Genomic DNA, 288,358 nt, shown 5'->3' on the forward strand with positions numbered 1-288,358 from the left:
AGCAGATGGTACAGCACCCAGGACAAGACCTTCATCAGGTCCGAAGTCCAGCGGCTGTTTATGGAGGGTATTATCGAGGCCAGTAATAGCCCAAGTGGTAGTGGTTAAAACTGGGGAGAAACACAGGATGGTCGTGGACTACAGCCAGACCATCAATCGGTACACGCAGCTCGACGCGTACCCTCTCCCTCGCATATCTGATATGGTCAATCAGATTGCACAGTACCGGGTCTTCTCGACGATTGACCTTAAATCCGCCTACCACCAGCTCCCCATCCGCAAATCGGACCGTCCATACACTGCCTTTGAGGCGGACGGTCGCCTCTATCAATTCCTTAGGGTTCCCTTCGGCGTCACTAACGGGGTCTCGGTATTCCAAAGAGAAATGGACCGAATGGTTGACCGGTACGGACTGCGGACCATGTTTCCGTACTTAGATAATGTCACCATCTGCGGCCATGACCAGCAGGACCACGACGCCAACCTTGCCAAATTTCTCCACATCGCATCTCTCCTCAACCTCACTTACAACAAGGAGAAGTGCGTGTTCAGCACTAACCGCTTGGCCATCCTCGGCTACGTAGTCCAAAGCGGACTCCTGGGGCCTGATCCCGACCGCATGCGCCCATTCATGGAGCTCCCCCTTCCCCACTGCCCCAAGGCCCTCAAAGTTGCCTGGGGTTCTTCTCCTACTACGCCCACTGGGTCCCACAATACGCGGACAAGGCCTGCCCACTGATACAGTCGACTCAATTTCCCCTCACGGCCGAGGCACAACAGGCCTTCGCCCGTATTAAAGCAGACATAGCCAAGGCCGGGATGCATGCAGTAGACGAGACACTGCGCTTTCAAGTAGAGAGCGACACTTCAGATGTCGCCCTTGCCGCCACTCTAAACCAGGCAGGCAGACCCGTGGCATTCTTTTCCCACACCCTCCATGCCTCCGAAATTCGACATTCGTCCGTTGAAAAGGAGGCCCAGGCGATCGTTGAAGCGATGCGACACTGGAGGCATTACCTGGCCGGCAGGAGATTCACTCTCCTCACTGACCAGCGGTCGGTAGCCTTCATGTTCAACAACACACAGCGGGGCAAGATCAAAAATGATAAAATCTTGAAGTGGAGAATCGAGCTCTCCACCTATAATTACGGGATCTTGTATCGCCCCGGCAAGCTCAATGAGCCCCCAGACGCCCTCTCCCGAGGTACATGTGCCAGCGCACAAGTAGACCAGCTTCGTGCCCTGCACAACAGCCTTTGCCACCCGGGGGTCACTCGGTTGCACCACCTCGTCAAAGCCCGCAATCTGCCCTACTCCATCGAGGAAGTACGGACAGTCACCAGAGACTGCCAGGTCTGTGCGGAGTGCAAGCCGCACCTCTACCGGCCAGACCGCGCGCGCCTGGTGAATGCGTCCCGCCCCTTTGAATGCCTCAATGTGGATTTCAAAGGGCCCCTCCCCTCCACCGACCGCAACACATATATCCTTAGTGTGGTCGATGAATTCTCTAGGTTCCCATTCGCCATCCCATACCCGGATATGACGCCTGCCACCGTCATCCTCGATTCCATATTCGCTGTGTTCAGTTTCCCCGACTACATCCACAGCGACAGGGGATCCTCATTCATGAGCGATGAGCTGCGTCAGTTCCTGCTCAGCAGGGGTATCGCCTCCAGCAGGACGACCAGCTACAACCCCCGGGGAAACGGGCAGGTAGAGAGGGAGAACGGGACAGTTTGGAGGGCCGTCCAGCTGGCCCTAAGGTCCAGAAACCTCCCAGCCGCTCGCTGGCAGCAGGTCCTCCCGGATGCATTGCACTCCATCCGTTCTCTACTGTGCACTGCCACGAATAACAAACCCCATTAACTTGTTTTTATCTTCTCTAGGAAGTCCACATCCGGGGTGTCGCTCCCGACTTGGCTCGCAGCTCCAGGGCCGGTTCTACTGCATTGGCATGTCCGACTCCACAAGGCAGACCCCTTGGTGGACAGGGTACGCCTGCTCCATGCAAACCCCCAGTATGCCTACGTGGAGTTCCCCGACGGCCGCCAGGATACGGTCTTGCTCAGGGACCTGGCTCCCTCAGGTGCCAATCCCACTCACCTCCCCACCCGCGCACCCAACACCAGCCCCACCAGGTCCATCCCTCCTTCCCTTGCACACGCTAGAGGACGAGGAAGATTTCGGCACGCTCCCGGAGTCATCCAGCTACTGGCCAGCACCAACACCGCCAGCACCGACGCCGTCGATGCCGCCACCGCCTGTACAGACATCGCCACCACTGTTACATCGCTCCCAGCGAACCGTCAGACCACCGGACAGACTTAACCTCTGACGGGCACCGGGTTACAAGATGGACACATAATTTTTTTTCCTCAACCTCTGGACATTTTTGGAAGTTGAAGGGGCTATATAAATGCAAGTTGCTGCTCCAACTTCTAATAATCAATCCATTGCCTGTGTTTTTAGTTAATCTCAACTGGAGATGGGGCTGTATCTGTCGCTAGCGCGGGCGTGGTAAAAGCAGAACAAGTAGTGAAGAGTTGATGAGTTATGAGGATGGAGTGTTTGCCAATGGAGAGGATCACGGGCAGCAGGTCCCGCCCGAATACACTGACCTTCTCAAGATGGCGATCAACTCCGTTAGGCTTTTTCGAACGAAACACGCATTCTAAGAAATAAAACAACAGCGGGTTGCGAGTTAAGCAAGAGATCCGCGATATCGGGTGCAAGCAAGAAACTGAAGCCGGGGAAGAGAGGTCACCGCGCAAGAGTTTGCGGGTAAAAATGGAATTTGTTTGGAGCCCTTCCTTTAATGGCCGAATGTTGGATTCGGAACAGCTCGCGCGAACAGCCAGCGTGACGATGTCACCGTTACCGAGGCAACGGGGGAAATAAACAAAGCTCCCACTGAGCCTGCAGAGCACAGGCAACATGACTTTACCACTCTTACCAGGGAACACATTCAACAGGAATGTGAGTAACAAACCAACACATTTTTTTCTCCAACTAATAAGTCTACACGTTGTAGAAACGGATTTCTCCTTCAAAACCTCTTTTCAAACTGGGTTCCCCCAACCCTAACTCTGGGGGAAATCACTGGCTTCTAAATTTCTGTCTGTCTGCTAATTCGTTTTATGTGTGGATGATATTCTACAGTGTTACTTTTGTTTTCTGTGCACTAATAGGACATGTTTTCTGCAAATGTTTGGGTAGCTGACACCACACTGTCTGAAGCTGTGTTCAAGCTGTGACAGTCTGGTCACCGGGGTGTGGGAAGCACTGCACAGGAAACATTGAAATGTACCACTGTAAAAAGACCTCGTCTTTCCTCAGGACCGATCAGTGGGGCTCATGCTGGTTTCTTTGTTAAGTGTTGATCATGTCCAGGTTCCATCTCTTAGGAGAAATGCGTTGGAGTTTCTTGTGGGGGTTGGGGGTGGGTAAATGTTCCATTTGCCACCTAAAAACTGCTGCTGGAAAGGTGTATCATCCACTGGGGTTCACACTGTACCTATCTGCCCTGAGGATACTGCTTTCCGACAAGATACCAATGTCCAGTGGAAAGCAACATCATGGATAGCCTTAATGATGTTTCAACACTGAGGTTATCGCTGATACACAAAGGGGCAGATTTCCACCAGTGCTATACATGTTAAAAGAAAGCCAGCCACATGTGCTCAAAATATATTGTTACTTGCATGGGTCTGATGTATGAATGATTTCAATCTATCCAGGAAGCTGAGTCAGACCTTCTCCTTATTTTTAGCGTGCAATTCCAGTTGGACCATCATAGAGCAGGATGTTTAATCTTACCTAGACTAAAGCCGCAGTGAAGGAAGAAAATGTCTGGGCCACATAGAGCAAGAAGTTCACTGATTCAATCCATGGTCTGTGTTGACTTAGCTGATCTCACTTAGCTAGGGAGCTGTAGGGACACTACATTATCTGTCTCAAATGATGTAAAAGCAGAATCCAAGTAGTGGATTGAAGAGTAGATTTGGAAGAGGAGTGTTGTAATTGACAATGTCAAAGGCACTAGACATTGGTTGAGAAAGATGAATGAAAAATAGAGAGCTAGTCATTACTTAAAGATCTCTATAAGGTGAATTGGCGGATGTCAGATTGGAGGGATGAGTTGGTTTAGGCCCTGGAGCATGTGAATAGAGTGCTTGAGGGGTTTTACAAAATGTGTAAAGCTTAGAACCTCTGGAGGATGATTCAGACAGACATAGTTGGGGTGGCACGGTGGCACAATGGTTAGCACTGCTGCCTCTCAACTCCCCTGCCGGTGCTGAGGATCCTGGATCGATCTGGGCCCCGGTTCGCTGTCTGTGTGGAGTTTGTACATTCTCCCCATGGCTGTGTGGATTTCACCCCCACAACCCAAAGATGTGCAGGTTAGGTGGATTTGCCATGCTAAATTGCCCATTAATTGGAAAGAAATAATTGGGTACTCTAAATTTATTTTTAAAAAGACAGACATGGTTGATCTTTTTGGAGGGGTTGAAGTGTCCAAGGGTGGAGGATGAGGATTGGGAGGGATTGGATGGGCCACTGAGGGCAGAGGCAGTTTGGAAGATAATTGGGAATATGCAGAAGGGGAAAGGCAACGGGGCCGGGTGGATTCCTTGTGGAGTTTCATAAAAAGTTCGTGGACAGGTTGGTCTCGCTGCTGATAGAAGCATTTGAGGATGCGGTGGCTTGGGGCGTGCTCCCAGAAACAATAGTCAGGCCTCCATTTCACTCCTTTCGAAGGAATATAGGGACCCCGTGGAATGTCGGTCATATCGACCAAACGTGGACGCAAAGATTTTAGTTAATGTGTTGCCGCTGAGGTTGGAGGTTTGTCTCCCGCAGGTCACTGGGAAGGATCAGATGGGATTTGGAATGCCCTGCCCATTTGAGGTGGGGTGCAGGGGGGCTCGAGGACTCCCTAATTGATAAGTTGGGGCATTGGAGAGGTCCAGAGGCAGCGGTGGGGGAGTTGAGAGATTGCGGCGCCAGTTTAGTTAGCAGGGGCTGTTTAGCACAGGGCTAAACTTGAAAGCAGACCAAGGCAGGTCAGCAGCACGGTTCAATTCCCGTACCAGCCTCCCTGAACAGGCGCCGGAATGCGGTGATTCGGGGCTTTTCACAGTAACTTCATTTGAAGCCTACTCGTGACAATAAGCGGTTTTCATTTTTTCTTCCATTTCATTTTTTTTCAGGAAAAGAGTATAAGTGTGGCTTCGGCAGGGCTTGCCTCACAGCGACCCAGAAAAGATGCCGAAACCAGGGGTTGTTCTCGGCGCTGCAGGCTTCGAGAAACACCCCACCAAACGGGCTCAAAACGGGATTCTTTTTTCCCCATGAAATCGCGCCCACAGACCTTTGACAAGCTTACAAAGAAAAAATGTAAACTTCCCCTCTTTAGAGTTCTAAGCCACAATCCATGACCATCATCACCTGGTGTGTCAATTTCTCATTTTAAAGAGAAATTAGAACTGAGGAAGGGCCCCTCTCCCTATAACATTGCCATGGACGAGTGCAACATTTAGAGAGCGTAGTCTCTGTTTAGGTGCTATTTTTCCTGGACCAAGTAACTTCAGAAGTTTATAGATATGTTAATTTAGTAGATGTCATGAATTTTAATATAGAGAAGTGTGATGGGTGAATTCTGCGAGGAAGAAAAAAAGGAGGATATATAGACCAAGCCCTAAATCTTGAGAAGAGGCAGAGGAGCAGAGAAATTTGGGAATTCAAATAAACAAAACATCACATTGATATAACATTCCAGGTTTCTTTCTTGGATTATAAAACATAAAGTCAAAAGAAATGCTGAGCCTATTCAAATCATTCGCCACAGCACAGTTGGAATGCTTTGCCCCATTTTGTAATACCATCTTTTAAGAAGCATTTCCAGACCATGGAGCGGGCAGCATGGATCATTGCTACACGCAGTTCGCCAAGCCTCCTTCAACAGCGCCTTCCAAACCCACGACTGCTACGACCTGGAAGGACAAGGACAGCATATGCATGCGAACACTGTTATGATCCCCGTAACAGTCTGTCCAGACTTAAAGGAACCTCACAAGATTTCAAGTTTTAAACCTAACTGTGACAAACAAACTAAAAGCAATATGACTAACATGTTACATAGCAGGTAACTAATACTTTAAACCACTGAAAAGATAACCTTTGTTAATCTTTTTTTTTTAGCATACCCAATTCATTTTTTCCAATTAAGGGGCAATTTAGCGTGGCCAATCCACCTGTCATGCACATCTTTGGGTTGTGGGGGCGAAACCCACGCAAACACGGGGAGAATGTGCAAACTCCACAGGTACAGTGACCCAGGGCCGGGATTCAAACCAGAGTCCTCAGCGCCATGAGGCAGCTGTGATAACCACTGCGCCGCCGTGCTGCCTCCTTGTTAATCTTTTAATGTGACCGATAACCCCTGCTCTATACAAGAGATGTGTTGAGACCTAGACACGGAGATAGATCCTTTCCTGTAGCTTTCACTGTACATATGTAGTTAGTAAAAACTTGCTTTGAACATACAGAAGACTTTGAAGACTCCCTTAACAGCCAAGTTCTATAACCAACACCATTACTACGTCATGTCAGCTTGGGATCAAAAACCCTCAATCATACAAGAATGCTGAAAAACTGAGAAAAAGAAAATCTTCCACAGATTTTGAACTGATAGAAACTTAAGTTACCAATGCTGAGAAAATGTGTCAGAAAATCTCCAGACAGAAGAGCCTAGAAGCTGAAGGGAACTGTTTTACTGAAGCAGAAGACCCCATTAAATGTCCTTTGGAAGTCTAACTTCAGCACACAGAGTCTTAAGCCTGGAAGGGTGAAAAAAATATTTTTATCTTCCAGGCTACAGGCAGTCCAAGAAGCCCCTTTCAAAAATTTGAATGAAACCCAACACTAATCTATATTCCCAACTCTGGGTTGAAAAGTAAATGTGCAGTTAATTTACGTGACTCACTACTCACAACTCTACATTGCTGAGTAAATCAAATCAGCAGATCCGTGCCCCTCCAGAAGTGCGCTGCTGCCATTTTGCAAAGCCCAACAAAAGCAGCAAGCGTGGGAAATCCATTTTTTTTTGCAGTGACTGGGGGTACCAACTTTGAAGCCTGTAAGGTCTTAAAGCTGTACCCGCACTTAAAATATTTTTCAACATGAATCACAATTCTACACTTCCAACTTCATTGGGATTCACCCAAGGCCCAGACCAGTCACAAATGTGGGCAATTAATGCCCACTTAAAGATTTTATTTTGCTGCTACTGGTATGAACCCAACAGCGTGTGGAGGGTTCACCATTCAGGAAACACAACAAACAAACCCTGGCATGTTTGCTTGTGGACTCCTTGGGGGGTGAGGGGGGCAGTGTTCCTCCTCATTTAAGGGTAGTTAGGTCCTGATTCTGACATGGGGAAGCAGAGAGCCTGATAAGACCTACCTCTATCCCCTTGCTGCCGAGCCCCCTCTCCCGCAACCTACGCTGTCCAATCCCCTTCCTGCCATTACTCACCTAAGCCTGTCCCCCTCCTCAATCTGAAGCCTCAAGTGGGTGTGGTACCAGCAGCATCCACCAACTCCCCAGTGGCACTGCTGAGTACAGAACAGCTACCAGCCTCTGATTGGCTGGCAGCTCTCAGCGGTCAGGATTTCGGCCCATGGAGTCTTGATCTCAGGGAAGGCCTGCTGCTGACCTGTCAAGCGCCAGAGTGACACAAGATGTAGTGGGACTTTCCTGAAAGAGGTGATCAGTGGTCTCACTGGCTCTCTAACCAGCTGCGGAGACCATGTCACCTCCACATTCTGCCATTGTTTACAAACATTATAACGGGTTACAAAGGTTCAGAAGAATGCTATCAGAAGTGATATGTGGAAAAATGGGGGGAAATGAGTTTTCCCACCAGAACAGAGAAAGTTGATGGAGATCTGACGAAAGTTTTGAAAATTATGGAAGTTTTTGTGAGATGGCAAAATGTGAAATATTGTGTTTTGGCCAGTTGATGAATAACAAGCTGCATAGATCAAAATTATCACCAACACAAAGAAGGGGGAAATTGTTCAGGAAATAACATCTTGGCAATCCAAATGCTGGACAAGTGAGGTGCATACTTCTTAAAATTCATTCCCACGATATGGGAGTCAAGGTAAGCATTTATTGACTATCCCTCATTGCCCTTAGGAGATGGTAGTTTTGAACATGGCAGATGACAGGCAGTTTTATAGAATGGGGTGGCTTGATCGGACTCTTCAGAAGCCAGCTAAATGTCAAGTAAATTATCGTGGGACTGCAGCCATGTACAGACATACTGAATAAGATACTGCGCATGTTTCTTTCATAAAGGACCTCAAAGAACCAGCTGAATTTTTACGATTTGAATTCTATGTAAGTTAAATGGGGTTTGACAGAGTTAAAGTCTCACCCAATAGTGTTTATTTTAGAATTAAAGTGAAAGTGAAACCTGTGTTGAATTGTTTCCAATGCTAACATTTGTTTGTTTCCTTATTATAGTTAGGAAAGGAAAAATTTCATAAATCTCATCACTTTGACTTCCCAAATGATGTCCCTACCATGGTGGGAGAGCAAAAACCGGGCATTGGGGGCGAACTACTGCTTGGTCAGAAGCTGAAACCTAAGTTCAGTGTATTCCCAAAGGGACAGGGCAGTGATGCACCAGCGTGGGTTGTCTTTGACAAACAGGTATGCTTTAGTATGTTAGTTCCAGGTGAAACATCTAAAATAAAGTGCTTCTTGCTGAAAGTATGCATGTGTGGATGTCCTGTAAGGATCAAATTCCATTACACAGCTCAATCTGTGAAACGTTTTCTCGTCTTTGTAATTTTCTCCCTTCTTAACAGCATTCGCCCTCTATTCTTTTTGTTATAGTTGCCTTCTGTTCTCAATTCACTTTGTTGTAACATTTATTTTTTATAAATTTAGTGTACCCAATTATTTTTTTCCAATTAAGGGGCAATTTAGCATGGCCAATCCACCTACCTTGCACATCTTTGGGCTGTGAAACCCAGGCAAACACGGGGAGAATGTGCAAACTCCACACAGACGGTGACCCAGGGCCGGGATTCAAACCCGGGTCCTCAGCGCCATAGGCAGCAATGCTAACCACTGTGCCACCATGCTGCCCCACTTTGTTGTAACATTAGCAGCAAAGCCATCAATTATTACTACACTGTACCATTAAACTTTACTGCCTAAACCTTAGCACCGTGGTATTTTGCTCCTCATTTTCAAAAGCTTCTTCAAATCATTTTGTACATTCCATGAATTACTTTCTGTTATAACCTGCCTGCTTACCACTGGCTGGAGACTAATGGCAATCTCACAATCCTTAGGGAGTCTCCCCAATGAGGGGGACGGATAAATCATTAGCATATCCTGCATAAATAAAACTGGCCAGTATGGAACCAGCTAGAGAGGAGTGAGCAGCAAGGGAGTTACTGCTGCTGCTGTGTGTGTATATATGTATATATATATATATATGTTGTAAACAAAGATTTCTTTTTGTTCTACAAACTCGTGCTGGATTCTTCGTGGCCCTCACAAAACTGGTGATGAGGGTTAAAGTGGATAGCTGTCTATGCTGCTGAAGCCACCTCCCTGGATTTTTGTTGGATACAGGTTGGAAGTTTTTTTTCTGTTACACCATGCCTCTTTATGAACATTTGGATGTCTTTGATCCTGCCCTGGAGAGTTGGAACCAGTACACATAACGGATGCGTTACTATTTCCGGGCAAACAACATCACCGAAAACGAGCATCAGGTGGTCATTTTGCTCACTGCCTGCGGCCTGCATACGTTTGGAGTGATAACGAGCCTTACATACCCAGCTGCGCCGGACACCAAGACGTTTGGTGAACTTGTGACCTTAGTGGGGCAACATTTTAACCCAACCCCATCCACGATAGTCCAGCATTACCGGTTTAATACCGCTGAGAGGATCCCAGGAGAATCCCTTGCAGAATTTCTATCCAGGACTTCCGGTTGCGACGATGCAGTGCTAAGCCGCACGTTTGGTGGCTCCCGCTATTTTTGGACTTTCGGGCTCTTTTAAGGGCCCGCAACGGAGCTGTTTTGACTTTTCCCCGGGTGGGAACGCAGCCTCTGTGCTTGGCGGCCGGTGGATGGGCTGGACTAGAAGTGGAGCAACCAGAAAATCAACTCTGCAGCAGAAGAAGGTGCGAGGCAGAAAGGACAAGATGGCGGCGGACGGGGAACCGGCAGTGTGGCAGCAGTGGGCGAGGGAGCAGCAGGAGCTGCTGCTGCACTCCTTCCAGGAACTAAAGGCTGAGATCCTGGAGGCGTTGAGGGCATCGCTGGACAGGCTCGGAGCGACTCAGACGGCTCAGGCCGCGGAGATTCGGGAGCTGCAGCAGAAGGCTTCGGCGAACGAGGACGAACTCCTGGGCCTAGCGGTGAAAGTGGAGTCGCACGAGGCGCTTCACAAGAAATGGTTGGCAAGGATGGAGGAGATGGAGAATCGCTCCCGCCGGAAGAATCTGCGGATTTTTGGCCTCCCGGAGGGGCTGGAAGGTTCGGATTTGGGGGCCTACGTGGTCCTGATGCTGAATTCGCTGATGGGCGCGGGGTTATTCCGGGCACCCCTGGAGCTGGAGGGTGCCCATCGGGTGCTGCTGCGGAAGCCCAGGCCGAACGAGCCGCCCAGGGCGGTGCTGGTCCGCTTTCAGCGCTTGGTCGACCGTGAGTGTGTGCTTCGTTGGGCGTAGAGGGAGAGGAGTAGCAAGAGGGAGAATACGGAGATCAGGATCTACCAGGACGAGTGCGAAGGTGGTGTAGAGAAGGGCTGGGTTTAATCGAGCGAAGGCAGTGCTCCACAAGAAGGGGGTCATGTTTGGCCTATTGCAGCCGGCACGACTGTGGGTCAATTATAAAGACCGTCAACTTTATTTTGACTCCTCGGAGCAGGCTTGGACTTTTGTCCAGGCAGAGAAGCTGGACTTGAACTGAAGACTGGGGGCTGTGGAACGTTGTATGCAGCCCGGAGGCTTTGTCCTCCTTGATATCCTTTCGCTTTTTTTGTTTCTATTTGACGATGCTTTATTGCTGTTCTGTTTTTTCTTTTCTGCTTTTCGGGACTGTTATCTATTTACTTGGGTGTTTTATCATATCATGTTGGGAATTTTATTATTTCACTGGTTGCGGGTTTGGGTGGGGTACGCGGCCCTGTTGGGTCAGGTGCCTGTCTTCCCGCGTTTTGGGTCTGGGGGGCGGGGCTTGGAATGGGGGCGCGGGCTTTTCTCCCGTGCTGGAGAAGCAGGGGACGGGGTCGGCATTGGTGGAATGGGTGTGTGACACTGGGGAGGGTAATTGGGGTAGCGGGAGCAGTCAGCAGGAGTCGGCTTACTTACGGAAGTACAATGACTGGAGTTACGCAGCTAGGGGGGGCCCTAGCTTGGGGGGGGGGAGGTTTTTTGGGGGGGAAGAGGGGGAATACCGGGTTGCTGCTGGAATGGCCAAGAAGGAGCTGGAGCGTGTAGAGGGGGTCAGGATGGGGGTCTGTCACTGTGGGGAACGGGCTGAGCGGGGGGCGTGGGCACGTGGCGGATTACGGAAGGGTGATGGCTAGTCGACGGGGGAGGGGGGTAGGGGGACTGAATGGGCCGGTCAAACGGTCCCGCGTGTTCGCGCACCTGAAGGGGCTGAAGGCGGACGTGGCTATGCTTCAGGAGACGCACCTGAAGGTGGCGGATCAGGTTAGGTTGAGGAAGGGGTGGGTGGGCCAAGTGTTTCATTCGGGGCTGGATGCAAAAAACCGGGGGGGGGGGGGGGGGGGTGGCGATCCTGGTGGGGAAGAGGGTGTCGTTTGAGGCGTCGAGTGTGATGGCAGACAGCGGCGGGAGGTACGTGATGGTGAGCGGCAAGCTACAAGGGGAGCGGGTGGTGCTGGTCAATGTATACGCCCAAAATTGGGATGATGCGGGTTTCATGCGGCGCATGTTGGGCCGGATTCCAGATTTGGAGGCGGGGGGCCTGATAATGGGGGGGGGGGATTTCAACACAATGCTGGATCCGCCACTGGATCAATCCAGTTCCAGGACGGGTAGGAGGCTAAGGTGCTGAGGGGGTTTATGGACCAGATGGCAGGGGTGGATCCATGGAGGTTCGCAAGGCCGAGGGCCAGGGAATTTTCATACTTCTCCCATGTGCAAAAGGCCTACTCCGCATTGGGTGGACCTCGAGCTGGGGGAGGAGAGGGACCGGCGCCCGTTGTGGCGCTTGGAGGTGGGGCTGCTGGTGGACGAGGTGGTGAGGGGGCGGGTTCGAGGATGTATCGAGAAGTATCTAGAGGCCAACGATAATGGGGAGGTCCGAGTGGGGACGGTCTGGGAGGCGCTGAAGGCGGTGGTTCGGGGGGAGATGATCTCCATTCGGGGCCCACAGGGAGAGGGGGAGCAGAGAGAAAGGGAGAGATTGGTGGGGGAGATGGTGAGGGTGGACAGGAGGTACGCGGAGGCCCCGGAGGAGGGATTGCTGAGGGAGCGGCTTACCCTTCGGGCTGAGTTCGACTTGTTGACCACCAGAAAGGCGGAGGCTCAATGGAGAAAGGCTCAGGGTGCGGTGTACGAGTATGGGGAGAAGGCGAGCAGGATGCTGGCACACCAGCTCCGTAAGCGGGATGCGGCCAGGGAGATTGGTGGTGTTAAGGATCAGGGAGGAAATGTGGTGCGGAGGGGGGTAGACATTAATGGGGTCTTCAGGGATTTTTATGAGAGACTATATCGGTCCGAACCTCCGGCGGAGGAGGGGGGATGGGGGCGCTTTTTGGACGGGCTGAGATTTCCGAGGGTGGAGGAGTGACGGGTGGAGGGTCTGGGGGCGCCAGTTGAGCTTGAGGAGCTGGTCAAAGGGATAGGGAGCATGCAGTCGGGGAAGACGCTGGGGCCGGATGGGTTCCCGGTTGAATTTTACAAAACGTTTGCAGAACTGCTGGGCCCCCTGTTGGTTAGGACCTTCAGTGAGGCAAGGGAGGGGGGGGGGGGCTTTGCCCCCGACGATATCACGGGCGCTGATCTCCTTGATGCTTAAGCAAGACAAGGATCCCCTGCAGTGTGGGTCACACAGGCCGATCTTACTCTTGAATGTGGACGCCAAGTTGTTGGCAAAGATCTTAGCCATGAGGATAGAGGACTGGGTGCTGCAGGTTATCCACGAGGATCAAACGGGGTTTGTGAAGGGGAGGCAGCTGAACACTAATATACGAAGGCTCTTGAATGTTATAATGATGCCGGCGGTAGAAGGGGAGGCGGAGATAGTGGTGGCGCTAGATGCGTAGAAGGTCTTTGATAGGGTCGAGTGGGGATACTTGTGGGAGGTGCTGGAAAGGTTCGGGTTTGGGGAGGGGTTTGTCAGTTAGGTGAGGCTGTTGTATGAGGCCCCAATGGCGAGTGTGGCCACGAATAAGAGGAGGTCGGAGTATTTTCGATTATATCGACGGACGAGGCAGGGGTGTCCCCTGTCCCCCCTACTTTTTGCACTGGCAATTGAACCCCTGGCTATGGCGCTGAGAGAGTCGGGGGATTGGAGGGGGCTGGTCCGGGGTGGGGAGGAGCACCGAGTGTCGCTCTACGCGGACGACCTTTTGTTGTATGTGGCGGACCCGGTGGGGGGAATGCCGGTGGTAATGGGGATTCTCCGGGAATTTGGGGATTTCTCAGGGTATAAGCTTAACTTTGGGAAAAGCGAGCTGTTTGTGGTACATCTGGGGGACCAGGAGGGTGGGATTGGGAGGCTCCCACTGAAGCTTCAGGTACTTGGGGGTTCAGGTGGCCAGGAGCTGGGGGGCCTTGCATAAGCTTAACCTCACAAGGCTGGTGGAGCAAATGGAGGAGGAGTTTAAGAGGTGGGACATGCTGCCGCTGTCTCTGGCGGGTAGGGTGCAGTCAGTCATGATCTCATAGTTAGGGATCCTCTCGGAAGGAGCGATCACAATATGGTGGAATTTAAAATACAGATGGAGGGTGAGAAAGTAAAATCAAATACTAGTGTTTTGTGTTTAAACAAAGGAGATTACAAGGGGATGAGAGAAGAACTAGCTAAGGTAGACTGGGAGCTAAGACTTTATGGTGGAACAGTTGAGGAACAGTGGAGAACCTTCCAAGCGATTTTTCACAGTGCTCAGCAAAGGTTTATACCAACAAAAAGGAAGGACGGAAGAAAGAGGGAAAATCGACCGTGGATATCTAAGGAAATAAGGGAGAGTATCAAATTGAAGGAAAAAGCATATAAAGTGGCAAAGATTGCTGGGAGATTAGAGGACTGGGACATCTTTAGGGGGCAACAGAAAGCTACTAAAAAAGCTATAAAGAAGAGTAAGATAGAGTATGAGAGTAAACTTGCTCAGAATATAAAAACAGACAGTAAAAGTTTTTACAAATATATAAGACAAAAAAGAGTGGCTAAGGTAAATATTGGTCCTTTAGAGGATGAGAAGGGAGTTTTAATAATGGGAAATGAGGAAATGGCTGAGGAACTGAACAGGTTTTTTGGGTCGGTCTTCACAGTGGAAGACACAAATAACATGCCAGCGACTGATATAAATGAGGCTATGACAGGTGAGGACCTTGAGATGATTGTTATCACTAAGGAAGGAGTGATGGGCAAGCTAATGGGGCTAAAGGTAGACAAGTCTCCTGGCCTGATGGAATGCATCCCAGAGTGCTAAAAGAGATGGCTAGGGAAATTGCAGATGCACTAGTGATAATTTACCGAAATTCACTAGACTCTGGGGTGGTCCCGGTGGATTGGAAATTAGCAAACGTGACGTCACTGTTTAAAAAAGGAGGTAGGCAGAAAGCAGGAAATTATAGGCCAGTGAGTTTAACTTCGGTAATAGGGAAGATGCTGGAATCTATCATCAAGGAAGAAATTGCGAGGCATCTGGATAGAAATTGTCCCATTGGGCAGACGCAGCATGGGTTCGTTAAAGGCAGGTCATGCCTAACTAATTTAGTGGAATTTTTTGAGGACATTACCAGTGCAGTAGATAACGGGGAGCCGATGGATGTGGTATATCTGGATTTCCAGAAAGCCTTTGACAAGGTGCCACACAAAAGGTTGCTGCATAAGATAAAGATGCATGGCATTAAGGGTAAAGTAGTAGCATGGATAGAGGATTGGTTAATTAATAGAAAGCAAAGAGTTGGGATAAATGGGTGTTTCTCTGGTTGGCAATCAGTAGCTAGTGGTGTCCCTCAGGGATCCGTGTTGGGCCCACAATTGTTCACAATTTACATTGATGATTTGGAGTTTGGGACCAAGGGCAATGTGTCCAAGTTTGCAGATGACACTAAGATGAGTGGTAAAGCGAAAAGTGCAGAGGATACTGGAAGTCTGCAGAGGGATTTGGATAGGTTAAGTGAATGGGCTCGGGTCTGGCAGATGGAATACAATGTTGACAAATGTGAGGTTATCCATTTTGGTAGGAATAACAGCAAACGGGATTATTATTTAAACGATAAAATATTAAAGCATGCCGCTGTTCAGAGAGACTTGGGTGTGCTAGTGCATGAGTCACAGAAGGTTGGTTTACAAGTGCAACAGGTGATTAAGAAGGCAAATGGAATTTTGTCCTTCATTGCTAGAGGGATGGAGTTTAAGACTAGGGAGGTTATGTTGCAACTGTATAAGGTGTTAGTGCGGCCACACCTGGAGTATTGTGTTCAGTTTTGGTCTCCTTACTTGAGAAAGGACGTACTGGCACTGGAGGGTGTGCAGAGGAGATTCACTAGGTTAATCCCAGAGCTGAAGGGGTTGGATTATGAGGAGAGGTTGAGTAGACTGGGACTGTACTCATTGGAATTTAGAAGGATGAGGGGGGATCTTATAGAAACATTTAAAATTATGAAGGGAATAGATAGGATAGATGCGGGCAGGTTGTTTCCACTGGCGGGTGACAGCAGAACTAGGGGGCATAGCCTCAAAATAAGGGGAAGTAGATTTTGGACTGAGTTTAGGAGGAACTTCTTCACCCAAAGGGTTGTGAATCTATGGAATTCCTTGCCCAGTGAAGCAGTTGAGGCTCCTTCATTACATGTTTTTAAGGTAAAGATAGATCGTTTTTTGAAGAATAAAGGGATTAAGGGTTATGGTGTTCGGGCCGGAAAGTGGAGCTGAGTCCACAAAAGATCAGCCATGATCTAATTGAATGGCGGAGCAGGCTCGAGGGGCCAGATGGCCTACTCCTGCTCCTAGTTCTTATGTTCTTATGTTCTTATGTTCTTATGACGGTGCTCCCGAGGTTTCTGTTCCTGTTCCAGTGCCTCCCCATCCTTATCCCGAAGGCCTTTTTTAGGCGGGTTAACAGGAGCATTACGGGGTTTGTGTGGGCACACGGGACTCCAAGAGTGAGACTGGTGTTCTTGGAGCGGGGCAGGGATGGGGGGGGGGGGCTGCCGTTTCCCAACCTCTGTGGGTATTATTGGGCTGCCAACGCAGTGATGGTGCGTAAGTGGGTAATGGACGGGGAGGGGGCACCATGGAAGAGGATGGAGATGGCATCCTGTGTGGGCTCGAGCCTGGAACCGCTGGTAACGGCGCCGCTGCCGCTCCCTCCAACGAGGTATACCACGAGCCCGGTGGTGGCAGCTACCCTCAAGATTTGGGGGCAATGGAGGCGGCACAGGGGGGAGGTGGGGGCCTCAATGGGGTCCACAATACGGGGGAACCACCGGTTTGTTCCGGGGACAATTGATGGCGGGTTCCTGATTTGGCACAGGGCAGGTGTCAGGAGGCTGGGGGACCTGTTCATAGACGGGAAGTTCGCGAGCCTGGGTGAGCTAGAAGGGAAGTTTGGGCTCCCCCCGGGGAACACCTTTAGGTATATGCAAGTAAGGGCGTTTGTCAGGCGGCAGGTGGCAGGGTTCCCTCTGCTGCCGCCGCGTGGGGTTCAGGACAGGGTGCTCTCCGAGGTGTGGGTTGGAGAGAGGAGGATCTTGGAAGCGTATCAGGTGATGCAGGAGGTAGACGAGGCCTCGGTGGAGGAGCTGAAAGATAAATGGGAGGAGGAGCTGGGTGAGGAGATTGAGGAGGGGACGTGGGCGGATGCCCTGGAAAGGGTGAACTCCTCCTCTTCGAGTACGAGGCTTAGCCTCATACAGTTTAAGGTGCTGCATAGGGCTCACGTGACCGGGACAAGGATGAGCCGGTTTTTTGGGAGCGAAGACAGGTGTATTAGGTGTTCTGGGGGCCCAGCAAACCATGTCCACATGTTCTGGGCATGCCCAGCGCTGGGGGAATTTTGGAAGTGTGTAGCAAGGACGGTATCGAGGGTGATAGGATCCAGGGTCAATCCAGGCTGGGGTCTCGCAATATTTGGGGTTGCAGTGGAGCCGGGAGTGCAGGAGGCGAAAGAGGCCGGTGTTCTGGCCTTTGCGTCCCTAGTAGCCCGGCGGAGGATTCTTCTTCAGTGGAAGGATGCGAGGCCCCCAAGCATGGAGGCCTGGGTCAATGATATGGCGGGGTTCATCAAATTGGAGAGGGTGAAATTTGCCCTAAAGGGGTCAGTGTAGGGGTTTTTCAGGAGATGGCAATCTTTCCTAGATCTCCTGACAGAACGGTAAAATCAAAAGGTCAGCAGCAGCAGCAACCCGGTGGGGTGGTGGGGGTGTCTCTTTGTTTTTGTTTTGGGTTGAATCTTTGCCAACGACGGCCGTTTATTTATTGTTCCTCTTTTGTATATACGGGGGGGGGGGGGGGGGGGGGGGGGGGGTTGTTCTTTTTGTTCTTAGAATTTTCTGTTACTGTTTTCTTTTTTGTGAAAATGTGACAATTTGAATAAAAATTATTTAAAAAAAATAGAATTTCTATCCAGGCGACGTAGGATTGCGGAGTACTGTGACTATGGAGAGACATTGTCAGAAATGTTACGCGACCGTTTGGTTTGCGGTATTAACAATGCGGCCACCCAGAGAAAGTTGTTAGCTGAGCCAACATTGACTTTTCAACCGGCCATTCAGATAGTATTGTCTCGAGAGTGCAGGAGCTACAGGGAATGGAGGTGCAGGCCTTGGGGCGCAACCACTTCCATCCAAAAGTGTCTCCCCGCGCCCCTGCCGTACCTTGGGCGGGACGGCATCCAGATCGACGCCAGTGGCCGCCGGATGTTCCTCCCGAAGGGAGCCTTCTCCTGAACCGATGGATGTGGAGCCACGTCAGTGTTGGATTTGTGGACACCGACCCCGTTGCGGACGCCGGTCCTGGGGACACCAGAGGCGCCGTGGTTCCGACAGAAACTGGGGCCAGCCCAGGGGCCGTACCTTCCATTTGGATGAACCTGTGGGGACTATTCCCAAGGACGTGGGGACAGAGGACAACTGCCTGCAGCTGCATTATATGGCAGCTCCCCGTGTGGCCCCCATTAAGGTGACAGTACGGGTCAATGGTCACGCGCTTGAGATGGCATTGGACACTGGCGCAGCAGTCTCCATGATCGCCCAGAGGACATTCAACTACATCAAGCAGGGTATACAGACCCTTATATTAACCAATACACAGACCAGGTTGGCCACCTACACGGGGGAACCATTGGACATTGTTGGAACTACGATGACCCCTGTTGTTTATGGATGCCAAGAGGAGCATTTCCCACTTATGGTGCGCGGCCACAGGCCCAGCCAGTTGGGTCAGGACTGGTTGCACCATTTGCAGCTGCAGTGGCAGCACATCTTTCAAACAGGTTCTGGAGGGTTGACGGAGGTACTAGGACGGTACCCAGATGTATTCCAGCCCGGTTTGGGGAAGATAAAAGGTGCTGTAGCCCGTATCCAGGTCGAACCAGGAGCCACGTCGTGCTATTTCCGGGCACGCCCGGTGCCTTATGCCTTGCTCGAGAAGGTAGAAGGGGAGCTCATTCGTTTGGAGTCCTTGGGTATTATCAGGCCTGTCCGTTTCGCTGACTGGGCAGCGCCAATTGTACCTGTAATGAAGCCAGATGCCACAGTTTGCTTGTGCGGCGACTATAAACTTACAGTGAATACGGCTTCCCATCTCAACCGATATCCAATGCCCCGCATAGAAGATCTCTACGTGAAGCTTGCAGGCGGACTCTCATTCATGAAATTAGATATGAGTCACGCCTACCTACAGTTGGAGCTGGACCCTGCCTCCCGGCCATATGTAACTATTAATACACACAGGGACCTGTATGAATATACACGATTGCCCTTTGGGGCATCCTCTGCCTGCGCTATCTTTCAGCGCGTCATGGAGGGCATCTTGAGAGGTTTTCCGCGTGTCGCTGTCTACTAAAACAACGTTTTGATTACAGGGACATCGGAGCAGGAACATTTGGAAAATTTGGAGGCTGTCCTTAGATGCTTCTCAGAGGCTGGAGTCCATTTACGTCGTATAAAGTGCGTCTTTCAGGAAAAGGAAGTAGTCTACCTGGGTTATCGGATGGACTGCAAAGGTTTGCACCCTGTCGCAGAGAAGGTGCGCGCAATTCAACAGGCCCCCTCCCCGACTGACACTTCACATCTTTGTTCTTTTCTCGGCCTCGTAAACTATTACGAGAAGTTCCTCCTCAATCTGGCAACTACACTGGCCCCGTTGCACCTTCTGCTAAAGAAGAATCACACCTGGGTTTGGGGTCAGCCGCAAGAAATTGCTTTCCGGCGGGTAAAACAGCAATTGTTTTACTATGATCCTGGAAAGCCTTTGCTCATCACATGTGATGCATCCCCATATGGTATTGGGGCCGTCCTGTCCCACAAGATGGAGAATGGGCCCGAGCGGCCGATATCTTTCTCCTCCGCACATTGACTGCAGCGGAAAAGAAGTACGCGCAGATCGAGAAGGAGGGCTGGCAGTGGTCTTTGCGGTGAAATGCTTCCACCAGTATGTGTATGGCCGCCATTTCACTATCTTGACTGATCATGAGCCTCTGCTGGGACTTTTCCGAGAGGATAAGCCAATACCGCCCATTGCTTCTGCACGGATCCAGCAATGGGCTTTGTTGCTCGCTGTGGTAGTCACCATTGTTTGTATATATCACAAACGAGATGTAATACGGTAAGGCTCCTGTACGACAGGTACGGGGTAGATCCCTGCCTGCTGGCTCCGCCCAGGAGGCGGAGTTTAAATGTGTGTTCACCGAGCTGCAGCCATTTCGGCAGCAGGTGCAGGAGGCTACACATCTCTGCTTAATAAAGCCTCGATTACACTCTACTCTCGTCTCATCGTAATTGATAGTGCATCAATTTATTAAGCAGAGATTTTACAACTATGGACCTCCGCTTCAAGCCAGATCTCCTGCATGCACCCTCAAGCAGACAACTCCAAGTTGGCCTTCACACATTGGCTAGCTTGCTTTGAAGCCTACATCGGATCTGCGACAGAACCACCCTCAGAGGCACAGAAACTCCAGATACTGTATATGCGGCTGAGCTCCGATATCTTTCCCCTCATCCGGGATGCATCTACCTACGCTGAGGCCATGGCGCTACTGAAAGAGAACTACACCCAGCAGACCAACAAACTCTCGGCCAGGCACCTCCTGTCCACGCGGCATCAACTCCCTGGTGAGTCTGTGGAAGATTTCTGGCGTGCCCTGCACGCCCTGGCGAGGGACTGCGATTGCCAGGCCGTTTCAGCCGTTGAACATTCCGAACTCCTAATTAGGGATGCTTTCGTTACGGGCATAGGGTCAGCTTACATCCGCCAGCGCCTCTGAGAAGGGGCTACCCTCGACCTCGCGGCGACCAAGAAACTCATGATCCCACTAACGGTCGCCTCCCGTGATGTACAAGCGTACGCCCCCGACCGCAGGGCGCGCCCCTCCTGGACATCGTGGACCCCACCAGCGAACACCCCATCGTGGACCCCACCAGCCATCGCCCCCAAGCCTGCGCCACACGGCAGCCAGCCAACCCCGGGGGGCTCAACTGCGGACAGACAAAGCACCCCCGGCAGCGCTGCCCGGCGCAGAGCGCACTCTGCAAGGCCTGCGGGAAGAAAGGACATTTCGCTGCTGTGTGCCAGGCACGCTCGATCGCCGCTGTAACCAGGCTCATTGTTCCTTCACCCCCCACGTGCGGCCCGTGGGCGCCGCCATCCTCCTCGCCTCAGACCAGGTGCAACGCATGGGCACCGCCATCTTGCTTGCCTCAGGACACATGCGGCCCGTGGGCCCCGCCATCTTCCCCCCCCATCAGGCCTCGTGCGGCCGATGGGCACCGCCATCTTTAACGCCGCCGCCACATGTGTCACGTGGGCGCCGCCATCTTCCCCGCCTCAGGACCCCTGCTCGTCGGGCACCTCATCGGGCTGCTCATCGCCTGCAACCGCTACCGACCAGCCAGGGGCCTTCCAACACCAGCTACAGCTCGCCTCCATCATGATCGACCAGACCCGGCCCGACAAGCTCGCAACCGCGTCGATGATGGTGAAGGTCGATGGGCACGAGATATCCTGTCTTCTTGACTCCGGGAGCACAGAGAGCTTCATCCACCCCGATACGGTACGGTGCTGCTCCCCTGTGGTACATCCCATCACACAACGAATCTCCCTGGCCTCCGGATCCCACTCTGTGGAGATCCAGGGGTACTGCACCCGCCACCCTCATCATCCAGGGCGCAGAGTTCAGCGACTTCCGGTTCTCCGTCCTCCCCAACCTCTGCGCTGCCTTGCTACTCGGCCTGGACTTCCAGTGCAACCTCCAAAGTATCACTCTGAAATTCGGCGGGCCCCTACCACCCCTTACTGTATGCAGTCTCACGACCCTTAAAGTCGACCCACCTTCTCTGTTTGCAAACCTCACCCCAGATTGCAAACCCGCCACCACCAGGAGCAAACGGTACAGTGCCCAGGACAGGACCATCAGGTCTGAGGTCCAGCGGCTGCTGTAGGAAGGCATTACGAGGCCAGCAACAGCCCCTGGAGAGCCCAAGTGGTAGTTGTGAAAACTGAGGAGAAAAACAGGATGGTCGTTGACTACATCAGACCATCAATCGGTACACGCAGCTCGACGCGTACCCCCTCCCACGCATATCTGTTATGGTCAGTCAGATTGCACAGTACTGTGTCTTCTCGACAGTGGACCTGAAATTTGGTTCCACCAGCTTCCCATTCGCAAGGCGGACCGCCCGTACACTGCGTTTGAAGCGGACGGCCATCTTTACAACGTCCTTAGGGTTCCCTTCGGCGTCACTAATGGGGTCTCGGTCTACCAACGGGAGATAGACCGAATAGTTGACCGGTACGGACTGCGGGCCACCTTCCCGTACCTGGATAACGTCACCATCTGCGACCACGACCAGCAGGACTATAACGCTAACCTTTCCAAATTCCTCCACACCGCCAAACTCCTCAGCCTAACATACAACAAGGAGAAGTGCGTGTTCAGCACCAACCGCTTAGCCATCCTCGGCTATGTGGTGAAAAATGGAGATCTAGGGCCCGACCCCAATCGCATGCGCACCCTCATGGAACTCCCACTGCCCCAAGGCCCTCAAACGATGCCTGGGGTTCTTCTCATACTATGCCCAGTGGGTACCTAACTATGTGGACAAGGCCCACCCACTCATTCACTTCACCGCTTTCCTGCTGACGGCCGAGGTTCACCAGGCCTTCAACCGTATTAAGGCCGACATCGCCAAGGCTGTAATGCACGCGGTCGACGAGACGCTCCCCTTCCAAGTCGAGAGCGATGCATCAGACGTTGCTCTGACTGCCACCCCAACCAGGCAGGCAGGCCCGTGGCATTCTTTTCACGCACCCTCCATGACTCCGAAATTCGGCACTCCTCCGTCGAGAAGGAGGCCCAAGCCATCGTAGAAACTGTGCGGCATTGGGGGCATTACCTGGCCGGCAGGAGATTCACTCTCCTCACTGACCAACGGTCGGTTGCCTTCATGTTCAATAACACACAGCGGGGCAAGATCAAAAATGATAAAATCTTGAGGTGGAGGATCGAGCTCTCCACCTACAATTACGAGATTTTGTATTGCCCCGGAAAGCTCAACGAGCCCCCCGATGCCCTATCCCGAGGTACATGTGCCAGCACGCAAGTGGACCGACTCCGTACCCTACACGACGCTCTCTGTCACCCAGGGGTCACCTGGTTCTTTCACTTCATAAAGGCTCGCAATCTGCCCTACTCCATTGAGGAGGTCAGGGCTATCACTAGAGACTGCCAGGTCTGCACGGAGTGCAAACTGCACTTGTACCGGCCAGACCGAGTGCACCTAGTGAAGGCCTCCCGCTCCTTTGAACGCCTCAGCGTGGATTTTAAAGGGCCCCTCCCCTCAACCGACCGAAATACGTACTTCCTTCACGTGGTCGACGAATACTCCCCTTCACCGTCCCATGCCCCGATATGACGTCTGCCACCGTCATCAAAGCACTCAACACTATCTTCGCCCTGTTCGGTTTCCCCGCCTACATCCACAGTGACCGGGGATCCTCCTTTATGAGTGATGAACTGCGTAAGTACCTGCTCAGCAAGGGCATCGCCTCGAGCAGGACGACCAGCTACAACCCCCGGGGAAACGGGCAGGTGGAGCGGGAGAATGGGACGGTCTGGAAAGCCGTCCAGCTGGCCCTACGGTACAAAAATCTCCCGGTCTCCCGCTGGCAGGAGGTCCTCCCCAACACCCTTCACTCCATCCGATCGCTACTTTGCACTGCGACTAATGCAACCCCCCATGAATGTCTCCTTGCCTGCCCCAGGAAGTCCACGTCCGGGCTTTCGCTCCCAACGTGGCTGGCAGCTCCAGGAACCGTTCTCCTCCGCAAGCACGTGCGGCTCCACAAGGAGGACCCGTTGGTCGAGAGGGTACACCTACTCCATGCAAACCCGCAGTATGCCTGTACCCCGACGGCCGCCAAGACACAGTCTCCCAGGGACCTGGCACCAGCTGGGTCCACACCCCCCCATCCTTTCTGCCCCGGCGCCACCCTTCCTCCCCCCAGCGTACCTCACCACAGCCCCCACTCCAGGACAATCCGTCCTCCCCTTGGTCCCACCTGGGGATGAAGATGAGGTCTACACACTCCTGGAGTCACCGGCGACCGAGCCAACGCCTGCATCGCCACCGGAACTGCGGCGCTCACAACGGAGGATCAAGGCACCAGATCGGCTGAATTTGTGAACTTTCCACAAAATTATAACCTTAAAATGCACGTACATAGTTTTCCACCACCCCCGCTGGACTCTTTTTTTTAACAGGGGGTGAATGTGGTAGTCACCACTGTTGTATAAATCACATACGAGATGTAATACAGTAAGGCTCCTGTACTACAGGTACGGGGGTAGGTCCCTGCCTGCTGGCTCCACCCAGTAGGTGGAGTATAAATGTGTGTGCTCACCGAGCTGCAGCCATTTCAGCAGGAGGCTACACATCTCTGCTTAATAAAGCCTCGATTACACTCTACTCTCGTCTCATCGTAATTGATAGAGCATCACTCGCTACCTACGAGTATTCTCTGGAGCATAAACCAGGGACCCAGATAGCGAATGCCGATGATGAGCCGCACGCCTTTGTCGACTGGCCCCATGTCGACCCTCACAACCGGCGAGATGGTTGCAACCCTAAATTTTATGGACTCCTTGCCTGTCTCGGCATCACAGATCCGTGAGTGGACCCAGAGGGAGCCAGTCCTGTCAAAGGTTCGGCACATAGTCCTGAATGGGTGGGCAACATAGACAGCTCCCAGGTGAGTTGAGGGCATTTTCCTCCAAGCTGTCAGAATTTAGCATGGAAGACTGTATCCTCTCGTGGGGGATGCGTGTGGTCGTCCCGGAAAAAGGTCAGGACCTGATACTACAGGACTAACACAATGGGCATCCGGGTGTGACCAAAATGAAAATGTTGGCCTGGAGATATGTCTGGTGGCCAGGCCTCGACACCGACATTGAGAAGGTGGCTCAAAACTGCTCCATTTGCCAGGAGCATCAGAAGCTTCCACCGGCTGCACCCCTACATCATTGGGAATGGCCAGGGCGGCCTTGGGCGCGCTTGCATGCGGATTTCGCCGGCCCTTTCCAAGGATCCATGTTCCTTCTATTAATCGATGCCCAGTCAAAATGGCTAGAGGTGCTTAAGATGGTAGGCACAACGTCCTGCATAACGATCGAGAAGATACGTTTGTCTTTCAATACACATGGCCTCCCCGACGTGCTTGGCATGGACAACGGCACTACATTCACAAGTGAGTTTGCGAGGTTCATGAAGATAAACGGCAAACGCCATATACGCACCACTCCATACCAGCTGGCTTCCAGTGGGTTGGTGGAGCGTGCAGTGCAGGGACCTAAAGAAGCAGTCTTCCAGGTCTATGGACACGCGACTGGCTCATTTTTTGTTTTCATATAGGACCACCCCCCATGCGGTGACTGGGGTAGCTCCTATGGAACTCTTAATGGGCCGGAGACTTTGCACCCGCCTTGGCATGGTTTTCCCGGATATTGGCGCAAAAGTACGCCGCACTTAAGAATGGCAGGGGCATGGCCTTTCGCGGCACCGGCCAATTCGGCTGTTTGCGCCTGGTGACCCGGTGTTCATTCAAAATTTTGCTGGTGGTGCCCAGTGGGTCCCTGGCGTTATCGTTCGACGAATGGGCCCGCTTTCTTACCAGGTGCAAGCCCAGGGTCGTCTCCGGCGCAAGCTTGTAGACCACGTTCGGTCCAGAAGGCCGCCTCTTCCAAAGATTCCCTGCCCCCGGAGCTCACTTCTACAGCCGCTGAGACCAGACACAGTGAAGGGTGTTCCTAACGACCTTCCTCTGGCGCCCCACTCAAAGCCTGCACAAGTCGTTTCAGAACCACGTGGAGATAGGGACGCCAAGATGACAGAGGATTTCGACTCCGACTCCGAGATGGAGACACAGGACGCCTCAGAAGGGGAGTCCTCGGTCCCACAGGCCGTGGATGTCCAACCGTTATGTCGTTCATCACGGAAGCGCTGTTCTCCAGCGTCTCGTGCAAATGGTGACCTGCCCGCGGAAAAAACGAGTCCGATGCCCTCCTTCGCCAGGGTCTTCGGTGGATTCCTTGGACTTTGGGGGGGGAGGGATGTTATTACCTGCCTGCTTACCACTGGCTGGGGCTAATGGCAATCCCATAATCCTTAGGGAGTATGAGCTTCCCCAATGAGGGGGGGGCGGAGAAATCATTAGCAGGTGGCCCTCACGAAACTTTCCCTGAGATTTCTTGCTCCATATCTACAATGCCTTTGATGGTACATTACACAATTGAACACTTTATAGTGAACAATGGCTATTGAGCGAAATACTGAAGGGTTCTCAACAGCAACTGAACCACTGCCTCCACATGAATCATTTTTATTACCACCAATTATGTTTGCACCTACCCATCGTGAAACAGTCATGAAGTCCATTTTCTTCCTTGTATTCCTCTCAGCATAAGTGCAGCCTTCAGTGCAGTCACTTGCCCCTCTCCATTGGCCAGCCCCATGGAACATGGTTATTCTTCTAGATCACATTCTTTTACTTGCCTCTGAAGTACCTTAAGATTTATTTTTGCATTAAAGCACATTTATAAATGTAAGTTGTTATTGTTCAGACGAGATCGAAAGGGAGAAAATTGGCGAGGAAATAAATATATATTCAGAATATATTATTGTTCTATTAACAGAACCCAAGTAAATATGTTTTAACAGTTACAGCCCATTTCTCATTAGGTTCACACCACAAAGCTGCCCATATTTTGAGACCGAAATGTATAGGGTCTAGTGCAGGCCAATAGAAAGGTTGTAATGGGAAGGCATGAAATGCTCATCTGAGAGTGAGACTGAGAGCTTGTTACTGGATTGGTGTGGGAAGATGTTTTACACCTCACCACAACCTATCTATGAGGTGTATTTGATTCTGAAAATGGCTGCAAAAGAACAAAAATATTTAATTGTGTACCACTGATTGTCAACACGCCCCTGCCTCAGTATGGAGGAAAACACAATCTGGCAGCTTTAGATTCAGAAAACGTCAGTAACCATATGCATTGTCCAACAGGTGCTTTGTTTTAAAGCCTATTTTCAAGAAAGTGTTCATGAAAGAAGAGAAGAGCAGTACCGAATAAGAAAATGCAAGATTTACTTTTATCTGGAAGATGACACAATACAAGTTGTTGAACCAGAAGTAAAAAACAGTGGTATTACTCAAGGTACAATAGCATTCTTTAAGAAAGAACTGAGGCTTAAATAATTCCTTTTGTTATATTACTTACTATTCTAATTATTTGAATATTCTAAGTATTCTGACAGTCTCTTATTCTACTCTGGTCCAACATATTAATTTAGTGCAGAGATTATCAGACTGATTATATGTTTGCATTCTTTGAATGTGGAGCAATGGAGTTGAGAGTACAAACAGAAAAGCAACCTTATGTATATAATATATTCCACTTGCCATAAATTTACAATACAGTTGTGCAACAGACCTATTTCTTGGACTCATAAGTGATACTTCTGGTGATCAATCTACAAATGGTTAATGTGCACTATCTTGCAGTTTATATTTTGCGACCAGAAATCTTAGACAGATTGAACCAACTACTATTGACCTGTACTTTAATCTACCTGTGCCCTTTATTCAAGGGCTCAATTGAAACAGAAAAAGTAAAGAAATCAAAGCTCCAATCAGATTTGCCAAGTTTTTTCACAAATAGTTCAAAATGTTGGTGGTAAATGAGTAACCAGTTGCAGGGGTAGGGGGAGTCATGGGCAGTTTTAACATAGGTGTATGGGGTTGGCTGCTGGTGGTTGAACAAAAATCCAAATGCATAATGAAGCTAGTTGTAACCCAATGGCCTCCGCATTAGGTTGCTGATGTACCATCAATTGGACACGAGCCGAGATGAAGATCCAAACATTAGGCTTTAAGCGACTAGTTGTGTGCCCGGCAGTCGACTTACAGAGAAAGGCCGACTGCCGGGTCCTAAAGGTTCTTATACCCCACCTCATAGGCGGGACTACTTGCCTCCCGACCAATCGGTGAGCGGTCACATGACTAGTCTCTACCAACCAGCCGAGAGGCACATGACCGGCCTGAGCCAATGGGCAGCGAGTGTTCTGCACCAATGGCAGATAGGTACCGTAAACCTCCTAGTCATATCACCACATTTGCATTCCAGTAATTGCTTGATTAGAATGATGTTAGTTTTGGTTGATTTGCACATTAAATTTGTATCCAAGGGTTCCCAGGCTTCCTGGAACTCTCCAGTGAAAGCAAGGCAAACACACAGCAGCAATCAAGGGAGTTGAAACTATGACAGGCATCTTTTTTTAGAATACACAGCCAATTATTTTACGTGTATGGGTGCCATGTCCATTTTGTGTTGCTACCAATGCTTCAGGGGGCTTAGAAATGACATTGCTTTGTGATCACAGCTGCTTTCTTACCTGCTTCTGTAAGAGTTTGTTCACATTATGGTAATACCACTGTATATATATGTGTGTGCCTCTATTAGGGGATGTATAATAGTACCTGCTATTACAGGTTTGTCGGTAAGCCCCTGCATAGTTTGTCGGTAAGCCCCTGCCGGCTAGCTCCGCCCACAGGGAGCAGTATAAATAGCCATGAGGTCTCCTGAGCTGCCATTTTACAGCTTCACTTGAGGGAATAACATCTCACGGTAATAAAGCCTCTTTTGTACCGTTTCGTGTTTCTGTGTGCAATTGTTAGCGCATCAATTTATTACCGTGAGATGTCCCTAATCATGGACATCAGAATGAAACCCGACCGCCTGCAGCTGGATCCGCAATCGCCGAACACCAGGAAAGACTTTAACCACTGGCTGGCTGTCTTCGAGGCCTACATCACCTCAGCGGACCCTGCACCATTGGAGGCTCAGAAGGTGCAACTCCTTTACACCAGACTGAGCTCCAGCGTGTTCCCGCTGATACAGGATGCGCCAATCTATGCCCGTGCTATGGAACTGCTCAAAGAAATTTATGTCCAGTTGACGAACACTCTGTTTGCAAGGCAAGTACTCTCCACTCGCGTCCAGCAACCGGGTGAGTCGACTGAGGACTTCTGGCGGGCCCTTATCCCTCTAGTACGGGACTGCGAGTGCCAGGCCATCACGGCTACGGAACATTCGAATCTACTCATGCGGGATGCTTTTGTGACGGGGATTGCATCGGACCCCATCCGGCAACGCCTGCTGGAAGGGGCCGCGCTCGATCTAGCAGCGACAAAGACTGTAGCGCTCTCTATGACGGCCGCTTCCCGTAACGTGCAGTCCTACCCCGCCCGCCGCGCGGCCCACCCATCCTACCCCTTGTGGACCCCGCTACCGATCCCCCCGACTGGGGCTGCTACCGCGCAGTATGCCTGCGCTACTTGTCATACCGTGCACCCTGGGGGTCCCCGCTGCTACTTCTGCGGCCAGCAGAAGCACCCTCGCCAGCGCTGCCCGGCCCGCGCCGCAACCTGCAAATCTTGTGGCAAGAAAGGCCACTTTGCAGAGGTGTGTCAGGCCCGCGCTGTTGCCGCTATCGCTCCCGACCTCTTCCCCCCTCTCCCCAGCCGATCGCGCAATGGGCCCGCCGTCCGCAGCTCTCGGGGCCACGTGCGATCAGTGGGTGCCTCCATCTTTCGCCACCCCGCAATGTGCGCACCATGGGCGCCGCCATCTTGTCCCATCCCCTCAACGTGCGCTCCATGGTTGCCGTCATCTGGCCCCGCTCCCACAACGTGCGCTGCATGGGCGGTACCATTTTCTTCCCCGCAGGTACTCCGGACGCCGCCATTTTGTCCTCCCCTCGGGACTGGATCACGACCCGGGTCGCTGCCGCTACGCATCGGAATCTTCAGACTCTTCGGACGATCGCCCGCTACTTGCCTCCATGATGCTCGACCAATCCCGTCCTCGCAACCTGGCCACCGCTTCAACGACGGTGCTCATCAACGGCCACGCGACCTGCTGCCTACTTGACTCCGGGAGCACTGATAGCATCATTCATCTGGTCATGGTAAGGCGCTGCTCCCTCGTGGTCCATCCCGCCAACCAGCGGATCTCCCTGGCCTCTGGATCCCTCTCTGTCCCCATCCGGGGCTTCTGTCTGGTCAGACTCACAGTACAAGGTGTAGAATGCAGCCGTTTCCGCCTGTACGTTCTCCCCAACCTCTGTGCGACACTTTTACTGGGCCTGGATTTCCAATGTAACCTCCAGAGCCTCACCCTCAAATTCGGCGGACCCCTACCCCCACTCACCATTTGCGGCCTCATGACCCTCAACGTTGACCCTCCCTCTCTCTTTGCCAATCTGGCTGCAGATTGCAAACCCGTCGCCACCCGGAGCAGACGGTACAGCACCCAGGACAAGACCTTCATCAGGTCCGAAGTCCACTGGCTGCTTAGGGAGGGTGTTATCGAGGCCAGCAATGGCCCCTGGAGAGCTCAAGTGGTGGTGGTTAAAACTGGGGAGAAACACAGGATGGTCGTGGACTACAGCCAGACCATCAACTGGTACACGCAGCTCGACGCGTACCCCCTCCCTCGCATATCTGATATGGTCAATCAGATTGCACAGTTCCGGGTCTTCTCGACGATTGACCTTAAATCCGCCTACCACCAGCTCCCCATCCGCAAATCGGACCGTCCATACACTCCCTTTGAGGCGGACGGTCGCCTCTATCAATTCCTTAGGGTTCCCTTCAGCGTCACTAACGGGGTCTCGGTCTTTCAACGAGAAATGGACCGAATGGTTGACCGGTATGGACTGCGGGCCACGTTTCCGTACTTAGATAATCTCACCATCTGCGGCCACGACCAGCAGAACCGTGACGCCAACCTTGCCATATTGCTCCACACCGCATCTCTCCTCAATCTAACTTATAACAAGGAGAAGTGCGTATTCAGCACAGACCGCTTAGTCATCCTCGGCTACGTAGTCCAAAACGGACTACTGGGGCCCGATCCCAAATGCATGCGCCTCCTCATGGAGCGTCCCCTCCCCCACTGCCCCAAGGCTCTCAAACCATGCCTAGGGTTCTTTTCTTACTACGCCCAGTGGGTCCCACAATACGCAGACAAGGCCCGCCCACTGATCCAGTCCATGCAATTTCCCCTCGCGGCCGAGGCACAACAGGCCTTTGCCCGTATCCGCTCAGACATAGCCAAGGCCGGTATGCACGCAGTAGATGAGACACTGCCCTTCCAAGTAGAGAGCGACGCTTCAGATGTCGCCCTTGTCACCAATCTAAACCAGCCAGGCAGACCCGCGGCATTCTTTTCCCGCACCCTCCATGCCTCCGAAATTCGACATTCCTCTGTTGAAAAGGAGGCCCAGGCTATCGTTGAGGCGGTGCGGCACTGGAGGCACTACCTGGCCGGCAGGAGGTTCACCCTCCTCACTGACCAACGGTCGGTTGCCTTCATGTTCAACAACACGCAACGGGGCAAGATCAAAAACGATAAAATCTTGTGGTGGAGAATCGAGCTCTCCACCTATAATTGCAAGATCTTGTATCGCCCCGGCAAGCTCAACGAGCCCTCAGACGCACTCTCCCGAGGTACATGTGCCAGCGCACAAGTGAACCAGCTCCGTGCCTTGCACAAGAGCCTTTGCCATCCGGGGGTCACTTGTTTGTACCACCTAATCAAAGCCCGCAATCTGCCCTACTCCGTCGAGGAAGTACGGACAGTCACCAGAGACTGCCAGGTCTGTGCAGAGTACAAGCCGCACTTCTACCGGCCAGACCGCGCGCGCCTGGAGAAAGCGTCCCGCCCCTTTGAACGCCTCAGCGTGGATTTCAAAGGGCCACTCCCCTCCACCGACTGCAACATCTACATCCTTAGTGTGGTCGATGAATTCTCACCATCCCATGCCCGGATCTGACGTCTGCCACCGTCATCAAGGAGCTCGATTCCATATTCGCTCTGTTCGGTTTCCCCGACTACATCCACAATGACAGGGGATCCTCATTCATGAGCGATGAGCTGCGTGAGTTCCTGCTCAGCAGGGGTATCGCCTCCAGCAGGACGACCAGCTACAACCCCCGGGGAAACGGGCAGATAGAAAGGGAGAACGGGACGGTATGGAGGGCCGTCCAACTGGCCCTACGATCCAGGAACCTCCCAGCCGCTCCCTGATGCGCTCCACTCCATTCGGTCACTGCTGTGCACCGCTACTAACAACACACCCCATGAACGTGTTTTTACCTTCCCTAGGAAGTCTACATCCGGGGTGTCGCTACTGACGTGGCTCGCAGCTCCAGGGCCCGTCCTACTTCGTAGGCATGTCAGACTCTACAAGGCAGACCCTCTGGTGGACAGGGTACGCCTGCTCCACGCGAACCCCCAGTATGCCTACGTGGAGTTCCCCGACGGCCGCCAGGATACAGTGTCGCTCAGGGACCTGGCTCCCTCGGGTGCCGATCCCACGCCCACACACCTCCCCACCCACCCTCCCCTTCCCCGGCGCCCCCAATATCAGCCTCACCAGGTCCATCCCTCGTTCCCCTGCCCACACTAGAGGACATGGAAGATTTTGGCACGCTCCCGGAGTCGTCCAGTCACTGGCCAGCACCAACACTGCCACCACCGATGCCGTCGACGCCGACACCACCTGTACAGACGTCGACACCGCTGCTGCGTCGCTCTCAACGAACTGTCAGACCACCGGACAGACTCAACCTATGACGGGCACCGGGTTGCAAGATGGACACCTGATTTTTTTCTCCCCCCCCTCTGTAAATACATCACTGCTTATGTAATATAGTTTCACGTCACCCCGCCGGACTCATTCTTAACAGGGGTGAATGTGGTACTACCACTGTATATATATGTGTGTGCCTCTATTAGGGGATGTACAATAGTACCTGCTATTACAGGTTTGTTGGTAAGCCCCTGCATAGTTTGTCGGTAAGCCCCTGCCGGCTAGCTCCGCCCACAGGGAGCAGTATAAATATCCATGAGGTCTCCTGAGCTGCCATTTTACAGCTCCACTTGAGGGAATAACATCTCACGGTAATAGAGCCTCTTTTGTACCGTTTCGTGTTTCTGTGTGCAATTGTGAGCGCATCACACATCACATTTCTTTGCGGCTGGTTTAGCACAGTGGGCTAAACAGCTAGCTTGTAATGCAGACCAATGCCAGCAGCGTGGGTTCAATTCCTGTACCGGCCTCCCCGAACAGGCGCCGGAATGTGGGGACTAGGGGCTTTTCACAGTAACTTCATTGAAGCAATTATTATTATTAAGCTGAGAGGTTATTTTACACACTTTGGAGATTTGAAGTACTGCTTTGCACCATGGTCTATCAGATCTCCGAAGGTGCCACTTACATTACATTAGACCTCAGGTGAGGATCAAGATGTCCGGCAGCAGCACCCACAAGAGCTAGAGCTGTAGTATGAGCAACAGCCCACTCACAGAACTGAAGTTCCACGCGAGTGGGGATCTCCATAGTGGTGTATTTCCCAGGAGCCATACATGACTCAGCAGCTACATGTAGAGGGTAAGCTTTCTCAATATGTTGGAGCTCCAGTGTTCAAGGAGGTTCAGGGTGTTGCATTTGGTCATGATAGATACCTGCAGCCGACTGGAGAAAGACCTGCTGTCAACTGGACCTGGTGGCCCGAGATCTGAGTATTTTAGACTACACCGCGGGACAAGACAGGGATGCCCCCTCTCTCCACTGCAGTTTGCGTTGGCCGTAAAACCGCTGGCAATTGCTCTGAGAGCGGCAAGGGGATGGAAGGGAATGGTCGGGGGGGGGGGGGGGGGATAAAACTCTACGCGGACGACCTGCTTTTGTATGTGTCAGATCCAATGGCAGGGATGGACGGGATTATGGAAATCCTCGGGGAGTTTGGCCGGTTTTCGGGCTACAAGTTGAACATGGCAAAAAGCGAAATGTTTGTGGTGCAGGCTGTGTTGTTACTCGTGTCTTAATAAAGCTCGTAGTCTCAAATGTGGAGAAGATGCTTTATTGTGAGTTTGTTCTCTCTTCAGAGCTGTTACCTACGGCTACCTTCAGTACTCCTAGCTGGCGTGTGTGTGTGTGTGTCCTGCTCCAAGTTCTGCCCTCTGTGAAGTGTGTCCTCACTTCCTGTCCCCGTCTATTTATATGGCTCTCCCGTGCCCCCTCTAGTGTTTGCTCAGTTGTATTGCATCTAGTTAACTTGTGATCACCACATCCCCCTTTTTCTCTTTACATATTTTCTGTACATCGTTAAAGAAAATTGTACATCCTGTCCCGGTGTATTTATAGCTCTCCCTCTGGTGTTTGCTCAGTTGTTTTGTATCTAGTCAATCTACGATCACCACATCCCCCTTTTTCTCTTTACATATTTGCTGTACATCGTTAAAGAAAATTATAGAAAACAGTTACTTATGATATGCGTATCAATACAGGTGATGGTGCTATTGCATATTGTACAAAGCCAATGTAGTTATATGTCCAATCTTAATAAAAACATTTATAAGTCCAAACTTGATGAATTTGTTCAGAGCTTTTTTTTCTTTTTGTTGTTGATGACGTGGTGATATTGATATTGCAAGTCCGCTGTGAATGTTGTTGGTGTTCCTTGTTATTTTAAGTACCCAATGCATCATCCCGAGGTGTTTGCATGGTCACCTCACTGATGTTGACTGGCATGGACTTTTTTCTGTGCTTGTGGTATTGATTTATTGTCTCATCCGCCTTGGATGCTGGTGTGCTTGCTCGTTCTGGAGCAGACGTGCGTTTGTGCGATTCGTCGTCATCCCATGACATGTTTGTAGTCTTGTCATTGTTTTGCAGTGTGCTGTGGCATTGTCCTTCATGTGCCAAGTAGTACCATTGTGTACAAGTCGTTGTTTCATTGCTGTTGTTTCTGTCGTTCCTGTTTTTGTTGTTTTCGTTGCCATACTTGTTGCTGTTTTTGTCGTTTCTGTCTTTGGTGTTGGCACTGTCGTTGTTCCTGACTTTGTTGTTTTCGTTGCCGTTCGTGTTGCTGTTTTTGTCGTTTCTGTCTTTGGTGTTGTCGCTATCTTTGTTCCTGACTTTGTTGTTTTCGTTGCCGTTCTTGTTGTTTCTGTCTCTGTCGTTGTCGCTATCTTTGTGCCTGACTTTGTTGTTTGTCTTGTCGCGCTTCATGTTGCTTTTGTTCTTTCTGTTGTCATTCTCGTTTCTGCTGTGCTTCTTGCTATTGTTGTTGGTCTTGTCGCGCTTCATGTTGCTTTTGTTCTTGCTGTTGTTTGTCCCGTTTCTGCTGTGCTTCTTTTGACTTTTGTTTTTCTTGTTATACTCTATTCGTGTCCCGAGTGGATAATTTGAGTCATGGAGCATTTCGTCTCGAGAGTGGTGCGAATGATCTGATGTTGCATCGGTGCAGGTGACATCAATCATTTGTGGAGAATTGGATTCCTCATCTTTGCTTTCTTGGTGCTCCTCTTCCCGAGTCACATTCTTCTCGATTTCATTTGACGCGGTGTCTCTGGATTCTTGGCGCTCCTCTTCTGGAGTCAAAACCTCCATGATTACAATTGACGTGGTGTCTGTGGACTGCTGGCGTTCCTCTTCTGGAGTCCAAATCTGCATGATTTCAGTTGACGTGGTGTCTCCGGACTCTTGGTGCTCCGCTTCTGGAGTTGAAATCTTCATGATTTCCGTTGATGTTGTCTCACTGGACTCCAGGTGCTCCTCTTCTGGAGTCAAAATCTGCATGGTTTCTTTTGGCTTGGTCTCTCTGGACTCCAGGTGCTCCTCTTCTGGAGTCAGAATCTGCATGGTTTCTTTCGGCGTTGTCTCTCTGGACTCCAGGTGCTCCTCTTCTGGAGTCAAAATCTGCATGTTTTCTTTCGGCATCGTCTCTCTGGACAGTTGGGTGGCCCGACTCTGTGCTTCTGTACAGACAAGCTGAGAACTGTCAGTCTCGCTGTGATCCTGTACGTCGAGTGCGATCACCTTGTTACTGTTTTCGCTCTGTGCGTCGGTACAGACAAGCTGAGAACTATCAGTCTCGCTGTGATCCTGTACGTCGAGTGTGATCACCTTGTCACTGTCTTCGCATGCAGTGGGTAGAGGTGCATTGTCTTCTTTTTGTTCCTGTGAGCTTGGTAGACTTTCATAGTCTGCTTGCGGTTGCTCAGATACAGCGGGTTTACCTGCATGGTCTTGTTCATGCATGGTGTTCACCAGGGCTTGTTTGCTTGCATCCCTTTTGGAGTCTTTCATCACTCGCACTGTGGAGCCTGTCATCGCTCGCTCTGTGGAGTCTTCCTGTGCTCTCTGTGTGGCGTCGTCTTCGTCTAGGGTATTGCTGTCATCCAATGTATCGACGAGCTGCCATGGCATCATGGTGTTGGATTCATCTACCATGAGTAGAGTCGTGTTGAGCTTTGCAACGGTGTCGCTGATGCTGTGATCAGCATGTCCAAATAACTCCTCCATGTCTGAGTAGTATTCTTTGATCCCATTTCATCTTCGTTGGCTTCTTCTACCACGAGTTGATTCGTGTTGAACTTTGCGACCGTGTCGCTGATGCTGTGATAAGCATATCCGACTGACTCAGCTGTGTCTGAGTAGTATTCTTCGAAAACCAAATCATCCTGGTTGGATTCTTCTACCACGAGTTGATTCATGTTGAACTTTGCGACCGTGTCGCTGATGCTGTGATAAGCATATCCGACTGTCTCAGCCATGTCTGAGAAGTAATCTTCGAAAAACAAATCATCTTTTGTTGTTTCGGAATTCTTTTTGTTCTCTTCACTTTGGGTGGTGCAGACTGCTTTTTTTAGGGTGTTGTGCAAGTTGTTTTTAACTGTTGGTTTAAGTTCAGGCGTTTTTCTGTGTTCTGAGGCAAGAAAATTTGTGTTTACCACTTTAAGTGTCTTATTTTCAATTTTCGGGCATTTCCCTTTTTTTTTTTTATAAATGTTTTTATTCAGTTTTCATGTTTTATATTGAACAAATTACAAATTGTTAGGAGAGAAAAAGAACAAAAAAAAAACAACAAACAAACACGCAAAAATTAACATACATATTTACAGGTAAGCATCTTCGTAGTAGTAACTGCGCCCGCCCCCCCCCCCCCCCCAACATGTTTATTTAGTTTGGTTTTGGGCCTTAGCTAGCCATCGAACCCCCGTACCGAACCTGTAGCCCCTCCCGCTACCTTCCCCGACTATTCTTCCTCTTGTACATTGGCCACAAATAGGTCCCGGAACAGTTGCATGAATGGCTCCCACGTTCTGTGGAAGCCGTCGTCCGACCCTCGGATGGCAAATTTGATTTTCTCCATTTGGAGAGATTCCGAGAGGTCGGACTGCCAGTCCGCAGCTCTGGGCGGTGCTGCTGACCGCCAGCCAAACAGGATTCTACGGCGGGCGATCAGGGAGGCAAAGGCAAGGGCGTCCGCCCTCCTCCCCAGGAATAGATCTGGCTGTTCTGAAACCCCGAAGACCGCCACTATCGGGCATGGCTCCACCCTCACTCCCACCACTTTGGACATAACCTCGAAGAAGGCTGTCCAGTACTCCACGAGTCTGGGGCAAGACCAGAACATGTGGGCGTGGTTGGCCGGGCCTCTTTGGCACCGTTCACATCTGTCTTCCACCTCCGGGAAGAACCTACTCATACGGGTTCTTGTTAAGTGGGCTCTATGTACCACTTTTAGTTGCGTCAGGCTGAGCCTTGCGCACGTGGAGGTGGAGTTGACCCTATGCAGTGCTTCGCTCCAGAGTCCCCACCCTATCTCCATCCCCAGGTCGTCCTCCCATTTCCTTCTTGTTGCGTCCAGTACGGTGTCGTCCCTATCTACCAGTCGGTCATACATGTCACTACAGTTCCCTTTCTCTAGGATACTTGCGTCCAGTAGGTCTTCCAGTAGTGTCTGTCGTGGCGGTTGTGGGTACGTCCTTGTCTCCTTTCGTAGGAAGTTTTTGAGCTGCAGGTACCGTAGCTCGTTCCCCCCAGCTAGCTGAAACTTCTCTGTCAGTTCGTCCAGTGTTGCGATCCTGTCGTCCGTGTATAGGTCCCTGACTGTCAGTGTCCCCCCGTCCTGCCTCCACCTTTTGAAGGTGGCGTCAGTCAGTGCTGGTGTGAACCTATGGTTGTTGCAGATGGGAGCCCTGTTCGACATTTTGGTCAGGCCAAGTTGCTGCCGCAGTTGGTTCCAGGATTGGAGGGTGGCTGTCACCACTGGGCTGCTGGAGTGTTTTTTGGGTGGGGATGGGAGTGCTGCCGTGGCGAGGGCCCGGAGGGAGGTTCCCATGCAGGAGGCCTCCTCCGCACGCACCCACTCAGCCTCTGGCTCCTGGATCCATCCCCTTACTCGCTCGGCTGTTGCTGCCCAGTGGTAGAATTGTAGATTCGGGAGGGCTAGCCCTCCCCTGGTTTTTGTTTTTTGTAAGACCTTCTTTGGGATCCTAGCATTTTTACCCCCCCATACGAACGCCATGATGAGTTTGTCCAGCGCTTTGAAAAAGGCCTTGGGGATGTAGATCGGAATGGATCTAAACAGGAAGAGGAACCTGGGCAGTACGTTCATTTTGATCGTCTGAACTCTCCCCGCGAGGGAGAGCGGGAGTGTGTTCCATCTTTGCAGGTCCTTTTTAACTTCCTCCGTCAGGCTGGTGAGGTTCCATTTGTGGATCCCTTTCCAGTCATGGGCTATTTGGATCCCCAGGTAGCGGAATTTATGTCGGGCTTGATTGAACGGCAGCCCCTTTAGTGCTGCCCCCCCCCCCCCCCCTTGCGGGTGTACTGGGAAGATCTCACTTTTGCTCATGTTGAGTTTGTAGCCCGAGAAGGCTCCAAACTCTTTCAGGAGCGCGATGATTCCGTCCATGCTGCTTTGTGGGTCCGAGATATAGAGGAGCAGATCATCCGCATAGAGTGAGACTCTGTGCTCTCTACCTCCCCTTCGGATCCCCCTCCAATTTTTTGCTGCCCTGAGCGCGATTGCTAGCGGTTCAATTGCTAGTGCGAACAGCAGCGGGGACAGTGGGCATCCTTGTCTGGTGCCCCTGTGCAGCTGGAAGTATTGGGAGTTGGTATTGTTGGTCTGTACACTCGCCATGGGTGCGTTGTACAGGAGCTTTACCCAAGCGGTGAACCCTGTTCCAAGCCCGAACCGCTCCAGTACCTCTATGAGGTATTTCCACTCGACTCTGTCGAAGGCCTTTTCTGCGTCCAGGGAGACGATCACCTCTTGTGTTCTCTCCCCGGAGGGGGTCATTATCACGTTCAGCAGGCGCCTGATGTTCGCGGTAAGCTGTCTACCTTTGACAAAGCCCGTCTGGTCCTCTGTGACCACCTCAGGTACACAGTCTTCTAGCCTCTTGGCTAGGATTTTGGCCAGTATTTTGGCGTCTGCATTCAGCAGAGATATGGGTCTGTATGACCCACATTCCGTTGGGTCTTTGTCTTTCTTAGGTATCAGCGAGATTGAGGCCTGTGCTAACGTGGGTGGCAATGTGCCCCTAGCTAGCGAGTCTGTGAACATCTCCCGCAGGTGCGGGGCCAGCGCTGTCGCAAATTTTTTGTAGAAGTCCGCCGGGAATCCGTCCGGTCCCGGCGCCTTCCCCGCCTGCATGGAGCTAATGCTGTCCATGATCTCTCCCAGTGCTAGTGGTGCTTCCAGATCCCGTTTTCTGCCCTCTCCCACAACTGGTATGTCCAGTCCGTCAAGAAACCGGTTCATCCCAGCCTTCCCCGTTGGGGGCTCTGAGGTGTACAGCTCTTGGTAGAAGGCCTTGAAGGTTTTGTTAATCCTCTCTGGTTCTGTTTCCAACGTGCCTCTGGTATCTCTGATTTGCGCAATTTCTCTGCTGGCTGCCTGCTTTCTCAGCTGGTGGGCCAACAGGCGGCTGGCTTTGTCCCCGTGTTCGTATAGGGCCCCGCGTGCCTGGCGGAGTTGGTGTACTGCTTTCCTGGTGGAGAGCAGGTCAAAGTTCCTTTGTAATTCTTTCCTCTCCGCCAGGAGTTCTACGGTCGGGGCCTCGGAGTATTTATGGTCTACCTCCAGTATGGAGTCGACCAGCTTCTGCCTAGCCACCCTTTCCTCCCTATCTCTTTGCGCTTTGTAGGCTATGATTTCCCCTCTTAGTACGGCCTTAAGCGCTTCCCAGAACGTGGAGGGTGAGACCTCCCCGTTTTGGTTGATCTCAGTGTACTCCGCTATGGCCCGCGCTATCCTTTCGCTGAAGGCCTTGTCAGCTAGTAAGGCACCGTCCAACCTCCATTTGGGGCGCTGGGCCCTTCCCGTCTCTAGCCGCACATCCATGTAGTGTGGGGCGTGGTCTGATATCACAATTGCGGAGTATTCCACCTTGTCTATCTCTGGAAGCACCGTTTTCCCCACCACAAAGAAGTCAATTCTGGTGTACACGTTGTGTACTGGGGAGAAGAAAGAGAATTCTTTCTCCCCCGGGTGGGCGAATCTCCAGGGGTCTACTGCTCCCATCTGCTCCATATAGTGACTGAGTTCCCTTGCCATGTTTGAGGTTTTCCCCGTTCTGGGGTTTGATCTGTCCGTCGTTGGGTCCTGTACACAGTTGAAGTCCCCCCCCATGATTAGTCGGTGCGTCGCTATGTCCGGGATTTCTGCCATGGTCTTTTGGATGAAGCTCGTGTCGTCCCAGTTGGGCGCATACACGTTAACTAGGACTACCGGCGCCCCATCCAGGGCCCCGCTGACCATGACATATCGTCCCCCTGGGTCCGTAACCGTCTTTGTCGCCCTAAACATTGTCCTCTTGCCAATCAGGATCGCCACCCCCCCTGGCCCTTGCCCCATAACAGGAATGATAGGTTTGTCCCACCCAGCCCTTTCTTACCCGCAGTTGGTCCTGCTCCCTCAAGTGCGTCTCTTGGAGGAAGACTATGTCGGCCCTCATGTTTCTAAGGTGGGTGAGGACTCTAGATCTCTTCACTGGGCCATTAAGTCCCCTTACGTTCCAGGTGACTATTCTGGTGGGGGGCTTCTGCCCCCTTGCTCCTGTGGGGTTAACCATATTTGTCCGGTGGACGCGCCCCTGCCCTCTGGGGTTTCCCTTTGTTAGGGGGCCGTCCAGGATGTCCACTATCACTGCTCTCCCCATGCGGCCGGGTCCCTGCGCTCCGGGGTTCCCCCTTGTCCCGGGGACACCCGCCATGGCCGTCCACTGTGTGTCCGCCACGCGGGTAGCCCCCTGCACTCCGGGGGGCCCCTTCACCCACAGACCGTACTGGGTGGGTGTTTGCAGCAGTTCCCTGTTTCGAGCCCTTGTCTGTGGCACTTTGTGGCCCTATTCCCTTTCTGGCCTCTTTTGTCCCTTCGTCCCTGCATTTCCCCTCCCTGGTCTCTCGCCCCCCGAGTGCCCCCCCCCCCGCTCTATCCCTTTCGGGGATACCCCTGTGTACCCCTCCATTGCCCCTCTCTCCCCCATTCCTGTCCCCATTTGCTCTCCCACCTTTGATGGGTGATCCCCCCCCTCCCCTGCCTGGCGCCTTCCCCCCTGTTGGGGGTGCGCTGCGGCCCTGCTCTGTTGCGCGCCCCCTTCGCTAGCTTTCCTGCTAGCACGGTGGCTCCCCGCTCGGAGGTTGCTGTCCCCCTTCCCCTCTCCCCTCTCCAGTACTCCCGTTCCCTCGTGCCGGGGCCTGGCCTCCCACCTGGAGCGGGCCCTTGGGCATTGGGTTGTTTTTCCTGGGTGCTCCTGCCAGGGGGGAGGGGGCTGGCTTTGCCTCGCCCCTCCCCACCCCCCCGTCGGCATGACGTATCTCCTTGCCATGGGCCCCTCGTCCCTACTTCCCATGGCGTTTTTCCAGCCCGTGCTCCTCAACGAATCTATTCGCCTCGGCAGGGGCTGTAAAGAAATATTCCTTGTGTTGGTATGTGACCCAGAGTTTTGCTGGGTACAGCATACCAAAACGTACTTTGTTCTTATAGAGAGCTGCTTTCGCTCTGTTGAACTCCGCCCGTCTCTTAGCTATGTCCGCTCCAAAATCCTCGTAGATTCTGATGGCGTGCCCGTCCCAATTGCAGGCTCTATTCTCCTTGGCCCAGCGCAGGATTGTCTCCCTATCCCGGTACCGGTGCAGTCTGGCTATAACTGCTCTCGGTTTTTCCCCTTCCTTGGGCTTCGGGCGCAGTGACCGATGAGCTCTGTCCATTTCCGGTGGGGTGGGAAAAGCTTCCCGCCCCACTAAGGAGCCCAGCATCGCAGCCACGAATGTTGTGGGATTTCTACCCTCTATCCCCTCTGGCAGGCCCACTATCTTAATGTTTTGCCTTCTCGAGTTGATCTCCTGGCCGTCTACCCTGCCCTTCAGGCTCCCCTGTGTTGCACTCAGTTTCGCCATTTCCCTCTCCAGGGACATGACCCGGTCGCTCACGTCAGTCGCTGCCTTCTCCAGCTCTTTAATGGTTGCCCCTTGGGCTTCCAGTATCTTCCCTTGGGCTTCCAGTATCTTCCCTTGGGCATCCACTTTCTCCTCCACTCTGGTCAGAGCCTGCTGCACCCCTGACATGGCCCTGGTCATTGCTGCCTGTGCTGCGGCCTCTGTGTCTGCTTTTAACTCTGCCTTGATTGCCTGCAGCTGCTCCCTCACCACCTCGGCAATGGCTTCCTTCCAATTCACGCCCCCCTCTAACCCCAGGGGAGAGGTTGCCCGCCCGTCCAGCCCTTTTGGATGCGGCGATACATTCTTCCCGCTGCTTCGCGTGTTGACTCGTTCGCCCAAGCTGGTTTGCCCTTTGCCCCGTCCACCTCCGGTGCCCCCTTTCTCTTGGGTCCCTTCTGGCATTTTTTTCTCCCCCTTCCCCTTCATCGTTTCTTCTCTCCTTGTTCTTCTTTTCCCCCTTTTCCGCACCCTATTTTAATTTTATTTATATATATATATATATATAAAAATATATGTATATATTTTTTTTTTTAAAATGAAAAATTTATTTCCCCCCTTCTTTCCTTTACCCCTTTATTTCACCCCTTTTCTCTTTACCAGTTTTCTTTTGGGTTTTTATTTTAAAAAAAGAACAGAAATATAAGTCTCTTTTTTCTTTTGTTTTCTCTCTCCACTCGCCCAGGAGAGAGAGAGAGAGTCCCCCTTTGTCCTTGCCACGTGGTGGTCACTGCAGTTGGGGGGAGGGGGAGGGGCGAGTGGGGCTGCTGGTTGGGGGGGGGGGGGTTGGGGTCCCCGCTGCTGGTTGGGGGTTGGGGGGGGGGGGTTGGTGTCCCCCCTGCTGGTTTGGGGGGGGGGGGGGGTTGGTGTCCCCGCTGCTGGTTGGGGGTTGGGGGGGGGGGGTTGGTGTCCCCGCTGCTGGTTGGGGGTTGGGGGGGGGGGGGTTGGTGTCCCCGCTGCTGGTTGGGGGGGGGGGGGGGGTTGGTGTCCCCGCTGCTGATTGGGGGGGGGAAGGTGGTGTCCCGCTGCTGGTTTGGGGGGGGGGGGGGGGAAGAGGGCCCGCCGCTGCCGCACCGTTCCCGGCCCGCGTGGGGGGGGGGGGGGGGGGAAGAGAGGGGTTGGACCTGCCGCTGCTGGGCCTCCCTGTCGCCGTCGCTCCTCGCCTCCGCCTTCCGCCGCCGCCCGCTCCACCTCGGCTGCCGCCCGCTCCTCCTCCGCTTCTCCTCCGCTGCCGCCCGCCGCTGCCGCCCGCTGCTCCTCCGTTGTCGCCCGCTCCTCCGCCGTTGCCGCCCGCTCCTCCTCCGCCGTTGCCGCCCGCTCCTCCTCCGCCGTTGCCGCCCGCTCCTCCTCCGCCGTTGCCGCCCGCTCCTCCTCCGCCGTTGCCGCCCGCTCCTCCTCCGCCGTCCGGCCTGTTGGGGGGGTCGGCATTTCCCTTTTAAGTGGGCGTGGTCGGGATGCTCAGACGTCATGACGTCACGCGTAGGAATGAATTGCGCATGCGCAAATCGGCTTTCCTTCCCTGTGCGGTTCTGTGTCCATTGCACATGCGCGGCTTGCGCATGCGCATGCCGATCCGCGACCAAGACTTTTTTTGACTGCGCATGCGCGGCTTGCGCATGCGCATAACGATCGGCACCGCGATCTTTTTTAAACTGCGCATGCGCGGCCTCCGGTTCAGGCGCATGCGCAGACGCGATTTGTAGTTCTTTGCTTTCCGGAGACTGCAAAATGTGCTCCGACGCCATTTTTTCGCGTTTTTCGCGGATTTTAGGGATTTTTCTTTCCCACCAGGACTGGATTTCTAAAAGTTGTAAGTAATCTTCTCTTCCCGATGTGGACAGGGTTTCAGTGTTTTGGCTTTGTGAGAAATTCTTGTTATTTCTTCTTTTTGATCTGTACTTTTCATTCGCGATTTCTTGTTCTTTTCGTGATTTTTTAAGTTTTGCATCACTCAGCCTCTCTGCAGTTTGGCCTCTGAGCATGCCTTGCTGTTCAAATTTCTCACAGTACTCTTCAAATTTGTTTAGTAACGTTTGTAAGCTGTTTCTGTCTTCACCTTTTGAGTATTTAAATCCATTATACACTTTCCTATTTACAGGCCCTGCGGTGAGAATTGCTATTTTAATGTTGTCTGAGGCTTCTTGTACATCATTAGCTGTGAGATAAATATCAAACATTTGTTTAAACCTTTTCCAGACATTTCTTACAACGCCAGTCTGGTCCAGCTGATCTGGGTATCCATACCACATCCTCGAATTAGCGATGTCTTCCCAAGTCAAATGTCCAGTAGGAGATTTCCATGCCATTTTGAGCTTTCTGTATCTGCCACTGAGTTGTCCTGTAGTAAGCATCTGAAGCCACTCCTGGGTACCATGTGTTGTTACTCGTGTCTTAATAAAGCTCGTAGTCTCAAATGTGGAGAAGATGCTTTATTGTGAGTTCGTTCTCTCTTCAGAGCTGTTACCTACGGCTACATTCAGTACTCCTAGCTGGCGTGTGTGTGTGTGTGTCCTGCTCCAAGTTCTGCCCTCTGTGAAGTGTGTCCTCACTTCCTGTCCCCGTCTATTTATATGGCTCTCCCGTGCCCCCTCTAGTGTTTGCTCAGTTGTATTGCATCTAGTTAACTTGTGATCACCACACAGGCGAGGGGTCAGGAGAATAGGCTGAGGGAGCTACCATTTAGGCTGGTTGGGGAAAGTTTTAGGTATCTAGGGATACAAGTGGCGCGCGACTGGGGTAAGATGCATAGGTTGAACTTGTCCAGGCTGGTGGAGCAAATGAGGAGCGAGTTTCGGAGGTGGGATGCTCTCCCGCTGTCACTAGCGGGGAGAGTACAGACAGTGAAGATGACGATCCTCCCGAGATTCCTGTTTATTTTACAGTGTCTCCCTATTTTCATTCCGCGGTCCTTCTTTAAAAGAATCAATAAAATCATCCTGGGATTTGTTTGGGCGGGGAAGTCCCCGCGGGTAAAGAGGGGGATGCTGGAACGGAACCGTAGCGAGGGGGGGGGGCTGGCATTGCCGAACCTCAACAACTACTACTGGGCGGCTAACATAGCCATGATAAGGAAATGGATGGTGGGTACGGGGTCGGTTTGGGATCGATGGAGGCTGCTTCGTGCAGGGGCACCAGCTTGGCAGCCCTGGCCATGGCTCCCCTGCCGTTTCCCCCGGCCAGGTACTCCACAAGCCCTGTAGTGGTGACGGCTTTTCAGATTTGGGGCCAATGGAGGAAGCATGCGGGGGAAGTGGGAGCGTCGGTCTGGTCCCCAATATGTGACAACCACCGATTTGTCCCGGGGAAGGTCGATGGCGGGTTTCCAGCTTGGTGGAGGTGGGAAGGATGGGCGACTTGTTGCTGGAAGGGAGCTTCGCGAACATGAGGGCGCTGGAGGAGAAGTTCGGGCTGGCGAGGGGGAATGGTTTTCGGTACTTGCAGGTGCGGGATTTCGTACGTAGACAGGTCCCGTCCTTTCCACGCCTCCCACCAAGGGGGATCCAGGACAGGGTAAATTCCAGGGGTGAGGTAGGAGAGGGGAGAGTCTCAGATATTTATAAGGAGCTTATGGGAGCGGAGGACACAGGGACCGAGGAACTGAAACTTAAGTGGGAGGAGGAGCTTGGTGAGGAGTTGGAGGGAGGCGAATGGGCAGACGCTCTGAGGAGGGTAAATGCAACCGCAACATGTGCCAGGCTCGGTCTGATTCAGTTCAAGGTGGTTCACCGGGCCCACATGACGGTGGCCCGGATGAGCAAATTTTTTGGGCTGGAGGACAAGTGTGCTAGATGTGGGGGAGGACCAGCGAACCATGTCCACATGTTCTGGGCATGTCCAAAACTCAGGGGATACTGGCAGGGATTTGTGGACGTCATATCCCGGGTACTGAAAACAAGGGTGGCGATGAGTCCAGAAGTGGCGATTTTTGGGGTGTCGGAAGACCCGGGAGTACAGGAGGGGATAGAGGCCGCGTTGTGGCCTTTGCTTCCCTGATAGCCCGGCGACGGATACTGTTGGCCTGGAGGGACTCAAAGCTCCCAAAGACCGAAGTATGGCTGTCGGACATGGCAAGCTTTCTCGGCTTGGAAAAAATCAAGTTCGCCTTACAAGGATCACTATCGGGGTTTGCCCGGAGGTGGCAACCGTTCATCGACTTCTTCACGGGGAACTAATCGTCAGTGGTGGGGGGGGGGGGGGGGGGGGGGGGGTAGAATAGTGTAGAGTGGGGGGGAAGAATAGGTGGGTCTATCTGCGAGAGTGGTACTGTTATTTGCACTATGTTTTTTGTAATTGATATCTGCACACTAATGCATATTGGTACTGTTTACAATGCCAAAAATACCTCAATAAAATTGTCTGTTTAAAAAACAAACTAGACCCTGGTGGCCATGCTTTGCAGCAGATGCCAAAGCCACCATCACCCTCAATGAGTTTGCCTCTGGATCCTTCCAGGGCTTTTGCCAACTTTCACACTTGGAGGCACACAAAAGACAGCCAAACAATCCTTTCTCTGCCAGGTCCAGCCTAAGAGGTGTGAATGGTGGACGGATGGGGGTGGTGGAGTTAGGAGCAGTTTCGAGAGGGGTAATTGGGGGGCTTTTGGGATAGGGGTGGGGGAGGCGAGGCATAGGTTGCTGACAGTGACTGAGGTGTGTTCTTTGTCCCACCTGATGGGTGGGGCTAGGTGCCAGCTTGGGTGGGGGCGTCTGGTCAGTGTGTGGTGGGGGGATGGGTGCATCCCCCATAGGGGTGATGGTTGATCCAAGGGGAGGGGGATGTTGGTGACATGGAATGTGTGGCGACTAGGTGGCCCAGTAAAATAGCAAGAGTGGTGCTGTTGCAGGAGACTCACTTGCAGGTGAAGGACCGGGTAAGTCTCTGTAAGGGCTGGGTAAGTTAGGTATTTCACTCGGGCTTTGATAGTAGGGCCCGGACGGTGGCAATCCTAATCAATAAAAGCAGATGCAGAAGGTGGTGGCGGCTCAGGGGGGCAGATATGTGATGGCTTTGGGGGGTGTTGGAGGACAGATCGGTAGTTTTAGTTAATGTATATGTTTCAATTTGGGATGAGGTAGTGAAGAGGGTGGTGGCGACTATCCCCAATATGAATACGCACCAATTGATCCCGGGGAATGGTTGGATTATAATTTGGGATCCAAAGGTGGATGGGTCCAAGCCAAAGTCTTTGTCCCATCCGGGGGAGAGGGGGGCAAAGGCTTGGGCAGCGTTTATGAGAGAGTTTGGGGGGAGGGGGGGGGATCCATGGCAGGTTATGCTGGAGCATAAGTTTTATTAGTTCACTGTGTTATGCTTCTTGAAAGAATGCTCGAAGTCGTCTTTAGGTTAAGGATGATTTATTGTGTCCCACAATAAATTACAGATTACACTTGATAAAAAGGCTGCTCTTCAATGTTCTGCAACTAGGCCCCAAACAGACTAGCACCCTCCAGCTTCTTGCACCTCTTGCCACTCCAACCCCTCCGGTTCCAAGTGGCGGAGGCGGGCCTTCGGCGTTCCTTTTATGGGTGTCCCCGCGCTGCCCCCTGGTGACTCAGGCGAGGATCACCACATCCCCCTTCTTCACTTTTTTTTTTTTTTTTTTTTTTTCGTAGTTGCAGAGCTGTAGTAAAACACAAAGGTAAAGAGTTAGGTTTATATATGTATATACACAGAACAGGGCAGGGCGATGCATTTGTCAGTCCATGTTCACAGGTTCAGACGGTCAGGTGCACGTCTGATCCGTGTAGACCTCCTGAGTGGGCTTGGAGATCCAGGGTCGTTTGTGTCCGTGCGGACATCTGCTGCTGGGGTGTCAGGAAGATGTATGACCGTGTCCTGTGGATCCAGTGTGTCCTGCAGATCGAGTGTCGGAAGGACCCGTGGACGAGGTGTGACCTTCAGAAGGTCTCGCCGATTTCGTCGAACCATTGTTCCATCATCCGACTGCACGACGTAGGACCGTGGCGATGTTAGGCGGAGGACCACCGCCATTTTGGACCAACCCCCAGCTGGGTTTCGCAGCCTCACTGTGTCGCCGATGGCCAACGGTGGCAGTACCTTGGCCTGCTTGTCATAGTGCTGCTTTTGCGCTTGGCGCTGTTGACGCATTTGATCCAGGACAGGCGAGTGATCAGGATTGGTGAAGTGTAGCGCTGGTAAAGTTGTCCGCACATCCCTGTTGAAAAGCATCTGAGCTGGTGATAATCCCGAGCTCAAAGGTGACGAACGGTACGATAGGAGGGCCAAGTGTACGTCAGATTTGGAGTCCGCAGCCTTGCTGATGAGTTGCTTGACTATGTGGACACCTTTCTCCACCCTGCCATTCGATTGCGGAAAGTGGGGACTCGACGTTGTGTGCTGGAAATTGTAAATCTTGGCGAAGTCCGTCCACTCCCAGCTGGCAAAACAAGGACCATTGTCGGACATGACCGTCCGTGGGATGCCATGCCTGGAGAAAGTTTCTTTGCAGGCCTTGATGACGGCTGCTGCTGTGAGATCCGGGAGTTGCAGGACTTCCGGGAAGTTGGAGAAGTAGTCAATGATCAGGACATAGTTGCGGCCCATGGAGTGGAACAAATCAATGCCCACTTTGTCCCATGGTGACGTGGCCATCTCATGCTGCTGCAGTGGCTCCTTGCATTGTGCCGGTCGATGTCTTTGGCACGTGTCACAGGAGAGCACCATGTTGGTGATGTCCTCGTTAATCCCTGGCCAGTAAACAGATTGGCGCGCTCTCCTTTTGCATTTTTCGGCACCAAGGTGCCCTTCGTGAATCCTGTGGAGGATGTCCGCCCGGAGAGCCATTGGAATGACGATCCTGTCGTTCCGCAGTATAATGCCATCGACCACGGATAGTTCAGTCTTGACATTCTGGAACTGTGGGCACCGCCCCTTTGGCCAGCCATGCTGCAGGTTGTGTAGGACTTGAAGGAGGGTGGCGTCCTCCTGTGTCGCCTGACGAATTTGCTGCAGCTTCTCATCCGTTGCCGGGAGCGTCTCCTTGCACCACTGTGCATGAGCTTCCACATCATTGATGGACGCCAGTGGCGGGTTGTCAGCGTCCATGGCTCGTGATAACGTGTCAGCTATCACAAGGTCCTTGCCAGGGGTGTAGACCAGCGTGAAGTCGTACCTGCGCAACTTCATCATCATGCGCTGTAGGCGCGGCGTCATATCATTGAGGTCCTTGTCAATGATATTGACCAGCGGCCTATGATCCGTTTCCACGATGAAAGTGGGGAGACCGTACACATAGTGGTGGAATTTGGTCACTCCTGTTATTAGCCCTAGGCACTCCTTTTCTATCTGTGCATACCTGCACTCTGTGGCGGTCATCGCCCGTGAAGCGTAAGCCACTGGAACCCAGTCCAACTGGTCATCCTGTTGCAGTAGCACAGCACCAATCCCATGTTGACTGGCGTCAGTGGAGATCTTGGTAGGTTTCACCGGGTCAAAAAATGCAAGCGTTGGAGCTGCCATCAGCTGGTATCTTAGATCATCCCATTCAGCCTGGTGAGCCTGGGTCCAGGCAAACTCTGTGTCCTTCCGTGTCACGTTCCTCAACGCCTTTGTCCGTGCTGCCAGGTTGGGTATGAATTTACCAAGGAAGTTGACGAATCCCAGGAACCTTAGAACCGCTTTCTTGTCCTGTGGTCGCTGCATGCTCTGAATTGCAGCGATCTTCTCAGCGTCCGGCTTCACCCCGTGCTCTGAGATTGTGTCGCCCAGGAATGTCAGAGAGGACTGTGCGAAAGTGCACTTGGCCCGGTTGAGCTTGAGTCCAAAGTGGTGTATCCTCTGGAAGACTTGCTTCACCCTCACAATATGGTCTTTCTCCGTCGCCGACCATATGATGATGTCATCCACATAGACACGTACGCCTTCGATGCCTTCTACCATCTGCTCCATGATTCTGTGGAAGATTTCGGATGCAGATATAATGCCGAAGGGCATCCGATTATAGCAGTACCTTCCAAACGGCGTGTTGAAGGTGCATAGCAGGCGGCTGGACTCATCGAGCTGCATTTGCCAGAAACCCTGTGAGGCATCAAGCTTGGTGAAGATGCGAGCGTTTGCCATTTCGCTCGTGATTTCCTCGCGCTTGGGGATCGGGTAGTGTTCCCTGCGAATGTTCTTATTCAGGTCTTTGGGATCTAGACAGATCCGAAGTTCACCAGACGGCTTCTTGACGCACACCAGCGAGCTGACCCAGTCGGTCGGCTGTGTGACTCTTGAGATGACGCCTTGAGTCTGGAGACGCTGAAGTTCGGCTTTTAGCTTGTCCCGCAATGGAGCCGGGACCCTCCGTGGGGCATGAACAACCGGTATGGCTGTCTCTTTGAGCAAGATTCTGTACGTGTAGGGCAGTGTACCCATGCCCGAGAAAACGTCGGGGTAGTCGGTGAGTAGCAGCTGTATGTCCTCGTAAATGCGTGATGATGCAGCCGTGTGCATGAAAATCCGCTGAATGAGCTGCAAATCCTTGCAGGCTTGAGCGCCGAGCAGCGAGGACCTGTTGTCTTCCACAATCTCAAAGCGTAGGCCTGTTACGACAGTTTTGTTGGCAACTTGTAGGTGGCAGGATCCCTTGGAGATGATCGGGTTGCCGTTGTAGTCAGTGAGCTTGCATGCTGCAGGTAACACCTCGTGCGTCCCTGGGACCGATGCGAGATCTTTGCTCGTTAGCAAGTTTGCTGAGGCTCCCGTGTCCAGTTTGAACGTGATGGGGAAGTCCTGTACGTGCACCGTGGCAGTCCATTCACTTGCAGAGTTGATGGCATGCACGTGTCGAGGTTGTGTCGTCAGCTCCTGTGGTCCCGCTGTGGCATTAATAATGCCAATGCTGTACGTGTGCTCCCAGGAGTTGAATTCTTCATGGTCGGAAAAATTGTCGCCGGGAGCCTGAGTGTTCGTGACATCAACCGTGCGGACTTTCAGGTTGCCATGCCGTTGAGTGGACGAGTGAAATTTAGCTGTGGATTGACATTGGGAGGCAAAGTGATTCATTTTTGAACACTTTCTGCACCTTTTTCCTTGGGCAGGACATTGCCCTTTTAAGTGGGAGGAGCCGCAGTAATGACACGTCATGACGTCATGCGTATGCTGCGTTCGCGCATGCGCATTGCGGTTTTCAGACCAGGGCCGGTATTGCGAGTAGTGCGCATGCGCGGACCGATCACTTCCGGGATCGCGTCTTTCAGGACGGTGCGCATGCGCAGACGGGCCAGAGAACGGAAGAGACGGCCTGGAAAACGGAAGAGACGACCTGTGAGGGGAATTCACCATCTTTATATCGTCCTCGTGGTGGATGTTTTGTAAGGTATGTTTTTCAAATAGCTCCTGTACCTGCTGCATTTTCTGCTCCTGTAACAAGCATTTTTCTATGGTAGTTTTTAGTGTTAAATCGTTTTGCAGTAATAGTGAGTCTCTTAGTTTTTTGTCAGCAAGACCATAGATTAGCTGATCTCTGATGAGTGAGTTTGTTAAATCACCAAAGTTGCAGCCTTGTGCCAGCAAGCGTAACTCTGTGACCAAGTGGGTGATAGTCTCCCCTTGTTTTTGGAGTCTGTGACGGAGGGTGAATCTTTCAATGATTTCATTGGATTGAGACTTATAGTGTTCATCCAATTTTGCCATTATCACTTGAAACTTAGTTTTGTCTTCAGTATCCGCATATGTGAACGAGTTATATGTGTCTACCAGTTGCTGGCCACACGATGTGATTAAAAGTGCAATTTTCTTTCCATCGGTGGCTGTATGTAAGTCCTGAGCTAACAAGTACATTTCAAATTGTTGTTTGAACATTTTCCAATTATAATTTAAATTACCTGTAGCTCTCATTGGCGCTGGAAGTACCGTGTGTTCCATTGTTGCAGAAAGTCGTCTGAAATTGAGAGGCTGCAAAGTCTGGTGGCCTGCCTGTTGCTGGTGCTTCTTCTTTGTCTGCTGTCTTTGTCTTTCTTTGTCTTGCTGGTAGCGCTGGTTCCCTCTGTTCAGAGAATCCACTCCTGTACCATGTTATGCTTCTTGAAAGAATGCTCGAAGTCGTCTTTAGGTTAAGGATGATTTATTGTGTCCCACAATAAATTACAGATTACACTTGATAAAAAGGCTGCTCTTCAATGTTCTGCAACTAGGCCCCAAACAGACTAGCACCCTCCAGCTTCTTGCACCTCTTGCCACTCCAACCCCTCCGGTTCCAAGTGGCGGAGGCGGGCCTTCGGCGTTCCTTTTATGGGTGTCCCCGCGCTGCCCCCTGGTGACTCAGGCGAGGATCACCACACACTGATTTCTTTATTATGGGGAGATCTCTGTTGCCGGGGTTCAGGAAGCGTAATATTCTGCTATTGTTATTTCATGTCATGTCCCGCATCTGGTAGATGTGGTGCTGGAGAGGGTGCCGACCCAACGGCCGGCCTGGAGTTTAGATATAGGGCTGTTAGGTCTGGTATTTTGTGTGAGGGTAGCGAGGACAATTGATTAGTATGTAGATTTCTTGAAAAAAAATTAATTTAGATTTCCAATTTTCTTTTCCAATTAAGGGGCAATTTTAGCGTGGCCAATCCACCTCACCTGCACATTTTTGGGTTGTGGGGATGAAACCCACATAGACATGGGGAGAATGTGCAAATTCCCCAAGGACAGTGACCCAGGACTGGGATTCGAACCTGGGTCCTCAGCGCCATAGGCTAACCACTGTGCCAAGTGCCACCCTATCTGGGCCTGTTTCTAATGTGCCTCTGTTGTCTCTAATTTGCGCCATCTCTCTAGTGGCTGCCTGCATTCTCAGCTAGTGTGCCCGCAGGCGGCTGGCTTTGTCTCCGTATTCGTATAGGGTCCCCCTTGTCTGGTGGAGTTGGTGTACCGCTTTCCTTATGGAGAGCAGGTCAAAGTCCATTTGTAGCTTTTTCCTCTCCGCCTGGAGCTCTACAGTCGGGGCCTCTGCTCTACCAATATTGATCTTCAGTTCCTCCCTCTCACTAAACCCTGTGTTCCCCAACATTTTTGGTATCTTATTTTATCCTCATTTGTAAATACAGAACCAAAGTATGTATTTAGTTACTCAGCCATTTCTTTATCCCCCCATTATAAATTCTCCAAGGCTTTGCAGAATAACCTTGAGCAGCTCAGGGCTTTCCCGGCCTGGTTCAAACTGCATCACCTTGGCATGAGCGGCAGCAGACCAGGTTAGTTGACTGAAACAACAGCAAGTGCACTCATAGAGAGGCAGTGATGGGAACACAGATGTTGTCACCCTGTGAGAAGACAGCAAAATTGTGCACAACGGAGCCACTGCTTATTTCCTTAGTATTTTTAAAGGAGGATTTCTCAGCAATGTTAGTAATCTGATGGGGGACCAGTTCTATCCTGAGCACTGAGTTCCAAAGCCATTATGGTAGTAACCTGAGCCTACATGACACCAAACATGGGTCTCATGGAGAGTATGGCGACACAGTGGTTAGCACTGCTGCCTCACTTCGCCAGGGATCTGAGTTTGATTCCCAATCTTGGGTGATTGTCTGTGTGGAGTCTGTAGATTCTCCCCATGTCTGCGTGGGTTTCCTCTGGGTGCTCCAGATTCCTCCCACATTCCAAAGATATGCAGGTTAGGTAGATTGACCATGCTAAATTGCCCATAGTGTCCATAGGTTAGGTGGGGTTACGGGGATCGGGACGGGGGAATGGGCCTACATAGAGTGCTCTTTCAGAGGGCTGGTGCAGACTCAATGGCCCGAAAGGCTTCCTTCTGCGCTGTAGGGATTCTATGGATTCTCTGATTCTCATGACTTCAAGCTTCCACTGCAGCACTGAGATATTTGGGTGCTTTCTGTCTGTGCTAAGATAGAAGTCAAGACAGTGACCACCAGGTACTGCATCACAGGCGGAAGCTGCAAGTGTTGTTGGCCAGCGCTATCATGTTGGAATGGATGGACTCCAAGCTGCACATGATGCCTTGAAGCATCAAGTTGTAGCTGGGCTCCTCCATGCTCTTTATCAGTCACAAAGTGTGATCTGAGAGGTCTGCCAATATGCCAGACATCTTAGTGTGCATGATCATCGACGTTCTCTTGAATGCTACCCCACTGAAGTCCTCATCTGAATCCCATGCAGAAGAACTTGTCTATGGCCTCACCCTTCAGTAAGCTGGCACACAAACTATCCTCTCCAGATCTGGCTTCAGCCCACTCATGCTCAGTGATTCCCCACATGCAGACCTTGGTACGGTATTACTCTCTAAGGTACGTGCAGTGCCAGTATTTGAGCTAGTGATTGTGAGTGTCGATCAAGTAATGGTTCTTCTTCATCACAGGTCTGGTGCTGCTCTTTCCCTTATATGACTGTAATGGCTGGCCAGATACTTAAGACCATAAAACATTGGAGCATAATTAGGCCATTTGGCCCATCGAGTCTACTCCGCCATTCAATCATGGCTGATACATCACTCAGCCCCACTCTCCTGCCTTCACCCCATAACCCTGACCCCCTTATTAATCAAGAATCTATTTATCTCTATCTTAAAGGCACTCAGTGCCTTGCGTAGCCTTCTAAGGCAATGAGTTTCACAGATTCACGATCCTCTAGCTGAATAAATTCCTGCTCCTCTCTGTTTTAAAGGACCATGCCTTCAGTCTGACACTGTGCCCTCAGTTCTAGTTTCTCCTACTAGTGGAAACATCCTTTCCATGTTCACTCTATCCAGGACTCTCAGTATTCTGTAAGTTTCAATGAGATCCCCCTTCCATCAAGAATAGAGTCCTCAACCACTCCTCATAAGACAAGTTCTCCATTGCGGGGATCATTTCTGTGAACCTCCTCTGGACCGTCTCCAACGCCAGCACATCCTTCCTTAGGCTCAGGGCCCTAAACCGCTCATAATATTCCAAATGGGGTCAGACCAGAGCCTTTTACAGCCTCAACAGTACATCACTGCTCTTATATTCTAACACTCTTGAAATGAATGATAACTGTATTTACCTTCCTAATTGCCAACTGAACCGGCATTTTAACTGTGGTAGTCACCACTGATGTATATATTGTATATATTGGGCAGCACGGTAGCATTGTGGATAGCACAATCGCTTCACAGCTCCAGGGTCCCAGGTTCGATTCCGGCTTGGGTCACTGTCTGTGCGGAGTCTGCGCATCCTCCCCGTGTGTGCGTGGGTTTCCTCCGGGTGCTCCGGTTTCCTCCCACAGTCCAAAGATGTGCAGGTTAGGTGGATTGGCCATGATAAATTGCCCTTAGTATCCAAAAATTGCCCTTAGTGTTGGGTGAGGTACTGGGTTATGGGGATAGGGTGGAGGTGTGGGCTTGGGTAGGGTGCTCTTTCCAAGAGCTGGTGCAGACTCGATGGGCTGAATGGCCTCCTGCACTGTAAATTCTATGATTCTATGATTCTATGATATAGAGGATGACGGTGTAGGTGTTGTGTGGTAAGGCCCTGTACTACAGGTACGGGGATAGTTCCCTGCCTCCTAGCTCCGCCCAGTACGCAGAGTATAAATATGTGTGCTCCCAGTGCAGCAGCCACTTCGTCAGCTGCTGTAGGAGGTCACACATCTTAGTGTAATAAAGCCTCGATTGCATCCAACTCTCGACTTTGTGTAATTGATTGTACATCAATTTATTACACTAAGTTTTCAGAAGATGGACCTCTGCATCAAGCCGGATTCGCCTGCAGCTGGATCCGCAATCAGACAACGCCAAAAAGGACTTTCAACATTGGCTAGCCTGTTTCGAAGCGTACATCGGGTCTGTGCCAGACCAAATTCCAGAAGCTCAGAAGATTCAGATCAGGAGATTCACTCTCCTCACTGACCAACGGTCAGTTGCCTTCATGTTCAACAACACGCAGCGGGGCAAGATCAAAAACGATAAGAGCTTGAAGTGGAGGATCGAGTTCTCCACCTACAACTACGAGATTTTGTATCATGTTTTGTAAACGGGCACCCGTTTGGTCCTCTCCTTCTCAATGGTCGTCCTTGCGAGTGGTTTTGGACTTTGGCGGGGTGGTGGGGGGTAGGGGTGTAGTAACCTGCACAGGACTGATCCAGCTGGGGATGATTGTTCCCCGTGCTCAATTGGACTGAGTAAACCCAGCACTAGCATAAAATGCTGGCGGCTGTAGAGCCTGCTAAAAAAGGAATGAGGATCCGGTGAAAGGTAACCGGGCCCTGTGCATGTATGATGCTGTTGCTGAAATAAAGGACTTTTAAGAATCTCGTTGGACTCCCCTGGCTTTATCACTCATCCTGAAAAAGACTCCTTTATTCCCACTCTTTGCCTTCTGCCAGTCAGCCAATCCTTTATTCATGCCAGTACCTTGCCCCGAACACCATGGGCTCTTATTGCATTTAGCAGTCTCCTGTACGGCACCTTGTAAAAGGCCTTCTGGAAATCCAAATAGATCACAACCACTGGCTCTTCTTTGTCTAACTTCCTCATTACCTCCTCAAAGAATTCTAACAGATTTATCAAGTATGACCTCCCCTTGATGAAGCCGTGCTGACTCAGTCCTATTTTACCATGTACTTCCAAGTACTCCGCAATCTCATCCTTAATAATGCACTCCAAAATCTTAACAACGGCCAATGTCAGGCTGACCCCCATAATTTTCCCTCTCTGCCTCCTTCTGTTCTTAAACAGGGGTGTGCAATAGCCATTTTACAGTCCTCTGGGACCCTTCCTGACTCCACTGATTCCTGAAAGATCATCATCAATGCATCCATAGTGCATCAACCTCGTGTGCGAGGCTGGCTTTAATGCAGTTAAAGATGGTGCACCTGATGAGGCCGAGGGTGAGCCAGTTGTTTGAGAGGGTGGAGGACATTTGCGAGTGGTGTCGGAGAGGTCCGGCCAACCATGTGCATATGTTCTAGTTCTGTCCTAAGTTGGAGAAATTTTGCGGGTCGTTTCTCAGTACCATGTCAGCGATCCTGCATACAGACTTGGAGCCTGGTCCCCTGGGGGCCATATTTAGGGTGTCGGACCTGCAGATGGGAGTGGCGGCAGATGTTTTAGCCTTCATCTTGCAGATTGTTCGCAGGCGGGTCTTGTTGGGGTGGAGGTCAGCTTCTTCGCCCCAAGCCTTGGTATAGCTTGGGGACCTGATGGACTTTCTGTATTTGGAAAAGCTTAAGTTTGCTTTGAGGGGGGAGATTTAGGGGTTCCACAAGATATGGCCTGTTTATTCTACACTTTAAAGAGATGGTTATAAGCAGCTGTTAACGGGAGGTGGTGGTTGGCTCGGGGGGTGTTTTGTTTTAGGTATAATATGTTAAAAAACAAATAAAAAAATATATTTTAAAAAATCTTTTTATTGGCATTTTCAAAATTATATACATTGCCATTCATTTTCATTTATTGTACAGTCACAAAGGTTTCTTCTTAAGTTTCTCTATTTACAGTCTGCTGACGTCTGTCTCAGCATACAATCCCCCCCCCCCCGCCCACATCTCCAGCTCCCCTCCTTCTTCTATTGCTTCCTCAAGAACTGCTGGTGTTGCTCTGTCTTCTCCAAATGTAGGTCTCCATGTGGCTGCAGCAGAGTATTACAATGCAAATGACCTTTTGCAGACCCATCCAGATACCTAAACATCTGCTTTAACAGCTTTGTGGGTTTCTTACTAATCTTCCTGATGGTCTCCATGCATTGATTGATACTAATGTTGCTCAGGTGTAATGGGGTTGCAGAACAGAGTCATGAGCCAGATGTGTAGAATGTTGCCGCGTCTCCTAGCAGCCAGCTTGTCATATTGATGGAAGGAATATCAAAATATTTGTAGGTTAGGTGGATTGGCTATGCTAAATTGCCCCTTAGTGTCCAAAATGTTAAGTGGGGCTATGGGTAGGGAAGGGGATTGGGTCTGAGTGGATGCACTTTCGGCGGGTCACTGAAGTCTTGATGGGCCAAATGGCCTTCGTCTGCACTGTAGGTATTCTATGGTTCTATGAGATAGTTGAGGGTCAAAGAGTAAGTACATTCTTACAGCTTCCTGAATAACTTGCATGACCCTGTTCCTCTGATTGGAGATTAGTTAAACATTTATAGAATGGGAGCCTACCAGTCCACGAATATTGCTTGCTGGGATCCTGCTGCATTGATCACACTGTGTTTATGGTCATTGATACATTGGACATAAGGGAAACTAGCTACTGCTGCAAATAATCTAATGTTGGCTGTTGAGGTCAATGGAATGGTGATGCATTGTTTAGTTCCAGCAAGCAGAGCATTGGTAACCTGCTTAGTAAACTTGTACACTGCATTTAGGGATCTGTCTGGTGTATTGCACTTTGATCTGATATGTTGTTATTCTTTGTTTTGAGATCCAGAATGATTTGATGAGTGGATGATAAAGAAACCAACAATCTTAAGATTGAAGCAAAACTAATTTATTGAATAATGATTAAATTAAATTGAGTTTGCACACTCTGCTGAGCTACAACTATTAATTCAGTAATCTATCATCTAATATTAACCAATGAGGTACTCGTGCTACTTATTTCGCTAAACTAACTATTGCTAGAGCTGTGATCAATTCCTCTGCTAACATTGAACTATCCAAGATTCCCTGAGCTCTGATATTTATACTGGGAACTGGTGCCCTCTTGTGTTTGAATTACACTGAGATGTAATAATTAACCCTTCAATGGGACACCTGTATACATATTATTACACTGTCGTCTGCAGCAGACTGGAAAAAGTCAGTGGTAAAGTGTTAAGAGCTCTGGTGACTTTTTCAGTATCACTGGTAAAGAAAGTATTGTCCCCTGGTTTGATAGGCCACTGGTGATGTTGCAGGAAACTATTGGAGTCTGTGACAGCCTGTGTAGGTGAATAGTCTCTGATACACTGTTGCCCAGGCAAATACAAGAAAATAATTCTTGGTATATACACTGTGATGGGTATATCTTCCTAGAAGCATCCCTGCCTCTGCTGTTGTCCTCTAATAGGCCCAGCTAATTGTTGAGAGTACTGCAGCTCCACTTCCTCTCACCCCACGTCCAGATAAATAACACTGGCAAAGCAGCACCCACATATAGCAAAAGAAAAGTGCTTAGGAAGCTAGAAACTTTTCTGGCATTCCGAAAAACATAATGGCACATAGTTCCTGTGATTTAATTATCTGCAGGTATATCTCCCTTGTTATGTCAGTGTCTCTGAGAGTTGATCTTGCTAGATATTAGAGACAGATAGGGCGCTATGCAGGACTTCTATAATTTTGTATGAAAATTACACAGGAATCCTAATTATATGATAGCACCCTGATTTGTATGTATTCGTGAAGCCCCCCCATCACCCCTCACTAAAAAAGAACTGTGTGGTAAAGATAAGGTAAGCGGGAATGCAGTAATAAATATTAAGCAGTGATTTTAATTGCATGCTTGCCCTGTACCCACAATGTGGACAGTTAAAATAACTCCTAAGTTTTTCTTTTGCTGTTATCCCACGTGCATTACTGATAGCTTAGCTAAACTCTCAAAACAATCATAGAATTCCTATAGTGCAGAAGGAGGCCATTGATCCCATCTGCACCGACCATCTGAAAGAGCACCCGACCAGGCCCAATCCCCCACCCTATCCCTTTAACCCCACCTAAACTTTGAACTCTTAGGGACAATTTAGCATGGCCAATCCACCTAACCTGCACATCTTTGGATTGCTGGAGGAAACCAACGCAGACACGGGGAGAACATACAAACTCCACAGAGACAGTCACCCAAGGTTGGAATCAAACCTGGGTCCCTAGCACTGTGAGGCAGCAGTAACATCCACTGTAACATTGGAGTTAAATTTTTGCCTAAAAGTGATCTAAGATATGAGAGCAAAAATGATGTACACTGAGCAGGACAGGAAGCAGCCAAAACATAACAGCTAATAAAGGAAGATGATGGAACAGGAAAAAGCACACTTAAATCTACATTTTCTGTTGTTTCAGGAACTATAATCCATCGTCATCGTATTCCACTTCCAATTCCAAATGATGATCAGTTTTACACAGTGGATCACTTCAATATTTGTCAAGAAATTGTTTTCTACTCCAAGACATTTATGATTGTAGACTGTGACCAGTTCACAAAAAATTTTCTGCAGAAAATGGGTGTCAAACTGAATCCACCTGGCTGCATTCCTGAAGATCCTTACACTTCAAAGCGCGAAGAAGTAAGAACAACCTTTTGTAACAGAGGAAACGTATATTTGGAAAATTAACTTATCAAATATGTCCATGAAATAATATTCTAATCTGAACAATATTAAGCAGAATGGAAATTGCCAGTACTCCTATAATAAGCTATGAAATATTTCATGGCTTAATTTATGTGTTTTGATGTGATGGCGTTAACATGAAAGTCAGCATAATAGCTATGGTTTATAAATTGATTTTTGTTTTACTAACTCACAACTTGATGCCACCAGAGTGATGCAACTTAAAGTCTTTTCTTCTTGCCCTTTTCCTTCTAAGTGGATTTCTCATCTTCTGCATGCCGAAAGCGCAACCCTGTTGTTCAGAGACCTCGGCCAGGATTCTCCGAGCCCACGCCAGTTCGGAGAATCTCTGTTGACGGCGAAAATTCCCGCCACACCGTTCCGACACCAGGACACGATTCTCCAGCGACCAGAGAATCAGCGGCAGTCGCGCGCGTGTGGTCGATACGGCGCCAGTCATGGGCCGTTGAAAGAGGCCCCCGCGGCAATTCTCCACGGTCGACCGGCCAAGTCTCCGCCGGGTTTCGCCGGTTTGGTTCACATATGGTACCAACTGCCGGGAGCTCGGACCCGCGGCAGTGGTGGCCGTCCTGGTGGGGGGCAGGGGGATCAGACTCTTGGGGGGCCCTCCACAATAGCCAGGCCCGCTATTGGGGTCTACCAATCGGCGGGCGCGTGTGATCTGGGGGAGCCTACCTTCTTCCGCGCTGGCCCTCTGTGTCGCTATGTGATGTTGCGCGACGCCAGGACGGAAATGGCCATCACACGCATGCGTTGGCCGGACACGGCCACCGCGGGCATCTGTTGACCTGTGCCGTAGTGCAGGGCTGCTTATCGGCGCCGGAGCTGCATGGAGCATTCTGGCGCCGTGCAGGCCTCCTGTGGGCCACTGAATCACTGGGCCAAGAGGCCTATTGACACCGGCGTGAAACACTCTGGTGATTACGCCGGCGTCAACACTTAGCCGGGATTTTGGAGAATCCCAGCCCTCGTATTCTTTAGAACACAACTGTGCTGCTCTGGCATATACATGGAACATAGAACATACAGTGCAGAAGGAGGCCATTCAGCCCATCGAGTCTGCACTGACCCACTTAAGCCCTCACTTCCACCCCATCCCCGTACCCCAATAAACCCTCCTAACCTTTTTGGTCACTAAGGGCAATTTATCATGGCCAATCCACCAAACCGGCACGTTTTTGGACTGTGGGAGGAAACCAGAGCACCCGGAGGAAACCCACGCAGACACGGGGAGAACGTGCAGACTCACAGAGACAGTGACTCAAGCCAGGAATCAAACCTGGGACACTGGTGCCGTGAAGCCACAGTGCTATCCACTTGTGCTACGGTGCTGCCCATAAAGTTGGACTTTTATTGAATTCAGCTCTCTCCAATAATTTGTTAGGTCACAAGTTGAAATAAATGACAAAAGATTTTAGAACCTCATCAAATCTGGACTGGCAGCACTGTGGCGCAGTGGTTGGCACTACTGCCTCACATCGCCAAGGAAATGAATTCGATCCCGGCCCCGGGTCACTCCATGTGGAGTTTGCACATTCTCGCCATGTCTGTGTGGGTCTCACGCCCACAACCTAAAGATGTGCAGGATAGGTGGATTGGCCACGCTAAATTGCCCTTTAATTCGAAACAAAAATGGATTGGGTACTTTAAATAATTTTTTTAAAATTTGGCGGATGACTCATTAATTTCCAGTCATGCAATGGTGTTATCTTTAGTTGTCCCAGTTCAGTAAATAAGTGTGTTTACTTGCTCTTCTTCTGACTTATTAAGCCAGAAATAATAAATAAATGTTAAAGGCAGCATGGTGGCGCAATGATTAGCAGTGCTGAAGACCCGGGTTCGATCCCAGCCCCGGGTCATTGTCTGTGTGCAGTTTGCACATTCTCCCTATGACTGTGTGGGTTTCACCCCCACAACCTAAAGGTGTGCATGTTAGGTGGATGACCACACTAAATTGCTGCTTAATTGGAAAAAATAATTGGGTACTCTAAATTTTTTTTAAAATCTTTTCCTCCAAAGACTCCAATTTTGCGATTGATCTAGGCCTTGGGTGAGTCCAATGGAATTGGAATTGTGGTGATCTATGTTAAAGAAGTTTAAAGTGTGGGTACAGCTTGGGACTTCTGGTGGCGTGGGCACGCAGGGCGGCCGCAGCGCAAACAGCTCCTGCCAGTGGCCGCGAGTCGGGGCGATTTCGGGGAAATTCCCGAGTTTCAACGCACCCCCCCGACTACCGTCGGCCTTTGGGGCTGTCGCGAGCAGCTACCGGGGCCGGTTTAAAAACCGGTGAAGAACCCCGCGCGGGTGTTGGGGCGGCGGGGGCTGAGGTCCTGGGCCCAGCGCGGCGTCGGGGCCAGAGCAGCGGGGGCGGAGCTACGAGGAGGCCGAGGAGGCAGGCCCGAGTCCAGGACACCATGTAAGTGCGGTGTCCCACAACGGATGGCTCCCACCTAGGAGGAAGAAAGAAGGCTGGAACCTAGTCCCAGTGGAGTTCTGGATGAGTACAGAGGGGAAAGGAAGAGAGCTGGAAGATTTAAAGAAATTTAAAGAAGTTTGGTGAAGTTTTTTTCCCCTCCCCTTTGTCTTTAAAAAAAGAATAATTCAGATTGATGAAGGACAGAAGGGTGGAGGGAGAGAGAGGAGAAGAGAAAGAACATGATAAACAATAAGCTGCTAAAGGATGCGAAAAGCAGCGTCGAAGAAAGGAGGAAACGCGGCGTCTCCGCTGAAGGAGAAGACGAATAAAGGTGGTGATAGGATGGCGAAAGCCGAACTGCAAACCACTGTTTACGGTGGAGAAGATGACCGAGGTGATGGCGGTGGAGCTGGAAAAACAGTTTGCGAGGCACAGGGAGGCCTGGAAAAAGGAGACAGCGGTTGCATTGAAGTTACTGGTGGAGGAGGCAATCGCCCCGATAATTGCCCCAATGAAGGTGGCGGTGGCAAAGGCATTGGCCGAGGTGAGAGAGCAGGGCGAGAAGATGAAAGAAGTGGAGGAAGCCATGTCACGACACAGCAACCAGGTTACCTTGATGGGAGATGAGTTGCGGAGGGCTGTGGAGATTAATAGAGGTCTCCGAGCAAAGCTGGAAGACTTGGAAAACCGCTCAAGGCGGCATAATTTGAGAATTGTGGGCTTGCCCGAAGGTACAGAGGGCCCAAGGCCAACACAATACTTCTCTAAGAAGTTGGCGGAGCTGATGGGGGGGGGGGGGAGAGCCCCTCCCAGTACAAGCTAGACCGAGCCGATTGGTCATTAAGGCCGAAGCCCAAAGTGGATGAGCCGCCAAGGGCAGTAATTATCTGCTTCCATAAGTTTTGCATGAAGGTGAAGGTGTTAAGTGTTAAACTGGGCAAAGCAGAAGCGGGAGGTACTATGGGATGGTACTGCGGTCCGGATCTACCAGGACTTGACGGTGGAGTTGGCAAAAGGACGAGCGGCGTTTGGGCGAGTGAAGGCGACGTTGTACAAGAAGGGGGTGCGATTTGGTATGGTGTACCCAGCGAGGTTGAGGGTAACGGATAACGGCAAAGACTTTTATATTGAGACAGCGGATGTGGCTGAGGCGTTCGTGAAGGCAGAAGGCTTGGGACAGACATGAAGAGCGGAGCTGGAAGAGAGACTGTGGACTGTGTTCGAACAGCTGGAAAATGTATAAATGTTATAACTTTCTTTTTACGGATTTGTATTGTAATCTACTTCTCTTTGTATTGTTATTGAGTTTAAGTTTATGGTGGGTTGATGGGCTCTCAGTGTTGCGATGGTTAAATGTTATGTTAGTGAATTGTATGGGTTGGATTGTTGGGTTTGGTTTTTGTTCTCTGGGACTGGGTGGAAGGGGATGATATGTCTGGGCGGGATGGACCCACCCGCACTAGCTAAAGTCAGCTAGTGAACGGAGGTGAGAGGAGAGGAGGGCTGCGGACATTGGAGCCTGGATAGCAGGCGTCAATGGGCCTACGAGGCGAGCGAGAGGGGGGGGAAGGGTTGGATGCTGGGGGTGTTGTTTCTGGGGGAAAGGTAGGGGGTGTTTTCGGGAGGGGGGAAGGGGTTTGATGTTAACAATGGACAGAGGCGGGTCAGGCTTATGGGGCAGGGCCCAGCGGTATGTTGATGGTGGATAAGAAAGGTGGGGGGGGGGGGGGGGGGTGAGAGACCCCCAGCAAGGATAGTTACGTGGAACGTGTGATGGCTAGGAGGTCCGGTCAAGAGGTCAAGGGTGCTTGCACATCTTAAAAGTCTGAAAGCCGATGTGGCAATGCTGCAGGAGACTCACTTGAGAGTGAAGGACCAGGTTAGACTTAAAAAGGGTTGGGTTAGCCAAGTGTTTCACTCTGGATTTGATGGAACGGCTCGAGGGGTGGCGGTGTTGGTCAGCAAAAGGGTACGCTTCCAGATGGAGAAGGTAGTGGCAGATGAGGGGGGTAGATATGTGATTGTGGCCGTGGCGCTGGACGGGAGATTAGTGGCGCTGGTAAGTGTAAAGGGTTAGATGTATAGTGTATAGGTGAGGGATATGGCCGGGAAGTTGGTGGTGGCTCCGGAGCTGATTAACAAGGTTTTTGAGGAATTCTACGAGAGGTTGTACAGGTCAGATCCACCCGGGGGAGACCGTGAGATGCAGGAATTTCTAGATGTGTTGGAGTACCCGAGGCTAGGGGAGGGAGACAAGGCTACATTAGAAGGAGCAATACTGGAGCAGGAAATAAAAGACGCGATTGGGAGGATGCAGTGGGGGAAGGTGGCAGGGCCGGATGGGTTTCCGGTGGAATATTATAAAAAATTTAAGGATAAGTTGTGGTATCCTGATGGTAGGGATGTTTGACGAGGCGATAGGGAAGGGAGTGCTGCCGCAAACCTTGGGGCAGGCATCGATTTCACTGTTGCTTAAAAAGGATAAGGATCCGACGGAGTGTGGGTCGTATAGGCCCATTTCACTTCTTAATGTGGACGCAAATGTATTGGCAAAGGTACTGGCGGGTAGGCTGGAGGGGTGCCTCCCGAAGATGATAGGTGAGGATCAGACAGGGTTCGTGAAAGGGAGGTAGCTGTTTTCGAATATTAGGAGAGTTTTGAACGTCGTTATGGCACCAGCGGAAGGGAAGGAAACAGAGGTGGTGGTGGCACTGGACGCCGAGAAGGCGTTTGATCCGGTGGAATGGGGGTACCTGATGGCAGTGCTGGAACGGTTTGGGATTGGACCAAGATTTATGAATTGGGTAAAGTTATTATATAAGGAGCCGAAGGCGAGTGTCCGCACGAACAATATCAGTTCAAGGTACTTCTCTCTCCACCGTGGGACGAGGCAGGGACGTCCTCTGTCCCCCCTGCTGTTTGCGCTTGCGATTGAGCCTTTGGCCATCGCATTAAGAAGTTTGGGAGCTAGGGAAGGAATAGTGTGGTGGGGGGATAGAGCATAGGGTGTCCTTGTATGCCGACGACTTGTTGCTGTTGTGTCGGAGCCGAGTGCATCGATAGGAGGAATATTGGAGTTGCAGCAGGTATTTGGGTCTTTCTCTGGGTACAAGCTGAACCTGGTCAAGAGTGAGTATTTTGTGGTGTCTCAGCCGGAGGTGGGGGCAGGGGTGGTGGGGCTGCCATTCCGCAGGGCAGGGACTCACTTTAGGTATTTGGGGGTGCAGGTTGCCCGGGAGTGGGGAAGGCTTCGCAGATACAACATCACTAGTTTGGTGGGGAGAATGAAAGCCGACCTGGCGAGGTGGGATGGTCTCCCTCTGTCACTGGCGGGTCGGGTGCAGGCGGTTAAAGTGAATGTGTTGCCGCAATTTCTGTTTATTTATCAATGCCTACCGATTTTCCTGCCAAAGTCTTTTTTCAGCGAGATTGTGGGGAGGATTACCTCGTTTATATGGGGAGGGAAGGTGGCCAGAGTGAGGAAGGTGCTGCTACAGAGGGGAAGGCAGGCAGGGGGTTTGGGTCTCCCGAACCTGATGTATTACTACTGGGCGGCGAATGTGGAGAAGGTGCGGACCTGGGTCAGAGGGTTTGATTCCAAGTGGGTCAGAATGGAAGAGAGTTCGTGCAGGGGGTCGAGGCTGAAGGCACTAGCAACAGCGCCGCTCCCGATAGCCCCGGGGAAATACTCAGGGGGTCTGTTAATAATAGCTTCATTGAAAATCTGGAGGCAGTTTCGCCAACACTTCGGGTTGGGGGCAGGGTCAAGGGAAATGCCGATTCGGGGGAACCACAGATTTGAGCCAGGGAGGTGGGATGGAAGCTTTTGGAAATGGGAAGAGAAAGGGATTAAGACTCTAAAAGATTTGTTTCCTCGGGGTCGATTTGCAGGATTGAGGGAGCTGGAAGCGAAGTATGGGCTGGAGCAGGGAGAAGTGTTTAGGTATATATGCAGGTTCGGGATTTTGCCAGGAAGGAGATACAGAGCTTCCCGGAGGAACCGGCCTCCACGTTGTTGGAGGGGGTGCTGGCGGCAAGTGGACTGGTGAAGGGGACAGTGTCAGCGGTATACGGAGCTATGTTAGAAAAGGATAAGGCACCACTGGAGGGGATCAAAGCGAAGTGCGAGGAAGAATTGGGAGAGGTTATAGAGGAGGGGGTCTGGTGTGAGGTGCTCCAGAGAGTGAATGCTTCCACCTCATGTGCGAGGTTGGGGCTGATACAGAAAGGTGGTGTACAGGGCACACCTCACGAGGGCAAGGATGAGCTGATTCTTTGAAGGGGTAGAAGATGTGTGTGAATGTTGCCGGGGGGGGGCTAATCATGTTCATATATTTTGCTCCTGTCCAAAGCTAGAGGATTACTGGAAGGAGGTGTTTAGGGTAATTTCCAAGGTGGTGCATGTGAAGCTGGACCCGGGTCCCCAGGAGGCCATATTCGGGGTGTCGGATCAGCCAGGGCTGGAAATGGGTGCGGAGGCAGATATCATAGCCTTCGCCTCGTTGATCGCCCGAAGGCGGATCCTGCTGGGGTGGAGAGCAGCCTCTCCACCCTGTGCCCTGGCGTGGCGAGGGGGGACCTGTTGGAATTCTTGACCCTTGAGAAGGTTAAGTTCAAACTGAGGGGAAGCTCGGAGGGGTTCTACAAGTCATGGGCTCTATTTATTATGTACTTTCAAGAACTGGATAACATCGAACATTAGTTGGGGGGGTGGGGGGTGGTGGCTGTGTATGTTGACGATGGCTATGGGTAATCCCTGATTCCTTTTTTTTCTCTTTGTCATTTGTTTATGTTAACATGCGGGTTGATGTCTGGGCAGGGTGGGAGGATGGGATCGTTGTTACTGTTATGGGGTTTGAGATATTTGTTGTTGGTTATTGATTGTTGTTGGGTGTAAATTCGGGAGAAAAATTGTGAAAAAGGAGAATAAAAATATTTTTAAAAAAGTGTGGGTACAGCTTTTAAGAGCTTACAAGTTTTCAAGATGGTGTTGCTGTTCACTGCGGTCACATGGGCATGTGAAAAGGTTTCCAACTATATCATTGTCCTCAAGGCCACAATCAAGATGGACTATAAACCACTGGTCTCCTTAATGAATGAGAAGGAGCTTGCAAAAATGCCTACTAGGATCCAGAGGTTCCAGCTACGCCTCATGAGATTCACCCACCAGACTATCTATGTCTAAGAAAAGTATTGGACAATGACTAACACACTTCCAAAGGCCACCATGCATTTCTTGACAAAACAGGACATTGACTTTGTTACAGAACTTGAGGCCTACTCCCAGATCACTATCAGGCATTTGCCGGCAACTACAACCAGGCTTCAACAGATCTACGAGGAGCAACTCCATGATAAAAAGTGTGTTAATTCCAGTAATTGTACGTTAAGGAAGAATGAGTCTGAACCTTAAAGCATATTTTTTTCCAAGTCTGCAAAGTAAAGTCAGAGACTCTCCCAGTTCTTCCCAGACACCCAGAGTGAACTCGTTTATATTCAGTGATTTCATAATCATAGAATCTCTACAGTACAGAAGGAGGCCATTCGGCCCATTGAATCTGCACCTATCCTCGCAAAGAGTACCCTGCCTCGGCCCACGCCCCGACCCTATCCCCGTAACCACACCCACCCTTTTGGACACTAAGGAGAAATTTAATATGGACAATCCATCTAACTTGCACATCTTTGGACCTTTCCCAAGTGGGGGCAGCTGTGCTTAATTAGCAACTTAAAGCATTTACTCTATTGCAGCACAATTTCAACATTAACAGAGTGTGCCCAAATCTGCACCTGCTGCTAACAAGGGTGGCCTTGACAGAGATCAAACAGTTGTAGCTAAAATGTGGTTCAAGCAGCAGACCACTTTACAGTCACAGATGGTCTACTGGTCTCTGATGAATAGCTGGTCATCCGAGCCTCCTTGCAGCAGATGTCCTTCAAATGATACATCGGGGTCTTCTGGACATCATTAAGTGCTAAGAATTGGGCCAATCCACCATTTGGTGCCTTGGCATCTCCAAAGTAATAGATGAGACCATTGCAAGTTGCCAGGTTTGTGTGTTGCATGGCCAGGACAAAAGGGAGCCATCCATTCCCACACAATTCCCCAGTAGGCCTTGAGATAGACTGAGCGCAGATCTGTTTGTATTCAATGGTAATCCTTCTTGATAGTGGTGGACTGCTTCACCAGAGGAGCGGAGGGAGGACAAATTTATATGACCACCACAGAGACAGTTATTAAAGCATTAAAAGAGATGTTTGTGAGCTATGGCATCCCTGGTGAGCTCATATTGGATAATGACCCACAGTTCTCTAACACATGCTTCACACATTTGGCAGCCATAGCCATCTTCCACCATCACAGTTGCTTCCCAAAATACCTGCAGTCAAACGATGAAGTGAAACGAGAGGTCCATATGGTGAAAACCCTCCTGAAGAAAAATAGGGACTTCCTTACCACACTGCTCATTTTCAGGTCCATCACATTATATTGTGGACTATCCCCATCAGCTCCTGATGGGCAGGACGCTTTGTGCACAATGTTCCACCCTGCCAAAAAACTCATATCTTCGTTGCTAGCCAAAGTACCAGGACATCCAAGCAAATGAGCAGTAATATGGATAAAGCAAGCTTCTGCCTCTAACAGAAGGCACCATACCAGATACTTGCTGCAGCAAGGTGACAAGGTCTGGATCCCAGACCTGGAGAGACAAAGAATTGTCTTCCAACGGGACACTGCCCAATCCAAATGTCAGTCCAACCTCCAAGCCAAGAGCAAGAGCCAGAACCAACTGAGCCAATCACAGAATGGCAAGAGAGATGTGGAAGGGTTATAAGCAGAGGCAAACGTACAATGAAACACACAGCGATGCAGCACAGGGCCCAAGCCAATGTGACTGTAGGCGGGGGGGGGGGGGGGGGGGGGGGGGGGTGGCTCCATACAGAAAGGTGACTGTTGTGTGGGAGAACCAATTAAAACCTGATAGCTCTGAATTTGCTGATAAGCTCATATCAACACGCAATACAGAGAAACATCGGGCTCTGATTGGTGGACTCCCCTTTCGAGCAAGAAAGCCGTTTGTCAGACGTTGAGAGGTGGTGGAGCATCAGAGCAGTTCAGATGGATCTCCTGAATTGATGTGCGGTTTCTGAACTTTCACTGAGTGAAGCAGCAGCCGGTTTCTGACATTCGTTCCAATGGGCAGCCTGAGGCAAAAGTGAAATCACCGACCAGAACCAGAGGCCAGGGCTGAGAGTCAGAGGGCTGGACAGCAAATGGACTGGGCGGCGAGGGCGAGAGAACAGAGGCCAGGCCAGGTGGCCAACAGCAGCAGCCAGCCAGGAGCACACACACTTGTTAAGGCTTGAGGCTCGGCCACTCAAGGTGTTAGCAGTCAGGAGTTGCGAGAGCCTGGGAGGCACTAGCGTTGTGTTCTTTGGGGAGCAGCAGGATGACTCGATCAGAGGCCAAGGCTGAGTATGAGAAGGCTGGGCGGCAACCCATTATGCTTTGGATTATTGACATGGAATTCAGTTATTCTTAATTCAACACACGATCCAGTTGCTACTGCCAACAAACCAACAGTGCCATCCATGCTGTGATCCAATTCCATGAACTCTCCCATTTGGGATTCTGCAGGGAAAGATTTAATGGGGCATTCTACCTTAACACTTTGATAAAGACCTTCCAGTTTTGTGTTAACGTGTAATATTTCTCTGATGAGTCAATCTGCAATTCCATCTGCTGGGGGGTAACTACTTTAGAGGTGGTTTAGTTGTCCTGAGAGGAGCGGGAGGACCCAACTTTTGAAATCGGTCAGGAAATACCATTCCTGATCCAGCATGTTTACTGTTGGTCGTTCGATCTTTGACCGGTGATTGTGTTTGCTTTGAATTCACACAGGGATTGTTGAGGCTGCCGATTATCAGTTCAATGGGGAATTTCATCTGCTGGCTTTCGCCCAGCAAGTCCACTGTTTGAGGCTTGGAGCTTGTCCAAGAACTCTGCCATTTGAGAACCAAAGCCAGATTCTACTACCAGGCAGGCGAGAGGAATTTCCAGTATATTTCCGTCCTTCTTTCTTCCCCAACAAACAATCCATCCTCTTGGGGGTCAACATGCAATTCCATTTGACATTCCTTAAGTTTGCAGTTAGATAGGCATTCCCATGATTTTGGAGCTGGGTGCTCCATTATTTCAGCACCCACCAAATGACATTCAACTGCTGCGGACCCGGCTTGAGAGTCAATAATAAGCAGTTCAATCCAGTGGGACATTATCAGTGGAAGGTTTGTTTTGCAAGATTTGAATTCTTGGGAATAATTTGGGTTTGAATGTGCACAGTCTTTTTGCATGATGACACAGTGGAGGTGCATTTTTGTCATGGCGTTTTGAAACCTTACAGAATTTGTCGATGCTTCTGCTGTGCTTATTATGGAGGCCAAAGGACGGCATGTGGCACAGTGGTTAGCATTTCTGCCTGCGGCGCTGAGGACCTGGGTTCAAATCCAAGCCCTGGGTCACTGTGCGTGTGGAGTTTGCACATTCTCCCAGTGTCTGCATTGGTTTCACCCCCATAACCCAAAGATTTTCTTTTTTTTAATATAAATTTAAAGTACCCAATCATTTTTTTCAAATTAAGGGACAATTTAGCGTGGCCAATCCACCTACCCTGCACATTTTTGGGTTGTGGGGGCGAAACCCATGCAAACACAGGGAGAATGTGCAACCTCCACACAGACAGTGACCCAGAGCCGGGATCGAACCTGGTACCTCAGCGCCATGAGGCAGCAGGGCTAACCCACTGCGCCACCGTGCTGCCCCCACAACCCAAAGATGTGCAGTTTAGGTGGATTGTCCATGCTAAATTGCCCCTTAATTGGAAAATAAATAATTGGGAACTCTAAATTTATTATATTAAAAAATTATGGAGGCCAGTTCTTATTCTGCAGCTCAGTTGGATATCTGGACACGTGTAGTTTGCTCATTTTTGCTGGGCTGTCTCTTGAAACCTGTACTTGGCACAACTTTACAGAGTCGTTCGCAATATTTTTGCAGAACTATCAATATCTTCACTTGTTTTTGCATGTTGAATTACTAACTTTTGAATGGATGGATCTCCCATCATTCTCAACACTGGCCTCAGAAAGTCTCCTCTTTTGGACAATGTATGGAATCCTGCCGGACAGCTGCCAGCAAAGCCACCGAAATTAGACGAGGATGGAACACTGGCTCCTACACTAGACTTTTGCCACATTTGCTCCTATACTCAACTTTTACTTGCTCATTGTGTCCTGCACAGGCCTGTGCTGTGCTGGAGTCATATCATCGGCTGCTTTCTCCGTCCAGTTGCTCATCAGCCAGTTCACGTTGCTCGCCTCAAGACAAGCAGATCGTAAAATTTTGCATCTTTACCATCATATCGATTATGTTACAGGCTTCTTGTTGTCCTAAGCTAAAGAGCAGCACAGTGTTCAGCAGTGATTTGGGATTTCTGTGTCTGTATAAACTGAGGGCGGGTGGGGTCAGGAGGGCATTGATAATATTGGGGATGGGGCGATGTCATTGGGGATGAGGATTAACATCTTTGGGGGCGGTGCTTGATCTAATTGAGGCGGGACGTCATGTCACAGGGGTGGGGTGTGATGTGGGAGAGCGTGGGCCCCCCTAAAAGTGTAAGTTTGCCTCTGGTTATAAGACCTCCAGACTGCCTGAACATCTAAAAAGGGAAAAGATGGGAATGTTGCAATAATACTAATTCAGTAATAGCACTAACGTTAGAAGAGCATTAAGACTGTCACAACAAGGTCAATGCATAAAACTAATAATAATGTAAGACATGAAGTACACGAGTGTAACTCCATATCCATGGAATAAATAAAGATTTTCGGGGGGGTGTAGTATGAGTTTGGCACTGTAGTAGCTAGCCCTTTTAAGGGACACTCGCTGCAGGAAGGGTCATGTGACCCGCTAGACCAATCAGGGACAGGAATTGGGAATTCACTGGGATATGATGGGTCTTATCCCAGCAGTTAGACTCTAGAGCTGAGTATGTAAAGACCATTTTAAAGTACTCTGTGAATAGTTATTTATAGTTGGAATGAATCATTATTTCTTATAAGTTAACTGGTGGAGCTAATTATTGAAGTTATTACACTGATGATGAGGTAAAGACCAGCGACTCAGATCGCGAGAATTTGTGGAAAATGTCTGATTGCAAGAGTGACAGAACAAGTCCAGCCTACTGGAAAGAGAACAGCAAAATGCCTCTTTTCGGCAAACTAGAGCCGTTTGATTCTAATAATAATAATAATCGCTTATTGTCACAAGTAGGTTTCAATGAAGTTACTGTGAAAAGCCCCTAGGCGCCACATTCCAGCACCTGTTCAGGGAGGCTGGACTAAACTAGCACAGGGAGGCTGTGCTAAAGCAGCCCGATCCAGACATCCTGCTACGGAAGATTGGGTACAGTATGTGGAACACTTTTTTAAAAATCCATGCGAATTAAATTGAGGGGGAGGAGAAGCAGAGTGTAATTTTGTTAACTGCATGTGGGGCACAGACTTGCAGTCTGATTGAAGCTTATCGTCTCTGGATGACTCCGATATAAAAATTTCACAAAAATCATAGAGTTACTCAAAGAGCACTACCACCCCAAGCCCCCATTGATATTACAACATTAGAAGTTTATTTCAATCATAGGACCCCAAAGGAGACCATTGCAGCCTTCATAGCGAGGCTCAAGAAGATTGCAGAGCATTACAATTTTGGGATTACATTAAATGAGATGCTAAGAGATCATTTAGTGTGTGGCATGACGATGAAGCCTTATAAAATAAGCTTTTTGAAGAATCGGGAGTATATTGAACAAAGGCGCTGGAGATTGCTGAGGTCTCAGGGCTTTACAGATGTGGGAAGCCAGCCCCCCAGATACTTGCAGCTTTAGGGAAGCTGAATGCTTCAGGTGTGTGAAAAAAAGCACATCTGAGACACAAGTGCAAGTATTTGCAGAGTCTGCCTTGCACTCGTAGATCGAAAAGTACAGAACCAGTATACCATATGGAAGATGGTCCTGTGGTGGAACGGAAAGTTATAGCTGTCAGTTATGTAAAAGCGGACAAAGTGGTCCCAATCACAGTGGAGTTAGCGGTAAAAGGAAGGGCATTATGGATGGAAGTGGACACTGGGGCCTCAGCCAGCGTGCTCAGGGAGTAGACCCACCAGTACCTTCATGAAGGGATCCACCCCTGAGGTTGAAGAACACTGGGACATTCAGCCCACCTAGTCTGCACTGACCCCTGAAAAGAGCACCCTACTTAAGCCCCACGCCACCTTATCCCCGTAACCCCACCCAACCTTTTTGGACACTGAGGGCAATTTAGAATGGCCAATCCACCTAACCTCCAGATCTTTGGACTGTGGGACGAAACCGGAGCACCCGGAGGAAACCCGCGCTGACACGGGGAGAATGTGAGACTCCACACAAACAGTGACCCAAGCCAGGAATCGAACTTGGGACTCTGGAGCTGTGAAGCAACTGTGTTAACCATTATGCTACCGTGCTGCCCCAAGTACCAAGATGTTTTCAGGAAGAGCTGAGAAAAATAAAAGGAGACAAGGCGAGAATTCATGTGAACCCGGAAGCCACCCAAGATTTTTCAGGGCTAGATGTGTGCCCTATGGGTTATTAGAGAAGGTAGAAACAGAGTTCTAAATGCTGAAAGACTAAGGCATCATTCAACCAGTGCGATTTGCCAAATAGGCTGCACCCATTGTGCCACTAGTGAAACCGGATAAAACCATTTGCATCTGTAGTGATTACAAGCTGGACAAGGACATCTGCGGTGATTACAAGGTCACGAAGCTGGACAAGTACTCCATAGCCAAAATTGAAGATCTATATGTGAAACTGGTTGGAGGTCAAACATTCATCAAATTAGATCTGAGTCATGCCCATTCACAACTGGAGCTGGACAATGCCATGAAGGAATATGTGGCCATAAATACCCATAAGGGGTTGTACCAGTCCACATGCTTGCCCTTTGAAGTTTCGTCAGTGTGTGCTATATTCTGAAGGACCATGGAGAATTTACTGAAAAGCTTGCCGGATGTCATTGTGTACTTGAATGACCTACAGAAAGAGAACACTTATCGAATTTGGAGGACAAGGTTCCAGGGAGCAAAAGTGCGCTTCAAGATAGAGTAGCGCACCTTCCAGGCTAATGGGGTGGCTTACCTAGCTTAAAGGGTGGACACACAGTGGCTGCACCCATGGAGGACAAGGTGAAAACAATCGAGGAGGCACATCAGGAATACCTCAGAACTCAAATCCTTTATGGAGATGGTTAACTATAATGGGCAGTTCCTCCCAAATCTGTCAACAATGTTAGCTCCAGTACATGCATTATTAAAGAGACACCAGGCATGGTTCTCGAAGGCACCACAAAAAGAGGCCATGAATTTTCTGGATACTTTGCCAGTGTTGGCTCAACAGATTTGAGTACTGAACAAACAAAGACCCAGTGTTGTCGAAGGTGAAACAGATTATATTGTATGGATGGTTGATGGGAGCTTCAGAGGACTACTGTGGAACCATTTATGAGCACAATGTTTTCCTTATTAGTGGATGCCCATTCTAAGTGAATGGAGGCATTTGAAATGAGATCCACAACAGCTTACAGTTGAGAAGCTGCACCAGTGTCTCGCAATTCACGGAATACAGAGGTGCTAATTTTGACCAGTGGAACAGTTTTTACCTGTGCCAAGTTTCAGACGTTCATGACTTTTAACGGAATAAAATATATCAGAACAGCACCATACTATCCTTCGTCCAAGAACACAGTCAGACTTTCAAGGCTGGCTTGACGAAGCAACCATCCGCATCTAGTCAACATATTTTTCCAAAGTAGAGGAATCTCGAATTAGAGGGCATAGGTTTAAAATGAGAGGAGAGACATACAAGAGAGACCAGAAAGGAAATTTCTTCACACAGAGGGCGGTGAGCATCTGGAACGGGCTGCCAGAGGCAGTGGTAGAGGGGGGTACAATTTTGTCCTTTAAAAAGCAGTTAGACAGTTACATGGGCAGGGTAGGTATAGAAGGAGATGGGCCAACTGCAGGCAAGTGGGACTAGCTTAGTGATAGAAACTGGTCAGCATGGACCAGTTGGGCCGAAGGGCCTGATTCCATGCTATGAACATCTATGACGCTATCTTTATACACAAAATTGACTATGTTCCTACTATTGTATAGGATCACCCCGCATACGACTATTGGTGTCTCCAGCTGAGCTGCTGATGGTGGTTGGTTGAGAACCGGGTTAAGCCTGGTGTTCTCAAATTTAGCAGGAAGGGCGGAGACAAGCCTGAAGAACCAGAAGAGGAACCACGATTTATTTAAAAGTGCAAGAGCATTCAAGATAGAGGATCCAGTGTTTTTGAAGAATTTTGGTAATGGACCAAATTGGGTTCCAGAAGCTGTTACGGCCAGAACGGGGTTATCCTATGAGACTAAAGTACAGGACAAGATTTAAAAGAAACTTGTAGACCAGTTGAATGGGAAAGAGCTGTCCCAAGAGTCAGCGCTACAACCTGATCCAATTGTGCCAGCAGGAAGATTTGTGGTTTGCCCGAGGAGCAAATGTTGGATTAGCGAGTAACAGGCCAGAGTGTTATCCTCCAGGAAACAGTGGAAATAGAAAAAGGTGAAATGTCGATACAAGGAGTGAGTCCTTGTGTAATAAGGCTAACAGTAACTACCTCAATAAAAGAACCCCAGCCACTAGAGCTATGTCACTCTCTGAGAAAGGACTTGTCACGGGGCAGACTGAATTATTGATGGACCAGTGTAAAAGTATTCATGTTTGTTATTGTTGTATTAATTGTGTAATTTAATTATTCCCATATGCAAAAAGGTACTTAAAGGAGGAGGGATGTAGTAGCTTTGCCTTCTAGCCTCTTTAAGGGATGGTCGCTGATGGAGGAGTCATGTGACCTGCTAGTCCGATCAGGGTTGGGAGTTCGGAATTCACTGGGACGTGTTGGGACTTGTCCCGGCAGTTGGACCCTCGAGCTGAATATGGAAGTATCATTTTAAAGCATTTTAAATAATTATTTATAGTTATAATAAATCATTGTTCCTTATAAGTGGAGCCAATTCTTGAAGTTATTACAGGCACATACAGGGTTAATGTGGGACTAAGTACAGTGCTATCCACACAGTGATGTGAGAAAGTATATGATCCACTCCTATAGTCGATGTGATGTTGGCAAGATATGTGTTAAGATTTAGAGATGGAGATAGCTCCGTGTCTGCACCCTTTACTCTAGATATCCATCTAGTTAATAAAGACATGCGGTTAACATGCAAAAAAAACTATAACGACTTCTTTAACAGACACGTTCTGTAACCAACACCACCCCAACAACCTGATATTTTAGAATTGCCCTCTTCTTCTGATAGTAGTGAATGTAGTCATAAGCTCTTAACCAAACAATCTGAACCACACTGTAGTACTTGCACGCAATTTTCTTTCACCCCGGTTTCCATACATTTAAGATTCAGTCTTTACCATACTTGCTCTTACTTCTTGAACTTCGACACACTTCCAGGATAAATGGTCCACAGTGGGTGATGTTCACATCATCCAAATTGGTCTTCCTGACTTGATAAACATACTGTAATGAACTCCAATTGGCTTTATTGGTTGGCCAATTGGAGTATGAGCTCCCTCAATGATAGCTCATTGAGGGGGCCCATATAATCACCTGTGTAGGCTTTGTGAGCCAGTCTTAAGTTGACTGGACTGCTAGCAGCACTGTTTGTAGCTGCTCCTGTAATATCATTATTGTAAATAAATATTGGTGTGGTGACGGAACTCCTGCCTCCCGTGGATTACTACAGTGGCGACGAGGTAACCGCATGCAATTTTGCGGAGACCAGCTGCCGCACTCGGAGGGTAAGTCTTGCCATTTTAAAAATGCCGTTTTTGGGAGGTTAGAGGCATTCGACCCAGCTATTGAGGACTGGTCCCAGTATGTGGAGAGAATGTGTTACTTCTTCCGGGCAAATGATATACTGACGGACAAAAGGAGATGGCTTATCCTGCTGTCGGCGTGCAGACCCTCAGCTTTCGCCATTATACGTAGTCTGACTTATCCCGATGCGCCGGACACGAAAACTTTCCAAGAGGTAACGGAATTGGTGAAAGAGCACTACGACCCAAAACCACCCCTCATTTTGCGTAGGTACAGATTCTACACAGCGAAACGGGAAGACAGGGAATCAGTCACGAATTTCTTGACCCGCCTGAGAAGGCTGGCGGAAAAATGTGAGTTCAGCCCGACGCTAAATGAAATGCTTCGGGACCGGTTAATGTGTGGTATAAACAACCTCACAATACAGAAACGCCTGTTGGTGGAAACGGAGCTAGACTGCGGGCAGGCGTTACAGCTCGTACTGTCCCTAGAAAGGGCAGCAAGTGGGGCGCAGGAACTACAGGGCACGCCAATGGAGGTAGATACCTGTGAGAGGGACTACCACAACGAGTCCTGCTACCAGATAGCCGCACTCAGGAAAAACCTGAGGAATAGAGGGAAAAAGGAAAACCCCAGAACTGCCCCCAAGTCTGCCAGGACGAACTGGAGACAGAGGGAAGTACCGGCTGAGGCTCCCCCAACAGAGAAGGACCGTTTCTGGCACCAGACAGAGTGGGGTAACAACGACAGAAACCCTAGAAGGAGGTGGCAAAAGAGGAATAGCAGGTGGGGACGCAGGGAAGTACACAACCTAGACGCCCCATCCTCCTCCGAAGGGGAACAATTATATAATATTACAACGAAGAAAGCAGAACCCATTAGGATTACCCCACGGGTGAACGGGCGGCCGACAATAATGGAAATAGACACGGGTGCAGTCGTATCAGTAATGGGAGTGGCAGCATTTAGAAAAATCAAAGATGGACTCCAGCCACTAACCCTAACAAAAACATCGACGAAACTTAAAACCTACACAGGGGAACCCCTGGAAGTTCTAGGCACGACTCATGTACCTGTGGAATATGAGAAACAATTGCTCAGATTACCGTTGACGATAGTAGAGGGCTCCGGACCGAGCTTAATTGAACGGAACTGGCTGAAAGACCTAAAATTAGATTGGATGAAAATTTTCCAGAGTGGAAGCGGGCAGTTGAGTGGAGTACTCCAAAAATACCCGGAGGTCTTCCAGGAAGGTTTGGGGGAAATCATAGGTGCCAAAGCAACTTTGCACGTGGACCCAGAAGCCCTTCCGAAATTTTGTAAGGCCAGGCCAGTACCTTTTGCATTAAGAAAGAAAGTAGATGACGAAATAGAAAGGTTACGGCGCGACGGCATTATCAGACCAGTACAATTCTCGGAATGGGCAGCGCCGGTGGTACCAATTTTGAAGCCAGACGGCTCGATACGTCTCTGTGGAGATTTAAAACAGACAGTAAACAAATACGCACTGCTGGACAAATACCCAATCCCGAAAATAGACGACCTATATGCCAAATTGGCAGGTGGGCTTTTGTTCACGAAACTAGACATGAGCCACGCCTACCTGCAGTTGAAACTGGACAAGGGCTCCCAGAATTTCGCTACGATCAACACCCTGAAGGGCCTTTTTCGTTATACTAGGTTACCTTTTGGAGTGTCGTCAGCCTGCGCTATATTCCAGCGTACGATGGAAAATATTCTGCAGGGACTACCGCAGGTGGCGATTTATTTGGACGATGTCTTAATCACGGGTAGGACAAACAGGGAACACTTAAGGAACCTGGAGGAAGTGCTCAGGCGTTTCGCAAAGGCAGGCGTACGGCTAAAAAGGGAAAAATGCGTTTTTCTGGCCCCACAAGTGACGTACCTGGGATATAAAGTAGACGAGTCAGGCTTACATCCATTAGAAGAAAGAGTAAAGGCAATAAAAGAAGCCCCAGCTCCCACCACGGTCCAGGAGTTATGATCATTTCTAGGGTTGGTAACCTATTATGGAAAATTTATTGAAAATAGGGCGTCCATCCTAGAACCCCTCCACCAGCTACTAAAAAAGGGGCAAGAATGGAAATGGTCCACCCGCCAAAACCAAGCATTTAGGGACATTTAAGGAACAGCTGTCATCCGAAAATGTCCTAGAGCATTATGACCCAAGGAAGGAGTTGGTGGTCACTTGTGATGCATCCCCCTACGGGATAGGAGCCGTCTTAGCCCATAGAGGAAGGAATGGGGAAGAACGGCCAATAGCCTATGCTTCGAGGACCTTGGCGATGGCTGAGAGGAAGTACGCCCAAATCGAGAAGGAAGGACTGGCAGTGATATTCGCAGTAAAAAAATTTCACTAGTATGTGTACGGGCGGAAATTCACCATAGTGACGGACCATAAGCCGTTATTAGGGTTATTAAAAGAAGACAAGTCAATACCCCTAATTGCATCAGCTAGAATCCAACGCTGGGCGTTGCTACTGGCGGCATATAGATACGTTCTGGAGCACAGACCGGGAACGCGAGTAGCACATGCAGATGCTTTGAGCAGACTTCCGCTCCCGGACACTCCGCCGCAAATACCAAAAGTAGAGGAGACAGTAATGACTCTAAATTTATTGGACACCCTACCAGTAGACGCACAACATATTCGGTTATGGACGCAAAAAGACCCAGTTTTAGCCAAGGTGAAGCATTTACTGCTAACAGGGGAACTGGAAAGACCAGAGGAGCCCCAGATGCACCCATACTGGAGCAGATGGGACCAAATAACCGTAGAAGACGGTATCCTATTATGAGGAGCCCAGGTAATCGTCCCAGCTCAGGGCCGTCAGGCAATCTTAACTGAGTTACATCACGGACACCCAGGGGTGTCTAAAATGAAGATGCTAGCTCGAAGCTACGTTTGGTGGCCAGGTTTGGACACAGACATAGCAGCCTTGGTACGTCGGTGCCAGGAGTGCCAACAGGGGCAAAGAGTGCCACCAGTGGCGCCATTGCACCCATGGGAATGGCCAGGCAGACCGTGGACCCGCCTGCATATTGACCATGCCGGCCCTTTCATTGGCTCAATGTTTTTGGTGATAGTGGACGCCCACTCCAAATGGTTGGACGTCCACCGGGTAAACACGGCAAGCACAGCATCGACAATTGAAAAGCTCAGGGCCTCGTTTGCAAGGGTATTGGTGTAGGACAACGGAACGGCATTCACAAGTGGGGAATTTGGAAAATTCCTGAAGGAAAACGGAGTCCGTCACATCAAAACGGCCCCTTACCATCCAGTGACCAAAGGCCTGGCAGAGAGAGCGGTCCAGACACTTAAAGCGGGACTCAAGAAGCAGCCGACAGCGTCAATAGACACAAAGCTCTCCCGCTAGCTGTTTGATTACAGGACCACACCGCATTCCACAACGGGCATACCGCCAGCTGAACTCTTAATGGGAAGGCGGCTGCGAACGAGGCTGAGTCTCCTTTTCCCAAATTTAACGGGGAAAGTGGAGAAACATCAGGAGGCCCAAAGCAGGGGGCATGATAATAGTCGGCAGCGGAGACATTTCCAGGGGGGGGCACCGGTTTGGGTCAAGAATTATGGGAATGGACCAACGTGGGTCAAAGGCACGGTAGAGTCCCAAACAGGGCCCACATCCTATGAGGTTTCAATAGGAGGTAAGGTGCTGAAGAAACACCTAGACCAAATAAGGGCAGCGGAACCACACCTGGAGGCAGGCGAAGCAGGACCGCCTCAAGCTGGGATAGCCCAGACGGAAAGGATACCCACACCCCAGCCCCGAGCAATTTCTCCAGACCCCGTCATCCAGTCATCAGAGTCGGAGATGGACACACTCGACGAGGCCGCCGCGACACCTCTCCCCGAGGAGGAGGAAGAACAACTTCCAAGGAGGTCGTCAAGGAAAAGACGGGCACCTATAAGGTACACCCTGCCCACTTCGGAGAACGACCCGGCGGACGACACAGAGGTGACAGACCCAGACATGAGGAGCAGGAAGAAGCTCAGAGGAATGCCAGCTGGCAGGAATTCCTCGGACCTTGGGGAGGAGGGGTGTAATGAACTCCAATTGGCTTTATTGGTTGGCCAATTGGAGTATGAGCTCCCTCAATGATAGCTCATTGAAGAGGCCCATATAATCACCTGTGTAGGCTTTGTGAGCCAGTCTTAAGTTGACTGGACTGCTAGCAGCACTGTTTGTAGCTGCTCCTGTAATATCATTATTGTAAATAAATATTGGTGTGGTGACGGAACTCCTGCCTCCCGTGGATTACTACACATACTAATGGCACATGGATATCAAATGCAAACGCTACCTTCTGTTGGTCAACACATTTGACTTGAGAACTTCTGTGTCTTTTACAAAACACAATCTATTAAATTATATTCAACTTCAGAGCTTGGTTTCCTCCAACAGCCTATATTCAATGGCAATATATAGAATTTGAGACCCTGTATATATATTAAAGAAGTTTTCCATTCTGTATAGAATGGCCTCAGAGAATCACCCTTCACTTCTTTCTGATCACCAAAAGGTTAAATTAATCAAAAATGAACAGAACTAATTATGCCAGAGGAGTTATGAAATTTGTTGATGCCTATGTAAACAAATTGGTGCTGCAATACTATGCATTGTTACAGACATTCTTCAATAGTTTGACATATATTTGTTGGGCAGCATGATAGCACAAGTGGCTAGCACTGTGGCTTCATGGCGCCAGGGTCCCAGGTTCGATTCCCCGCTGAGTCACTGTCTGTGCGGAGTCTGCACGTTCTCTCCGTGTCTGCGTGGGTTTCCTCTGGGTGCTCTGGTTTCCTCCCACAGTCCAAAGATGTGCAGGTTAGGTGGATTGGCCATGATAAATTGTCCTTAGTGACCAAAAAGGTTAGGAGGGATTATTGGGTTACAGGGATAGGTTGGAAGTGAGGGCTTAAGTGGGTCAGTGAAGACTCGATGGACCGAATGGCCTCCTTCTGAACTGTATGTTCTATGTCATATAGTTTTTCCAATTCCCTTTATATAGCATAAAAACATTAATAAAAATGTATTTTGTTTAGATACATCCTAAACTGAAATATATTTGCAATCTTAATACATCTTTAAAAATATTTGCAATATTTTCTAGAATATGGCCAATTTTAAAATGTCAGGGCAGTTCTCTTTAATGCATCAAAATGATTTCTGTTTCCAAATAATTTTAGAAACCAGTGTGATAATTAGCACTAATCAGCAAGATTTTTTTATTGTTAATGGTATTTTTGAATAATCTAGTGAAAATGATTTTTAATTATTAAAACAGATTAAACTGTGTTTACAAGTACGTTTGCAGATTATACTGAAAGGAATTTGGCTATTTCTTTATTTGAAAAATTTGCTTTTAAGGCTTTAATTGTTTATTAAGACAACATTATGAATATGAATCAGATCAATAGTTGAGGGGCTGGTTTAGCACAGTGGGCTAAGACAGCTGGCTTGTAGTGCAGAACAATGCCAGCAGCGTGGGTTCAATTCCTGTTCCAACCTCCTCGAATAGGCGCCTTTTTCACAGTAACTTCATTGAAGCCTACTTGTGACAATAAGTGATTATTATTACTGCTGACTTTAACTGAAGGCAAGAAACTGGATTAAAATCTCACATTGGCAAACCCCCAATACCTATTTTCCTTTGATGGCCATTGCCAAAAATATAGAATAGTTGTTATTAATCCATTTTAATATTCATATTTGAGAGTTTAAAATATTCATTTATACAGAATGTAAAAGAGCAGGACAAATTGATGGATTTGCTATTAATGCAAAATTCTATCTTACCTCACTGTCGCACAGAGTCAGGGAAATGTTCCTGTTATTGTGCCTGGGTTTACTGGATTGTCTCTGCATTTCAGGCTGAAAATGGTTGCAAATGTTTCAGCTGAGCATCCCATCATTGAGGATGGAGCTATTTCTACTCCAATTAGTTGCAAATATTTGTGGACAGTTAAATGGATGTGGTAGGACTGCAGTGCTTTCATCTGATCTGGTAGCCATGATGTGGAGTGCCGGCGTTGGACTGGGGTGAGCACAGTAAGAAGTCTTGCAACACCAGGTTAAAGTTCAACGGGTTTGTTTTGAATCACTAGCTTTTGGAGCACTGGAAAGCTAGTGATTCGAAACAAACTAGTGATTCGAAACATACCTGTTGGTCTTTAAACTGGTGTTGTAAGACTTCTTACTGTGTTCATCTGATCTGTTGGTTGTAGCATTGCTTAGGTCTGTCTGTAGCATGCTGCTTCCACTATTTCGGAGTTATGTAATTATGTATTGTAACTTTACCAGGTTGCCCACACTGACTACATTAACATGGATTTTTCATTTATATTCTGTTTTGTGATAGACGTGTTAATGGTTGATTGACTATGTTGCTAAAGATACAAAGGTGATTGACATTGTTTGATTAAGACTGAAAGCACATATAAAAAGCATCTCCTGGGATGTTGGGTTGGAAGGAAGCAAAGATCTGTAATACTGCACCCTGTGGGTAATCGTACTATCAAGAAAACGATCTGCATCATGTTTTGTATCTCATCATCTGGCTTGGATCCATTTAACAACTGGGCTCAGCTAGATGCTGACTTGGGAGCAACAGTTGCCTTCAGCATCATGGTTAAAAAGGGGAAAGTAGGCCAAGTGTCCTGTTTGCAATTCCTGTAGTAAACCCTGCTGTTAAATAGCTTGGTGACACTTATTGTTACTGCTCATACGTGAAAGTATTATTATATCAAAATACCAGAGGATGTCCAGTATCTTGCAACTGTATCCTAGTAATAGGTCAATACTGTCAGGAGAGAAAAATACTTTTCCAAGTTAAAAGAGATGTGTTCAGTCAATGAAGACTAACATATTTTATTGTCAGCACATAGTTACAAAGTATAGGTATATAATAGCGGATTAGAATTGACACATGAGGGCAGCACCACGACGCACTGGTTAGCACTGCTGCCTCACGGCGCTGAGGACCCGGGTTCGATTCCGGCCCCGCGTCACTGTCCATGTGGAGTTTGCACATTCTCCCCGTGTCTGCGTGGGCCTCACCCCCACAACCGAAAAAGATGTGCAGGGTTGGTGGATTTGCCACGCTAAATTGCCCCTTCATTGGAAAATAAAAGAATTAGATACTCTAAATTTATTTTTAATAAAGGAATTGACACATCTTGAACAGTGAAGAATGTTTATTTGAAAGAATTGTCTTTATAGTGCTCAGGAAGGCTTTCTAGGTGGCTGTTATTCCTTTTATATTTCTTAAGTGAATGGGCTAGGGCCTGGCAGATGGAATACAATGTTGACAAATGTGAGGTTATCCATTTTGGTAGGAATAACAGCAAACGGGATTATTATTTAAACGATAAAATATTAAAGCATGCCGCTGTTCAGAGAGACTTGGGTGTGCTAGTGTATGAGTCACAGAAGGTTGGTTTACAAGTGCAACAGGTGATTAAGAAGGCAAATGGAATTTTGTCCTTCATTGCTAGAGGGATGGAGTTTAAGACTAGGGAGGTTATGTTGCAATTGTATAAGGTGTTAGTGCGGCCACACCTGGAGTATTGTGTTCAGTTTTGGTCTCCTTACTTGAGAAAGGACATACTGGCATTGGAGGGTGTACAGAGGAGATTCACTAGGTTAATCCCAGAGCTGAAGGGGTTGGATTATGAGGAGAGGTTGAGTAGACTGGGACTGTACTCGTTGGAATTTAGAAGGATGAGGGGGAGGTTCTTGTTCCTTTTTCAGTGTTTGCCCATCTTTATCCCTAGGGCCTTTTTTAGAAGGGTTACGAGCAGCATCATGAGCTTTGTTTGGGCGCATGGGACCCCGAGGGTGAAGAGGGTCTTCTTGGAGCGGGGTAGAGATGGGGGGGGGCTGGCGTTACCCAATCTCTCGGGGTATTATTGGGCGGCCGGTGTGTCGATGATGCGCAAGTGGGTGGTGGGGGGGGGGGGGGGGGGGGGGCAGCATGGAAACGGATGGAGAGGGCGTCCTGTGGAGATACAAGCCTGGGGGCCCTGGTAACGGCGCCATGGCCGCTCCCTCCTACGAGGTATACCACGAGTCCGGTGGTGGCGGCTACCCTGAAGATTTGGGGGCGGTGGAGGCGACGTGGGGGAGAGGTGGGGGGCTCGATGGAGGCTCCGTTGAGGGGGAACCATAGGTTCATCCCCGGGAACATTGATGGGGGATTTCAGGGTTGGTACTGAGCGGGCATCAGACAGCTGAGGGACCTGTTTATTGATGGGAGGTTTGCGAGCCTGGGGGAGTTGGAGGAGAAATTTGGGCTCCCCCCGGGGAACATGTTCAGGTATCTGCAGGTAAAGGCATTTGCTAGGCGGCAGGTGGAGGGATTCCCTTCGCTTCCCGCGAGGGGGGTGAGCGACAGGGTGCTTTCGGGGGTCTGGGTCGGAGAGGGGAAGATATCTGATATCTACAAGGTTATGCAGGAGGCGGAGGTGGCGTCAGTAGAGGAGCTGAAAGCTAAGTGGGAGGGGGAACTGGGGGAACAGATCGAAGACGGGACATGGGCTGATGCCCTGGAGAGGGTTAATTCTTCCTCCTCGTGTGCGCGGCTTAGCCTCATCCAATTCAAGGTGCTGCACCGGGCCCACATGACTGGGACAAGGATGAGTAGGTTCTTTGGGGGTGAAGACAGGTGTGTCAGGTGCTCGGGGAGTCCAGCGAACCATGCCCATATGTTCTGGGCATGCCCGGCGCTGGAGGAGTTCTGGAAGGGGGTGGCGAGGACAGTGTCGAGGGTGGTGGGATCCAGGGTTAAGCCAGGATGGGGACTCGCGATTTTTGGGGTTGGGGTGGAGCCGGGAGTGCAGGAGGCGAAAGAGGCCGGTGTGCTGGCCTTTGCGTCCCTAGTAGCCCGGCGAAGGATCTTGCTACAATGGAAGGATGCGAGGCCCCCAAGCATGGAGACCTGGATCAATGACATGGCGGGTTTTATTAATCTAGAGAAGGTCAAATTCACCCTGAGAGGGTCGGTACAAGGGTTCTTTAGGCGGTGGCAACCTTTTCTCGACTTTCTGGCTCAACGATAGGGTACGGGGACAGTAGCAGCAGCAACCCGGGGGGGGGAAGGGGGAGGGAAAAGGTGGGATGGGGGGGAAGGGGGAGGGAAAAGGTGGGATGGGGGGCGGACGATGACTATGTTTGTTTATTTAATTTAAATTTATTTTGAAGTCCTTTTGTTGTTCATTGGGCTTGGGGGGGTGGGGGATGGGATACATGCTTCGATACGGTCTGGGGGTGGTACGGTTATTATGGGTTATTTTGTTGCATTTCATTGTTTGTCGTTATGTTTTATATTTTCTGTAAAAAATTCCAATAAAAATTATATTTAAAAAAAAAAGAAGGACGAGGGGGGTCTTATAGAAACATTTAAAATTATGAAGGGAATAGATAGGATAGATGCGGGCAGGTTGTTTCCACTGGCGGGTGACAGCAGAACTAAGGGACATAGCCTCAAAATAAGGGGGAAGTAGATTTAGGACTGAGTTTAGGAGGAACTTCTTCACCCAAAGGGTTGTGAATCTATGGAATTCCTTGCCCAGTGAAGCAGTTGAGGCACCTTCATTACATGTTTTTAAGGTAAAGATAGATAGTTTTTTTGAAGAATAAAGGGATTAAGGGTTATGGTGTTCGGGCCGGAAAGTGGAGCTGAGTCCACAAAAGATCAGCCATGATCTCATTGAATGGCGGAGCAGGCTCAAGGGGCCAGATGGCCTACTCCTGCTCCTAGTTCTTATGTTCTTATGTTCTTATGTTCTTATAGATGGCAAAAAGTATGCAGTCTCTTCGTCCATATGAGAAGGTTGACAAACTGAAGCAGTTTTTGGACCATGACACACACGTGCTGCGATTTTACTGTTACTGGGATGACACCGAGAATCTGTTTGGCGAATTCAGAGAACTCATCCTGCACTATTTTCTGGCAGATGACACAATCGAAATCAGGGAGGTCCGTCGTCCAAATTCAGGTCGAGATGCTGTTGGTGCTTTACTCCACCGAGGCAAACTACCAAAGGTATGAATACAAAAAAGTAGTTATTCAACTTTTACTTTAAAAAAAAATGTTTTTATTGAAGTTTTCACATTTTATACAATTTACATTGGTACGGATAAATGGGTCGGTTACACTGTACAAATCATTTTCCTCTGTGCCAATCTCCCTTCCCCCCCGGCACCCCCCTCATTCGTTGTTTCAGGGTCCTTTACTAGGTCCCTGTACAATGGGCAGTTAACTGCTATTTACATGTGAGCGATGCCCTCCCCTTCTCTCCCCCCCCCCCCCTCGACCTTTTTCGACCTCCCCCATCTTTTTCTTTAGCTTGCCCCCCCTCCGTTCCCCCCACCCCTTCAACCCCTTCACTGTCTGTTCCCTGTGGTCCCGAGGGCTCCCGTGCGCCCACCCCTTCCCCCGCTCTATTGGCTGGAGACTTCGAACAGTTGGTGAGTGGCCTCCACGCATTGTGGAAGCCATCCTCTTACCCTTGGATGGTGAACTAGATCTTCTCCAGGTGGAAATTGCCAACCAGTCTGCAGCTGTGGATGGTGCTGTTGATCGCGAGTCTAGCAGGATTCTCCTGTGCAATTATGGAAGCAAAGGCAAGGGCATCAGCTCTTTTCACCATGAATAGTTTTGGCTGGTCCAGTATCCCGAAGACTGCCATTCTTGGGCACCATTTCCACCCTCACCCCCACCACCTTTGACATTGCCTTGAAAAAGGCTGCCCAGAACCTGAAACTCTGGAGCATGCTCAGAACATGTGGCGTGATTGGTCGGGCCTCCCTGGCACCGTTGGTATTTTCCTCTACCTCCAGGAAGAACATGCTCATTCGGGTTATTGTCAGGTGTGCTCTGTGCACCACTTTTAGCTGCACGAGGCTTAGCCTTGCGCATGAGAAGGTGGAGTTAGCCCTGCTCAGTGCTTTGCACCAGAGGCCCCATCCTTTATCCTACCCCAGATCTTCCACCCATTTTTCCAGTGTCCTGTCCAGTGGGGGGGGGGGGGCGTCCTTTCTAAGAGTCGTCTGTGCAGGTTTCCACAGTTTTCCTTTCCCAGCCTGTCTGCATCCAGTAACTCCTCTAGCATTCTGCTTCTTAGAGTTCGTGGGTATGCTGCTGTCTATTTGCGGAGAACATTTTTGACTTGCACATGTCGAAGTTCATTCCCGTTTGGTAGTTCCAGTCTCTCCGTCTGTTCTTTGAAGGTCGCTCGTCTGTCTTCCGTGTAAAAGTCCCTAACCGTCAGTGTACCCCCGTCCTGTCTCCACCTCTTAAAGGTGGCGTTAAGCATGGCTGGTGTGAACCTATGGTTGCCGCAGATGGACATTTCAGTCAGACCGAAGTGCTGCCTCATCTCACGGTAGCTACCACCACCGGGCTGGGGGCGATGGGAGTGCTGCTGTGGCGACACCCTGGAGGGTTGTGCCTGTACAGGAGAACTCTTCCATCCTCACCTATCCCGTCACTCTTTTCCCGCCGTGGCTGCTCAGTGGTAGTATTGCAAGTTCAGGAGGCCCAGGCTCTCCATGTTTCTTCTTCTTTTGTAGTACCTTTTGGGGGATTCTTGGAAACTCTGTCCCCCCCCCCCCCTTCCCCCTCCCTCCCCACATAAACAACATAATTATCTTGTCTATTGAATGGAAAGACGCCTTGGGGATGTAGGTCGGTATGGTTCTGAACAGGAAGAGGAACTTGGGCAGTATGTTCATCTTGATCATCTGCCTCCTCCCCGCCAGAGTAAGTGGGAGTGCATCCCATCTCAGTAGGTCCTTTTTTATTCCTGCGCCAGACTGGTCAGCTTCAACTTGTGGATCTGTGTCCAGTTGTGGGTATTCTGGAACTCCAGGTAGCGGAATTTGTTTTGGTCTAGTTTAAATGTAGTCCATGAAGTGTTGGGCACTGTGGACTTTTTTAAAAAATAATTTTTATTCAAATTTTTCAACAACAAATTTTCTCCCAACAGTTAAAGTAAACAAGGTGTAAAACTAAACTGAAACAGAAATCCTCCCCAATACAAAGTAATAAATTAATAACTAATAACAATACAAGACATTTTAAAAATAGCAAACACACCGTCGCAAAAACAAACCCCCTTAACAAATCCCGAACCCCCCTCCCCCGAACCCCCCTCCCCCTCCCCCTCCCCCTCCCCCTCCCCCGGGTTGCTGCTGAGACTGACCATCCTCTACCTCGCCAGGAAATCGAGAGGGCACTGTGGACTTGTGAAGCAGACATATGCCACCAACACTGAAGAAGGTTCAACACTATTTTATTAACTACTTATAAAATAATAGACATATGATAACTGTGGGTTTACACAATGCTAGTTTAACTAGAGACCTGTGCCTGTCCGAACCAGTTGAATCTGTGAGTCTGTACTATACTTGATGAGCTCTTGTGCTTCTGAGAGGCAGCACCCAGAATGAGTGGGAAAAGTGATGCCCTCTGCCTTTATAGTACCTGTGTTCTAACTGGTGATTGGCTGCGGTGTTTGTGCATGTTGATTGGTCCTAGTGTATGTCCATCAGTATGTGTCTGCACCATGATATACTGGTGTATATTATGACAGTCCATCCATCTCTGTCCCTCCCCCTCTCGGGTTTACTGGGAGTTGGGTGAATTGGACATTCTGAATTCTCCCTCAGTGTACCCGAACAGGCATTGGAGTGTGGTGACTAGGGGCTTTTCATAGTAACTTCATGACAGTGTTAATTTAAGCCTAGTTGTGACACTAATAAAGATGATTACTATTAACACTTCGCTTTTGCTCAAGTTAAGTTTGTAGCCCGAAAAGGCTCCGAATTCTCCTCGGAGTTTTAGGATTCCTTTCATACCGCTTTTTGGGTCCGAGATATAGAGGAGAAGGTCATCTGCATAGAGTGAGGCTCTGTGCTGTCAGCCTCCTCTTCAGATTCCCTTCCAGTATCTCGCCACTCACCAGGCGATCTCCAGCGGTTCAATAGCCAGGGTGAACAAGAGCGGGGGCAGCGGGTATCTCTGCCTTGTGCTCTGTGCAACTGGAGGTATTCACAACTGGTGGTTGGTCTGTACGCTTGCCTTGGGTGCTTTGTACAGGAGTTTCACCCATGAGGTGAGCTCTGTCCCTAGCCTAAACTGCTCTAGTACCTCAGTGAGATATTTCCACTCGAAGGCCTTTTCTGTGTCCAGGGAGATGATCACGTCTGGTGTTCTCTCCTCGGATGGGGCAGCATCATGTTCAGCAGTTGTCTGATGTTCGCAGTTAGCTGTCTATCCTTAACAAAGCATAGTATGTCTGGTGTTCTGCGACCACCTCTGGTACGCATTTCTCCAGCCGCTTAGCCAGGACTTTTGCGAGTATTTACACATCCACATTGAGCAGCGAAATGGGTCTGTATGATCTGCAGTCTGCTGGGTCTTTGTCCTCATTAGGTATCAGCGATATGAAGAACTGTTAGCGTTGGAGGCATGGTGACCCTCGCTAGTGAGTCTGCGAACATCTCCTGCAGGTGCGGGACCAATGCCATTGTGAATTCTTTGTCGAACCTTCTTTTGTAGCACCTTCCCCGCCTGCATGGAATTGATGCTTTCCATGACCTCTCCCAGTCCTAGTTGTGCTTCCAGTTCCCTCCTTCTGTCGTCCTCCACGACTGGCATGTCCAGTCCATCGAGAAACCATTTCATCCCCGAGCCCCCGTTGGGAAGTTCAGAGGTGTGAAGTTCTCGGTAGAAGACCGTGTATCCGCTGGAACTAAGTGCCAGGAACTGGAGGAGAGGTAAGCTGCTGTGGTGAAGAGCAAATTTGATAGAAATGTTCAAAAGCATGAATGGTCACTTCCGGTGACGGCAGGCGGGAGGCAGCCGCACATTGGAGGGCTCCCGTTCGGGAACAGATTTTCGGGGTTTAACGCCCGGTCCCAGGGGCAACGGAGGCGGCAAAAGCAGGGAGAAGGCGCAGTGAAGGGAAATGTCAAAAATAAGTTTAAAAATGGCCATGAAAAAAGCGGCTGAAAGTCTGTCGGGGAGTGGAAAGGTCACCGTGGGGACGGCAAGAAAAGTGGAGGCTGGGGCACCAGGGAAGGCCGCCCACGGCTGAAGAAATGACTAAGGTGATGGCCGTGGAACTCGAAAGACAGTTCACAAAACACATGGAGGCAATGAGGAAGGAGACGGGGGCGGTATTGAAAGTGCTGGTGGAGGAGGCGATTGCCCCGGTGAGGGCAGCGGTATTGAGTGCAGTGGTGCAGGTACGGGAGCAAGGTGAGGCGCTGAAGGAAGTGGAAGAGACATTATTGCAGCACAGTGATCAAATTATCTCGATAGGGAAGGAGATGTGGAACGTGATAGAAGGCGACAGAATCTGAGGATTGTAGGTCTTCCCGAAGGAGTGGAAGGCCCGAGGCCGACTGAGTATTTTGCCACAATGTTGGCGAAGCTATTGGGGGAGAGGGATGATCCCTCCTGATATGAACTGGATCCGGCTCATCGGTCATGGAGGCCTGTACCAAAGGAGAGTGAGCCGCCAAGAGTAGTAACTTTGTGTTTTCGTAGGTACAGTGTGAAGGAGAAGGTCCTGTGCTGGGCAAAGCAGAAGCGGGTGGTGCAGTGGGCTGGAACTGGTATACGCATATATCAGGACTTTACGGTGGAGCTGGTGAGGAGGCGGGCTGCCTTCAGCCAGGTGAAGAAGGCACTGTACATCAGCAAGGTGCAGTGCGGCATCGTGTATCCAGCTAATTTGAGGGTGACCTACAAATCCAAGCACTTTTATTTTGGGACGGCGGAAGCAGCGGAGCAGTTTTCGAAGGCAGAAGGACTATGGCTGAATTGAGAAATGGTCATGTACTGATGTAGCCTCATGTACTTTTTCACTGCGTGCTGGTGTATATGTTAAATGAGCCAACGTTGTATATATTTGGACAAGGGAAGAGATGGGACTTTCACTTCAAGGATGGTCCTTTGGGGCTTGGGTGTGTATGCGGGGGTTTGTGTGTGTGATGATATGATTTGCATACCTGTCTGCCATTGGGGCAGAACACCGGCTTACCATTGGCCCTGGTCGGTCATGTGCCTCTCGACCGAGTGGCCGAGAGGCTGAGTTAACCACGCCTCCATTACCGAGGTATAAATAGACAAACACCCGCCGATCGTCCATTCCATTGTAGACGATCGCAGGGCTATGTTCTAGTTTATTAAAGCCTCACTTTTGTAAAGCACTCGTCTCTCGTACAATTGATGGCACATCAATTTAATAAACTACGACTTTGAAGATGGAGTTCCGGATCAAGCCCGAATGCCTCCGCATCAGCCCGCAAACTCCAAACTCTGCAGAACTTTTCCAACTCTGGCTGACATGCCTCGAAGGGTTCCTGGCATCTACAACCACCCCCCCGACTGGGGCACAGAAGATGCACGTCCTCCACTCCAGCGTGGGTATCGACGCCTACACAATAATCAAAGAAGAAACGACTTATGATGAAGCAATACTAAAGCTAAAGGGACAATTCATCAAACTAGTCAATAGGGTATTCGCCCGACATCTGCTGGCCACCAGACGGCAGCTCCCTGGTGAGTCACTAAACCAATTTTACCGGGCCCTCCATACCCTGGGGAGGAATTGCTCCTGCGTCGCAGTCTCAGCTACGGAGCACATGGAACTACTGATCAGAGACGCTTACGTGGCTGGGATGCAGTCCCCCACTATCCGCCAGCGGATGCTGGAGAGAGACGACCTCAGCTTAACTGAGACACTGACTCCTCCTCTCTGGAGGTCGCCGATCAAAACGCCCACTTCTATGACCCCAGCCAGGCCTCCTGGCACGCTTCCCAACCGCCATCCGCCACTCCCGACCTCCCTCAGGCCTGCGCCGCAGGACGCCCCGACAAGTCGGGGCCCCGCTGCTACTTTTGCGGGTTTGCGAAACACCCCCGCTCGCGCTGCCCAGCCCGCTCCGCCCTCTGTAAGAGCTGCGGGAAGAAGGGCCACTACTCCACGGTCTGCCAGGCCAAAACGGTGGCTGCGGCGCTTCTGGACACCATGCAACACTCTCCCCCCCGCCCCCAGGCCCCTGCGACCGGCCTGTGCGCCTCTCTCTCTACTCCGGGCCCTCCTGGTCCCCTCCTAGCCACCGCGCAACACTCTCCCCACCGCCCCCAGGCCCCCGCGCCTGGCCTGCTCACCTCTCTCTCTCCTCCGGGGCTGCTCCAGCGCACCGAGCTCCTCCCAGCTCGCGCCCCGCCGGCCGACCAGCACGCCTCTCCGGGCCCTCCCGGTCCCTGCCTGCCCGCTGCGCGAGCCTCTCCCCCTGCCCCCGGGCCCCGGCGCCCAACCTGCGCGCCTCTCCGGGCCCTCCCGGTCCCTGCCTGCTCACCACGCGAGTCTCCCCCCGCCCCCGGGCCCCCGCGCCTGGCCTGCTCGTTTCTCTCTCTCCTCCGGGGCCGCTCCTCCAAGCTCGCCGCCCCCGGGCCCCCGCGCCTGGCCTGCGCGCCTCACCGCCCCTGCTTGCAGCCGCTCCACTCGGCTCGCCGGCACCGCTAGCCCCGCCCCCAACGACCACGAGGGCCCCACGGGCGCCGCCATCTTGGGGCGCCGACTCCATGTGCGGGTCCTGGGCGCCGCCATCTTGGGGCGCCGACTCCACGTGCGGGTACTGGGCACCGCCATCTTGGGGCCCCGACTCCACGTGCGGGTCCTGGGCGCTGCCATCTTGGGATCCCAACTCCACTTGCAGATCCTGGACACCGCCTTCCGGGACTGGCACGCAAGGTTCTTCCAGCATCGACTCGGACGGCGACGACGGACACGGATTTTCTCCACGGCTCGCAGCCATTCAGCTCAACCAGTCACGTCCACGCACGCTCGCCAAAACGACAACGCTGATCCACCTCAACGGCCACGAGACGGGCTGCCTGCTGGACTCCGGGAGCACGGAAACTTCGTTCACCCTGACACGGTAAGACGCTGCGCGCTCCCTGTCCATCCGGTAACACACAAAATCGGGTTAGCCTCTGGTTCGCACTCCGTCCACATCACCGGGTGCTGCATCGCGGACCTCACGGTCCAGGGGAAGGTTTTTTTAAATTATAAATTCCTTGTCCTCCCTGACCTGCATCACCCCATCCTCTCCATTACCTTCCTCAACCCAATTGGGGCCTCAAATCACTGCACCAGAATTCCTCTACCTTGGGAAATTCCAGTCTGCCCAGAAACCACCACATTTCCCCCTGAATGATCCTCGGTTTTGTCTTCTAGAGTGATTCTCCAGATCCTCCACCTTCTCCTTCAGCCTCTTTTATGTCTCCCACATCACCCCACCTCAGCCACCAACGAGGCCAGCTGCTCTTCGTGCTCCCTCACCGCCTCCTCCACTTTCTGGATCGCCAGGCCCTGGGACTCCAGCCACTACACCACTCCCTCTATCCCCGACTTAATCGGTTCCACCACTCTGGCCAGGACTTCCAGGGCCTCCTTTCTCTGCTGACGGAACTTTACATTTAGAAACCTGAAGTCCCCGAGCTCTCACTGTTCCTTCGTTTTCCACCAGCGTAACACCCCACAAAGGTCAAAAAAAATCCAACCTCATATAGGAGCCACCTAATATGCGACTACTCACCACCACCAGAAGTCCGAAGTCACTCCAGTTTTACACAAAACTTTTAATATAATTCAATTTCAAGTTCTAATCTGTGAAGGAAAAGTAGTTAAAAATCCTAAAATATGAAATGAAATGAAAATGAAATGAAAATCGCTTATTGTCACGAGTAGGCTTCAATGAAGTTACTGTGAAAAGCCCCTAGTCGCCACATTCCGGCGCCTGTCCGGAGAGGCTGGTATGGGAATCGAACCGTGCTGCTGGCCTACTTGGTCTGCTTTGACAAGTAAACTGACAGATGCCGAAATGTTATCATGGATGGAGAGTCAGAGAATATGTAGTTGGAAGGTAGACAGTTTGTTGGTGAAGAGGGACAACTAACTTTATTTTTTAGAAGTGGAATATTAGGGTAGTGAGAGTTGTTATGTAGGTGAACGTTCATTGTCAGACATTAAGTATTGATTAGAGATGGCCACAACACAAGCTCAAGGAGGTGGTGAAGCCTCATGATGGCAAGGTCAAGAGTTTGGCAATGGATATGGAAGCGAGAGTTTAGTGTAGGATGTTGTTCAGTAGGGAAAATCAAGGGAATTTTAATGAGTTGAAGTGACAGAGAATGAAATGTCACTCACTGCAATGGGGCAAAAGGAAATGTCATCAAAATAATATAGAGACCAAAAATAAAACAATCTTTAAAGGAGAGGTGGAAGTGATGAAAGGGGGTGAGGCATCTAAACATGGAAAAGATACTAAAGGAGAAGGGCAGTACGGTGGCACAACGGTTAGCACTGCTGCCTTACAGCACCAGGGTCCCGGGTTCAATTCCGGCCCGGGTGACTGTTTGTGTGGAATTTGCACTCTCACCCCGTGTCTGCGTGGGTTTCCTTTGGGTGCTCCAGTTTCCTCCCACAGTCCAAAATGTGCAGGATAGTTTAATTGGCCATGCTAAATTGCCCTTGTTGCTCATTCTGGGTGAGTGTGCTTTCCACTCAATTTGGCTCTGTTTCGTTCCTTAGCTCTAGAGTCGCCAGGTATCGTTAAGATACCGCCACAAGTTTCAAGTTCAAGTTCAGACCAATAACTCCATTCACCAGTTAGTAAGTTCAAACAAGACACGTTTATTATAATACAGTAATCTACTAATCATGCATATAAAACTACAAGACTAGGCTAATCCTACCACTAACAGGCCAATACTTATCTGGAATAAGGGAACTGCCGGATCAGGGAACAACGGCCTCTAGCTTTGTCCTGGATCCGCAGGCTTCCAGTCGGTGTGGACTAAAGGGGTCAGGAGTGTCTACTCTCGTAGCGTGCGTTGTGTGACACTTACTTGGTGGCGGCTGTTGTCCAGGCCTCTCCTCTCCGTGGTCAAGTTTGAGAGCTGCTACAAAGGTGTTCTTGTTGGGAGGGCCGGCTGAGAGAGCTGGTCAAGGAGAGGCTGGCAGAGAGAGAGAGCTGGGTTCAGGGTCTCTGTCTTATACCTCTCCCAGGGTCTCGCGCCCACCTGGGCGGACCCTCTATACACTCGCAATCGATTGGATCTCCTCCCAATCGATTGATTAGAATTTCCCAATAACGGGGCAGTCCCTCGATCACTGGGTGGTTCTTGGGACTTATTGTTTTGGACTTCTCTTGGCGCCGAGAAGTCTGGCCTTCTATTCAATGTATCGATTTGAGTTAACTTGTTTCCATTGTACCTGGGAATCGCCCGGTATCGCCTCATTAGTATGCTAACTTGTTTTGTTTCACAGTGCTGTCTGGTTTCTGCAACAGTCAGAACTGGTTTCTGCAGCAGTCAGAATACACAAGCGCTTTTGCAAGCTGCTTGCTTTTGCAACATGTCCATTTTCCCTGCATTCCTTGTAATCTTCCATTTTGTGTTGGGCAGTGGCTACCCCAGGTGGCTACACTCCCTCCTTATGATCCTCATGAGAAATCATGAAGGATCACCCAAGGTCGGTGCCTTTGTGTTCCCTGATCTCAGCGAGTCCCATGGCTTCTACACTTTCCTCAATTATGGCACAAAATGTTTTATCTAACAGTCTCTGTTTGGTGCTATGTCAAAGGGGACATGCATTACTAGGGAACCTCTAACTATCCTTTGTAAACTACACTCCCTTACACATTTAAACATTCTAACTTCCTATCCTTAAAACATTATCGTCATTACATTCCATTTCTGGCTCGGCAGTCGAGCTCAGAATATTACAATACATCAGAAAAGGTCTTTATTTACAACAGCAACTTGAAAATTAAATCATTCATTACACATCAAGGGGTTGGGGGGCTGGTGGAAGCCGAAAATAGGGGATTGTACTCTGTATATGGTCGAGGCGCGAGAACGGGAGGCTCTCCTTCTCCATTTTCTTAACCTAAGTGTCTGTACTACGATGCAAAGAACTGCTATCGCCAAAAGTGATTCTATAACATATGATAGGGAGTACCAATTCATAAATTTTGTGCACTAAGTCTGGTCATCGCTGTTCATTACTGGGCTTTGAGTAGTCGGTGTTTGGGAAACATTAACGGCGGGGGTCATAGGGGAAAAGGGGTTCGCGTTCGCGCTCAAAAATACAAAAACAATAACTAAAAACATATAGGTCTTCATCGCGGTCTTCTTTCTTCACTTCCTTCTGTCCTTTTGTATTGCTGATCTTGCTCTGATCCCTCCTTTGAACGTCCGAAAGCTATGGGGTCAAGCATAGTATCTGTCAATGTTCCGTTTAATACCTTTAATGTTAGTGTATCTGTCCTCTTATTCCAATTGTCCCTTAAATGAATGGCCAAGTCACTCCCTGTGACTCCCCTCATTTTTTTTTTCAAAAGCGAATTTAGGACCAGACATACACTTAACAACTGTGCCACTGCGAGCCGTCTCGCAGGTTTTGCGATTTACTATCCCAATGTTCCTGGATGTAAATAGCCGAAGGGCTACCTCAAACAAAACAAATGAAACCAAACTTTAGAACTGAGATATCCGAATGAGTTGCGTATGGGCCGCAACGGGTAAGATTTGAATGGGCTCCCCGGGTAGGACGTGCTGTGCTGTACCCGAGCTTAGCTGACCAGAGGGGGGTCCTCAGACAGGGCGGGTCCTCAATGCCACTGCCTGAGCGACCTGGAACGAACGGGCATGAATGTGTTCATTGTGGATTTGCAGCCTCTATTCCCAAAATAGAGGGGCACCTAAAAAAAAATGGGGAGCCAAGATGCTCCTAGTGGGGTGAAGGTGAAGCCTTAAGTTGGGCTCCAGACATTGCAGCTAAGTCAAGTTCTCAGAGATATCTGCGGACAAACTTAATGTGCATGTGAGGTGGTCACAAGCTTTTCAGCTGAAAGTCGAGTGGCCAATCTCCAAAAACAAACATTTAACAAACAAACAAACATCACCAAACATTCGTGCAGGTTCCATCAGAAAGGACACCGTTTATCTCTGAAGCGGTTCCTCCTTTTACATCATCTGGACACCTCAATTCTCTTCATTCTCTGCGAACAGGGTCGCAAAGGGGTTGCCGTGTCGGGAGTCAGACTCAGAGTCATCCTCTTCTCCCGGATCCCATACCCTTGAATGGATCAGGCATGCAATCATTGCGTTATGTGACGGGGGTCACTCTCGTCATTTCGGACAAGTCTCCAAGAATTGTCCCTGTGCCAAATCGTGGGGTCTAAATTTGTATGAACGTCATCGGGGTCGTCATAGTTGGGCGGTGGGGCTGGGTGTGGGTCTGGTGTTTTAATGTAAGTGATCTCAAAATCACTGTAGTCGGGGTCGTAGTTGGTGTGTGTGGGGGTCTGTTGTATCAGGGCAGTAGAGAGGCGTGCTGTGGCTGTCTCTGCTGTGGCAGCTTGTGGGCGTTTCGGGGCGTGGTCTGAAGTCAATGGGCAGAGTCGCGGTCGAGTCCGATGAGGAGCTGGTCTGTGAGGGGGAGGGTGGAAATGTGTCTCTTGTGGGCGGGGCATGCTGTTCTGCTGCGTCTAGCTGGACATGGTGTGAGTGGTTGGACTGTGTCCCATATACCTTTTAACTGGTTGATATGGAACCAGGCAGTCTTCCCATTGTGGTACTTTATCTTGTAAACTGAAGGGCTGATTTTGTCCGCAATTGAGTACGGGCCGGAAAATGTTGCGGCCAAAAACGTGCTGGGGTTATAAACAGATAACATTACCTGTTGTCCAACCTGAAATTCTGTGGAATGGACTGTCCTGTCGAAACAAGCCTTGCTTTCCTTCTCTTTCCCAATTTAACTGCGGCTGCTAACTGAACCGATCTTACAGTTTCCACTAATTGCTTTACTGCTGTCTCGTGTGTGAAGGCCGTCACTTCTGGGCTGGTCATGTCGAGTCCTAAAAGGAATTCAGATCCTTTCATAGGGCGTCCGGTCATGAGTGTATGTGGGGTGAAACCTGTTGATGCTGAAACAGTATTTCTTAAAAACATAAGTGCGAATGGGAGCACTGAATCCAAGTTGAATTGTTTTCCTGGACCATCTTTCTAAAGGTCGATTTTAGAGTCCGATTCATGCGTTCCACTATTCCGCTTGTCTAAGGGTGATACGCAATGTGGAAATTTTGTTTAATGCCGAATATGGTCAGGACGTTCTTCATGACCCATCCTGTAAAATGATTATGTAGTACATTGTATATATTGTGTTGCCCTATTATGTATTCGCATGTATTTTCTTGAATTCTGTTTAATTCCCTTTTCTTCCCATGTACTGAATGATCTGTTGAGCTGCTTGCAGAAAAATACTTTTCACTGTACCTCGGTACACGTGACAATAAACAAATCCAATCCAATCCAATCCAATGAGATCCCTGGTCTGATTCGATACTTCTGGGGAGTCCCCATCTAGTAAAGATGTGGTGCGTTAGGATCTTTGCAGCTGTCTTTGCTGTGTTTGTACGAGATGGGAACGCCTCTACCCATTTCGTAAACGTGTCTATGACCACCAGAACATATTTATAGCCATTCCTGCAAGGGGGCAATGGACCTATAAAATCGATCTGGAGGTTAGTCCAGGGGCCATTAACGGGGCGAGTGTGGCTGAGTTGTGCCTTCTTTGAATACCTCTCCGGGTTATTTTGTGCACAAATCAAACAGTTCTCTATGTTACATCGTCTCTTAAATTGGGCCACCAACCGAGCTGCCTAAGGTGGGCTGTGGTAAGGTCGATCCCTTGATGCCCATGACCATCATGGAATAAGGCAATCATTTGATTCCTGTCTTTCTCAGGAGCCACATACAACTTGTCTTTGATAACCACACCCTCGTGTGTGGTCAGAGCGTGTTTAAACTTGTCGTACTGGGCCACAAAGTTTCCTTTTAAAATCTCCCGGAGATTTTCGTCCTGCCTCTGTGCCTGTACTAAATCCTCTATGTTCGTTTGTGAGACTTGGACTGAGCTCACAGGGTCGCTGGCTGGTGCGCTAGCTGGGGGTGTCCAAAAATGACCTCGCCTGGAACCTGCTTTAGCCAGTGCGTCGGCTTTACATTTCCAGGGGGGGATGACCGATGGTGGCTTCTAACTTTAATAATACCATACGTCCTATCCTTTGCCTTCTCTAGGATATGGCGGAGTAATGGGGCTGATGGAAGGGGCTTCCCGTCCGCAGAGACAAAACCTCTTGTCCTCCACAGGGGTAGAAAATCTGTGAGGCTGTTACAGACATATAAACTATCCGAATATATGTCTGCTGGGCTGGGGAACGAATCTGGGTGGTCACTATGTATGCTATGGCCGCGAGCTCTGCTGCCTGCGCGCCTAAGTGACCGGGTAACTTTAATGCTAACTCCTCTAGTGCGCATCCCTGCGCATCTTCCACATAAATTCCGCATCCAGTGATGCGTTCGCCATCTAAAACTGTGGATGAACCGTCCACATAGATCCATAGGGGTGCACACGTGTCCGTGTGCTGGGGGCTCTGGCTTGAATTCCCTATCTTCCTGGGGGGCGTCTTAGCAATGAAGGGTCCTGTGTTGTGGAGGGGGGGCTACTATTTCGCAATCATAGGGTTGTCCTGGATATTGGAGGTTGTCTGCTAAAAATGTGTGTGTCCTGGTCCGTTTAACTGTTATGTCCCGTCCCTGTAACAGAAGTGTCCACCTAGCTGCTCTTATCTGGCTCACTGAACCGTCCTTCAGTCGTCCGTCTAAAAGTAACCGTGTGGGGGTGTGTTCGGTCAGAATGGTGATGGGGTTGAGTCCGGTAATGTAAGAAAAGTATTGTACTGCCCAGAACACCGCGAGCAGGTGCCTCTCACAGGCTGAAAATCCTTGCTCTACTGGGTCTAACAGTCTGGAGGCATAAGCCACTGGTCTTAGCTGCTCGTGCCGTTCCTGAAGGAGCACGGCCGAGAGGGTCAGATCTGTTCTTGCTACCTCAATTGCATAGGGGGAGAGCGGGTCTGGAACTTGTAGTGCAGGTGCTGCGCTAAGGGCTTTCTTTAAATCTTCCACAGCCTCTGTATGCTGCGGAAGCCATTCCCAAGGGGCTCCTTTCTTAAGGAGGTCTGAAAGTGGGGCTGCCTTGGTCGCAAAACCATCGATATGGTTCTGACAATACCCAACCAGTCCTAAAAACAACCGGAGGGCTGAAACATTTTGGGGAAGGGGCAATTTGACGATCGAGTCAATTCTTTTGAACTCGATCTCGCGTTTGCCGTGTGTGATGACTGTACCCAAATACATCACTTTATTCTCCAATAGTTGGGCCTTTCTGGGGTTAATTTTACATCCGATTGAGTTCAGAAGTTCCAAGAGTTCAGACAGAAGCGTGATGTGCTCTGCCTTGGTGTCTGTCTGCAGTAATATGTCGTCCACATACTGTACCAGACATTCGGGTCGGGAAAATTTTGCTAGTCCATTTGCCAGCTGCCGGTGGAAAATGGAGGGGGGAATTGTGGAATCCTTGTGGGAGGCATGTCCACGTGTATTGCTGACCTTTAAAAGTGAAGGAAAATTTGTACTGGCACGCCTTTGCCAATGGGATTGACCAAAAGCCGTTGCTAATGTCCAATACCGTGAAATACTTGGAGTTGAGTCCCTGCTTGAGCATAGTCTCTGGACTTGTTGCTACCGTGGGGGCTACTGCTGGGGTAACTTTATTGAGTTCCCAATAATCAATGGTCAGACGCCATGATCCGTCGGGCTTCCTCACTGGCCAAATAGGGGCATTATTAGTCGAGGCTTCTGACCTAAGTACACCCTGCTCTAATAAGCTCTCTATAACCTTTCCAATTTCTCCCTCCGCTTCTAGGGGAAACCTATACTGTCTTCGTGGTCTCGGGTCAGGTCCTGTAATCTGAACTTGTCCAGTCATTCTGCCGCAGTCATGCCGGTGACTGGCAAATGCTGTCCTGTGCTTGTTCAGAACTGCCCTAACCTGTTTGTCCGTGCTAAGCATGGTTGGGTCAAAACAATAGTCGCCTACTGCGCTAATCCTGTTTGCGTACTCACCTACTGTGAGCGTTCCGAGTGCTCTGTCTGATTTTGCCATTCGCCAGACACACTGATTGACTGGGTCGAACGACAGGCTGTGGGCATTCATAAAATCAATACCCAGTATGTGTTCTGCTGTGCGGGGCAGATTAACTAAAACAACGGGGTGTCTGGTGGAGATATTCCCTAGTTGGATGGGTACAGGGGCTGTAATGTGTCCCTGCTGCGAGTGGCCTGTAAAGCTGCTGAGTGTTATTGTGGCTGTAGTGGGCCACGTGTTTGCCTGTGGTGTAGTGGAGGAATTAATGATCGTGCGGGACCCTCCCATGTCCCAGAGTAATTCTATGGGCTTTCCCCGAATTTTCGCCATGACTACCGGTCGTCCGGATCGGTCCCAGAGGGTGTCACAGACCCAAGTGGGGGAGCCCGAACACTGTCAGCCCGTTCCGTCCACATTGGTCTGTCCTGACTGCGTCCCTATACTGTGGATAGGCTTCGCTTTGTTCCTGTTCAGAGTGCCTGTCTGCTGCCCTCTCTGAGAATTCTGCGGGGCGTTGCATTCCCTAGCAAAATGCCCTAACTGTCCGCAGTTAAAACATTCCTGTGACTTCTGTGGGGTGCTGTTCTTTCCCTCATTTACCCATGCAGGGTTTTGGTGTGCTCTCACTGCCTGAATATCTGCTGCAGCCTGAGCTTCTTCGGGGTTCTTAAATGTTGCCTTGCCGTGGACAGATTGCTCCCAAGTGCGGGACAATCTTTTCAATATCCATTTTTCATTATGGGCCTCTTCTGAGGGGTCGTAATTGGAGTAGACATTCTGTCCTGTATCTGTGGCGTGGGAGATGATAGTGCGGGTCCATTTAACCATGTTATCTCGGGTCAAATGTGCGCGGTCTAAATCACCGAAAACTGCAGTGAAGTGAATCCACAGCCTTCCTGCGAATGCTGTGGGATGCTCGGTCCTTTTCTGCCTACACTTATTTAGGCCTTCGACTGGGTCTCCTCTGTTGTACCCTATCGCGTCTAAAATAGCTGTATGCATCTCTTCGAGGGTGCCTCCTCCAACGTTCTGTGGGTCGGGGAGGGCTGCTACAACTGATGAGTCTAAACTCAAAACTGTGAGCTTAACCTGCTCTCGCTCATCCAGGCCGTACATGGTCGCCGGCTGCTTCACTCTTGCGAAGAATTGGTGGGGGTCTGTAGTGGGGAGGAACGGGCGATTTTCTCACACGCGTCCCTTAGTTGTGTCACGGTTAAGGGGGTGGTGTAAGTGATCTCGGGTGCGCCTTCTGTGGTTGCTTTTTGTTGGGTGGTGACTGGGTTCATTGGTGCTGGGGCTATCTGATCTGTGGAGGGTTGGGGTGCTTTCCTTTTCTGCTGTGCTGCTAGCGCATATGTTCCCTGAACATATCGCTGCGCTGTCTCGCTTAACTCTTGCTAATCTGGTGCATTCTCTTCCTCTAATTGCGTTCCAAAGGTTTCTTGGTAGCCATTCTGCACAGAAAGCAGAGATTGCAGCTCCGCAATCTGCTTCCTACACTTTGCATGGTCCACTGTGCTTTGCCTTTGCTCAGTGGTGGCAGCATGGCGTGCCCTTAAAGCTGCCTTTAGGTCGCTACACTGCTTTTTCAGTGTCTCTACCTGTTTTTCTGATTCTTCTCTGATCAAGACTGCACGCTGCACATCTTGATAGGCTTTTTCGGACTGAACTTGAGAGCTGCTCAGATGGGCTAGACAAGACTGATGTGCCCTCTTGGCATCATCCACCTCTCTATCCTTATCTGCCAGTCGTTGCCTTAATCCTAAATTCTCCTTTTCGATGTCCCTGACATCCACTTTGCTCATTCTGTTTTTCTCCTCTAAATCTGCTCGGAGCGTCCTGACGACCTCCTCTGTGCCTCGCAATTGTGCCAAGCAGGACACAATTGCCATCGGCTTACGTGCTTTACTCAAACCTTTCTTATGAATTTCAGACAGCTTCTCCCACCAAGTATGCCCTATACTCCCGGGACCTGTCTCCTCATTCAAACAAAACTCACTCCAAAGGGGCCATCGTTTCCCTTTGAGGTACATCCTGAGTTACAGCTCCCAAACGGGGCAATGACCTACTCTGCTGCTGTTGGTCGCTGCGACCACGAACTGCTTGAGGTTCATGAGGCGTTCCATTGCCTGCATGGCCATTTCTTTTTCTCCTATGCTCTCTTAAATTTGGAACGAGGGATAATAAGGCAATGCTATAAAATACGGGTACGGCTTTCGCTATGTTCCGAATTATAAACTCCTGACAGTTTGTCGCAACAAAAATCTCTCGGTTTTACCTTACAACCCTGTTAGCTACGCATGCAAAAACACACTTCCGAATTATGAGGATTGATTTGAACTACTTGAACACTTGTGGTTTCGCCTTTTCCCAATTGGATTTCAGATTCAAATTTCTGGGTTCTCTCAGAGTGGGCGGGGGGGGGGGGGGGGGGGGGGGGGGGGGGGGGGGGGGGGCACTTCTAGTCGAGCCCCGGCGGAGTCGCCACTAAATGTTGCTCTTATAGGGATTATTGTTAATCTTATAGGGATTAAGGGTTATGGTGTTCGGGCCGGAAAGTGGAGCTGAGTCCACAAAAGATCAGCCATGATCTCATTGAATGGCGGAGCAGGCTCGAGGGGCCAGATGGCCTACTCCTGCTCCTAGTTCTTATGTTCTTATGCTCGTTCTGGGTGAGTGTCCTTTACACTCAATTTGGCTCTGTTTCATTCCTTAGCTCTAGAGTCGCCAGGTATCGTTAAGATACCGCCACAAGTTTCAAGTTCAAGTTCAGACCAATAACTCAATACACCAGTTAGTAAGTTCAAACAAGACACGTTTATTATAATACAGTAATCTACTAATCATGCATATAAAACTACAAGACAGGCCAATACTTATCTGGAATAAGGAAGCTGCTGGATCAGGGAACAACGGCCTCTAGCTTTGTCCTGGATCCGCAGGCTTCCAGTCGGCGTGGACTAAAGGGGTCAGGAGTGTCTACTCTCGTAGCGTGCGTTGTGTGACACTTACTTGGTGACGGCTGATGTCCAGGCCTCTTCTCTCCGTGGTCAAATTCGAGATCTGCTACAAAGGTGTTCTTGTTGGGAGGGCCGGCTGAAAGAGCTGGTCAAGGAGAGGCTGGCAGAGAGAGAGAGCTGGGGTCGGGGTCTCTGTCTTATACCTCTCCCAGGGTCTCACGCCCACCTGGGCGGACCCTCTATACACTCGCAATCGATTGGGTCTCTTCCCAATCGATTGATTTGAATTTCCCAATAACGGGGCAGTCCCTCGATCATTGGGCGGTTCTTGGAACTTATTGTTTTGGACTTCTCTTGGCGCCGAGAAGCCTGGCCTTCTATTCAATGTATCGATTTGAGTTAACTTGTTTCCATTGTACCTGGGAATCGCCCGGTATCGCCTCATTAGTATGCTAACTTGTTTTGTTTCACAGTGCTGTCTGGTTTCTGCAGCAGTCAGAATACACAAGTGCTTTTGCAAGCTGCTTGCTTTTGCAACATGTCCATTTTCCCTGCATTCCTTGTAATCTTCCATTTTGAGTTGGGCAGTGGCCACCCCAGGTGGCTACACCCTTTAATGTCCAAAAAGTTAAGTCGGATTACTAGGTTGCGAGCATGGGATGGAGGCATGGGCTGAAGTGGGGTGGTCTTTCCGAGAGCCAGTTCAGACTCGATGGGCCAAATGGCCCCCTTCTGCACTGTAAATTCTGTGATTCTATGAAAGAGATTGAGATGGGGCCTGGTGAGAGTCATGCCATTGCCATGCAGTTTGGTCAGAGCAGAAAGTAAAATGTTGTTACAAATGGAAGACTTTATAAGATGGCTATGTTTTAAATTGTCTCTTTTAAAATGTGCCCATGTGGTCTGATTGTCATGGGAATGGAGATCAGGTCAAAACTTATTGAATGTAAGATGCAGATTTTACGGTCTGGACACAAAGGAGGAGGCACCTGGTCTTGTCACATGCAAACTGACAAACCTTGTCAGGGAAAGTTGGGGAAAATGACTGAAAATAGGTGCTCCTTTGCCAAGGGTGGCTTTTATGTTAACCACCAAACAGAGTGCTGGTGAGGATGTATTTCCTGTTTGAAGAGACGAGGTGCGCGGAAATTTAAAGACCAAGGAGTTACCAGAGAGTGTCTTGCTTCTGGAATTCCATTCAATTATGTTCAGAAAATTGAGTAAAGGTGCTTTTTAAAAAGGGTACTGGAAGATTCACTGTGACGGGACAAGGGGAAGAGATGCTGTTAAAGTTATGAAACTGGCTCTTCAGAGATCAGGGCGCCCTTTGAAAGGGTACCCCGATCTCTAAGTGAGTTTGAGGGTTCCCACACAACCCCTCACCCATTGACAATACTACTCCCACACACACACATGGACATTACTCCCCTTCCAAGATCCCCCTCACCCACATTTCATGGCATGGCTCCCTCTCAGGTCCTGACCCTTGGCAGTAGCAACCTGGCACTTGGGCACCCTGGCACTGCCAGGATATCAGGTTGGTACTGCCAGAGTGCCAGGTTGGCACAGCCATGACGCCCGGGTGCCAGGGATAGTTCCAGGGTACTGGGATAGTTCCAGGGGACTGCCCTGCCCCCGACCACCCAGAATGCTCCAACGGCCTCTGAGACTGGGCAGAGTGGCCATCATGCCTGGTCTCCACTTGGTCACAGTATGCTCCACCCTTCTGCAATGCTCCAGTCCTCTTAAGCAGAAGTCTCACGGGCACAGATTACTGCGAATATTGGCAAGCAAAGCCTGGGCTCCATAGCTGCGGGTGGGGGGGGGGGGGGGGGGGGGGGGGGGGGGGGGGGGGGTGAGCAGGAAGCTTAAAATAAAATGTGCAAAGCCCTCAGAAAATGGCGTGCGTGTTGGGGGGTGGCTGCATGGGCCAAGGGCAGTAACGGGGAGCGACCTGGTGCCAAACCCATGTACTCGGGTGTTTCCACTGGGATCAGGGTGGCCTGGCTCAAACCGCCATTTCTGCAGTTGTCTTTTACACGCACCCCTTTGGTGCTCCTTACAGGCACCTGTCTGCTTACTCTGCTGAATGCTGCCTGTGTCCTTTGAATACTCAGGGAGCCTCTGGGCATCTGGGAGCCACTCCAGGCTGCCCCTTTCGATACCTTCATACCCCGGATATTCCATCAAGGGGATGGGAGTGGCCAGATTCAATCAGGGGCCCACCAGGTCTTGGCACTCCTGAGATACCCTGCCCCATTGTAGAGGATGCAGGAGATCAGATTAGCTCACTCCAACCAGAGGACACCTGCACCGTGGCTTTTGGCGCACTCCCTGGATATCTTCTCTTCTCAGGGCAGAGGCCTCACCAGTGACCACCTCCCCTCCGGGTCTCCTGGTTAGACTGGCACCGCTGACTGCCTCTGCCACCACCTCCCAGGCGCTATTTAGGAGGGCAGGCTTGAGTTTGCAGCCCTCACTGGGGAAGTGAGTGTCCCTCCATACCTCACTGGCATAGAGCTGTGGGTCCAGTTCGGACTCCCAAATTCAGGGGTCTTGTGCTCTTGAGCTATCTTCGCAGCTGCAGCAAGTGTGTGGTAAGTGGAGCGTTTAAGAACAATTCAAGCTGCCAGGCTCTTTAGCGCCCACTCCGGCCCCAGCGGTTAGGACACCTGCTGGGCCAGGAATTGCTGTGAATTTGCACCAGCAAAGTGCTGGCCCTTTTTCATGCCCTGACTCGCTTCCTGAATTGCGTCCCCAATGGAAATGTGAATCGCAACAGGGGACCCAGTACTAATTCGTGCTCTGGGTGATGCCTCATCAGTCAAACCCCCAATAAAGCACTAATATGGAAAAAGACATTAATTGAATAAATCAAACAAAGGTGCCAGAGAGACAGGGAACTTTCCCGAATTCTCAAAAATCCCAATACATTACCTGAATTTCAATAGCAGGTGACAGTGTGGAGAGAGTAACCAACTGTGAATGAAGGAAAGCTATCTGATAAAACTGAAACTAAACATATGCTGTAAAAGTGAAAATAAAATAAGGTTGAAAGATGCTTATGGAAGAACTGAATTATAAGAATTGAAACTCTTGAAGCTGCGTAGAAACCCTTGAAAACGCATGAGACTTTAAAGTCGTCAATGAACCAAATTGTACAAGATCTGAAATTACAAAATTTTGAGGTGTCACAGAGGTACAAATAAGAAAATACAGAGTTGGAGAAAATGGTTGGACATTTGGAAGAAAACATAGAACAACATTACTGGTGCAATTTAGCGGAAATGAAATCCTGTGCCGAGTTTATGTGTCATTTCTGCATTGGTCTTGTTGAAGATTTGTGACTCCTCCTCCCTCTCAAACGTAACATCTAATTCAATCATGTTACAATCACTATTTGCAAAGATGCTCCCTTACTTCTGTCTCATTACTCTTCGCACAATCTAGCGTGGCTGGGCTTGTCAGAGCTTTGTCTGTTACTTGTCAGGATAAATAATCTCTATTATTTTTCTGAGTATTCTATTTTTGTTGATAGCATGTTCCAGATCGGTTATATCATCCTGGTGAAATTACAGATCGTACAATATTGAACACAACTTCACCATCAGGGCCTGCAAGCCGCTATATCCTGGATAGCCTCAAGGTAGACAACCAAAATCAGCACTTACTCGTTTTAATGCAGTTAAAAAGGCTCACTAAATTATTGATATACACTTCTGCAATCATAATTGTAATATTCTAGACAGGAAATGTGTACCAGGAATTCTACAAGGACTGTGACCTGATGATTGGGACAGTGATAAACGCCTGGGGACGGAAGGTGGTCCTCTGTGACTGTGATGAATTCACAAAAGAGTATTACCAGCATAAATATGGCGTTGGTGAGTCAATATATTTGTTTTCATTTCTTTGTTTTTGTTTGTCTTTCTATTATAGGTTATCTAGGATTGCAACAGGATCAATTGGGCCAGAGGGTTGATGAATTGCAGATGGAGTTTAATTTGAATAAATGTTAGGTGTTGCATTTTGATAGATCGTTCATAGCTCCTTGAAGGTGGAGTCACAAGTGGACAGGGTGGTCAAGAAGGCATTCGGCATGCTTGGTTTCATTGGTCAGAACATTGAATACAGGAGTTGGGACATCCTGTTGGGCCACACTTGGAATACTGTGTACAATTCTGGTCACCCTAATATAGAAAGGATATTATTAAACATGAAAGAGTGCAGAAAAGATTTACAAGAATGCTACCAGGACTTGATGGTTTGAGTTATAAGGAGGGGCTGGATAGAATGGGATTTTTATCCCTGGAGCAGAGGAGGCTGAGGGGGTGATCTTATAGAGGTCTATAAAATAATGAGGGGCATGGATATGGTAGATGTTCAAAATCTTTTCCCAATGGTAGAAGAGTTTAAAACTAGATGGCATAATTTTAAGGTGAAAGGAGAGAGACACAAAAAGGCCCAGAAGGGCAATTGTTTCACACAGAGGGTGGTGAGTGTCTGGAACAAGCTGGCAGAGGCAGTAGTAGACGCGGGTACAATTTTGTCTTTTAAAAAGCATTTAGACAGTTATATGGGAAAGCTGGGTAAAGAAGGTTATGGGCCAAATGCGGGCAATTGGGACAGCTTATTGGTAAAAACTGGGCAGCACGGACAAGTTGGGTCGAAGGGCCTCTTTCCATGCAGTAAACCTCTATGATTCTATAATTATCCATGTCTCGCCCACTGAGAAGATGTTGGCAGGCAACTTATTTTAACAACATAATTTTTATTTCCTCATTTGACTGTGATTGTTACATAACTTATTCAACAAAGTTTGTGTATCTGTCCTATAATATAGATGTATCATAGCTAAAAAATAATGGGCAGAATTTTCCGCGCAACCCATGGCAGCAGGGGTGGCTTGCCCTTGACTGGCGGCGGGATCTTCTGATCTCGCCATTGTCAACAGGATTTACTGTTGGATACACCCCTCGTCACCGGGAAACCCATAGCTGGGGTGTGCCGATGGTTGGACTGGAAGATCCTGTGTGAATGATTGGAAAATTCTAGCCAATATTTTTAGATATTAGTTGTCGTAAAGCCATCTTGGTACAGAAGGAGTCCATTTGGTCCATTAAATCTATACCATAAGAAATAGCTTTCCTTAATAAGGTATTAGCTTATAATATAAAAGTCCAGAAAATTGTAGCATGAGAAGAGGCCAGTTGTCCTCTTAGTACATTGGGCGAATAGACATCAAAGCATTTTGTCTGTTCTTAAATTTGTCTGGGGAATGGGATAAAGGAATGCCGTGTCTTTTAAAGCACTGCGAGGTGGAGTTGTCATTCTAGACCAGGCATTGTCAAACTTGGGGGCACGACCCGCGGGTGGGTCGCAGGTGGGTGTCAGGAGGTTTGAGGAGCCGTCCGTCGCGGCGCTCCCGGTCGCTCAAATCCGCATGCAACAGCTGCAGCAGCCATCTTTTAACTATGCCGGCTGTAAGCGGCCTTCATAATGACCACGAACATATTTTAAAAATTCAGCCGCACTACGCATGCGTGCCCGATCATCGGTGCGCATGCGCAAAACTATGCGCATGCATACCGATGATCGGGCACACATGCGCAGTGTGGCCACATTTTTTATTATACGGTCGCAGCCTTTTTTTAAACAAGATCGGTGGGGCTAAAGGGACCAAAGCGACAAAGGAACCATTGGGGCCAAAGGGACCCAAAACTATTTCCTCCATTTTTGTCAGCAACAAACAAGGTAAGAGAAAATGGTGGGTCGAGCAGGTCAGCCGGCGTGGGCCGCAAAGGTCGGCCGGCGTGGGTCGCAAAGGTTGGCTGGTTGGTAAAAATGAGGAAGAAAAGTTTGAAAAACTCTTCTGGATCAATGGTTCCCAACCTTTTCAGTACCACAGCACACTTCAATGAGACAAACAATCCCACAGCACACCCACTCTTTTTCAGCTGAATTGATTGCTCACGAACGCCCCACAATGTAGTCGTAAACCGACAGTGGCCAATTACATACAAGGCGCATGACATAAGTTCGACGCAGTTCAGCAATCCGCTGGAAACAAAGTGTTTCCTCATTGCGCAGCGACTCATTCTGCGTACTCAGTTTAAATCAGCATTTTGACTGAACTTCAGTTTAATTCAATGACGTTATGTTCAGTGCAGCAATAATTCCAGTTAAAATGTTAATAGATATTAGACATCAAAATATACCAGTCAATGCCAACCAGAAAACAAGACAAAACATAAGCAAGATTAAAAACTTTGATAACATGTTTCTTTTTCAGCAATTCTCATGTTCTGTACTACTAAACAATTGTTAATATTCATAATTAATTAGCCTGATTGATCCACCTGAGCCAGAAATCGGAATGCTCACCCGTGCCCTGTTTGGAAGCCTGAGATCTCTCACTTTCAGTATCAGCATTCCCCATCAACACCCGCCACCCATACCCAACTGTAACTTTATTCCAGAGACATTTTCCTTGGGACTTGGAAACCTCGAGCTCCCGTCCAAGTTCTTGTTCCTGCATAATAAGTTGATCAAGTGATGGCCCCGTCAAATTCTCATGAAACACAGGAGTTAAAATGGGGTGGGGTGGAGAAATGAGGAACTGGTGGATAATTCCTGGTATATTATTGGAATATATTTATGTGGCTAGGAATTCCTGTTATCATTCATTGTACATATTGTAGTGTTGCTTTAATATCTCTACTCATCCCATCCTGTATTACATGGTGCATTTACTATCTGATTTCTTTATGTAAAAAGTCCCATCAATCTCAAAATCAATGGAAGCGTTTTCTTTGTGCAATAAAACGATTGATTTCTCTACGTGAGCTGTACTGGATATAAGTCAGAATATGCCTATATGAGCATTGCACCATCCAGCTTCCCCTCCCCCAAAGCCCTCAACATCACACACATACAGACCATTGCACCTGAAACTGCCATTGTTCATATTGCATCTGAATATTTGATTAAACGTCCTGTTTCGTTTACAGTCACAATTACCTAAAATTTACAATTACCTACGGAAATGTACTAACCCTGACACACATACAATAGCTGAAATTAACAGAGGTTCTGACCGGACATCAATGCAAACATTAAAGTGGATATAGCCTCTAACAGAGACTACTAGCATCCTTTTAAGTTAAAAGGTCTGGAGGGTTTATTGCTATGCTAACTGATGGGGGCGCTCATGCCCAGCAGCTGTTGGAAGAAAATGGATTTTGAATACAGAATTCAAAAGCAGCAGCTACAGCTCGAGTCAGGCAGTCGCTGAGACCAACAGTTCGGTCATGTCGGGTGGCTTTATGTAAGGGCCCGGCGTGGGAGTGCAGGTGGCCAAAGCACACGCACACCTTTCTCACGGCACCACTGTTCTAGGCTGTCTTTGATTTTGTCTGTGGGAGGGTCTCTGATTTGGTTCTTCGGCTTTAGGTTTTAATTGTGATTGAGATCAAGTTGGGTACAGTTAATCTGAGAATTATATTTGTTTGTGCTATAATCCAGGTGAGGGAATGGCCCTGCTGGCCATTGACATTGACTCTAGACCTCATGGAGTGTCATGGTGGAAAGTCAAAAATGAACAAGGCAACCTCCAGCTGATTACTGTTAAGTCTATTGTTTACATTATTGTTTAGAGATGCAGGTGAAGGACATTGTTTAATTCAATGCTTTGATCATGTATCAATAAGGGATAGCTGGAACACTGGTGTTGGAGGAGAGGCCTGAGACTGAACAAAATCAATGAACCGCTTGGTAAAGAAAAGCTCTGTGGCTTGGTTTTGACTTCACTAACTGGCTTGGATTTTATAATAATTACCACCTACCACTCTCTCTCAGCTGAAGAATCAATACTCCTCCACATTGAATACCACTTGGAAGAAGCAAGGGTACAATGTCCATCACCAATTGTGACTCGGCAGCACCACTACGAACTGAACTGGCTAAGTCCTGAAGGGCATATCTGTCAGATTTGCCTGCGGCAGGTAGTAAGAAAACCAACAAGTGGGAAAACCTACTTTACCCCGCCCTCACCAATCCATCTATTGTAGATACATCCATTTATGACTATTTTTTTAAATATAAATTTAGATTACCCAATTATTTTTTCCAATTAAGGGGCAATTTAGCGTGGCCAATCCACCTACTCTGCACATTTTTGGGTTGTGGGGGTGAAACCCACGCAGACACGGGGAGAATGTGCAAACTCCACATGGACAGTGACCCAGAGCCGGGATCGAACCTGGGACCTCAGTGCCGTGAGGCGGTTGTGCTAACCACTAGGCCACCGTGCTGCCCTCATTTATGACTATTTTTAAGAGTGGCCATTACATAGCTCTTGTGGGAACAAAGTCCTGACTTCACACTGAGAGCACCATCCATCATGTGGTATTCCCCTACCACCGTGCGAAACGTGATAGATTTAGAAGAGATCTAGTAGCTCCAAACTGATCATCCATGAGGTGCTGTGGGCAACATGATAGTATTCAGCCCTAAATAATGATAAAAGCAAAATTCTGTGGATGCTGGAAATCCGAAATAAATAAACACAATGCTGGAAAATCTCTGCAGGTCTGGCAGCATCTGTGGCGAGAGAAAGAGTTCACGTTTTGAGTATGTATGACTCTTCTTCAGACTGCTTCCTCAATGGCCTTTCCTCTATTATAAGGTCAAAAGTAGGGGTATTTGCTGATTGTTGCACAATGCTCAGTACTATTCATGATTCCTCAGATAATGAACCAGTTCTTGCCCACATAAAACAATACCTGGAGAACATTTAGACCGAGATTTTCACTATTATGAGGAGGCTGTCCATTGTGTCAAAGATCCCAGAACCGGCCAGAAATTCTAAGTCCCACCGCGAACACTGCATTTCCTGTTTTCATGGGGTTCAGGACTGGAGAAGGCTGGTGTTAACACGTTCAAACTTTATGGAGATAAAGGGTGGAATTTGTGAGGCTAACTGTGGTGGAGGGTGAGTTTTGGGGCATGTTTGCCATTGTACAGCAGTTGGGAAATCATGCCTTATTTCGCACTCAGTAGTTCATTAAATATCCATCAGCAATTAGTTCTCCAAATCGCATGGTGGGGTGGGCACTGATTCCACCCCGCCCTTACCTAATGGGGTTGACTGCTGAGGCGCCATATTTAAACGGCACCCAAACAAACATATTTACTCTCTCCAGCCCAGTTTGTCGAGGAGACATCTCGATATGGCTGCATCCAAGTGGAAAGCTGCACTGAGGTTCAGTTATGACTCCCTTGAGGCCCTCATCAATGAGTCCACCAACACCATGATGTCCTTTACCCCAGGGATAGCTCCAGGAAGCCCACCAGACTCATCTCCCTGGCCTGTGAGATTGCAAGAGAAGGCAGCTGACCCACCCGAGAAATGTTGTTCCGCCAGACAATTGGAGGGACCGGATCACTGACATTGGGAGGGATGAAGCTGTCTGAAAATAAAAGTGCATCTTTAAAGCACAAAGTTGTTGCACCGTTTGAAATAAAAATTGGAAACAATCTACATGGGAGGTGTCTCGGTCTGTATGGGAGGAGCCCAGCCGCCCAGGGCTGGACCCTGGGGCCCCCCTCAAACGACAGAGTCTCTGCATTGAAATAGATTCAGGGCGGAGGGAAAAAGAGGAAGTCTTCCTTGAAAAGGTGCAATTGGAGCCATTGCCATCTATTGCACTTCAACAAAAGACTGCAGGAGTCATTGGCTTCACAATAGAGCTCTCCATTTAACCTCAACAAGTTGCCAGAACACAAAATGAAGGCAACCATATGGGAAGCACAGTTGCTGCATATCTGCCCAATCATCAATGGAAGCCTCCAATGTGCTTTCTCCAATTGGGATGAATTGGGATGAAGGGCATCCAGTCATTGGTGAAGTACAAGTTGAGCTTAATCAGCACACACAATCATAGGGCCCAGTGTTCTCTAGCCCAGCTTCAAGAGGGGAGGCCTTGAATTCCCTCCCATTCTAATAGTTCGGTTTCCATCCGTCCCCTTCTGTGTCTGCGTATTAGACTCTTAACATGTAGGGCGGCATGGTGGCACAGTTGTTAGCACTGCTGCTTCATTCGCCGAGGACCCAGGTTCGATCACGGCCCTAGGTCACTGTCCGTGTGGAGTTTGCACCTTGTCCCCTTGTCTGCACGGGTTTCACCCCCGCAACCCAAAGATGTGTAGGTAGGTGGAGTGACCATACTAAAATTGCCCCTTGATTGGGAAAAAAAGAATTGGGCACTTTAAATTAAAAAGAAATAGATTCTAACATGTCAGACTCTAGCTTCCCCACTCTCAGTCTCCCTTCTGCCTACCATCGTCTCCCCCATTTTTCCAACCCCACCTTTGCCCATTGTCTCCTTTTCTTCATCCTCCCACCCCTCCCAACCTAACCACTGCACATTCTTACCTGTGTCTCCATCTTCTACCACCACTATGCCACCCCCTCCACCCACCCACCAGATGTACTGCTGGTCTCATATGTAGGTTTGAGGCCCACAGATGACACCCTCCCAGAGAATAGAAAAAGCCAGTGAGTAGGCCACTCTACACACGACAGTGTACCATCGCCGGTTCACTGGCATCAGTGAGAATCTGGAGCAGCGCTGCTGCAGGTAGGCTTTGAATGTTGCTCTGCGAGTTGCATGCCATTTATTTCAAAAAGTGATTCAAATTGGTCAAATTTCTCAGTGATGTATCACAAAATTGGGAGGGGGAATGAAGGGCGGGATTCTCTGACACCCCTGCCGGGTTGGAGAATCGGCGGGGGGGGGGGGGGCGGCGTGAATCCTGCCTCCGCCAGCTGCCAAATTCTCCGGCGCGGGTGTTTTGATGGGGGCGGGAATCGCACTGCGCCTGTCAGGGGCCGTTGGCAGCGCCCCCCCCCCCGGCGATTCTCCGGCCCGCGATGGGCCGAGTGGCAGCCCATTTTCGGCCGGTCCAGCCGGCGTAAATCACAACAGGTCCTTACCGGCGGGACCTGGCTCCACAGGCGGCCTGCAGAGTCCTGAGGGGGGGGGGGGTTCTGGCTCCGGTGGGTGCCCCCACGGTGACCTGGCCCGCGATCGGGGCCCACCGATCCGCGGGCGGGCCTATGCCGTGGGGGGGCAATCTTTCTCTCAGCAACGGCCGCTGTCAAAATCCGCCATGGCCGGTGCAGATAAGAACCCCCCTGCCCATGTGCTGCGTTGACACATCTGACATGGACTGCAGTGCTTCAAGGCAACTTCGCCAGCATCTTCTCAAGGGCAATTAAGTATGAGCAAAAAATGCTGGCCTTGCCAGCTGGTTAGCTTATTTGGCTAGCCGTCTAGCGTGTGGTTTCGATTAATGCCAACAACATGGGTTCAATTACCATTCTGGCTGGGTTAGTCTCTGGGCTTACCTCCTAGCGGCCCTGTGAGTGGAAGACAATCGCAAACCACCACTGACAAAAACTGCCACATTAAATACCTTGGGATGCAGAATCAACTGACAATGAGCCAAGGACTTGCTTTTGGGCAATATATACAGAGACTAGAACAGAATATGAAATATATCATGAGCATTGTGTTGTGACACCACATATTGTCTGGAATTCTCTGGGCGTTGCGATTCACTTTTCCCACCAGCGGGTTTCATGGCGGTGTGGGGTGGTGACAATGAGAAATCCCATTGACAAGCGGTGAGAAGAAAGAAACCTGCCGCTAGCGAACAGATTAGCTTGCAATGGTGTGTCCCAAGAATCCATTTTGGAATGATTACCTTTTTCAGTTTTTGTTGTGACTTAGACTAGAGCAGCATTATAAAGTTTGCATTTGATAGCAAAGTAGCAAATAGTGATGAGAATAGCTATGGATTTCGGAATGACATGCACAGGATGGTGTTCAATGTAGGGAATTATGAAATGATCCAATCTGGAAGAACTAATATGGCAAGGCAGCACGCTATTGATTGCATATTTAAAAATGTAGATAAGCAGAAAGAACTCCGTGTCCATATACAGAAATCCACAAAGTTGGGCAAATTGATCAGGTGGTTTAAAACACATGTAGGTTTCTTGTGTTTATAAACAGAGACATTGGGCGGGAGTTTATGGCCGTTACCTCTGGCAGGATCCTACTGGTTTCTCAGCGGCGAGGGATGCATTCAACAGGAAACCTTGTTGACAACGGCGGGCCAGAAGATCCCACTGCCAGCTATTGGCGAGCTGTCCTCCGCTTTTGATTTTTTATAAAAATATTTTATTGAAGCATTTGTAATTTTCACAGTTTAACACATTAACATTTCTTAAACAACCGCGCGGGCTGACACACACAAAATACCTAAAAAACAAAAAACAGTAAATAACGTCCCCTAGTACCCCAGCCCTATCCCCTAATTACCTGTATACTAAGTTCCCTGTCCTTTTCTAACTTTGCCATGCCTCCTGTTTCCCCCCCCCCCCCCCCCCCCCCCCCCTACTGCTGACGTTCAATTTTCCTTGAAGAAATTGATGAACGGCTGCCATTTCCAGGCGAATCCCTGTATTGATCCTCTCAGAGCGAACTTGATGTTTTTCTAGACTGAGAAACCCTGCCATATCGCTGACCACACTCCTGACTTTGGGGGCACCGAGTCCCTCCATCTCAGCAAAATCCATCTCCGGGGCACCAGGGAGGAGAAGGTCAGGACATGGGTCTCTTCTTCTCCCCACCCTGGCCCCGGATCTTCCGATATCCCAAATATTGCCAGTTCTGGAATCGGAGTTATCCTCCCTTCCAGGACTTCTGACATAACATCCGCAAACCACTGCCAGAATCCCCTCAATTTTGGACATGCCCAAAACATATGTACATTTGTTCACCGGGCTACCCCCACACCACCCACATCTATCCTCCACCTTCTCATAGAACCTGCTCATCCGGGCTACCGTCATGTGGGCCCTGTGGACCACCTTTAACTGGATCAAGCTAAATCTGGCACACAAGGCTTTTTCCCACAGTTCAATTTCAACTCTCCTCCCAGCTCCTCTTCCCACTTCCTCTTCACCTCCCTGATTGGGGCCCCTTCCCACTCCGTCAAGTCCTTGTATATCTCTGAAACCCTCCCCTCTCCAACCCCTGTTTTTGACATCACCTTATCCTGTATTCCCCTCATGTGGGGGTGAGGAAAGCTTGGAGCCTGCCTCAGTACAAAATCCTGCATCTGAAGGTACCGAAACCCATTCCCACGTGGCAGCTCGAACTCCTCTCCTCTGCTGTTGTTGAACAGGTCGTTAAGCAGGTGGGGAAAATCCTGCCAAAAGAATAAAAAAAGCAACAAAATCATGAAAAAACTATAAATTCCTGCTGATGTGTTGGGTAAGCTGGGTCTACGTGGACTGCATTTGATGCAGTGTAGAGAGAGACAGGCTTCCAACACTTGAAGAAATGCAACACGATTTTATTGAATAACTAACTATAATACATGCTTAACTGTGAGTTGACACTATGCTGACTTGACTGTAGACCTGAGGCTAACCTGACCAGATTATCTGACTACCACATGGTGTTTGTACTAGTTGCTGCTCACGAGCTCTGACTGTCTCAGAGGCTGGATCCCGAGAGAGCGGGAAAACTGCTGCCCTCTGGCTTTATAGTGGTCGTGTCCTGTCTGGTGATTGGTTGCTGTGTTCTGTGTGCTCACTGGCCATCCTGTGTGTCAATCACTGCCTGTCTGCACTCCATCATATACCTGGAAGTATATTTGACATCTTCCCCCTTTTTGTAAAAAATAATATGTGTTCAGGACAATAAATAATGAATATGTGTACAGGAACCTGACTATATACATAATATGCTAACTTATATACATGGGAAGGTGTCTAGTGCAGATAGAGGGCAGATAACACATGAGAAAAAAAAACCGATATGTACAGATGTGTAAACGATGAGATAACAAGGTAATGCAACATTCAGTCTATAAATTCAGTCTCTGTGGCGGGCGACGAATTCTGGTTGACCGAACGAGCATTTGGCTCTGTTGAGTCGGAGGCCATGCTCGTAGATCCTGTGGAACACCCGCTTCAGGTGACCGATGTGTTCTTGAGGAGTTGTGGACCAGATAATGACATCGTCGACATACACTTGCACCCCCTCGATGCCCTCCATCATTTGTTCCATTATGCGGTGGGACACCTCTGAAGCGGAGATTATGCCAAAGGGCATTCGGTTGTAACAGTAGCGACCGAACGGGGTATTGAATGTGCACAGCTTCGACTGGACACGCCCAGCTGTATTTGCCAAAACCCCTTGGAGGCGTCCAGCTTCGTGAAGAATTTGGCATGAGCCATCCCGCTGGTTAGCTCTTCTCGTTTAGGTATTGGGTAGTGTTCCCTCATGATGTTGCGGTTCACATCTTTGGGGTCGATACAGATTTGAAGTTCCCCTGACGGTTTCTTGACACAAACCATGGAGCTAACACAGTCCGTGGGTTCCGTGACCTTTGAAATGACACCCTGGTCCTGGAGCTCTTGCAGCTGTTGCTTGAGGCGGTCCTTGAGGGGTGCGGGCACCCGACGTGGTCCTTGAACCACAGGGGTGGCATTTGGCTTCAATAGGATTTTGTATTGGTATGGGAGTGTGCCCATACCTTCGAACACGCTATGGTATTGCGTTATGATGTCATCGAGTTGAGCCTGGAAGTTATCATCTGGCGAGGCTGTTGCCTGTGCGGACGGCATGGTGTGAACTCGCTGCACTAGGTTCAGGAGTTTGCAGGCCCGAGCACCGAGCAGGGAAGCTCTGTTGGTTCCCAGGATTTCATATTGCAGCATTGCTTTTAATGACCTATTGGACACCACAAGCTGGCATGAGCCACTGGCAGCGATGGCATTGCCATTGTAGTCAAAGAGCTGGCAGGCCGGTGGAAGAATGCTTGGTTTGACACGGATGGTGTCGAGGTCAGACTTTGAAATGAGGTTTGCTGAAGCGCCGGTGTCCAGCTTGAAACGTATGCGAGCATTGTTAACCGTAAGGGTGGCTCACCACTTGTTGTCCGGATCAATGCTCAGAATTGGGAGTTGTTTCACCATCGTTGAGAAAGGCAGCGCATGCTTGGTGATGATGCCCACCCGGAATGGGGAGTTGAGGCCCTCAGAGTCGGGATCTGGTAGACTGTCGGGGTTGGAGTCTGTCACGGGTTGCTGTACTGACCGGACGCTCCTGCACTGTGGCTGGGATCGCTGTGTGCTGGGCAGTGGAGCAGATCTGCAAAGGGCTGCGTAGTGGCCAAGCTTGCCACACTGGAGACAGCGTCGAGATTTTGCCGGACATTGCCGCTTTAAATGGGCGGAGCCACAATTGTAACACGTCATGACGCCGATGTCTGGACATTCCGTGCACCACCGCACATGTGCAGTGCGGTCGAACAACGTGCGCACTTGGGTGGGCTGGTCATCGGTCTCGCCGTCCCCTCGGTCGTGGTGCGCATGCGCTGGAGCCCGGGAAAAGCGCGCAAAATGGCCACTCTCATCCAGACTCAGGCCCTGTATTTGTTTGATGGCCTGCACCCGTTCTGCCTCGTGGGGGTTTTGCCTTGCCGTTTCTGCCGCCCTGATATGGGAGTACCGGTTGTTAGCGTGCTCGTGAAGGACGCAGGTTTCGATAGCGATGGTAAGGGTGAGCTGCTTAACTTTTAGGAGCTGCTGGCAAAGGGAATTGGAGTGGACCCCGAAAACGATCTGATCCCGGATCATGGAATCAGTTGTCGAGTCATAGTTGCATGACTGCGTGAGGATGCGGAGATGGGTTAAAAAGGACTGAAAAGGTTCATCCTTACCCTGAAGCCTCTGCTGGAAGATGTACCGTTCAAAGCTCTCATTGACCTCAATGTCGCAGTGGCTGTCGAACTTCAGCAGGACTGTTTTAAACTTTGTCTTCGCCTTCAGCAAATGTGAGGGAGTTGTAGATGTGAATAGTGTGGTCCCCGGCTGTAGAAAGGAATAGTGCTATCTTCCTGGCATCCGATGCGGCCTCGAGGTCGGTGGCTTCAAGATAGAGCTGGAACTTCTGCTTGAAAATCTTTCAGTTTGCACCGAGGTTGCCGGCAATGCGGGGCTGCGGAGGAGGGCGGACGCTTTCCATGTTACCGGATGGCTGATCGCTGATCAAAGGCAGACTATCTCAAGGTAGGTCTGTCAAACTTCAGTATTACTCACTGGTACCATGATGTGTTGGGTGAGCTGGGTCTACGTGGACTGCGTTTGATGCAGTGTAGAGAGAGACAGGCTTCCAACACTTGAAGAAATGCAACATGATTTTATTGAATAACTAACTATAATACATGCTTAACTGTGGGTTGACACTATGCTGACTTAACTGGAGACCTGAGTCTAACCTGACCAGACTATCTGACTACCACATGGTGTTTGCACTAGTTGCTGCTCACGAGCTTTGACTGTCTCAGACAGTGGATCCCAAGAGAGTGGGAAAACTGGTGCTCTCTGGCTTTATAGTGGTAGTGTCCTGTCTGGTGATTGGCTGCTGTGTTCTGTGTGCTTACTGGTCATCCTGTGTGTCAATCACTGCCTGTCTGCACTCCATATATACCTGGATGTATATTATGACACCTGATAAGCCTCGGCTGGAGTATTTTGCACAATTGTGTGCACCACACTTTAGGATAGATTTAAAGGCCATAAATTACTAGAGATGAGAGACTCCAATTATGAGGACAGACTAAAAATGTTAGGACTATTGTCCTTGGAACAAAGAATGGTAAAAGATGACCCAGATGAAGTTTTCAAACTAATGAGAATTGTTGCTAGAATAGATGAAAAAAGCTATTCCCGCTGGCGAAAGTATAATTAACCAAAGGTCACGGCATGGTACGAGGCGGCACGGTAGCACAGTAGTTAGCACTGTTGCTTCACAGCGCCAGGGACCCAGGTTCGATTCCCTGCTTGGGTTGCTGTCAGTGCGGAGTCTGCACCTTCTCCCCGTGTCTGCATGGGTTTCCTCCTGGTGCTCTGGTTTCCTCCCACAGTCCAAAGATGGCAGTTTAGATGGATTGTCCATGCTAAATTGCCCTTAGTGTCCAAGAAAGGTTAGTTGGGGTTACTGAGTTATGGGAAAAGGGTGGAGATGTGGCCTTAAGTAGGGTGCTCTTTCCAGGGTCGGTGCACACTCAATGGGCAGAATGGCCTCCTTCTGCATTGTAAATTCTATGGTTCTATGGTCATAAAATCATGGGAAGATACCTAGAGGAGAGATGAGAATTTTTTCCTCAGTTGTTGGAAGCTGGAATGTTCTACCTAAAAAGGCCATGGAAGCTGATTCCAGAAATAAGTTTAAAAGGGATTTGGACAGCTACTTGAGGATTATGAACTGAAAGCAGGCCTGTCTGCACTCCATATATACCTAGATGTATGTTATGACACTTGATAATTGGCCTCCAATTGGCCAACTTCTGTTTTGTAAGTTTCTATGATTCCAAGGTGCTAATGATGGTCCAACATGCATACTTGTACCCACTCCTGCCTCATTCTTTACCCCAGATTTAACTTAAACTATCTGATAGGAATAGAACGGGTTCAGGTTGGACACTTGTTTTATACCTCATCTGATTTTTCACTTTGCTGACCTCGATGGAGCATAAAATCGAGTAGGGTGTGAAGCTGAATCTGAAGTAAATATCAAATACAGATCAAAGAGCGGGTTGTAAATAGAAAGCCAGGCCTTATTCCACAAGGTGGGAAATTGTTTTGATTGCCCACTGAACTTCCCAGCAGCTGGGGCAAGGGAATGATGCTTAGAAGAAAGGAAGTGGAAAGTATTGGATGGGCGGCATGGTAACACAGTGGTGAGAACTGTTGCTTTGAGAACTGCTGTGTGCTCTGTTTCACAGTGACATGGCTCAGCCCCGCCTTATCGGACTCTGCCATGCAACCTGAAGGCTTCTCAATTCATCTGGCAGACCACACCGCGTCATCAGGCAAAGCAAAGGGTGGAGGGGTTTGCCTCATCAACTCCTCCTGGTGCTTAGATATGGTAACCCTGGTGATCTGGACCTGGAATACCTGACTGTGAAGTGCCGCCCATACTATCTTCCACGTGAGCTCACTTCAGCCATTATCACAGCGGTCCAAATCCCACCCCAGGCAGAAGTGAGGAAGGCGCTGGACGAACTGTACACAATTATAAACAACTACGAAACAGAACATCCGGAGGCTTTGTTCATCATGGCCGGTAACTTCAACAAGGCTAACCTCAAAGAGTGTACTGCCAAATTTCCACCAGCACATCTCCTATCCCACCATGGGGGACAACACTCTTGACCACTGCTACTCAAAAATCAAGGGTGCCTACCGTTCCATCCCTCGACCGCGCATTGAGAAATCAGACCATAAGGCGGTGCTCCTTCTCCTGGCATACAAGCAGAAACTCAAATAGGAGAATCCAGCTAAGAAGGTCGTGCAGTACAGGTCCGAGGAAACAGAAGAGCTCCTACATTACTGCTTAGAGACAGTCAACTCATCCATATTTAAGAACTCAGCGACCAACTTAAATGAGTATGCCACCACCGTCACAGACTTCATCAGCAAACCATGGTTCAATCGCGATTGACTCCCTACTGTAAGATAAGTCTGAGGCGTTCAAGTCAGGTGACCCTGACCTATACAAGAAATCCAGATACGACCGCCGCAAAGCCATCCGAGATGCCAAGAGAAACTATCAGACCAAGCTAGAGTTACAGACTAGCGTTGCAGACTCTCGGCGGTTGTGGCAAGGCCTAAATAGCATAACTGGCTACAAAGTGAAGCCGAGCAGTATCTCCAGGAGCAGCGCACCCCTCCCCGATGAACTCAAAGCATTCTATGCTCGGTTCAAGCAGGTAACCAACGATCCACTGTCGAGTGCCCCAGCAGCCCATAACACACTCATACCCACCATCACAGTTTTCAAAGTCAGATCGGCCTTCCTGAAAGTGAACCCTCGGAAGGCGACAGGTCTGGACGGAGTCCCTGGTCGTGCACTCAGAGCCTGCGTGGACTAACTGGCAGATGTGTTTGCGGACATCTTTAACCTGTCCCTATTCCGCTCCGAGGTCCCCACCTGCTTCAAGAAGATCACTATCATACCGATGTCAAAGAAGAACCAGGCAACGTGCCCCAATGACTACCGTCCAGTGGCCCTGACATCAGTCGTAATGAAGTGCTTCGAGAGGTTGGTCATGAAGTGCATCAACTCCATATTCCCAGAACGCCTTGATCCACTGTAATTTGCATACCGCCGCAACCGGTCCACAGCAGTCGCCATCTCCCTGGCCCTACACTCATCCCTAGAGCATCTTGACAACAAGGACTCCTACGTCAGACTCCTATTTATTGACTACAGCTCCGCCTTCAACACCATAATCTCAGCCAAGCTCATATCAAAGTTCAAAACCGATGACTTGGCTCCTCACTCTGCAACTGGATCATCGACTTTCTGACCCACAGACCACAATCAGTAAGAATGAACAACAACACACCTCCACAATAGTCCTCCATACCGGACCCCGCAAGGCTGCGTATTTAGCCCCCTACTATACTCCCTGTACACAGATGACTGCGTGGCAAAATTTGGTTCCAACTACATCTACAAGTTTGTTGTCGACCATAATGGGCCGGATCTCGAATAACGACGAGTCAGAATGCAGGAGGCAGATAGAGAACCCAGTGGAGTGGTGCAGCGACAACAATCTATTCCACAATGCCAGCAAAACTAAAGAGCTGGTCGTTGACTTCAGGAAGCAAAGTACCGTACACACCCCTTTCAGCATCAACGGGGCCGAGGTGGAGATGATTAGCAGTTTCAAATTCCTAGGGCTACACGTCAGCAAAACTCTGTTCTGGTTCACCCTCGTCGACACTACCACCAAGGAATCACAGTGGCACCTATTTTTCCTCAGGAAACTGAGGAAATTGAGCATGTCCACATTAACTCTAACCTACTGTTGTAGTATTAGGGGTATTACGGTACCCTAGACAATGCTGTAAGACCATTGGTATGGGAGGTACCTGACACTGCTGTATCATTGGTGAAGCCTGCCTGCTGGTTCCGCCCAGTAAGGTGGAGTATAAGAGCCCGTGCCTCCCCAGCAGTTGCATTCTGTACCTGCGCTGCTGGGGGAAACATCTAGTACAATAAAACCTTCAATTGTCATCCAATCTCACTTCTGGAGTCATTGATCGAGCATCAATTTATTGGACTAGATTTTAAAGGGTGGAGCTCCGAATCAAGCCGGAGTGTCTGCAACTCAGCCCCCACGCGGCAAACACAGCAGCAACCTTCAAACACTGGCTAGCGACCTTCAACAGGTACATTCGAAGCAGATGGGCGGCTCTACCACTTCCTAAGGGTTCCCTTCGGTGTCAGAAATGGAGTCTCAGTCTTCCAACGGGAGATGGACCGAATGGTTGACCGGTACGGTTTGCGGGCCATGTTTCCATACCTCGATAACGTCACCATCTGCGGCCACGACCAGCAGGACCACGACACAAACCTCCATAAGTTCCTCCATACCGTAAAAATCCTTAATCTAACTTACAACAAGGACAAATGCGTGTTCAGCAACGACCGTCTAGCCATCCTCGGCTACGTAGTGCATGATGGAGTTATAGGCCCAGATCCCGAACGCATGCGCCCCCTCATGGAGTTTCCCCTCCCCCACTGCTCCAAGGCCCTGAAACGCTGCTTGGGTTTTTTTTCATATTACGCCCAGTGGGTCCCCAACTATGCGGACAAGGTCCGCCCACTAATCTAATCCACGTTTTTTCCCCTGTCGGCAGAGGCCCGCTAGGCCTTCAGCCCCATCAAAGCGGACATCGCAAAGGCCATGATGCACGCAATCGATGAATCCCTTCCCTTCCAAGTCGAGAGCGACGCGTCCGATGTAGCTCTGGCGGCCACCCTCAGCCAAGCGGGCAGACCCGTGGCCTTCTTCTCATGCACCCTCCATGCTTCAGAAATCTGCCATTCCTCAGTTGAAAAGGAGGCCCAAGCCATAGTAGAAGTTGTGCGACACTGGAGGCATTACCTGGCCGCCAGGAGTTTCACTCTCCTCACTGACCAACGGTCGGTCGCTTTCATGTTCGATAATGCACAGCGGGAAAAGATAAAGATCTTACGTTGGAGGATCAAGCTCTCTTGTATCGTCCCGGGAAGCTAAACGAGCCTCCTGATGCCCTATCCCAAGGCACATGTGCCAACGCACAAGTGGACCGACTCCGGGCCCTCCATGAGGACCTCTGCCACCCGGGGGTCACTCGATTCTTCCATTTCATCAAGACCCGCAACCTGCCCTACTCCATCGAGGATGTCAGGACCGCCACCAGGAACTGCCAAATCTGCGCGGAGTGCAAGCCGCACTTCTACAGGCCAGAGAAAGTGCACCTGATAAAGGCTTCCAATCCCTTTGAACGGCTCAGTGTGGACTTCAAAGGGCCCCTCCCCTCCACCAACCGCAACACGTACTTCCTGAACGTGATTGACGAGTACTCCCGGTTCCCATTCGCCATCTCCTGCCCCGACTTGACAGCAGCCACCGTCATAAAAGCCCTCCACAGTATCTTTACACTGTTCGGTTTCCCCACCTACATACACAGCGATAGGGGGTCCTCCTTTGTGAGCTACGAACTGTGTCAATTCCTGCTCAGCAAGGTCATTGCCTCGAGCAGGACGACCAGTTACAACCCCCAGGGGAACGGACAGGTAGAGAGGGAAAATGGAACGGTCTGGAAGACCGTCCTACTGGCCCTACGGTCCAGGAATCTCCCAGTCTCCCACTGGCAGGAGGTCCTTCCTAATGCTCTCCACTCCATCCGATCACTGCTGTGTACCACGACCAACCAAACACCTCACGAACGTCTCCTTGTCTTCCCTAGGAAGTCCTCCTCCGGGACCTCGCTCCCAACCTGGCTGGCAGCTCCTAGACCCATCCTGCTCCGCAAACACGTGCGGGCGCACAAGTCGGACCCATTGGTCGAGAGGGCCCATCTCCTTCACGCTAACCCTCAATACGTCTACGTGGCGTACCCCGATGGCCGACAGGATACGATCTCCCTTCGGGACCTGGCGCCCGCTGCATCCCCACCGCCACCAGCCCCCTCCCTCCCACCGGCACACCCCACAACCGCCTCCTTCCCAGGTGGATAGGTCTTCCCACCGGTCCCATCCAGGGGTGATGAAGCTGCCGAAGAAGCCGAAGCCATGCTCCCAGAGCCACGGATGCCCGAGCCGGCGCCTGCATCACCGCCGAAGCTACAACGATCGCAGAGGACGACCAGGGCCCCAATCGACTAATTGCTTCATTCTGATTGTAAATAAACACTGTAAATAGTTGTGACATGTAACAAGGCAAAACACTGTGCTAATGTATATGGGTACCACCATAACCTCAACCTCTACCACTCTATAACGCGAGACCACCACCCCGCCGGACTCTCTTTTTTTAACAGGGGGTGAATGTGGTAGTTGGTATTAGGGGTATTATGGTACCCTGGACAATGCTGCAAGACCATTGGTGTGGGAGGTACCTGAGACTGCTGTATCATTGGTGAAGCCTGCCTGCTGGTTCCCGCTGGTAAGGCGGAGTATAAGAGTCCGTGTCTCCCCAGCAGCTGCATTCTGTACCTGCGCTGCTGGGGGAAACATCTAGTACAATAAAGCCTTTAATTGTCGTCCAATCTCACTTCTGGAGTCATTGATGGAGCATCACCTACTTTTACAGATGCACCATAGAAAGCATCCGATCTGGCTGCATCACAGCCTGGTATGGCAACTGCTCGGCCCAAGACCGCCAGAAACTTCAGGGCGTCGTGAACACAGCCCAGTCCATCACACAAACCTGCCTCCCATCGATTGACTCTATCCACACCTTCCGCTGCCTGGGGAAAGTGGGCAGCATAATCAAAGACCCCTCCCACCCGGCTTACTCACTCTTCCAACTTCTTCCATTGGGCAGGAGATACAAAAGTCTGAGAATACGCACAAACAGACTCAAAAACAGCTTCTTCCCCATTGTTACCAGACTCCTAAACGACCCTCTTATGGACTGACCTGATTAACACTACACCCTGTGTGCTTCACCCAATGCCGGTGTTATGTAATTACATTGTGTACCTTGTGTTGCCCTATTATATATTTTATTTTATTTTATTTTCATGTACTTAATAATCTGTTGTGCTGCTCACAGAAAAATACTTTTCACTGTACATAAGAACATAAGAACTAGGAGCAGGAGTAGGCCATCTGGCCCCTCGAGCCTGCTCCGCCATTCAATGAGATCATGGCTGATCTTTTGTGGACTCAGCTCCACTTTCCGGCCCGAACACCATTACCCTTAATCCCTTTTTTCTTCAAGAAACTATCTATCTTTACCTTAAAAACATTTAATGAAGGAGCCTCAACTGCTTCACTGGGCAAGGAATTCCATAGATTCACAACCCTTTGGGTGTAGAAGTTCCTCCTAAACTCAGTCCTAAATCGACTTCCCCTTATTTTGAGGCTATGCCCCCTAGTTCTGCTTTCACCCGCCAGTGGAAACAACCTGCCCGCATCTATCCTATCTATTCCCTTCATAATTTTAAATGTTTTGATAAGATCCCCCCTCATCCTTCGCAGTTCCAACAAGTACAATCCCAGTCTACTCAACCTCTCCTCGTAATCCAACCCCTTCAGCTCTGGGATTAACCTCGTGAATCTCCTCTGCACACCCTCCAGTGCCAGTACGTCCTTTCTCAAGTAAGGAGACCAAAACTGAACACAATACTCCAGGTGTGGCCTCACTAACACCTTATACAATTGCAGCATAACCTCCCTAGTCTTAAACTCCATCCCTCTAGCAATGAAGGACAAAATTCCATTTGCCTTCTTAATCACCTGTAGCACCTGTAAACCAACTTTCTGTGACTCATGCAAGAGCACATCCAGGTCTCTCTGCACAGCAGCATGCTTTAATATTTTATTGTTTAAATAATAATCCCGTTATTCCTACCAAAATGGATAACCTCACATTTGTCAACATTGTATTCCATTTGCCAGACCCTAGCCCATTCACTTAACCTATCCAAATCCCTCTGCAGACTTCCAGTATCCTCTGCACTTTTCGCTTTACCACTCATCTTACTGTCATCTGTAAACTTGGACACATTGCCCTTGGTCCCCAACTCCAAATCATCTATGTAGATTGTGAACAATTGTGGGCCCAACACGGATCCCTGAGGGACACCACTAGCTACTGATTGCCAACCAGAGAAACACCCATTTATCCCAACTCTTTGCTTTCTATTAATTAACCAATCCTTTATTCATGCTACTACTTTACCCTTAATGCCATGCATCTTTATCTTATGCAGCAGCCTTTTGTGTGGCACCTTGTCAAAAGCTTTCTGGAAATCCAGATACACCACATCCATTGGCTCCCCATTATCCACTGCACTGGTAATGTCCTCAAAAAATTCCACTAAATTAGTTAGGCATGACCTGCCCTTTATGAACCCATGCTGCGTCTGCCCAATGGGACAATTTCTATCCAGATGCCTCGCTATTTCTTCCTTGATGATAGATTCCAGCATCTTCCCGACTACCGAAGTTAAGATCACTGGCCTATAATTTCCTGCTCTCTGCCTACCTCCTTTTTTAAACAGTGGTGTCACGTTTGCTAATTTCCAATCCACCGGGACCACCCCAGAGTCTAGTGAATTTTGGTAAATCATCACTAGTGCATCTGCAATTTCCCTAGCCATCTCTTTTAGCAATCTGGGATGCATTCCATCAGGGCCAGGAGACTTGTCTACCTTTAGCCCCATTAGCTTGCCCATCACTACCTCCTTAGTGATAACAATCCTCTCAAGGTCCTCACCTGTCATAACCTCATTTCTATCAGTCACTGGCATGTTATTTGTGTCTTCCACTGTGAAGACCGACCCAAAAAACCTGTTCAGTTTCTCAGCCATTTCCTCATCTCCCATTATTAAAACTCCCTTCTCATCCCCTAAAGGACCAATATTTACCTTAGCCACTCTTTTTTGCTTTATATATTTGTAAAAACTTTTGCTGTCTGCTTTTATATTCTGAGCAAGTTTACTCTCATACTCTATCTTACTCTTCTTTATAGCTTTTTTAGTAGCTTTCTGTTGCCCCTTAAATATTTCCCAGTCCTCTAGTCTCCCACCAATCTTTGCCACTTTGTATGCTCTTTCCTTCAATTTGATACTCTCCCTTATTTCCTTAGATATCCATGGTCGATTTTCCCTCTTTCTACCGTCCTTCCTTTTTGTGGGTATAAACCTTTGCTGAGCACTGTGAAAAATCGCTTGGAAGGTTCTCCACTGTTCATAGAACATAGAACGATACAGCGCAGTACAGGCCCTTCGGCCCTCGATGTTGCACCGACATGGAACAAATCTAAAGGCCATCTAACCTACACTATGCCCTTATCATCCATATGCTTATCCAATAAATTTTTAAATGCCCTCAATGTTGGCGTGTTCACTACTGTTGCAGGTAGGGCATTCCACGGCCTCACCACTCTTTGCGTAAAAAACCCACCTCTGACCTCTGTCCTATATCTATTACCCCTCAATTTAAGGCTATGTCCCCTCGTGCTAGCCACCTCCATCCGCGGGAGAAGGCTCTCGCTGTCCACCCTATCTAACCCTCTGATCATTTTATATGCCTCTATTAAGTCACCTCTTAACCTTCTTCTCTCTAACGAAAACAACCTCAAGTCCATCAGCCTTTCCTCATAAGATTTTCCCTCCATACCAGGCAACATCCTGGTAAATCTCCTCTGCACCCGTTCCAAAGCTTCCACGTCCTTCCTATAATGAGGCGACCAGAACTGTACGCAATACTCCAAATGCGGCCGTACTAGAGTTTTGTACAACTGCAACATGACCTCATGGCTCCGGAACTCAATCCCTCTACCAATAAAGGCCAACACACCATAGGCCTTCTTCACAACCCTATCAACCTGGGTGGCAACTTTCAGGGATCTATGTACATGGACACCGAGATCCCTCTGCTCATCCACACTACCAAGAATTTTACCATTAGCCAAATATTCCGCATTTCTGTTATTCTTTCCAAAGTGAATCACCTCACACTTCTCCACATTAAACTCCATTTGCCACCTCTCAGCCCAGCTCTGCAGCTTATCTATGTCCCTCTGTAACCTGCAACATCCTTCCGCACTGTCTACAACTCCACCGACTTTAGTGTCGTCTGCAAATTTACCCACCCATCCTTCTGCGCCCTCCTCTAGGTCATTTATAAAAATGACAAACAGCAACGGCCCCAGAACAGATCCTTGTGGTATGCCACTCGTAACTGAACTCCATTCTGAACATTTCCCATCAACTACCACTCTGTCTTCTTTCAACTAGCCAATTTCTGATCCACATCTCTAAATCACCCTCAATCCCCAGCCTCCGTATTTTCTGCAATAGCCGACCGTGGGGAACCTTATCAAACGCTTTACTGAAATCCATATACACCACATCAACTGCTCTACCCTCGTCTACCTGTTCAGTCACCTTCTCAAAGAACTCGATAAGGTTTGTGAGGCATGACCTACCCTTCACAAAACCATGCTGACTATCCCTAATCATATTATTCCTATCTAGATGATTATAAATCGTATCTTTTATAATCCTCTCCAAGACTTTACCCACCACAGACGTTAGGCTCACCGGCCTATAGTTACCGGGGTTATCTCTACTCCCCTTCTTGAACAAAGGGACCACATTTGCTATCCTCCAGTCCTCTGGCACTATTCCTGTAGCCAATGATGACCTAAAAATCAAAGCCAAAGGCTCAGCAATCTCTTCCCTGGCTTCCCAGAGAATCCTAGGATAAATCCCATCCGGCCCCGGGGACTTATCTATTTTCACCTTGTCCAGAATTGCCAACACTTCTTCCCTACGCACCTCAATGCCATCTATTCTAATAGCCTGGGTCTCAGCATTCTCCTCCACAATATTATCTTTTTCTTGAGTGAATACTGACGAAAAGTATTCATTTAGTATCTCGCTTATCTCCTCAGCCTCCACACACAACTTCCCACCACTGTCCTTGACTGGCCCTACTCTTACCCTAGTCATTCTTTTATTCCTGACATACCTATAGAAAGCTTTTGGGTTTTCCTTGATCCTACCTGCCAAAGACTTCTCATGTCCCCTCCTTGCTCGTCTCAGCTCTCTCTTTAGATCCTTCCTCGCTTCCTTGTAACTATCAAGCGCCCCAACTGAAACTTCACGCCTCATCTTCACATAGGCCTCCTTCTTCCTCTTAACAAGAGATTCCACTTCTTTGGTTCCTCAACTGTTCCACCATAAAGCCTTTGCTCCCAGTCTACCTTAGCTAGTTCTTCTCTCATCCCATTGTAATCTCCTTTGTTTAAAAACAAGTTTCCTTCCACAAGTCCCGAAATCTGTGCTTGTCAGGTGAATTGGACATTCTGAATTCTCCCTCTGTGTACCCAAAGAGGCGCCGTAGTGTGGTGACTGGGGGATTTTCACAGTAACTTTCATTGCAGTGTTAATGTAAGCCTACGTGTGACACTAATAACGATTATTATTAATTAAAGCATATTTTAGAAAAGAGCCAATAACTGTAATCCCAGAAGCAAAAGAGTAATTATCTTCCTTCCTTAATATCATTGTGGTCATTTCTCTAGCAGATATGTCACAGATGTGATGAGAATGCTGAGTTCAATGGAACTCCCCAAGGAAAGGAAATAAAATGTCTGCATGCATACATTTGTGTTCGCTCGAGAGAACAGCATATTCTATATCAATACTGAATCGCAAGGATTTCCTCTTCAGGTCATTTACATCATGCAACGGCAGTTTATTTTAAAAAATGAAGCTGCTGCTAAAGATTAGAAAAAGACTTGTTTAAATTTTAAAAAGCAGAATTGCTCTCGACCTCATTAGTTGATCTCCTGCGGTGCTATGCATGGTAATTCAGAATTAATGGTCTCCTTCGTTTCTGTCTCCGCTGTGTTAATGTTTCTCTCTCTGTTCACTTCTGCTTCTTTCCTTCTGCTTTTCGTTCTCTTGCTCTTTCATTGTTTTCCTGCTTCCTGTATACATTTCTCCCCAGACCTTTTCTTTTTCTTTGTCTTTTCCATTCTTTTCTGAATGCAGATGATGGAAACAAAGCTTTCTGTGGTGGGGAGAGGAGATAACACAGGAACTGTAGGGGTGAGGCTGGTTTCTGGCAGGCAGGCTCCAATACATTTCTCTGCCTACTTGCAAATTGGATCAACAGGTCTTGGACATCAAAGGAGCAGCTGGGGTACCTCCACCCCTTGGATTTTCAAATGCATGCCACAATTTTTCAAGCAAAAATGGGCAGTTGCCAGTAAAAAAAACCTTATTATGTTTCCACTTATTATGTTTTTGCAGTAGCTGCAGATTTTGTTTGACAAGAGGCAAGTATTGTGGGAGTGGGAATGGCCCCTAGTTGTGAACAATGTCAAGGGGTTGAATAGCAATTGGCAATATCTAGAATAAAACCTTTCTTGTTTAAGGTGAAAACAGATCATAGGTTATCCCTCATTTTTAAAAATAAAGTATTTTAATTTTTTTTTGCAGAGCCAGAGGGAAGCAGAACTGTGAGCGGTAGTTCAGGGCAAGCATACCGTGAGCCAGTCTTAAGCAAGCAATGGGCCAGGGTTGGCAACCGGTCAAGAGAATGGGTGAGCCCAGAGACAGACAGAGTCGGGAGCATGAATAGAGCCTGAACCTTGAGTATTTAATAAAGTTTCTTATAAAAGTCTCAGGGCCAAGAATGGGATACAAAGCACTGCAAAGGATTGGGAGCAGGTCTAGAGACAGGAGCACGCAGGCCCACTGTAGGCAGGGTTGAGAATGGAGCCAAAAGCTCGGTTTTTAAAAATAAATGATCTGATAAAAAATTAATACAATTAGAGAGCTATTAGATGATGTGAAATAAGAAAGCATTGTCCCTGTCTCAGTGTACAACTGGAATCTTCTTTGTTTTAAAACTTAACTTCATGACCATTCTTTTCCATTTTTTGAACATTAATATGTTTGGCAGTTGACTGTTTACAATTTCTGGCCTGAGTTGCAGAGTAGAGCAAAAGCAGGAGTATGCGATTATAGTGCGATGGTCGAATGTTGGCATTAGGCGAGACTTTCTTGGGAATCAGCAAAGACCATTGACAGACCATTTGAGACTGCCGGCAGCAATGTAGACTTTTCCCATCATATAGTGTGGCACATAGTCAAAACAATGTTCTTGCACGGGTTCCACACCTTATCATGGGTGGGACAGCCTCTGATTTACCTACCCCACCATACCTCAGCTCTGCAATCATTGGGGTGCCACATTTAAAGGCCGCCCCAGCGCACAGCAGCCACACTTTTTTTAAAATAATTTTTATTGAAGAAATTTTTCAAAATACAAACATTTTAACCCCCCCTACATTTACATTTAAATTATAACAAAACAAAGTCAAACCCCCCTACTTAACAAAAAAGTCCCCCCCACCCCCTACTCGCGCGTCCCCCCCCCCCCCCCCCCCCCCGCCGGCGAACCGGCAGTCAGACCAACTTATCATTTCTGGCAGTGTCCTCGGGCAGGCCTTGCCCGTGCCACCACCGCTACCGTACTTCCTTCGTCGTTGTCCCCCCTCCCCCCCTCCCGCCCTCCCCTCCCCTCCCGGGTTGCTGCTGTCACGGCCTCAGTTTCTATCTCTGATCTAAGAGGTCTAGGAAGGGTTGCCATCGCCTGAGAAACCCCTGCACCGACCCTCTCAGGGCGAATTTGATCCTTTCCAATTGGATGAAGTTTGCCATGTCGTTTAACCAGGTGTTAACACTCGGAGGCCTTTCGTCCCTCCACTGAATCAAGATCCTCCTCCGAGCCACCAAGGACGCAAAGGCTAGTATTCCAGCCTCCCTCGCCTCCTGTACCCCCGGTTCCACCCCAACCCCGAAGATCGCAAGTCCCTATCCTGGCTTGACCCTGGACCCCACCACTCTCGACACCGTCCCTGCCACCCCCTTCCAGAACTCCTCCAGTGCCGGACATGCCCAAAACATATGTGCATGATTCGCAGGGCTTCCCGAACATCTAATACACCTGTCTTCACCCCCGAAAAACCGACTCATCCTTGTCCCCGTCATGTGGGCTCTATGCAGTACCTTAAATTGAATGATACTTAGTCTCGCACATGACGACGACGAGTTGACCCTCTCCAGGGCGTCTGCCCATGTCCCGTCCTCTATCTGTTCCCCCAGCTCTAACTCCCACTTATCTTTCAGCTCCACTACTGGTACCTCCTCCACCTCCTGCATAATCTTATAGATGTCCGAGATCTTCCCCTCCCCGACCCAGACCCCTGATAGCACCCTATCACTCACCCCCCTGTCGGGAAGCGCGGGGAACCCCTCTACCTGTCGTCTGGCAAATGCCTTCACTTGGAGATACCTGAACGTGTTCCCCGGGGGGAGCCCAAATTTCTCCTCCAGCTCTCCCAAGCTCGCAAACCTCCCCTCTATAAACAAGTCCCTCAGTTGTCTAATACCCGCCCTCTGCCAGCTCTGGAATCCCCCTCCTGTATTTCCCGGCGCAAATCTGTGGTTCCCTCTTAGTGGTGCCCCTATCAGACCTCCCACTTCCCCCCTGTGTCGCCTCCACTGCCCCCAGATCTTGAGGGTGGCCGCCACCACCGGGCTCGTGGTATACCTCGTGGGAGGGAGCGGCCATGGTGCCGTTACCAGTGCCCCTAAGCTTATGTTGCCGCAGGACGCCCTCTCCATGCGCTTCCAGGCTGCCCCCTCCCCTTCCATCATCCACTTTCGTACCATCGATGTATTTGCCGCCCAGTAATATCCTGAAAGGTTGGGTAACGCCAGCCCTCCACTATCCCTACTCCGCTCCAAAAAGACCCTTCTAACTCTCGGGGTGCCATGTGCCCACACATACCCCATGATACTACTCGTTACCTTCTTGAAAAAGGCCCTGGGGAGGAAGATGGGCAGACACTGGAACAAAAACAAGAACCTCGGGAGGACCGTCATTTTAACTGACTGCACCCTCCCTGCCAGTGACAGCGGCACCATGTCCCACCTCTTAAACTCCTCCTCCATCTGTTCCACCAGTCTGGAAAAGTTCAACTTGTGGAGGGTCCCCCAGTTCTTTGCCACCTGCACCCCCAAGTACCTAAAACTTTTAACTGCTCTTTTGAAGGGGAGCCTCCCAATTCCCTCCCCTTGGTCTCCCGGGTGTATTACAAAGACCTCACTTTTCCCCAGATTTAATTTATACCCCGAAAAGTCCCCGAACTCCGCTAGTATCCCCATTACCTCCGGCATTCCCCCCTCCGGGTCTGCCACATACAACAACAAATCATCCGCATAAAGCGAGACCCGATGTTCCTCCCCTCCCCTTGTCAGTCCCACAGCAGCCACACTTTGACAATCGCCTGGAAATAATGACTGCCACGAAATCCGTCCCCAAGTTTTCAGAAGCCTCTTGGGAGAGACTGCTTGATGCTGTAGAGGCCCTCTATGATGAGCTAGATTTTTCACTCAGGAAGAAAACCAGCCAGCCGATGGCAATGGTGGTCAGCATTAATGCCCTGCAGAAGAGGACAGCCGGTGCAAGAAGAGGATGAATGATTTCTTGAGTTCTGCCAGAATAAGTTGTTTTTCAAATCACTCTCAACTCACACACTCAGACACCCATCATACATCCATAGGGATCTCACTCACTGCCAGCAGAATAGACACCACCACTCACTCTTTCACGGTCATCTTCCCACTCACCATCCACACATCAGCTCCTGCACATGGGAGTTTCCTGTCCATCTGAAATCCCTCTTCCTGTGACCACTTCAGCTCCAGCTTCACAGGCCGATGAGGGTGGCACTACCACACAACAAGACCCCAAAAGCAGGCCAGGCCTCCCGCAGGTTTCGGCCCTCCGGAGGACGCCTGCCAAAGTCATCACAGACAACAGGGCATGGCAAACAGCAGGCTGCCTCAACCTCTGCTTTGGATGTTGCAGGTGAACCGAGGCGTAGCAGCAAGGTTAGAAATATTAAGAAGCTCTAGTTGCACAGCTTTATAAATATACTCCCACTAATCACACGCTTTCTAGGGCTCCTTGTTCTGAAGAGTTGTGTTCATCTAATTCCAACCTAAAAACCTGATTCCTGCACAGGAAAAAGTCAGAATGCTCAGCCCAGGGCTTTCTTCCTGTGCAAGGTTTGTGCAAAGTTTCTAGCACATTGCTGGCATCCCATCGCAGTTACTGAACACATCAGTCATGCCTGTATCTCACAGGAAATGAGGACATCTCCCACAATGTGCAGGGATAGCATCACTCATTCTAATCATTGTCCATATGTGCTCTCTGCACCTTTTGAGGTGTGGCTGGCCACCTATCCCATATGCCTTAGCCTCCTATGACACTGAACCTCAAAGGTGCAACTCTCAAAGGATGATGTTAGATCAAGAGAGGTAAAACTTTCCCCGCTGCGTCGCCATGATATGACCCTAGTCACTGAGAGCAAGTGAGCTGCCATCAGCCAAATAGGAGTCAGACATTCACAGAAGCTCTGTGAAGATCTGTGATCTGTCCACCACAACTCATCATCCTTCTGCAATGTAAATTAACCCCTGTGTCCCCATGACAGGAGCCTTATCACGGAGGGTTTGTGCTGCCAGGAGTCAGAAGGGAAAGCAATGCTCACAGAAACCATGTGAAGATACTGGGATGTCCTGACTGGATGTTATCATCATCCCTCATGAATCTGGCATCAATGAGCACATCCTGAGCTCATCTGTCTTGTTTGGACATCATCATTTCCCCATGGCCAAAATCATCTCCCTCGAGGGTAGCCTCAGCCTCATCCCCTTTGAAGTCCTCCTCATTGGTGAAAATGTGCCTCACCTCAAGTTGCTCCTTACCCCAAAGAATAAAGAAAAGTACAGCATAGGAACAGGCCCTTTGGCACTCCAAGCCTGTGCCGACCATGCTGCCCGTCTAAACTAAAATCTTCTACACTTCCTGGGTCCATATCCCTCTTTTCCCAACCTATTCATGTATTTGTCAAGATGCCCCTTAAATGTCACTATCGTCCCTGATTCCACCACCTTCTCCGGCAGCGAGTTCCAGGCACCCACTACCCTCTGTGTAAAAAACTTGCCTCGTACATCTTCTCTAAACCTTGCCCCTCGCACCTTAAACCTATGCCCCCTAGTAATTGACCCCTTTGCCCTGTGAAAAAGCCTCTGACTGTCCACTCTGTCTATGCCCCTCATAATTTTGTAGACCTCTACCTCCGTCGTTCCAGTGAGAACAAACCGAGTTTATTCAACCGCTCCTCACAGCTAATGCCCTCCATATCAGGCAACATCCTGGTAAATCTCTTCTGCACCCTCTCTAAAGCCTCCACATCCTTCTGGTAGTCTGGCTGCCAGAATTTAACACTCCAAGAATTTTATACTCCAAGTGTGGCCCAACTAAGGTCCTATACAGCTGCAACATGACATAACTTGCCAATTCTTATACTCAATGCCCCGGCCAATGAAGGCAAAAAATGCCGTATGCCTTCTTGACTACCTTCTCCGTCTGTGTTGTCCCTTTCAGTGACCCGTGGACCTGTACACCTGTACACCTAGATCTCTCTGACTGTCAATACTCTTGAGGGTTCTACCATTCACTGTATATTTCCTACCTGCATTAGACCTTCCAAAATGCATTACCTCACATTTGTCTGGATTAAACTCCATCTGCCATCTCTCCGTCCAAGTCTCCAAACGATCTAAATCCTGCTGTATCCTCTGACAGTCCTCATTGCTATCCGCAATTCCACCAACCTTTGTGTCGTCTGCAAACTTACTAATCAGACCAGTTACATTTTCCTCCAAATCATTTATATATACTACGAACAGCAAAGGTTCCAGCACTGATCCCTTCAGAATCAGAAAAGCACCCTTCTATTGCTACTCTCTGCCTTCTATGACCTAGCCAGTTCTGTATCCATCTTGCCAGCTCACCCCTGATCCCGTGTGACTTCACCTTTTGTACCAGTCTGCAATGAGGGACCTTGTCAAAGGCCGTACTGAAGTCCATATAGACAACATCCACTGCCCTACCTGCATCAATTATCTTTGTGATCTCTTTGAAAAACTCTATCAAATTAGTGAGACACGACCTCCCCTTCACAAAACCATGCTGCCTCTCACTAATACATCCATTTGCTTCCAAATGGGAGTAGATCCTGTCTTGAAGAATTCTCTCCAGTAATTTCCCTACCATTGACGTAAGGCCCACCGGCCTGTTGTTTTTACTCGTTTCCAAAATCTGTCGACCTATCTGCTCCTCTATCTCCCGCTGGCTGTTGGGAGGCCTGTAAAACACCCCCAACATTGTGACTGCACCCTTCTTATTCCTGATCTCTACCCATATAGCCTCGCTGCCCTCTGAGGTGTCCTCCCGTAGTATAGTTGTGATATTCTCCCTAACCAGTAGCGCAACTCCGCCACCCCTTTTACATCCCCCTCTATCCCGTCTGAAACATCTAAATCCTGGAACGTTTAGCTACCAATCCTGTCCTTCCCTCAACCAGGTGTCTGTAATGGCAATAACATCATAGTTCCAAGTACTAATCCAAGCTCTAAGTTCATCTGCCTTACCCATTGCAGTGCCAGGTTGTGTAGGGCACAGCAGATGACCACAATGTGTGACACTCTCTGTGGCACCAGGTTCTAGGCACTGGAACCTCATCTTCACCATCTCTATGGTCTGCTCCACCAAAGAGCATGTTGCAGCATGAGCATTATTGTAACTTTTCTCTGTTGCACAAGGTGGCCTCTGCACAGGTGACATCAGCCACCTCCTCATTAAAAGCCCTTTCCCCCAAGAAACCAACCCTGCAGCATCTGTGGACCCTGAAACATGCCGGGGATCTGAGAGCAGCTGAGAATGCATGAATCATGCACACTCCTTGGAAATCGAGCAGGCACTTGGAGTATGTGCTTGGTGTGGTCACAGACCAACTGTACATTCAACATGTGGAAGACCTTGCAGTTCAGATAGTTCACAGCTTGATGCCCTGGAGATCTGAGTGACACATGAGTGCAGTTCATGGCACCCTGCACCTGTGGAAAACCAGAAATTTACGCAAAGCTCATTGCCCTTGAATCCTGATTTGCCTGATTCCAATTGAAATGGATGATATTATGTGCCCTCACGAATATTACGTCTATCATCTCATAGATGCACTTGTGTGAGGAGGCTTGTGAAATCCCACAGAGGTCACCTGTGGAGCCCTGGAAGAGGTCACTTGCGTAACAACTGAGTGCCACTGTAACTTTCAGCGACACTGACAGTGGATGCCCTCCGGAGCCAAATCCTACAAAAGTTGGCAGATGTAACCAACAGATTCCATGGACATGGGTAGTCTTTGGCGGCACTGGTTCTTGGACATCTGCACATATGTTCGGCACCTTCTGTAGACCCAGGGTCTAACGAGGCACCTCTGAATGATGGCTTTCTGGTGTTCATCCTCTGCATGTGGAGCCATTAATACCCAGTCTTTACTTCACATTCTGCTTTGGCATGTTAACATTCCCACTAGCCTTGCCCCACACCAAAGCTTTGGCTACTCTACTGCATCCTGAACCCTCATCTCAAATATCGGCATTGTGCAAAGTTTTACTCCAAGGCCTTGCACTCAACCTTGTCAATGTGCACCTCTGCACACAGCCAAGTGTTAGGAGCACTCTCCTCGGGCAGCGTGCCATTGCTAACTCTCTAAGGGGATACAGTTGTTTGCTTAGTCGAGTAATGATATAGGCAGACCATGGCAGTCATCGATTTTGGAAGTCAGTGCACCAAGAGTTAAATGCTGAGCAGCAATCAGTGGCACTCACACAATTAAGTGGCTTGAGTGAGCAGAATCACATGAGCTATTACACTCCAGGCATGTCAATTGAGTTGCAGCTGAACAGTTTGAACCCCAATGGGGTACTGATTTCCCTTGGCAACATGCCTCCTCCAGAAGCCCCTCTCCCCCAGATTTGAGTGAAACAATCAGACTGTGATGTCTCTCTGCCCCCCCCCCCCCAACCCATCTCTCCCAAAAACACTGCCCAGATGTCCTTTCCCACTAGGACACCCTCTAAACAGCCAATGGCCAGGCTTCCTTAAGGATGGTGCTTTTCACACTTGACAGTCAATCATCTGGTCTCCTCAGTCAAACACCCCCCCCCCGGGAGTGAAACTCCCAGTCTTATCCAATTAGGCCCCCAGTATCCTGGAGTCAAATCCTCAGTCTTACCAGATTGAGTACCCCTGGTACTCTGGTGTCAAATCCCCAGTATTATCCAACTAGGCCCTCGGCACAATGGCGTCAAATCCCTTAACTTCACCCGTGTGGGTCCCTGGTATCCTGGAATCAAACCCCTGGCCTCCCTTTCAGTCTTACCCTGGTCTTCCTTCCAGTCTTACCCTGGTATCCTTCCAGTCTTACCCTAATACCCTTCCAGTCTTATCATGGTCTCCCTTCCAGTCTTACCCCAGTATCCTTTTATTCTCAAACCTGAGTATCTGGCACATCTTTGAGCCTGAATCCATAGAGAAAGTAGACAACCTTGCCAGAGAAAACCATCTCAAGCCTAGAAGGAAGATGTACCAAAACAAAAGCTGAACTTCAAAAAGATTCTAACTAGAAGTCATCTCAGTGCATAATAGATCCTTTATTCTTTTATTTTTATTCATATTTTCTTTACCTCTCAATCACCCTTTTCTCTCTGTGTTGTTTGTCTGTGCATGTGTGTGGAGAGTGGGGGGAGTTAGAAAGGTGAGAGTTCGGAAGAGGAATTAGATAGTTGTATTTTGTTGCCTATTTAATTATAATACTGTACATATTAATGGTTACTTGTTTAGGTTACAAGCCTGGTGACTGCAGTTTATTAGGCTCAGCTAAGTCCTGCGGTATTTAAACATAATGGGCTGGATTCTCCACTCCTGGGTGCAAGGGCTGGATTCTCCGATTTGCGGCTAAGACCAACGCTGGTATGGGAACTGGGCATTTTATATGCCATTGAACCCTCACCGATCCTGGGTCCTGTGAGGAGCTAGCACACGCGCCTTATATAACTCCCAGCTCCCGCACTTCAAAAAAGATTCAAATGGCCGGGTCTGTGGCCGTGCATGCGGATGACGACGAACTGCAGCAGTCAAGCCGTACAACATGGCGCCGGTAGTGTGCCGACCCCACCTGCCAAATACTGCCGCACAGGACAACCCGTGGCAACCTCCTGACCACCCCCCACCAGTCCCCCCAGCCCACATGGAAGTCTCTCCAGCCAGCAGCATGGCTTCTGGCCGACTGTGGCAGCGCTGGATGCATTCCGCAGCAGGCACACAGGGTTCCTGACCGCTGAGACTACACGTCAACCGCGCTGTCGGGAACTCGGCCCATCGGGGATGGAGCAACGGAGAGGCCCTTCCAATGATGCACTGATGCCGTTCCAATGGAACGTGACGCGATGGCACCATTTTGGAGAGGGCACAGGATAGAAAACCGGTGTCAAGCCGGCACCACCCCGATTTGGGCGTCGGAAGGGATTCTCCGCCCGATCGGCAATTATGATATCGGTGTCAGGCAACGGGGAATCCTGCCCTAAGTGTTGATGCTGGGGCAGGATCCCTGGACTTTCACGAGAGCAAAACTGGGACTGAACCTGGACCAATTCAGTGACTGGAGGAGCTAGCACAAGCACCACGTGGAATGCAATCGATTCCGATGACAAACAGTGCGGGATTTGCCGGGTCCCTGATTGATACTCGGGAAGCTGACAAGCTACAGCCACATGTACACATTACAATCCCCAGGCACACTCATCCCAGCCAACAAGATGGCACTGGTTGTGCTGGCGCGCGCCCATACAGCTGAGGGTCACCTGGGGCCAGAAGGCAGCTAGGGGGGTGGCCTGGGCGGACACCTAAGTTCACAGTGGACTGTAAGCAGTGTGTGCAGGTGCATGGCTGCCATTCCGGCTGCGGTAATGGCGTTCTGTGCCTGTCCACCCAAACCCCACAGCCCACCTCCTGGCCACCCTCCGCTACTCCCCCGGCCTTGGCAGAGGTCTCCCGGCTAGCGGCACAATTGTCAGCAAACTATGACAATGCCGGACACTTTCCATACCCCCGCTCCCTCCCTCAGCAACCACGACACCGGTTTCATGATTTTTAAAAGCACAAGTGAACCACGCCGTCGGGAACTCGGTGCATCAGAGGCAGAGAATCGCAGAGGCCCCGGAGAATACCTGGTCAGGCTTGCCAATGATATGCAAACTGTGTGTTCCAGACATGGTGACGGAGAATTGCGATTTGGTGTCAAATCGGCACCCGCCACGATTTTGGTGTCAGAACCTATTCTCCGCCCAATCGTGTTTCCCAATTTTGTCATCGACCAACGGAGAATCCCACCCAACATCTAATTTCACGTATTTACACACGGTCAAGTGGGGCTGGAATTGACCACACACTAACCCAGAGTGTCATGACACAGTGCAGAAGTGCAGCTTCTAATGAACAGCATTGGACTGAAGAAAGAATTAATAAAAGGATTAGTAAATTAGTAAATATTATAGTTCAGACTATAATAGTTTTTGCAAAGGATCAATATTAGGAGAGATTGACAGGCCCTAATACTGACCCGCTGTTCTACTGTTCACAACCTTTCTGCGACTATAGTATGCAGCTGAATTATTAGAAAGATGACTAAAGTCCCTTAGATTTAACAGCACTAACAGCACTCATCCTGTCTGCCAGGGTATGCTGTAACACTCCTTGCAGAGAGGTAAGGCATTGAATCGATACAATTACTTGAACTTTGGGTGCTTTCCGACGAGTTCCTTTCTAAAGACACCAGAAAAAGTTAGGGCTGCTGTATTCAGGAATAAGTGCATTTATGACTGTGACGCATGTCGGAATTTCAGATACATTGGTGCAGTAAGGGTTAAAAGCTTGGCTTCGTGTATATGACTGTTGCAGTAGTGTTTTTAAAATCCTGATTTGCAAGACACTGTGCCTTTTGAAATCCAGAGGTGCAATTAAAGGATCATAACATTTTGGGTTAATGGTTTTTTGTTTATAGTAAGAGGGTTCTCTATGGAGTAGTTAATTGAAGGGATTGGGTGCAAATTAGTCACCGCGTTGCGCCGGTGCAGATCTGGGTACGGAGGATAAATTGTGGGAAAGGCCAGAATCGATTCACCCATCTCGCTCTCCAAGGCGAGTTAATTTGCATTCATTTCAATCTCATTTCAATCTCATTAACGAGATTGAAGTTGAATGTAGCGACCTCCTGGGAATTGGCTGACTCCCCAGCGAGAAATCATGTGGGAGCGGTCAGTATCCCTATTCAAAAACATGAAGCTGGCGCAGTGGCTACTGAGGGAGAGTAAGGAGGTGAGCAGCCATTTCCATTTTCCGGCATGCCGCTCAAGGGCACCACAATTGCAAATCCAGTGTTTGGAGAGGGGGGGGGGGACAGTATGGGGTACCCCTCAGGGGGGGTTGGGCTTGGCCATGGGGCTGATGAAGCATTCCAGTTCAGGGGTTGCCCCTGGACCAGGTCATTTTGAGACAGGTCATCAAGGTGAAGGGGCAGTGGGTCCTCACCTCCCTGGCGCAGGGCAACCTCATTGTCGATGACTGCTTTCGTTTTGGACTACCCCATGATTTCCAAGGACTGTTCCTCATTGGGGGGGGGGTGAGGGCTTGGATCTCTGACAACCCACCACCTATCTTGGCCCTTTCTTGCTTATTATGGGCGATCTTCTCCTGTGGGGACAAAGAGAGGACATTGTGAGATGCATGCTTGATGGATCAGGGGATCTATATCATGTGGCATGTGTGGGTACCGCACCTGGTGCATGCCAGGATGCTCTGAGGAACAAGCACAAAAATCAGATGTGCAGAAGGTGCGAGGTTGATTGGGGGAAAAGCGGTGGTGCGGGATGGTTTTGGGAATGAGGGGTGGCAGGCGGAGCTGATGCCAGGAAAGAGGTGGTAACTTACCTTTCCAGCTCATTGGAGGCCATTGGTCTTCTGACTTTGGACAACAGTTCTCGTTCTCATGCTGGCCTCACTGACAGCCCTTACCACTGCCTTCCAGGTGGCATTGTTGACCCTACTGCTAGTCCTCCAACCCCCGGGGAGACAAGGTGCCCTGCCTCTCATCCACAGCATCGAGAAGCATAGTGAAATCGGCATCCGCAAAGTGAGGAGAAGGTTTGCATGTTGCCATGCTTGTGTGTTTACTGGGAGTGAGTGATGAGAAAGTGCTTAAGAGTAGCTCCTCCTTGTTAGTAGTGAGTTCTGAGGCACAAATTGGGCGAATCAGACGGTGAGGGAGCCAGTAATGTTGGGAATCTTGTGGGGGCTCATTTTTGGCACTAAGTGCCATTTAATACAGGCTGCGAGTTCACAAAACCCCCCACCAAAACCCCCCACCCCCTGCATCCTTAGTCTTCCCAATGGAGAATCCAGCTCCTCCCATGTTGGAAATCTGAAATGAAAACAGAAAATGCTGGAACACCCAGCAGTTAACGCAATATTTGTAGAGAGAGAGAAAATTAGAATTAACATCTCAGATCTTTGTTCAGAACATTCTGAAAAGTGAGTCCAGCAGCATGTGATGTGCAAGGCTACACCACCACCACCTACAAACTTCTCTTCAATTCTGGAACTCCCTCACGAACAGGACTGTGGGTGTAGCTACATTGGATAGACTACAGCAATTTTTGAATGTGATACCACCACCCTCTCGAGGCCAAATAGGGATGGGCAATAAATGCTGGCCTTGTCAGTGATGCCCAAATCTCATAAAGAATAAAAGAAAAAAAATATTTTAAGTGTCCTAACAAGCTGAGAGATTTTGTTTTAACCAAAGTAATCTTTTAAAAAATAAATTTATAGTACCCAATTATTTTTTCCAATTAAGGGACAATTTAGCGTGGCCAATCCACCTAACCTGCAGATCTTTGGGTTGTGGGGGCGAAACCCACGCAGACGTGGGGAGAATGTGCAAACTTCACACGGACAGTGACCTAGGGCCGGGATTTGAACCCGGTTCCTCAGCGCCGTACGCAGCAATGCTAACCACTGTGCCACCGCGCTGCCCCATAACCAAAGTAATCTTAAACAGGCTTTATGCTTTTGCTTACTGGGGTGGGTGACCCAATAACATCCACCACAGGAGGACTAACTACAGGAGATCTGTGGCACAACAATACAACATATATAACTTAATTCATTGTGCGCAATACATTTGGACATCTGCTACTAATATACTAAAGTTATTTCATATAGCCGGCAATTCATCTGAGTATCACTTCAATTTCTGTGACACTGTCCTAGTCATACTTTGTGGATAACATCCCTATGATTACATCTTCTAAGTTAATCTGCGCAATACCAAAGGAAATCTGATAATTTAAAGTAAATGTGCTCGGGTGGGTCAAGCTGCTATAGTTTGACGGGGGAGGTTCAGGTTTGGTGGGGAGGGGAATCAGGTGGGGGGGGGGGGGGGAATTGTCTATTTAATATATATTTGAGTTTTGTATAATGATAACAGCCACCTAGTTTTGTTAAATATTTTTCATTTATTTTTCTGTTATGTAAAAATTCTGGTTGAAAAAAGCTTTAATAAAAACAATTTAAAAAAAGAGGTAAATGTGCTTTGGAAAAATTGTTCATGGGGAACAGTGTGGAAAACTAACTAATTATATAGAATTATTGGATTTGTATATCACCATTCACAAGAAAATGTCTCAGGCGGGATTCTCGTTTCCTGAGACGAAGTGTTGACACCAGCGCAGGATCGGTGGCCTTCCACGACAGCAAAACTGACGCCGTACCTGGACCGATTCAGTGACAGTTGAGGGGCTAGCAGCATCACCACGTGGAACACAATCGATTCCAATGAGAAATGGTGCAGGATTCGCCAGATTCACAATTGATACTCAGGAGGCTGAAAAGCTGCAGCCGCATATACACACTTCACTCCGCACACACACCATCCCAGCCAACAAAATGTCTGCAAGACGTGCAACCCCAGGATTTATAGACGCTGAGCTGGTGACCCTGCCGGAGGCGGTGGGGGAGGGGCGGGCCACCCCGTGCCCTGGCCTGGGAAGGAGGCTGCTCGCCGCTGCCATTTGCTGTGCCTGGGTGCAGGTGGCAGAGGCAGTCAGTGCCACCAGCAACAACATCCAGACCGGCCAGCAGTGTCATAAAAAACTGTGCAACCTCCTCAGAGCGGCCAGGGTGAGAAGGGAACACTGTGCCACTGGCACTAATCCCCTGTCCCACACATCTGTAAACCACCCCCCCCCCCCCTTAAATATATATTTAAAAACTATTGATGTCATTAGATGCACTGCGACAGAAAAAACCTTTTCACATTTCTGCATTTTCACAGTGCCTTGGCCGACATTGACAAAGTGGAAGATACTGTCTAGTTCGTGACTAGTTAAGATCTACCATCTCAAATGAATAAATGCATTGTTGTGCTGCAGTTAGGAGGGAACCTAGGATTCTGTCATTGTTTGCATAGAGGGAACTACAATAAGAAGATCCAAAAGGCTAGGTTCAGTTTCACTGTGTAAGAGGTGTTCTTTTGGAATTCTTTGAGTGTGATCAGAAAATTCAGAATATTCCGTTCTCCCCGGCAACACAACTTATATTAACATTCGCCAGAAGAGTTTGGATGGATCTCAGTTGATTCCAAGAACACATGATTAACTTCGTACTGATGCCAAATGATGTTAGTTTGTGTTATAGACAATCTGGAAAGGATCAGTTAATGATATTTTTTTTTTACACTAGTTACAGTTTAACTGAGTTTTTAAATATGGGGTGGAAATTTGAGTACTCCGTTTCCAGACGCAGATATCATTATTCAATTATTGAATGTTCAGTCCAGTGTTGAAGCAAACAGTATGTAAACTCTGTGCTGCTTTCTCAATTGAATGATTTCAATGTGCAGCTGAGCATGACCTGCACTGCTTGTTACATTCTAGTGCGTTGCATGATTGAGTCAGTGCACCAAAGAACGTCTAGTTCATGACGAGTTAAGATTTATTAAATTACAATAATGTGGGTAGAAAACTATACTACTAACTGTTGACAACTAGAATACGAGAGCGAAGACAAAACACGACTATCCATGACAACTCCTCATCCAGACTCCTGAGGTTGAAGTGTCACATGGTGAGTTCTACTGTCACCTGCTGGTTGGAGGTCTAACGTATTAACATACAGAATTGCTTATGCATATCATTACGCTGCTGACTGGATATATGCTGAAACGAAATCCAGCAACATGTAACGTATGTTTCAGCTCGCCAACATATCTTAAAGGCAGCCTGTCCCTCTTAAAGGGGAGCTACACTCATTATATAGAAGCTGTTGTTGACTGTCTGTGGAGGAAGGTCTCCAAGCAGAAGCATCTCAACAGAGCAAATGTCTAGGGAGAAGACACCAGGTTATCCAATGTGGCGATGGAGATATTAGTACAGGGGGAGGGTTGAGCCATTTTGCCATGTTGTCATGTTTTCATGATTCTATCCTGTTTCTCACTTGGTCTCTGTTGGGGCGATATGAGTATCTAGTTCTGTCTAATGATTGTATGAAGCCACTTGTGAAGGCATTCTTCAGTACCATTCTGTGCTCATGTGGGTTCAGCATTTCTGTTTTTTTCCCCCTTCCTTGCTTATGGTGGTGTATTATTTTGGAATTTTGTTGCGTGATTTAAAAAAATGTAAAATCTTAATAAACATATTTATAAAATAAAATGCATATGAATACATGCTCAGCTGTCAGTGAATCAGAGAGGATTTTAACTGAACCTGCCTGACCTAAGTAGACAGAGTGTGCGTCAAATTAATTGACCAGATGCTTCTGGCACACACAAGGCACACCCGGGTTAGTACCTAGTCAGTCAGGGAATGTGGCTTCAGTAGTGCCAGCACCAACAGGATTATGCAGCTTAATTTTGTGGCTGGAAGTTCTTGGATAGTTCGCTGTATAACCTGCTCTTTATTAATAATAGAATTTCACTGGTATCCTAATACTGGTGAATGGAGATCTGCACGTAACATTAGTACCCTACATTTTCTTTTTTTTAAATCTTTTTATTGGCTTTTTTCATATCTATAAACAGTTGTATATACACCTCACATTTTTCTTGCCCGTGCTAATTTCCTTTGTTGTACGGGGAGGTTTATTTTGTCCTTCGTTTAACTGACCCTATGTACATTGTACCCGATATTTTCCTAGTTTTCCAGTAATGTGGATGGAGTAAATGATATAACTGTGTTGCCTATTCATACCATTCTCAAAGCAACTGGTGCATTCCGATGCAATGTGGAAGCAAAAGTCATGCTTACTGGAAGCAGAAAAAAATACTAATGCTCCAGTGGAAAAATAAACAAATATAGTGAGGCAAGGGCAGCTAACAGTGCAGTGACATTGATTTATGTAAATCTGGTGAGAGTGTGATCAACTGTGGATGAAATGTAAACCTGGTCTGTTTTGCTTTGGGGTTAATTCCACTGTCCGCTTTTTCTAGGACCTATTAACACATTTGCACAAATTCTTATTTGATTACTTCTTTTAAAAGAAATGGATTAGCATTGCTTTAAATTATCCAGACAGATTGTGCAAAGAGATAAGGCTTATCCAAAAATAACAAAAACCGAATTAAAGCAATTTGTACAGTTTTGCCTTTTTACATCCTCCAGTTCATATGGTCACATGGTGGCGCTGTTGATCCTGGAGGCAGTCTCCCTAAATCGGAAAAAGACATACACAAGTACTTAACCATTTCAGCATTGAATGGCTTTTTCAGTTCCAGGATAGTTTGCAAAAATAATTTTTGTACCAGTATGTAATGCCAAATACAGTAAGGAAAAAGTGAAGAAACCTACAGTGATGGAACCATCAATTCACTAGACACGTGCTTTAAGATATGAACAGTGGTTTTAATCTACTTACAACAGAGCCAGCCTGTTCCGCGTTGAACTCTCGATGAACTGAACGACTGGCTCTGAGCATTGGTATTTATACAGCAGTCCAGGGGGAGGAGTCATTGGCAGAGCCAAGGTGGAGCCCTGTACAAACTCCTAAGCATTCCCAGCGCTACTCCACCTAGTAGTCGGGCAACGCAACTGCGCTTACAAATGCATGGTCTCATGTATATACAATACAGTGTGAATTACGGAGTTACATTCACCACATTCACCCCATACAAAAAAAATCAAGTCCGGCGGGGGTGGTGGTTCATAAATTGAGTCTGTCCGGTGGTCAGACTGTCCGCTGCGATCTGCGGAGCACCGGGGTTGCAGCCTCTTGCGGTGGCTGGGCGGGTGTTGTGGGTTGGGGTACGATGGCGGACTCCAGGGAAGATCTCGTCCAAGCTCCATACCCGTCTGGTTCGACTGGGGACTGAAGGCGCTGGGGGTTAGCCGGTGCGGGCACGCGGAACAGGTGGAGCGAGTCAGTGGGCTCGGGAGCGCGAGTGGGCGGCGGGGTTGCGCGGAACCGATGCAGCGAGCTAGTGGGCTCGGGAGCCCGAGGGGGCGGCAGGATGGGGTTTAGGGTGAGGGATGCATCTGTAGTGATAGAGGGGATGCTGGACCCAGTGGGTGCAAGGTCCCGGAGGGATACGGTGTCCTGGCAGCCGTCGGGGAACTCAACGAAGGCGTACTGGGGGTTGGAGTGAAGCAGGCGCACCTTCTCAACAAGGGGGTCGGTTTTGTGCGACCTGACGTGCTTCCTCAGGAGTACAGGGCCCGGTGTCTTCAGCCCTGACGGGAGTGAGACCCCCGTGGTGGTGCCCCTGGAAAAAATGAAGAGCCTCTCGTGAGGGTCTGATTGGTCGCTGTGCTTAAGAGGGACCTAATAGCGTGGAGCGCATCTGGGAGGACTTCCTGCCAATGGGAGACTTGGAGCTTCCTGGACCTGAGGGTCAGTAGGACGGTCTTCCAGACCGTCGCATTCTCCCTCTCCACCTGCCCGTTCCCCCGGGGTTGTAGCTGGTAGTCCTGCTCGAGGCGATGCCCTTGTCGAGCAGGTACTGACGCAGCTCGTCACTCATGAAGGACACACCCCGGTCGCTGTGCAAGTAGCTGGGGAAACCAAACAGGGTGAAGATACTATGCAGGGCCCTAATGACTGTGTGGGAGGTCATGTCGGGGCACGGAATAGCAAATGGGAAGCGGGAGAACTCATCTATGACGTTTAAGAAGTAAACGTTCCTGTTAGTTGAGGGGAGCAGCCCTTTGAAATCAATCGCGAGGCGTTCAAAGGGCCTAGAAGCCTTGACCAGGTGGGCCCTGTCTGGTCTAAAAAAGTGCGGTTTGCACTCCGCACAGATCGGGCAGTCTCCGGTGACGGCTTTTACCTCCTCAGTGGAGAAAGGCAGATTTTGGGCTTTGATGTAGTGGGCGAGCCGGGTGACCCCCAGGTGGCAGAGGTCGTTGTGGATGATTTTCAGGCGGTCAATCTGCGCGCTGGCGCACGTCCCACGGGATAGGGCGTCTGGGGGCTCGTTGAGCTTCCCCGGTCGATACTTAATATCGTAGCTATAGGTGGAGAGTTCGATCCTCCACCGCAGGATTTTATCGTTTTTAATCTTGCCCCTTTGCGAGTTGTCAAACATGAAGGCAACCGATCTTTGGTCGGGGATGAGGGTGAACCTCCTACCTGCGAGGTAGTGCCTCCAGTGACAAATAGCCTCCACAATGGCTTGTGCTTCTTTTTTGACTGCCTAGTGTCAGAGTTCCGAAGCGGAGAGAGAATCAGGCAGGGAGAAGAATGCGACTGGTCTTCCTGCCTGATTTAAAGTGGCTGCAAGAGCTACCTCTGAGGCGTCGCTCTCAACCTGAAAGGGGGTGGATTCATCCACCGCCCGCGTGGCCGCTTTGGCGATGTCCTCCTTGATGCAGTTGAAGGCCTGGCGCGCCTCAGCTGACAGGGGAAATAGTGTGGCCTTAAAGAGTGGGCGGGCTTTGTCCGCATATTGAGGGACGATCTGGTTAACCATGTCTGCAATCCTGGGGAGGGGGTACGCGTCGAGGAGTGTAAACCTATTAATGGTCTGACTATAGTCTACGACCATGCGGAATTTTTCCCCGGTCTTGACGACCACCACCTGAGCTCTCCAGGGGCTGTTGCTGGCCTCTACAATCCCCTCACTGAGGAGCCTTCGGACCTCCGACCGGATGAACAACCTATCCTGCAGGCTGTACCGCCTGCTGCGAGTGGCTACAGGTTTACAGTCCGGGGTGAGGTTGGCAAAGAGAGGAGGGGGGGAGATTCGCAACGTGGCTAGGCTGCAGATAGTGAGTGGGGGTAGGGGTCCACCGAAATTGAGGGTGAGACTCTTGAGATTACACTGGAAATCAAGGCCTAATAAGAGTGGGGCGCAGAGTTCAGGCAGGACATAGAGCTGGAATTTGGCATAGCTAGCGCCTTGGATTGTGAGTGTCGCGGCGGTGCGCCCTTGGATCTGGACAGAGTGGGAGCCCGAAGTGAGGGGGATAGTTTGCCGCGCGGGGAAAACGGGGAGCGAACAGCGTCTTACCAGATCTGGGTGTATGAAGCTCTCAGTGCTCCCGGAGTCGAAAAGGCATGGCGTGCTGTACCCGTTAATTTGGACCGTCGCCATCGGGTTTCGCAGATGCTTCGGGCGCGATTGGTCCAGAGTGACTGCGCTGAGTTGCGGGTCGTCGGCGGCTCGATCAGCTGTGCTGGAGTGGCCCCGTGATGACTGCCCTCTGAGTTCGTAGTCGTCGAGGTGAGTTTCAGAGTTTGAAGGGGATGGATCCCAATATGGCCACCCCCATGAGTCGCACATGGCCGGCCGCATGGAGGAGGATTGCCAAGATGGCTGCCCCCATGAGTCGCACATGGCCGGCCGCATGGAGGAGGATTTCCAAGATGGCCGCCCCCATGAGTCGCACATGTCGGGTGGGGGCGGAGTCGGCATACAGGCTGCAGCATTTCGAGGCCTGCGGGCCTGTGAATTCAGAGAACGAGTGCTTTGAGCTGTGAGAGGGTTAGAGGCTGGGGCTTTCTTCGCCAGACACACTCTGGCATAAGTCCTTTTCGCCCGCAGCTGCTGCAGGTCATGTTGCGGGCCGGGCAGTGCTTCCGCGAGTGCTGATTCTGGCCGCAAAAGTGGCAGGCTGGGGCAGCATTGTGGCTGGGCGGCTGCGTGGCGCAGGCCAGGGGGAGTCGCTGGTCGGGGGCCCATGACGGGGTCGCGGGGTCCGCGGGGAACGAGGTGAGGCTGCAGAAGGAGACCTCCATAGTGGCAGCAAGTTCAACAGTCGCTTCAAGATTTAGGGCCCCCTTTTCCAGCAGTCGTTGGTGCACGTAATTTGACCTAAGGCCCCCAACAAAGGCATCGCGTACAGCAAGTTCTCTATGTTCTGCCGCGGTAACCGGCTGGTAATTACAGTCACTAGATAAAGTTTTAAGCTCTCTCAGGAATTCTGCGAGCGATTCCGTAGGCCGCTGGCGGCGAGTAGTAAACACATATCGCGCATAGACCTCATTTACAGGCCTTACATACATTTTGTCGAGTAGCGCTAGGGCTTCAGTATACGAACCGGCGCAGTTTAGTTGAGTAGAGATTCTGTGGCCCACCCTCGCGTGCAGTAGGCTCAGTTTCTACTCCTCTGTTGTTTCGGCTGTGCTTGCTTCCGCCAGGTAGGCTTTAAAACACCGCAGCCAATGAGTAAAAATGTCTTTTGCCTCTGTATCCTGTGGGTCGAGTTCCAGTCGCTCAGGCTTGAGGGCTGATTCCATGATTGATCCTGACTGTTTCTTAAGTAGATTAAATTGATGGAAACATCAATTCACTAGACACGTGCTTTAAGATATGAAAAGTGGTTTTAATCTACTTACAACAGAGCCAGCCTGTTCCGCGGTGAACTCTCGATGAACTGAACGACTGGCTCTGAGCATTGGTATTTATACAGCAGTCCAGGGGGAGGAGTCGTGGGCGAAGCCAAGGGGGGAGCCCTGTACAAACTCCTAAGCATTCCCAGCGCTACTCCCCCTAGTTGTCGGGCAATGCAACTACGCTTACAAATGCATGGTCTCATGTATATACAATAGAGTGTGAATTACGGAGTTACATTCACCACATACAGAACAACCATTTAAAAAAAATAGCTGCTGCAAATTCCAATAAATAAGCCATTTCACCATGCAATTTTAACAAGCAGGGCATGAATATCAATTGTTACATTATATTTGTTCCATATTTTTTCTGTTCTCAGTAGTTTGCTTTTCATCATGCATTTTCTTCTCTCAGAGATTTCAGCCAGATAACTGTTGTGTTCTCAAGGATCAGACACAAATGACCTAACCACTAGGAGGTATATTGTTTTTCTCCTTTCCTTTAGAGAGTGTGCCTGATTACCAACATTTCTCCCCGATTCCCATGATATTATTCCGAATTGCAGAGAGCACAACCTGTCATTCCTTTGTGACGTTAGGCTGCTCCATCATGGGACACTCCTTAATTCTTTGATTAAAAAGTTGAATATGCAGTTTTGTATTTATTGAATCAATTAAATGGAAGTAAATAAAATTAACATTAAGATCATTAAAAGTACTGGGGGAAAACTCTTAGAGATTTCAAGTTCATATGGTATTTTTAACAACTCAGTGCAACACAATACCTCACATTATATATTGATTTTGATTTGATTTATTATTGTCACATGTATTAGTATATAGTGAAAAGTATTGTTTCTTGCATGCTGTACAAACAATACATACCGTACATAGGGAAGGAAGGAGAAACTGCAGAATATAATGTTACGTTATAGCAAGGTGTAGAGAAAAAATCAACTTAATGTGAGGTAGGTCCATTCAAAAGTTTGATGGCAGTAGGGAAGAAGCTGTTCTTAGGTCGGTTGGTACGTGACCTCAAACTTGGTATCTTTTTCCTGATGGAAGAAGGTGGAAGAGAGTATATCCGGGGTGCGTGAGGTCCTTAATTATGCTGGCTGTCTTTCCGAGGCAGCGGGAATTGTAGACAGACTCGATGGATGGGAGGCTGGTTTGCGTGATGGATTGGGTTACATTCAGAACCTTTTGTAATTTCCTGCGGTCTTGGGCAGAGCATGATCCATACCAAACTGTGATACAACCAGAAAAAATGCTTTCTATGGTGCATCTGCAGAAGTTGGTGAGGGTCGTAGCTGACATGCCAAATTTCCTTAGTCTTCTGAGAAAATAGAGTCGTTGATGGGCTTTCTTAACTATAGTGTCGGCATGGGGGACCAGGACAGGTTGTTGGTAATCTGGACACCTAAAAACTTGAAGCTCGCGACACTTTCTAGTTCGTTCCCATTGATGTAGACAGGGGCATGTTCTCCACTACGCTTCCTGAAGTCAATGACAATCTCCTTCATTTTGTTGACATTGATTATTGTCATCGCACCAGTTCACCAGATTCTCTATCTCATTCCTGTACCCTGTCTCGTCATTGTTTGAAATCCGGCCCACTACGGTGGTGTCATCAGCAAATTTGAAAATTGAGTTGGAGGGGTATTTTGGCCACACAGTCATAGGTGTATAAGGAGTATCGTAGGGGGCTGAGGACACAGCCTTGTGGTGCACCTGTGCTGAGGATAATCATGGAGGAAGTGTTGTTGCCTATCTTTACTGATTGTGGCCTGTGGGTTAGAAATTTCAGGATCCAGTCGCAGAGGGAGGAGCCGAGGCCAAGGCCATGGAGTTTGGAGATGGGTTTCGTAGGAATAATGGTGTTGAAGTCTGAGCTGTAGTCGATAAATATGAGTCTGACATAGGTGTCTTTGTTATCTAGGTGTTCCAGGGTAGAGTGCAGGGCCATGGAGATGGCGTCTGCTGTGGACCTGTTGCAGTGATAGGCGAGCTATAGTGGATCAAGGTAATCTGGGAGGCTGGAGTTGATTCGTGCCATGACTAACCTTTCGAAGCACTCCATGATGATGGATGTCAGAGCCACTGGACTAGCAGAGGGCAACAGAGCAGAGCTACTGATCAGCTGTTCTGGGGGAATTTGCATACGTGCAGTGGGGTCAGCCTAAGTTGAAGGGGAACCGGAGAAGGAGACCCAAGGAGTTTGAGTGAAGACAAGCATCCAGCAGAGGGCAACAGAGCAGAGCTACTGATCAGCTGTTCTGGGGGAATTTGCATACGTGCAGTGCGGTCAGCCTAAGTTGAAGGGGAACCGGAGAAGGAGACCCAAGGAGTTTGAGTGAAGACAAGCATCCAGCAGAGGGCAACAGAGCAGAGCTACTGATCAGCTGTTCTGGGGGAATTTGCATACGTGCAGTGCGGTCAGCCTAAGTTGAAGGGGAACCGGAGAAGGAGACCCAAGGAGTTTGAGTGAAGACAAGCATCCAGCAGAGGGCAACAGAGCAGAGCTACTGATCAGCTGTTCTGGGGGAATTTGCATACGTGCAGTGCGGTCAGCCTAAGTTGAAGGGGAACCGGAGAAGGAGACCCAAGGAGTTTGAGTGAAGACAAGCATCCAGCAGAGGGCAACAGAGCAGAGCTACTGATCAGCTGTTCTGGGGGAATTTGCATACGTGCAGTGGGGTCAGCCTAAGTTGAAGGGGAACCGGAGAAGGAGACCCAAGGAGTTTGAGTGAAGACAAGCATCCAGCAGAGGGCAACAGAGCAGAGCTACTGATCAGCTGGTCTGGGGGAATTTGCATACGTGCAGTGCGGTCAGCCTAAGTTGAAGGGGAACCGGAGAAGGAGACCCAAGGAGTTTGAGTGAAGACAAGCATCCAGCAGAGGGCAACAGAGCAGAGCTACTGATCAGCTGGTCTGGGGGAATTTGCATACGTGCAGTGCGGTCAGCCTAAGTTGAAGGGGAACCGGAGAAGGAGACCCAAGGAGTTTGAGTGAAGACAAGCATCCAGCAGAGGGCAACAGAGCAGAGCTACTGATCAGCTGGTCTGGGGGAATTTGCATACGTGCAGTGCGGTCAGCCTAAGTTGAAGGGGAACCGGAGAAGGAGACCCAAGGAGTTTGAGTGAAGACAAGCATCCAGCAGAGGGCAACAGAGCAGAGCTACTGATCAGCTGTTCTGGGGGAATTTGCATACGTGCAGTGCGGTCAGCCTAAGTTGAAGGTGGTTTGTGGAGGGGCTGTTGGCAAGTGACAGTTAAACCCGAAACACTTTGTGAGTGTTTCCCACCCTACCTCCTCCTCTAACCAACCCCCCCACCCCACGGTGGTTGGGAAGCGGGAGCAGGGGCCTGTCGTGAAGGTGAGTGAGTGCCTTTAAATTTGCTTAACTTTCAGCGGGAGCAGGGTTTGAGGTAATATCAGGTAAGCTCTTCCTTTCTTTTTCTTTTTCTTGTTTTTTTAAAATCTAGAGGTGATGTCAGGGAAGGCAGTACAATGCTCCTCCTGCAGAATGTTTGAGGTGAGGGATGCCGTCAGTGTCCCTGCTGATTTCATCTGTGGGAAGTGCACCCAACTCCAGCTCCTCAAAAACCGTGTTAGGGACCTGGAGCTTGAGCTGGATGAACTTCGGATCATTCGGGAGGCAGAGGGGGTCATAGATAGGAGCTTCAGGGAAGTAGTTACACCAAAGACTGGAGATAGATGGGTAAATGTAAGAGGGACTGGGAAGAAGCAGTCAGTGCAGGGACCCCCTGCGGTTGTTCCCCTGAGTAACAAGTATACCGTTTTGGATACTTGTGGGGGGGACGACTTACCAGGGGTAAGCCATGGGGTACGAGCCTCTGGCACGGAGTCTGTCCCTGTTGCTCAGAAGGGAAGGGGGGAAAGGAGTAGAACGTTAGTAATTGGGGACTCAATAGTCAGGGGCACAGATAGGAGATTTTGTGGGAGCGAGAGAGACTCACGTTTGGTATGTTGCCTCCCAGGTGCAAGGGTAAGTGATGTCTCAGATCGTGTTTTCCAGGTCCTTAAGGGGGAGGGGGAGCAGCCCCAAGTCGTAGTCCACATTGGCACTAACGACATAGGTAGGAAAGGGGACAAGGATGTCAGGCAGGCCTTTAGGGAGCTAGGATGGAAGCTCAGAGCGAGAACAAACAGAGTTGTTATCTCTGGGTTGTTGCCCGTGCCACGTGATAGTGAGATGAGGAATAGGGAGAGAGAGCAATTAAACACGTGGCTACAGGGATGATGCAGGCGGGAGGGATTCAGATTTCTGGATAACTGGGGCTCTTTCTGGGGAAGGTGGGACCTCTATAGACAGGATGGTCTACATCTGAACCTGAGGGGCACCAATATCCTGGGGGGGAGATTTGTTAGTGCTCTTTGGGGGGGGTTTAAATTAATTCAGCAGGGGCATGGGAACCTGGAGTGTAGTTTTGGGGTACGGGAGATTGAGAGTATAGAGGTCAGGAGCACAGATTTGACTTCGCAGGACGGTGCCAGTGTTCAGGTAGGTGGTTTGAAGTGTGTCTACTTCAATGCCAGGAGTATACGAAATAAGGTAGGGGAACTGGCAGCATGGGTTGGTACCTGGGACTTCGACGTTGTGGCCATTTCAGAGACATGGATAGAACAGGGACAGGAATGGTTGTTGCAGGTTCCAAGGTTTAGGTGTTTTAGTAAGCTCAGAGAAGGGGGCAAAAGAGGGGGAGGTGTGGCGCTGCTAGTCAAGGACAGTATTACGGTGGCGGAAAGGATGCTAGATGGGGACTCTTCTTCTGAGGTAGTATGGGCTGAGGTTAGAAACAGGAAAGGAGAGGTCACCCTGTTGGGAGTTTTCTATAGGCCACCTAATAGTTCTAGGGATGTAGAGGAAAGGATGGCGAAGATGATTCTGGAAAAGAGCGAAAGTAACAGGGTAGTTGTTATGGGAGACTTTAACTTTCCAAATATTGACTGGAAAAGATATAGTTCGAGTACATTAGATGGGTCGTTCTTTGTACAATGTGTGCAGGAGGGTTTCCTGACACAATATGTTGACAGGCCAACAAGAGGCGAGGCCACATTGGATTTGGTTTTGGGTAATGAACCAAGCCAGGTGTTAGATCTGGAGGTAGGTGAGCACTTTGGAAACAGTGACCACAATTTGGTGACCTTTACGTTAGTGATGGAAAGGGATAAGTATACCCCGCAGGGCAAGAGTTATAGCTGGGGGAAGGGCAATTATGATGCCATTAGACATGACTTAGGATGTGTTGGTTGGAGAAGTAGGCTGCAAGGGTTGGGCACACTGGATATGTGGAGCTTGTTCAAGGAACAGCTATTGCATGTTCTTGATAAGTACGTACCAGTCAGGCAGGGAGGAAGGGGTCGAGCGAGGGAACCGTGGTTTACCAAAGAAGTGGAATCACTTGTTAAGAGGAAGAAGGAGGCCTATGTGAAGATGAGGCGTGAAGTTTCAGTTGGGGCGCTTGATAGTTACAAGGAAGCGAGGAAGGATCTAAAGAGAGAGCTGAGACGAGCAAGGCGGGGACATGAGAAGTCTTTGGCAGGTAGGATCAAGGAAAACCCAAAAGCTTTCTATAGGTATGTCAGGAATAAAAGAATGACTAGGGTAAGAGTAGGGCCAGTCAAGGACAGTGGTGGGAAGTTGTGTGTGGAGGCTGAGGAGATAAGCGAGATACTAAATGAATACTTTTCGTCAGTATTCACTCAAGAAAAAGATAATATTGTGGAGGAGAATGCTGAGACCCAGGCTATTAGAATAGATGGCATTGAGGTGCGTAGGGAAGAAGTGTTGGCAATTCTGGACAAGGTGAAAATAGATAAGTCCCCGGGGCCGGATGGGATTTATCCTAGGATTCTCTGGGAAGCCAGGGAAGAGATTGCTGAGCCTTTGGCTTTGATTTTTAGGTCATCATTGGCTACAGGAATAGTACCAGAGGACTGGAGGATAGCAAATGTGGTCCCTTTGTTCAAGAAGGGGAGTAGAGATAACCCCGGTAACTATAGGCCGGTGAGCCTAACGTCTGTGGTGGGTAAGGTCTTGGAGAGGATTATAAAAGATACGATTTATAATCATCTAGATAGGAATAATATGATTAGGGATAGTCAGCATGGTTTTGTGAAGGGTAGCTCATGCCTCACAAACCTTATCGAGTTCTTTGAGAAGGTGACTGAACAGGTAGACAAGGGTAGAGCAATTGATGTGGTGTATATGGATTTCAGTAAAGCGTTTGATAAGGTTCCCCACGGTCGGCTATTGCAGAAAATACGGAGGCTGGGGATTGAGGGTGATTTAGAGATGTGGATCAGAAATTGGCTAGTTGAAAGAAGACAGAGAGTGGTAGTTGATGGGAAATGTTCAGAATGGAGTTCAGTTACGAGTGGCGTACCACAAGGATCTGTTCTGGGGCCGTTGCTGTTTGTCATTTTTATAAATGACCTAGAGGAGGGAGCAGAAGGATGGGTGAGTAAATTTGCAGACGACACTAAAGTCGGTGGAGTTGTAGACAGTGCGGAAGGATGTTGCAGGTTACAGAGGGACATAGATAAGCTGCAGACCTGGGCTGAGAGGTGGCAAATGGAGTTTAATGTGGAGAAGTGTGAGGTGATTCACTTTGGAAAGAATAACAGGAATGCGGAATATTTGGCTAATGGTAAAATTCTTGGTAGTGTGGATGAGCAGAGGGATCTCGGTGTCCATGTACATAGATCCCTGAAAGTTGCCACCCAGGTTGATAGGGTTGTGAAGAAGGCCTATGGTGTGTTCGCCTTTATTGGTAGAGGGATTGAGTTCCGGAGCCATGAGGTCATGTTGCAGTTGTACAAAACTCTAGTACGGCCGCATTTGGAGTATTGCGTACAGTTCTGGTCGCCTCATTATAGGAAGGACGTGGAAGCTTTGGAACGGGTGCAGAGGAGATTTACCAGGATGTTGCCTGGTATGGAGGGAAAATCTTATGAGGAAAGGCTGATGGACTTGAGGTTGTTTTCGTTAGAGAGAAGAAGGTTAAGAGGTGACTTAATAGAGGCATACAAAATGATCAGAGGGTTAGATAGGGTGGACAGCGAGAGCCTTCTCCCGCGGATGGAGGTGGCTAGCACGAGGGGACATAGCCTTAAATTGAGGGGTAATAGATATAGGACAGAGGTCAGAGGTAGGTTTTTTACGCAAAGAGTGGTGAGGCCGTGGAATGCCCTACCTGCAACAGTAGTGAACTCGCCAACATTGAGGGCATTTAAAAATTTATTGGATAAGCATATGGATGATAAGGGCATAGTGTAGGTTAGATGGCCTTTAGTTTTTTTTCCATGTCGGTGCAACATCGAGGGCCGAAGGGCCTGTACTGCGCTGTATCGTTCTATGTTCTATGTTCTATGGACGATAGTTAATGAGGCACGCTGCTTGGCCTTTTTTGGTACAGGGATGATGGTCGTCTTCATGAAGCAGATAGGGACCTCAGATCTTTGTAAAGAGAGGTTGAAGATGTCTGCGAATATCCACGGCAACTGATCCGCGCAAGACCTGAGTGCTTGTCCGGGTACCCCATCCGGGCCAGTGGCTTTCCGAGGGTTGACTGAAGGTTCTGAGGGATTCTGAGGCTTTGAGAAGGCTGTTCTGGTGTCTGCAATGGTGATCTCAGATACAAGTCATCCGAGGCTTCTGGGGTGGAGGGCTCGCTCTCGCTGACCTCTTGTTCAAAGCGTGAATAGAACGTGTTGAGCTCATCAGGGAGGGGTGCATTGGAGCTGGTGATTTTACATGCCTTCATCTTGTGGCCTGTTATGTCTTGCAGACCTTGCCATAGACGGCGGGGATCTGTGTGGCTAGCCTGGGACTCGAGTTTGGTCCGGTACTGCTTTTGGCATCTTTGATGGATTTCTTTAGATCATATCTGGCTTTCTTGTAGAGGTCAGGGTCGCCTGACTTGAACGCCTCAGACCTAGACTTCAGCAAGCAGTGGATATCCCTGTTCACCCAGGGTTTCCGGTTGGAAACACGCGGATTTGTTTCTTTGGCACACAGTCTTCTACACACTTACTAATGAAGTTAGTTACTGTCGTGGTGTACTCGTTCAGGCTGGTCGCAGAGTTTTAAGTACTATAAAAATACTTTTTTTTAAAATACTGACCAGTCCACTGACTCTAAGCAGTCCTGTAACAGATCAGACCAACAATGCACAACTTTCTTTGATGGATTCTCCTGCTTCAGTTTATAAGCCGGGAGCAGGAGCACAGCCTTGTGGTCAGATTAGGCAAAGTGTGGGCGGGCGATAGAGCGGTAGGCATGTTTGATATTTGTATAGCAGTGGTCCAGGATGTTTTGGTCTCTGGTGGAACAGGTGACATGTTGATGGTAACTTGGTAGTACGCTCTTGAGCTTGGCCTGATTGAAGTCCCCAGCTACAATGAACAAGGCCTTGGGATGTTTCGTTTCAAGGCTATTTGTGGGTGGTGAATATTTTGTCCAGTGCGATTTTCACGTTCGCATGGGGTGGGATGTAAACTGCCATCAGGATAATGGAGCAGAACTCCCACAGAAGGTAGTATAACATTACTGCCACAAATATAAATTATAATATATAACAATTTCTACATTCCAAGTGGGAGGAAGAGGTGGGGGAGGTTATGGAGGATGGTCCGTGGTGTGAGGTGCTCTGGAAGGTAAATGCCTCAACCTCGTGTGCGATGTTGGGGTTGGTGCAGTTGAAGGTGGTATATAGGGCGCACCTCATGAGTGCGAGGATGAGCTGACTCTTTGAGGAGGTGGAGGATGCGTGTAAGCACTGTGGGAGGAGCCACGCAAACCATGTTCACATGTTTATGTCCGGCCCAAAACTGGAGGGGTATTGGAGGGAAGTTTTTAAGTTTATCTCGGTGGTGGTACATGAGAAGTTCAAACCAGGGCCCTGAGAAGCCATTTTCGGCATGTCGGACCAGCAGGGGTAGATGTCATAGCTTTTGCCTTGCTGATTGTCTGAAGGTGGGTCCTGCTGGGATTGAGATCAGCTTCTCTGCCCTGTGCCTCGGCTTGGCGGGGTACCTGCTGGAATTTTTGACGCTCGAGCAGGTGAAGTTTGAGTTGAGGGGCAGGATGGGAGGGTTTTACAATTAATGGCCTTTGTTTATTTTGCACTTTCAATAATTGGATGCCACCAAACATTATGGGGAGTGGGGGTTCTCGGGGGTGGGGGGAGGAGAGTATCACAACCTGGATAATCAGTTGACAAATTTTCAACCGACTAACCTAACAGTTGCTTTGGTACCTAGAGGAGGCCTTTACTATCTGGCAAAATGGCTCAAAATGATTGTTTTTCTGACAGCATATTCAAAGTAATAGAATCCATTGGAAATGATCAGTTAACCCTGACTGAGGAAATTATTATTTACTATGCAAATACATCACATGATAGTCTCATCTTATATATCTCATAAACAACAAGACAATATGCTGGTTTGGCAGTTGAATAGATTTTTGACATAAAGGCTCAAAATCAATTGTTTATGTGGTTCAGCATGTCAAAAGCTGCAGAGAGGCCCGGATGTATAATACACCATGCTCCGTCACATAGAATGGTGTTTGTAACTTTGAGTAAGGCCATTTAGGTGTTGTGACGGGCATAAACTTGATTGGAGCAACTGAATCAGCAAGTTACAGAAAAATGGACATGGACTTTATGGAGGAAATGGGGATTGGAGATAGACTGTTACATTTCAAGGATAGAGGGGTCAAGTGGATTTTTTGAGGATGGATATTGGTCTGAAAAACAGGAGCATAGGATCTCAAGAGCAGTTATGCATTAATGCAAATGCCTGCAGGATGTCTTCACAGGGGTCCCAACTAAATATAAGACCTCACCAATGCTGCCAGATGAGTGTATTCTACTACTTCTTCAGAACATTGCAACCCTTGAATTAGTTCTATTCTTCACAAATGCTGAATGTTTGCTTCCATTATTTTCTGTTGTAGTTTCCGATTTCCTTTATTGGCATTTCCGTGTTTCTTTTGTTTGTCATACATCTATCAAGTTCAGATTATTCTTCCAAAAAAGACTTATGTACACCCAACAGATACCATGAGACCCATGGCAATAAGAACTTCAAAGTTTAGTTTTAGATGCCAAAAGTGCTTACTTATTACATTGGGATTCCATGTTGAACAAAAAGAGCAGTGTTGGGACAGCCTGTACTAGGTGGATATAGGCAGGATTAATTGTATGGTTGGTGCTTTTGCTGATACCAAAGAAAGCTCCTTAAGGCTCTGGGCAACCAGAGCCAGTAGAAGAAAAGATAGATCAATAATTATTGTGACACAGGAGCAAAATACTGTGGATGCTAGAAATTTGAAAGAACAGAAATTGCTGGAGTTACTCAGCAGGACTGACAGCATTTGACAGATCTGAAAAGCTGGGCCAGATTTTTGTGGAGTTGTGGAGACTCCGGGAACCTTTAAAAATAACAGACAAGGTCTGGATCTCGATATCCTGCCTCCATTTCCAGCAGATCCCATTTTTGATGGTAGGGGAATTGGATGGGGGCAGAGCATGAGGTACATGAACATGAATTATGAATCAGCTGGACCATGTAAGCTTAATGCACGGGTCAACCAGACCTGTTTTTCGCACAAGGACCAATCTGAATCTGCAGTATGTGTTCCACGATTTTATGGTAGAGGGCGGATAATGTATGTAGAACGCCAATCTGTCAAGCTATGCAAATCACGCGCCCTTTACAAATATAGGAAAAAATTCCTGTCTGTCTCTGAGAGTAAAAAAGCAATCTGTTCTATCAGTTTCAATAAATATTTGTTGCCACAATTCTAAATGCTATTCTCCTGGCATTATTACTGCTTGAGTGCTTTTCACAGCCTATCATTATCACAGTGGAAGGCCATGAGTTCACAGTTTGATTGACAGATTAACAAGATTATTAAAGAATTATCTTTTTTTGATATATGGTTATGAATACAAGTGAAATTAATAAATATGATTTTATAAGGCCTTAAGTATATGAGAGGATTTAAATGTATTGAATGGGCTTTTATGAAAGATACTTTTTTATATAGGGAAGTCTGTAATGGAAATTTAGAAATTTATTTTATTTCACCTCAGTATAGCTCCTGAGGTTTGCCTATGCTGGTAACTAGGTGACCTGGTATGGACCGTGTAAGAGTAAATGATGGTGGGTGGGGTGCATGGAATGAGTTTGCAGTAAATTATCATGGGGCTGTAAAGGGTCATGGGGATGGATGAGGGGCATGGGGAGTGGTTGTGAGAAGTGAGGGCTACAGGACCTAATATTTAACAAAAGAACTGGAATAAAATCCCAGAGAAACAAAGTGGACCTTTTAACCAGCCTGTCTAACCACTCGGCATCCCCTGTAGGCACCTAGGATGGTGGGCCTGACTTTATCCCATGCCCATCCCCCAGAATCAAAATCATTTCATTTGAGGTATTATTTTCTGGAGGCGACTATGCCGAGCTGTGAAATTTCGTTACCACCTTGGGAGTGAAAATCTGGCCCGTTAACTCCATTTCTCTCTGCACTGATGTGCGAATTTGCTGAACGGTTATTGTGATCCTGATGACTCGTATGAAGGGCTAGCTGGAAAGGCTGAGGAATGTCTTCCAAGAAATGGTGTGCTTGGAAGTCACTACTGCGATTTTCAGAGTTTTATGAACCACTTGGCTCGTGGCAGACAGAATCTTCATTTGACTCCTTTTTTTCTTATGGTCCACAACTTTTGGTGTTAAGCAGCTAACGAGATTGTGACATCATCAGAAGTCCCTTTATTTCCCAATGTTTCAATGACACTTCAAAGTGTTAAGAATTTTAGAGGGAGAAATTATTAATGGAACCAGGGGGTACCCTGTTTATAATTGCTCGGGCGTCCATTCTCCCTATAAAGGAGAAATGACAGCCAAGGGAACGAGTCAAGGCTTATGTGGACCGAATGAATGCAGATCTGGCAAGCGGTTTGTTCCAAACAATTAAAAATATTTGAAATGCTTTTTTGGCAGATTGATTCCCCTTGATCGAGTCTGATGGGACTATTGGTGGAGTTAGGAGGGGGAATCATCAACCCCTTTACCAGTTCATCCCATCCTCTCCTTACCCTCTCCCTTTTCTTCCGTCCCTGCCCCTCCATAGGTAGTGGACTTTCCAGCAGTCTGAAGGATGCATCCACCAATCGATGCAAATATCTACCTTCCTGCTGATTAACCAAACACTGATGGGGGTCAATGCTAGACAGTACATTCAAGCATCACCCAAAAGCCAGGGGGTATGGGGGCACGAGCAAAGCGGTTATGTTGAACTTGTATAAGACATTAGTTTGGCCTCAGCAGGAGTATTATTACTAATAGTAGTAGTATTGTGTCCAATTGAAATTACTTATCCCTGGAATTGTTTGAGTGAATCTTTACTACACTCACTTCAATGTCTTCACATCATTTCGAAAGTGTGATATCCAGAATTGAAATGAAAATCGCTTATTGTCACAAGTAGGCTTCAAATGAAGTTACTGTGAAAAGTCCCTAGTCGCCACATTCCAGCGTCTGTTCGGGGAGGCTGGTACGGGAATTGAACCGGGCTAGCAGCACGGTTCAATCGAGGCATCCATAAAGAATTAGACTGTTATCTGAAAAAGAAGAAAGGGAGAAGGAAAGCAATAGCACTCAGTCAATTGCTCATTTGGACAGCTGATGCAGACACAATGAACCAAGCGTTCTCCTGTGCTATCATTTCATAGATTTCATAGAATTTACAGTGCAGAAGGAGGCCATTCGGCCCATCGAGTCTGCACCGGCTCTTGGAAAGAGCACCCTACCCAGGGTCATACCTCCATCCTATCCCCATAACCCAGTAACCCCACCTAACACCAAGGGCAATTTGGATCCTGAGGGCAATTTTAGCCTGGCCAATTCACCTAACCTGCACATCTTTGGACTGTGGGAGGAAAGCGGAGCACCCGGAGGAAACCCACGCACACACGGGGAGGATGTGCAGACTCCACACAGACAGTGACCCAAGCCGGGATTCGAACCTGGGACCCTGGAGCTGTGAAGCATTTGTGCTAACCACTAGGCTACCGTGCTGCCCATAATTCTGTGAGTCTGCAAAATGTGCTTTCAAACATATTGGGCTGGATTCTCCGCCGGCGGGATTCTCCGTTTTTCCAGTGCCCAGGAGTTTCCTGAAGGTGTGGGGCTGCCCCACAATGGGAAACCCTATTAACCAGCTGGCGTAACGGAGAATCCCGCCAGCATGGCGGGGTGGAAAACCCCATCCATTATATTGCAAAATTCAACATTTCTTTGCTGGTTTGCCCTGAGACATCACCCCAGAGTCTATGCGAATTTGTGGCACTTTATTTTATATTCTTTTTCTCGAGCCAGAGAAAATAGTGCTTCAAGCATCAACTAATATCTAATGTGTGTAATTTATTGAATATGGAACTATATTATCTATGAATTATTCTCAAAAAATGTAAGTAATCAAATTATGTTTGGAAATAAAGGTGTTTTTCCCACCTGTTGCACTGAAAGAGTATCTAATATTGGTTGTAAAATAACCAGGCAAATATGGTTTTTCATTTTGTTGATTAACAGTGGACTTCACACCAGTCATATACAAGTCGAAACCAACCACTAAAATTGAAAGACAAATCCCTCCATACAATGGCTTTGGATCAGAGGAGGATTCCTTCAACTCAACCCTGAGTCTAGTACCCAAACCTCCACAACGTAATATACTGCAGTTCATGGAAAAGGACAGGTAAGACAGATGCTGAGAGAGTGAATTCAGGAAACAAGTCTATTGTCCATTTGAGGATTTCAGAAGATATCATGAACAATAAGTGAATTTTCATCTTTTGAAGCTCAGAACTGAGTTACTGCTTATCACTTCTACCCTTTCAGTTCATTTTATGAGATATACTGGGCAGTTTTAACTTCTGCTCATGCAAACATTTATTTTCTTTGCTATCACTGAAGGATAATAAAAATAATGGCAGACCTCAGAATTTCTGTGGGTGGTGAATTACATAGTTTTTGTATAAATCTTAAACATCTAAGGGGAAAATTTGGTTTGAAGTGGCAGTGTACAGACTGGGTTGATTCACCAGAACAGATAGTACATTGGCATCTGCCTTCCTGATCCACAAGGTGTTCTTCAATTAGACCAATGAAGTGATGCCATATGAACAAATTTCCCCTGCTACATTTTTATTTTTATTTTCTTCTTTTCGGAGTTTATTGCACACTTTAAAGTCTCATTTATTTTCCAGAGATGTCAGTAACCAGAATTGTTTAAATAAAAGTTGTATGCTGTGATGGAGAGACTTCTGGGTGGGGGGGGGGGGGGGGGGGGGGGGATAATTATTTGACAAATCAAATGGCTCTCTGCATCTGCAATTCCTTTCTAATCTTGTGAACTCATTATTGAGTAAAGTATGAAGAAAAACAAGTAAGGATATAAAAGACCATCCAAATCATCCAGCTGTTGTACTGAGATTTAACACAATATGAAAGGGCAGGGGACTAGATTTTAATTGTGACAATTAAGGGCATGAGGGTCTAGAAATTGGATTGTGCCCGAATCAATGTATAATCCCAATGCCTGGCACATGCTGTGATCGTACATACTCAAAACATGTTACTAAAATTTAGGAAAGGTATTTTTAAAATGTATTTTCATTCCATCAGCCTTCATAAAGCGATTTCCCTTTCATCACAAATTATTTCTTTACTTTAAATAATAATTTACTATTTCCCTTTACTAATTCTCTTCATGGTACCTACAACAAGTCTTTTTTGTGCCTGCTCTCAGCATTTTAAATTTATTTTTGCTAATCTCTCTATATCACTTTTACTTCTGTGTTCAATGCCTGTGTAATTTATAATATATCTTATGTAATGTGTATTATATAACTTGAAATGTAATAGCTAATGATTCCTTCAGTGTCTGATTGGAGATATCATCTTTTATTAGACAGGGACTGGAAAGCAATGTGCTACAGTTCAGTGCCAGACTGATTACTGATGATCAAATCAACAGGGAGCGGAAATTTGTGCTCTCATATTTTTTGAGTGATGACACCATTAGTATTTTTGAACCTCCTGCTGTGAACTCAGGTACAATTTGATTGTAACTGTATACTTAGACTTATATAGTAGGGACCATCTAATCCTTACATACATATACAGATTCTATAAATGATGTTGCAGAAGTGAGTCGATACTTTTTAACTGTGCTTTGATTTGATTTATTCATGAGAAGTGGCTCCCAAGGCCGGCATTTATTTCCCAACCCTAGTTTCCCTTGAGAAGTCAGTGGTCAGCTGACTTCTTGAGCTACCTCAGTTCTTCTGGTGTGGACACTCTGAGTGCTGTTAGGAAGCAAGGGAGGGAGAGAGCGTGTGTGTGAATTTGAGTGAATGGGAATGTGTGTGTGAGAGGGTGAATGCGAGTGTTTGTATGCGGTGTGTGAGCGAGAGAGTGAATGAATCTGTGCATGTCAGAGAGAGAGATCTGTGCACATGTGAGAGAAAATGAGTAAATGCATATGTGTGAGAAAGTAGGTGACAGGGAGTGGTTGAGTGTGTGAGAGGGAGTGGTTGAGTGTGTGAGAGGGAGTGATTGAGTGTGTGAGAGAGAGTGGTTGAGTGTGGGTGGATGTGTGAGAGTGCGGGTGGATGTGTGAGAGAGAGTGAGCATTTATGTGAGAGAGTTTGTGTGTGTGATTGAATGATTGTGGGGTTTTTTGTGAGCAAGTGGGTGATTTAAGTATCTGTGTGAAAGAGAGTGAGTGAGTGAGGGTGTATGAGGGCAATTATGTGGACATGAATGTCGAGTTAGCTGAAGTGAACTGGAGTACTAGGCTAGGGGATAAGTCAACAGAGTAGCAGCGGCAGACATTTAAGGGCACATTGCCGAATACTTGGAATATGTATATTCCTACAATAGAGAAAAATTCTGAAGGGAGGATCCACCATCCATGATTAACCAAAGAAGTTAAGGGAAGTAGCAAACTTAAGGAAAAAACATATAAATGTATAAAGTTGAGTGGCAGGTCAGATGATTGGTCAGAATATAAAGGATAGCAGAGAATGACTGGAGGTTAATCAGGAGAAAAAATTTAGAGTATGAGAAGAGACTAACTAGAACTGTAAAATGGATAGCAAGAGTTTCTTCAGGTATTAAAAAGGAAAAGAATAAGTGAAGTGAGTGTTGGTCCACTAGCGAGTGAGAATGGGGAGTTAATAGTAGATAATAAGGAAATGGTGAATTAAATGAACAAATATCTTGCTTCTATCTTCATGCGAGGATACAAAAAACATTCCAATAATAGCTGTACATCAAGAGGTGGAAATTACAATCACTGGGGAAGTGGTACTGAACAAACGATGGAGCTGTGGGTTGACAAATTTCCAGTTTCTGTTGCACTTCATCCGAAGGTCCTAAAGGAAGTGGCAAATATTGTAGTAGATGCATTGGTGTTAATTTTCCAAAATTCCATAGATTCTGGAAAGGTTCAATCAGACGAGAAAGAAGTAAATATAATCCCTTTCACCCTGGGTAAGAACCCATGAGATCCAAGGAAATTTGGCAAATTGGTTCCAAAATTGGCTGAGTGACAGGAAGCAGAGGGTGATAGTCAAGGGCCTGTGTCCAGTGGGGTCCGCTGGGGTCAGTGTTGGGGCCCTTGCTGTTTGTGCTTTATATAAATGATTTAGATATGAATGTAGGAGGGCATGTCTTAACATTCGAGACTATGGACCAAGTGCTGGCAAATGGGATTAGGATTGGCAGACCAGGTGCCTTTCATGCAGTGGTGCAGACTTGATGAGCCGAAAGGCCTTTCTGCATTGTATTTTTCTGTGATTTTTTGATCAGCAAGTTTGTGGATGATACAAAACTTTTTAAAATATCTTTTTATTGGCTTTTCTCTGATTTATAAACAGTTGTGTGTGTACTTGTATTTTTCTTGCCCGCGCTAATTTACTTTATTGGATGAAATGAAAATTGATGGAGTGATAAATAATGAGAAAGATAGCCTTCGCTTACAGGAGGATATAGACGGGCAGGCCACATGGGCTGATCACTGACAAATGGAAATCAATCTGTACTGTACTGACTGGGAGGATGGTAGAGGCGGGTTGCCTCACACACTTTAAAAAGTACATTGAAGAGCACTTGGCACGTTTTAACATTCGAGGCTGTGGGCCAAGTGCTGGCAAATGGGAATAGGATTGGCAAATTAGGTGCATTACATGTTGTGATACAGACTCGATGGGCCGAATTTTAGGTGCATTACATGTTGTGGTACAGACTCGATGGGCCGAGTTTTAGGTGCGTTACATGTTGTGGTACAGACTCGATCGGCTGAATTTTTTTTTACTTGTTCGCAGCCATTTTAAAGGCCGCTTGCAGCCAGCGTTATTAAAAGCCGGCTGCTGCGCAGGGATTTGCGCGATCGGGAGCGCCGCGAAGGATGGCTCCACGACCCTCCCGACACCCGCCCGCAACCCACCCGCGGGTCGCGACCCTGAGATTGAAGAACACTGATTTAATGTAATAAAATATCCCAAGGTGCTTCACAGGAACATTATAGAACATGATACCAAGCCACATAAGGGGATATTAAGCCAGATGATGAACGTAGAAGAGGCTGGGGGCCAGTCTGCAGCATTGGAAAGGAGTATCAAGATGCACAAAGGAATGGAAGTGGCAAATAACAGTACAGGAATAGGAAATAAAGCAATAGAGGATGCAAACAATCTGGCTCCGCCTCAAAGTTGTAAAAGAAAGCGGTAGGATTCAGTGGTGAGGAAGTATCCATGTTTAATTACATGAAGGTGGAGGGCACCGATTGGGGTTTCGCATGTGAGGATGTGAGGGTGCATGTGTGTGAGAGAGTGTACATAAGGGTGAATTAGTGGGTGAGGGTGTATGTTGTCATAATATACACCAGTATATCATGGTGCAGACACGTACTGATGGACAGACACTGGGACCAATCAACATGCACAAACACCCCAGCCAATCACCAGTTAAAATACACATACTATAAAGATAGAGGGCACTACGGTTCCCGCTCATTCTGGATGCTGTCTCTCAGTAGAACAGGAGCTCATCAAGTTTAGTACAGACTCACACCACGTGCTGAGAGATTCAACTGGTTTGGACAGGCTTAGGTCTCTAGTTAAACTAACATCGTTTAAACCCACAGTTCTCGTATGTCGATTAGTTCATAGTTAATAAAATAGAGTTGAACCTTCCTCAGTGTTGGTGGTATATGTTAACCTCGCAAGTCTACATTATTCAACACTTCATGGTACCAGTAGTTGAGGGATGTCAGTACTTCTGAGACCTGCCTACCAGTGATCAGCCTTCCACCAGTCACACGCCATCCTGCAGAATGGACACCATTTGCCCGCCGCCGCCCCTCCGCATTGCCGGGAACCTGGGCTCTAATTGGAAGATTTTTAAACAGCGCTTCCAGCTGTACCTCAAGGCCACGGACCTGGAAGCTGCCTCGGACGCACGGAAGATTGCTCTCTTCCTCTCCACAGCTGGGGACCATGCCCTCCACATCTTCAACTCGCTCACCTTCGCTGATGGGCAGGATAAATCGAAGTTCAAAACAGTCCTCTTAAAGTTCAACAGCCACTGCGAGGTCGAGGTAAACGAGAGCTTCGAGAGATACATGTTTCAACAGCGAATTCAGGGTAAGGATGAACCTTTCCAGTCTTTATCACCCACCTCCGTGTCCTTGTGCAGTCCTGCAGCTACGGGTCCACCTCTGACTCCATGATCTGTGACCAGATAATAATTTTTGATGTCCAATCTGAGCCCCTGCGCCAGCAGCTACTAAAAGTGAAGCAGCTCACCCGGTCCACGGCCATTGAGACGTACGTGCTCCATGAACACGCGTCCACGCGATACTCCTGCATCAAGGCCACTGAAACGGCGCGGCAAGCTCCCCACGAGGCAGAACGGGTCCAAATGATAAAGTCTCTCCAGGGCCTGGGTCTGGACGATGGCGGCCATTTCGCGCGCTTTACGCGGACTCCCGCGCTGGCACGCAACGAACGTGGTGACATCGAGGACCGTTCTGCGCAGGCGCGCACCTCCTGGATCACCCAGCGCATGCGCGGTGGTGCAACGAACGTGCTGACGCAACGGCGTGTGGCAACTGTGGCTCCATCCACTTAAAGTGGCAATGTCCCGCGAAGACCCAACGCTGCCTGCAGTGTGGCAAACTGGGCCACTATGCTGCTCTGTGCAGGCCCACCCTGCCTGCTGCTTTTAGGAGGTCCACCCAGCCCCGCAGAGATATCAGGGCCATTCAGCCTGCTATCAGCGAACCTGCTCCGGAATTCTCTTCTGACTTTGCCAGCGATGACTTGCAGGCGCCTTTTCAAGTTGGCATCATAACCACGAACAGGATGTCTCCTAAGCGCGGCACCAAACCCATCCACATTCACATCATCGACCCAGATGATGAGTGGTGTGCCACCCTTAGTCAACCGGTCCCCTGTGAGGTTCCGCCTGGACTCTGGCGCCTCCGCCAATCTCATTGCGTCATCTGACCTTCACAAACTCTGGGCGTGATTCTCCGAAACCTGGAGAAATCGTGAGGCTGGCGTCAAAAACGGGCAGGTTTGACGCCAGCCTCCGCCCCCCCTCCCGACCGGGAACCGATTCTGGTCCCCCGTCGGGGCTAGCATGCCGCGGCCGTGAACTCCGGCATCACGGGCTTAACGAATTTCGTTAAGCCCGCTTGCCAGAGTTTGCGACGGCTGACGCGTCACATGACGTCAGCCGCGCATGCGCGGATCGGAAGACTCCAACCCGCGCATGCGCGGATGACGTCATCGCGCATTTGCGCGAAACCCGTGCATGCGCGGGCCGGGATGCCCCTCAGCCACCCCGCGAATGGATACAGCGGGGCGGCGGAAGGACAAAGAGTGCGCGGGGTAAGTACCCGCTGCCCGCGATCGGTGCCCACCGATTGCGGGCCCCTGGCACCCTTGGTACGGCCGTGGTATTGCCGTGCCAATCGGTGCCATAGTTCCCAAGATCCCAACTTTACGGCCGTTTTTACGAACGGTCAGACCAGGTGTGTTTGACGTTCCTAAAAACTGTCGTAAAGGGCTTGGAATTCGGCCCATCGGCCAGCTGAGAATCGCTGCTCGCCGTAAAAAAACGGCGGGCAGCGATTCGTGTCGGGAGGCGGGCGTGGGGGGGGGGAGGGAGAATAGCGGGAGGGCGTCAGACTAGCGTGGCCGTAAAAATTTACGACCCCCGCTATTCTCCGCACCGTCGTGAGTGTGGAGAATCGCCCCCTCTGTGTCTAGCCTGCCATCCTGCCATCTGCGTGTCAACTGCTTGACTATAATGGGAATGCTATCGCTGCCAGTGGATCCTGCCAACTCGAGGTGACACATCGTGCTCACACGGCTGTTACATAGAACATAGAACATAGAACAGTACAGCACAGAACAGGCCCTTCGGCCCTCGATGTTGTGCCGAGCAATGATCACCCTACTTAAACCCATGTAACCCGTATACCCGTAACCCAACAATCCCCCCATTAACCTTACACTACGGGCAATTTAGCATGGCCAATCCACCTAACCCGCACATCTTTGGACTGTGGGAGGAAACCGGAGCACCCGGAGGAAACCCACGCACACACGGGGAGGACGTGCAGACTCCACACAGACAGTGACCCAGCCGGGAATCGAACCTGGGACCCTGGAGCTGTGAAGCATTGATGCTAACCACCATGCTACCGTTCTCTCGTTTGAAATCATTGCCGCCTCAAAAGCCTCCTTGCTTGGTGTGCAGGCATGCAAGCTGCTCCATTTAGTGCAGAAGGTTCACTCACTCTCTCCCAGTGACGTGTCTGCATCCTCTGACACAGACTTCAGGGCGCAACTCGATTCCGTCATCCAACAATACCACAATGTCTTCGAGGAAATGGGCACGCTCCCGTATACATACAGGATTCTACTCAAGCCCAACGCCACGCCTGTGGTACACGCACATCGCAGAGTCCCAGCGCCCCTTAAGGACCGCCTCAAGCAACAGCTCCAGGACCTCCAGAACCAAGGGGCTATATCCAGAGTCATAGAACCGACCAACTGGGTAAGCTCCATGGTCTGCGATAAGAAATCGTCCGGCGAGCTAAGGATCTGCATAGATCCTAAAGATCTTAATCGGAACATCATGCGGGAGCACTACCCGATTCCAAAACGTGAGAAACTCACGTGCGAGATGGCCCACGCCAAACTCTTCACAAAACTAGATGCCTCAAAGGGTTTCTGGCAAATCCAGCTGGATGAATCGAGCAGAAAGCTGTGTACATTCAACACACCCTTTGGCAAATACTGCTACAACCGAATGCTATTCGGCATCATCTCTGCGTCCAAAGTTTTCCATCGAATAATGGAACAGATGATGGAGAGAATCGACACGTCTGGGTATATGTCGACGACATTATAATCTGGTCCACCACCCCGCCTCAAGCGCGTCTTCAAGCGCATTCAGGAACATGGCCTCCGTCTCAATAGGTCCAAATGTTCCTTCGGCCAGTCGGACATTAAGTTCCTGGGTGATCACATCTCCCATTTAGGGGTGCGTCCGGATGAGGACAAGATCGCGGCAATCAAATCCATGAAAACGCCCGAGGACAAGAAAGCGGTCCTCCGGTTCCTGGGCATGGTGAATTTCCTTGGGAAGTTCATTCCGAATCTTGCCTCGCACACCACAGCCCTCAGAAACCTGGTTCGCAAAACTACGGACTTCCAGTGGCTCCCTGCCCATGAGCTCGAGTGGAGGGAACTGAAGGCGAATCTTTCCAAGGCCCCAGTGCTGGTCTTTTTCGACCCGAACAAAGAGACTAAAATCTCTACTGATGCCAGTCAGTCTGGGATTGGAGCCGTGCTCCTGCAACGAGATGAGGCCTCGTCATGGGCCCCCGTCACGGGCAAAGACCCCCACGGAACAGCACTATGCGCAAATTGAGAAAGAGGGTCTCGGCCTTCTGACCGGTGTCGTGAAGTTCCACGACTACGTATATGGACCTCCGCAGTTCACTGTCGAAACCGACCATCGTCCACTTGTCAACATAATACGAAAGGACTTGAATGATATGCCGCTTCGCCTCCAAAGCATCCTAATCAAGCTACGGAGGTATGACTTCCAACTCGTTTATACCCCTGGCAAAGACCTTGTCGTTGCCGACGCCCTCTCCAGGTCGGTCACCACTCCATGCGATCACGAAGGGTTTGTCTGCCAAATCGATGCTCAAGTTCAATTCGCAGCCTCCCACTTGCCAGCATCGGATGCACGCCTGGTACAAATTCGCCACGAGACAATGGCTGACCCCCTTCTGCAGCGTGTAATGCGCTTAATGACAGACGGGTGGCTCAAGGGCCAATGCCCACAATTTTACAATGTCCGTGATGACCTGGCGGTTGTTGACGGGATGCTCCTAAAGTTAGATCGCATCGTGATCCCGCACAGCATGCGCCAGTTGGTCCTGGAGCAACTGCATGAAGGCCATCTGGGAGTGGAAAAATGTCGCCGCAGAGCCAGGGAAGCTGTCTATTGGCCGGGCATTAACGATGACATCGCCAATGCGATACTCAACTGCCCCACCTGCCAGCGTTTTCAACCCGCCCAACCAAGGGAGACCCTGATGCCCCATGAGTTAGTCACATCACCCTGGACCAAGGTGAGCATCAACCTGTTCCACGCATTGGGCAGGGACTACGTCCTCATCATTGACTTCTTCTCCAACTACCCGCAGGTCATCAGGTTGCACGGTCTCACAACTTCGGCTGTCATTCGGGCGTGCAAGGAGACGTTCGCCCGGCATGGCATTCCGCTCACAGTAATGTCAGACAATGGCCCCTGTTTCACGAGCCAGGAATGTGCCAGCTTTGCCAGACAATACAACTTCGCACACATCACGTCCAGTCCCCTGTACCCTCAGTCCAATGGCAAGGCGGAAAAGGTGGTTCATATAGTCAAGAGGCTGCACGCAAGGCTGCTGATGGCGGCTCTGACTTCCACCTTGCTCTGCTAGCCTATTGCTCCCCCCCCCCCCCCCCCCCCCCCCCCACTGGGCTGTCGCCTGCACAGTTAGTAATGAACCGCACCCTCAGGACGATGGTGACATCGATTCTCACCCCCAATCTCGATCATGTCCCCGTGCTCCACAGGATGCAGATGTCTCAGACGAAACAAAAAGCTACACACGACTCACGTGCTGCTGATCTCCCCGACATCCAGCCACACAACACGGTTCGCATCCATCTTCCGGATGGTGGCTGGTCTGCGCCTGTTGTTGTTCTCAGGCAGGTGGCCCCCCCGCTCCTTCCTGGTCCGGTTACCGGACGGATCCATTCGGCGCCGCAATCAGCGCGCCCTTCGCCCTGTTCCACAGTCGTCATGGGATCCTCCGACCAGCTTCTCTGCTGACCCTGCCATGGACTGTGCAGAGCTTCCGGTCACTCTGCCTCCCCCTGACTGTGCTGCAGCCCACCCAGCTCCTCTGCTGACCCTGCCATGGACTGTGCAGAGCTTCCGGTCACTCTGCCTCCCCCTGACTGTGCTGCAGCCCACTCAGCTCCTGACCTGGTAGCTATCGACCCACCCTTGAGGCGGTCAACCAGAGTTTGTTGCCCACCTCAGAGACTGAATTTATGAACTTTGCAAATAGGTGGACTTTCTGAGATGTTTTCTTCCCTGTTAAAATCGTTCTCCAGTGGTTTGTAAATAGCATTGTTTTTGTTCAAGTTACTGCATATTAATCATCTGCACCAGGCACCTTCCTTTGTATATAACTGTTTCCTGTATACAGATTTGTAGTTATGTCTTCGCACCTCACACTTGGTTAGGTACATTCTTAACACACCCACATTATTTATTGTCACACATTCACATCAACATTTTTTTTAAAGGGGGGATGTCATAATATACACCAGTATATCATGGTGCAGACACACACTGATGGACATACACTGGGACCAATCAATATGCACAAACACCGCAGCCAACCACCAGTTAGAATGCACACACTATAAAGGCAGAGGGCACCACGGTTCCCGTTCATTCTGGATGCTGCCTCTCAGTAGAACAGGAGCTCATCAAGTTTAGCACAGACTCACACCACGTGCTGAGAGATTCACCTGGTTCGGACAGGCTTAGGTCTCTAGTTAAACTAACATTGTTTAAACCCACAGTTCTTGTAGTCAATTAGTTCATAGTTAATTAATAAAATAGAGTTGAACCTTCCTCGGTGTTGGTGGTATATGTTAACCTCGCAAGTCTACATCATCCAACACTTAATATGTGAAAGAGTGAACGAATAAGTGTATGAGAGGAAGGGAGAGAAAGAGTGAGTGATTGTGTATAAGAGAGTGAATGGGCATGTGTGAGGGAGTATGACAGAGTGAGTGTGTGTGTGTGTACGTAAGTGTGACTGAATGGGAGTGTGTGAAGAATGAATGTGTGAGTGTGTGAGATTGAGCATGAACATATGTAAAGATGTACGTGTGAAAGACTGAATGAGTGTGTGTTTTTGTGAAATTTTCTGTGTGAGAGAGTGATCGAGTGAGCTTGTGTAAACGAATGAGTGACTGAGAGTGGGTGTGAATTTGTGTGAAAGAATGAGTATGAGTGTGTGAGAGAAAGTGAGTGAGAGAGTGTGAGAGAGACTGAGGGCTGGATTCTCTGTCAGCCGATGACAGTATCAGGTTCCACGAAGCAGCGGAGAATCTCGAAATTGGGATCGGCGCTGGTCGCAATGCGATTCTCCGACCCCCAGCCGTTGGTGCCAGTATTGTGGTCCATGACCGCGCACCAGTGGAACGATGTAAATGGGTCTCAAGGGCAGCACGATGGCGCAGTGGTTAGCACAGCCCGCTCACGGCACCAAGGTCCTAGGTTCAATCCCGGCTCTGAGTCACTGTCCATGTGGAGTTTGCACATTCTCCCCATGTTTGCATGAGTTTCGCCCCCACAACCCAAAAGATGTGCTGGGTAGATGCATTGGCCAAGCTAAATTGCCCCTTAATTAGAAAAATGAATTGGGTACTCTAAAATTTTTTTTTAAAAAGTAAATGGGTCTTAATGAGTCATTTGCATTCATTTAGCAGGCCCGGTACTCTAAGCTCCGGCTCTCTGTGATTCTCCGGTCCCCGGGGCTAGGAATAACATGGGTGTAAATCACTTGTGGTCTCTACCAACATGGCCCTGGCATAGTGGATCTTGCAGTGAGCCAAGGAGGTAGCCCCCGAGGGGAGTTTCCACCGGATGCCATCAGAGGGCCACCCTCCCCCCACACAATGCACTACCTGCCCACTCCTCTTCTACCAGAACCCCCATGACCCTCGAATCCCTTAATAGGGAGACTCCCCAGGTTTACCTGCAATAGGGAAAAACTCTCAAGGACCCCTGTAATAGGGAGAACATGGACACCTGCAATAGGAAGACCTCCTTCAGGGACACCCCTCCCCCATGGACCTCCTGCTAAAGGGACCCCCCACAGAGGCCACCTAATGAAAGGGACACCACAGAGATCCCCTAAATAAAGGAGCTGCCACAGGGACTCCCTGACTAAAGAGTCCCCCCACAGGAACTTCCTGACTAAAGAGACCCCCCCCACAGGGACTACCTGACTGAAGGGACTCCCCATCCCCCGCCCCAGAAAGGATATCCCTGTCTGGAAGCTAGAGCGCAGTCCAGACAGAGGCAGTAAAATAAATTACAGCTGTAAGACTTACCTGGAAGCTCTACATGTCCATTCCTCAAAGGGAACAACTGTGGCCTGTGTTTCAACCCCACAGAACCATTAGCTGCAAGCCATTCATAACATTCTAGTAGTGGGCTGTAGTTGACAGCTTCCACAAACCAGCTGCATCCTTGATTAATTTACTGCCCTTCATGGATCAGTGACTCTAAGTGGTGAAACCCCAATGTTTACAAACATTGACTACATCAAAGAGGGGTAAGTGCATTCCAAGCACAAAGTATATTCCAATCTCTCAAGTGTTACTTAGTCAGGGGGTCTCTGTGCGGGAGCTTGGAGGCTGCTTTATGGTGCGATGGGGGGTGGGGGGTTGGGGGGGGGGGGGTGGACGGCCACAGGATTTGGTAGGGAAATCCTTTGTATTCATCGGCATGGAAGGGATACCACGGAATTGCTTCTGATTTTCACTCCAGGGAGATGGCAAAGCAGGTGCAGTTCTCCTCCGGCGGGAGAATATGGGCTGGATTCTCTGATTCTCTGATGCTGGGCCTGAATCGGTGGTGTTCTACTGGTCCCAGAGCAATTCAGGATCCGTGAGTGGGCTAGCACCGGCGCCACGTGGAACAAGAGCAATTGCAATGAAAAAAAGTCTGATTCGCCGTGGCCAGAATTGGCACTCGAGCGGCTGACAAGCTGCAACCGCATATAAACACTCCAGGATAAAATAGTGTATAATCACAGGGACAGAGAGAAGACTGGAGGGGGCCTGCCGGACCTGCTGACCCTCACTGTCGCGGAGCAGCGGGCACTGGACCTGGTCGATCGGCCCGGGGAGAGGGCAGGCCCTGAGATGGAGGTTGACATTGGGGAACCAAGTGTTCCCCCACTGAGATGCGGTGTCTCTATAGCATGCATGGCATAGCCCCACACCACCCCGCCACCACCACACCACTCCACTACCCCACACCACCTCCCCATTCCACTCTGCTACCCAACCTCCCTCACACCACCCCATCTCCCCCACAACTCCACCCCAACGCGTGATCCAACCATGCGTCATGTCTTGTGTCTTGCAGGAACACCTGGCAATGAGGCAGGCCCTCCTGGTGTCCCCCACCCCTGTCCACAACCGCAGTACACATCCAGTGATGAGGCAGCACCAGGCAGCGAGGCGAGGCCCCAAACGCCAGCCCGTGATACCCTGGAGTACCAGTCCAGGGATGACATTGACTTTTCTTTACAAGTGTATGTGACATCCTCCACCATTCCAGAGACACTCACCTAGGTTGGGCATTTTAGTGAAGAACCTCCTGGGGCAGTATCTGGTATGCACCACACATGTGCAGCAGTACATCAGGTGGAGGTTAGAATCCCTGAGGGGGCGGATGATCGGGGGACGGCCCGACCCCAGGGACTAGCTGCCGTCCAGATGGGTCTCTGGAAAGGGTGGTCCCATCGATGCTGGAGATGCAGTCGCAGAGCCAGGGACTACATGAGGGGTTGTCAGCAACCATCCAGCACCTGCAAGTACAGTTGGAGGAGTCCAACCGCCTGCAGGGGCAGGATACGGTGCCAACCATGCATGCCACCCAGGCCAACACCTCCCGGGTGGTGTCCGCAGTGGAGGCCTTGGGGTGACGTTTTCGGTCATGGGTCAGGATGTCCAAGGCCTGGGGCACTCTGTGTGGGTGGTAGCTGAGGCACAAGCCAGGTCTGCCCTGTCCTGTACCAGAGACACCTGTACTTTGCAGCAGCGTTCCAGAGCTTGCCCCAGTCACAATGGATCATGGCGTCGAGGGCATTGGCATGGCACTGGCTGACCTGAGCCAGTCACAGAGAGAGTTGGCCCAGTCCCTGTGCTACATGGAGAGCGGTTGTGGTGATTGTATATCTGTGTAGATGCAATACAACTGAGCAAGCACTAGAGGGAGCACGGATAGATATATCGGGATAGATATTTATTAAGACACAAGGAACAACAGAGCAGTCACCAGGGTTGGCAGCGCCATGTGTCGGGGGAGACTCCAGAGTTCCTTTCGCTTGCACTCCATTCTAAGGTGTAGCCCAGGGGCTACAAGAGCAGGGAACGACCCCGCTAATCCTGCGTATGTGAGAGAGACTGAGTGAGAGTGTGTGTGACAGTGTGTGCCTGGCTCACTCCAGCCTCGGGGTTCTCACACACCCTTAACTCCACATACCAACACACACTCACACCAATTCACACAATGGTGTTTTTGAACTGCTGCTTCAGTCCAAAGCAGGAGGCAAATCTGCCAGCCCCATATGATGCAGTATAGGAGAGGAAGTGTAAATCAGCCTCTGAGGCTAAAGCTCTGGCAGCTCAGGCAGTCTGAGAGCCTGGTTCTTGAAGTGCTGATCCTGTCATGAATCTAGGCCACTTTATCTAGATTTTCCAAATTTCAATCAATTTGTACTTAAGTTTACATGAATATTCAGGACCGATTATTTATTTATATGATTAAGTAACATTCGTGGCACGATTTGAATACACGTCAAATTAGATTCAATACTCAAAACAGTGAAAATTTTAAATAATGAAATCATGCTTTCCTTGACAAATTTTCACTTAAACCAGCTGTTCTTCAATTTAACTACAGTTTGTGATGCAAATCTAAATTACGCAAGCTAATCTTTTTTTAAACTTTAGACTTCTAATAATAATAATCTTTATTAGTGTCTCTAGTAGGCTGACATTAACAGGGCAATGAAGTTACTGTGAAAATCCCCCAGTCGCCACATTCAGCCGCCTGTTTGGGTACAATGAGGGAGAATTCAGAATGTCCAATTCACCTAACAAGCCTTCTTTCGGGCCTTGTGGGAGGAAACCGGAGCACCCGGAGGAAACCCACGCAGACACTGGGAGAAAATGCAGACTCCTCACAGACAGTGACCCAAGTCGGGAATCGAGCATGGGACCCTGGAGCTGTAAAGCAACAGTGCTAACCACTGTGCTGCTGTGCTGCGTGGATATTACTCCCCATAACCATATATGTTACTCCCCATTCACACTATTCCGATCAAGTCAAAGAAGGATAGAGAAGTACAGAAATGCCCCTGTGGCAGGTGTCAGCCCTGCTCTCAGACTGCCTGAGCTGCCAGAGCTTTAGCCTCAGTGGCTGATTTACACTTCCTCTCCTATACTGCATCATATGGGGCTGGCAGATTTGCCTCCTGCTTTGGACTGAATTTTGTTTATTGCTTAAGTACTATTTTCAAGCTGTTTGATTTAAATTTCTTAACATTCTATAAATATGTCTCCTGCTGGTTTAGCAATTACAAATCTATATTAGCGTTTTTTAAAAGATTGACACATTGTGTATTGTTAAAATGCAGTGTGTTAAAACAATTTGTTACTCCTGCAGGTCTGCCTGGTGGTAAATTTTTGGAAAGAGTGCGAATAAAAAAACCTGGCCAGGAAATTTTTAAGAGTGAGCTTTCTGAGTACTTCACGCAGCATGATCTGCACATTGGAGCTAAGCTCTGTCTTTATGGCAACTACTTTTGTTTGGTGGACGCTGACGAGTATACTTTCTGTTACATGGAGAAGAATGCAGATGAAGTAGGTTATAAGTTATTTTGGTTGCTCTTTATTTTCTTTTTGTTACCGTCATAATATCGGATTTCCTGTAAATAACTTTGCACAAAATACTTTGGGACCTGCAGCCAAAAACATGGGCCATTTCAGTCCAAGATCTCTCAGTACAGCATAAGAAGTTAATTGACTCCTCAATCTGGTCCCTGAGGTGGTATTTAGAGGGAAAACAGGAAAATGTAGTCAAACAGTTCATGTCAGCACCCAGGAAAAGCATGGTGTTAGGAAACGATATTGTTTGTGTTTGATGTCTGTTGTTCTTCATCAGAGGATCCATCTATGGATTGCCACCTTGCTGCAGTGTAGAGGCTTGAGTGTTCTGATGATCCCAAGAGTGATGCCGTCAGGAGTCTTAACTCCTGGCAAGGGCACCAATGACGGTAAGGTCAAAGCGGAGGAACCAGACAAAGCACAATCCAAAACAAGCCCTCAACAGTGGATCAGGTGGAAGATACTCGTAGGGTATCAATGGCTGCGATGGCAGATGAAGGCTGCAGCAGTAGAGATTCCTAGTCGTAGAGATTCCCTTATCCCTGGAACTGGACCTACTTTCTGTCAAAGACCATGTGTTTGTTGATGTGTATTCCCACATTAAAAGATGTCCCACACAAGGTGTCTACTTCGTGGAAATCAACCCATACCCCCCACACAAACAAGCCTTGCGGTGAAAAGCGATAGATGAAATTAAAATTGCTTATTGTCACAAGTAGGCTTCAAATGAAGTTGCTGTGAAAAGCCCCTAGTCGCCACATTCCGGCACCTGTTCGGGGAGGCTGGTACGGAAATTGATCGCGTGCTGCTGGCCTTGTTCTGCTTTACAAGTCAGCTGTTTAGCCCACTGTGCTAAACCAGTCCCAGATGATGGGAACAGGACTGTGAGATCTGGAAATCCCTAACTTTGGACCCGAAACAAGATGGTGGAGTTTGATTCTGTCCTTTTGCTCTTGGAAAACAAACAGGAGAGCGCTTTGCCGGCTTTCTTCATGACTGAGCTGCCCTCTTTAGGATCCACTCTGCTCATCCTGCATGGGGAAAGGGCTAGAAAAGGTGTCCTAAAAATAGTCTGTTACATCTCCAACCTGGCTGGAAAACTGCATCCACGGACTCATCTACCTGCTGCCAGAAAATCAAAGTTAAACTCAATTTCGGAACCTGTAATGTATGAACCCTCCTGGATAGCAAGAAAAACAATCAACTGAAATGGAGAACTGCCCTTGTTGCCCTTGAACTCAGGCACTTCAACATTGATGTTGCTGCCCTATATGAGATGTGAAGGGCAGCTAAGGGAAGAAGGTGTTTGTTGCATCATCTTCTGGAGAGGGAAAACCTGAACATCAGCCTAGGACGCATGGAATTGGAATCGACATCAACAATAAGCTCCTCATCTTAGAGATCCTTGTCAGCATCAATAAACACTTCATGACTCTCTGTCAACAACTTGCCAAGACCAGCAGGCAATGGTCATGAATGCCGACTCGCAACCCTTGATGCCAATGATGAGTTCAAAAGAAAGCTTCGTGCTCCACCCTGGACACCATAGTCTTGAACATTCCGAAGGAAGATATGATCATCCTCCTTGGGGACTTCAACACCAGGGTTGGAAAGGACTTTCAACTCTGGAAAGGAACTATCGGAAAGGAAGGAGTTGGGAATTGCAACTCCCGTGAGGTTCTCTTGCTCAGTAAATGCGTGGAACACCAACTCATCTGCACTAACACACTGGGATAGATTCCCCGATCCCTGACGCCGAAATCACGTTCGGCGAGGGGGCGGAGAATCCCCAAAGGCGCCAAAATCAGGGGATGCTCCGGCCTTATTCACGGCTTCAGGCCATTGCCTAAGGCCTGCCCCGCGATGCTCCGTCCCCGACCGGCTGAGTTCCTGATGGTGTGGGACCTTCATGGTGTCACGCATCGTGACCTTAGTGTGGCGGCTGCAGACTCAGTCCGGTGCCGCCACAATCGGGGGAGTGCCGATCCGCAGGCGGGGGGGGGGCTTCATTCTGGGCTGGGAGCACTGTGTGGGGGCAGTCCGGGGATCGCGAGCAGCTGAAGGGGGGTACTATTCTTGCGGTCCGGGTCCGTGGGCTGAGTCCGCCATGAAGCACGGCGCAGTCACTGCAGGCTGCCGCTGTGCGCATGCCCAGCTCACTGTTCCTTCAAAAAGGCAAGTTCAAGACTTACGGGAGACATCCACAAACAAATCACTGGCACATGATCGACTGAAAATTGAGACCAAAAGGATGCCCTCTTCAACAAAGTGATGACCAGTGCAGATGTTTGCTGGACAGACCACCAGCTCATCCACTCCTCTATGCCCATCAAATTCCACCAGAAGCAGCAGAAGGTGGAGAAACAGCTTAGAAAAAAGATCAACAATGAGCGTTCATGAACCAAGCATGCTAGTGAACTTCCAACAATTTCTTCACCAAAATCTCCAAAGCATTCATTCTAATGGAATGGAAAATAATTGAAAAAAGCTGAAGTCAGCCATCATATCAACCTGTGAAGAAACCATCGGCTGCAAGACCAGGAAACACCAAGGTTGGCTTGATGAGAATGGCCACACCATCCAAGACCTCACCGACAAGAAGAGGAAAGCTCTCCACGCCTCGCAAAATGACAGAACCAGCAAGACAAAGAGGAGAACTCATCAAAGAACAAAGGAGGAGGTACAAATAACTAGGGAAATCAGGAACCAATGGTGGACTGAGAAAGCTAAGGAGCTACAACTCCTTGCTGACAAACATGACGCCCGGGGTTTCTTCCATGTCACTAAGGCAATATATGGATCCAACACCCGAGGCCTCAAACTGGTGCGGAGTAAGGACTGAATGCTCTTGAGAGACAGAGAAAACATCTGCCTTCAATGGAGAGAACAATTCAAAGAACTCCTAAACCATGATACAATCATTGTTCAGGATTTGTTCAAGGAAATCCCCCCACTCCCCATCAAAGATGATCTTAGACTCCCACCAAGCATGGATGAAGTCCAAAACCACCATTAAACAAGTGAAGAATGGAAAAACTGCAGGAGTGGACAGGATTCCAATGGAGATTTTGAAACTTGGGGGGAAGAGATTACCCGTCATCTCTATCACTTGCCCCTCAAAATCTGCGACAGAGAAGTAATCCCTGTCGACCTCAGGAATGCTTGTCATAGAATTATCATAGAATTTACAGTGCAGAAGGAGGCCATTTGGCCCATCGAGTCTGCACCGGCTCTTGGAAAGAGCACTCTACCCAAGGTCAACACCTCCACCCTATCCCCATAACCCAGTAACCCCACCCAACACTAAGGGCAATTTTGGACACTAAGGGCAATTTATCATGGCCAATCCACCTAACCTGCACTTCATTGGACTGGGAGGAAACCGGAGCACCCAGAGGAAACCCACGCACACACGGGGAGGATGTGCAGACTCCGCACAAACAGTGACCCAAGCCGGAATCGAACCTGGGACCCTGAAACTGCTATCCACAATGCTACCATGGTGCCCATGTTGTCATCGCCAACATCCTCACGAAAGGAGACAGAGTGGGCTGTGGAAACTACCACGGAATCTCCCTAATCTCCATCGCCAGAAAGATCATCATCTGAATCCTCATGAGGTGCCTTCTCCCAGTGTTTGAAGAAATCCTTCGGGAAAACCATTGTGGCTTCCGACCAAACACAAATGACTGCTCACAATATTAACAGAAAAGCAATCAGGAGCCAATATCGTTCCTTTAGCTGTTGCTTTAATAAAGGCATTAACCAGCAGAAAAATGAAAAGGAAAATACAAGTGCATTTAATGTTTATTTCCTAATTTGACAACAGTTTAGTTCACAGTATTTTTGTCCTTTTGTTTTATTCTACGATTTAATATCAGTTTCATTTTTGTTTAACTTCCCTTGCACTAGTACCAAAAGGCTAATATTTGCACAATTCTGACCAAGCTCAAAACAACTGGTGATTTACATTCCCTTGAAATAAAAAGGATGCTTTCAGCTCACGATCAAAGAAGGATTGGCATAATTAATTATGATGATTTCAGGTGAGCTCCATGATCTGTATTTCTAATTGGCCAAAAATGTTTTCTCACAGTATTCATAATGTGATGGTCCATGTGCTTTTGTGGAACATAGGGGCTGGATTCTCCAGTGCACGGCGCAGGAAACGCAAATCGTGATTGGGCGGTGAATAGCCTGGGCGCCATGGTCGTGAAGGGGAGTAGGAGGCTAAAAAACACTGAAAAACTCTTGTCGAGTGTCGAGTTTGCTAAGTGTTGGCTACCAGGCCTGGATGCAGTAGCAGGAAGCGACTTGGTGCCATTGCTATAGTCTGCCTTTTAAACGCACCCCTTTGGTGCTACTTACAGGCCCTTGGCTGTTTATTCTGGTGAGTGTTGCCTGTATCCTTTGAATTCTCAGATGGCATCTGGTCATCTGGGAGCCCACTTGAGGTGCCCCTCTGGACACCTTCATACCCCAACTGTTTCATCAAGGGCGTGGCCAAGCTCAATCAGGGGCCCAGCTGGTGTAGGCACCCTTCAGAAGCGCTGCCCCACTGCAGAGGAAGTTGCAGATGTCACCTGCACCATGGCCTTGAATGTAGAATCTTGGAGCAGATTCACCCCTTGTTGACCCTTTATTCACCCTTCCTGATTCTCTGCCCCCCACAGGGCAGAGGTCTCACCAGTGACTCCCACCCCTCCGGATCACCAGCTGCCACCTTCTTGTGAGGCTGGCAGCACTGACTGCCTCTGCCCCCACCTCTCAGGCGATCTTCAGGAGGGCAGGCTTGAGTCTGCGACCCACCCTGGGTAAGAGGATGTCACTCAGCTCCTCACTAGCGTAGAGCTGTGGGTCCATCTGAATTCAGGGGGCAAGTCTTTTGTGAGCCATCTTCGTGGCTGCAATGAGTACGTGATAAGTGGAGCAGCTCCTGCTGTCAGACTCTTCAGCGCTAACTCTGTTCCCAGTGGTTACTATGCCTGCTGGACTGGGCATTGCTCTGAATTTATTTTTTAAATTTGCAAGATGTGACTCACTTACCAAAAGCGCCCCCAACAGAAGTTCAAATTGTACACGATTCCTTCCCGGCAGCGACACTTAGGGCCGATTTATCAGCTGTTCACGTTTGCGGAATATTCCAGTCCCACCAATGATACATGGGTTTCCCGGCGACGAGGGGTGCAGTCAATGGGAAATCCCATTGACAACAGCGAGACCATAAAATACTCTGCTGCCAAAAGACATGTGGCAGGTTGGTTGGTAAATTCCGGCCTTCGTCTCCCAAACAGTGAATGCCCAATTAAGAGCTAGGATCTAATTTTTGGTTAAAGAAAAACAGCTGTGTTCCAGTACATTATCATGTGACCTGTTGCAGCACAGATCCCAGCGTGCTATGCAGTGGCACAGAAAACCCAATTGGAAAAACATTTTTCCAAGTGCCATAGAATGGCATGTCAGGGAAGCTATTAGTGCCAGCGGAGACCTGTCCTGATTCTCTGCTGACGGGAGAACTTAGACTCCCGAGCGGAGAATCCCAGCCAGTGTGTCTGTCTGGCTCGCTCGCAGTCTCACCCACTGTGGGAGTAGGTATGTGTCGGTGTGTGGGGATGAGAGTGAATGAGAATCCTGAGACTGGGAATGAGCCAGACACACCCACATATACACTTATTCCCTCTTTCTCTCTCATATAAACACACTCTCATACTCTCACACAAACACACAAAGCACGATCTTTTAAAACATATTTAGAGTACTCAATTATTTTTTTTTCCCAATTAAGGGGCAATTTAGCATGGCCGAACCACCTATCATGTACATCATGGGTTGTGGGGGTGAGACCCACATACACGGGGAGAATGTACAAATTCCACACATACAGTGACCCGAGGCCTGGATCGAACCTGGGTCCTCAGCACTGTGAGGCAACAGTGCTAACCACAGCGCCACCGTGCCACTCATTGGGCACAATTTAATGGAAAAGCTTTTCAGTATAGTTGCGAGCAGCAACTGGTGTGAGTTTCCCGACACTTAAGCCTGCGAGGCTGTCACCGGTATAAAACGTTAAGTGGTCCACGTAACGAGCCCCAATTGGCTCCACACCGCAAATGAAGGTCCCATCGGCTGATTTGCCAGATTGCGTACACCAGCTCCCTGCCAACAAGGGGGAGTAGCACTTAAACTGAGACTGCAGAGCAAACCCCACTCAGCTCACAGCATGCCACCGAGGGGACCAATCCCAAGATTCAGGGATATCGACCTGGCCAGATTGTTGGATGTGGTTGAACCCAGACGGGATGACCATCACCAGGACGACAGGCACCAGTGCAGCAAGAAGATCAACAAACTGCACCAGGCTGCATTGGTCGGATGGCGCCGGCCTACCCGCCACCCCCGTTCCTTTCACCCCGGAGGAAACCCACGCAGACACGGGTAGAACGTGCAGACTCCACATAGACAGTGACCCAAGCTCTGAATCGACCTGGGTCCCTGGAGCTGTGAAGCAACTGTGCTAACCATTATGCTAATGTGCTGCCCCACTGAGAGGGCACTGGGGGGGGGGGGGGATGGGGTTGGGGATGTGGGAGAGGAAGGGGGAAGGTGGGATGGGGGGAAGGGGTGGGTTGATGCATTGGAAGGATGTAGAATGAAGGAGGGGGCGGCACCATCGGGGGCCAGGGGCAGTTGTGCAACATTAAAAAACGTTGCACCCAAGAAAATTACGCCTCTGGCACTTTCTTCCACAACGCAGGCCGACCGTGAATCCCCTGCCTCAGCCACCTTGGTGTGGTGGTCCTGGATGCCCCCCACAGGCACACCATGTGCAGGCGATGAGTGTGAGCGAGCACTCAGCAGACAGGCAGGAGTCAAGACTATAGCTTTGGTTGAGGAGCACCGGCGCTCAGAGGGTTATCATCACCCCCGTGCCTTCGACAGTGATCAGCTGACAGTGTCAACTCATTCCCTTCTCCCTGGGGTGATGTGACATAGACCCTGAGAGGGTAAACAGGATGAAGGGAGGGGTTGGGGCATGTGGGGAGAATGGGTGGGAGTGAAGGGCGGAGGGAGGATGGTGGGGACAGAATGAGATGACGGACAGGCGAAGCAGGCGAGGATGAGGACCTCCCTGGCCCTTCGGGCTTGCTGGACACTTGCTGCACCGTCTCCCCAGCCTTCTGGACCTTCATCACTGCCACCTGTCCATCCTCCAGCTGGTCCTGTGGGTCGTCCCTGGACTCGCCCTCCAGCCCCTCCTGGTCCGGCGCCTTTTCGTCCTCCTCATTGGAGGTGGCTGCATATCTCAACTTCCAGCACGTCACTCCGCTGCCATATCAGGTTGTGGAGGGCACAGTGGACCACCAGGAAGCAGGCGCCTCTCTGGGGGTGTGCACAACCAGAGCCGTTGAGGGATCATAACCGCATTTTGAGGAGTCCGATGCACCGCTCAATAACAGCCCAGGTGGCCAGATGGGCCTTGTATCGGGTGTCCGCATCGGTCACTGGCTTCCGTACCTGCATCATTAGCAAGGTCCTCACCGGGTACCCCTCATACACAAGAGCCAACCAGTACCCTGGGGTGGTCCTCGAAGAGGCTGGCGATGTTCCACTGCGCCAGGATGTAGCTGTTGTGCATACTTCCTGGGAAGCGTGCACACATTTGCATGATCTTCATGTGGTGGTGGCGCACAAGCTGGATATTCAGGGAGTGGAACCCCTTCCTGTAGATGTATGGCATTCCCTGACGGCCTGGTGTGCACAAGGTGTCATGCATCCCATCCATTACCCCCTGGACCTGGGGTATCCCGTCAATGGCAGCGAACCCTGCTGCACGGGCGTCTTGTTGGGCCTGGACCATGTCAAAGTTTATATAGTTTGCTGCCCGAGCAAACAGAGCAAGCATGACCTCAGGGATGCACTTGTGGGCTGTAGCTTGTGAATTGCCAGAGGTCCCGCTCGAGACCTGAAATGATCCTGAAGCATAGACGTTCAGGGCTGCGGTGACCTTGACGGCCACCGGGAGTGGATATCCTCCTCTTTAACGTGGTACCACGTCCGCAAGGACTGGCACAGGTGCCGCACCGTCCCTTTGTTGAGGCGGAGCCTCCTGGGGCACACGCTCATGTGTTTGAAAGACCTGCGATTCCCGCACACCTTCGGCCGTCACGGGCCTCCCCCTCTGGGTCCCGCCGTGGCCTGATGGGCGGCCGGATCCTCAGTGTGTGGGATGAGCCCCTGCACATGGGACACTGCCTCAAGTCTCTGACGATGCTGCTGCCACCGCTTTTTCCGACGTCTGGCTGCCTGGCCTGTCTCACCCGCAGGTGCTGAGACACCCAACCCCACCAGCCATGGGGTGACCCCTCCACTAATGGTGGCCACCCCCCCCCCCCCCCCCCCCCCCCATCTGGGCTCCCCCTACTGAACACTGGGGCAACAACCCCAGTGCCCCGGGCTCATTGCCCGGGAGTGAAGAATGCTCTGAGAAAAAAAATTCCTCGTCACCAATATAATAATCTCACCAAGACCAGTCTTCAAACATCATACCCTTTTATTTACAGAACGGGAAAGGCCATAGGCACGGCTTCCAGCACACAAATCCAAGCCCAGGGAACTACAGAATACTGGCACGGGGTGAAACAGCAGATTTTAAACTCCCTTTGCTCGTTTACCATTGGGCTAGCTCCTGTTTGCTCAATGGAGCCATTTTTGGTTTTTATGGCCACCATAACACAAGGACTCTACTTCCATAACCTTTTCAGGAAGAGAGCTCCAGAGACTCACAGCCCTCTGAGAGAAAAAAAATTCACCTCATCTCTGTTGTAAATGGGTGTCTCCTTGGGCTGGATTCACCGATCGCTGACACTGAAATCGCATTCACCGATCGACCGGAGAATTCACTTTTACACTGGAATTGGGGGGTGAGGCGCCGTTTTTACTGATGATCCCCCCTCAAAAACGCAGATGTCACCTGAGGCCCTCTCCCGATGATCCGACCCCAAATGGGCCGAGTCCCCGATGGCATGAAACACGTGTCCTCACAACATTCAAGGACCTCGCGTGGTGGACTGTGTACAGCGCCGCCAGAGTCGGGGGGGAGAGCCATTCCGTTGGCGGGGGGGCGTTGGTTGGGGGTGGCGAGGGAGGGTACAGGGGGACAGTTTTTGGGAGGCCGGGCCCGCGCGCAATCGACGCCATGCTGTACGGCGCGACCGCCACCAGCCGCCGCTGTCCACATGCGGGGCCATGGACATGGCCATCCTGCGGTCATATCCGCAGGTAAAGCTGGGGGCTTTACATTGCGTGGCTGCTAGCCCCCCACTGGCCGGAGGATTGATGCGGGAGCAACGCCGACTTTCTGGTCGTAAGACCAGACGGATCCTGCGGACATAGCTGCAGAATCGTAGAATCCAAATAGTGACCACTAGTTTTAGATTTTCCCACAAGAGAAAACATCCTCTCCACATGAACCTTATCAAGACCCCTCAGGCTCTTTTCGTCTCAATCAGTTCCAGACTCCAATTCTCAGTGCCCTGATCAAAAAAGGTTAAGCAAGCCCACTAACATTGTTAGTGCCTATTTTTATTATTTTACATTTGCCACTCTGGATAATCTCTTTGTAAAATTTTAAAACTTAATCCGTACCTGGCTTTGTCGCACCAAAATGTATCAGTTTACCTTTGGAATGTCTGGAAGAGTGCATCTGAGGGCATGTGTAAAAGACAAGATGGATGCAACTTTTATTTCTATGTATTACTGCACACATTTTCGAATAGATGATGGTCTGGTAAGGTTAATTTCCATGGGGATTCTCTCACTTGTCCAACCTAACTTCAGCAGAAGAGCCACAGAAATTCTGAGCAAACAACTGGGATCATGCTGCATGGTGAGGAGAATTTCCATCGCTTGAAAACCCAGTTTCATATTAATTTCTTAGATTAATTACCTATTCATTCATATTAACTGTTACTTGGCCTTTAATGATAGTGCTTGAATTTCTGAAATTTGACTTCTTTTACACAATGATTATTTATTGCACTAATTATATTTAGTTGGACTTGTACTGGGGGTTATATCTTGTGATTTTACCTGAAGTAGAATGCTTTTGTACTTCTGATTGCTGATGTTATTTATTGTCTAATTGCTATCAGTTAGTCAGGTAACATTACAAATATAGTATCATCTACAGATGCAATATATTTGAACGCTTGAATTTACTTCCATTTTCAATATGTTATAGATGATTATTACTGCCTGCAAGAATTTAGTTATTCTTTGTTTTTAAACAGGAATATTGTGATTCAGATTGGAGAAGGTCTGCTCACTGAACATGAGGTCATGACAATAGGTCGCTATTATAGCATCCGTGAAGAACAAAAGACAGACATTTGTCTCATACTGCACGTTGTCCAAGAGGCATTGAGGAAGAGCGCCTTTGAAGATTTTGTCAAAATATCTGATGCCTTTATCTATGAGGATCGACAAAGGTAACAACTGTAGCAATAAATACCGGGCAACTATGTCAGTTATCAGTGAATTCCGAGCATTCTTCTAGTGATTTGGAATGTAATATTTAACCATATTATCCATATTCTTCAAATTATAGGGTGGCACGGTGGTGCAATGGTTAGCACTGCTGCCTCACATCGCCAAGGACCCGGGTTCGATCCCAGCCTCGGATCACTGTCTGTGTAGAGTTTGCACATTCTTCCCGTGTCTGCGTGTTTCTCACCCCCACAACCCAAAGATGTGCAGGTTAGGTGGATTGGCCACGCTAAATTGCCCCTTAATTGGAAAAGAAGATTGGGTACTCTAAATATATATTTTTTTAATTTTCAAGTTATGAAATGAAATGAAAATTGCTTATTGTCACAAGTAGGCTTCAAATGAAGTTACTGTGAAAAGCCCCTAGTCGCCACATTCCGGCGCCTGCTCGGGGAGGCTGGTACGGGAATTGAACCGTGCTGCTGGCCTGCCTTGGTCTGCTTTCAAAGCCAGCGATTTAGCCCAGTGTGCTAAACCAGTTATATTCTGTCTGCAGTCATTTTGAAGTACTGGGCTGTAAATATCTCACCTGTTTATGAAAGCAATTAATTAGAGTCATAGAAATAATTATATATTTTCCAAGCTGATCTTTTAGCAACAGCATAAGAGAATTTTAGCTTTTGCTATTGTCTCAGATTAAAAGCTCTTTAAAGCATTAATGTATACATGTTTCTTGGTCATTGATATTATAATTTTAACTTTCTGAGATTTTATATGAAATTCATCTGTACATTATCTAAGCATTTTGCTCTTCCTGAACAATTTACTTAAAATGTTATAACAAGAATGTAAAAAAACAGAAACCAAAAAAGAGAGAATAACTTAAGCATTTTATTACATGGAGGCCAAATACATACATACTTTGCTGAAATTTGTTATTGCCAATTTTTGTCCCTTTTTCTTCACACATGGTAAGTTCATGAGCACCAATTGCCTTTGCTACCTTATGCAAGTGTCCAATTTTTAAACTTCAGCCTGTGAGTATGGTGAACTATTTGATCATGAATGGCATCACAGCCAAGACTAATTAGGACAAATCCATAGACATCTATTTTCTTCACCTTGACCACATGCATGATTTCTTAGACCTCTTGTGGCACTGCTGCCTTAGGTCCCAGGAGTTATTCTTCCGTTCTGAGGGCAGTCCTTCAGGGTCTCTTGGCCCGATGCCTTACCATGGCATCTCTCCTCTTGCAAGCATTAATATCTCCAGTGCTGTATCCATGTGTCTGGTTCTCTCTGTGTGCCTTGGTGTTCAGTTTGTCAGACTTTAATTTAAGCAATCTTTTTTTGCAGCTTCCTTTTAAGAGGCAGTCTGCCTTTAAGGAAAAGCAAGCTGCCTGCACCATGTAGTATGTAGCAACACTCTCTGGTGTGATGTACCATCAATTCGATTCAAGACACATTTAGGATCCAAACTGTGGCTTTAATCAGCTAGTTGTTAGCCCGGTGGTCGACTACAGAGAATGGACGACCGCCGTGAACTCTGGGTACTTATACCCCGCCTCGGAGGCGGGGCCTACTTGCCTCTCGACCAATTGGAGAGCAGTCACATGACCAGTCCCAACCAATCGGACGAGAGGCACATGACCAGCCAGAGCCAATGGGAAGCCAGTGCTCTGCACCAATGGCAGTGCTCATATCCATACCACACATGGTGTCTCCTGCTGTGTACTCTGAAAGCCCGGAAACTTTCCCAACAATCATGCAAATAAGGGGGAGTATAGGCAATTTTTGAATCTTATCCACCTCAATCTGAATGAGCATGGGCATTGCCTCTGTACCCAAAAATCAGGGTGAATGAATTCCACGCCTATTTTTTTTTTTGCAGGTCTATTTCCGGTATCCCTATACACATTCTATATTCGGTGATTAATTCTCACAAGTAATGTTAAACCTTAGTTCAGCAGCTCAGTGGTCACCATCTTAGAATTATTGCAAAGCTACACAATTTGGCTTAGTTATTTTGATATATCGCAATTTAAAAACAGATAACCATAACATAATATTAAGTCACTTCAAGTGAGAAGCAGTATTCTGCAGCTACTCTCAGTAACTATTTCCATATACTATCACATAGGATGAGGAATCCTATAGCAGATAGTGTTCAATGTCATCCAACTTCTGAAAGTGAATAAAAAACAAAGTCTATGAATTGTAGAACCTTTCCATCCTGCCCCTCAATTCAAACTTCACCTTCGAGTGTTAAAAACCCCAACAGATATCCCCACCACGCCAGGGCACAGGATGGAGAAACTGGCCTCCACCCCAACAGGACCTGCCTTCGGGCGATCAGCGAGGCGAAAGCTAAAACATCTGCCTCGGCACACGCTTCCAACCCCGGCCATCCGATACCCCGAATATGGCTTCCAGACGCCCGGTTCAAGCTTCATATCTTCCACCTTCAAAATCACCCTGAAAACCTCCCTCCAGCTTTGGACAGGACCAGAACATATGAACGTGATTTGCGGGGCCTGCCCTGCAACATTCACAAACATCCTCTACCCACTCAAAGAGCCGGCTCATCCTCGCCTTTGTGAGGGGCGCCCTATACACCACCTTCAGCTGTATCAGCCTCAACCTCGCACACAAAGTTAAAGCATTCACCCTCCGGAGCTCCTCACACCACAACCCCTCCTCCATGCTCTCTCCCAACTCTTCCTCCCACTTTGTCTTAATCCCCTCTAACGGTGTCTTCTCTTGTCTCAGATTTGCCCATAAATCGCCAACACCACCCCTTCTTCATTCCCCCTGTCGTCAGCACCTCCTCCAACAGTGTGGATGCCGGCGCCACCTGAAAGCTCTGTATCTGCTTCTTAGCGAAATCTTGACCTGCATATACCTAAACATTTCCCCCTGCCCCAACCCAAATTTCGCCCCCAGCTGCTTCAGTCCCGCAAACTCCACCCCCCCCCCTCCTTTAGTGCCCTGACTCCCTTCTCCTCCCATCTCCAAAAATTTGCGTCTCACTTCCCTGGCTCAAATCTGTGATTCCCCTGAATCAACATTTCCCTTGACCCCACCCCCAGCCTAAAGTGCTGGCGCGACTGCCTCCAGATTTTCAACATCGCTACTGCTACCGGAGTCCCTGAGTATTTCCCCGGGGCCATCGGGAGCGGTGCTGTTGCCAACGCCCTCAGCCCCGACCCCCTGTTCAGACTCTCCTCCGTTTTAACCCTCGAGGAGTCCCCCGCCCCCCAACCCAGCTCCTCACCTTCTCAGCATTTGCCGCCCAGTAATAATGTAATAAATTTGGAGAGCCCAACCCCCCTGACTGCTGCCATCTCTGCAACAGCACCTTCCTAATCCTAGCCACCTTCCCCCACCCCATATATACGAGGTAATCATCTTTCAGCCGCCTTGAAAAATGCCTTTGGCAGGAAGATTGGCAGGCAGTGAAAAATAAACAAATATTGCGGCAACACATTCATTTTAATTGCCTGTACCTAACCTGCCAGTGACAGAGGAAGACCATCCCACCTTACCAAGTCCGCCTTCACCCTCCCCACCGAACTAGTAATGTTATACCTACAGACCACCCCCCCATCCCCAATCCCATGCCACATGAACTCCCAGATATCTAAAGTGGGTCCCTTCCATATGGAATGGCAGCCCCCCCCCCCCCCAACCCTGCCCCCACCCCTGGCGGAGAGACCACGAAAAATTCACTTTTATCTACATTTAGCTATACCCCGAAAAAGTACCAAACACTCGAAGCAGTGTTCACAGGATCACAGGAATTTGAGGCCCACATCACTTCTGAATGTGGACGTAAAGGTGTTGCCGAAGGCATTGGCGGGTAGGTTGGAGGAGTGGCACCCGAAGGTGATAGGGGAAGATCAGACGGGGTTTGTTAAGGGGAGGCAGCTTTTTGAATATTAGGTTACTGAACGAGGTTAAGGCGCTGGCAGAGGGGAGGGAGATAGAGGTAGTTGTGGTATTGGATGCACAGAGTCGGGGTATTTGATGGCGGTTCTGGAACGGTTTGTGGTTGGGCCAAGGTTTGTAGATTGGGTAAGATTGCTGTATAGGGAGCCGAGGGCGAGTGTCCACACGAAGAACATGAATTTGTGCTACTTTGCTCTGCACCGTGGGACCAGGCAGGGATGTCCTATATCCCCACTGTTGTTCGCGCTCGTGTTGAGGAGTTCGGAGGGGTGGAGAGCGGTAGAGCATAGGGTCTTTATATATGTGGAGACTTACTGTTGTATCAGAACCGAGTGTGTCGATGGGTGTCGATTAATTCCTGCATCTCCCAATCCTCCCCAGGTGGCTCCGATCTATACAATCTCTCGAAAAACTCCTCAAACACCCTATTAATCTGATCCGGAGCCACCACCACCTATCCCAAACCTGAAAAATTTCCCTCGCTGCTGCCTTCCTCCGAGGCTGGCCTGCCAACATACGCCCTGCCTTCTCTCCATATTCGTAAACGCTCCCCTCGCCCGCTTCAGTTGGCATACCGCCTTCCTTGAGGACAGTCGGTCAAAGCTCGACTGCAACTCCTTCCTCTTTTCCAACTTCGCTGGATCCCGTCTTCGCTGGATTGACGGTGAATGCTCACTCACTCCCTTCTTCACGACTGTTTTCCTTAGCCATTTTGACACCCTTTGCCTCCCTTATATCTTCCTACATTCACTCATTCACAAATTGCCCGCAGGCCCGGACTTGAAAACTCCTAAAAACAGGAGCCACCTAACATGCGGCTTCCCCTCTACATGCCACCACCGGAAGTCCAACTCAAATGTCAGTTATCAAAAAAATTGAAGGGACATCTTTTAAAAAATTGGTGCCCTCTTCTGCTCAACAACATCTCGCTTATCTTTGTCTGTTTTGACAGGAGGCCTGTTAGACCATTTTTTGGTACAAAGCAAGAGCTGCAATAATCTGAGAGGTTCCTATGCACATGAACAGTACAGCTATGCACTGGGGGAGGGACCTTGATTGTTGCAAGATGTGCATTGTTTAAAATATCCCAACCTTAAATTGCAAATTTCCTCCATTTTTTTCTCATCCAATGTACATCATCTGAAGAAAATTTGGAAATTTAGCACCGAGTTTTTTTGATGTGCATTTTTCTCCTTAACTGTACCAATAACCAGGTGTCATCATTGTAGTCTTCAAGTGTGCAAGTCATGACTTATTTAATGTTTTTCCTTATTTTTTTACAGAACTGGATTCTTGCCAGTCCAGGAAAGTAGAAATATTTTGAAAGGTTTCCAGCTGCCTATACCAAATGAAATTCTTGATGAAATGATTTCAAAGTAGGTTTATATAACGAATAGAAATTCTGTGATGTGCAATCGTTGATGAATTGTGTACCTTTTGCAGCAGTGTGATAACAGCATTAACCCTCCAGAGAAAAACATTGCAGTGGGAATTGTTTGCATTAGGTCATTTTAAGGGTTATAAGAAGATTCCATTTGCACATTAGTCAATTTTCATGCTCGTATTTGGAGTGGAATGGAGCATTAGCATCTACAGAATTTGAGAAAAAGAAATTGTGCCATTCTGCACACATAACCCAAAACAGGCAGAAACCTAAAATTCATATGCAAATTGGGGTGCTGCTAATTTCAGGATTGCCACCTGTATTGCTACTGACAGTACTTCGACCTGCCCACAAAGAACAAATTGGGATTATGTGTTTTTTTGGTGATAATCAAAATGATATTTAGTTGCTGTCAGGTATAACTCTGGAAAGTTTTGACAGACTCTTGACTTGTTAAAGGGAGCTTTTGACAACAGACATTTTCAACATCTGGGTTCCTTTGGGAATTAAATTGTATGTAGTGGACTTCTAGTGGCAGCATGCAGGAAAAGATCGCACCTAAGGTAGCTGGGGCCTGATAAGAGAGAGATTGGGAAGGACTTTGAGGCGGGGCGATAGCATGGAATGGAGCTGAAGGGGGTGGAGGAAACCTTGTCATGACACAGCGACCAAATAGCCTCGCTGCAAGCTCAGCTGCTGGTGCTGGAGGAGAGGATTAAAGGTCTGAGGGCAAAGGTCGAGGATCTGGAGAACAGGTCAAGGAGGCAGAACCTCAGGATTGTGGGGTTGGCAGAGGGGGTGGAGGACCCGAGGCCGACCAAGTATTTTTCCCAGATGTTTGCAAAATTGATATGTTGGGGGGAGACACATGTCCCCTCCTGTCCCACCGAACCCTCCGGTTGAGGCAACTGGCGTATAAGCCGTCACGAGCTGTGATAGTGTGTTTCCACAGTTACCAGATGAAGGAGCTGGCCTTGAAATCGGCCAAAGAAAATTGGGATGTGAGGTGGGAAGGCAGCAGCAATTCATATTTATCAGGACGTCAGGCAGAGCTTGCAAGGAGGTGTGCGGTCTTTAATAAGGTGAAGTTGGCATTGTACAAGAGCAGTATGCATTTTCATGTGGTGTACCCGGCGAGATTGAGAGGCACGCACAATTCAAAGGATCACTTTTTTGAGACATCAGAGGAGGCGCGGAGGCTTTCGTCAAAGAACAAGGCCTTGGACTAATTTGAATGGGTTTGAATGGGATTTTCTTTTTTGAAAATCTTTTTATTGGCTTTTCTCATATTTATAAACAGTTGTTACTTTATATGCCTTACATTTTTCTTGCCCGTGCTAATTTGTTTTATTTTACAGAGAGGTTTGTCTTTGTTTGACTAACTGTACGTACATTTTGCTGCCCTCCGGTCTATGATATCCCCCCTTCCTCCTCTCTCCCCCCATTGGTTTCAGCACCCTTCCTCTTCTCTTGTGGTTTCCCCATTTTTCTCTCCCCCCAGGGTTGCACAGTCCTTTGGTTCAACTTCTTTTCTTTTCCCTGGCTTACTCCTCGTTGCTGGCCTCGGACAGGTTTTTGAACAGGCCGACAAACTGCCCCCAAGTATCCAGGAAGCCTTCCTCTGACCCTCGGATGGCCTACTTAATCTTCTCCAGGGGGAGAAATTCCGAGAGGTCAGCGGGCCAGTCTGCAGCTTTGGGTGGTGCTGCCGATCGCCAGCCAAGCAGGATTCTCCGGCGTGCGATTAGGGAAGCGAAAGCAAGGGCGATGGCCCCCTTCCCCATGTGTAGATCTGGCTGCTCTGATACCCCGAAGATTGCCACTATTGGGCATGGCTTCACCCTCACCCCCACAACCTTGGACATTGCCTCAGAGAAGGCTGTGCAGAACCCAGCAAGCTTGGGGCAAGCCCAAAACATGTGGGTGTGGTTGGCCGGGCCCCTCTGGTATGGTTCACATTTGTCCTCCACCTCCGGGAAAAACCTGCTCATTCAGGTTCTGGTCAGGTGCGCTCTATGCACCACTTTGAGCTGCATTAGGCTTAGCCTTGCGCAGGAGGAGGTGGAGCTCACCCTGTTCAGGGCTTCGCTCCAGAGTCCCCGTCTAACTAAAATCTACTACACTTTAAGGGTCCGTATCCCTCTATTCCCATCCTATTCATGTATTTGTCCAGATGTCCCTTAAATATCACTATCGTCCCTGCTTCCACCACCTCTTCCGGAAGCGAGTTCCAGGCACTCACTACCCTCTGTGTAAAAAACTTGCCTTGTACATCTCCTCTAAACCTTGCTCCTCGCACCTTAAACCTATACCCCCTAATAATTGACCCCTCTACTCTGGGGAAAAGCCTCTGAGTATCCACTCTGTCTATGCCCCTCATAATTTTGTAGACCTCTATCAGGTCGTCCCCTCAACCTCCGTCGTTCCAGTGAGAAGAAACCAAGTTTATTCAACTGCTCCTCATAGCTAATGCCCTCCCTACCAGGCAACATCCTGGTAAATCTCTTCTGCACGCTCTCTAAAGCCTCCACATCCTTCTGGTAGTGTGGCGACCAGAATTGAACACTATGCTCCAAGTGTGGCCTAACTAAGGTTCTATACAGCTGCAACATGCCTTGCCAATTCTTATACTCAATGCCCCGGCCATTGAAGGCAAGCATGCTGTATGCCTTCTTGACTACCTTCGCCACCTGTGTTGCCCCTTTCAGTGACCTGTGGACCTGTACACCTGGATCTCTCTGACTTTCAAGACTCTCGAGGGTTCTACCACTCACTGTATATTCCCTACCTGCATTAGACCTTCCAAAATGCATTACCTCACATTTGTCCAGATTAAACTCCATCTGCCATCTCTCCGCCCAAGTCTCCAAACGATCTAAATCCTGCTGTATCCTCTGACAGTCCTCATCGCTATCCGCAATTCCACCAACCTTTGTGTCATCTGCAAACTTACTAATCCGACCAGTTACATTTTCCTCAATCATTTATATATACTACGAACAGCAAAGGTCCCAGCAGTGATCCTTGCGGAACACCACTAGTCACAGCCCTCCAATTAGAAAAGCACCCTTCCATTGCTACTCTCTGCCTTCTATGACCTGGCCAGTTCTGTATCCACCTTGCCAGCTCACCCCTGATCCCGTGTGACTTCACCTTTTGTACCAGTCTACCATGAGGGACCTTGTCAAAGGCCTTACTGAAGTCCATATAGACAACATCCACTGCCCTACCTTTGTGACTCTATCAAGTTAATGAGACACAACCTCCCCTTCACAAAACCATACTGCCTCTCACTAATATGTCCATTTGCTTCCAAATGGGAGTAGATCCTGTCTCGAAGAATTCTCTCCAGTAATTTCTCTACCACTGACGTTAAGCTCACCGACCTGTAGTTCCCATGATTATCCTTGCTACCCTTCTTATACAAAGGAACAACATTGGCTATTCTTCAGTCCTCCGAGACATCACCTGAAGACAGTGAGGATCCAAAGATTTCTGTCAAGGCCTCAGCAATTTCCTCTCTAGCCTCCTTCAGTATTCAGGGGTAGATCCCATCAGGCCCTGGGGACTTACCTACCTTAATATTTTTCAAGTCGCCTCTCATCCTCCTCCACTCCAAAGAGAAAAGCCCTAGCTCACTCAACCTTTCCTCATAAGACCTATCCTCCAAACCAGGCAGCATCCTGGTAAATCTCCTTTGCACCCTTTCCAATGCTTCCACATCTTTCCTGTAGTGAGGTGACCAGAACTGCACACAATATTCCAAATGTGGTCTCACCAGGGTCCTGTACAGTTGCAGCATAACCCCACGGCTCTTAAACTCAAGCCCCTGTTAATAAACGCTAACACACTATAGGCCTTCTTCACGGCTCTATCCACTTGAGTGGCAACCTTCAGAGGTCTGTGGATGTGAACCCCAAGATCTCGCTGTTCCTCCACATTCCTCAGAACCCTGCTGTTGACCCTGTAATCCGCATTCAAATTTTTCCTACTAAAATGAATCACCTCGCACTTATCAGGGTTAAACTCCATAACCTCCATAAACTCCACACTCTCTGTGTGTTAGTAGTATTAAAAGGGATGGGACGTAGGGGGATTCCTCCTTCTGCATGTATCGGTATATGAGCACAAACCCAACATTGGGACACATCGGCATCCCTTGCAAACACATAGGACATATAAAGGTACGTATTCACATGCAATTCTCGTTTGCTTTTCTGGAGACAGTTGTCTGTTCCCAGCAGTTCCAACACAGTATCAATTTTATCAGATCCATCCGTATTACTTTAAATTAACAATGTCCCAAAGCCTATACTGGCCGCCGTGTCGCGTCTTTTCGTCCGACGTCACTTCGTCCAACGACACTTCGTCCACGTCTTTTGGTCCAACGTCTTTTTGTCCGCCCGTCTTTTGGTCCAACGTCACTTCGTCCAATTATCCAATTACAAATTAACTCCGTATAAAACCATTTAATTGATAAAATGCAAGTACAATACAGCAAGTGAATTTAATTGCTAAAATGCAAGTAATTGATAAAATGCAAGTAAAATGCAAGTTGAAAAATGCAGTTAAAAAGTTAAAAAATCTAAAAATGCAGTTATAAAATCTAAAAGTTTACTAATTACTTAAAATTCCCGAAATTACTTAAAATTGATGTAAATTGTAAATTCCCGAAATTCCCTAAAAGTTAGATTTCCAGAACTGTACCCGAGAGAGAATAATGGGGAGAGGACAAGATGATTTGATATTCTACAATTCCGACAGACACAGATATAAGTGGGAGTCTAATTGGATTTAGACAATGAGTGCAGTTCTGAAAGAAGCAGGTTTAAACTCGATTTTCGTCGAGTGACTAAAACCTCTGGTTGACAGTGGGTTCTGACATTACAGGTCTGAAATGATCAAATATTCCATCAGATGCAATGGCTCTCATCACGCTGGAGCATACATGGGTGAATATCCTGCAGCTTATCTTAATAATGTCTGGAGATCAAGCAGCACAAATGCAGAACTCAACTTCAAGAGGCGAAATAGGTGGAGAGGATCCTTGAGCAGTAACATTGAAAAACTAAATTAAACTATTTGTAATTGGATAATTGGACGAAGTGACGTTGGACCAAAAGACGGGCGGACAAAAAGACGTTGGACCAAAAGACGTGGACGAAGTGTTGTTGGACGAAATGACGTTGGACGAAAAGACATAGCACCCTGGCCGCGCGCTACTGCCCGCGATCCCGTTCAGCTTGCTTGGAGGTCAGAGAGGAGAGGGTCTGTAAGCCAAGCAAATCGCATATATTCAAATATTGGTTTCAATTGTCACCTGGATACGTTGAGTTCAATGTTTCCAGACCCCTTTCCCTCTAATGTCTATACATGCACAAGTATCGCCACTAATTATAACTTGGTATGACCCGTTCCATTTAGGGGCGAAACCGGGTTTTGCAGGTAACGTTTTCGCCATTACTCGACTCCCTGCAACAGGGACGTCAGGAAGTGTCTCAAGTTCTCTCTGTGTGTCTCGTTGTTCCTAACTGACCTTTACTGATTTACACATCTCTTTAAGTTGGGCGCTCAGTTCCAGTACATGACGTCTGATTCTATCTTTCAGCGGACCTACATCGGCCCCTCCAGTGATAATGTTCTCTGGTAGTTGCATCGCTCTCACAGTCATTAATTCATACGGGGTCAAACCAGTTGTACAGTTTGTTGTAGCCCTTAATTTCATCAGGATTATGGGTAACACATCAGTCCATGTTAGTCCTGACATATGAATGGCTTTTGCCAAAGCATTTTTAAGGGTTCGGTTCATTCATTCTACCATTCCAGAGCTTTGTGGATGGTAGGGGATGTGGAATTTTTGTTTTATACCCATGAATTGGCACACTGTTTTTATTACTTTCCCAGTAAAGTGCGTTCCCTGGTCAGAATCAATTTGTAGCAGTACTCCCCATCTCGGGATGACCTCTTCTGCCAATATTCTGGCCACCATGGTGGCAGTGCAATTCCGAGTAGGGAACGCTTCCACCCACCGGGTAAATTGATCAATAATCACCAAACTGTACGTCTTTCCATGGGATGGTGATAGGGATCCCGTGAAGTCTATTTGCAGATGTTCCCATGGCCCTTTGGGCCGGGCTGGTGTCCTATTTTTATTTTTATGGGTCGACCGGGATTATATTACGCACAGGTCACACATCGGTGGCAATACCGGGCTATGTCTCTCCCCATACCTTTCCACCACCATTCCTTTCTCATACTAGCTGTCATGGCTTCCCTTCCTACATGCGAGAGTCCATAATATAATTTCAGGAGGGTATTTTGTATACGTTCTGGCGCTACATTATATCTCCACACACCATCATTCCCTCTATGGACTGTGTATGCTGTCCATCTCTCTCTCTCTCTCTCTGAGATGTCCACGTGCAGCTTTTGGATATCTATTTTGTTTTCTATCGGATCTGCTGCAGATACTGGGAGTCCATCAACTACCTCTTGTTCTAATGCTAATTGTGCAGCTCTGTCTGCGGCTTGATTACCTTTAAATTTTGTCCACTCAGGGTCTCCTTTCCTGGTGGGCCTTGATCTTGATTACTGCAACTTCTCTAGGGAGCTCACAAGCCTTTAATAGGGCTTCTATCCTCTGGCTGTGTTTGATTGGGGTTGCGTCTGTAGTTATGAATCCTCGTCGTCTCCATGCAGTCATATAGTCATGTACTACCTCAAATGCATACCGGCTTTCAGTGTAAATGTTCACAGCCTTTCCTTCATATAATTTTAGGGCTTGTGTGAGTGCCACTAGTTCTGCTACCTGTGCTGTTAATCCTCCATCGCTCCTTCCTGACTTTATCGTTCCTAACCTGTCATTGACCACTGCCCAGCCTGTCCGGGGTAACCCCTCCATGTATTTGCATGACCCGTCAACAAAAAGGGTTTCCCCAGCTACTGCCAGCGGTACATCCTTTATGTGTTCTTCCTCTGTATCTGTATCTATGTCTCCACAGTTATGTGGTTCTCCTGAATCCAAAACTCTCTCCGCCGGATTATATCCGGTGTCTCTTACTATAGTAATTGATTTGTTAGGAGGTAATAGGACAGCTTCCCATTTGGCTCTCCTCATGTTTGAGACGGACTTTAATTTTCAGGTCTTTAACATTTCTACTAGGGTGTGTTTGGTATGGAGGATTATGTCTCCGATCATTATTATTGGTTCGCTAACTTTTACTGCCCACGCAGCACAGTCTAATGCCGCTATACATCTTTGTAGTCTGGTGACTACCGGACCTTCTGCCGTCGAGAAATATGGGTTGTCGTTTATCTCCATGTTCTTGTGTCACTACCGCGGAGTAAAATCTCCCTTCATTATTGCAATGTAGGTGGAAGGACTTGTTAGCGTCTGTCAGTCCCAGACCCCGGGAGCTGATAGTAACTGTCTTCAGTTTGTTATATGCTTCTTCCTGTTCTGGTCCCCAATCTATGGAGTCTAGAGCTGGCTTTCCTCCTTTAACTAGCCTTTGTATAGGTTTGGCTAGTTTTGCAAACTCGGGGATTAGGCTTCGGCTATAATTAAACAGTCCCAGTACCTTCCTAACTCCTCTTACAGTTACCGGGCATGGCATTTGTTGTACTGCTTTCTTCCGGTCTATCGGCATTTCTTTGAGGCCCTGTGAGATTAAATGTCCTAAATATAGCACTTGTTCTTTTCCAATTTGTGCCTTTTTGGGACTCACTTTAAATCCTGCAATGTCCAATTCGCTTAATACCACATATAATGCTTCCTGGTGTCCTGACATTGGATTCTGAGGCAATCAATGTATCATCAACATATTGTAAAATTGTACTCCCCTTTGGTAATTCTATTCGTTCCAGAGCTTCACTCTCAGTGGAAGATTGCAGGGCTATTATGGCAGCCCTGTGGTAGTTGGTCCATGTGTACTGTTTATCTCCCACCGTAAGTGCAATTTCTTCTTGAGATTCTGGGTCCAGGGGAAGGGACCAAAACCCGTTGGCTATGTCTAATGCGGTAAAGATTTTGTGCTCCGGTGACAATCCATTCAGGATTGTCGAGAGGCTTGCTACGATAGGGTGCAATTTAGGCGTCACTTTATTGAGGGCAGTGTAGTCTATAGTGAGTCTATAACTTCCGTCTGGTTTACTCACCGGCCATGTAGGGGAGTTGGTGGTGCTTGTGGTTTCCCTTAGGATTCCCTTTTCCACCAGCCCTCTGACAATTTCGACTACAGCTGCCTTTGCTTAAGGTTTAATCAGGTATTGTCAATGCAGTGTATGTTCGGGCCCGGGCACCTTTATAGGGTTTATGTTGACTAAACCAGTGTCCAATTTAGTATTTGCCCATACTCCAGGGGCAGAGGAGCAAATGGTCCCGAACCCCTGTGTTTCCAATCTCCAGTCTCGGGTAGTGGCAGTGGCAATTTCAATAGTCTCAAGGTTGCTTGTGCGCCTTCCCATTTTCACTTTCCGCCCATCCTTGGTTGGCCAAATTAGTTCCCCTTTCCCACAATCTCATATTTTCTCATTAAATAATTTCCCATTATTGTTCCTTCATTATTTTTACATACGTTAATTCGCATTGATACAAATGATTAATTTCCACCAATGTGGTTTCACTTAGGTAGGCAGGTGTTTTACTTCCTCCTACTCCAGTGATATAAATAATTTTATTTGAGGTAGGCAGGGGGAGGTCAGCAATTGATATAGATGCGCCTGTGTCCACCAACATTTCACATTGTCGGTCCCCCACACGTGCAGACACATAAATCCTCCCCTCTTTTTTGCTCTTAATTATGGGTGCCGCAAACCATCAGTCTACATTCTCCTCGGTCCCCTGCTTCCTACCTTCCGCGGTGGACACACGACGGGGCCGAGGTTTGCCATGTTTATCCCAACATGTAGCCTCTGTGTGCCCGTTTTTATTGCAATAATTGCAACCGGGTCCGCCATTCCCAGAGTTGTTTCCCTTCTTTGATGGTCAACATTTGTTCGCAAAATGTCCCTTTCTGCCACATGTGGCATTCTTCTCCTATTGTGGAGGAGAATGCTGAGATCCAGGCTATTAGAATAGATGGCATTGAGGTGCGTAGGGAAGAAGTGTTGGCAATTCTGGACAAGGTGAAAATAGATAAGTCCCCGGGGCCTGATGGGATTTATCCTAGGATTCTCTGGGAAGCCAGGGAAGAGATTGCTGAGCCTTTGGCTTGGATTTTTAGGTCATCATTGGCTACAGGAATAGTGCCAGAGGACTGGAGGATAGCAAATGTGGTCCCTTTGTTCAAGAAGGGGAGTAGAGATAACCCCGGTAACTATAGGCCGGTGAGCCTAACATCTGTGGTGGGTAAATTCTTGGAGAGGATTATAAAAGATACGATTTATAATCATCTAGATAGGAATAATATGATTAGGGATAGTCAGCATGGTTTTGTGAACGGTAGGTCATGCCTCACAAACCTTATCGAGTTCTTTGAGAAGGTGACTGAACAGGTGGACGAGGGTAGAGCAGTTGATGTGGTGTATATGGATTTCAGTAAAGCGTTTGATAAGGTTCCCCACGGTCGGCTATTGCAGAAAATACGGAGGCTGGGGATTGAGGGTGATTTAGAGATGTGGATCAGAAATTGGCTAGTTGAAAGAAGACAGAGAGTGGTGGTTGATGGGAAATGTTCAGAATGGAGTTCAGTTACGAGTGGCGTACCACAAGGATCTGTTCTGGGGCCGTTGCTGTTTGTCATTTTTATAAATGACCTAGAGGAGGGCGCAGAAGGATGGGTGAGTAAATTTGCAGACGACACTAAAGTCGGTGGAGTTGTAGACAGTGCGGAAGGATGTTGCAGGTTACAGAGGGACATAGATAAGCTGCAGAGGTGGCAAATGGAGTTTAATGTGGAGAAGTGTGAGGTGATTCACTTTGGAAAGAATAACAGGAATGCGGAATATTTGGCTAATGGTAAAATTCTTGGCAGTGTGGATGAGCAGAGGGATCTCGGTGTCCATGTACATAGATCACTGAAAGTTGCCACCCAGGTTGATAAGGTTGTGAAGAAGGCCTATGGTGTGTTGGCCTTTATTGGTAGAGGGATTGAGTTCCAGGAGCCATGAGGTCATGTTGCAGTTGTACAAAACTCTAGTACGCCGCATTTGGAGTATTGCGTACAGTTCTGGTCACCTCATTATAGGAAGGACGTAGAAGCTTTGGAACGGGTGCAGAGGAGATTTACCAGGATGTTGCCTGGTATGGAGGGAAAATCTTATGAGGAAAGGCTGATGGATTTGAGGTTGTTTTCGTTAGAGAGAAGAAGGTTAAGAGGTGACTTAATAGAGGCATACAAAATGATCAGAGGGTTAGATAGGGTGGACAGCGAGAGCCTTCTCCCGTGGATGGAGGTGGCTAGCACGAGGGGACATAGCCTTAAATTGAGGGGTAATAGATATAGGACAGAGGTCAGAGGTGGGTTTTTTACGCAAAGAGTGGTGAGGCCGTGGAATGCCCTACCTGCAACAGTAGTGAACTCGCCAACATTGAGGGCATTTAAAAGTTTATTGGATAAGCATATGGATGATAAGGGCATAGTGTAGGTTAGATGGCCTTTAGTTTTTTTCCATGTCGGTGCAACATCGAGGGCCGAAGGGCCTGTACTGCGCTGTATCGTTCTATGTTCTATGTTCTATGTGTAACACTTCCCCTTCTGACCCCCGTTAGCGCCGTAGGTGGCGACATGCTCCTGTTTTATCTTGACTTGGTGTTTTTCCTCTCCGCCTGGTATTCCGGAGGCCCATTCCACTAACTCATCATACTCTCGGAGCGCTACTATTCCCATTTTTAAAATGGTCTGGTGGTTACTTGAGAGCGTTCTCTCGGGGGTCGTTGTCACCCGAGTCCGACAAACTCTGGAATGATCAGTTCTCTCTTGCCATATACACACCTTTATATGTTGGAGCCACCTTTATAGGGGTGTGTGGGGGGGGGGGGGGGGGGGGGGGGGGGTGTGGAAGGCTTGTGTCGGGGTTTCTGGAGGGTTTAGAGTATCCTGAGGTGGAGGTGGAAGAGTGTGAAGGGTTGAAGAGGCCATTGGGCACAGAGGAGGTCTTGACAGCAAAGGGCAGATGCAGACAAGACATTTGCGGGACAGCTGGTGTCGATATTAATGGGGATATTCAGTGAGGGATGGGGGTGGAAATGTAGTGCAGAAGGGGACAGAAGTAAATGGGGTCTTTAGGGACTTTTACGAGGGATTATACCGGTCGGAACCTCCGAGGGGGAGAGAGGGGATGGAGAGCTTCATGAACAGGCTATATTTCCCAAGGGTTCAAGAGAGGCTGGTAGAGGGGCTGGGGGCGCCGATAGAGTTGGAGGAGCTAGTCAGGGGGATCGGGCAAATGCAGTCAGGTAAGGCCCCGGGGCCGGACGGGTTCCCGGCAGAATTTTACAAAAAAATATGCGGACCTGGTGGGTCCCCTGCTGGTGCGAACTTTCAATGAGGCATGGGAGGGGGGGCTTTGCCCCCGACGATGTCGCGGGCACTGATCTCTTTGATCCTAAAACGGGATAAGGACCCCTTGCAGTGCGGATCATATAGGCTGATCTCGCTCCTTAACGTAGACGCTAAGTTGCTGGCGAAGACCCTGGCTACCAGGATAGAGGATTGTGTGCCAGAGGTAATTCATGAAGATCAGACAGGATTTGTCAAGGGGCGGCAGCTCAACACGAATGTGCGGAGACTGTTCAATGTTATCATGATGCCGGCAGTGGAGGGGGAGGTGGAGATAGTGGTGGCGCTGGACGCAGAGAAAGCGTTTGATAGAGTTGAGTGGGGGTACATGTGGGAGGTGCTGGAGAGGTTTGGATTTGGGGAGGGATTCATCAAATGGGTGAGGCTGCTTTACGCGGTGCCGATGGCGAGTGTAGTCACAAATGGAAGGAGATCGGAGTATTTTAGGCTGTATCGTGGGACCAGGCAGGGGTGTCCCCTGTCCCCCCTGCTCTTTGCACTGGCGATTGAACCGCTGGCCATGGCGTTGAGGGAGTCAGGGAAGTGGAGGGGTCTGGTGCGGGGTGGGGAGGAGCACCGGGTATCGCTGTATGCGGACGACCTGCTGTTATATGTGGCGGACCCAGAGGGGGGAATGCCGGGGGTGATGGAGCTGTTAGCGGAATTTGGGGGCTTCTCGAGCTATAAGCTAAACTTAGGAAAGAGCGAGGTATTTATAGTGCACCCGGGAGATCAGGAGGAGGGAATTGGGAGGCTCCCCTTCAGGAGGGCAGTGAAGAGTTTCAGGTACCTGGGGGTGCAGGTGGCCAGGAGTTGGGGGGCTCTTCATAAGCTTAACTTCACCAGACTAGTGGAACAGATGGAGGAGGAATTTAAAAGTGGGACATGGTGCCGCTATCGCTGGCGGGCAGAGTGCAATCCGTCAAAATGACGGTTCTCCCGAGGTTCTTGTTCCTCTTCCAGTGCTTGCCCATCTTTATCCCTAAGGCCTTTTTTAAAAGGGTGACCAGCAGTATCATGGGATTTGTTTGGGCGCATGGCACCCCGAGGGTGAAGAGGGTCTTCTTGGAGCGGCGTAGAGATAGGGGGGGGGCTGGCATTGCCCAACCTCTCGTGGTACTACTGGGCGGCCAACGTGTCGATGGTGCGTAAGTGGGTGATGGAGGGGGAGGGGGCAGCATGGAAACGGATGGAGAGAGCGTCCTGTGGGGATACAAGCCTGGGGGCCCTGGTAACGGCGCCTTTGCGTCCCTAGTAGCCCGGCGAAGGATTTTGCTACAGTGGAAGGACGCGAGGCCCCCAAGCGTGGAGACCTGGATCAATGACATGGCGGGCTTCATTAAGCTTGAGAAGGTTAAATTCGCCCTGAGAGGATCGGTGCAAGGGTTCTTTAAACGGTGGCAACCTTTCCTCGACTTTCTGGCTCAACGATAGGGTACTGGGATAGTAGCAGCAGCAACCCAGGGGGGTGGGGGGTGGGGGGGACGTTGATTATGTTTGCTTATTTTATTTAAATTTGATTTATTTAATTTTAATTTATGGTTAAGTTCTCTTGTTGGGGGGGGGGTGGGGGGAGTATGATACATGTGATGTTACGGTATGGGGGGAATTGTGGGTGTTATGGGGCTGTTAGTTGCATATTACTGCTTGTTGCTATACTTGTTGTTATATTTTTATATTTTCTGTAAAAAATTCCATTAAAAATTATTTTTTAAAAAAATTAATGGGGATGTTCGATGACTCTGTAACACGGCTTCCCAGTCCAAGACACTATTACAAGCATTTATTTCACTTATTTTAAAGAAGGATAAGGACCACGTGGAATGGCCACGATATTGGCCAAGGTGTTGCACTGAGGCTGGAGCCATGTCTTCTTCACATTATCGGGGAAGATCAGACAGGTTTTGTTAAAGGCTGACAATTGTCGTCTAATGTGCTTTCCTTGTCTGAGGGGTCGGATCCAGAGGTAATTTTCGCATTAGATGCCGAGAAAGCATTCAATAGGGTAGAATGATAGAATTTACAGTGCAGAAGGAGGCCATGTGGGTATCTTTTTGCGGTCTTGGAGTAGTTTGAGTTGGCACCAAGTTTGTGTCCTGGATACAACTGTTGTATAAGGTTCCAACAGCTAGTGTCCACACCAATAACATGCGATCGGGGAATTTCCAATTAACTAGGGAACAAGGCATGGGTGCTCTATGCCATTCCCCCCCCCCCCCCCCCCCCGCCCCCTTGTTTGCATTGGCGACAGAGCCTTTAGCCTTCACCTTGAGGGCTTCAGATAAGTGGAGGGGTTAGCGAAGGGAGGGATGGAGGAAAGGGTGTCCCTGTTCGCCAGTGGTTTCTTACTTTATGAGATGCACCCGATCCTCCCCATGGGCGATGTAATGGAGTTGCTGAGGCGCTTTGGCTCTTTTTCAGTCTACAAGCCAAACGTGGAAAAAAAGTGAGTGCTTTGCAGTTAAGCGCCAGGGAGGGGGAGTCAATCTATGGGTGCTATCTGGCTGGTTCCAGCTTTGGGTATCTGGGGGTTCAAGTAGCCCGGGATTGGGCCCTTCTCTGTAAGCTGAACTATATGAGCTTGGTAGGTAGGATCAGGACTGATCTGCAGGGGCAGCACGGTGGTGCAGTGGTTAGCATTGCTGCCTCACGGCGCTGAGGACCCGGGTTCGAATCCCGGCTCTGGGTCACTGTCCGTGAGGAGTTTGCACATTCTCCCCGTGTCTGTGTGGGTTTCACCCCCACAACCCAAAGATGTGCAGGATAGGTGGATTGGCCACGCTAAATTGCTCCTTAATTGGAAAAAATAATTGGGTACTCTAAATTTATTTTAAAAAAGGACTGATCTGCAGAGGTGGGATAATCTTCCTCTGTCCTTGGTGGGTAGGGTTCAGTCGATCAAGATGAACATTGTGCCTAGATTTTCATTTTTGTTCCAGTGTTTGTCAGTCTTCCTCCCCAGATCCCTTTTTGGGGAAGTCAAAAAGTTGATTAAGTCCTTTATGTGGGTGAGAATTCATCAAAGAGACAGTCCATCAAAGGGATATACAGTCAGGGGGACCCTGATATTGTTTACTGAGCAGTGAATGCGGAGACGATGTTGAGTTGGTGCAATGATCCGGGAGCTACATGGGTGCAGATGGAATCAAAATCGTGTAGGGGATCTGGTCAATGGGCATTAGCAACGGCCTCGCTCCATTCTCATTGGCAAAGTATTCATCAAATCCCGTGGTTGATTCCACTTTGAAGATATGGAGACAAATTTGACGGCATTTTAAATTGGGGTCAGTATTGAAACTGGCTCCAATCTGTGCAAAGCATTTGTTCGAGCCTGTGAGAGTGGATGCCACTTTCGGATGGTGGGAGAGGAAGGGTTTAGAGAGAATGGGTGATTTGTTCCTGGAGGGGTAGTTGCCAGTTTAGAGGAACTGTCAGAGAAGTTTGGGCTCTTACAACCTGACTTATTCAGATATTTGCAAGTTTGCAACTTTGCGAAACAGATTTTCCTGACATTTCCCTTGGCGCCACCAACCTCTCGAATGGAGAGGGTTCTCTTGCTTGCAGAGTCGGAGGAAGGGAGTATTTCCGGTATTTATGGATGGATTATATCAGAGGATTTAGTGTCGGTGGATGGGGTTAAGGCCATGTAGATGGAGGAATTAGGGCCCATTCTAGATGACAAGGTGTGGTGTGAGGCCCTGTGGAAGGTGAACTCCATGCCCTTGTGCATGGGCCTTGGCGATATTTGGGGTGTCAGTCTCACTGGAGCTACAGACAGGCACTGGGGGCAGATGTCCTAGCCTTCGCCTCGCTGATTGCCCGGAGGCGAGTACTGCTGGGGTGGAGTTCTGCTTCTCCTCCCAGCGTGGCTGGAAGATCTGATGGAGTTCCTATACCTCGGGAAAGTCAAATACACCGTAAGGGGAGCAACTGAGGGTTTTAACGGAGATGGCAGCCGTTTATTGTGTATTTCAAGAAGCTGGTCACCGTTAGTTGCAAAGGTGGGAGAGGGGGAAGAGTTAAGTTTTCTGAGGGGTTAGATTATGCTTTGTGGGATGTATGTGTGTATTGGTGTCTTGTTCTGTTTCATTGTTTTGTATTATTTTGTATTATGTATAAAATGGAAAAATTTGAATAAAAATATGTATTTTTTAATTGTATACACTGAAAAATGAGGGGTATCAGGAGGATGAAGCACACAAATCTGTAGCTTTAGAGAAAGTAAACAGCAGTTTAACTTCAAGTAATTCAAATCTGTGTGCTCTGCATTTCAGCATAAACAGCTAGAAACTATTATTTGCCGACATGATAATTATATTACGTTAATAATAAATGAGACAGGATCACATGCCAGTGAAGGAGAATTTTGAAGGAGAATTTACTCACTAATTGTGGAGGAGCTGATGACAGGCTCCCAGGCCTCTACGAAAGATGCCCTGATATGGCCACTAGGAGGCACATGAGTTTTGCCTGAAGCTGCCTGCTTCAGATTTTCTCTTTATGGGCAAGCGTTTGACCTTGACTCGGAGATCAGCCAATTGCAGCATGGATTAGTGATGTGTGGGATAAAGAGTCCAAAGTCCTCTGCTATGTGACGCTGCAAATTGCTGATCCAACAGATTGCACCACTGTGCACTGGAAAAATAAGCCTAATGATATATGTTTCGCTACTTTTAGTGTTGTTCATGTTGTGCTATTCCAACCCTTCTATTGTAATGGTTAGTCATAATTCAGTGAATATAGCATGGCAGGTTTGAGAAAATAATTTACAGTGTTGCTTGAGGCTGGGATCTACGGAGTACATTTCCGATTCAATATTTAAGGGAATAATGTCTTTGAAGTCACTTATAATGTTTGTTGGGAACAGATGGTGTGAGGCCAGAGAGTATACTCTATACTTTACAATAACACAACTCTGTTCCTTCTGTTTTACCACATTTATTTCAAAACAATTAAAGTTTTCTAGGTGCTGATGGACAAGTGGCATACCGGAACCTTATCTTAGGCTTGAACTGGCGAGAAAATCCTGTACCACCTGCAGATGTAATGGTTCCTTTCCAGGTAGGACACATAATGTAACATATTCTGCATCTGGTTTCTTTGCAGTAAGCCCAATGCCGAAATACTGGTAAACATTATACTGCGATTACTGGATAGTTCATCTATTTTGCTTTAATTGAAACGAATACTTTTTCATTTAGAAGGTTCCAAAAGAATGTCAAGCATTCATATTCTGCCCAGGCAAGACTTATACGTTTCAGAAGGCATGAAGTGTGGATGTTAACGGTTCATTGCCTGGTGTTGAGTACCATTTGCAACTCCTCAGATAATGAGGCAATCTGTGCCCACATGCTTGGGCTTGGGCTGATAAATAACAAGTGACATTGGTGCCGCACAAATGCCAAACAATCACCATCTCCAACAAGAAAGAACCTAACAATTTCCCCTTGTTATTCAACAATAGTGCCATCATTGAATCCCCATTATCAACATACTGAGGGTTACCATTGACCAGAAACTTAACTAAACCAGCCATTTAGAAATTGTGGCTATAAGGAGAGAGGCTGTGGCAACAATTCATCTCCTGTTTCCCAAATCCTATCCACTATCTACAAGACACAGGTCAGGACTCTGATGAAATACTCTCCACTTGCCTGAGGCAAACAGCTCCAAAAACACTCAGGTTCCTTGACAACATTCAAAACAAAACAGCCCACTTGATCGACAGTCCATCCGTCACCTTAAACACTCACTCCCTCCATCATCTTACCAACTTTTACAGATGCACCATAGAAAACATCCTATCTGGCTGCATCACAACCTGGTATGGCAACTGCTTTACCCAAGACCGCAAGAAACTTCAGAGAGTCGTGAACACAGCCCAGTCCATCACACAAACCTACCTCCCATCCATTAACTCCATCTACACCTCCCGCTGCCTGGTGAAAGCGGACAACATAATCAAAGATCCCTCCTACCCTGCTTACTCACTCTTCCAACTTCTTCCGTCGGGGAGGAGGTACAAAAGTCTGAGAACACGCACGAACAGACTCAAAAACAGCTTCTTCCCCACTTTACCAGACGCGTAAATGACCCACTTATGGACCGACCTGATTAACACTACACCCCCGTATGCTTCACCCGATGCCAGTGTTATCTAGTTACATTGTGTACCCTGTGTTGCCCTATTATGTATTTCTTTTATCTCCTTTTCTTTTCATGTACTTAATGATCTGTTGAGCTGCTCACAGAAAAATACATTTCACTGTACCTTAGTACACGTGACAATAAACAAATTCAATCCAATCCAATCTAATTGGCACATAGCAGAAGTAGTGTGTAACATCTACAAGATGCATTGCAGTGACATGCCAATACTCCTTTGACAGCATCTTCTCGAGGGAAATTAAGGATGGCCAACAAATGCTGGCCTTGTCAGTGATGCTCACACCTCAAAAATTAAATCAAAAAGAACCATTCCAGATCTATACTTACACACTGACTGTGCAGCAGATCCCAGATAACAGGCCCAAAGGCGTGGGGCAACACCACCATCACCATTTGTGAGATCTCAAGCTAAATTTGTGGCCATCCAACACTAATTAGTTGCTATAGAGATCCCTGTTCTTTTAAAGATTGGGTCCTCACCCCCAAGAGCTGATGGCCATTGGAGGGTTGGCAGCTCAACAGCACCACCCTAGCAGAGAGGGCACCATGGAAGTGGGGTACCAACCCAGCCAGTGAGTGGGAAGGTCCTGGTGAGGAAGCATGTGTTTGTTAGGGGGGGGGGGGATTGTTGTTGAGTGCAGGGGGATTGGGGTTGTTGCTGCCGGGGTCATGATTGCCTCCAGGAGGACCCCTCTGTGGACTACAAAGAGCCAGAAAATAAGACCTCCCTCCCCCTAAACCTGCAGTAAGGCTGCCAGGCTTGACCAAGCTGTCTCCCCACATGGTGGAGGGTCCATCCACTGCAGGTAAAATGCCAGTGGTAGCAGAAAGGAAATGGGCACTCCACTGCTTGCATTTTCGGCACTGCTCCCTCCCAACCCTGAATCATAGAATCCCTCCAGTGCAGAAGCAGGCTATTCGGCCCGTAAAGTATGCACCGATCCTCTGAAAGAGCACCCTCCCTAAGCCCACTCCCCCGCCCTAGCCCCGTATCCCCACCTGCACATCTTTGGACACTAAGGGCCAATTTAGCATGCCCAATCCTCCTAACCCACACAGCCTTGTACTGTGGAAGGAAAATTGAGCACCCGGAGGAAACCAACGCAGACAAGGGGAGAACGTGCAGTCTCCACACATACAGACACCCAAAACCTGAATTGAACCCGGTCCCTCTAGTGCTAACCAATGTGCCGCCATGCTGCCCTGGTAAATGCAATCCACTCTTTTCATTAGTTCTTACTTATAGCATTAACATCATAAATTATGCTAGTCACATTGAACATCTCTTTAAAGCTGCAGAATATCATGAACAGGAGTAAAAATATTTTAATTAGTGCTAATTTGATAGTGTTACATTATTTATGGTCATTTCATTTGGAGATGAAATAGTTGCTTATAAATCATTATACATCAGCTGCTTCTCTCCAGGATTGTTGCCTAATCTGCTAAATGTTGCCAGTACTTTCTGATTTCGTTTCCGGCCACAACAACACAGCAACTTAAATGAAGCCACTGTGCAACATAAAAGAAAATAAGAATTAATTTAAAGAAAATTTAGCCAGAAAGGAATTTAAAAATCAATAAAATGGGGAACAGAGTATTTTAAAAGTTTTAAAATACTTCAATCAGGGGCCGGTGTAGGCTCGATGGGCTGAATGGCCTCCTTCTGCACTGTAAATTCTGTGAAACTATAAATTACAGTACCATGCTATTCCCATAGTTGACAAAATGAGTTGTTAACAGATATAATTTATAATCATAGTAGTGTTTAGAATTGCTTTAGATATTGCATGGAATTCTTTGCTGACTCTCGAGTCAGCAAAAATCTAGATTTAATTTGTGAGATATATTGCACAGTCCTTTCGTCTTCATGAAAGTTTTACAGGACACAACAGTGGGAAAGTGGATACTGGCAAGCAGTTCCTCAGAATTTGTAATGTCGTGGATCTGGGAAAGTGGCTGTCAACATCTCTGAATAATGCACAAGTTCAGCCCCGTGAAAAAGAAACACTTAATGAGCTTGTTTGAAATTCTACCGTCTATTCTTTTAGCCAAAGCATTACCCATTTATTGAAAATAAGAGCAAAGAATTCCATGCAAATGCAATAACCATGTTTAGGCTAATTCCAATGGTGTAATTCGAAAGCCCACTTGGTAATTTCAGTAGAAAACTTCAGCTATGTGGCTGCTGTTTATTTTATGATCCAGAAAGGGTACGGGTGAGGTACATTGATCATTGGTCACAGATTGTGGAATGAAGGTGAACTGGGATTTGAGAAGGCCCATTTGGCAGGAAGATGATGCCATATTCAATATCTTATTCTAACATCTCTCTATCTTGTCACTTTATTCAAAGTGCCAAAATTTCAACCAAGTTCTAGGATGGAGAATGGCAGGATTGGAATTTATCCCATGTGAAATGCGCAGTAAATATCAGTGGGGGCGGAAAAGGGAGAAGAGTGTGAGTGCTTCCCTTACGTCCCCTACAAATGTGTCTCTGCAGATGTTCTGAAGCCACCAAAAGCCCATTATGCTCTTATAAAAACCTTGCTAAAACTCTCACCAGCTGAGAGCAGGTGTACATTCCATTGAGGCCCTTGGGATGGTCATGGTTCTCAGACAAAGGACGTAACAGATTTGAGCACCTTGCCCCAAGTATTTAAATTAACTCACCCTCAGGATTTGGGATGGGATCTGCAGCCTTCAGATGGTCAAAGAGGAATTCTGCTCCAGTGCACTTGCATTGGTGTGATGGACTCATCCATAAATGAAATGCAAATTGGTGTGATTTATAATAAATCTCTGATCAGGATAGGGGAACACAGATTGTATAACTGTCTGCTGAATTCCTGTGTAGACAGAACTAATTTTGCTTCCTGCTGTTTGTTGTTTCAGATTAAAAAAGCTGGGAGTGGGGAGTATCCACCTAAGCAAGTGACGAGCATCAACTATATAGCGTTCATAGAAGATTTGTTTGGCAAGCAGGAGTGAAGTGACACAGCATAGGTCTTGATTTAAAAAAAACTTACAAAAATGACTTTTACAAAATACTCCTAGGTCAATTGTTGTTTCATTATAGAATTTAGCGTATATGAGAAACCATTAATCTCTTTCGGTAATATACTTACAGTTAGAAATTAGCCTAAAACAAGAAAACAATGAGAGCTTTACCGAATGGTTTCTCCATGTGTAACTTGGATGTAATCGATTAATTAATTGATAATAAATCAACATATTTTGAAACTTTGCCAAACTTTATGGGTGACATTTTTCACAGCAAAACAACTTTCTGGAGCAATGACTGTTGTCTCAGATGGGCTTTCATCTCTCTTTTTCCATTTTGTTCCACATACAATGGTAGTAGACTGAAAATTGAAAGAAACATTGCCGACTTATTGCTAGAAGCCTGCCCCTTGCCATTTTGAGGTGGGCCTTGAATTGGGAATCAGTAATCGTGCTGGAAGTGGCCTGATAAATATTTGCATTGAGGTTTTATGACATAATTAGGGCATGGAAGATATTTTCGTGCAGTTGTGATCTGAAATTAATCGTTCACAGCCTGCTCTAATTTAAATTGCTATAGGGCACAATCTAATGGCCATGCCCGACTCAGGATGCGACGAGGCTGGTAAACCTCGCCGGAGGCCTCTCATGAGATTTACCTGGCTCGTTAAGCCTCGTGAGATCTAACAGGATCTCACGAGGCATCGCGATCTGGATCCCGCTCACAATGGGCAGGACCCAGATTTGCATACTCAAGTGTGCAGTCAGGTCCACTTAAATATGCTGTCGCCTGAGTTACCTAGGTGCAGGATCTAACACACGTGCATCGGAGACTCTGAGTGAGTGCCATTTAGCACTAGTCTCCACCAACATGGACTATGTGCACCGGCACTGGGGCATTTCTTCCAGATGATTGGGGACCCCTGGGTGTCAGGCTCTGGGTAGGGTAGTACCCTGGCACCCCTGATGTCACCTGGGCACTGTGGCAGTGCCAGCCTGGCACCCTAGCAGTATCACCTGGGTGCCACCCTGGCATTCCCAGGATGCCCAGGTGCCAAGGTACCTGGGTGACATCTTGCCCATGCTGGGGATCGAGCCCAGGGTGCCCTGCCCTTATGAGGGGCTCAAGGACCCCTCATTGGTAAGTTGGAGCACTGGGGCGTGCCGGGGGCCCCAGTGAGGGGTTCAGAGCTCATTAGCAGTGGAAATGAACCTAAGTGCGACTACTGCAGGGCGTTCCTCACCGTGGTCCAGAAATTAAGCAGGATCCCATTTAATAGCAGGCTCATTCTTGTCACTGCAAGCGTTGAGAAACACCTGGCGTAACGCACCCAACATGGGACTCTGTTTCATTTCCGTTAAATCCCGCCCCTAGTATTTGTCAGGCAACTTGCTGTTATTTAAAATTCTTTTTGAGTGCAGATTTGTTGCGCTTTCTTTGTTTGCAGTGGGTGTTGTTGAGACTACATCTGGAGTATTGTGTTCAGTGTGGTCTCTTTATTTGAGGAAGGATGTGGTGGCATTGGAGGAAGTTCAGAGGAGGTTCATTATATTGATTCTGGGGATGAAAGGGTTGACGTATGAAGAGAGATTGAACAGTTTGTGCTTATACTCACTGGAATTTAGAAGTTTGAGAGGGGATCTGATTGAGGTGTATAAAATACTAAATGGGATTGATAAAGTAAACGTAGACCAAATATTCCCCTTTGCGGAGCAATCTAGAATGAGAGGTCACAGACATGGGTTGAGAGGCGGTAGATTTAGAACTGAGATGAGGAGAAACTACTTTTCACAGAGGGTGGTGAATTTGTGGAACTCGCTGCCCCAATTTGTGGTGGAGTCTGAGTCATTAAATAGTTTCAAGAAGGAGCGAGATATATTTCTGATAAAAAAACAGGTTAAATGGATATGAGGAACAGGTAGGGAGGTCCATTTGAGACCAGGAAGAGATTAGCCATGATCTGATTCAATGGCGGAGTAGGCTCGAAGGGCTGAATTGCCTACTTCTGCTCCTAATTCCTATATTCCTTAAAGTCAACAACAAGCACTGGAAACTCACTTTTCTGAAAATACGAACCTTTTTTGACCATTGACCATGAAAAGGAGCCTCAACAACAGGCATAAGGATCACATGGTGCGAGCCTATGAAAATCCTTATCCTCCATTGCGTGGATAATAGCTTCAGAGTAGCAGATGTGCAATTTTCAGAGCAATAAATACATAAGGACTTTCAACTTTAAAAAAAAAATTTTATTCAAATTTTTATCAAAACATAATTTTTTGCATAACCATTAACAACATTTAACATAACAAAATAAATGTTAACCTTATGTACAGAAAAAAGAACAATAATATGTAACATTTCCCCCCCCCCCACCAAGTTGCTGCTGCTGCTGACCTTTACTGCTCTCCTAGAAAGTCGAGGAATGGCTGCCACCTCCGAGAGAACCCATGTACCATCTCAAGGCAAACTTTATTTTCTCGAGGCTGAGAAACGCAGCCATGTCACTAACCCAAGTCTCCACACTCAGGGGCTTCGAGTCCCTCCACATTAGAAGGATCCGTCTCCGGGCTACCAGGGAGGCAAAGGCCAGGACGTCGGCCTCTTTCGCTTCCTGAATTCCCAGATCGTCTGATGCACCAAAGATCGCTATCTCTGGACTCGGCACCACCTGCGTGTCTAAGATCTTGGACATTGCCTTAGCAAATCCCTGCCAGAATCCCGTAGGAGCCGGGTGATGGAACCATCAATTCAGCGAACACGTGTAGTTGGATCTGAACAGAGGCTTTAATACACTTACAACAGAGCCAGCCTATTCGTCGTTGAACTACAGATGAACTGCAGGCTGGCTCTAAGGCACTGATCTTTATGCATCGGTCCCAGGGGGAGGAGTCCTGGGCGGAGCCAAGGGAGGAGCCCAGTACAAACTCTCGCATACTCCCAGAGCGACTCCCCCTGGTGTCGGATAGTGCAACTGCACTTACAATGGTGGATAGTGAACATATATACACGGAGTTATATTGGCAACTAAATACAGCATTGATCTTACAATGGGTAGATAACGAACATATATACATGGAGTGATATTGGCAACTATATATAGTGTGAATCACATTCACCACACCGGGTAAAGGACTTTCAACTTAATCAGGGAGGCTGTCACAGACTTGGCTGTCTCCTACAACCAGATCACTGAACATTGCCACAGCTGGCAGTGCAGATAACAGTCACTATCTTGCCCTGAACATCTTTGCCTCCAGCTCAGTTCAGGTTGCCACAGTGAATATCTCCAACATCAGTTTGCGGTTCATGCATACATTAAGCAAGAGACTGACGCCACATTTGCTGCAGCAAATACTTTCATCACATTCCCAATCGATAACTGAAAACAACAACACATGCAAGACTTGGCTCATAGCGGCACAGTAGCACAGTGGTTAGCACTGTTGCTTCACAGCACCAGGGTCCCAGGTTTGATTCCCGGCTCGGGTCACTGTCTGTGCGGAGTCTGTATATTTTCCTCCGGGTGCTCTGGTTTCCTCTCACAAGTCCCGGAAGATGTGCTTGTTAGGTGAATTGGACATTCTGAATTCTCCCTCAGTGTACCCAAGCAGGCGCCGGAATGTGGCGACTAGTGGATTTTCACAGTAACTTCATTGCAGTGTGTTTTTTAAAAAATTTAGAGTTGTAGCCATCTCAGATGGCCACCTGCAAAGGACCACGGGAATTATGGCCAACCCAGGACTCAGACACACTCAGAGCTTGTGTGTGTATTTGCAACCCAGATAGCTAACGTGATTGAAATCCCCGCTCGATTGCATTCTAATGGCCCATTTCCCCAGAACAAATGAACTGTACTCAGGTAACCAATACAGATGCAGACTAAATGGCGCCACTCCCTTTGCTAAGAAAGCCCAAAGAGCCACGGTCAATGACCGCTCAGGACATGCCCAGCCATCAAGGCACCCGCCCCTTTATTGGCCAAAATCGAAGGCAGTGATCGAAGCCTGTCGAATTATTGGGTCCAAAGCTAAGGACCGCCCCAAAAAGCGCGAAATCCCAGCGTGATAAAAAGAGACACAGCCATGTGTTCGGTGTCTCTTGGCCCCGGCCTATGCCTAAAACCAAGTGTAGCATTATGACCAGAAGACAAGTTCAAGACCAACGGTCGCTACCAAATGGATGAGCCCTGCAGAAATAAAACCACTTCTATCCAGCCACGCAAGATCCGAACAGAGGCCTTGTTCATCTGCAAGAGCCGGTTGCCCTGAATTTAAGTATAGGTTATCGTAGTTGTTAGGTGTCGTTTAACTTGCAGTGTTTTATGTTGCATGTCGAAGTAATCCTTGTGTGTAAATAAACTATCTTTGAACTTGAACTGACTAACTGGTTGTTTGGTCTTAGATCGATATCCGGTAAAACCTTGTGGTGGTATGATTTGATTTCTGGCGACTCTGAAAAGCAATATTATCATTAATAACTGCCATATCTAGTTAATTTGGAAACATTATTGGTGACGCTGGTGGGATAGTATTCCACATATTTAAAAAGAGCAACAGAGGCCGCTCCCTCCAATGAGGTATACCACGAGCCCGATGGTGGCAGCTACCCTCAAGATTTGGGGGCAATGGAGGCAGCACAGGGGGGAGGTGGGGGCCTCGATGGGGTCCCCGATATGGGGGAACTACCGGTTTGTTCCGGGGACAATTGATGGCGGGTTCCTGAGTTGGCACAGGGCAGGTGTCAGGAGGCTGGGGGACCTGTTCATAGATGGGAAGTTCGCGAGCCTGGGTGAGCTGGAGGAGAAGTTCGGGCTCCTCCCAGGGAACACCTTCAGGTATATGCAAGTAAGGGCGTTTGTCAGGCGGCAGGTGGCAGGGTTCCCTTTGCTGCCGCCGCGTGGGGTTCAGGATAGGGTGCTCTCGGGGGTGTGGGTTGGAGAGGGGAGGATCTCGGAAGTGTACCAGGTGATGCAGGAGGTAGACGAGGCCTCGGTGGAGGAGCTGAAAGGTAAATGGGAGGAGGAGCTGGGTGAGGAGATTGAGGAGGGGACGTGGGCAGATGCCCTGGAAAGGGTGAACTCCTCCTCTTCATGTGCGAGGCTTAGCCTCATACAGTTTAAGGTGCTGCATTGGGCTCATATGACCGGGACAAGGATGAGTCGGTCTTTTAGGAGTGAGGACAGGTGTGTTAGGTGCTCTGGGGTCCAGCAAACCATGTCCATATGTTCTGGGCATGCCCAGCGCTGGGGGAATTTTGGAAGTGTGTAGCAAGGACGGTATCGAGGGTGGTAGGATCCAGGGTCAAGCCAGGCTGGGGACTCGCAATATTTGGGGTTGCAGTGGAGCTAGGAGTGCAGGAGGCGAAAGAGGCCGGTGTTCTGGCCTTTGCGTCCCTAGTAGCCCGGCGGAGGATTCTTCTTCAGTGGAAGGATGCGAGGCCCCCAAGCGTGGAGGCCTGGGTCAACGATATGGCGAGGTTTATTAAATTGGAGAAGGTGAAATTTGCCCTAAGGGGGTCAGTGCATGGGTTTTTCAGGAGATGGCAACCATTCCTAGATCTCCTGGCAGAACGGTAAAATCAAAAGGTCAGCAGCAGCAGCAACCCGGGGGGGGGGGGGGGGTGTGTGGGGTCTCTTTGTTTTTGTTTGGGGTTGAATCTTTGCTAAAGACGGGCGTTTATTTATTGTTTCTCTTTTGTATATATATGGGGGGGGGGGGGGTTGTTCTTTGAATTTTCTGTTACTGTTTTCTTTTTTGTGAAAATTTGAATAAAAATTATTTCTAAAAAAAAAAGAGCAACAGATTACCCAATTCATTTTTTCCAATTAAGGGTCAATTTAGCGTGGCCAATCCACCTACCCTGCACATCTTTGGGTTGTGGGGGCGAAACCCATGCAAACACGGGGAGAATGTGCAAACTCCACACGGACAGTGACCCAGAGCCAGGATTGAACCTGGAACCTCGGTGCCGAGAGGCAGCAGTGCTATCCACTGCGCCACCGTGCTGCCCATTCATTGCCGTGTTAATGTAAGCCTACTTGAGACAATAATAAAGATTACTATTATTATGATGTTTCTTTGGAAATGAGTGTGGCTCCAACTTACCTGTGTCGTATAGATAGGTCAAATTCACAGCTTGGAGCAGTTATCATGTTTGCCTAACATGCAAATGGTCCCAGATCAAAATCTGGAAAATAAATTCTTAAAGGACAAACACAGGTGAGATTGTAATTGAGGATGAGGAAAGGGCAGACTTTTAAAATAATTAACTGGTATCGCCCTTCACTGCAGAGGAAGTAGATAAAGTAGCAGTGAAGTGCCAATAAAGATCCTTGAAAATAAGCAATGTTAATAGGGGACTTTTAATGGAAAGAATGCATGTATTGGTGTTCAGGTGGATTGTTAATTTGACCATATGGTCAGTGCATTTGGGAGCTGGCTTCAAAACATTGACTTTGGGTTTAATTCAAGCGTGTTTCAATTTGTGTGCCTGAACAATCTGGAGAGACAATAAAAAATTACAAATGAGTCATTACAGGATTTTGACTGTTATTTAAATTTGACATCACACGCTTCGGTTTCCCAGGCACCCTGAAACTTGCCATTGGGAGAAGGAGGAGATTGTAAAGCAATTGATGAAGCTAATCAAAAGTCACAATTGGGGACATTAATTAATACTCAATATTCACAGCTGCTTTATTGCATCCAACAAGGAAGGAGTTCAGTGAGAATATTTGTGTTGAGAGCTAATTTGTGGACTTTGGAGGTAATTCAACCTTCAATATGAGGATAGGTACCATTAGAACTGCTTAGATAGAACCGCAGAGAGCAAATTGACCATCGACAACAAACATTAGTGACTGCACATTCCGACAAGGGTCCTCACAGGCAAAGTTGACGTAATTGCCAGCTGTGGCAATAGCTAATCGATCACAGAGAATCCACCACAGAAAGAATTTCAGTCAAAAGGAATCTCAGGTACAATATCATTAACTTTTGGAAAAGACGGTTTACAATTTAAAAGGGATTGTGTCACAAAATGGTAGGATGCCGTTAAAATGAATATTGTTTTTTGCACAGGGTAAAATCAAACTATCATGGGTGGGATCCTCTGTTTCTGAGACTACATGTTGACGCTGACGCTGGATTTATGGAGTTCCATGACAGCACAACTGGTGTCGACCTGGACCGATTCAGCTACTATTAAGGGGCCAGCACCGGCGCCACGTGGAACACAATCCATTCCAATGAGAAACAGAACTGGTTTTGGCGATTTTGTGATTGACACTCAGGAGGCTGACAATCTGCAGCCACATACACACACTTCACTCCCCACACACACCATCCCAGTCAACAAGTTGGCAGCAAGATGCGCGGCCCCATGTTTCACAACTCTGAGCTTGAGACCCTCCTGGACGCCTTGGAGGAGAGGCGGATGACCCTGTACCCCGGCCCGTGCAATACATCTCCTGGCTCAGACAGAGTATGCACCACTTGTAAATTCATAGAAAGGGAAAACCACATCAGCTGGGTTTTAAATCCCCTCAGATCTTTGATCTGCAAGGCTTTCATTCATATCAATGTGGAAATTGATTTTACTAGGCTGTGATTGACAGTTTGCATACACAGCCAGCTGCCTGGATTGTTTAATCTCTTTTTCATTCACCCTTGGATTTCATGCAGCCAGCTGTGAGCCTAACAGCAATGTTTATAAATATCTAGCTCTGACTGACAGCTCTTGAACCACATCAAAGACAGTTAAGCGGCCTCACTTCCTCCTTTTCTCTGCAGAAAGCACTTCACTGCCTTTCATGTCTTATGTTGAACTGTCTTACATTCAACAAAATTTGCTAATCAATCTCTGGAAGAAGACTCCTTTCCAATGCCTTGCAATAATAACCCACTCATGATTCAGCCGGACTTTACTGTTGCCGCTGCAATTGTAATATCCTGCACAGAACACAAGGGGCTGGATTGATTGTATCTCTTGTGTGACTCGAGGAGTATGAGCTCCCTCGCCAATTTTGGGGCTATTACCATGTGCATACAAGGTCAGTATATTATATATTATAAATAAACAGCTTTTTTATGTCTGTTTGACTCCATTCACCTTTATTAAAGCAGTCATGGACAATGTGCGTGGGAGCCCTGCCTGCTGCCCCTCAATGATTATCCTTGAACCAACACTTATCCTTTTACCAACACTCCCCCAATTAAATGCCCAGCTGGAAGCGTATCTGCACTTGTGCATGATAACTATAAGTCCTCTGATGGTGTATCCTCTAAAGGTATCCGATCCACTGAGGATTTGTCATAAATCTTCCGCCAACAGCTGCCCTGAAGAAAAAATCTGAGTTAGTGCCGGAAAGATAAAAAGTTGCAACTTAGCTTTATGAAGATGGGCACATTTTTTCACTATTGAAATCAAGTCAAAGTGACTGAGTCACATTGGGAACAGTGGGTGTGCATGTGAGTTAAGTGGGTATATGGTAGTATGATGGTATGTGATGGAGTAGGCTTGATAAGGCAAGTGGGAGGAGATGTACAGTATAGGTTTTGAACTGCTTCCAGCACTGAATCCATAATTCTGCTGCTGTTGCTGCTGCTGACATCCTCCAGCCGCATGTTCTTTGCTGAAGCAGCAGCTTACTTCCTCAATTGCGAGAGAAGAGTATCTATATTACTCCTGACAGTACCCAGTGGATCAAAGCATGTGTCATTTACTCTTGATGCAAGAGTTCAGAAGTTCAGAAGTGGGAATGTTCACAAATGATTACACCATTTGTGACTCCTCAGATACTGAAGCAGTCCATGTCCATACGCAGCAATACCTGGAAAATATTCAGGCTTGGGCTAATAATTGGCAGCAAGGCGTGTGGGAGGGGTTAGTTTAGCACAGGGCTAAATCGCTGGCTTTGAAAGCAGACCAAGGCAGGCCAGCAACATGGTTCAATTCCCATACCAGCCTCCCTGAACAGGCGCCGCAATGTGGCGACTAGGGGCTTTTCACAGTAACTTCATTTGAGGCCTACTTGTGACAATAAGCGATTTCCATTCATTCATTCATTTCATTTCATTTCATAATTGGCAACTAACATTCAGGCCATGCAAGTGCCAGGAAATGGCCATCTCGAAAAAGAGAAAATCTAACCATCACCCCTTGACATTCAATGGCATTACTATTGCCGAATCCCCCACAATCAACAACTTGGGCGTTACCATTGAACAGAAACTGAATTGGACCACCCAATTAGATACTGTGGCTACAAGAGCTTGTCAGAGGCTGGGAATGCTGCGGAGAGTAACTCACTTCCTGACTCCCCAAAGCCTGTCATATCTACAAGTCACTAGTCAGGAGTGTGATGGAATACTCTCCACTTGCTTGGATGCAGCTCCAACAACACTCAAGAAGACACCATCTAGGACAAAGCCTGGCTGGTCAAGGTGAGGATCTGTATTTGGAGGAAGGGTTCGCTAGTCTGGAGTAGCTAAGGGAGAGGGTAGAGCTGCCGAGGGGTATTGAGTTCAGGTTAGGGATTCTGCATGAAAGGTCTGGAAGGGGTTCCCTAGATTGCTGGGATACACCCTGCTGCTTCCGGATGTGGAAGGGGAGGGAAAAATTGGGGACATATATAAGTGGCTGGGGGAGCTGGGAGGCGAGCGGTTGGTGAAGATCAAGGAGAAATGGGAAGCGGAGTTGGGAATGGAGATCAATTGGGGAGTATGGAGTGAAACACTGCGAAGGGTAAACGGGACCTCCTCTTGTGCAAGGAAGAGCCTGTTACAGGTTAAGGTGGTGCACAGGGTGCATATGACTCGGGTGGGAATGAGTGGGTTCTTTCAGGGGTAGCAGATGAGTGCGAGAGGTGTGGGTGGGGGCTAGCGAATCATGCGCTTTTGGGGTTGTGAAAAATTGGGAAAATTCTGGGTGGGAGTGTTTGCAGTCTTAGCCAGGATAGTGGAGGAGGAGGTGGACCCGGACCCTTTGGTGGTGATATTTAGGGTTTCAGAGAAGCCGGAGCTCATGGAGAGGAGGAAGGCCAATGTCTTGGCCTTCGTCTCTCTGATTGCACGGCGCCGAATTTTGCTGGAGTGGCGGTCGGCATTGCCACCGGGGGTAACAGCATAGTTGGGCGACCTGTACGACTTCCTGCAGTTAGAGAAGATAAAGTATGAGTTAAGGGCTCAGCAGGGGAGTTTAAGAAAAGGTGGGGGATGTTTGTGACTGTGTTTGAGGAGCTGTTTGTCGCTTGGGGGGTGGGGAATGAAAAAAGGAGGAAAATCTGTATAAACTGTATCGTTGATTGTTGGGAAGAATGTTTCCCGGGGTGTTTATTTGTTGTAACCTACTTTGATACAAGTTTGAATAAAATGCGTTTAAAAAAAATCTAGGACAAAGCAGCATACTGGATTGTAATCCCAGCCACCACCTTAAACATTCATTCCCTCCACCACTGACGCATAGTGGCAGCAGTGTGTACCATTTACAAAATACACTGCGGAAACTCACTAACTCAGCTCCTTCAAAACCCACAACTGCTTCCACCTAGCATGATAAGGGCAATGGGTACATGGGACCAACGGCACCTGCAAGTACCTGATGTGACCATTAATTTAACTAGACACACGAGTTGGAGTAAACTGTGGCTTTAATCGGCTTACAACTGAGCCTGCCTGCGACTATACTGAACTGAGGGCGGACTCGCAGGACCGCAGCACTTATACTTCCTGAAGGGGGCGGAGCCAAGGGTGGAGCCCTGTACATGCTCCTCATCTCCCCCTGTGGGCAGAGCTGCGCAACGGCTCACAGATGGAGCCCACAGGGACACAGTAATGTACAGTGTGAATTATAGTGGTTACACATTCACCACAGTACCCCTCCAAACTCCTCATAATCATGGCGTGGAAATACATCGCTGTTCCTTCACTGTAGCTAGGTTAAAATCTTGGAGCACGACTTCCGGTGATGGGGATGTGCTGAGCGGATGCGTAAAAGATGGCTCTCCTGCTGAAAACTTGGAATCAGGTGCTTTAATCTGAAAATAATCCACTAAAACCAGGATAAAAACCCCCTAACCCTCCTCTAACACCAATAAGACAAGCCATGCCAATCAGCAGCAATTCCAGAGGTTGAAAACAACAACAAACAATGAGGAGATGACAACTACAAGGGGCAGCGATGCCCCAACCACATCCCAGCGAGGTGGACCACCAGGCCACATGCAAAGCTCCCCCTCTCCAACCAGCAGAGGTAATTCCTTACTCAGGAGCTCCATGAAAACAAGGAGCCATTATGGTTGACATGATGTCAACGGTGAAGGTGGGCATGGCGGAGGCACTAATCGCCTTACAGGCAGACCTAGAAAAGGGGACGAGGCGGCTGGAGACGTAAGACACTACAATCAAGGAGTGGAGAAAGCCTCAGCTAATCAGAGTGACCAGATCACCGCATTAGAAACAGAAGGAGCAAGGTTGGTGGCGGCACAAGGGACACTAAATGGGAAAGTTGAGGACCAGGAAAATCGGTCACACACCAGAACCTCCGCCTAGTGGACCTACTGGAGGGGACCAAGGGAAGGAACCTCACTCTGGTAAACCACTGAACATACATTACATGTATTATGGTACACTTTTAATAATGCCGGCTGCAAGCGGCCTTTAAAATGGCCATGAACATATAAAAGAAATGCGGCCGCACTGCGCATGCGTGCCAGCTCATCGGCGGCATGCGCAGCGTGTGCACCAATGAGCACGCATGCATGCGCATTGCAGCCACATTTTAAAAATCTGGTCGCAGCCTTTTTGAAGGCCGTTCGCAGCCGGCATTGTTAAAAGCTGGCTGCAAAAAGTTCAGGAGAAGGATGTGATTGGTTGCTTTCTGAACTTTGATGCTGATGAAGTGGAAGCCTCTTACTCCAAGAATGGTGAGTGATCCAACAATGGTTTCACCGCAGCTGTAACTTCAACCAAGAGATGTCAACTTTTTTAATCTTGATTTTTAAACATTCCAAAACAAAGTACCTGCAGGTCGTACTTGGAAGCTTCGTCAATTAATTGATTTTTAAGTGTCTTTTATTTTTTTTACATTTTTAATTGTAATGTTTTGGCGAAATGTGGTGAACCTCCAATTTCTAGAGGATGAAAACATTTTCACTTTCTGCATTTTTTTCCTGTAAACTTTTATCAAATAAAATCCCCCCCCCTGAACTTGTAAAACAAAGCTGCTGCTGCGGCTGTTGCCCGCGAATTTGCACAATCGGAGACGCAGAAGATTTTTAAAAAAATCCTATGTAATCTTCCTGCCTGTCAGGAGGCAGAGAGCGGGTCACACCCCCCGAACGTCGACATTACGTGCCTTGGGCATGATTGCGATTCCTCCCTTTTGTCAGCAGCAAACAAGGTAAGAGAAAATGGTGGGTCGCAAAGGTCAGCCGGCGAGAGCCGCGAAGATCGGCCGGCATGGGCCGCGAAGGTCGGCCAGCGTGGATTGCGAAGATCGGCTGGGTTGGGTCCCGAAGGTTGACCAGTTGGTAAAAATGGGTCCCCGGAAAAAAAGTTTGAAGAACACTGCCCTAGCCTTTGCCTCCCTAATGGCCCGCTGCGGAATCCTGCTCGGCTGGTAATCAGCAGCACACTGATGCACGGTCAATTGCACAAAAGACTCAGATTGATACAACCGTAGCTTTATTACAGTCAGATGCGTGGCCTCCTACTGCAGCTGGCGAAATGGCAGATCAGAGGAGGACACGCATATTTATACGGCTCCTTGTGGGCGGAGCTAGCCGGCAGGGGCTACCGGCAAACCTGTAATACAGGTCCTACCTTACATCCCCTAATACAGGTGCACACAGTGGTTCACCACATTCACCCCCTGTTAAAAACGAGTCCGGCGGGGTTGGTGTGGAACAATATACAGTTTTGCAAATCATTTACAGTGGGGAGAGGAAAGTAATGTCCATTTTGACGGTCCGGTGCCTGTCAGAGGTTCAGTCGATCTGGTGCTTTGATGGCTCACTGGGAGCGACGTAACGGTGGTGGTGATGTCGGTGCTGGCGGTGTTGGTGCTGGTCAGTAGTCAGATGACCCCGGGAGCATGCCAAAATCTTCATCGTCCTCTTGCGTGGGCAGGAGAAGGAGGGATGGTCCTGGTGGGGTTAATGTTGGGAGTGCTGGGGGAGGGGAGAGTGGTGTATGGCTGGGGGAGTGTGTTTGGTTGGAACCTGACGGTGCCAGGACCCTGAGGGAGATAGTATCTTGGTGGCCATCGAGGAACTCCAGGTAGGCATACTGGGGGTTGGCATGGAGCAAGTGTACCCTGTCCACCAAGGGGTCCGCCTTGTGGAGTCGGACGTGCCTACGGAGCAGGAGCGGCCCTGGAGCTGCGAGCCAAGTTGGTTGCGACACCCCGGATGTGGACTTCCTCGGGAAGTTAAAAACACGCTCATGGGGTGTGTTATTTGTGGCGGTGCACAGTAGTGACCAGATGGAGTGTAGTGCATCAGGGAGGACCTCCTGCCAGCGAGAGGTAGGGAGGTTCCTGGACCGTAGGGCCAGCTGGACGGCCCTCCAAACCGTCCCGTTCTCCCTTCCCACCTGCCCGTTTCCCCGGGGGTTGTATTTTGTCGTTCTGCTCGAGGCGATACCCCTGCTGAGCAGGAACTGACGCAGCTCATCGCTCATGAATGAGGATCCCCTGTCGCTGTGGATGTAGGCGGGGAATCCGAACAGAGCGAAGATTGTGTTGAGGGCCTTGATGACAGTGGCAGACGTCATATCCGGGCATGGGATGGCGAAGGGGAATCTGGAGAACTCATCGACCACACTAAGGATATATGTGTTGCGGTCGGTGGAGGGGAGGGGCCCTTTGAAATCCACGCTGAGGAGTTCAAAGGGGCGGGACGCTTTCACCAGGCGCGCGCAGTCTGGCCAGTAGAAGTGCGGCTTGCACTCCGCACAGATCTGGCAGTCTCTGGTGACAGTCTTTGCGGGCTTTGATGAGGTGGTACAGTCGTGTGACCCCCGGGTGTCAAAGGCTGTCATGTAGGGCCCGGAGTTGGTCTACTTGTGCGCTGGCACATGTACCTCGGGAAAGGGCGTCTGGGGGCTCATTAAGTTTGCCGGGGCGATACAAAATCTCAAAATTATAGGTGGAGAGCTCGATTCTCCACCGTAAGATTTTATCATTTTTGATCTTGCCCCACTGCGTGTTGTTGAACATGAAAGCTACCGACCGTTGGTCAGTGAGGAGAGTGAATCTCCTGCCGGCCAGGTAATGCCTCCAATGCCGCACAGCTTCAACTACAGCTTGGGCCTCTTTTTCGACAGATGAGTGCTGAATTTCAGAGGCATGAAGGGTGCGGGAAAAGAATGCCACGGGTCTGCCTGCCTGATTGAGGGTGGCGGCAAGGGTGACATCTGAAGCGTCGATTTCTACTTGGAAGGGCAGTGTCTCATCTACTGCATCCATCCCGGCCTTGGCTATGTCTGCTCTGATACGGGCGAAGGCCTGTTGTGCCTCGACCGCGAGAGGGAATTGAGTGGACAGTATAGATAGATAGAGATAGAGAAATACAGCACAGAACAGGCCCTTCGGCCCACGATGTTGTGCCGAACTTTTGTCCTAGATTAATCATAGAATTTTGGACACTAAGGGCAATTTTTCATGGCCAATCCACCCAACCTGCATATCTTTGGTCTGTGGGAGGAAACCGGAGCACCCGGGGGAAACCCACGCACACACGGGGAGGATGTACAGGCTCCACACAGACAGTGACCCAAGTCGAAATCGAACTTGGGACCCTGGAGCTGTGAAGCAATTGTGCTATCCAGAATGCTACCGTGCTGCCCTTAAGAAGAAGTTAATCTATACTCCATTATTCTACCCTAATCCATGTACCTATCCAATAGCCGCTTGAAGGTCCCTAACGTTTCCGACTCAACTACTTCCACAGGCAGTGCATTCCATGCCCTCACTACTCTCTGGGTAAAGAACCTACCTCTGACATCCCCTCTATATCTTCCACCATTTATCTTAAATTTATGTCCCCTTGTAATGGTGTGTTCCACCTGGGGAAAAAGTCTCTGACTGTCTACTCTATCTATTCCCCTGATCATCTTATAAACCTCTATCAAGTCGCCCCCCATCCTTCTCCGTTCTAATGAGACAAGGCCTAGCACCCTCAACCTTTCCTCGCATGAGCTACTCTCCATTCCAGGCAACATCCTGGTAAATCTCCTTTGCACCTTTTCCAAAGCTTCTACATCCTTCCTAAAATGAGGCGACCAGAACTGCACACAGTACTCCAAATGTGGCATGACCAAGGTTTTGTACAGCTGCATCATCACCTCACGGCTCTTAAATTCAATCCCTCTGCTAATGAACGCTAGCACACCATAGACCTTCTTCACAACTCTATCCACTTGAGTGGCAACTTTCAAAGATCTGTGAACATAGACCCCAAGATCTCTCTGCTCCTCCACATTGCCAAGAACCCTACCGTTAACCCTGTATTCCGCATTCATATTTGTCCTTCCAAAATGGACAACCTCACACTTAGAACATAGAACATAGAACGATACAGCGCAGTACAGGCCCTTCGGCCCTCGATGTTGCACCGACATGGAAAAAATCTAAAGGCCATCTAACCTACACTATGCCCTTATCATCCATATGCTTATCCAATAAATTTTTAAATGCCCTCAATGTTGGCATGTTCACTACTGTTGCAGGTAGGGCATTCCACGGCCTCACCACTCTTTGCGTAAAAAACCCACCTCTGACCTCTGTCCTATATCTATTACCCCTCAATTTAAGGCTATGTCCCCTCGTGCTAGCCACCTCCATCCGCGGGAGAAGGCTCTCGCTGTCCACCCTATCTAACCCTCTGATCATTTTGTATGCCTCTATTAAGTCACCTCTTAACCTTCTTCTCTCTAACGAAAACAACCTCAAGTCCATCAGCCTTTCCTCATAAGATTTTCCCTCCATACCAGGCAACATCCTGGTAAATCTCCTCTGCACCCGTTCCAAAGCTTCCACGTCCTTCCTATAATGAGGCGACCAGAACTGTACGCAATACTCCAAATGCGGCCGTACTAGAGTTTTGTACAACTGCAACATGACCTCATGGCTCCGGAACTCAATCCCTCTACCAATAAAGGCCAACACACCATAGGCCTTCTTCACAACCCTATCAACCTGGGTGGCAACTTTCAGGGATCTATGTACATGGACACCGAGATCCCTCTGCTCATCCACACTACCAAGAATTTTACCATTAGCCAAATATTCCGCATTTCTGTTATTCTTTCCAAAGTGAATCACCTCACACTTCTCCACATTAAACTCCATTTGCCACCTCTCAGCCCAGCTCTGCAGCCTATCTATGTCCCTCTGTAACCTGCAACATCCTTCCGCACTGTCTACAACTCCACCGACTTTAGTGTCGTCTGCAAATTTACTCACCCATCCTTCTGCGCCCTCCTCTAGGTCATTTATAAAAATGACAAACAGCAACGGCCCCAGAACAGATCCTTGTGGTACGCCACTCGTAACTGAACTCCATTCTGAACATTTCCCATCAACTACCACTCTCTGTCTTCTTTCAACTAGCCAATTTCTGATCCACATCTCTAAATCACCCTCAATCCCCAGCCTCCGTATTTTCTGCAATAGACGACCGTGGGGAACCTTATCAAACGCTTTACTGAAATCCATATACACCACATCAACTGCTCTACCCTCGTCTACCTGTTCAGTCACCTTCTCAAAGAACTCGATAAGGTTTGTGAGGCATGACCTACCCTTCACAAAACCATGCTGACTGTCCCTAATCATATTATTCCTATCTAGATGATTATAAATCGTATCTTTTATAATCCTCTCCAAGACTTTACCCACCACAGACGTTAGGCTCACCGGCCTATAGTTACCGGGGTTATCTCTACTCCCCTTCTTGAACAAAGGGACCACATTTGCTATCCTCCAGTCCTCTGGCACTATTCCTGTAGCCAATGATGACCTAAAAATCAAAGCCAAAGGCTCAGCAATCTCTTCCCTGGCTTCCCAGAGAATCCTGGGATAAATCCCATCCGGCCCCGGGGACTTATCTATTTTCACCTTGTCCAGAATTGCCAACACTTCTTCCCTACGCACCTCAATGCCATCTATTCTAATAGCCTGGGTCTCAGCATTCTCCTCCACAATATTATCTTTTTCTTGAGTGAATACTGACGAAAAGTATTCATTTAGTATCTCGCTTATCTCCTCAGCCTCCACACACAACTTCCCACCACTGTCCTTGACTGGCCCTACTCTTACCCTAGTCATTCTTTTATTCCTGACATACCTATAGAAAGCTTTTGGGTTTTCCTTGATCCTACCTGCCAAAGACTTCTCATGTCCCCTCCTTGCTCGTCTCAGCTCTCTCTTTAGATCCTTCCTCGCTTCCTTGTAAATATCAAGCGCCCCAACTGAAACTTCACGCCTCATCTTTACATAGGCCTCCTTCTTCCTCTTAACAAGAGATTCCACTTCTTTGGTAAACCACGGTTCCCTCGCTCGACCCCTTCCTCCCTGCCTGACTGGTACGTACTTATCAAGAACATGCAATAGCTGTTCCTTGAACAAACTCCACATATCCAGTGTGCCCAACCCTTGCAGCCTACTTCTCCAACCAACACATCCTAAGTCATGTCTAATGGCATCATAATTGCCCTTCCCCCAGCTATAACTCTTGCCCTGCGGGGTATACTTATCCCTTTCCATCACTAACGTAAAGGTCACCGAATTGTGGTCACTGTTTCCAAAGTGCTCACCTACCTCCAGATCTAACACCTGGCCTGGTTCATTACCCAAAACCAAATCCAATGTGGCCTCGCCTCTTGTTGGCCTGTCAACATATTGTGTCAGGAAACCCTCCTGCACACATTGTACAAAGAATGACCCATCTAATGCACTCGAACTATATCTTTTCCAGTCAATATTTGGAAAGTTAAAGTCTCCCATAACAACTACCCTGTTACTTTCGCTCTTTTCCAGAATCATCTTCGCCATCCTTTCCTCTACATCCCTAGAACTATTAGGTGGCCTATAGAAAACTCCCAACAGGGTGACCTCTCCTTTCCTGTTTCTAACCTCAGCCCATACTACCTCAGAAGAAGAGTCCCCATCTAGCATCCTTTCCGCCACCGTAATACTGTCCTTGACTAGCAGCGCCACACCTCCCCCTCTTTTGCCCCCTTCTCTGAACTTACTAAAACACCTAAACCCCGGAACCTGCAACAACCATTCCTGTCCCTGCTCTATCCATGTCTCTGAAATGGCCACAACATCGAAGTCCCAGGTACCAACCCATGCTGCCAGTTCCCCTACCTTATTTCGTATACTCCTGGCATTGAAGTAGACACACTTCAAACCACCTACCTGAACACTGGCACCCTCCTGCGAAGTCAAATCTGTGCTCCTGACCTCTATACTCTCAATCTCCCGTACCCTAAAACTACAATCCAGGTTCCCATGCCCCTGCTGAATTAGTTTAAACCCCCCCAAAGAGCACTAACAAATCTCCCCCCCAGGATATTGGTGCCCCTCAGGTTCAGATGTAGACCATCCTGTCTATAGAGGTCCCACCTTCCCCAGAAAGAGCCCCAGTTATCCAGAAATCTGAATCCCTCCCGCCTGCACCATCCCTGTAGCCACGTGTTTAATTGCTCTCTCTCCCTATTCCTCATCTCACTATCACGTGGCACGGGCAACAACCCAGAGATAACAACTCTGTTTGTTCTCGCTCTGAGCTTCCATCCTAGCTCCCTAAAGGCCTGCCTGACATCCTTGTCCCCTTTCCTACCTATGTCGTTAGTGCCAATGTGGACTACGACTTGGGGCTGCTCCCCCTCCCCCTTAAGGACCCGGAAAACACGATCCGAGACATCACGTACCCTTGCACCTGGGAGGCAACATACCAAACGTGAGTCTCTGTCGCTCCCACAAAATCTCCTATCTGTGCCCCTGACTATTGAGTCCCCAATTACTAATGTTCTACTCCTTTCCCCCCTTCCCTTCTGAGCAACAGGGACAGACTCCGTGCCAGAGGCCCGTACCCCATGGCTTACCCCTGGTAAGTCGTCCCCCCCACAAGTATCCAAAACGGTATACTTGTTACTCAGGGGAACGACCGCAGGGGGTCCCTGCACTGACTGCTTCTTACCAGTCCCTCTTACAGTTACCCATCTATCTCCAGTCTCTGGTGTAACTATTTCCCTGAAGCTCCTATCTATGACCCCCTCTGCCTCCCGAATGATCCGAAGTTCATCCAGCTCAAGCTCCAGGTCCCTAACACGGTTTTTGAGGAGCTGGAGTTGGGTGCACTTCCCACATATGAAATCAGCAGGGACACTGACGGCGTCCCTCACCTCAAACATTCTGCAGGAGGAGCATTGTACTGCCTTCCCTGACATCACCTCTAGATTTAAAAAATAACAAGAAAAAGAAAAAGAAAGGAAGAGCTTACCTGATATTACCTCAAACCCTGCTCCCGCTCAAAGGTAAGCAAATTTAAAGGCACTCACTCACCTTCACGACAGGCCCCTGCTCCCGCTTCCCAACCACCGTGGGGTGGGGGGGTTGGTTAGAGGAGGAGGTAGGGTGGGAAACACTCACAAAGTGTTTCAGGTTTAACTGTCACTTGCCAACAGCCTCTCCACAAACCACCTTCAACTTAGGCTGACCGCACTGCACGTATGCAAATTTCCCCAGAACAGCTGATCAGTAGCTCTGCTCTGCTGCCCTCTGCTGGATGATTGCCTTCACTCAAACTCCTCGGGTCCCCTTCGCAGATTCACCTTCAACTTAGGCTGACCGCACTGCACGTATGCAAATTCCCCCAGAACAGCTGATCAGTAGCTCTGCTCTGCTGCCCTCTGCTGGATGATTGCCTTCACTCAAACTCCTCGGGTCCCCTTCGCAGATTCACCTTCAACTTAGGCTGACCGCACTGCACGTATGCAAATTTCCCCAGAACAGCTGATCAGTAGCTCTGCTCTGCTGCCCTCTGCTGGATGATTGCCTTCACTCAAACTCCTCGGGTCCCCTTCGCAGATTCACCTTCAACTTAGGCTGACCGCACTGCACGTATGCAAATTTCCCCAGAACAGCTGATCAGTAGCTCTGCTCTGCTGCCCTCTGCTGGATGATTGCCTTCACTCAAACTCCTCGGGTCCCCTTCGCAGATTCACCTTCAACTTAGGCTGACCGCACTGCACGTATGCAAATTTCCCCAGAACAGCTGATCAGTAGCTCTGCTCTGCTGCCCTCTGCTGGAGGGTTAAACTCCATCTGCCACTTCTCAGCCCAGCTCTGCATCCTATCTATGTCTCTTTGAAGCCGACAACAGCCCTCCTCACTATCCACAACTCCACTAATCTTCGTAACATCTGCAAATTTACTGACCCACCCTTCAACTCCCTCATCCAAGTCGTTAATGAAAATCACAAACAGCAGAGGACCCAGAACTGATCCCTGCGGTACGCCACTGATAACTGGGCTCCAGGCTGAATATTTGCCATCCACCACCACTCTCTGTCTTCTATCGGTTAGCCAGTTTGTTATCCAACTGGCCAAATTTCCCACTATCCCATGCCTCCTTACTTTCTGCACAAGCCTACAATGGGGAACCTTATCAAATGCCTTACTAAAATCCATGTACACTACATCCACTGCTTTACCTTCATCCACATAGTATGAGTGGGCGGGCCTTGTCCACATAGTTTAGGACACACTGGGCATAGTAGGAGAAGTACCCCAGGCAGCGTTTGAAGGCCTTGGGGCAGTGGGGGAGGGGAAGCTCCATGAGGGGACGCATGCGGTTGGGATCGGGCCCCAGAAGTCCACTTCTTGATGTACCTAAGGTTGAAGAGAGTGGTGGTGCGGAGGAATTTAGCGAGGTTAGCGTCGTGGTCCTGCTGGTCATGGCTGCAGATGGTGACACTGTCTACGTACGGAAACATGGCCCACAAACCGTACCCGTCGACCATTCAGTCCATCTCCCTTTGGAAGACCGACACCCCGTTAGTGACGCCGAAGGGAACCCTAAGGATAGAGGCGACCATCCGCCTCGAAGGCAGTGCATGGACGGTCCGATTTACGAATGGGGAGCTGGTGGTAGGCGGATTTCAGGTCAATTGTTGAGAAGACCCGGTACTGTGCAATCTGATTGACCATCTCAGATATGCGTGGGAGGGGGTACGCGTCAAGCTGCGTGTACCGATTGATGGTCTGGCTGTAGTCCACGACCATTCTGTGTTTCTCCCCCATTTTTACTACTACCACTTGAGCTCTCCAGGGGCTATTGCTGGCCTCGATAATACCCTCCCGAAGCAGCCGCTGGACCTCGGACCTGATGAAGGTCTTGTTCTGGGTGCTGTACCGTCTGCTCCTGTTGGCAATGGGCTTGAAATCTGCAGTCAGATTGGCAAAGAGGAAGGGAGGGTCAACCTTGAGGGTCGCGAGGCCGCAAATGGTGAGTGGAGTTCGGGGCCCGCCGAATTTGAGGGTGAGGCTCTGGAGATTGCACTGGAAATCCAGGCCCAGCAATAGTGCAGCGCAGAGGATGGGGAGGACGTAGAGACGGAAACAGCTGAATTCTATGCCCTGGACTGTGAGAGTGACCGTGCAGAACCCTCGGATTGGGACAGAGTGGGATCCGGAGGCCAGGGAGATCTGTTGATTGGCGGGGTGGACCGCGAGGGAGCAACGCCTTACCATATCTGGGTGTATGACGCTCTCGGTGCTCCCGGAGTCCAGCAGGCAAGAGGTCGCGTGACCGTTGATTTTCACCGTCGTCAAAGCGGTGGCCAGGTTGTGAGGACGAGACTGGTTCAGTGTCATGAAGGCAAGCTCCGGGTGGTCATCCGAGGTTTCAGATGGAGAGCGTTGGCGACCCAGATCTGGCGTTCCAGCCCCATAGGGGAGACAAGATGGCGGCGGCGGAGGTGCTGTGGTGAACAAAATGGCGGCACCCATGGGGCGCACGTTGCGGGGACGGGGCAAGGTGGTGGCACCCATGGGCTGCACGTGGACTGAGGGGGGGAGATGGCGGCACCCACTGGCCACACCTGGCCCTGGGAGGAGAAGATGGCAGCGCCCACTGGCCGCACGTGGCCCCAGGAGGGGAAGGTGGCGGAGCCCATTGTGCGTTTGGCCAGAGGAAGGGGGCAATTGCGGGCACGGTAGCGGCGACTGCGCGGGCCTGGCACACAGCTGCAAAGTGGCCCTTTTTACTGCAGGACTTGCAAGTGGCAGCGCGGGCCGGGCAGGATTGGCGGGGCTGCTTCTGCTGACCGCAGAAGTAGCAGCGGGGACCCCCGGGGTGCGCGAATTGGCGGGCGGCGCAGGCATGTTGAGTCGCAGGGCCCCAGCCGGGGGGGGGGTCGTTTGCGGGGTCCAGAAGGGGTAGGACGGGTGGGCCGTGCGGCGAGCGGGGTAGGCCTGGACATTACGAGATGCGACCGTCATGGAGAGCTCTAAAGTTTTTGTCTCCGTTAGGTTGAGCGTGGCCCCTTCCAGCAGTCGTTGTCGGATGGGGTCCGATGCAATCCCCGTTACGAACGCGTCGCACATGAGGAGATTGGAATGTTCGGTGGCCGTAACGGCCTGACAGTCACAGTCCCGTACGAGTGGGATTAGGGTCCGCCAGAAGTCTTCGATAGACTCACCAGGGAGTTGAGAGCGAGTGGCGAGTATGTGCCTGGCGAAAAGCGTGTTCGCTTTCTGTGCGTAGTTCTCTTTTAGGAGTGCCATCGCTTCCGTGTAATTCGGGGCGTCCTGGATCAACGGGAACACGTTGGAGCTCAACCTTGAGTATAAGACCTGAATCTTCTGAGCTTCCGTCGGCATGGGGGTCGCAGCATTGATGTAAGCCTCAAAACAAGCCAGCCAGCGATTAAAGTCCTTTCTGGCGTCGGGCGAGTGCGGATCCAGCTGCAGGCGATCTAGTTTGATTCTGATATCCATTTTATAGAAAATCTGACTATAATAAATTGATGCACGATCAATTGCACAAAAGACTCAGATTGGTACAACTATGGCTTTATTACAGTCAGATGCGTGGCCTCCTACTGCAGCTGGCGAAATGGCAGATCAGAGGAGGACACGCATATTTATACGGCTCGTTGTGGGCGGAGCCAGCCGGCAGGGGCTACCGGCGAACCTGTAGTGCAGGTCCTACCTTACATCCCCTAATACAGGTGCACACAGTGGTTCACCACACTCACCCAAAGCCACAGACTGGCTGGCCGACCCATTGGAATTCCTCCAACTGGAGAAGATAAAACTTGTTATCCACGGGCCAGAGGAGGGCTTCCACAAGACGCTCACCAACTTGTTCCAAGACCTGTTTGTAGCTAGCAACCAGTAGAGCAGGGAAGGAAAGAAAGGCACAGTAGAGACAGTGTGCATTAAGGGAGGGGGAAAAAGCCACGGGCCCGACCCAGGGGACGGGGCCAGAGGGCAAACAGAGAGTCAGGGATGTAATGTTCTTGTTGGATGGCCTGATTTATATTACAGGAATACTTGTAGCTAAAGCTATTAACGATTTATTAGCATTAACTGTGGGTGAAATATATACAAAACAATAGATGAATAACAGTATGAACATGCACAAACTACTATCTCTCCTAACTCCCCAGTCGGTCTGAGGTCACCAGACTCTAACATTCACTTATATACAGATGAGACTCCTACTGGTCAGTCGGTGAATTACAACACAACCATGATATCACTGCAAGGGGGAGCAGCAAGTCACGGGGCAACTCACATTAGGGCAGTGTCAGGAATGGTAGCCAAGGGGCAGCTCGGTGGCGTAGTGGTTAGCTGTCTCACGGCGCCGAGGTCCCAGATTCAATCCTGGCTCTGGGTCACTGTCTGTGTGGAGTTTACTCATTCTCCCCGTGTTTGCGTGGGTTTCGCCCCCACAACCCAAAAATATGCAGGCTAAGTGGATTGGCCACACTAAATTGCCCCTTAATTGGAAAAAATGAATTGGGTACTCTAAATTTATAAAAATAAAGGAAGGGTAGCCGAGGAAGAACGACCATATGGGAGCCATGTCCACGGAAGAGGAGAAATAAATAGCTGCAAATATGGAGTGATCCGTGTTTGTTTGTCTGTTCTCTCAGTGTACTTTAGTCTATATTTGTCGTCTAACATCAGTCTCCCCTTAGTTGCCTTTCCAAACAATATGGGTGCCTATACAATCTGTAAACTAATCATGTAAGTGAAATATATAACATAAAAGTTGTGAAAACAAATAAAAACTTTTTTTTAAATCCTGGAACGCCCTTCCTAACAGTACATGACTGCAGCAGTTCATAAAGGCAGTTCAACACAACCCTCTCAAGGGAAATTAGGGATGGGCATGTAAATGTTGGCTTCACCACTGACGTCCGCACCCCATGAACAAATATTTGAAAAATACAAGCATCAAAAAGGATAAGAAGTAAATCATAGTTAATCTGTAAAGAAAAATGTTTCATAGCCATAAAAATCACACAATAGCTTTGTAGCCTTCACTAATGTGGCTAACCATAATTCACTTGTGACTTTGTTGCTCCTTATTTCACTTCCTATTTTTAAGATTTATTCTGTGCCTCTGCAATTGGAATTAACATCATTTGAACCAGAACTTAATTAAGTTGTGTTATTCAGCAATTCAGCAGTCGTCAGGTGATCACAAGAATATCACTGGTCTTTTACGGAAAGGAATCTGAAAAACCCACTTACGCTGCTCAGTTTTCCACCATCCCCATTATGTCGCAGCATTGATGTAAGCCTCAAAACAAGCCAGCCAGCGATTAAAGTCCTTTCTGGCGTCGGGCGAGTGCGGATCCAGCTGCAGGCGATCTAGTTTGATTCTGATATCCATTTTATAGAAAATCTGACTATAATAAATTGATGCACGATCAATTGCACAAAAGACTCAGATTGGTACAACTATGGCTTTATTACAGTCAGATGCGTGGCCTCCTACTGCAGCTGGCGAAATGGCAGATCAGAGGAGGACACGCATATTTATACGGCTCGTTGTGGGCGGAGCCAGCCGGCAGGGGCTACCGGCGAACCTGTAGTGCAGGTCCTACCTTACATCCCCTAATACAGGTGCACACAGTGGTTCACCACACTCACCCAAAGCCACAGACTGGCTGGCCGACCCATTGGAATTCCTCCAACTGGAGAAGATAAAACTTGTTATCCACGGGCCAGAGGAGGGCTTCCACAAGACGCTCACCAACTTGTTCCAAGACCTGTTTGTAGCTAGCAACCAGTAGAGCAGGGAAGGAAAGAAAGGCACAGTAGAGACAGTGTGCATTAAGGGAGGGGGGAAAAAGCCACGGGCCCGACCCAGGGGACGGGGCCAGAGGGCAAACAGAGAGTCAGGGATGTAATGTTCTTGTTGGATGGCCTGATTTATATTACAGGAATACTTGTAGCTAAAGCTATTAACGATTTATTAGCATTAACTGTGGGTGAAATATATACAAAACAATAGATGAATAACAGTATGAACATGCACAAACTACTATCTCTCCTAACTCCCAGTCGGTCTGAGGTCACCAGACTCTAACATTCACTTATATACAGATGAGACTCCTACTGGTCAGTCGGTGAATTACAACACAACCATGATATCACTGCAAGGGGGAGCAGCAAGTCACGGGGCAACTCACATTAGGGCAGTGTCAGGAATGGTAGCCAAGGGGCAGCTCGGTGGCGTAGTGGTTAGCTGTCTCACGGCGCCGAGGTCCCAGATTCAATCCTGGCTCTGGGTCACTGTCTGTGTGGAGTTTACTCATTCTCCCCGTGTTTGCGTGGGTTTCGCCCCCACAACCCAAAAATATGCAGGCTAAGTGGATTGGCCACACTAAATTGCCCCTTAATTGGAAAAAAATGAATTGGGTACTCTAAATTTATAAAAATAAAGGAAGGGTAGCCGAGGAAGAACGACCATATGGGAGCCATGTCCACGGAAGAGGAGAAATAAATAGCTGCAAATATGGAGTGATCCGTGTTTGTTTGTCTGTTCTCTCAGTGTACTTTAGTCTATATTTGTCGTCTAACATCAGTCTCCCCTTAGTTGCCTTTCCAAACAATATGGGTGCCTATACAATCTGTAAACTAATCATGTAAGTGAAATATATAACATAAAAGTTGTGAAAACAAATAAAAACTTTTTTTTAAATCCTGGAACGCCCTTCCTAACAGTACATGACTGCAGCAGTTCATAAAGGCAGTTCAACACAACCCTCTCAAGGGAAATTAGGGATGGGCATGTAAATGTTGGCTTCACCACTGACGTCCGCACCCCATGAACAAATATTTGAAAAATACAAGCATCAAAAAGGATAAGAAGTAAATCATAGTTAATCTGTAAAGAAAAATGTTTCATAGCCATAAAAATCACACAATAGCTTTGTAGCCTTCACTAATGTGGCTAACCATAATTCACTTGTGACTTTGTTGCTCCTTATTTCACTTCCTATTTTTAAGATTTATTCTGTGCCTCTGCAATTGGAATTAACATCATTTGAACCAGAACTTAATTAAGTTGTGTTATTCAGCAATTCAGCAGTCGTCAGGTGATCACAAGAATATCACTGGTCTTTTACGGAAAGGAATCTGAAAAACCCACTTACGCTGCTCAGTTTTCCACCATCCCCATTATGCAATTTTGTAACAAGTCAAGTAAGTGGATAATTACAGAGATTAATCAAAGCAATCAGTTTTTATTTAGTTCCGAATCTATGGGAGGAATTCTCCGCAGGGGGCCGAATTTGTGAAGGCCGTCGTGAACTCGGCCGAGGTTCACGACGGCCTCGGAGCCCGCTCCCCGCACCTAATTCACCCCCACCCGGGGGGCTAGGAGCGGGCCTCCGTCTTTCTCAGCAGCGACCTCGTCACGCCGAGAATGTGAAGTCATCCGCGCATGCGTGGGTTGCCGGTTCCAACCCGCGCATGCGCGGATGACTTCATGGAACAGTGAAACACTGGGTGCAATGTAATGAATTGGGACAAAGTCCTGTGGCAAGCGTGTTTAGCCACATGTTTCCCAGCGATCTCAGCACCAAAAACACAACGCTATCAAACGGCACTCGGGTTAGATAAGGGGCCTCAGCGGGGACTGTGTGGCCGCACAGAGCCCCGCTTCCTGCACAGAGGAGCTCCTTTCGCTAGAACTCCTCGGTGTAGCGAAAGATTGGGACGCCATTTTTAAATGGTGTCCTGATCTCTGCAACCCCCGACATGACCCCTATCCCCCACAAACCACCCCCCCAATCGCCGCCTCTGAAAGCTCCTGGCAAATATCCGATATCTTCCCCTCTCTCACCCAGGTACTGGAAACTACTCTATCCTGTATCCCCTGTGGCGGCAGCAGCGGAAAGGCCGGCACCTGTTTTCTCAGGAAGTCACGCACCTGCAAATGCCTAAACCCATTGCCTGCTGGCAATTCAAATTTATCCTCCAAAGCTTTCAAGCTGGGAAAGCTCCCATCTATAAATAGATCCCCCATCCTTCTAATTCCTGCCCTTTGCCAACTCTGTAACCCGACATCCAGCCTACCCGGTACAAACCTGTGGTTATTATAAATCGGGGTCCAAATCGATGCTCCCTCCCCTCTCTTATATCTCATTCACTGCCCCCAGATCTTCAGAGCCGCCATTACCACCGGACTTGTGGAGTATCGGGCCGGCGAGAACGGCAGAGGTGCCGTTACCAGTGCTCCCAAACTGGTGCCTTTACATGACGCCGCCTCCATCCGCTCTCATACCAACCCCTCCCCCACTACCCACTTCCTAATCATGGCTATATTAGCTGCCCAGTAGTAATTGCAGATGTTCGGCAGCGCCAACCCACCCTCCCCCTGACTGCGCTCCAGCAACACTTTCTTCGCTCGTGGGGTTTTACCCGCCTACACAAAGCCCAAAACAATCTTATTCACCCGCTTGAAAAAGGCCTTAGGAATGAAGATGGGGAGGCACTGAAAGACAAACAGAAATGTGGGCAGGACCTTCATTTTCACGGTCTATACCTTCCCTGCCAATGATAGCGGGAACATGTCCCATCTCTTAAAGTCCCCTTCCATTTGTTCTACCAACCAGGATAGGTTTAACTTGTGCAGTGCCTCCCATTCCCGGGCCACCTGGATTCCCAGATATCGAAAGCTCTTCCCTATCATTCTCAGCGGTAGCTCCCCCAATCTCTTCTCCTGTCCTCTTGTCTGGATTGCAAACATCTCGCTTTTCCCCTTGCTTGCTTCTCCCGGGCGGATCTCGCTGCCGTCTCGCGCTCACCTCTGCTTCTGCCGTTCCTCCCATCTTTCGCCTGTATTCTCCTCGTTCCCTGCTCCTGGAGATGCCATGTTCGTTATTGTATCCCGTGCCTTCCTTCCAGCTCTCATTTCCCTGCCTCCCCCCCACCCCCCCCCCCCCCCCCCCCCCCCCACCTCCCTGGTTCTCCTCTCTTGTTCCCTGTCTCTTCCCTCTCCCCCCCTCCACCTCCTATGGTTTGCCTTTCTTTCCTCTTAGGTTTAGCTGTCCCTCCCCCCCTTCCGGTCTATCTCTCCCTCGCATGCTTTGGCTACTTTCCCCTGATTCTTGGCTACCTGGCTATTCTTCCGCTTGTTTGTTGGCCACAAACAGGTCCCGGAACAATTGGGTGAATGGCTCCCACGTTTTGTGGAAACCTTCGTCTGACCCTTGGATGGCGAATTTGATTTTCTCCATTTGGAGAGATTCCGAGAGGTCGGACAGCCAGTCTGCAGCTCTGGGCGGTGCTGCTGACCACCAGCCGAACAGGATTCTACGGCGGGCGATCAGGGAGGCAAAGGCAAGGGCGTCCGCCCTCCTCCCCAGGAATAGATCTGGCTGGTCTGAAACCCCGAAGACCGCCACTATCGGACATGGCTCCACCCTCACCCCCACCACTTTGGACATAGCCTCGAAGAAGGCTGTCCAGTACTCTACAAGTCTGGGGCAAGACCAGAACATGTGGGCGTGGTTGGCCGGGCCTCTTTGGCACCGCTCGCATCTGTCCTCCACCTCCGGGAAGAACCTACTCATACGGTTTCTTGTTAAGTGGGCTCTATGTACCACTTTTAGTTGCGTCAGGCTGAGCCTTGCGCACGTGGCGGTGGAGTTGACCCTATGCAGTGCTTCGCTCCAGAGTCCCCACCCTATCTCCATCCCCAGGTCATCCTCCCATTTCTTTCTTGTTGCGTCCAGTACGGTGTCGTCCCTTTCTACCAGTCGGTCATACATGTCGCTACAGTTCCCTTTCTCTAGGATACTTGCGTCCACTAGGTCTTCCAGTAGTGTCTGACGTGGCGGTTGTGGGTACATCCTTGTCTCCTTTCGTAAGAAGTTTTTGAGCTGCAGATACCGTAGCTCGTTCCTCCTGGCTAGCCAAAATTTATCTGTCAGTTCGTCCAGTGTTGCGATCCTGCCGTCCGTGTATAGGTCCCTGACTGTCAGTGTCCCTCCGTCCTGCCTCCACCTTTTGAAGGTGGCGTCAGTCAGTGCTGGTGTGAACCTATGGTTGTTGCAGATGGGAGCCTTGTCCGACATTTTGGTCAAGCCAAATTGCTGCCGCAGTTGGTTCCAGGATTGGAGGGTGGCTGTCACCACTGGGCTGCTGGAGTGTTTTTTAGGTGGGGATGGGAGTGCTGCCGTGGCGATGGCCCGGAGGGAGGTCCCCATGCAGGAGGCCTCCTCCGCACGCACCCACTCGGTTTCTGGCTCCTGGATCCATCCCCTTACTCGCTCGGCTGTTGCCGCCCAGTGGTAGATTCGGGAGGGCTAGCCCCTTTAGTGCTGCCCCCCCCCCCCCCCCCCCCCCCCCCCCCCCCCCCCTGCGGGTGTACTGGGAAGATCTCGCTTTTGCTCATGTTGAGTTTGTAGCCCGAGAAGGCTCCAAACTCTTTCAGGAGCGCAATGATTCCGTCCATGCTGCTCTGTGGGTCTGAGATGTAGAGGAGCAGGTCATCTGCATTGAGTGAGACTCTGTGCTCTCTGCCCCCCCTTCGGATCCTCCTCCAATTTTTTGCTGCCCTGAGCACGATTGCTAGTGGCTCGATCGCTAGAGCGAACAGGGGCAGTGGGCATCCTTGTCTGGTGCCCCTGTGCAGCTGGAAGTATTGGGAGTTGGTATTGTTGGTCCGTACACTCGCCATGGGAGCGTTGTATAGGAGCTTTACCCAAGCGGTGAACCCTGTTCCAAGCCCGAACCGCTCCAGTACCTCTTGAGGTATTTCCATTCGACTCTGTCGAAGGCCTTTTCTGCGTCCGGGGGAGATGATCACCTCTTGTGTTCTCTCACCGGAGGGGGTCATTATCACGTTCAGCAGGGGCCTGATGTTCGAGGTAAGCTGTCTACCTTTGACGAAGCCCGTCTGGCCCTCTGCGACCACCTCAGGTACACAGTCTTCTAGCCTTTTGGCTAGGATTTTGGCCAGTATTTTGGTGTCTGCGTTTAGCAGAGAGATGGGTCTGTATGACCCACATTCCGTTGGGTCTTTGTCTTTCTTAGGTATCAGCGAGATTGAGGCCTGTGCTAACGTGGGTGGCAGTGTGCCCCTAGCTAGCGAGTCTATGAGCATCTCCCGCAGGTACGGAGCCAGCGCTGTCGCAAATTTTTTGTAGAAGTCCGCCGGGAATCCGTCCGGTCCCGGCGCCTTCCCCGTCTGCATGGAGTTAATGCTGTCCATGATCTCTCCCAGTGCTAGTGGTGCTTCCAGGTCCCGTTTTCTGCCCTCTCCCACGACTGGTATGTCCAGTCCATCAAGGAACCGGTTCATCCCAGCCTTCCCCGTTGGGGGCTCTGAGGTGTACAGCTCTTGGTAGAAGGCCTTGACGGTTTTGTTAATCCTCTCTGGTTCTGTTTCCAACGTGCCTCCGGTACCCCTGATTTGTGCAATTTCTCTGGTGGATGCCTGCTTTCTCAGCTGGTGTGCCAACAGGCGGCTGGCTTTGTCTCCGTGTTCGTACAGGGTCCCGCGCGCCTGGCGGAGTTGGTGTACTGCTTTCCTGGTGGAGAGCAGGTCAAAGTTCCTTTGTAGCTCTTTCCTCTCCGCCAGGAGCTCTACGGTCGGGGCCTCGGAGTATTTACGGTCTACCTCCAGTATGGAGTCGACCAGCTTCTGCCTAGCCACCCTTTCCTCCCTATCTCTTTGCGCTTTGAAGGCAATGATTTCCCCTCTTAGTACGGCCTTAAGCGCTTCCCAGAACGTGAAGGGTGAGACCTCCCCGTTCTGGTTGTTCTCCGTGTACTCTGCTATGGCCCGCGCTATCCTTTCACTGAAGGCCTTGTCAGATACTAAGGCACCGTCCAACCTCCATCTGGGGCGCTGGGCCCTTCCCGTCTCCAGCCGCACATCCATGTAGTGTGGGGCGTGGTCTGATATCACAATTGCGGAGTATTCCACTTTGTCTATCCCTGGAAGCACCGTTTTCCCCACCACAAAGAAGTCAATTCTGGTGTACACGTTGTGTACTGGGGAGAAGAAGGAGAATTTGTTCTCCCCCGGGTGGGCGAACCTCCAGGGGTCCACTGCTCCCATCTGCTCCATAAAGTGACTGAGTTCCCTTGCCACGCTTGAGGTTTTCCCCGTTTTGGGGTTTGATCTGTCCGTCTTTGGATCCTGTACACAGTTGAAGTCCCCCCCCATGATTAGTCGATGCGTCGCTATGTCCGGGATTTCTGCCATGGTCTTTTTGATGAAACTCGTGCCGTCCCAGTTGGGCGCGTACACGTTGACTAGAACTACCGGTGCCCCATCCAGGGCCCCGCTGACCATGACATACCGCCCCCCCTGGGTTTGTAACCGTCTTTGACGCCCTAAATATTGTCCTCTTGCCGATCAGGATCGCCACCCCCCTGGCCCTTGTCCCATAGCAGGAATGGTAGGTTTGTCCCACCCAGCCCTTTCTTACCCGCAGTTGGTCCTGCTCCCTCAGGTGCGTCTCTTGGAGAAAGACTATGTCGGCCCTCATATTTCTGAGGTGGGTGAGGACTCTGGATCTCTTCACTGGGCCGTTAAGTCCCCTTACGTTCCAGGTGATTATCCTGGTGGGGGCTTCTGCCCCCTCGTTCCTGTGGGATTAACCATATTTATCTGGTGGATGCGCCCCTGCCCTCCGGAGTTTCCCTTTGTTAGGGGGCCGTCCTGGGTGCAATCCGGAGTTAAGTTTGCAAATAGGGAAGGTGGGTCGACGTTTAGAGTCGCAAGGCCGCACACAGTAAGGGGTGGTAGGGGCCCGCCAAATTGCAGTGATAGGCTCTGGAGGTTGCATTGGAAGTCCAGGCCGAGTAGCAAGGCAGCGCAGAGGTTGGGGAGGACGTAGAGGTGGAAGCCGCTGAACTCCACGCCCTGGACGGTGAGAGTGGCAGTGCAGTGCCCCCGGATTGCCACGGAGTGGGACCCGGAGGCCAGGGAGATTCTCTGGTTGGCGCGGTGTACCACGAGGGAGCAGCGCCTTACCGTATCGGGATGAATGAAGCTCTCAGTGCTCCCAGAGTCCAGCAGACAGGAGATCTCGTGCCCATCCATTTTTACGTTGGTGGAAGCAGTTGACAGGTTGTGTGGGTCAATCGTGCCGAAGCGAGACATGGCTGGTCGTCGATGGTGGCAGGCAGTGAGGTGCCCGGGGGGCATGGGTCCTGGTAAGACGGCAGCGCCCACGGCCGCACGTATCGTGAGGAAGACAAGATGGAGGCGCCCGATGGTCCTGGGGAGAACAAGATGGCGGCGCCCATGGGCCGCACATGGTGGGGGTTGAACAAGATGGCGGCGCCCATGGGCCGCACATGGTCAGAGGAGGGGAAGATGGCGGTGCCCACCGGTCGCACGTGGGGGGAGTCGGAACAATAGCGGCGACTGCGCAGGCCTGGCACACCGCAGCAAAGTGTCCCTTTTTGCCGCAGGCCTTGCAAGGGGCGCTCCGGGCCTGGCAGCGCTGTCGGGGGTGTTTAGGCTGCCCACAGAAGTAACATTTGGGTCCCCTGGGGTTGGCTGAGGGGGGTCGCTGGTGAGGTTCACGATGGGGTGGCCGTCTGCGAAGGCCACGATGCGCAGGAGGGGTGGGCCATGTGGCCGGTGGCGTAGGCCTGGATGTTGCGCGTTGCGACCTTAAGCGAGAGCGCTGGCTTTTTAGTCTCCGCGAGGTTGAGCGTGGCCCCTTCTCAGAGGCGCTGTTGGATATAATCGGACCCTATCCCTGTGACAAAAGCGTCTCTCATGAGCAAGTTGGAGTGTTCCGTGGCCGTGATGGCCTGACAGTCACAGTCTCTAACTAGGGGAACCAGGGTACGCCAGAAATCTTCCACTGACTCACCAGGACGTTGACGACGATTGGAGAGGATGTGCCTGGCGTAGAGCGTGTTAGTCCGCTGAGCGTAGTTTTCTTTCAGTAGCGCCATGGTGTCTGCGTAGGTCGGCGCATTCTGGATAAGTGGAAAGACGTTGGAGCTCAGCCGCGTGTAGAGGATCTGAATCTTCTGAGCTTTGGGAATTTGGTCTGGCACAGACCCGATGTACGCTTCGAAACAGGCTAGCCAATGTTGAAAGTCCTTTTTGGCGTTGTCTGATTGCGGATCCAGCTGCAGGCGAATCCGGCTTGATGCAGAGGTCCATCTTCTGAAAACTTAGTGTAATAAATTGATGTACAATCAATTACACAAAGACGAGAGTTGGATGCAATCGAGGGTTTATTACACTAAGGTGTGTGGCCTCCTACAGCAGCTGGCGAAGTGGCTGCTGCACTGGGAGCACACATATTTATACTCTGCGTACTGGGCGGAGCCAGGAGGCAGGGAACTACCCCCGTACCTGTAGTACAGGAGCCTTACCACAAAACACCTACATCCTCTGTATGCAATATATACATCAGTGGTGACTAGCGCAACCTAAAAAGGAAGAAAAATCACTGCCCTGAAATAGATACGCTATGTAGTACGTGTAACTAACTGTGGGGCCACTGCTGCTGAGCTCTGAAACTCCCTCCCTGATCTGCATCAAACCTCAGTCTTGTGTACTTGTTGGACATCCAGAAGGTTGTCTGTGATAGGTAGCTTTGTGAGATGGTGTGCGCAATTGTCCTGAGAATTCAAAATAAACTGAATTTGGGCGTCACGGTGGCGCAATGGTTAGCACGACTGCCTCACGGTGCTCAATCCCGGCTACAAGTCACTGTTCATGTAGAGTTCTCAACACTCTCCGCCTGTCTGCGTGGTTTTCACCCCACAACCCAAAGATGTGCAACGTAGGTGGTTTGGCCACTCTAAATTGCTGCTTAATTGGAAAACAATTTAAAAAGTAAATAACAGAATTTATTTTGATGTGTTATCTCATGAATAAGCAAACACTGATAAATAAATGAGACGTTGGTTATCTGAGAGATGTCCATAGAGCTCCGTTGTGAGGAGGGGGATTCCCTGATGATGCACTATTGCTGCTCCTGCTGATCTGTGGCATGAATGACCCTTTGCTCGCTTGACACCAGTATTTAGCTCTCACCAACCTTCTTGTTCCAGTTTTATAACAGCAGCCAGAAGTAGTGGAGCAAAACCGTGAGGGGGAAAGAAACTTGAAAAATATAACCATCTGACCTACATACGATATGTTGCCCAGTCGGGAATGGGACTATTTGGCGCCGATCATTTGGCGCCGACCTTTTGGCGCTCATCGGTTTTGGCGTTGGCCTTTTGGGCGCTCATCTGTTTGGTGCCAATTCAGACTACTTCAGCAATTAATGATAACAATCTATAGCCTTGGTGCTACATATCAAATCAAATCAAAAACTTCTGAAATACATTAAGGCCGATGAGCGTATCTTAAACATCGCACAACAGTTTGATTCACGGGCACCACTTGAATATTTACGTGGTTTGGCCCACAACTATGAACTGCATTTAACTTTTATACTCATTTTACTTAATATTTGGTGTTAGAAATAAATGTCATGTTTTTATCTATTATTATTATTAACCTATCATTACATTCCTGGCAATATATTCAATACACAACAAAGGCGCCAAAACAGCTGGGCGCCAAAATAATGAGCGCCAAATCAATTTAGAGCCAAAATGGCGGTGTCAAATGATCGGTGCCAAAAGTACCCAACCCTGCCCAGTCGATCTTTTATTTGAAAGGGTAAGTTTCTTTGTGACTTACAGGTTTAAAGCGCACTGAAATGGCAACTGGATTTCTTTTTTAAGATTGGTTTAAATTCCCCACAGTCCCCACCGAAAGAAAATATTGAAGCTATAAAATGAATTTGAACCTGGAACACTGGAGCAGGTTCACAATTTCAATGATAGTTTGGTGAAACCGACCGTATTATCAAAATGATTATACATTTGCGAAAGAAAACCGGAGATGTCATGATAATACTTCACTTTAATTTCCCCTTTGCCAAATTGTCCGATGTATTTTTAAAAAAGGGAAATGGGTTTTGGCCGTCACGTAAAATGATTCACAAGTGAACGACGCAAGAAAATGTTTAAACATCAAAAAGTAACTAAATAAGAAAAAGTATTTTGAACAATTAAAAAACACCAGATTATTGGAACCTATGTTATATTTTCTGATAGCTTAAGCTAATAAACCAAGCAAAAGATAAGATTCTATTAATACTTCGGAAATCATGGTTTCATTGAGCTTTGTTAGTGAACAGTATGATTCAGCACTGGGCAGTAGATAGGAAGGAATCTTCCATGGTAAGTCATGATCTCAAAAACCTATAATGAGGACTTTTAAAAATGTATTCCTGGGTTGTGGGTGTCTCTGAGGAGGCTTAATTGTCCATCCCTAATTGTCCTTGAGAAGGTGGTGATGAGCAGATATAGGAGGGATGAATCCGAAGCAGTTTGTCCTTGGTTGCAGAGAGCATTTGAAAAACAATAACCCGGGACAAAATTAATTGGTATTTGGACAGGTTTGGGTCAAGAAATGAAAGCCAGCAAGATCTCGTTGTAGGCAAATCACGTTTGAATAACTTGAAATCTTTATTTAAAATAAATTTAGAGTAGCCAATTAATTTTTCCACTTAAGGAGCAATTTAGTGGGGCCAATCCACTTAGCCTGCACATGTTTAGGTTGTGGGGGGAAGACCATCGCAGACATGGGCGGCGGGATTCTCTGATCTCAACGGCGTCAACATGGCCTCAGGATCAACAATTCTGGCCCCTACAGGGGGCCAGCATGGCACTGGAGCAACCCTCACCACTCTAGCTGCTGATCCCGGCGTCAACTGGGTGCTGCGGGGTCCACACATGCGCAGTGGAATCGGCGCCAATGCGCGCATGCGCAGTGGCTCTCTTCTCCGCTCCGGCCCCGACACAATTTGGCGTAGGGCCAGGCCACAATGGAGGCCCCCCCCCGGGGTCGAACCCCCCCCCCCCCCCCCCCCCCTCAGGCTGCCCCCGGACCCTTCCACGCCGTGGTCCCGCCGGCTAAGAGCGGGACTCGGGTTTTCTTTTATGGCGGCATGGCCCATCCCGGGTGGAGAATCGGCAGGGGGGGGTGGGGGGGGGGGGGGAGTGTAGCCATCTAAGATGGAAACTGGGCTACAAAATGGAGAACTGCTAAGGCTGCAGGGAAAAACAGTCTTAGTGAGGACAAACAGCTTGCAGAAGACTGTTTTGCATTTTGCACGTACAGAAACCAGTTTCTAGCCAGGTGCCGAGTTTCAGCCAAAGGTGCAAATGGGAAACAGATCTGCATAGTAATGAGGTGATCCAGATCCAGACCCCGGACAATATAAACATTTAAGTATCAATGGATACTTTTCCATGGACGCCCAGACAGAATGGCGCCAAAGCAACCAACACAAAGAGCCGTAGGGACCGCCCCACCCATCGAGGAACGACCCTAGGATTGGGGAGTTTGAAAGATATCAATTGGGAAAGACCCAATCGATACCTAGCAGGTGAAAGAACCCGCCCCAAGGGGCACGGACTCCTAGGACCTATAAGAGTGGGTCCCGCACATGGTTCGGTCTGTTTTGCTCCGGCCCAGATCTGCTGTTGCTCCCAGATCTGTTTGCTCCAACTGTTGCCTCCAGACTCCAGGCAGGACTTGTTACATTGCATCCTGACTCCAGTTTCATCACCGGCCGTTGAGCATCAGCCATCGAACTGTAAGTGCCAACACAACGATCGCTACGTGATCCAGACCTTGCTAGATCTTGACAACTTTGCCAATCAGAAAGTTACAGACCAAGAGCGGGACGAAGGCCTTGCTCCCTGACCTTGCCTGTTCCTGTCTAGATAAGTATTTAGTTGTTTAATATTAGAAGTAAGTTAGTCTCTTTAGCGTATGCATGTGTATTTATTATATTTGTTATAATAAACACCAATCGTTTGGACTTACTAATCGGTGTATGGATTTATTACTTTGAACCTGACCTTGATATACTTGTGAAGGTGTCTCAATACGGCACCTGGCGACTCCGAGCATAATTACACATACAGAGCCATAGTAGTGTTAAGCACACGGCCTTTAAACGGAGGCATGTTAATCACACTCCAGTAAAACGAGCAACAGGAGGCAGACGTCCCGTCACCAGAATTCCTTTTATTTACAAACCAACAGCCAAATAACCAGGTGCATTCAGCTTGATGTCTACACTGGGAGTGTGGGTGATCTGACACTCCCTGTTATATACAGAGAAAGGGGTTCCCTGATTGGGTCACTAATCAGGGAACTCATAGAACATAGAACATACAGTGCAGAAGGAGGCCATTTGGCCTATCGAGTCTGCACCAACCCACTTAAGTCCTCACTTCCACCCTATCCCCGTAACCCTATAACCCCTCCTAAACTTTTTGGTCACTAAGGGCAACTTAGCATAGCCAATTCACCTAACCTGCACATCTTTGGACTGTGGGAGGAAACAGGAAACAAACGCAGACACGGGGAGAACGTTCAGTCTCTGCACAGACAGTGACCCAGCGGGGAAGCGAACGTGGGACCCTGGCACTGGCAAGCCACAGTACTATCCACTTGTGCTACCGTGCTGCCCTTGATCAACACTTGATCAAATGCAGCCTTGATGTCAAAGGAGGTCACTTTCACCTCACCAAAAATGTAAGCAGCTATCTGGAAACATGCCTTCCAAATCCTCCCTGAAGAGTGGAACTAACTAACACCTGGATTGCTCTTCAAAAGAGCCATGCAGATGTGGTGGGCCACATGGTCTCCTTCTGGCCAAATGATTATATCATTCTATTAATATTCAAGATATCATAAAAACCTGACTCATAAAAAGGTGTTTTTATTGGTGGATGGGTGAGGAGCTCGGACCCTGTTACGTTCCTTCCCAAAAAGAGACTCAAGCTAATAAATGGGAGGGCTACCATTGACCTGCTCCATTCAACCTTCCCTCCACTATCTTCCGAGCACATCATTCTACATTCCCACCCCAAGAAGGGTCACCAAGAGTACTTCAGCTTGGCTTACAGGAATTACATTCGGCCCAGCATGACTGCAGTTCAGTCCTCCTACTCTATTTTATCCAGTAACACCAGGCCAACAAACTCCAAACAAGCTCCAGCTGACACTATTTCTCCACTTCCAGTTTTCTTATTGAAACCAATTTTCCATAGTGTCTCACCACCTCTATTCTTTACCTTCATAGCCCAGTCAAGCTGTGTGCTGGTATCTTTATTCCGTTCCCTGATGATTGTTTGAATCACTCTTTGAAACTGAAATCAATTGAAGGCAGTAGCTCCTATCTACCAGACTTCATCGTTAATAACATGTCATGTATGGTATAAGCATATTCATAATTTAAAACATGGACCTTATTCAATATGGATATTGAACAGAAAAATTGTTCAAAATATTGTTTTAAAAGTCCCTCTGTCCACAAAATGGTGGCTGAACATCAATTGACGCTGTGTGGATTTCATAACCTCACAGAAGTGTCTCATTGGGTGCGATTGAACGGCCTCATCGTGCCCGGCTAGGTGACACGATGAGGCCGTTAAATCTCGCAAGAGGATTCTCGTGAGATTTGAGACACTCGGGGACACCTCGTGAGATCTAACGAAATCTCACGAGATGTCGCGATCTGGATCTCGCCGTCACTGGGTGGGATCCAGATTTTAACATATTTAAATGATCCAGTGGGCTCATTTACATACGCCTGCGCCCGATTCTCCTTAGGCCCAGGAACTAATGCTCGTACCTGGGAGACCTCGCCATGGTGGCGTTTAGTACTGGTCCACATAAACATATAGACCAGGCGTAACCGCAACTCGTGGTGGGGGGGGGGGGGGGGGGGGGGGGGGGGGTCTCTAGGGCCATCGGAGGCCTAAAGTGGTCAGGCTCTAGGCAGGGTGGTCATTCGATAACAGTTCTCTGTCCATTCAGAAAACATTGCAACTTCCTTAATATGGGAATGTGACACCATTTTTCTTTTCATTGTTTTCAGCTTTGAAAAAGAAAAGGTTGCAAAACACAAAGAGTTATAATTTTTCAGTGAACAGCTGCTGTATAGATTTGATTCATACTAGCTAATGACTGTCCAGCCTTGGAACACTTATTATTTCCCATGTAGATGATGAGATGGCTCCTTTGTGAGGAAGCTCTAATTAGTAGTTTGGCTGCTAATGTTCCGCCTGCTGACAGTAATTTGGAAGGCAAATTGTAAAGCTGACGGTGAAGCAACAATGAACATAGACCCCCCCAGCAGTTCCTAAGGCATAGTTTTGTGGAGACATCAGCCATCCATCATGCAAATGTAATTCAAAGGTAAGAGGAAGCAGGTCTGCTGCACTATGGTCCAAACAAATGATTCTATGGCCTGGATTTTCTAGTTGTCATCGGAATCCCTTATGGAGCTCCCGTGCCACTGATGTCATTGATGTTCCCGCCGGTGTAACTTTCAGGGAGCGGCTTCCCAACTGGCGGTCGAGTTGCTCACTATTAAGGTGGAGAGATGGGCTCCAAAGTTGCAGGCCCAATCAGAGGCACCTGCAGCATGTCAGGCTGCTATGAACATATGAATCAGGAGTAGGCCACTCAGCCCTTTGAACCTGCTTACACCATTCAATAAGATCACGGCTAACCTGATACCTCAACCTCACATTCCCACCTATCTCCAATAATCTTTCACTCCATTGTTAATCAAGAATCTATCCACCTCTGTCTGAAAAATATTCAAAGACGCTGCTTCCACTGCATTTTGAGAAGGAGAAAGTCTCACAACCCTCTTAGAATAAAAGTTTCGCCTCATTTGTGTCTTAAATGGCAACTCCGTATTTTTAAACAGGGAGCCCTAGTACTAGATTCCCCCACAAGAGGAAACATCCTCTCCACATCCACCCTGTCAAGACCCCTCAGGTTCTTATATGTTTCAATCAAGTCACCTCTTACTCTTCTGAACACCAGTGGATACAAACCTATCCTGTCCAACCTTTCCTCATAAGACAACCCAGGCATTAGTTTAGTAAATCTTCTCTGAACTGCTTCCAATGCATTTACATCTTTCCTTAAATAAGGAGACCAATACTGTACACAGTATTCCAGATGTGGTCTCACCAATGAAATGAAAATCGCTTATTGTCACGAGTAGGCTTCAATGAAGTTACTGTGAAAAGCCCCTGGTCGCCACATTGCGGCGCCTGCCCGGGGAGGCTGGTACAGGAATCGAACCGTGCTGCTGTCCTGCTTGGTCTGCTTTAAAAGCCAATGATTTAGCCCAGTGAGCTAAACCAGCCCCTAATGCCCTGTATAACTGAAGCATAACCTCCCTACTTTTGTAATCAACTCCCCTTGCAATAAACAATAACATTCTATTAACTTTCCTAATTACTTGCTGTACCTGTATATTAGTCTGTTGTAATTCATACACTAGGACACCGAGATCCCTCTGCATTTGGAGCTCTGCAATCTCTCACCATTTTGAAAATATGCTTATTTTTTATTTATCCTGCCAAAATGGACAATTTCAAGATGGACCCCTTTCAAAAAATTTTTTTTTAGGGCAGCAGGGTAGCATGGTGGTTAGCATAAATGCTTCACAGCTCCAGGGTCCCAGGTTCGATTCCCGGCTGGGTCACTGTCTGTGTGGAGTCTGCACGTCCTCCCCCTGTGTGCGTGGGTTTCCTCCGGGTGCTCCGGTTTCCTCCCACAGTCCAAAGATGTGCGGGTTAGGTGGATTAGCCATGCTAAATTGCCCGTAGTGTCCTAATAAAAGTAAGGTTAAGGGGGGGGGTTGTTGGGTTACGGGTATAGGGTGGATACGTGGGTTTGAGTAGGGTGATCATGGTTCGGCACAACATTGAGGGCCGAAGGGCCTGTTCTGTGCTGTACTGTTCTATGTACCCAATTCATTTTTTCCAATTAAGGGGCAATTTAGCATGATCAATCCACCTACCCTGCACATCTCTGGGTTGTGGGGGTGAAACCCAAGCAAACACGGGGAGAATGTGCAAACTCCACACGGACAGTGACCCAGAGCCAGGATCGAACCTGGGGCCTCAGGGCCGTGAGGCTGCAGTGCTAACCACTGCGCCACCATACTGCCCTCTAGATGGACCCTTTTTTATCCAAAACACGCAACCCCCCTCCCCCACTGGGTCATAGTCATTTGTTCTTTAGTTTTGCTTTCACTAAGCACTAACCTTTGTTCCCCATCAGCACATTTGGTTGTCTTACCTTTATATCACTGTCAGCACCTTCTACAGCTCTCCGTGATGCTATTAACACTTCCTTTGTCTCATACCCTACAAGTCTTTGTTGTAATCTCTCCTAGCTCCCATCTATCACTGACCTTTTACTCTGCTCCAGCTGCTCAACGCCCTCTTATATTGTGTATAATTTATCACATTTCTCCCTTTCTTTCACTCTGAAGAGACCTACAGTGGTAACCTAACTGGGTCTAGTTTTGAGCCAGATCAAAATTGGTATCCTAAATTACAGAATTGGACACTTTAAATTAAGACTGCTCTAGTGAACGACCTGATGGGAATTTGGACTTGGTCAAGTTTGAACACACAAACTCATGTCTAAACCTGCCCTGTCAATCGCCCATCAAGAGATCATCGCACCCTATTGATACGCACTGGTCTGTTGTCCATAGCCCAGACTAAGCTAGACGCTCGGACTTCCTGAGTTCCTGCCATTGCCTTATTTTGTAGGGGGTACATGCAGACCACACACTGGAGATGAACACCTGAAGTGGGCTCAGGTATCCTGTCAACCGATTGGCAAAAAGCAAGAGGAAATGGCAAAAGGGTGCAACAGGAGGGGGGTAAAACTAGGCACCCAGGGCACATCAATAGCGAAAACACGATGTGGGAGGTGACCTTGACCAATCCAGAAGACTGACCAGAGAAGGAAGGAAGGAAGAAGCTGCCAGTGACTCACCTTCATGACGATGGACCAGAGGGACTCAACAATCGGACCCACTGTTCAACAAGCCATCTTTGCGGGTAGTATAGCTGAATCTTGGGTGTTTCTGGTAATATGTTGGGTTAATTTGTGGGTTAATTGTGTGCTTGATGAACCATCAATTGGACGCGAGACACGATGAAGATCCAAACTGTGGCTTTAATCAGCTAGTTGTTAGCTCGGTGGTCGACTACAGAGAAAGGCCAACCGCCAGGAAACCTGGGTCCCGAGGCGGAGTCTACTTGCCTCTCGACCAATTGGTGAGCAGTCACATGACTAGTCCCAGCCAATCAGACGAGAGGCACATGACCAGCCAGAGCCAATGGGAAACCAATGCTCTGCATCAATGGCAGTGCTCCCACTCATATCACCACATTCACCCCTTGTGGAGAAAGAAGGCGGGGGGGGGTGGTGTGTGAGGGGAAGAGAGAGGGGGGGAGGGGTCCTGAGGACTGGTAGTATGAGTAGAGAGAGTCGAGAAGGTATGTGCTGCCCACTGGCTTGTGGCAAAATAAACAATACTACATACTACATTAGGATGCAAAGAAAAATTACAATACAGTCCAATAAAGTCCCATGGTTGCATCAGATGGACACGATCAGCCTGTCAGGTGCCCGTGGTGTTCTGGAGGACCCTCGCAGTGGAGCTGGTGACGTCGGGCCGATGGTCATCCTTACCTCCGGGAGCGTCGGTCGTAGATATGTCTCTGTACCCCGGGCCGGTGGTGGAGATGCTGTAATCGGGGAAGGGGGGGTATATGCCCTGGGTCGTGGGGGCGCGGGGGGTGCTGGGGGTGCTGGGGGGAATTGGAGTTATGGGGGGGGGGTTTTGATGGAAGAGGAGAGGGCCGCACGCCGGCGGGTGCCAGGTCCCGGAGCAAGACCGTATCCTGCCGACCGTCGGGATATTCCACGTACGCATACTGCGGGTTGGCGTGGAGTAACTGGACTCGCTCAACCAACGGGTCGGACTTGTGCACCCACACGTTTCCGGAGCAAGATGGGCACGGGAGTGGCCAGCCAGGTCGGGAGAGGGGATCCTGAGGACGACTTCCTGGGGAAAACAAGAAGACGTTCATGAGGTGTTTGATTAGTGGTAGTACAGAGGAGAGACCGGATTGAGTGAAGGGCGTCGGGGATGATCTCTTGCCAACGGGGGATAGGGAGATCTCTGGACCATAGGGCCAGCAGGATGGTCTTCCAAATGGTGCCATTCTCCCGCTCCACCTGACCGTTGCCCCGGGGGTTATAACTGGTCGTCCTGCTAGAGGCTATGCCCCTGCTGAGCAGGAATTGACGCAGTTCGTCACTCATAAAGGAGGACCCCTGGTCGCTGTGGATGTACGCAGGGTAACCGAACAGGGAGAAGATGGATAGGACGGCCTTTATGACGGTTGTTGTGGTCATGTCGGGACAGGGAATGGCAAAAGGGAAGCGGGAGTATTCGTCAATAACACTCAAGAAATAAGTGTTACGGTTGTTGGAGGGGAGGGGACCCTTGAAGTCTATACTGAGGCGTTCAAAGGGCCGGGATGCCTTGATCAGATGCGCTTGTCCGGGGCGGTAGAAGTGCGGTTTGCACTCGGCGCAGACGTGGCAGTCCCTAGTGACGGTCCTGACTTCCTCAACGGAGTAGGGCATGTTGCGGGTCTTAATAAAATGGTAAAAATGGGTGACCCTTGGATGGCAGAGGTCTGTGTGGAGGGAGCGGAGGTGGTCAATCTGCGCGCTGGCGCAGGTACCGCGGGACAGGGCATCGGGAGGCTCGTTGAGCTTCCCAGGACGATACAAGATATCGTAGTTGTACGTGGACAACTCGATCCGCCACCGCAAGATCTTGTCGTTCTTGATCTTGCCCCTCTGTGCATTATCGAACATGAAAGCTACTGACCGTTGGTCTGTGAGGAGGGTAAACCTCCTGCCGGCCAGATAGTGCCTCCAATATCGCACAGATTCGATTATGGCCTGTGCCTCCTTTTCCACCGAGGAGTAGCGGATTTCGGAAGCGTGGAGGGTTCGTGAGAAGAAGGCCACGGGTCTGCCCGCTTGGCTCAGGGTGGCCGCCAGAGCTACGTCAGACGCGTCGCTCTCGACCTGGAATGGGAGGGACTCGTCGATAGCATGCATCGTGGCCTTTGCGATATCCGCTTTGATGCGGCTAAAGGCCTGGCGGGCCTCCATCGACAGGGGAAAGGAGGTGGACTGGATGAGGGGGGAGCTTTGTCGGCATAGTTGGGGACCCACTGGGCGTAATAGGAGAAGAAGCCCAGGCAGCGTTTGAGGGATTTGAGGTAGTTGGGGAGAGGGAGTTCCATCAGGGGGCGCATGCGTTCGGGGTCGGGGCCTATCACTCCGTTACGCACTACGTAGCCGAGGATGGCTAGACGGTCGGTGCTAAACACGCACTTATCCTTATTGTAGGTTAAATTAAGGAGTTTCGCGGTTTGGAGGAATTTTTGATGGTTGATGTCGTGGTCCTGCTGGTCGTGGCCGCAGATGGTGACGTTATCGAGATACGGGAAGGTGGCCCGTAACCCGTGCTTGTTGACCATTCGGTCCATTTCCCGTTGGAAGACCGCGACCCCATTTGTGACACCGAATGGAACCCTGAGGAAGTGGTAGAGGCGCCCATCTGCCTCAAACGCGGTGTACTTTCGGTCACTCGCGCGGATGGGGAGCTGGTGGTAGGCGGACTTAAGATTCACCGTGGAGAAGACTTTGTATTTTGCGATCCTGTTAACCAGGTCGGAAATACGGGGGAGAGGGTACGCGTCCAGCTGCGTAAACCTGTTGATGGTCTGACTGTAATCAATGACCATCCGGTTTTTCTCCCCAGTCCGAACTACCAGCACGGGCTCGCCAGGGACTGTTGCTGGCCTTGATAACTCCTTCCTTAAGGAGCCTCTGGACCTCGGATCCGATGAAGGTCCAGTCCTAGGCACTGTATCGTCTGCTCCGAGTGGCGACAGGTTTACAATCTGGGGTCAGATTAGCAAACAAGGAAGGGGGGTCCACTTTGAGGAACGCGAGGCTGCAGACAGTAAGGGGGGGAATAGGACCGCCGAATTGGAAGGTTAAGCTCTGCAGGTTGTACTGGAAATCCAGGCCCAAGAGTGCCGGAGTGCATAGACGGGGGAGAATGAGGAGTTTGAAGTTTTTGAAAACCCTCCCCTGGGCCGTGAGGTCCGTTATGCAGCACCCAGTGATTTGAGGTGGCCAAAACTTTCCGTGCTCCCGGAGTCCAGTAGGCATTTCGTCTTGTGTCCGTTGAGCTGGATCGTTGTCGTAGTCTTGGTGAGCGAGCGTGGTCGCGACTGGTCGAGTGTGGTGGAAGCAAGTCATGGCGAGAGTTCCAGGTCATCCTCAGTGGCAGAGTAATTGCTGGCAGGGCCTTCCGTGTTGGCCCAAGATGGTGGCTCCCAGAACCCGCACGTGGAATCGGGGTCCCAAGGTGGCGGCGCCCAGGACCCACACGTGGAGCCGGGGCCTCAAGATGGCGGCGCCCGTGGGAACCTCATGGCAGCTGAGGGCAGTGTCAGTGGCGTCTGCGGGCCGGTCGGCGCAGCCGGGAGCAGGGGTCGGGCGGACCGTGGGCCTGTTGCGGGGGCCAGGAGGCGGGCCGGTGAGGTTGGTGCTCGGCGCGGAGCCATAGGGGTCCCGGGGAGGGGGGGGGGCGATCCGGGTTGCTGCGCGGAACACCAGAGACCAACTTGGTCTGGCAGACCACCGCGTAGTGGCCCTTCTTCCCACAGCTCTTACACAGAGCGGAGCGGGCCGGGCAGCGCGGGCGGGGGTGTTTACAGAGGGCACAAAAATAGCAGCGGGGCCCCGATAGCTTGTCGGAGCGTCCCGCAGCGCAGGCCTGGGGGGGGGGTCGGGGTCAGCGGAGTATGGGGGTGGCGCGTGCCACAAGGTCCAGGGGGTCTAGTCGTCAGGAGATGCTGTGCGTATACTTCGTTGATCGGCCGGAGAAAGTGTCCTTTCAGGATATCCATGGCCACGTCATAATCGCTTTCATCCTCAATCATTGAGTATACCACCGTGCCCACGCATGAGTGGAGGATGTGGAGTTTCTGCTTCTTGGTGGGCTTGCTGGCTGCAGTTGTCAGGTAACTGTTGAAACACGCCTGCCAATGTTTAAAGATTGCAGGTGCAATTTGAGGCATGCAGGCTGGTGCGGAGGCAGTCAGGCTTGATGCGTTGCTCCATTTCAAAATTCTAGCTGATTAAATTGATGAACCATCAATTGGACGCGAGACACGATGAAGATCCAAACTGTGGCTTTAATCAGCTAGTTGTTAGCCCTGTGGTCGACTACAGAGAAAGGCCGACTGCCAGGAAACCTGGGTACTTATACCCCGCCTCGGAGGCGGGGTCTACTTGCCTCTTGACCAATTGGTGAGCAGTCACCTGACTAGTCCCAGCCAATCAGACGAGAGGCACATGACCAGCCAGAGCCAATGGCAATGCTCCCACTCATATCACCACAGTGCTTGATAAAGTTTGTTGAATTTATACATGTGTTTGTCCTTTGTTCTCCTTGCTATTAAAGACACCTTTGAGTAAGTAAACTGGTCAAAAATATTTGAATTGGACAGGTACAACATTACAAATTCAAAATTTTAACTCTGTTTCTCTCTCCACAGATGCTGCTAGACCTCTGAGTTTTTTTCAGAATTTTCTGTTTTTATTGAAGGTTTATCGGCGCAGGCTGGGAGGGCCGAAAGGCCTGTTCCTATGCTGTAATTTTCTTTGTAACACTGCCTTGTCTTTCATCCAGATGAGGAGAAGGAGGGCCTAATGCGGGTTAGCATAGGGCTAGGAATGGCAGGGGCCTGAGCACAAGAGGCAATGGGGCCTCTATAAATTCAAGATGCTGGCAAACAGGGTCCACTGTAATGACGAGCATTGCCCGACCTTGGATGTATTGAAAGTAGCGTTCTTATATATAAATGAGCAGAAGGCAATACGGGCCTTTTGTCTTGGGACATGGTTTCTCATATCTGCCAACTTTCCAGTACAAGGTGCGGCCGGAAGCACTCTGGAGGATCAATGCAAAGCTCCAGGTCTGCATTGTGTGAATGGTTGTCCAATTGTCCTTTAAATATGGTGCAAGACCTTTGACCCCAAGAGGTAACAGCAAGTTGGGTGACTTCCTACCAGTCACACCAGGAGATGAGCCATGCTCTTCATGATTGCATAATTAATGAGCTGAACAGCAGCAGATTGCATATAATCAGCGCTTACGTCGCTCAGTGGGAATCATTTTTTTTATTTTTTTAAAATAATTTTTATTGGAATTTTTTACAGAAAATATAACAAAAAGTGTAGCAAAAAGCAGTAATATGCAACTAACAGCCCCATAACACCCACAATTCCCCCCATACCGTAATATCACATGTATCACATTCCCCCACCCCCCCCCCCCAACAAGAGAACTTAACCATAAATTAAAATTAGATAAATCAAATTTAAATAAAATAAGCCAACATAATCAACGTCCCCCCCCCCCCCCCCCCCCCCCCCCCCAACCCCCGGGTTGCTGCTGCTACTGTCCCAGTACCCTATCGTTGAGCCAGAAAGTCAAGGAAAGGTTGCCACCGTTTAAAGAACCCTTGCACCGATCCTCTCAGGGCGAATTTAACCTTCTCAAGCTTAATGAAGCCCGCCATGTCATTGATCCAGGTCTCCACGCTTGGGGGCCTCGCGTCCTTCCACTGTAGCAAAATCCTTCGCCGGGCTACTAGGGACGCAAAGGCCAGCACACCGGCCTCTTTCGCCTCCTGCACTCCCGGCTCTACCCCAACCCCAAAGATCGCGAGTCCCCATCCTGGCTTGACCCTGGATCCCACCACCCTTGACACCGTCCTCGCCGCCCCCTTCCAGAACTCCTCCAATGCCGGGCATGCCCGGAACATATGGGCATGGTTCGCTGGACTCCCCGAGCACCTGGCACACCTATCTTCACCCCCAAAGAACCTACTCATCCTCGTCCCAGTCATGTGGGCCCGGTGCAGCACCTTGAATTGGATGAGGCTAAGCCGCGCACACGAGGAGGAAGAATTTACCCTCTCCAGGGCATCAGCCCATGTCCCATCTTCGATCTGTTCCCCCAGTTCCCCCTCCCACTTCGTTTTCAGCTCCTCTACTGACACCTCTTCCTTCTCCTGCATAAGCTTGTAGATATCGGATATCTTCCCCTCCCCGACCCAGACCCCCGAGAGCACCCTGTCACTCACCCCCTTCGCGGGGAGCGCAGGGAATTCCTCCACCTGCCGTCTAGCAAATGCCTTTACCTGCAGATATCTAAACATGTTTCCCGGCGGGAGCCCAAATTTCTCCTCCAACTCCCCCAGGCTCGCAAACCTTCCGTCGATAAACAGGTCCTTCAGCTGTCTAATGCCCGCTCTATACCATCCCCGAAATCCCCCATCCATGTTCCCCGGGACGAACCTATGGTTCCCCCTTAACGGAGCCTCCATCGAGCCCCCCACTTCTCCCCTATGTCGCCTCCACTGCCCCCAAATCTTGAGGGTAGCCGCCACCACCGGACTCGTGGTATACCTCGTGGGAGGGAGCGGCCACGGCGCCGTTACCAGGGCCCCCAGGCTTGTATCCCCACAGGACGCTCTCTCCATCCGTTTCCATGCTGCCCCCTCCCCCTCCATCACCCACTTACGCACCATCGACACGTTGGCCGCCCAGTAGTACCCCGAGAGGTTGGGCGACGCCAGCCCCCCCATCCCTACTCCGCTCCAAGAAGACCCTCTTCACCCTCGGGGTGCCATGCGCCCAAACAAATCCCATGATCTCAGTGGGAATCATGCCGACATTCCCGCCTGTCATTGGACTTAGACTCAAGATCTGGCATGATATACTGGGCGGGATTCTCCCATTCGGAGGCAGAGTGCCCACGCTGTCAGAAACGCCGTTGCGTTTCACGACAGCGTGAACCTGCCACTGGGATTACCGACTCTGGCCCCTACAAGGGGCCAGCATGGATCCTTATAGAACACTCTTCACTTACTACAATGTGTTGACAGGGTGAGAACTGAATCAGCAAGGACAACTCCGAACACACTAGACACTCAGCAGGACGCACTGATACAGGTAATAAAGGATTTGTCATGGTATTTGGAGTTGTGTGGACTCATCGCAGAACTGCCGACTGCAGCTGTGATCCCCTGAATTTTTCTGAAAAGATTCCAGCCTCCCATCCCGGCGCGAACTGTGCGCCGCGGGATCCACGGGAGTTCATGGCCGACGCGTAAGAAAAAAGACCCGGGGTGCAAGAGGCCGACCCGCCAATCGGTGGGCCCCAATCGCATCGGAGGCCCCCCCGGAATTCCCACAATGGACTTCAGTCACCACACATGGCACAGACTCTGATCTGGTGCTGACAGCGATGATTAAGAACAGGTTGCTCTGCCTGGTCAATGCCCTGAATGCAGTTAAAGGATAGCTCAGTCTTTATGGTGAATTTTAAAAATTTATTACTCATCCTTATGATCGGACTAGGTCATAGAGTCATGGAATCCTACAGTGCAGAAGGAGGCCATTCAACACGTCAAGTCTGCACCAACCCTTCGAAAGATCACCTGAACTAGGCCCAATCCCCCACCCTATCCTGACAACCCTACCCTAAGGGCAATTTAGCATGGCCAATCCACCTAACCTGCACATCTTTGGGCTGTGGGAGGAAACCGGAGCTCCCGGAGGAAACCCACGCAGGCATGGGGAGAACATGCAGACTCCACGCAGGCAGTCACCTGAGACCAGAATTGAACCCAGGTCCCTGGCGCTGTGAGACAAAAGTGCTGATGCACCATCAATTGGACTCGAGTCGTAGTGAAGTTCCAAACAACAGGCTTTAATACGCTAGATGTGAGCCCGGCAGTGGTCATACAGAGAAAGGCCGACTGCCAACCAGTACAAGCTCTTATACCCCGCCTTGTAGGCGGAGCTACCAACCTCTCAGCCAATCGGCGGGGAGTCACATGACCAGCCACAACCAATTGGCAGAGAGGCACATGACTTGCCTGGGCCAATGGGCAGCGAGGCTGCTGTACCAATGGCAGCCTGGTTCTCAGGTAATATGATCTCTCTAGCCATACTACCACATTCACCCCTTGTTGAGAAAGAAGCGGGGGGGGGGGGAGACGGGGGCGGGGGGGGGCTGTAAATCTGGTAGTATGAGTAGAGACCTTCTCGGGTAGTACCGAGGTAACTATGGCTGCCCACTGGCCCGCGACGAACGTGTAAGAAAACCATGCTGTATACAGTGTACAAGGGAAAAAAACAACAATAACCATTGTAATAATAATGAGAACAAAACAAAAAAAAACAGGCAAGGAATATATGCAGAACGTGAAAGTCCATAAGGTCCATCAAATTTACTCGATCAGCCGGATGGGTACCTTTGGTGTCCTGCCGGACCTGCGCAGCGGCGCCGGTGACGTTGGAGCGGTGGTCGTCCGTGACTCCGGGATCTGTGGTCGCGGTCCTGTGTCCGTACTCCTGGTTGGGGCTGGTGGGAGCCGGGCTGGGGGGAGGGGGTTCCTGTGCACTGGGCTGTGGGGGCGCTGGGGGCGCTGGGGGCGGTCGGGGCTGGGGGGGAGGGTGTTGGTGCTGGGGGGTGTGGCCGCACTCCGGCGGGTGCCAGGTCCCGAAGGGAGACCGTATCCTGTCGTCTGTCAGGATACTCTACGTGCGCGTACTGCGGGTTGGCGTGGAGTAACTGGACTCTGTCAACCAAAGGGTCGGACTTGTGCACCCGCACATGCTTCCGGAGCAGGATGGGCCCGGGGGTGGCCAGACAGGTCGGGAGTGGGGTCCCAGAGGAAGACTTCCTGGGGAAAACAAGAAGACGTTCATGAGGTGTTTGATTCATGGCAGTACAGAGGAGAGATCGAATAGAGTGGAGGGCGTCTGGGTGAACCTCTTGCCAGTGGGAGACCAGGAGATTCCTGGACCGTAGGGCCAGTAGGACGGTCTTCCAAACCGTACCATTCTCCCTCTCGACCTGACCGTTACCCCGGGGGTTATAACTGGTCGTCCTGCTAGAGGCGATGCCCCTGCTGAGCAGGAATTGACGCAGTTCGTCACTCATAAAGGAGGACCCCCGGTCGCTGTGGATGTACGTGGGGTAACCAAACAGGGAGAAAATGGAGTGGAGGGCCTTGATGATAGTTGAAGTGGTCATGTTGGGGCAGGGGATGGCGAACGGGAAGCGGGAGTATTCGTCAATAGCACTCAAGAAATCTGTGTTGCGGTTGTTGGAGGGGAGGGGACCCTTGAAGTCCATGCTAAGATGTTCGTAAGGGCGAGAAGCCTTTATCAGATGCGCCTGCTCGGGGTGGTAGAAGTGCGGCTTGCACTCAGCGCAAGTGTGGCATCCCCTGGTTACAGTCCTGACCTCCTCGATGGAGTAGGGCAGGTTGCAGGTCTTGACAAAATGAAAAAAGTGTGTGACCCCTGGATGGCAGAGGTCCGCGTGGAGGGTGCGGAGGCGGTCCACCTGTGCGTTGGCGCAGGTACCGCGGGATAGGGCATCAGGAGGCTCATTGAGCTTCCCAGGACGATACAAGATATCGTAGTTGTACGTGGACAACTCGATCCGCCACCGCAAGATCTTGTCGTTCTTGATCTTGCCCCTCTGTGCATTATCGAACATGAAGGCTACTGATCGTTGGTCTGTGAGGAGGGTAAACCTCCTACCGGCCAGATAGTGCCTCCAATGTCGCACAGCTTCAACAATGGCCTGTGCCTCCTTTTCCACCGAGGAATGGCGGATTTCGGAAGCGTGGAGGGTCCGGGAGAAGAAGGCCACGGGTCTGCCCACTTGGTTGAGGGTGGCCGCCAGAGCTACGTCAGACGCGTCGCTCTCGACCTGGAATGGGAGGGACTCGTCGATAGCGCGCATCGTGGCCTTTGCAATGTCAGTTTTGATGTGGCTAAAGGTCTGGTGGGCCTCCATCGACAGGGGGAACGTGGTGGATTGGATGAGGGGGCGGGTTTTGTCGGTGTAGTTAGGGACCCACTGGGCATAATAAGAAAAGAAGCCCAGACAGCGTTCGAGGGCTTTGAGGGAGTTGGGAAGGGGGAGTTCCATTAGGGGACGCATGCGTCCGGGGTCGGGGCCTATCATTCCGTTACGCACTACGTAGCTGAGGATGGCTAGACGGTCGGTGCTAAACACGCACTTATCCTTATTATACGTAAGGTTAAGGAGTTTTGCGGTTCGGAGGAATTTACAGAGGTTGGTGTCATGGTCCTGCTGGTCATGGCCACAGATGGTGACATGATCGAGATACGGGAAGGTGGCTCGTAAATCGTATTGGTCAACCATTTGGTCCATCTCCCTTTGGAAGACCGAGACCCCATTCGTGACACCAAAAGGAACTCTTAAAAAGCGGTAGAGTCGCCAATCCGCAGTGTACTTTCGGTCACTTGTGCGGATGGGGAGCTGGTGGTAGGCGGATTAAAGGTCCACCGTGGAAAAAACGTTGTACTGCGCGATCCTGTTAACCAGGTCGGGGATACAGGGGAGAGGATACGCGTCCAGTTGCGTAAACCTGTTGATGGTCTGACTGTAATCGATGACCATACGGTTTTTCTCCCCAGTCTTAACCACCAGCACTTGTGCTTGCCAGGGACTGTTGCTAGCCGCTATGACCCCTTCCTTCAGGAGCCTTTGGACCTCGGACCTGATGAAGGTCCGGTCCTGGGCAGTGTACCACCTGCTCCTGGTGGCGACGGGTTTGCAATCCGGGGTGAGGTTTGCAAACAACGAAGGGGGGTCGACCTTGAGGGACGCGAGGCTGCAGACAGTAAGTGGGGGGGGGGGGGGAATAGGGACACCGAATTTAAAAGTTAAGCTCTGCAGGTTGCACTGAAAGTCCAGTCCAAGAAGTGCCGGTGCGCAGAGGCGGGAGAGGTTGAGGAATTTGAGGCTGGAGGCTGGAGGCAGCGAGGTTTGCGGGCCGCATGGGGCCCTAGAGGAGCGCGGGGGGGGGGGGGGAGAAGCAGATGGCCGCGAAATGGCCCTTTTTGCCGCAGCTCTTGCAGACTGGTGCGGGCCGGGCAGCGCGGGCGTGGGTGTTTGGCCTGCCCGCAGAAATAGCAGCGTGGGCTTGTCTGGGCGTCCTGCAGTGCAGGTCTGGGGATCTGAGTTGGCGGGGGCGAGTGGGGTGTGCCACGCTGCCCACGGGGCTGCCACGCGGCCTGGGGGCATACGCGCACTCATTGCGGTCAGTGACCTCCAAGGAGGATGCAAGGGGCCATGCCTCAATGAGGCTTAGAGTGTCCTTTTCTAAAAGTCTCTGCTGTATTTGGGGTGACTGCATGCCGGCCACGAAGGCGTCCCTGATCAAGAGGTCGGTGTGCTCCGCAGCTGTGACCTGCGGGCAGGCACAATTACTCCCCAGGACAATGAGGGCCCGATAGAATTCATCGAGGGACTCACCAGGGCAATTGTTGCCCTGTTGCCAGGAGGTGCTTCACGTAGACCTGGTTTACTGGTCTGCTGAAGTGTCCTTTTAGGAGATCCATGGCAGCATCATAGTCCAGTTCGTCCTCTATCATCGAGTAAACGGTGGTGCCCACGCATGAGTGGAGGATGTGGAGTTTCTGCTCCTTTGTTGGTTGATTTTCTGTAGTAGTGAGGTATCTGTTGAAGCACACCAGCCAATGTTTAAAAGTTGCTGACGCGTTTGCAGCATGCGGGCTGATCCGGAGGCATTCTGGCTTAATCCGTAGTTCCATTTTCAAAATCTAGCGTATTAAATTGATGCACCATCAATTGGATTCCAGTCGTAGTGAAGTTCCAAACAACAGGCTTTAATACGCTAGATGTGAGCCCGGCAGTGGTCGTACAGAGAAAGGCCAACTGCCAGCCACTACGAGCTCTTATACCCCACCTTGTAGGCGGAGCTACCAACCTCTCAGTCAATCGGCGGGGAGTCACATGACCAGCCACAACCAATTGGCAGAGAGGCACATGACTTGCCTGGGCCAATGGGCAGCGAGGCTGCTGTACCAATGGCAGCTTGGTTCTTTGGTGATATGATCTCTCTAGCCATACTACCACAAGTGCTAACCACTGTGCCACCGTGCTCTCTTTCACATTATATATACCATATATCATTGAAACATTACAGGTTTATATGTAACATGTTTTCATAAATAATTTGCAGTTTGAAATAATGAAAACCCGGGCCATTTTACAAATGTATTTTTGCTTGAAGTGAACAATGTAATTTAGATATGGGCCGGAAATCCCAGGTGGTTGGGATCCTCTTCTCCCACTGGCAGCACACCCCTGGCTGTAGGTTTCCCGGCAGCGTTTCTTCCACCGTTAACAGACCTTATCGATTTAAAATTTATTGCAGGCACTCTATATTTCTAATGAGACATTCTCCTGTTTATTTATAGTAATACATGCCTGATGCTGGGCATATCAGTGTATCACACAAAAAGTCATTTCCAAAAGCATATTTAATGAAATATATGTATATGATATGATTGAGCAATGTGCTACATGACGAACAATTATATTTTATCAAAGTACTTTATAGATGGATTTCCATTGAACCAGAAAGGTCTCTTAAAACAACAATCCAGTAGTTTCATAGTTACCGTTGCTGATAGAAGCTTTTTATTCCAGATTGATTTAATTCATTGACCTTATATTTTTCAGTTGCTATAGTGGGATTTGAGTTGATGGATCTTATCATGAGTCGCGGTCTTTGGATTCCCTAGCCAGTGTCAAATATAAAGCTAGATAAATAGCTTGTTTCAATATAGTCATAGAATTGACAGTGCAGAAGGAGGCCGTTTGGCCCATCGAATCTGCACCGGCTACTGGAAAGAGCATCCTATTTAAGCCCACGCCGCCACACTGTCCCCATAACCCAGTAATCCCATCTAACCTTTTGGACACTAGGGGCCAATTTAGCATGTCCTAACCTGTACATCTTTGGGCTGTGGGAGGAAACTGGAGCACCCGGAGGAAACCCAGGCAGACACAGGGAGAAAGTGCAAACTCCACACAGTCACCTGAGGCTGGAATTGAACCCAGGACCTTGGGCTGTGAGGCAGCAAGGCGAACCACTGTGCCACCCTTACCAAAATAAAAATGTGTTCTCGGCCCTGACTAATGAATACAACTAAAAAGACATAGGGCAAGATCTACCAACCACCCCACTGTGTGTTTTTCATTGGGGTAGGTGGGTTGCCAGCGCGATCTATCGGTCCTGCCATTGTCAATGGGATTTCCCGATGACAGCACCCCTCATCATCAGGAATCCCAGGCGTCGGCGTGGGACTGGAATTTTCCATCTCCATGAACAGCCGGTAAATCCCACCCATAACATCATTTCCTTGTTTTCATTGTAATGCCATAGGTGAGCTTCCCTGTATTTTACATCTTCAAGTCTCCAGATGAACATAGCCCAGACTACTCTGAAAGATGAGCTGGGAACCCATCTGAAATCCCAAAGGAAGGACTTTGTGGGTATTTCCCAGAGTATTTCAACTTGCAATGGGAAATTCCCCTTCATCCATATGAGGAGCGGTTGAGGACTCTGGGTCTGTACTCGATGGAGTTTAGAAGGATGAGGGGAGATCTCATTGAAAAATACAGGATACTGAAAGACTTAAATAGAGTGGATATGTGGAGAAGATGTTTTCACTAGTAGGAAAAACTAGAAGCTGAGGGCACAGCCTCCGACTGAACAAAGGATCCGTTAAAACACAGATGAGGAGGAATTTTTTTCAGCCAGAGGGTGGTGAATGTGTGGAACTCTTTGCCGCAGAAGGCTGTGGAGGCCAAATCACTGAGTGTCTTTAAGACAGAGATAGATAGGTTCTATTTTTTTTAACAAAGAATTTTATTGAGGTGTTTCAGGCATATAGAAAAAGTGACATTGTACAGTACAAAAACAAAAAGAAGTCAAGACACAAATTACAAATTAAACATAGTGCAAACAATGGCTCTGTTCACACATGGACCTGCCTCAATATTCCCCTACTCTACTCTACCCTAGCCCCCCCCCCCCCCCCCCCTCCCCCACACACACTTTCTCTAGGCCAAGAAAGCTTGCCATGTCCGATAGCCATACCTCAGCCCTCGGGGGGCTTCGAGCCCCTCCATGCTAACAGTATTCGTCGCCGGGCTACCAGGGAAGCAAAGGCCAGAACGTCGGCCTCTCTCTCTTCCTGGACTCCCGGGTCCTCCGAAACCCCAAAGATTGCCACATCCGGGCTCATTACCACCCCAGTTTTCAATACCCGGGACATGACATCTGCAAATCCCTGCCAATACCCCGAGTTAAGGGCACGACCAGAACATGTGTACATGGTTAGCCGGCCCTCCAGTGCATCTAGCACACTTGTTCTCAGCCTGAAGAATCTGCCCATCCGGACCACAGTCATGTGGGCCTGGTGCACGACCGTAAACTGGATCAGGCTGAGCCTGGCGCATGTTGCGGTCGTGTTTACTCTGCTCAGGGCTTCTGCCCAAATACCGTCCTCCAGCTCCCCCCACCGAGCTCCTCCTCCCACTTAAGCTTCAGGTCCTCGGTCTGCGTATCCTCAGCTCCCATTAGTTCCTTGTAGACCTCTGAAACTCTACCCTCTCCCACCTCTCCCCTAGAAACTACCCTGTCCTGCCTTCCCTTCGGCGGGAGACGTGGGAAGGACGGCACCAGTCTGCATACAAAATCCTTCACCTGTAAGTATCTAAAGTCGTTCCCTCTCGCCAGCCCAAACTTCTTCTCCAGCGCCCTCATGCTCGGAAAGCTCCCTTCCAGGAACAGATCCCCCATCCTCACAATCCTCGCCCTCCTCCCCAGTCTATACCTCCCGTCCATGTTCCCCGGGGCAAATTGGTGGTTTGCACAGATTGGGGTCCGCACCGATACTCTTACCTCCCCTAGATGCCTCCTCCACTGGCCCCAGATCCGAAGAGCCGCCACCACTATCGGGCTGGTGGAGTACCGTGCCAGTCAAAAGCCTTTTCAGCATCCATGGCTACCACTATCTCCACCTCCCTACTCTCCGGGGGCATCATAATCACGTTGAGCAGCCTTCTTATGTTGGCCACCAGCTGCCTCCCCTTTACAAACCCGGTTTGGTCCTCCACAATTACATCCGGTTCACAGTCCTCAATTCTGGCCGCCAAAATCTTGACCAGTAACTATGTTGATCAAAGAGATCGGCGTGTATGACCCACAGGCCTCCGGGTCCTTATCCTGTTTCAGAATGAGTGAGATGGTGGCCTGCGACATCGTCGGGGGGTAAACTCCCTCTGCCTCTTGCCTCGTTAAAGACCCTGACCAGCACCGGCCCCACTATCCCGGCAAATTCTTTGTAAAACTCCACAGGATACCCGTCCGGCCCTGGGGCTTTACCTGACTACATGACCTTCAGGCCCCCCAATACCGCTTCGATCCTGACCAGGGCTCCCAGTCTGTCCACCAACCCCCTCCCCACTCTTGATAAGGTCAGTCCACCCAGAAATCGCCTCATCCCCCCCGGTCCCCCAGATGATTCTGAAGTGTACAGCTTCCTATAAAAGTCCCTAAAGACCTTGTTCAGCCCTGCTGGATCACCCACTAGATTACCTTCCCCATCCATTACCCTCCCTATTTCCCTAGCCACTTGAAATAGATAGGTTCTTGATTAATAAGGGGATCAGGGGTTATGGGGAGAAAGCAGGAGAATGGGGATGGGAAAATATCAGCCATGATTGAATGGTGGAGCACACTCGATGGGCCATATGGCCTAATTCTGCTCCTATGTCTTTTAGTCTTACCCAGAACCCTCCAAAAAAGTCTCTGAGTTAGAGACAGAGACTTTGAAGGGTTCCGATTTGCTTGCCAGGTAGTTACCCAAGAAATGCTGGACAGAAAGAAACCATGGGTGGGATTCTCCGTTCCCCCAGCTGCCTGTTTCTCTGCAGTGCCATTCTCTGGAGGCAGGATTCTCTACTCCTACCGCTTGTCAATGGGATTTCCCATTGAAGATACCCCAGGCTGTTGGGAAAGCCACGGGCAGGGGAGCGTTGCCAGCGGGAAACGAGAATCCCAAAGGCTGGGGAATTCCGGCCTATATCCAACTTACGTGGTTCATGTCAAGAAAAAAATACATTTGTAATGTGGCCTGGGTTTTCATTATTATAAACTGCAAATTATTCAAGAAAACACTTTGATTATGAGCCTGTAATGTTTCGCTGGTAAATGGTATATAACCAAGCCATACAAAGTAGGAAAGCCCTAGCATTAATCCCAGATTGTAGCCAAGTGTCATCTGTCGTCTTGGAATGCTACAATTTGCCTCAGTATACTAACTGCAAATATCTTCCCCTACCTGCTATCTTACTTTATCAATTCAAAATTTATTGCGAGCACTTTATATTTGTAACGGGAAATTCTCCTGTTTTTTTATCGTAATACATGCCTGATGCTGGGCATATCGATGTATCACACAAAAAGCCTCTGCCAAAAGCATATTTTATGAAATATATATATATGATATGATTCGGCAATGTGCTACATGAATAACAATTATCCTTTATCAAAGTATTATGTAGCACAGATTATGTGGCCTGTCATCTGTCGGTTGTTAGGCAATTCAAAGGTTAGTAAATATTACACTAATACCATTCCACTCAGGCTAAAACTAATAGAGACATTTACAGCACTTAAAACTCAGATAATTGCACAGAAGTGGAAACTATGAGCAAGATAGCAGCGGCAGTTCTTGACTGAATATGTAAATAGTTTGAAATTCATTGTTGCAACTTTTGAACTGGTGAATTGTCACATGAATAATTGATATCATAAAAGCATTTTCCCCTGCCTCAACGTGGAGATAGTCTCAAAATAGGAATCGAGAAATAATGGGAAAACAACCCATAACTCTAATTCAAAATCTCAACTTTCCCCTGAAGATCTTCAAAATCTTTCTCAACTAGAATACCAATGATGGGGTCACGTGATGCAGACGCTGGAATATCGGCTTTTCTGTGGGCCCTGCCGCTACTCTTTTTGTAACCCTTCTTTAATCTTGTTTGCGTGGCACATGCTTGTCTAATTCGTGAGTTAATACTCCGTTGTATGTCCCCAGAAGACTTTTGGATGAGTGTCGGAGAAACAATGCTGTGGAATTCAAAGGAATCTGACGATATGTGGGAGCAGCGGGATGCAATGGGGGTGAAGCCACCTTCTCAATATAGCGACCATTTGACCACGGTGCTTTCTGAAACGCTGCAAATGGTGACTGCACACATTATCAACAATATTAGACTACTTGATGACAAACCCAGCTTGTTGACTTGACACAGAATCTAAGTGTTCATGAGACCGAGCTGCAAAATACTAATGGAGGGCTCGATGAAACGGAGGAAAGAATCCTGAACGTCAAAATATTGGCTTCCTTGGCTGAAGCTTGCATTTCAGACCTTGGAATACCAGCTACGTGTTTGTCAGAAATCATGGAAGATTTGGAGAGCCAAAGCGGGTGGAAGAATGTGTGGGTCGTCGGTGTGCCAGAAGGAGTGAGGGTAAGACTCCTGTTAAGTTTTTTGAGAGCTGATTACCATGTGTCCTCAAGCGGTGAAGGTTGGCTGTTTTGAGGGTGCACCATATCCTGTCTTTGAGGCCTAGCGGCATTCAGTGTCCCAGGCCCATAATCATTTGCTTTCATGGTTTCAAAGATTGTCAGATGGCTCTGGAAACGCTGAGGCGTGGTGGGACCTGGATACATGAGGGGACAAGGATCTCCTTTTGTCAGGAGTTCTCGGTGGCGACACAGCTGAAGCGCAGAGGCTTTGATTAAGTTAGAAAACAGCTCATGGCAGCTGGAATTAATTATGCCCCGCCTTACCCCGCGACCCTGAGGGTGATATCCAGTGACTCTGTTAAGTCTTTTGGTAATCCAGTTAGTGCCTTAACCTTTGTAAAGTCCAGAAAAAACGAGGACTTGGACTGACAATCTGCAGCTCCTTGAAATTTGGACTTCCTCCCTGTTTTTTTTTTGTCTGATTTGATATTGTCACATATCCTGTTTATCGGGAGATGTTAGCATTTGAGCACTGTAATGAATGTCTTAGCCTTAAGAATCTCGCAACTTTTCTGCGTGACAGCTGCGCCATGTGCTAATTATTGGTTGTTTTCTCTTCTTATCTGTATCATTATGATGGTGATATAGCTTGTTTGGTATCCTCGCTTTACTCCTGATAGAATTGAGTGGTGCCATTGCTGGGAGGTGGGTGGGAGGTTTAGGTCTTCATGGATGGGCCCAAAATGTGGGAGGGACATTTGGCTCCCATTCCCTTGTCTCCTCTCTATCGAGGAGCATGTCTCTAGATGGTAATGATAGTTTGGCTGTCAGGTTAGCCTTACGATTCCTCAGGTGTGTTGAGAAATGTCCACTTCGAACTATTGTGGTTCTGATTTTTTTGTGTCTTTGTTGTGCTGGCGTTTGTAAGATGTTGACTGAATCTTACAATGGTACAGGTCTCTTATCCCAGAAAAGAACGTTGTAAAGTGTCTCTGGCGTAACTTGAGATGGGGTGGTGTGTTTTGGTGCATGCCTGAATGTGACATGAAAATCCTAAACTATTTTTCATCTGGTGGTGTGCACAATGGCGGCAGCTAATTTTAAGCTATGTTCCTGGAATGTACGGGGAATTTAATGAAAATGAAATGAGAATGAAAATCGTTTATTGTCACAAGTGGGCTTCAAATGAAGTTACTGTGAAAAGTCCCTCGTCGCCACATTCCGACGCCTGTTCGGGGAGGCCGGTACGGGAATTGAACCCGCGATGCTGGCCTGCCTTGGTCTGCTTTAAAAGCCAGCAATTTAGCCCTGTGCTAAACCAGCCCCATAAGAATTTATCATCCGATCAAAAGGAAAAAGATCCTGAGCTGGATTCTCCGTTCTAGAGACTAAGGACGGGATTTTCCGTTTGCCGACCCCAAAATCGTGAAAAGCGGATGGGTGGAGACTAGCTTCCGATGCCAAAATTGGAGTAGGTGCCAGTTTGACGCCAAATCGGGATGCTCTGGCACCCTGAAAATGGCGTAAATGCGTCGCTCGGCATTAAAGGGTTAAAGTATAGCATCATTAGTGGGCCTGACACCCTATTCTCTGGGCCCTCTGAGATTCAGCGCCTCTGATGGGCCGAGTTCCCGATGGCGTGGGTTCACTTGTGGTCTCAAAAATCGTGAACCTGGCATCGTGGCTGCTGAGCGAGAGAGAGGTGGTAGGAAATGGTGTGGAGTGACTGCAGGCTGCTGGCCCAGACACTGGCCGTGCTGGCTACAGTGGGGGGCCCCCTGCCAGGGCCGGGTGAGGGGAGGGCGAGGGTGGGGGCAGGCTGAACAACCGGGGTGCCCCCCCCCCCCACAGGACTAGGGCAGTGCTCAGGCAGCGACCACTATTACGGCGGCCATCTTGCTTACAACCACCTCGGCCACTGATTCTACACAGTGACACCGACTGTATGGGTGCGCACACATGTGCATCCCACCCCCTGCCATAGCGCACGCCCCCCCCCCGCCCACAAACACCCTGCCCAATGGGGGACCACCCAGGACCACACACAAGGCAGCTCCCAGTGAGGGCAGTGCCAGCGAACTGTACCCCTGGCAGTAGGGACGGGCGCCAGTATCGGGGGCACCGACGGTGGCGGGTACCGACGGGGCAGGGGTGCGGGGGTGGGGGAGGAACATGATGGGTGGAGCCTGGCAGTGCCAACCAGGGCCACCGTGTAACCCATGGAACCTGGCTGGGCACGGGAGTATGCATCATGCTGACATGTTGGCCATCCCCCTGCAGACAATGCTGGTCGCCATGGTGATGGTCCCAGCTTTGCGAGATGCCCTATGGACGCGTGAGCGGGACCTGCTTGGAGAGGAGGAAAAAGCTGCTGCAGTGGAGCGGGCAGCAGCAGAGTGGCCAGCAGTGGAATGGCCAGCAGAGGACCAGGCTGCAGAGGACCAGGCTGCAGAGGAGCGGATACCCTGCACCAACTGCCAGCACCCATACCGGCCACTGTGGACGGCTGCAATGGCCACTGAAGCCATCAGCTACCCAGCCCCTGGGCTGCATATGTCCAACTGTCTCACATTGTGCATTTTCTGTGACTCCACAGCCCCCCGCCCCCCCCCCACCATGACCCCCACCACCACCTCCACCACCCACATCCCCCCGCCACCCCAACCTGTAGTGCAATCCTGCGTCTTCGCTTGCGTCTTACATGATCACCGGGTGATGAGGAGGGCCCACCATCTGGTGTCCCCAACTACATCCCCAACCCTAGGAGGTGAGCAGCGAGGAGGAGGAGGACACAGACATCAATGGGAGCCCTTGAACCGCAGCCTGAGACATCCCAGGGCACCAGTCTGGAGACGACACTGACTTCCCGTCACAGCTGTATCCAACACTCTCCACCATCCCAGAGACACTACTCTGGTTGGGCATGTTAGTGAATAATTTCCTGGGGCACCATCTGGTGCGGGCCAAACATGTGCTGTGGTACAGCAAGTGGAGGTAGGAACCTCCGAGAGGGCGGACAGTCGGTGGGCGTCCCAACCCCAGGGACTTGCTGCCGTCTGGATGGGTTTCAGGCTTCTGGAAAGAGCCGTCCCACATATAATAGAGATGCAGTCTCAGAGCCAGGAATTACGATAATAATCTTCATAATTGTCACAGGTAGGCTTACATTAATACTTCAATGAAGTTCCTGTGAAAATCCCCTAGTTGTCAAACTCCAGTGCCTGTTCGGGTACACAGAGGGAGAATTCACAATGTCCAATTCACCTAACAGCACGCTTTTCAGGCCTTGTGGGAGGAAACCGGAGGAAACCCACGCAGACACAGGGAAAACGTGCAGACTCCGCACAGACAGTGACCAAAACCAAGAATTGAACCCGGTTCCCTGGTGCTGTGAAGGAACAGTGCTAACCACTGTGCTACCATACCGCCCCTGAGAGGGTGTCAGCAACCATCCAGCACCTACAGGGGCAGTTAGCGGAGTCAAACCGCTTGCAAGATGAGTAGGTGGTGCCCACCAGGTGGGCCACCCAGGACAACAACTCACTGGTGGCGTCCGCAGTGGAGGCCTTGGGGGCGAACGTTCTGACCATGGGTCAGGATGTCCAAGGCTTGGGGCATTCTGTGCAGGTGGTGTCCGAGGCCCAAGGAAGGGCTGCTCTATCACAGGCCACCTGGACATTGCAGCGGCACTCCCGAGCATGGCCCAATCACAGCGTGCCATGGCTGAGGGCGTCAGTGGCATTGCCCGGGTGCTGGCCAATGTGGCACAAACCCAGAGGGGATTGGCACAGTCACTGGCTGATGTGGCACAGACCCAGATGTTGGTGGCACAGTCACAGCATGAAGTGGCATAGTCTCAGAGGAGATAATCCACTCCCTCTGCTCCATGGCTATGAGCATCGAGACCCTGGTCGAGGCGGGCGTGGGCCTCCAGAACTGGCAACACAGGAGGGGTGGGAGCCTCAGGAGATAGTTCCGCTCGCAGTCCTGTCCCATGGAGTACTCCAGGGGCCATTGGCCGCCTGATGGATGAGAAAATGATGGGACCCATGTCTCCCGCAGGGGAGATGCCAGAACAGCTCAGCGCCTCAGACTCACCCAGGTGGAAAGAGTCAGACGGTGCCATACGATGTGGAGCACCTGAGCTCATTGCAGTGCGCGTTGTCATCATCCTCCATCCCATGGACCAGACCTGCTGATACTGCCAACACAAGGCTCATACTCCTGTAGTGAGGCATGTAGAAATCACAGAGGGGTTACAAGGTGGGGGGGAATCACGCAGCGAGGGTGTTTAGGGGAGGGGTGGTTTGCCGGTGGTGGGGGGTGGGGGGGGGGGGGGGGGGGGGGGATGTGCAGTTGGGATGTCATTGCCCCTATGCAGCCCCGTTAGTCGGCAAAACAGGTGGCGAACACATTGTGCGGCCTCTCATGACTGCCCATGCCCATGTCTTGCCCATACATGCCCTTCTCTGCATTCTTCTCATTGGTTGAAGACTGGTGTTCATCTCTGTCCTCAGACACATCGCCCCTCTGCTGCATGATGTTGCGGAGGACGCAGCTGGCCACCATGATGTGGGAGATCCTCCTGGCACTGTACTCAAGGGGCCCTCCAGAGCGGTACAGGCATCTGAATCACATCTTCAGGATGTCGAAGCAACGCCTGATGATGCCCCTGGTTGCTGCAAGGGTATCGTTGTAGCGGGTCTCCGCCTCGGTCTGTGGCCTCCAAATAGGCATCATCAGCATGGGGCAGATTGGTAGCACAGTGGCTGGCACAGTTGGTTCACAACTCCAGGGACCCAGGTTCCCTGGCTTGGGTCACTGTCAGTGTGGAGTCTGCTTGTTCTCCCCGTGTCTGCGTGGGTTTCCTCCGGGTGCTCCGGTTTCCTCCCACAGTCCAAAGATGTGCAGGTTAGGTGGATTGGCCATGCTAAATTGCCCTAAGTGTCCAAAAAGGTTAGTTTAGGTGAGGTTACTGGGTTATGAGGATCGGGTGGAGGCGTGGGCTTGGGCCACGAGCCGGTGCAGACTTGATGGGCCAAATGGTTTCCTTCTGCACTGTAAATTCAATAATTCTATGATTCTATCAGCCATGACCACAGCAAATAACCCCTGCCACCCAAGAGCCAATCCCTTAACTGGGGGGGGGGGGGGGGGGGGGGGGGGCTCTAAGAGGTCAGGAACTGTCCATTTGATTGATTTTTTTCCTATTAGGTGGGACCGCACTCGTTGGTCCTCCCTGCCAGTATCATGGCTGGGGAGGATTGCATTGGTTAAGATCAATGTTATATCTCGAATTTTGCATCCATTGCAGATGTTGCCAATCTTACTGTCTGTAAGGGTCTTAAAGGATATCAATGGAATAATCAGTTTGTTTGTATGGAATAAAGATAAGTCTTGTTTGAAGTTCATCAAGTTGCAGCTCCTACTTTCTAAAGAGGTTTTGGGGTCCTGAATATTAGATTGCACTAATTAGCCTCTCACCTTAGGTTTATAAGGGACTGGATTAGAAAGGACCCTACCTCTATTTGTCTCGATATTGAAGCAGCAAAGTCAGTATATCCTTTACAGGTCGTGTTATTTTACAGGGACTTTAGGTTGGGTTCTGCTAAGTGTGAAAATCCTATAATTATTAATATTATTAATAATAATTTTTTATTGTCACAAGTATGAAGTTACTGTGAAAAGCATGATCTAAACTGACGTCCGCTCTCCCGCCCATCCAGGGCAGCTAGGACTTCCAACCAGGTCTTGTGGACCATGGATTCGATACTTGGAGTGATAGAGGCATTTGTCGGCTGGGAAAATGGTCAGTGGTGCCTCCTTGTCATCCTTTGAGCATCTATACCAACAATTGGATATTCAATAAACTTCTTTTTAAAATATCTGTAACTCAGAGATTTATCCTTAACAAGATGACTTTATGCCTTAATTCTGCCATTCCCCTGCTGGAAATAAAATCTGGAGCTGGATTCTCTGATCCTGTGGCTATGTCCACGCCGAGCAACATGGCGCCGGCTGCGCGTGGACCGTACTGCCAAAAGCTGCCCCCCCCCCCCGCTCTGTAACCAGCCTCGCCGCCCCCAGAACACCCCTCACCAGCCCCTACCGAAGCCCCCCCGCCCACGGAACTGCTCCCCCCAACTGTGGCAGCACTGGACACAGTCTGCAGCCACCACGCGAGGTCCCCGAACGGTGTGAGCACATGCGAGCGACGCCGTTGGCGACTCGGCCCATCGGTGGAGGAGCATCGGCGGGGGTGGGGGGGGGGGGGGGGGGGGGGGGGGAGGGGGGGGGGAGGGAGGGGGGGGGGAGGGAGGGGGGGGTTCTGCGTACTCCCAGAGCATGCCGTTTTGAGGGGGTGGAGCAGCGCAAAAACAGCGCCGCGCATGATTCAGCTGTAAACGCCGATTCTCCGGCCGATCGCCTAACGCGATTTCGGTGTCGGTGATCGGAGAATCCAGCCCCTGATTTCTGTTGAGCCTAAACAGTTAATTGGCAAGTTTTATGATACCTTGGGCTGGATTCTCCGCTCTCCGACGCCAAAATCGCGTTCGGCGACAGGGCGGAGAATCCGGAAGCGACGCCGGTTTTCATGTGTGAAATTAGTTTGTACTAGAAGTGGCGGCTTATTTTTCACCACGCCTGATCTTCTGCAAATGGAAGTTCACAATAGGAGAGTTCCAACTCTCCTGGAAAACTAATTATTTTTCCTAACTTTTAGTTGATTCAAAATTAAAAATCTTGAAAATATTTTCCAAGTCAATAGAAAATAAAACTAGTGTGGTAAAATAATTAGCTGTTCATTCACTGTGAACCTACTGCATACTTCTGACCTGATCTAATTTCAACCTCTTAAGGTTTCAACCAAACGGACTTGAGCTGAATAGTATTGGATAGTGCAGTAAAGATAAAGAAAAGTTAAAATAAGTAGTTATCTTCAGCTCGCTTTGCAAACCACAACAAAAATCTCTTGGGTATATTTCGTATGGCTGCTTTGCTGGCAGGAAAGTTTGGTAAGTAGAAGCACAGATAAGTTGGATGACTAGAACATTGCATGAATTTACCTTTGTGTCTCTGTTGACTGAAATCAATTTTAAAATATATTGGTTATTCTAAAGACATTAAAAAATAAATATACATTTTTTGAGGCAAGATTAAGCTCTGCCACTGCCACAAACTATACACACAGATTTGAAGGGATCTCAAATATTGGGGTTTGAAGGCAGTCAGTGTGATACACTATATTGGGTGTCATAATATACACACAAGTATATGATGGTGCACAGACAGGCAGTGATTGACACACAGGATGGCCAATGAACACACAGAACACAGCAGCCAATCACCAGACAGGACACAGTCACTATAAAGCTCTGGGGATGCAGCCTCTGAGACAGCCAGAGGCGTGTAGCAACAACACGAACATCCACCATGTGGTAGTAAGATAGTCTGGTCAGGT

The 288,358-nt window shown here is 49.2% G+C and overlaps 1 protein-coding gene across 1 annotated transcript; it reads left to right on the forward strand.

The window, feature by feature from the left end:
- Nucleotides 1–2,632: 2,632 nt before the first annotated feature.
- On the forward strand, nt 2,633–221,130 carry efhc2 (EF-hand domain (C-terminal) containing 2). Its single transcript, XM_038802085.1, has 15 exons — nt 2,633–2,976; nt 8,533–8,721; nt 27,023–27,173; nt 60,265–60,488; nt 87,781–88,032; nt 109,565–109,672; nt 109,772–109,910; nt 168,636–168,801; nt 170,017–170,159; nt 184,176–184,372; nt 188,309–188,442; nt 194,686–194,883; nt 200,113–200,205; nt 216,673–216,775; nt 220,778–221,130. The coding sequence occupies exons 1-15, from the start codon at nt 2,935–2,937 to the stop codon at nt 220,871–220,873; spliced, it is 2,235 nt and encodes a 744-aa protein (XP_038658013.1). The 5' UTR covers nt 2,633–2,934; the 3' UTR covers nt 220,874–221,130.
- Nucleotides 221,131–288,358: the final 67,228 nt, after the last annotated feature.

The sequence above is a fragment of the Scyliorhinus canicula genome, chromosome 7 (assembly GCF_902713615.1).
Source record: "Scyliorhinus canicula chromosome 7, sScyCan1.1, whole genome shotgun sequence".
NCBI lineage: Eukaryota > Metazoa > Chordata > Chondrichthyes > Carcharhiniformes > Scyliorhinidae > Scyliorhinus > Scyliorhinus canicula.

Bases quoted from the DNA above. Each gene is read 5' to 3' on its own strand.
- efhc2 (XM_038802085.1), top strand. From the start codon at position 2,935: ATGACTTTACCACTCTTACCAGGGAACACATTCAACAGGAAT. The intron at 170,160-184,175 runs GTACAATTTGAT...TTACTCCTGCAG, and splicing joins ACCTCCTGCTGTGAACTCAG to GTCTGCCTGGTGGTAAATTT. The intron at 200,206-216,672 runs GTAGGTTTATAT...AAACAATTAAAG, and splicing joins CTTGATGAAATGATTTCAAA to TTTTCTAGGTGCTGATGGAC.